The sequence below is a fragment of the Rhea pennata genome, chromosome 8, assembly GCF_028389875.1.
Source record: "Rhea pennata isolate bPtePen1 chromosome 8, bPtePen1.pri, whole genome shotgun sequence".
NCBI classification, from domain to species: domain Eukaryota; kingdom Metazoa; phylum Chordata; class Aves; order Rheiformes; family Rheidae; genus Rhea; species Rhea pennata.
Genome location: NC_084670.1, coordinates 5,325,507 through 5,565,160, shown reverse-complemented (window position 1 = coordinate 5,565,160; position 239,654 = coordinate 5,325,507). Strand labels below are relative to the sequence as shown.

Here is a 239,654-nt window from a genome sequence, read left to right as displayed (position 1 = left end):
TTGGCTATGTGCCACACAAACGCTGCTTTTATTGAGCAGGCAGAAAACGCGGACTGTGCCTGTTCCACGCCGGGAACATGTTCTGCCAATTCGTAAATCCTCCCCCAGCTGACTGGAGAAAACCTTCCTCACGTCGCCGCTGAGGTGAGAGAGGGCAAGGACGATTCCCAGCCCCAGAAAGCGCCTTTCTCCTGAAACAGCACGCTGATTAAAAGCGCAGACACCAACAGCGCTGCGCGTAACAGCACAGTCGAGGGATACTCGGACCTGCTGCAGACAGCAGCAAGGACAAATCTCTTGGAGCTGCAGAAAACGAATACGCAAACTCCCAGGGCAGGCCCGAGGGTTTATCGTTTAAGATGCCCACGTGGACACAGGCTGGGTGAAAGAATCAATTCTGCAGGAGGGGAACCGCAACGCTGACAAATCGAAGGCCAAATCCAAAAAGGATCTAGATTTACTTTAAAATAGCTGATTGAAGATAATGCATGAATGCGACTGCAGACTGGGAGTAGCGCTCCCAACTGCTCCAAGCGCGGCATCGCCTGGGACCACGGGTACCACAGGCAGGGTGCAAGGATGCTCTGCAGTACCCACCCCTGGGGAGCTGGCCAGGGGAATCACTCCGGCTTAGTCACTTAGCAGCTCAGTGCTGCTAAAAACAGAGCAGTTTAGGTTAAAAACAGCAGAATGGGGGAATTTGGCAGATTCCCAACTGGAGAGCTTAATTTTTTTTTTTTTTTTTTAAGAAAATAGCCTGCAACAACTGAGTTCTTCTCTCCCCCTTCAGCTACTTACCTACATCTAGTGCTTAACAACTCACTCAGCACCCTGCAGATAGTTTCTGTCAAAACTGGTGAAGTGAACCCAAATCCTGAGGTCCCAGGCAGCACATCGCCCAGGGCCCCACAGCACTGGGGTCGGCGTTGCAGCTGTCCCTCGGCCCCCAGGCACGAACATCTGGACACAGTCCCAGCCAAATAATAGATCCGATGCTTCACCAAGCCTAATTTTAAGAATTTCTTCATATCATACCATCTGCATCTGGTTTAATTTTAGCCCCACTCATTCTTGTCCTGGCCACCCCTGGGAGCGGAGAACATTTTGTTCCCTGCTCTTTGCAGCAATCCCTGGTATAAAACAAGACAGATGGGGCAAGGAACTAGTGACTGTTCCTGTAAGGAAGGTCCAGGATGTTTAAACAGCATCATACAGCAAGATTGGAAAAGCCTGGGTCAGGTGTGCAGACAAATCCTAACCCCTTCCTCAGCCGGTCCCCTGTGTGCGCTAATGGGTGCGAGCCAAAGGGTGCAAGGCAGCGGGGAGGATGCTTTGAAGGCTCCTTCACCAGCAAGCCCTTTCCCAGCCGATCTCATTAGGCATCGCCAAGGGAAGGGCTGCCAACGCTCACAGATTATGCCCTAAAAGAAAACGGACTTGGCAAGCCACCAAAAAATGCTCCGAGCAGCTCGCGCGGTCACTGCTTCTCCCTCCGCACCGTTAGCGGTTATCTTACGGGATTCGCTGCGCAGAGCCAGGACACGAAGCAGCTGCAGGAACCGCCTCGTCCACAAGTAAAGAAAAGGAGCACCGGCAGGACGGAAACAAAAAGCTTCCCACGCAGCTAAGCTCGAATCCATATCGTGCTTCAGATTTGTGGGCGCAGCCTGAAAGATCAATGCCATGATTGCAGAAAAGGAGCTAGTACACACATCTACCTTAAAAATGACCATGAAAAACCTAAAAAAACCATCAGCATAATCACAGAGTTTCAAAAATAACAGAAATTCATTACTGTTGACTTTTTATGGGCTGAGGTATCTAGTTATTCCTTCACCCTTAAAAGACTAATTCAGAGATCTCATTCCTCTGTAGAAGGAGTAAATCAGTCGGAAAATTTGTCTTTCTCTAATTACTTACAGAGTGTGTATGGATATAGTGCTTGCATATGCAAGCAGTCTCTTTCCAAGCAATCTCCTCATTAACTGAATGTTTATCACATTGCATATGCTTCGAGTGTTTTATTTTCAATATAAGAAATATAACACTCATTATTTCTCCTTCTCCACCCCGACTCAGGGTGTACACATTCCCACCAGAGCATCATATATTGCCATACAGTCCAAATTTTCACTTAATGCTGAAAAGAGAACATAATAGATTCTGGACCCATATGCACTACATTTTTGAAATAATGCTTCCACATTGCGTGTTGCTATATAACACCACGACTAGCTAATCACAAGATTGTTTTTGAATAACTAACCCCCGGAAAAGTTAATTTCCAAAGCTATAGCACAGCAGTTCAACATCTGCTCTTGGCCAGTTCATGGGGTTTGATAAATAGCATCAGTTACAAAATATAAGTGGAAATTCCTTGGTTACAAATCTAATGTGCATAAGCCTCTGATGCACGCAGCTTCTAAAGCATTCAGAAAACATTTTGCATGCCACAGTGCACCCACTGCTGCATTATCTCATGAACTATCTATCTTCTCCAAACAGACTGGGAAATCAATTCCTACCAAAAATCCACTGATTTAGGGCACTTAGAAAGGTTGGACTGCTTGCCCCAGGACCTAAGCCTTTTTTACAAACAGATGCACGATGTTTCTGGTCTTTTTTGGTTACAACTGCTCCTATGCTGACCTGGGAAAGAGAGTCCAACCCAGAAATGCCAGGATCCTAGCCCGGTGCTAAATGAGCTCAGATGTTCAAGGAAGCAAACTGAAACGCTTTGAAAAGCAGTGCAGCTGCTCCAGGCACTCGGGTAGGAGCCCTTCTGCCGGGTTCACCCAGGGATGGGAGCCAGCACCGCCGCAACCAGCCCCAGCTCCCTCTGCGGGCAGTCCCAAGCCCTCGGCATCCTGCTCCTTAACGCTGCGTCACCCAGAAAGCCGCTTGCCCATGGCCAAGAACAGGATCAGCGAAACCCAAGCACGTGCCAGAACGGCGCGAGCCTCTGCCAGAGCTGCTGGGACGCCCACGGTTTCCATCCGCGGAAGGGAGAGAGCGCCCGTGAGCACCCCGCATCCTAAGATGCGGTCTAATCGCCCCCCAAGGCTGTGGAGTTTCCCTCTCCTGCTGTGCTGGGACTTGCCCAGAAGCTCAGCTCCAGTGAGATGAGTGATTGCACCTATGCTCAGCATCAAGAAACAGGAGCAGAGAGCAAGCCCTGTAAAAGGCCAAGAGATTGTGGAGAGATTACAGATGAAACACGGTCTTTAACGGGGATGCTCCTAGGAGGCACAGTTACATTAGCATTTAATTAACAGCACCCAGCTTGCATTCGATTTCTGTTTTAAACAAGCTGCAACACTACCAGGCACGGACAGATCATTCACCGAGATGAATGTAAGCAAAGGTAAGAGATTTCTATCCTGCTTCACAGGCAAATGCCATTTCGTTTGATCTCTACCAAAAATAAAAATGTCACTTTGCCAGACACCGGAGTCTGCATCTCCTAGCAACACTCCTCCCACCTCACACGTTTCGCTGGAGACCCTTCATCTCGCGCCTGTTGCCGTGCTGCTAGCAACACACCTCCCTTCCCCACCGGGGACACGATAGAGCTACGTATGTATGCATACAGATGCACACACAAATGCAGCCTTACACCCATGAAATACACCCAGCAAATTAAAAAATTGATTGTGCGAGTTCGTATCAGCCTGGTTGTCAGGCTGTACTAACAGAGCACGTTTTCAAGCAGCCTAAGAAATGCTAAGGAAGGATTAAGGTATACACGAGCACGTTACGCGTGCAAACAACTCTGCAAGTGTGAGGACGGAGCCGCGTTAACCGTACACAGCGTCGGGCTGCCGGACTTGGTGCAGAGGGTGCGGGCTGCGGGCACGCTCCCCACGCACCAGCCCGCGGGGCGATTTAGGTACCAGCTTTCAGGAAGCGAGCAGGAGGCAGCGTAGCACCTGCACGTACAGCAGCTCCGTTCCACCACGCCACGAGGTCAAGAAACACCATCTGCGACCCCATCTATTAGTGGTGGTGCTCCGCTTGGGCAAAGCCAGGGCTTGCCAGGACTGGAAGCAAACAAGCCCCACAGACGCCTGCGGTAGAGGCTGGAGGCTTTTGCAAGGTGCAGACTTGCACTTGCTTACCTAGGCGCCTGAGGAAGACAGCCCTTTCATAGGCTCTGCAGGAGAGAGTAAACTTTAGAGAAGGAAATATTAATGTTATCTGCAAGCACTGTTTCCCCTATGCTTTGTAGTACATCTATCATTCTGATTAAACAGATGTGGTTTCATTGCAGGACATATGGTTTTGTATCATAGCAGCCTTCTTATTTCCACTCTACCATTGTTATTTGTATTAACGGATCTGCCGAATTAAATTGTCGTTTGATTCTGTACGATGGTATAGCTGTGTAGCCTAGTCGCTATTTTATCAGGTATCTTTTGTTTATACAGCTTCCTGGTCTAACTTCCCAAATATCTCTTTACCGTTCCGCAGCGTGGACTGCCTTTGTGCCTGCCTTCTGCTATTCCTTGTGACCGAATGGGGAAGTTTAATACTGGATAAATCGGAATTAGCACGGTTAAAACATGACAAGAGTACTCTTCAGATAGGTTTAAAGGACTAGCGTTCAAACCTGCTGCTTAGTTAGGATGAGCATGCATGTTTTCAACACTATCCATCTGTGTGGCCCAGACAAAGTTCACACCCTCTTTAGAAAATGATGGAGAACATCCTGATTTGCTTAATAAACTTTCTGGACTTCCAGCTGAAAACATCAAGCAGATGATTGCTTGAAGGAGAAACGTTGCTCTGTCTGACTGCAGGCTGTCCCAGGGCTGGACGATGAGGAACGGATAACGCTGCTGTTAGCTGAGCTGTTAGCTCACGGGGACGTTTGTCACGCCTGCCCCGGGCAGCTTGCAGCTCACGTCCGGACGCGAGGTTGGAATGAGTTTCCCGGGCACCCTCACTTACTGCCTTTGGGTCCCCAGCGTGGCGCAGGCTTGGAGTCCCCAAGCCGGTGTCCTTCCCTGGGAGCCTGAGTGAGCAAACACAGGGCAGTTATCGAGGGACAACTTGGCACCAGGGTCGGCGAGAGCTGCTCCAAACAGAGCCCCTGGAAAGAGGGGGATGAGGGGAAGAGAAAACCAGAAGGGGTTTCCCGGCCAAGATGAGGAGAAGAAGGGCTCCAGGAAGGACTTAGGGATGATCAGGGGATGATTTCAAGGTGGCAAAGAATGCAAAGATACAATTACATAAGAAACAGCTGGAACAAAGGGAACGGGCTGGTGGAGCAGAAGAAAAGCAAAGAGGGAACCAGCGACAGTGGTGACCCAAAGGCCAGTTTTGGTGTCCCTGCAGGTGGGCTGAGAAGAGGGAAGCACTGTGAGTGGGTGGAGATGGTTTCAGCTGGCTGCCCCACCTATCTATGCATTGATCTTTCCTTTCCCTTGAACCTGCTTTGCTCCTTTATATTAGTATAGCTGTTGACCAACAAGAAAGCTCCTGTGGCTGTGAGTACCACTCATCTACCATCACACCCCAAGGCAACACCCAGCAGCCACCCACAGCATGTAATGCTACCACAATCCCACACACAGCTGTTCCCAGCTACACTTATGTGAACACGCTCACACATGCTCGAGCTCTGCTCCTCGCAGATGGGCAAAGGGCAGCACGGAGACATCCCGAGCCTGTCGCCCTGCCTCAGCGCGGCAGGGTCCCGGGACCTGGTGTCACCCTGCTCTGGGCTTGGCACCCCACTGTTATCTGACTGCTCCACTGCTGCATTTTGCCAGTCTGCCCAGTCCTGCCACCACGTGGCTGGTGTCCCTTGTCCTGCCACCGTTCCTGTTACTGTGCTGTGACCAGCCCCATCCATCCTCCCGCTTTGTCTCCTACCAGGACCACAGCCAGGCCTCGCAGAGTAGGTGCCACACCATGCTCCCACCCCATAACACCCCTCCGGGGGGTGGGGGGGTGGGAAGACACACTCTCTGATCCTCAGGCCCCATCCCTACCCTTGGGCAAGTGCACCCCGAGAAGGGTGTCACCCTCAGGGGGTGTTTCACTCCAAGGTGGGTGTCACTCCAAGGCGGGTGTACCCCAAGGAGAGCACCACACTCAGGTGGCCGTCACTCCAAGGAGGGATCACCCCAAAGCAGGCGTGCCTAAAAAAGGGGAATCACCCTTGAGAGGGACATCACTCCAAGGAGAGTGTCATCCTCGGGGGAGAGAGGGGTCACTCCAAGGAGAGCATCGAAGCAGGTGCACCCCGAGGTGCAGGGGACCCCCCCACACACACACACACCCCAGACGTCACTCCCAGGAGGATGTCACCTTCAGAGAGACGTCACCCCCCCCCGCAGGCAGGCGCCCCCCAAGCCGCGGGTGCCGTAGGGAGGGATCACCCCGCGGAGAGCATCACCGCCGCGCCGGGCCGCGCCGGGCCGGGCCGGGCCGGGCCCCCCCGCCGCCCCGCTGCGCCCGCCCCGCCGCCGCCGCCGCCGCCGCGCCCGGGCGGCCCTGTGCATTGTGGTCCGGCCGCGGGGGGCGAACATGGCCGAGAAGCAGAAGCACGACGGGCGGGTGAAGATCGGCCACTACGTGCTGGGCGACACCCTGGGCGTCGGCACCTTCGGCAAAGTCAAGAGCTGAGTACCGGGGCCGCGGCGGGCGGCGCGGCGCGGCGCGGCGGGCAGCGCTCCGCGCCCGCGGGGCTGCGCCGGGGCCGCTCCGCTCGCTATGGGGGGGAAGGGAGGGGGGCGCGGCGCGGCCCCCCACTCCCACCCGCACCGCGGGCGCCGCCGCCGCCGCCTCCCCACGGCGCGCTGCGCGCGGCCCCGCTGCGCGCCCGGGCCCGGCGCGGCCTGCGCTGCGCTGCGCGGGCATCCGCGCGGGCATCCGCGCGGCCCCCGGCAGCCGCGCCGCGCGCAGGTCCCCGTCCCGCGGGGGCCGCTCTGCTGCTTTGGGGAGGGGGGGAAGCGCCTTCGGCCGCCGCCGCGGAGCCGCCGCGCGCGGGAGGGCAGCGGCGCCGCCGGGCCCGGGCGGCCGCGGCGCGGGGCGCGGCTGGGGCGGGCGCGGGGACCCGGCGCGGGGACCCGGCGCGGAGCGGCGCGGAGACCCAGCTCCCCTTTCCGCCTGACGCACCTGCTTTGCTTTAACCTGCCCGGGCCGTTCGCAAAGATTCGTGTTCCTTTTTTCCCGTTAATTCTACTATTACATGCAACTGTTATCTTTGAACCAACTGAAAAAAAATATATATATATCAAAGAAACTCTACAAAACGTGCATTTAAGCCAAAGGAAGAGCTGCGAGCTGTGATTTAGGGTGGTAGGTGCCCCGGCAGCCGCCCCTCCGCTGCGCGCCCTGCCCTGCGGTGCGCCGTGGCTGGCCGGACGGGCGATGTGTGCCCGCGCGGGGACCGGAGCGCTCAAACAAACCGAGTGCCAGCAGGGCAGAGATGCCACCTCTCACGACCATGAACCAGGCCCCTAAAAATACATTGCTCTGTTTAACCTAACTGCAGAAATCCATTGCCCAAAGAATTATCAGAATAAGTACTTGTAACGGTAAGGACCACGTGAATCACTCAGCGCTCCAAAAGCAATTTTTTTCCCACAGAACAAATTAAGCCTGCTGACAGTAGCCTTTTCTCTGAGCTACCTTTTCCAAGTAGCTGGCGTGAACACCACTCGCACGCGGTGTGTACAGCCTGATTTTTGTAAAACAGACGATTTCCAAAGAGACATTTGAAAGACATTTTCTCACTCAAAATCAATTATAGCTAAGTGATACACTATACACGTATACATTTTTTTGGTCAACGTGTTGCCTACAAAGTCAGTCTGCATTTGACAGATGAAATTTGGACTTGAGAAACTTAGGTGAAGAAACCAGATCTGTTGTTTCATGCAGAATTGCAGCATCTTAATCAAAAGAGCATCAGCATAACCTGAATTCATCATTTTTTGACAGAAAATCTGAAAAAGAGATTCTGCCTAACTGAAAAAGAAAAACAGCAGCAATAAAAAAAAATTAATGGATGGCATCTCCCTCCAAAGTTAAAAAAAATAAATAAAAATCAAAGTCTGGCTTGCAGTAGAGTTTGTGAGAAGCAATGTTTCCTGCCTCACTCTCCAAAGTTAAGAAATCATAAATTAGATTACAGTCATTAAGAAACAAGAAAATAGCATTGGAAGGGTGGTAAGGGAAGGATTTTGTGATGATGCAGTACTAACCACAGCTTGAATTTGTGGCTGTAGATGAGCAGTCGCCTGAAGCCATCAGAAACCGGAGCTGCTACAGAAAAAGCCATTGCAGTGAGAGACCACGCAAGTGCTGTGCTGGCATGTGCTAGGCAAGGAGAAGAGTGAAGGGTCAGATAGATGAGAGCAGGATTTTGGAGAGTAATTTGCAGAAAATAAAATTCAGGTGGCTCCAAGGAAGTTCTCCGTGATTTTGCATTTAGTGAAGCATGGAAGGAGAGCGGTATCTCACTCATTAGCAGGCATTAAGAACAGATGAGACAAATTGCTCCTGCGTGTACCCTAGGTACATCCCACCCCACTGGTCCCCCGTGACCACAGAGGTCACATGACAAGAGTTGGTGGCAGTCAACTTGGAGAGTTACAGTCAAAATACAGCTGAGTAGCACAAATATTGTTTCACGTGGTATCACGCATGAAGTCCCGGGGGGGACTTCTTGGTGGCTGCTGTACCCATGCTTGCCAGTCTCCAAGGTGACTGGTCCTGTGGTCCCTCGAGGACCTGCATTTCTGTGGCGTTACCTAGGGGCTCGGGGCAGGGTCCTGTCCCCCTTGCCAAGGCGCTGTATAACTGCTGCTGAAGGACAACCATTGCACAAGAGGGCTAAAACCGACCAGAGACTGAACAGATGAAGGAAAGGGGAGGGAAGGATGATATAAGGTATAAGCAAATGGCACTGGGACAGAATTACTTCAGCTTTGCTAAATATATGCTTCCCCTTGATTTCATGCCTAACTTTGGGCTGTGATAAGGGCCCTAAGTCAAAGCTTGCTTTGCCTGTGCTGTGTCAAACGCGCGCCGAGGGGTCGTGTTTATTGGTACCTGCCCTAAAAAGCCAGGATGCCGAGGGACTTCATCGATTATCTCAGCTTACTGTAAAATATAAAGATTATTCCTCCTAATTTTTGTTCGGTTATAAAATAATTAAATTAGAAGGGCCTTCCTTCAGAAGCTAAGAACTTCCCTTCTTCCCTTGGTAACGTCTGGCGCTGGAGCTTTCGTGCACCCAGGCGGCAGCACAGCTCCCCGGGACGCTCAGCCCAAAAAGACGAGGCTTTTCCCTTTCCTAATTTTCAGCCCAGCCTGCTCCCCTCCGGCTGTTAACCGGGGGCGCGAAACAAGCCCCGCTCCGGGACCTCTGCCCCGGGAGCTGCTCGCTCGCTCAGCGGGGTCGGGAATTGTCCCTCCTGCGGCGCCGCGAGCTGCGGCGAGAGGAAGCCCAGAGGCTCCTGCCACCTAGCAGGTCGTAGTCGCGCTCTCCAGACATTCGAGCGGGCTTAACGAGCCCGTAGGGACTGAAACAATAACATCTCTGTAGCTAATGCTTGCTGAAAGCGAAAGGCGGATTACAAAACAGGCTGTTTATTTTTAATTATTCATGTGTTTGAAGTGGAAAACCTTCACGGAGCTACGCGTTGTTTGGCAGGGATGGGAAGAAGGTGAACGGTTCGGCGATGGTATTAAAAGCCATAATTACTCATTCCAGCCACAGCCTTTTATTTATTTATTTATTTATTTTCGTTTTTCCCCCTTCAAGTGTATTCCTAAAGTTTTCCCAAGTTTTCCCAAGCGCACGCGCTGGTGGGGAGGCGAACGGACGCTTCAAGCGGCGCTTTTAATTTTCAAGGGCGGTAAAGCGCTTTATTTTTAGGATGCTCTTACAGAGGAAGGAATCTCGGGCAGTTCTTATCTCTCGGCTAATAATAGCGACCTCGCTCGCCCCGCGCGGCCGCCGCACTGCCGTCCCTCGGTCGCCGGCTGCTCCGAACCGCCATCGCCTTAAAGCCTCCAAAACTGCAGACTCCTAGTAAGGTACTAACAGTGCTCTGAAGCATCAACCCCTTCTGCTCGGGGCTCTTACTGCTTGGGCTCTAATTACGAGAGAGCCCCAGAGCCCCTACTTCGCTGTCGGTAATTTTCCTAGTGTAACTCGTGGTCAGAGAAGCGTTTCACGTCCGAACGTCCGATTCTCAGGTTTCCAGCAGTTTCTGATGTTGACTCCGATTTAAATTTTGCCTTCCTACACACACAACATTTTCTTGGCCGTGGCCTTGTTAATCGATAGCACGTGGATCAAAATCGGAATTCACTTTACACCACTGTTAAGTCAATGCAATTCCACCGGCGGCAGTGGAATTGCTCCCGGCGTAAATCATTTGTGGGGACTGTTCGTCCCGATGTGCACAGGAGATGAGCATCAGCATCCCGGTTTTTACCGTGTTTTAAAACCGTGTGTTAAATTTGTATCCTTTCGAAAACTAGAATTCGTAAGAGCTCTTGCAGTGCAGTATGGTGTTCCTGAGCCTTGTTATCAAGCCAAGAAACATGCTTGAGAAAATATAAATAGAAAATCATTTTAGTAATGCAAATCTTGCAGTCCTATTTTGGGCAGGGAAAATCCCTGCTTTTTTTTTCTTTCTTTCTTTCTTTTTTTTTTTTTTTTTTTTTAAGAACGATGGTCTAGATTTAAAACTGGCTTATTAGGGATTTACTCAACTTAGGCGTTACTGCGGTGATTCTCCCCTGCCATTTGAATATATCTGTTTCTGACTGACGTAACCTTTACTTCTATAAATCCTTGCAAATTAGCTTTGGGTATGACCTTCCCTAGTAACTCACTCTGTCGTATTTACTTGAGTATTTTTCGCAGATAAGTCCCCTCTCTTCTGTCTTCCAAGACTCCACCGGGAAAATAATATACTGAAGAGACAAAAAAAAAAAAAAAAAAAAAAAAAACACCTTTAAAACATTTCATTAGTCTTTATCTGAATTGTCATGTTTGATAGGTCCTGCAGGATTTGCCTCGTACCAGTGTGTCCAAGGTGGTTGTGAACTCGTTTATACATTGTGGTGCTGAATTCCACGGCTTTAGTTTTGTATTGTAGGAAAAAGCATTTCCTTTTGCTTGTTCTGAATCTAGCACTTTCCAACACATTTGAGTCCAACTTTTCTGCCTATAATAGGGCTGAAGAAATGTGAAGCCAGTAGATATAGGTAAGGTGAGGAAAATGAATGCTTAGCATCAAAGTCTTAGTATCCGGATTGTATCCAGAATACCCCGATGCGCTTCATTTTTTTCCCTTCAATAGTTTCGTTTTTGCGTAGAAGCCCTCTGTCTCGGGATGCTGACGTGGTGCACTAGTAACTTTGCAATGCTCTCTTTTGCCAGTCGGAGAACACCTGCTGACGGGGCACAAAGTAGCCGTAAAAATCCTGAACAGACAGAAAATACGCAGCCTGGATGTGGTTGGGAAAATCAAACGAGAAATTCAAAACCTAAAACTCTTCCGGCACCCCCATATCATCAAACTGTAAGTACGCTTTCTTCCATGCGCTCGTGCTGCTCCTCCATCCTCCCAGGGCTTTGGAGACACGGGTGACTCGATGCAGATGACTTACCGCAGTAAAATACGTTAGGTCCACGGTCACGTTTTTGCCCGTTAGAGTCAAATGTTGCTTTCCTAGAGACCTTCCACTAGCTTTCATGGGAACACGATCAGCTCTTCCAGAAATGCTGGGAGACCTTTTATTTCCTGGGGAGTTTGGGATATCATGAGCCACACCAGGAATTTTGCCTGAGGAATTACGGCACGGTTTGGCCCCTAGAGCGAAGCCCTGGCCTTAAGTCAACAGGATTTCTGTTTTAATGGCCTGATTATCCAGAGCTTAAAGGAACAATTTTGTTTATTATTCAGACATACGTTTTCAAAATTGCCACTCTGATGAACCTGAATTTTGGCTGTAAATCAGCACCTGCACTCCAGCCGCTGGGATTCCTTCTCAATCCCCAGTTTGTGCAGCCAGTCCGCATTAATGAGGCACTCGATAATATCTTTGGCATTTCTATAAAAGAAAGCTGTTGAATGGTAACTAGAAGGATAAGTTGACATTTAGGTCAGCCTTAAAACTGGCATGAGATATAGCAAATACCTGGACCTTAGAGGCAAGGGAAAACAAATTCTCCCTACAGTTAAATAACTAACTATAGAGCAACTGTTGACTTTAGAGTAACTTTGCAGCTCCGTGGATTTATTTGAGAACAGATTGGCATTATTTCGTGAATACGCCAGCGAGAGCTCTCAGCTGGGCACCCAGCATCCCCCGAGCTAAGTCCTGTTCACACATTTGTCAAACAAACTATCAAAGCCTAGATGTTAAACCCAGTTTAAGAGTGCCAGTATGACTACACTAAATAGCACAGTCATGAAATAGTATGTTAAAGAAAAGAGGTAAGCAGAGACTGTAGAACATACGCCTCCTATTTCAGTGTCTTGTGGCATCTGTCCCTCGTGTGTGCATGTGTATGTATATGTAAATGTGTACATATGTATACAGAGAAAAAAATTGTGAGACAAGAGTGATACTCTTTCTCACAGTCCCATTTATCATTCTAGAATTTAGAGGAATTTAATATTTGAAAAATAGTTGGGTCTTGTGAGGTGCTCGTCTTTGTTGCTGTAAAGGATTTCTCGACCTTTACCAAAGTAGCTCCCTGATGTGTCTAGAGCTCTTTTTTCTGTTCTCACTACGAGGGAAAATAAATATTTCTACCCCCCTTTTTGTGAAGCCTTCATTGCTAAAGGCGTTGTTGCACATCTTACCCAAAATGGAAATTTGAAAGTCAGGACAGCCCTAAATGCGATAGATTTTTCTGGCAGAGATTTCAGAGGATTATGTGAAAGCTCAAAGGAAAAAAAGTAAGTCCATAAAAGAGATCCTTTCAGTAGACAAGTGAAAGATTATACTTATTCACCCCGTGAAATGAAAGATGGCTTTTCAGAAATGGAAAGCAATTATAAACGCAAGATCTGAACAAATCCTTACTTTCAGGGCTGAAGTGAAACTAATAATCAGTTTAAAAGCCCTTCCCTGGCCTTACTGAATAATTGTTTCTAAATACGTTTGTGTTTTTAAAGGTACCAAGTCATCAGCACTCCCACTGACTTCTTCATGGTGATGGAATACGTGTCCGGCGGTGAATTATTTGATTACATCTGTAAGCACGGGCGGGTAAGTGGCAGTACCGCGTCCGCCTGGACCCCCACCTGGGAGAGGAGCAGGTTTAGAAGTAAAATGACTGCTAGAGGGAACATGCTGAAGGTTAAGGCCAAAAATAGAGCTTGCTTCACAGCTGTCCCGTCTGGGGTGTCTCGTGCTCGGCCCGTGGGAAAGTGGCGTGCGGGTTTTTGCAGCGCTCTGCGATGCGTTTCCCCCCGGCTGCCTCCTCAGGTTATTTGAAGACTGTCTAAGGACGTGGCTTATCTGAACACCTATTTTCAAATGCCGGTATTCCCAAAGGAATATTACGCTTAAAAAGAAAACCTCCAGCATCTGCCCTGTGGGCATCCTCATGAGTAAGGGGATAAAAACGGGCTAGAACGGATGCGTGGCATCGGTTGAAGGATCAGCCTGTCGTGCATTTCCTCTCCGTATTGCAACAAAATCAATACACGTGCTCCATGCTGGTTTATGCTGGTGCATTGGTAGAGAGAACGACCTCCACGCTCATTTGCTTTCCTAAGTGCAGTTCTGATTTTCAACGCATTTGGATCTTTGCAGTGACTAATTTTGATCCTTTCTGAACTTTCAGAAGTTAAATTTCTCACGAAGGGCACTTTTAGAAATTCATCAGTGAAAGCGGTCGGCCTCGCGCTTCATGGGACCTGATTTCCGCGAGCATAGTGTCACTGCTGTGTCCCACCTTGAGCTTCCTGGGCTCCGTTGGCCCGGGAGGAGTTGCTCCCTGCAGCGCGCTGGGTTGTGTTTTGTCCAGCCCCCCCGAGCCTAGGCTGCAGAGCCGAGCTCCAGCCCATTGCCTTGGGAAAGACGGCCATTGCCGAGTAAGCCTCACCTCTAAGTTCTTCTTGGTAGCCCGTCTCAGTTTAGCTTTCTCATTTCATCTTGGTACCCCCTAGTTAGGAGCTGTATCACTTGAAAACACCAGCACGTTATAAAATGCAAGGGGGAAACCGGCTTTATTTGCTGCTGCGGGTTACGACGTGGGCAGGAGTGTACTGTAATTTCATCTGCGCGCCGCAGAGCGTTTTGGCTCCTTGCTAAGTCAAACCTCTCGCTGCCAGCGGCGCAGCCGGAGAAGCCTTGAGGACCGTTTCCCCTTGCGTTCGCAGGTCGAAGAGGCAGAGGCGAGGCGCCTCTTCCAGCAGATCCTCTCCGCGGTGGATTACTGCCACAGGCACATGGTTGTCCACAGAGACCTGAAACCGGAGAACGTGCTGCTGGATGCGCACATGAACGCAAAGATAGCCGATTTCGGTATGTGACCCCACGAGCGCGCCAGAAACGCGGCCGGCTACGAGCCGCTGCCGGCCGCGGCGCTGCCTAGCACGCCTTGCAAAACCCCGCCGCTGTTTTCATAACCGCTAGCAGTTTCTTCACCTGAAAAGCCCACAGTTGTGAACAGTGGCCCTTTAGCAAAATTTCAAGGATTACGTATTGTAGGCTTCTCCTGTGCTTGCATTTGTAATGGAAGAGCAAGGTAATTTGCAAATCTTCACTATGTTTTAGTATAATCATTTAATACAAAGATTTAGGTAATTTATGTTTAATACAGACTCTGCAATTAATTCTGGGGTGACCTGGAAGCATACATTTATTTTCACGCATGTTCTTCTTAAGTATGACTGTGTGCTCTTGGCCTCACTTCATTTTACGAGTGAACACTAACAGGAGCCTTTAAGCAACATTACCTGTTGAAATCCAACTGAAAAAGCTGGATTCAGCGCCGTTCCAGCAAGTTCTTTCCAGCATGGTAAATCTTTTTGAAGTTTTACACGTTTCAGAGTGCCACACAATTCCCATGCAAAGTATGTACTCTGCACTGCATCTTTTTTTGCCTGCTGGGCTAAAGAGAGAATACTCTGTGTTTTGCAACTCGGAGGAGCACAGTGAGCCTGGAATGAATATTCCTCATTCCAACGTGAAAAAATAATTCAGCAGTTCCCTACCCCGTTTCCCCACTCCACTTGCCATACCGTTCTGCGCGGCACGGGGTCCTCTCTGGCAGGACCTTCATGTCAGACATCAATGTGTAAGCGGTTTCTTTCTAGGCTTGTCCAACATGATGTCAGACGGCGAATTTCTACGAACCAGCTGTGGTTCTCCAAATTACGCAGCCCCCGAAGTCATCTCTGGAAGGTAGGACGTGCCATTCTTCATCAAAGCATATGTGAGCCTGTGGTCTTTTCATTTGTTCTTGTGACTCGAAACAGCTTTGCCCATCTAGTAAAAGGAGCTGAATCCTTCCAGTCTATATTCTCTGTCTGAGTGAATCTACTGGCAAAATCTTGAGGCTTTCTTGGTTGTTTCATTTCTCAATAATAGTTATAATAGCAAAATACAGTCTTTCTAAAGATATTTATTATGGAGGAATAATTAATTCCAGGTGTTTACTGTTTATATAGTCAGTTAAAGAGGTGAAAAATATTTTTTGGCAGAACTACTGAGGTTTCAGATGGAAAGGCTTTTCCAGGGCCACCCCTTCTCTCCTGCCCACCTATAACATAAAACATAGTGTTAACAGGAAAATCATTTACTAGTAGAACTATCAGTAAAATCTTTAATCACTTTCCTATGCTGTTAAACTTACCTGTTTGAAAATCATTGTGTTCTGGCTCTTTAAAGCTATTTTTTTCCCCTGAGAATCAGTTCAAGCATCATACCTTTGTTTTGAAGTGATGAACTGAACTGAGAAAACTGCAGTGTGGTTGCATCTCCCAGCTACAGACTACCAGCAGACAGCATCTGTACAGCACATTGCATTTTGAATGCGACCTCATGCACTGTGTTCACCTTTGCCACGTGGATGTGGAAGTATTAACTCCATATTTTATGGTGGAGAAACTAAGTTATGTAGAAATGTGCTTATTTACCTAACTCTGTATAATAGCAAAGATTCGAAACATGTTTTTTCTAATTTACGGTCATCCGCATGGCCTTTTGAACTGCCTGTCTCCTAATTGTCTACCCTATGGTTTTGAATCATCCTTTGCATCACTGTTAGTTTTCATTATCCAGCATATTTTGACTGTAACAGTAACTTGTAAAGACAACGTTTTGTTTAAAGCGTGTTAGTTGTGATTGGGATTACTTGATGCCTCCTTTACACCAGTGAAAGCGTTGGCAAAGTATCTCGGAATTAGACCATCCAGAAACCTTGTTGTGGATGCAGCTCCCTGGATAAGAGCAAGCAAACCCTGATCGCGAGCAGGGGGACAAAGCCCAAAGCTCTACCGTGGCTCCAAAAAGCAGCCACGCTGCCCTCTCGCCGAGCTGTAACCGCACCAGCCACCGGCCGTGGGGTGAAGGGAGGTTGTCAGGAATGATCTGCTAATTCTGCGGCAGGGTGGACCTGCTGCCTGCGCGTTTGTGTGGAAGACCAGAGTGGGTGAGCTGGTGCAAGGTTTGTGCTGCCCTGGCTGGCTAGAGCATAAAAGTAGCAGAGCGTAAAAGCTCAGGTTTCAGAGCAATAAAAATGCATCTCATTTGGGCCTAGAAGTCAAATCAACTGTTTGAGCGACATGGACAGCAGCAAAACAACGTGGCTTCCTATGCGGTGAGATCAGGCACCGAGGCAGGACTGGAGGGACCTCGAAATCACTGTCCCTGTTTTCAAATGCCCTTTCTTTGCTGCTCTCACTGGCCTCAGCAGAGAATTTCTCAATGCTCACCAGTAAAGCTGGATTTAGGTGGTTTGGTAGCGTTTGGAGAGGGCTGGGGAACAACAGCCCGCACTACTGCTTTCTGCACTTTGTGTACATCAAGTGCGTTTGCAGTGGTGCTTTTCGGGAGCAGCAAGTGCAGGATAATCAGGTTTCATGAAGAAACTTCTGTATTTCCATTTCAGCCTCTGCATTTTGATATGGTCTTAGAGCCCGAGGGCAGACACTGCCTTCTCAATATCTTCTCCAAAAAAACATCAGTTGTAGCAAAAAGATACAAACAAATAAGTCAAGCAAGCAAGCAGGAATAAAACCTGTATACGTGGGGTGGCCAGACTTGGAGATGCCAGGCAGGACGTTGGCGGCTTGCGCGAAGCAGGAACGCTTGCATACCAGCACGCAAACATCAACCAAAAATAGCCACTCGGTGATACAGTATCTGCCTGCCATTTAACCTGCCTCGGTGAATGAGCAGAAAGAATTGGCCGAGTCCCTCTGCCCTTGAGGCAGAGGAACAAGCAGCCTGGCAGAGCTCGTGAAAACAGGGGGCCGAGAGAGCTGGGCACCTAACCAGTCCTCCCGCCACGGCTGACCGAGGGAGCATGGTCAGCCAGCACCAGCTATGGGAGTTATTCACCCTGATCCTTAAGCATTTTCTGTGACTTAAGCGGGCTTGGGGGTATTCACATGAGGAGGTTAATGATGAAGGCGCAGCATGGGGGCGCTGGAGGAGGTACTGCTGTGATGGGGGAGCATCTGCTCTGCGAGACTTTTCACGCCAACTGAGAACATGGGGAGCAGGAGGAAAACTGAGGGATGACGGCTTTTCCATTGCCTTGGCTTGGCGCAGGTTGTATGCCGGCCCAGAGGTGGACATCTGGAGCTGCGGTGTCATCCTCTACGCCCTCCTTTGCGGCACGCTCCCCTTTGACGACGACCACGTCCCCACTCTCTTCAAGAAGATCCGAGGCGGTGTGTTTTACATCCCCGAATACCTCAATCGCTCGGTCGCCACTCTCCTCATGCACATGCTGCAAGTCGACCCACTCAAACGAGCAACCATCAAGGATATCAGGTAATGCTGCCTGGGATGGGCAGGCTGCACTTGGGGTGGCCAGTGTCCTCTTCCGGACCCCAGCCTCCTGGGGGCTGAGGATGCTGCCCACCCTGGGTGTTGTCTGCTGGCAGTTGGGCAGCAGCAGTCAGCTCATGTGACTGATTTTTGTCCCAAGTGATTTAAGGAGCACTCCTGCAAACTGCTGTTCAGGCGGAGAGGTGGGGTGCTGGCTACTGGCAGGGAGTGATGAGGAACAGCCTGGGGTGGTGACTGCTTCGCAAGCAGACCTGGATGTGGAAGAGAACATCTGAGAGAGAACATGTGTGTATATATATATATGTATAAAATGATGGTTTATTGCATTATAAAATAGCCTCAGAAAGTACCCTTGGCACTTAGCCAAACCAGCTCTATCGTGCAATAACCCTAAGAACTTAAGACTCACCAGACATTTTTCATTACCTTATTTCTAGACCACCTCCCTCCGAGTTCCAGTTCAGAACAAAAGGGTGATCATTTTCCTTACTGTCTGTCCAATAAAAAAGATGAAAGAGGAACATAGGAGTCACTGACTTAATCCTAAAATATCATATATAATTTAAAACGTTTCTTAAGGTGAGCAAATGGTTCACCTTTAAATGCAGAATGGTTTTCTAGTCTAGTCAATGAATACAATACCTGTGAATGTTTTATGAAAGTTATAGTAGTCATTACATCCATCGCATACAGAAACGTTAGGGAGACTTTCCGGAGTCCATGGCTTCATAATGCATTTGCAAATGACAACTTTATGGTACCCCTTCAGGTGAAATCTAGATTAGGAATACCTTCTTTATTTCCTGAGCCCTCAGGACTAGAGGATCTAAGGGCATGGTAGAAAAGCAGCACGTGAGGCTGCAGCTGATAGGGGAGCAGATAGACTAGGCCCTCTGTGCGATTTAGCTGCTTAATTGTCATTGACTGTATTAAAAACCGGTAGGAATTAGGCACCTGGATTGCTTTGAGGCTCTGTGTCAGATCCATAGTGATCAAAAAGCATGAGCATCTGGCAAGTACTGAGGTCTTAATTCAGAGCCAGGCGAAGAGACAACCGCACTCAGAAGGGGCCATCACAGTTGCAATGTGCTGTTGTGAAGGTGTCCTGCCTTCCCCATCCAAGGACACTGCAGTGTAGACCAGAGCTAGTAACGGTGAGGCGTATACAGCAGCCCAATTCTTCATCGCCCATCCCCATGCCAGAAGGCTCATTTTGGCCACCTTCATTGCAGCATAGATAAACGCTGCTCCTTCAGGAACGTAGCCCTGATTTTGGCTTCCCGATCCCTGCACGCTGGCAGAAGGGGGCTTGGAATTTGCCTCCTGGTTGCTGGACCAGAAACATACTACTGCTTTCATGGTGAAGCACTTCAGCCGTGGAGACAAAGCTGCCCAGATCTTCCTAGGGAGAAAACCAGGGATTGTTGTTAGCGGTTGCTCTAACCTGAATTGCACAGTAAGCCCAGAGTTCACTGTTACTCCCCCTGTAGTCACCATCCTGTGTGTTTCTCCCCAGGGAACATGAGTGGTTTAAAGAAGAGCTGCCCAGTTACCTGTTCCCAGAGGATCCTTCCTACGATGCCACCGTCATCGACGACGACGCCGTTCGGGAAGTCTGCGAGAAGTTTGAGTGCACCGAGTCGGAGGTGATGAACAGCCTGTACAGTGGCGACCCGCAGGACCAGCTAGCGGTCGCCTACCACCTGATCATCGACAACCGGAGGATCATGAACCAAGCCAGCGAGTTCTACCTGGCCTCCAGCCCTCCCACCGGCTCCTTCATGGACGACAGCACCATGCACATCCCGCCTGGCGTGAAGCCACACCCCGAGCGCATGCCACCTCTGATAGCAGACAGCCCCAAAGCACGGTGTCCTTTGGATGCCCTCAATACTACCAAGCCAAAACCCTTGACTGTTAAAAAGGCCAAGTGGCACCTGGGAATCCGCAGCCAAAGCAAACCCTATGACATTATGGCCGAAGTGTACCGCGCGATGAAACAGCTGGATTTTGAGTGGAAGGTAGGAGACACTCCTGCTTTGTGGCCATTTTCACGGATCGTTTTCTAACGATCCGATCAGAGTTGGTCAATGAGGTTGTTGCACAGTGTCACCTATTTCTAAACAAGTATCCACACGCAGTGATTGTTCTTGCTACCACTTATTTGTACAAACACACCACATTCAAATGCTAGCTGTGGTTTAATAAATGTGGCATTTATTTCTGACATGAAATACACATTTTCTTTTTTGAGTACTCTAAGCCTGTGGCTGGAAAGATAATTCTTACTTGTTCAGCTGCAGGGATAAGAGGAGCTGGTCACATTTCTAATTTTAGTGGCTAATTCCTTGCTAGATCATCTTGGGTGCTCCTGAGAAAAATAACGCTCTCGTCGTTTCTGCTTGGGTCATAGCAATCATGGGTCCTGAAACAGCGTGATACGTTTCTCCTTGTTCCTCCTTAAATTATGCATAGAAAAGGAGGCTGCGGTATTTTAAATGCAGAAGCTGTGTTAAGCGCAGTGGAGCTGCTTGTATCATTTGGTGTGGCATTTTTCTCAGTAGTGGTGGAGGAATGTCCATGATGACGCATGCTTTCAGACTTACGCTGCTTCCCTGTTTTAGGGCTCAGCTTCTTGAAACTTGGTGTAAACCCAGATGACATTTTCATTGGTAATACTTGGTTTAGATATTTCTTCAGAGCTACGTGACGTTTGTCCCTAATCTTTTTAAAATTCAGATAAGCAAATCTCTGCCACGGAGTTAGGTGGGTGGTTTCGCAGCTGGATCCCGGCCCCAGGAAGCCCAGGCCAGGCATGAAAGTTGCAGAAGCTACCAGTTTTAACGTTGCTCTAAAAGTTAGGCAAAGTTTGAACCGTTCACTAGTTGGGGAAACGACGGAACTGGAGAGCTCGTCCCCGCGCTGGCACAGGCCTCTATGCGCAGGCCTTCGCCTTGGAGGACAAGAGCAGCGTTGTTGGGAATCTACCCTAGAGCAGAAATAATTACTACTTCTCTGTATAATTAACAGTGATTTCCTACAAATCAGTTTGAAAATGCATCTTTTGCCTTGAGAGAAGTAATATCTCTCTTTACCGAGCTATTTGCTGTCTTCTTGAAAGCCTGGTATCTCCTCCTTACTCTGATAATACTGTTACATGCGTAAAGCTGAGTATCCCCTGTGCAGCTTCATGGATGGTGTGGAGTAAGCCCAGTGCCCTTGCGTAGGCGGTGGGGCTTACTTTATATTAGGAGGTCTCACGGTAGTCTTCCCCACCCCAAGCATAACTTCAGACGTGATTCTTAATCAAAATAGCTTTCCCATCCATGCATTCCTTTCGTAGACACAGCGTCTAGAAAAGATCTTCCTGCAATCTAGATTCAGCAGATTGCAGGGTGGGAAGTGGCAGGAGAAAATATATAGCAGGACTGAGCCATAAATGCTGAATTCAGCTGTGCTGGTGGGAGAGGGTGCTTTCCCCAGCTGTCTGACCTGCCCTGCAGTCACGGGCAAGTTCTCGCGTGCTGCTCCCTGCACGGATGTTTGGCCGTTCTTGCTGGTGCGGGAGGGAACACATTGATTTTGGCACCTGGGCAGAGCCAGACTGCTTCATCTGCCCAGAGGGCTGGGGAATCAGAGCCCTAAGAAGCGTTTCAAATACACCTTTTAGCAGGAAATAGGGTATGAAGCCATTTACTTAACTTTAAAGGAATTGTTCTTTCTGGAAACTCGTTTTTTTTTTTGTTTTTCTCAAAACGTGTCTTGCTGTAGCTAGAAAATAAGAAAGAAATATTCTTCTCGCTGCCTTGAATCTTATTCCTGAAAGCCAGTTACCTGTTCCAGGTCGTGAACTCCTACCATCTTAGAGTGCGTCGGAAGAACCCGGTGACGGGGAACTACGTGAAAATGAGCTTACAGCTCTACCAGGTTGATAACCGCAGCTACCTTTTGGACTTTAAAAGCATCGACGGTAAGTGGGAAATACCGTAACTTGAGTTGTGAGCCGTATAAACCACATAAAACGGGAGGTTCCCCCCCCCCCAGCTTGCACGTCCGCCCCTACACGTGCCTCTCACCTGCTGCATCTCCTTCCAGATGACGTGATGGAGCAGCGGTCGGGCTCGTCCACGCCGCAGCGCTCGTGCTCGGCCGCCGGCTTGCACCGGCCGCGGCTGAGCATCGACGGCGGCGCCGCCGCCGAGTGCCCGTCGCTGACGGGCTCGCTGAGCGGCTCCTTCGTGGGCAGCCTGCCCGCCGCGCTCCCGCCGCGCCTGGGCAGCCACACCATGGACTTCTTCGAGATGTGCGCCAGCCTCATCATGGCCCTGGCGCGCTGAGCCGCGCCGCGCCGCGGGCCTCCCGCGCCGCCGCCCCCCCCCGCTTCGCTCCTCCTCCTCCTCCTCCTCGTCCGCGCTATGCGCTCTGCAGCGCAGAACCGAACCCTCCTTGCGAAGACCCCGGGCCGGCTCAGAGGGCGCAGTCCTCTCTAAGACAGCGTCGACAAAATGAGGAGCGACCTCGATTCACTCACCGCGGGGTGAAACGTGTAGTCCCTCGCGCCGCGGGCAGAGCCCCCGCCTGCCCTGGAAGAGCACCGAGCCGCCGCTCGCCGCTTGCTCGGGCGAAGGCCGTTTGCCTCTCTTGTTTTTTTTTTTTTTTTTTTCTTTTTTTTTTTATTTATTACAATGTTATTTTTGGTTATTATGATTTACCTCAGGCCAGCCGCTGTCTCGCCGCCAGGCTCGCGTGACCCCGCCGCGGGCGGTCCCCGTCCCCGAGGCGGGCCGGGCCGCGGCTCCCTGCCCCGACGGCGGCAGGAACGGTTTCGCCCGAGCTTTTCCGTGGGGAGGATTTTTCTTTTTTCTCCGGGAAAATCGCCGCGGGCCGGCGGGCCCTCCATGCACCTCGGATGCTTTACGGACCGGGACCTCCGCCGCGCTACTGCTAAGGCAGGGATCTCTCCAGAGTTTCACTGTTCCTTTTACTACTGGCTATCTGAAGGATAGGATTTTATTTTTTAAAACAGACTACGGGGATTTTTAAGCTTAAATTCTTGTACTTGGGGGTGAAGTCTAATGCATGTGTGACTTTTTATTTTATTTTTATTTTTTTTGTCTAACAGACCTATTTCTGCTTATTGCTTAGGCTTAACACCGTGGGTAGCACTGACGTATGCTTGGCTTTGCTAAGGTATTTAATTCCATTTACTCAATTGCAAAGGCACATAATAGTCTGATCAAGGAACAAACACTTTCTGAGAGCTTTGCCAAAAAAAATCCTGGGTGGGTTTTTTTTTCCCTTCTGGTTTTGCTCGTTTGCCTGTTTTGTTTAAGGAGAGCTTTAGCAAGGCTGTTGGTCCCAGGTATGCAGTCGTTCAACCTTTAAAAACATAACCTGTCTTTTTGATAGCATCCTAAGACCCACAGAGGTTTTTTGCTCAGAACCGTTTTTTTTTACAGTTGCACTTTAATTTATATTATTTTCTGCAAGTTTCTATGAGAAGCAAGGAAGAGAATGGCACACTAAGCCTTTTGTACTAAGCATTTTAGGTAATGGTGACAAATACGGGATATTTTTGCCATCTACTGGCAATTAAGTGGACATTTTCAGCTTCAAGTCCCTTTTTTTAAAAAACACAAAATTGCCTTACTCTTGTTACTGATTACATAGTGATTCTCACTTATGTGACTTTACAGCTCCATTTTTTTCCAGAAGCCGCACAAAGTAAAAACAAAACAAAACAAAACAAAACAAAAAACTTCCAAAACAACCCCATTTTGCTGTTAAGTTCTCGTATGATAAATCCAGCACGGCGGTGTTTGGATTATAAACCCTGCAGCAGAACACTTTTGTTTTTAGTAGAAACACTGGAAATATTTGTAGTGTTCTTAGGGTTTTGCAACCAGCTTTTGTTATATTATCGTTATGAAATAGATACTCTGGGGTGGAGAACGGCTTCAGTGCAATGCCGGGGGGGCTCTGAGGTGACGAGCATCTCCCTCACATTAGTGGGTCATGCTGGGCACAAGCAGAGACTCCAGCCTGCCTCATTAAAAAAAAAAAATACAGGTTTCTGGTTCCTGGAGGTTGGTACCGGAGTATCGGCGCGGCTCTGCAGCGGAGCCCGCCTGCCCTCAGCGGGTGGCACGACCCCTCCAGAAAAGAGGCACGAATCTCCGTTTCCCTGCTGTAAAATACTTCTGAAAAGTAAAAAGGCTGTTAAAAATCGTAACTCACACTATCGCGTCTTGCCAAGTCGCTTGTCCTGGAATCGACTGCAATTCAGTTAAATCCAGTAGATAAAGGGCTCGTGCATTAGACACAATCTGCGGTTCAGATGCATTTAGCTCTACAGATGTCTTGCCTTAAAATTGCACTCGTCCTCTAGGATTTCCCACCCGGCAGAACTAATAATACTAAATATCAGCAAATTCCCTCAGGAAGTGAGGGAACATTTGCTTCCTGGTGGCAGGTGGGATTTCTAGGTTGCAGGACAGGACTTGGTGGCACTTTGCATCTTGTAGGACCTGGGCAAACCCTAGCTACTACAAGGACCCACAAAAGCAGTCCCGCCAAGGAGGCCATAGGCGTATCTCAGTTTTCCATATGGAAGAGCACAAAGCGACTAAGCAGCTTCCCGCCTGCGCGTCAGCAGGGCGCGTTAGAGCAGATGGGTCGGAGCAGACCAGCAGATGTGGCTCGCTGCACACTGCTCCCTGCCGAGGGCTGGCTCCTCTGCGAACATACGGCTTTAAACTGGCCATTCAATAGCCTTACCCGAATCCATGCTGCGTTCTGGCTGAAAAATTGTACCTTTTTTTTTTTTTTTTGATAGTCTTTTTTTCCTGGTTCCCAGCTGCAAAGACGCCACTGTTCTCCACTTGTACTTGCTAATTACTGTTACATTGTGCTCAGTTTTTTTGAGTTATACCGATGCACATGTGGTCATCTGGATCAGCAGGGTAGATGCATTTGAACTAAGCAGACTTGAATTCCTCCAAGTGCAATTCTTGAAACCACTGGGCAGCTGTGCTCTGCGAGCCACAGATTCACCCGAACGTTGCCTCAGCCGCAGGGAGAAGGAGACAAAATGCGCAGGGTACAGCTCAGTTTGGCGTTATCCGCTAGTTCCTGGATGAGCTAATTCCAGAATAATTTGCACTGTACTGGTTGGCATATGTACATTTATATATGTGTGTATATATATATATATATATATGTTTACATGCATATTAATCTATGTGTGTGTGCGCACACATGTGTATATAAATACATAGGTAACGTACCTGCCGTTGGCCCCTGCACAGCTGTGTGAAGTGCTGGCCCTGAAGCTGTCGCTGGGACCGGCTCGCCCTCCCTTCCCGGCTCGGCTGCATTTGCCCAGCGGAGGAGGTCTGTGCCGTGGGCGCCTGCCGCAGAGGCACGTTAATCCCGGCACGCGAGCCGACCCGGGCCGGAGGGAGGATATTTTTATCCCCCTTTCTAGGTAAAGCCAATCAGTAGCTTACCTGAGGCGGCCGAGCCCCGTGCCGTGGGGATGGCGAGGCCGTTTTGGGCGCAGTCCCGATCCCTCTTCCCTTGCAGCCGTGGCCTGCAGCGCGGTTGGGTTTTCTAGAGCTGGAGCGGAACCAGCCGGGATTTTTCTCCTAGTGGGTCAGAAACACTCGTGCGTGCGCGTTGCAGAAGGGCCGGACAGGCACAGGGATACGGGCAGTGCTATGAAAAAGCAAGCGGTTTGTGTTGTATGTACGGGTTTTGCAATTACAATGCCAATCCGTATCAGAGCAGAATTACGTTCACACGAGGTGACCATTCTGTCTACTCCTGCTCTACTGTTCTTTACCACAAGGGGTTTTTTTACATCCGCGTGGAAGGAAGACAGCTGTACGCAGAACAAAACCGTGCCTTCAACACACGTGATGACTGCTGGCCGTCGCAGGTTTTTACTTCACTGGGTGCCCAGATCGCACGCCGTATGCAGAATCACGCTGGCAAGACACGCGTACCGTGTTTCGAAATACTTGAAGTACCATTTGCTGTGCAATTACTTGGCTTCACCATTTTATCAGTCTGGAGGAGAGCGGGGAGAAGTCTCTCACATCGCTTGCCTTCAGATGAGCCAAAAAACCCCACTGCAGTTTCTATAGAATTTAACTAGGAAGTTTTAGGATCCAGTTTTGGTTTAAGGGTATGATCTAGCTACTACAGCCACCTTTCTTGAGGTCTCAGTTCTGGTACAGTGCTTGCTTTTGGCTTCCTTAGCCCTTCCCTCAGACATTTCTTTTCATCGGTCGCTTATGAAAGAAAGCAACAGGTTCCTGTAATTCTGAATTTCCAGTCTGCTTCTTGGGCGTCGATTTAACGCTACTGTAAAAACCCTGGTTCAGGAAGGGGTACTTCTCTCCCACAGGCATGCTTGGAAGATGGACTGCTTTTTAGGATTCTCTCGTTATACATATTGACCAAACACTGGCTTTTGCAAAGCGTGGAACTGATATTAAATGCATTTAATGCACATATCTTTGCCATTTTCAATCATGAGGATTAGGAGAACTGGTCGGTAAATCAAAGAACTAGATGTAAAGCAAGAAGAATCTTTTACTTTTTTAGTCCATTTTTGACAAATACCTTGAAATTCCTGCTGAAGCTGCCTTAATTTAAAAATCAGAGTTTATTTATAAGATTCATTCTCTGTATTTCAAGTTTGGAAATAGTTTATTTATTCTCATCTCACGAAGCTGTGAAGTAGGTGCTGTAGACGTGCTAATATTTATTCTTGTTGCTGAAAGCATGTTCCTGTGTTCTGTATCATGTTATATTTATGTGGTTTGTTCCTTAGTACTTTTTTTTCTCCCCCCTCCTTTTAGAGTGCAAAGCAAAACTGAACCCCAGGATAACTGTAGTGTCCATGACCCAGTATCTTCGGGCAGATAATCCTGAACTCTGAGAGATACCAGCCATAATCCATGGCAATTTTTTTTTGTCTGTAAAGAGTAACTATTTATGATCTTTCTCGTGTTAAATTACTGAACTTTGAGAAGCTCTGAGTATCTCTTCAAAAATACCACACACAAAAATACTCGAAAGAGTGTTTTGACCGGAGTCTGGCCAACCTGTGGCTTAATTGGAGAACTCTGTCAAAACTGCTACGCGTGGAGCATTTCAGTACCGTCTAAGCCAGCTCGCCCTGTATCAAGTGCTTCCCGTAAGAACACGCGTTGGAAGCTCTCCATGAAGAAGAGCAGGTTCAAGGGCACGGCGAGGTTTGCTGGCGTTACGCGAGCCGTGGTGGCCAACGCCAGCGCGCGGGTTGGAGCATTGCCCTTACCTTGTATTTCGCTCGCCGCGGCAGATCTGAGCCGATTTAAGTTGTAAGGAGCCTCTCTCTCTCTCTCCTTTTTTTTTTTTTTTTAATGATGTTTTAGGAAAAGAAAAAAATCTCCTGTGACTTTGCAACACAAGAATTTTTACTAGGACAATCTTCAGGTTGCGTGAATTGTAGCTCGCCCACAACCAATCTTATTAAATAATTCCCTTACAAGACAGAAAAAAATAATAGCACACGCAGCTAATAGATGGTTTGCCTACGATGTTTACAGAATATATTATTAAGACTTTGGTACTTTGGCGCTAATATTAGACGGGGAGGAAGAAGAGGAAGGAGGTGGGGGAGAAGGTGCTTTCCTGATAGACTCAGCCCAAGACTTTACCACGGGAAAAAAAAGGGGGGGTGGGCGGTGGGAAAGCGTCCTCACGGCTCCCATCAGCAGAGCTACCGCGAAGGCAGGAGCTGAAGGGCGCAGTAAAAGTCTCGGTCGCCTCCGAAGCCGAGCGCGTGCTTCAGCTCCCCAGATAGTTCATCTTGCCTGGCGAAGCCTAAACGTTTGGGCTGGGAAGCTTGCAAAGCTGCGCGTGCCCAAGGGCCTTGGGTTGCTTTTGTTTCCTTTTTTTTTTTTTTTTTTTCTTTTTGCAAGTATGGATATCGGCCAACACGCTTAATAGTAACCACATGGCAAAATAAATAAGAATGCCTGTATAGCTTTTAAAGTAAATGTTAAATATTTGCTCTTTTTTTCTGATGTCTCCTATGCCAGCTTTGAAATGGCCGTGTGGCAAACAGCGGTTTTACCTTGCTCTGTTTTCTTCGGCCTGGAACATTTAATAATTTCTAATTAAACCATCTACATTTTTAGGATTATTTATGAGCAAACTGATACAGACTCTTAAAATGTGCTGGGGAGGGGCAGAGGCTGTACAGTACGGTAATATTTAAGTTTGTTTCTTCCAAAGCCATGTATAAACAATACTAAAAAAAAAAAAAGAAAAAGCAGAGTTCACGTTTTTCTTCCGTTGAGTTGGTATCCACTGGGTGCACCAATGACAAACCATTCACAATTTATATTTCTCTTCTTACTTTTAGGAGCCTTTTTCTTAAAATAAACAGTCTTTGCCCCGGCCCGCAGTGGGGAACAGGTCAAACACAGAGCAGCTGTTGGGTAGCTGCCTGCTCCTGGAAGCCAGCGGAAGCGACAAGTCTACCTCTAACATAGCTTGGATGCCTAAGTCAACTTAGGAAAATAAAGTGAATTTTGAATGAATGCTCTATTTACTCTCTTTTAATGGTTTTTGAAATGGAGTGAGTCAAGTTTTCCAGTCATTTTACATACTTACTTAACCTAGCACTACTGGCGCTAAATATTTGTTACCCCAATACCTGATGTCCCAATTTGTTGTCCCAGAATCAATTCAAATTTTATACAATCTGCTTTCTAGAGAGCACTCCAAAATCTTACGGGGAATCTTGCAGTTCCAGCACTTAAACAGAGAGCAGCAGGATGGGCATTAAGCAGCTCAGCTGGTCAGGTTTGCACGAATGGAGATTTTCACATGCAAATGCAAAAATGCTGCCGCTGTTCCAGAGCCTCCCGTGCATGTTTCAGCCTCACCAGAAAGTGAGAAAGCCCCCAAATAACTCATGGCAAGATAATCAGTGAAGGCGTGGTCTACATATCAGAAAAAAAAGGCAATGTCTCTTACACATTTAACAGCGTAAGTGTAAAAAATAAAACTTTATTTACATTCCCATGAGCTCTCCGTTGTTGGCAAACAGGCTCCCGCGGACACGCGACGCTCCAGGCGGCTCTCCAGGGACGCTCCATGGGAGGACACCACGCTCGGGACAGTTAGCAGTGTCTGTCGCAAAGAGAGAGTTTCACAACCCTGGGTACTTCTAGCAGTAAGGATTTTATTTGCACCAGCCGGAAATGGGCATGCAAAGAAATCATGTTGCAACAGAGAATTGAGCGATGTAGTTTGTTAACGTGGTGCACATACAGTGGACCACATCTGCAGCAGATGTAAATTAATATGACATAACTGAAGGCAGGCAAGCTTCTCCACTTTAAACCACTCATGGCTGAACAGTGGATTTTTTACTCCGTATTTGAACTAGAATTCCGCATATCAGTGTAATACGATACTAAAACCATAAATATTTATTTAACATTTAATACTGGCTGTTTACATTAACCTTCCCCTAGCTTCAGATGTTCTAGGTAGACTTCTGTAATCTACAGTATCCATATGTAGAGCAAGTAGAAAAAATATGCACTAAAATAAATAAAATCTGAGTTTACCTGAAGTTCAAATGCTCCACTAGAACATACCCATCTAAGAGAAAGATTAAAAAAAAAAAAAAAGGCAAATCAGTAAACTCCGAAGAAATAAAGCCGTAGCAGCTAAGCACAAAGAGCGTACTGTTGCTGGCTAAGCCAATTTGCTCCTCAAAACTGGATGGAAAACTGACTGCTTGTGCCAGAGAATTTCTGCAAACTTACATCTGCCCTCTGCATTGCGGCAAATCACCTCGTTGCCTTCCGTGGTATCGATAACGTCCAGCTGCTCCCCAGCTGTGACGGGCAGATCAACCCACCGCTTACTCGGGACCGAGCGCTGCGCCACTGCGGTGTTGATGACGCTGATCTCCTTGTTGTACTGCAGAAGATCAACGGGAACACAAGTCACTCGACATCCATACCTGCGTTACAAGCCCACCTGTACTACTGGAGCAGGTAGATTACGTGGAGACAGCAGCAGTTTGCTAGCGAGCTGATTAAGGTGATCTGAGGGAGAACAAAATATATATATATATATATATGTTTCTTGTGAATATTGGAAAATGCAAAGGGGGACTCCTTGGTGCAACATCTGTGAAGAAGATCCCAGATGAGGAGAGACCATGACCTGGCAGCTGGACATTTCTCTGAGCATAACCAGCAACTTTCCCTGAGCATGAAACATAGCTGTTCTCTTCCTCTGACACAGCAAAACTCCTCTACAGAGGGATACGTACCATAAAGGTTTCTCTGAACAACTTCTCTTCTTTCACCATCTTCTTGCTTTTGTCTGCGCCGCACTTGTTGCCTTTGTAGATACTTCTGCATGGAGAGAGAGACACACACACATCTGAGCTGTGCTGAGACAGCCCTGGGCGAGAGGAGCCCGCTGGATCGCTCACGATCGCTCGTTTGCGACCGTGACTTCGTCCCTTTTACATCTCCGTTTTGAACAAAACTTATTCCTGGCAGTGGCGTGGGAACACACGAGCACTTTATCAAGTGTTTCAAATTTGTCTTCTTAGAGAAGGAAGGTAGCAATTCACTTTCCTCCCCTTCTCCTCCAATTTAGCTCCATCTGTTTTTATTCACATTCAAACATAGATAAATCTCATGCTGAGTTTTAAAAAAAGAGGGGCTTGACACAGCTCTGCAGACATTTATATTGCGCTGTAAAATAAAACCCAAGGTCTTAGAACGGATTTAAGGGGAGCAGTGGCCTTTCACGCCAAGGCCTTCCCTGGTCCGGAGATGCTGCTCTTTGCTGTTGGACACATGAGGTTACAGCTGTGCCATTAGCTTAAAGATTAAGATGGGGGAAAAAAATCTACTTGCAATAAATTATTCATTTCTGGCAAACTTTCATGCATTTGAGAGGAAATAAGAGATGAAATAAGGGATTATTTTAGCTGTTAACAAGAGATTCTTCACTGCCAGTCTCAGCCTTCAAGAACAGTGATTTGTAACGATCAGCTGAAATCTCACCTGCTCGCCGATATGCTGTTAAATTAACGCATGGCTTTGTGCAAGGCAATGAGCAGCATTTGAGCAACCTACCAGGGGAATTCTGTGATAACACAGAAAACGTGCTGCTGACTTTCGTTTGCTTCAAAGTCCCGAACACCGGCTTGCTAAAAACTCATTACAGCACACATTTTTCTATCCAAGGAGTGAAATGAACTCTCCTGGCTCCATGGGAAGCTTATGCAGCCCCGGTAGCCAAAATTTCCCATTTGTGCCTCTATGTGCCAACAGTACGGCACGCAGACAACTCTATAAACCCCTCCAGGGGAAAAAAAAAGACCCGAGAAATCAATGCTTTAGGATACCGAGAACATACAGGCAATTACTGCGCTGTGTGCAAGGTTTCTAAAAAAAGCCGTGTCGCCAGAATAGCAGTAGCTGGTGCCCGGAGATCAAATATTTCACCCAGCCACAATTAGTTGCAGCAGGAATGGGGCCTGAGCTCAACAGAAAAGCAGCCAAACACATTGCAAGCAGCATCTTTGCGTCTTGGCTTGACGCGATACAACTTCAGGGTGAGACCCTCCAAGTATCTCCCACTTCTATACACCTCGGATCCAAGAGGTTTATTTTCCCTGCAGATACTTTCTGCAAAGTGGGCTTCAAAGGGAAAGACCCCGGCGCAGCAGCCAAATACAAAATGTTTCCTTAAGCAGGGGCAGAGCAGCAAGAAGATGCCGGCTCAGCCGTGACAACCCTGTACGACATGGGAGGAGTGATCGCCAAGCCCAGAGCGGGTCAGTGCCCCGTCCTGCTCCGGCAAACGGCTCAAAGGAAACCCGTTAGGTTCATCCGGCACATCGTCAGACAATGTGGAAAAAGTAGACTGGAAATAGAGACCTTTCCACATCTTCGCTGCTTTTCCTTCGGTCCTTATCCTCTTTTGACATCAGAAATTTTGGCTTCCAGTTCCTGTATCTGTCCTCCTTCTCTCTGCGAGGTGGGGAGAAGAACCACATCGAAATTAAAGTTTTCCAGCAGAATTTCTCCTCTCCTTCCCCCACCCCACAAAATTGTGTATGACCAAAGTCACGTTTTTTTCTCTCTGTCTCCCACCACCACTACCGCTGAAACGCAAACATCGGCTGCAGTTTACACCGGCCCACGCCGCTGCCGCAATCCTCTGGAAGCAAGGCACGCAGGCGTGCTGTTCCCACCGGAATTTAGCTGGCGAGGAGCTTGCCAGAACCACCCTGATTGCAGGCGCTCAGAGCTGAAGTTTTCCTTCCTTACGAAAACTGAATTTTCGAGTGTTTCAGGGAGCAGCTCTCTCCTTTTTGCATCTTATCTGGCACTAACCAGAGAGCATCTAAGAAACATTTTGGGATGCTACTCGCCAGATTACACACACATGCAGAGGCCCCGGGATGGCTTCCGGAGGAGCTGGGGAGGCCAGGCCAGACCTGACCTCGTGTGGCATTGCTGCCGGAGGTCTCCAGGTTATCCTGGGGGACCACAAACCTGAAAGACGTCTGCACTACCGCCCCGTGGTGCTGCCGAGCCGGGCGCCCTCCTCACCTCAGCTCCGCCTGCCCTGCCTCGACGTCGTCGTACGCGTCCTCCTGTGAGACGGCGGCTGCCACCGGGACATTCAGCATAGCAATTTGTTAGAACGCGCAGTTCTGGGTCCCGCGGTCAAAGCGATTTGTCGGACAAGGAAATTGGGAGCGCAGGTAGCCGCTCAGCCCAAGGGGCCAAGCAATGCGCAAGGCAGGTCCTAGGGCTCTGAAAACCAGCCAGCGCCAGCAGAACGGCAGGATGCTTGGGCTTTTGGTCACGTTTGCAGGCAGTTTGCTGGATGGATTTGACCAGTTGTCATGAGACAAACTAGGGGTCCTGCCCTTCCAGCCAGTTTAAGTGAGGCGGGGGTAGGGTGGAGGTAGGAATCCCGGTGCTGCAAGAGGCTCAGACTGTGTTTTACTCTCCTTGCTCGCAGCAGCCAGTCCTGCAGCGGGAGTGACTTCCCTGTCCCCCTCCATCCTCCTTACAGCCTCACTCTATTCCTCAAAACAGTCCCCTGTGGCCTTGAAAAAACAAAAACAAACCCCAAACCCTCAAGCGAAGCACAAACCACTATCAATTCTTTAACATCACCACATCACATGATTTTTAGAGAGGCACAACATAGAGTGTATTTTCCATCATGCAATACATTCGCCTCTTCATGCGCGTTAATCCCCTCGAGAGGCAGATGCATGTCTAATGCTTACCTAAATTTGGTACCAAACTGGAAGACAACCTGAGGATAGAAAGACGCTTTTAGAAACATCAGCATCACTGAAGAAAAGCTGGAAGGACATGACAAGCCAGCACCATGCAGCACTTGCTGCTGAGCCGGTGAAGGGGCACAAACTTGAAACACCGCCGGCTTTGACGGAGCTGCGTTCCCTGCTAAATCAACATCTCCATCCTTTGGCAGTAGCAAGAGCTGAGCATTCATCAAATAGGTTTATGAAACATCTACATTTCATTCCACGAACAGTGACAAATCCACAAGAGCCTCCTCCCCACCCCTACACCCCTTCCAATAGCTACAAAGCTGGTGGGTAGCTGTATGTCTTAGTAATTCCCTCCTTGCAGACTCCTAATATGTCACGAATTGACCAGGAATTCAAACATGACCATAATTGAGGTTATCAAAGATGCTCATGGACGCTTTAAGGGCTCTTTGCAGCAGGACATGGCATGATGCCCAGTGACTCTTCCTTTTTGACTGCATTTAGCATCTATGCAGGAAAGAGTCATCAGCATAGAAGGCAACATAGTGTGAAAGCAAACGTAAGACTGAGAAATCTTTGTCAAATAAGATTTCCTCCAGGCATTAGAAGCAATGAAGCAGCGATGGTGTCCCAGCACAATGAGAAAGTACACTGCACAGAGAGGTTCACCTCGTCTCTTGGGAAGAGCGTGGCAGCCAAGCACCACCTGAAAAATCCTCCGCAGCTTCCTGGCTCGCTACTGCCCTCAACAGTTGTGTGCGTATGAGCTAGACTCTACCAGTGGGCACACCACCACATCCAACAGACATCGTCACCAGCAAGAGTAGCGACCGTACAACAGCTGTATGGCAGGAGTGAGCAGCCAGCTTCTTTCAAAGCCAAATTCAAAACTTTCCAGATTCTTCTCCAAAGAAGTAAGAAAAGGCAGCTTTTGCCTGGACTCAAGGGTGAGGCACATGCTGGTGGAGGTGGAGGACACCTCTGCAGCCAGCTACTGCGCATAGCAGGGAAAAGGCAGTTATAAAGGAGTTTTTCATACTGTGAGCTGAGGTAGTTTTTGGAGGTTAAACCGGTGTTTTGAATATTAAATTAAGAGGACCCAAAAGAGTTCTGTGGAAAGTTATACAATATCCACTCTTTGTTTCGCTGCTAGCTTGCTAGACCAAAGACTCAACAGTAAACTTTTTCAGCAGATGCTGTTGCCAGCCTGACTGTAAATGGTATTTAAAAATGTCCACCCACCACCAACACATGTAGGCTAGGATTAGGCAAAGGCTAGCTGTTGTGGCTCTCGAGGGCTGAGTTTTTTATTCTAAGTTCCCCTGTGCACCTGCATCGTGTTGAGGTTTCAGGAAGGTAGAAAAGGCAGCAGAAACCCTCTGAACACCTGCAGGCGCTGCATGGTGCACATGGACCCATGGTCAGATCTGCCATAGCAGTTCCTAATGCAATGGAGGAAGCAATTTTGGAGTGGTTTTCCAGATAAAGCTGTATTCTTTACCCTCAGACTTCCTGCTCTCAAATTACTGCAAATACAAAAGCTCAGATTTGGAGGGGAAAGGCATTCACAACATTTTCTTACCTTAAGTTTTCCTTGAATCTGGTATTCTTCAGTTTAAATTTTTCTATCTTAAACATGTTTCCAAATCTCTTTTGCTTTTCTGCCCTGTCCAAAATAAAAAAGAGACTTAAATTTTAAGAGGAGCTAGACACGGAAATATGTGAGACCTGCAGTACTTGTAGCTCCGGAGATCCCGAGAGCAAGAGAGGAGAACCAGCAGACCTCAGACCCCAGACTGGGAATAGGCTTTAAGCTCTAGTGGCACCATGCAGATGTATGATGGATTCAATAGGATAGGCACAGGCAGAGCATAATGTGCTTAATTATGAAGGCTGAACTCAAGTTATTTGCTTAGCTTTAAAGGCTTTGCTGTGTTAACTAAAGCCGGAATAAATAACAGCAGAATTCCCTTCCTTCCCTTCTCCAACCCAACAAATACAGAATGATCTGGGTTTACTTGGACTAAAAATTCGTAATGAAAGGAACAATTCCCTGGCAGCATTCAGAGCATATGAAAGAAGGAACCTCAGAAGACTTCATATCTGTGTCTGACCCTGTGTCACGCATTTCTATCACATTGGTCCTCAAGTAAGGTGCTCCCCTCCCTGCACTTCCCTCTGAGGCTTCTGAAAGGGCTGCAAAACCACAGAGACTTCATGTTAAAGTGTCTACAAAGAACCAAGAGCCTCACACGGGGGACTTTACACATGCATGAGCACTGTTATAAATACTTCATGTGCATCAGCACAGCTAATCCTGCACATGGCGTTGATAGAAAACTTATGTCAAGAGAGGCTAGGGGATTAAGATACTGAACTGGGAACACAGAGCCTTTGGTCTCAATCCCAGCTTTGTCATGCAATTCTCTTGCGAATATCAGCAAGGTACACTGCTCTTCTAATTTCCTGTGAATTAGCAGTAAAGTTTCATTTTCATCACTGTTCAACACCCATATACACCGTGTATTTCTGCAGAAGAGGTGCAGAATGGGCAAGGAAAAGAAGCACGGTTTTATCGGCAGCACGCCACCACAAATATAAAATAAAGAGCAGTAAAACGGCCTTGGCCAGGGCGAGAGGCAGGTTTGGGTGCTGAATGTGCATGAGCTTGATTTGAGGCCAGCTGCAAGTCAACAAGCATCTCAAGCATCATCGTCCATATGGGAAAAGCAGCTGCACAGAAACACCGCACTGTTCCTCCCACGCTGCTCCTCAGAAGAGAGCCACCAGATGCGCTCAGAGTAATTTTGGGCAGCATCCGCAGCCCATATGCCATCCCCAAAGGCTGCCTCTGTCTCTTTCAAAGGGGTGCAGGAAATTTTTTTTTTCTGCACACGGAAAAGGAATCACAAAAAGCTAAGAAGTAAAAAACACAACCAACTTCAAGTTTCATCTTTTAATCCACTTGGAAGGCTCAAGTAACGTATAAACCCAAGGCTGCAAAACTCATTGCTTTTATAACACCCCTCTGGAGGCAAATATGATTAGAAGACATAAAAAGGAGCAGGTTGCAAGTCAGTTAGAGCATGTCTGATGCAGGCATTAGCTCACAGCCTAGACCCCTTTCAGTTTTCCAGCTTTCTGTTATCTGAAATGTGGGCATTTTGTCCCTTTTAACCTGAGCATTACCTCTTTTGGCACACACTAGCCTCAGAAAAAAAGCCTTTTTTCAGGTACAGCTGAAAAATGCTTTAGCTCAAGAGGAGGATTGTAAGACTTTCCTTTGTATTTGATGCAAGCAGAGGTAGCTTGCCATTAAGAAGAGTGCTTCCAAGGAGGGAGAGGGCTACAGGCTCTACCAGGAAGGCCGTACAGTTTAGGGAGTTAATCTGGTGACTATTTTCTGTTCCTTAAGTGTCAGCCAAAAGAAAAAGGGAGCAGAGTAGGAAAGAAAGCCACCCATCTTCTCTATGGTTGTATTCGAAATAAAAGCTTCCAGCCAGTACTTAGCATATGGGATCAAGGAAGTGTGGTCAGGATTTTCAAATACAGGCTCATAAATAGTGACTTACTCCACTTTTGTTGGATTATCACCCGTAGTCTCAACATCTTCATATGTTTCTTCATAGTCTCCTGAAACTTAAAACCAAGGAATGCCATTATCACGAACCCCGTTCAGTAGCGGTGGGTTGAGTCCTGCCGGACAAATTGCATCCAGGCCATGCTATTTTACCCTTGCAGAGCCTTCCAAGGCACTCAAATCAATTCCAGGCTAGACATGTGCATGGCTCCACACTGGTTATAATGGGAATTTAGAGCAACCAGGCTAGCAGGAGACACTAGAGACGCTGTATATTAAATGAAGTGTTCACAACATCCAGCAGGCACCTGCCCAAATGCAAAGCAGCCCCCAGTTCAAGCGTCCCAGTGCTGGGGAACTGCACTTACTGCAGTTGTTGTCTGGAGCCAACAAACGTGAGGCCTCTGAAGGATGGCTGCGTGGAGACAAGACGGAGGTATCGTATCAGTATCCGCAGCAGCACCGCTTCAAAAAGCGTCATGTAGAGTCCTGGTCCATACTCACAGTCTGCTTTGCAATCCCTCGACATCGTCATACACATCCTCTGATGACTGCAGAGGCTGCCCAGTGATTTGGCTCAAGGCTGTTCTTTCTTCAGCTGTTTTTGGAGCACCTACATGCACGTAGCACACTAGAAATGAGAAAATGCCTTTGCTTTAGAAGCCTTTGTGAGCAATTCCTTTCAGGTCAGGATTAGTTGACCAGGTAACAGTTGATGCCACTATAAATAAGACCTTTCAGATATCTTTTTAATTCTAGAAGTCCAAGCAAGTCTTTGTTCTGAGCCACTTTGAGAAAGAAAAGCAAAAAGCTTTTTAAAAACATTTTAGAAGCTTTAAAACATTTAAAATACGCATCAATATTCTCAATTGCAGGAGCTCTGAGCCAAAACCTCCTCACCTGAAAACATCCCAAGAGACTATTCATGTATGTTCACAGAAGTGATTGACAGAGGGCTTAGCGTGGACGGCAGAGCTGCTAAGATCTAAGCAGTGGGTCAGTCCCTTGGGAATATGCCTGTAAATTGACATGCTGGAAAGGAGACAAGGAGAGAGAGTGTCCCAAAAATGTATTTATTTGATCACGAGGTGAAAATAGGAGAGTACGAGAGTTGCACCTCATGAGATTAGAAGATTATTACTGGAAGAATCTGTTAAACTGACAATATTAAATCATTACTCCAGCTCTTCTTTTTAAATTTGTTAATGTAGAAATGTAGTGACACAAATAAAAACATACTTTCTAAGTGAACACATTCACATGCAGTCGATCTCACCATAAGCACGTGACACCGGATGTGCTGCAGCTAATGACCAATTTCTGCAAAACATTCGAGCCCCCTAAAGCAAAAGTCAGTGGAGAAGAGAAGGATGGGGGGAAAAGCAGTTCTCAGAATCAGCTTGTTTGGTCTCTCCAGGGAAGCAATAGCAGGAAGTTGACCCTGAATGCTTCTAAAAAAAAATCCTACCAGAAATTACCTCCAGCCATTCGCCAGTCAATCAAACCACCAGGTTGCTTACAAAAAGAGACATCAAGCAAAGCAAAAGATTTTTATGAAGTGATAAAAAAAAAAAAAGGACTGAACCAATATCACCAGTCCCAGCCATAATCAATTTAGACTAATATTCTGTCCATAGAGCCTAGCAGAACTACATTACATTTGAAATGTAGTTCACCTTTGAAATCCTGCTGTGTCACACTAACAGCTTTCAGAGGCAGGAGCAACTCTTAGCCCAGCCAAGTCCAAAGACATGTATACCTGAAGTTGCAGAATAATGTTCAGAGGGAGGAAATTTTAGCTGTGCAGCTCAGTTGCATATTGTCATCTCTGGATGCTACCTCAGAGCATCCTGATGGTCAGGGATAACCCAAAGTCAGATAAAGTAACCGTAAAAAAGCAGTTCATTGGAGCTACTAAGAAGATGGAGCAAGGAGCCATCCATCTTAGTAAAGAGTAGAGGCACAGGGGAGATGTCAGACTTTCATCCTGATCACATGTCTCTACCACAAGCCACAGCCAAACTCTTCTGAGACTCAATAAATTACGAGAAGCGGAGGAGATGGATTTCAACTCTTTCGGATAAGGGCAATCTGCTAGAAAAACAAACACCTCGGTTTGAGTTATGCAGATGGTTAACCGACTTAGGAAGCTCTTTGCAAAGCCAAAATAAATGATTCAGACCAGAATACAAATGTGCATGCAACCTTTTACCCTGGTTTAACTAAATTGGTTCAAGAGTTGCATCCTAATTTAACATCTTTTCCATATGGAAGAGACATTTGGGCAACAGATGGGACCGAGGGGTGAGGAAACACTCAAGAAAGCAACAAGACACTCACAGCGTTCTGCTCCATCTTTCACCAGCCCTTGCAGGGTAGGATGCTTCATAGTCTGGGCGCTAGTCACATCTCCTTGCTTCACTTGCAGCACCTTCTTCCCACCTCTACCATCCTCCTTGGGTTGGGCTCTGTAAGTCATGTACTCATTTCTGCCTGTCTGAGAGCAGACATTTGGTTCAGTCAATACAGCATTTAGGAACAGATTTCTAGAATATAACTTGTCTCTCTGTCAGCCTAGAATGGTTTCACACCCTTTCCCAATGGAGATTTTTAATAGGTGTGCATGTTGCTTGGCAACATTAAGTGTCTTTTAGCAGCACCAGTAATACAATGGGCAGGCAGAAGAGAGGACAGAAAAAACAAATGATTAAGGACTCTGAATATTTGCATTTATTTCTTGAAGAGATGAAGAGCAGAAGGGGAAGGAGTAAACTACATTACCTATTAAAAGGAATCTCAGGGACATGATACCTTGAATATTTTCTTTGCTTGCTGTTTCTCTCTTTCAAGACTTGTTTTTTCATCATTTTCATCCTCTACAGTTCTTCCAGGACTGAAAATTTAGGTAATGTCAATGAACTCAGAATAGAGACACCTCAGCAAAGTCACAGACAAACAGATTTTGTATGATTGCATCTAAATAAGCAGCTCATTTTCCTTTTGAACAAGGTTGGAAATGCCATAGACAGCCAGGACTAGAAGCCAGAGCAAAGCCAAATCTGAAGGACATGGGTTACTTGGCATAATCACTCTTTGAAAAGAGGCAAACCAGGATCACTGTATTTTCTAGCAGCAGGAACATCTAGCCATTTGCCAGTGGTCGCAGCTGGGTCATGGGCCATCCTTGTCATGATGCGACGTTGCAATTTAGGAAAGAAGATAGCAATGGGAGGAAAAACGGAGTGCGTTTTCTCAGACATCACAACATGTCCCACTGGCAAGCGTCTAGAAGTGAGGCGTTTTATCACATGCTTCTTCAATCACCATTGAAAAACAGCCTACAGCGAATGACAGTAATTAAACGCTGCGAGGAGTTAGAAGCGCGTCATTTATATTTGACACAAGTGAGGTGAAATTCGGTGCTGTCTTACTGCACAACTTGGGACCTGAGACTAGGTCTCCCAGTTGGAGAGCATCATACCTCTCCCTTCTTACACTGATAAAGGTCAGGTTTCAGTATGAAAAGACAGTATGCTTTTTTGTGCCAGAGGAAAGAACAAAAATCCCCTCTATACATATGCTTTGGACTGAAAACAAGCTTTGAGCCTTACATGCTGACACAGGGCAGCCCGATCTTCTACACTGGTCACGTCTTGGTCACAAATGAGTTTATGAGCGTTACAGTTTTCTAACCCTAACCGGGTTAAGTATTAGAAGAAAGAAAGAGGGAGAAAGAAAAGGAAATTACCTGGATTTGGCAACGAGAATATTTCTCTGCTTCTGGAACAAAGAAGAGGAAAGCCACTTCAGCCACAGCTCTCTTCAACAGTCAAACTTTTAAACAAGGCCTCTCCTGTCATCTAGTATTTGAAGAAGTATTTCTTTAGAAAGCCCAGAAGCATTTTACATTTGGAATAGTCATCAGACAAGGATATTTCCTCTGCTTGTCAGGGCAGGGAACAGGCATATTGACGAGCTCTATAGGGATAATGTAATAGCACAAGGGATCAGGCCAGTGAAGCTACTGGTCGCAATGAAAGCAATTACAGGTTGGAGGGCTTACAGAAGAGGAGAAATATATTTTATTGCTTAAAAATAAAAATTTTCCAACCTTCCATAAAATAAGAATACAGAAAAGCCAGAGCAACTCTCTGCAAATCACATATAGATAAGTGCATTTGGAAACCTGTGCTATTTCCTGGACAACTTGATCGCTTTGCAAGTCAGCACTTGAGTGTGGAATCTGATATTTTTCCAAAGAGCAGCTTTCCCCTCTTCTAACAGAGCCAGGACCCATACCCAATGCATAATAGTTTCCTGGCATGAAGTGACTGTTTCTTCTCCCCCAGCCGTCCACCACTAGCTACGGCTCTACCTTTGAGAGCTTCTCTTCGGGAGCTGGAGCAGCCCTTTCCTTCCCTTGTGTAGCCCTCCTGTCTTCACTGCAGGGACCCCTCAGCTGCTTGCTACCCTACCAAGGTGAACTGTCACTTACGTTTTCACCAGGGAAAAACTATGCTAGCCTGCAGCACAGATATCCCTGCAGGAAGGGACAAGAGTCTCTATGGTCTTCCCTGCAAAAGTTGTCCTTGCTCATGAACCAAAGCTTGAAGCATGCTGCCATGACCAGGAAGCTTGCTGAATTCTGCTCTCGTGGCTCACACAGAGGACTACCAGCAGCAGCCTGCCTTTGGCAGGAGTTTCCAGAGCAACACTGTGCCATTTCCCTTAAAGAATTTATAATCTCCTTGATACGCATGCTTGGCGCTTATTTGGTCTACCACCCACATTCAGACAGTGTTACTACTTTCTTACATGTTTACAGGGGAAGTTAAGGCAATTGGCTCTCTTCCCCGAACACATTTGGAAACCTCATTAATTTTCATGCTCCGTTCTGCAATTTCTGATTTATTCTTTCAGAGCCTTCACAGACAAAAATCATAAAGATACATTTGGCAGATACAAGACACATATATTAAAAGTTTCTAAGGAGGCAAAGCACAGTCAAGTCTGAAATACCAAGACAGGCAGTGAGGAGACCTACCTTGTAGCGCTCTTGAGGCTCTGACTCAGGTGCTATAAAAGAGATTTGTAAACAGATATTACTTCTTAGTCTGTGTTAAGGTCCCTGAGCTTTTAAGGTTAAGGTTAACCTAGCTTTGCCCACACGCTCAGCATCCGGGCACACACATACTTTTACCATACCCTACTGGCCACGGTCCCTTAGTATGCTGTCAGAGGTGGCTTGTGTTCAGAGGACCGCAACAGCCACAACACTGTTTCTGAGCTTGAAGAAACTATATTACTTCCTTTAAAAGCTATTGCTGAGATAGCATGTGATCGATCTGAAGCTCTTGCCTTGGAAAGTGCCTTGACCGGCACACAAGGCTGTGGAGTCCCCAGGCTGATTCAGGTACAACGCTGTGTCTTCATAATTATGCTGCTCTTCAAGTTCGGCACTGGGAGGGTGAGAAGGAAGAGAGAAAAGAATTTTCTTTTAGAAATCAGACAAAATAACTCATTTTGAGAACAAGAAATTGAGTCCTAGAGAGAACAACATAGGCCTCTTTCAACATGGGGCTATGATCAGCCTCAAGGAGGGCTTGTTTTTGCCCACACCACCTCATGCCACAATTTGGCTTCACAGGCACAGAGTAAAGACTAAGTAGCTTTACTTGTTGCAAACCAGAGGGAAAAGAAAGTCCAGGTGAGTTTTACAATAGCGCGATCAGAGGGAGGAACGACAGCCAAGAGCAGGTAGTGCTCATGCCAAAGGCTCCCCCAGCGAGGGGGGACCGAACTTGGTTATGGGTGAGGATCCTACCTGTGGGCTTCAAGGAGGGGATTTGTGGTGATGAGCAACTGAGACAAAAAAGTATGGGGAAGCTCAGAAGTTCAAAGTCGGCACAGTGTGTGCACAGACAGTAGCACCTCTACTGCTAAAAAAAACCCTGCCGTACTTTGCTGCAAGCTCGCTGCCCGGCCAATATACATCTGGGCTTGCGCAGCCTCCCCACGGCCAGGGGAGCCTGGCAGGGAGCAGGTCTGCTCGCGTTGGGGCCACACAGCAAAGCCCAGTATCCAAAGGGTGCCGGAGGCAGAGACAGCCAGGGATGCAATAGCTCAGGACGCCACCACCCCAAGTACAGGCCACCGTGGAGGAAAGCAGCTTTGCATTCGGCAAACGCACTTTCCCAGCCCTCATAAATAAGCTCTTGAGAGACACTTTCTGCACGGACACCACCTACATCAGAGCAACACCATGCAGTGGACAAGGCTAGTTAAGATCTCATGGGAAGTTACATAACAGCACCAAAAAACCTTCATTCCCCTGGGCTGCCATGAGCGGGATTTACAGATCCCACTGTGGCTCCTGTCCCGTGCCCAGAGCAGAGACGCTGCGTTTGAGACTACTCCGGAGGAATTTCTGCCCGCAAAACCCAATCATTTAGCTTTTACCCTGGAATTCATTTAATCCATTTACCCCAGTTATCACATGGTTAATATTTAACAAGTGACCTACCATAAAGACCACATCACAAGTATTAGAGTAAGATAACTAATCTTGCAGTAATGTATTACTAGGACAGCTTCCTTGTGGTGCATGACAGTTATACTGCCAGCATAGAGCTGGGCACGTAACAGATAAAATATCTTTCTGCTTGGCTTGGAAAAGAAAAGTGAGTTAATTTATAAACTTACAGAACACCTATATTTGAAGCAGATCTTTTCTGAAAAGTGCAGGTTAAAAGCTAAACAAAACACCAGCCGATGCTGGCAGGAACGTGTGAAAAATACAACTTACTCTGTTGTTAGCTGCAAGAGTTCATTGCTCGTGCACAGACAGTATCTGAAGAACTTGGCTTTTTGTTGTTTTGTTTTAATTCAGTCATTCTATTTCCTATTTTCACAGACATATACATTCTTACATCCAAGAACAAAATACATACAGGAATATTTCTCTTCAAACCAAAGCTGTGCACTTTTCTGTTCTTTGGGTGAAGAACCAGGAACACCATATAACCCCTTGCGGCAAGTCACAGACATACCAGAAGACGTTATGATTCCCTTGTATACAAACACTATTGCGTCCATAAGACTTTTGAGCAGTTTCAGATATTTGCTGTATAAGAACCTGAAGTTCAGTGGTCCAATGCAGTTTGCAAGGCATACTCGTATTTCAGTGCTAAAATCCCCTTTAGCTGTTCTGCTCCTATTTTCTGGCACTTCAGCTGGGTCCCCATCCCTGCAAGTTGTGACTTGCTTTGCTTTTATGGTACTGAAGTACCATTACCAAAAAATATCAGTAAGAGACTGGCCGAAATATGTATTTCAATACACCAGTAGATTAAAGATTTCTTAATCAAGGCCCTTGCACGCAGGTTCAGAGACGTCCATTGCTCCATCAAGCTAGTCTGGACCACTACGCAATAACATCTCGTGGCAGAACTAAAGTGCCAGGCATGGGGGCAAGCGCTCCTATAGCCCATGGCTCTGCTTGCTGCATAAACACATGCAAGAGCAAAATCCTTTTCTGCTGCCTTCTCGCTGGAAACCTCCAGCACCTGCTGATTACGCTTAGGCTTTGTTTCAGCAACAGATCTCAAAAGCCTCTCTTTTCTACAAACACCAGCCTTGAGTACATGGAAAACAGGAAGGGGGGAAATGCACAACATGTGGGTGGGGAACGGTCTTTGAAACCAAAGCATCAGCAGTCAGAAAACGCCTGGTGTTTTCCTTGCCACCAGCTAAGCGAGGCCTAACGACGCAAGCGAGCTGGAGGGCAAGCTGCTCAGCGCTGCCTTAGGAGGCTGGAGGAGGAGAAAACATGGACAAAACTTTCTGCTTTAGGGAAAGGTCATCGCAGCAAGTTTCGAGCAGGCTCTAAGGTCACTGCAAAAAACACAGCAGCTATCTCCTGGACACGGGGCAGTGTCTGGCTTTCAACAGACCTCTGAAGAGGAGGCTCCAGACCCTATCTTAAATAGCATCCACCACTCAAGCCCCCAGCCCTCTGCAGATGTGAGAATGAAATACTATCGTGCATATAGTGATAGGAAGAGGGCATCGCTCAGGGACCCCACCACACATTGCCCAGAGCACGCAAGGACCTCAGGCTCCTTCCAGCGTCCGTCAGGAGAGGGAGACGCTTCTGCTGCCTGTGAGCCCGACTTATTTACCCGGTTGCACACTTACCTTTCAGGAGTCAAGTACTCCTCCTCCGCGGCAGCTGCACACAAACACAGAGAGGATTAGCGTTTTGGAGAGCTAGCCGCAATGCTGCTCTCCTACAGAAAACAAGGCTGGGTGACGAGGAGGGGCGACGACGAGGGCCCATCCTCGAGGCCGGCATGACACAAGGTTCCCAGCACGAACAGCGGGCGCGGGTACGTATGTTCGTGCGGCGTTATTTCATGTTTCTAGGCCACCCTCCCCGGCTTTCTAGGAGGTCAGTAACTGAGCACCGCTGCGAAGGCATGGAGAAGACGCCACACGAACGTAACTAGTTTCCTTTGTCACGTTAACACATCCAGAAAAGGCAAGTATATTTGGGAAGAGCTTCAGCAACATGCTTTCTCTTTCCCTCTTACTCTTACCAAGCCCTAACAGATCAATAAACACCGGCACAGCAAAGCCAACAAGATTTTAGCCAAGCCCTTCTCAGACATACATGCATTTCCTTTTAGCTTCATCAAAAGCTGTCCCTAAATATCTGGGTATAATTAAGCTTGTAGCTACAAAGAGACAACATTCAGCAGCTTAATAAGTCATCCAGAATATTCTACTATGCGACATCAATAAGTTTTTATTGTGGGAAACCGAGCTTTTGCATTTTTTTTTTGATGTTGGAACACTTAAAGATGTTGCCCTCTGACTGCATTTAAAACATAAAGGGGGGATTAGCAGAGCAGCTTCGGCTGATTTTATTGTGCCTTCCCCCAGCTGTATTCTCCGAAGCCCTGGAATTTCACAGCAATGCAAAGCGATAAAGATCAGCTCGCGGCCCGAGCAGCTGCTGTTGTTTTACAGCCAGCTGTAAACCGCTCGCAGCACAGAGGCGCTGCAGTCAATAGCGAAGGGGATTTCTGCGCCGTGGATCGAATCCAACACGGAAAAACATATTTCTTTTCCGGATTAATAAAAAAAATAATATTTAAAAAAAAACAGTTTCACTGAAGCTGCTGGGTTCTTTATCACGTTTAAAGAAGATATTAGAAACAAGCCGACAACGTGCTGCTCCCGCTAGGGAGCACGTGCTCAGAGTCGCGGCCGTTGAGATGCGAATAAATCGTGCAAGTTTGTATCCGGATTACGTAAAGCTCGTTTGGGGAGAAAGACGCAAAATCTCTTACCTTTTTCCTTTCCTCTGTGGAGAGGAGGCACCGTGCTTTGGAAAGCACCGAGATCGACTTTCGGGGGTCTCGCAGGCTTCGCGGGGGCAGGACCGAGGGATTCGGCTGGAGGAAGTGGTTTCATTTTCGGCAGCTTGCTGCGCGGAGCACCGCGTGCTTTTCCTGCTCCGGATTCACGGGAGGGAGGCTCCGGCTCTGCTCCAGAGCACCATGAGGCAGTTATTACCTCTCGTTTAAGTAAAAACCCTGTGCAGGATCAGTCGTTGCTGTTCAAACACTTCTAAACAACCTCTGCTTCCTCCCGTGCTCGCAGCTGCTCCGCAGCTACCACGTGCTGGAGCGCCGGAGCGAAGCGGGAAGCACGCTTCCCTGCCAGTTTCCCTGGATTTTAGAAAGTTAACCACATCTGGGCCTCCATTCTCGTCAGCTCCCTGCCTCCTGATTAGAAAATACTAGGCTAACTTTCTGTGCCAATAAAACTTTAATGTGGCAGGATTTAGCACAATTTTTAGCAAAAAAAGAAAGATTTTGCTTTTTTTTTTTTTTTTTTTTTTTTTTTTTTATTAAGCAAACAGCAGAGATGGGAGACCCTAACTTTATCCAAGCTTGGGGCTCTTTGGGGCTGGTTTCTAACCTTCATGCTTTCCTGGGAAGAAAGGGCTCAGTCCAACAGTCTAGCTCAGCCTCTTGTTTTGAGAGTCCCAACTACTAACAATTTTTCACCCTGATGCCTTGAGTTGTATCTGCAGATTCAGAGCACCACCAGTAAGGAGAGCTTTTGTGAGGATGCTCCTTGCTCTCACCCACCGTGTTCACGTACAGGTGGCCTGGAGCCACCTCTCAGAGCCAGGGTGCCCAGGAGAGCACTGTGTCATGTACCTATGAATATATATATATATATATATATATATATATATATATTTTTGCACGCTCACTGTTAGGAATTTAGCATACTATACCTTTCTGGTGTTGAGGGAGCTGCACATCATAACCTGGCTGGCAGGAGCTAGTTGCAGGAGTGCTTTCGACAGCTAGCTGGTCAGAGCTCCTGTACCTTCTGGGTAGACGGGGCAAAGTCAGAGCCTGGGAAGTGGCCAGCTCACCGCCAGGCAGAGCATCCTTCTGCCGCGCAGGGAAATCCAGCGCTTGCTCACTTCGAGCCGTTCTCATCCTGCCGCTGTCCGGCGCAGCCTGAGCACCCGTCGCCCTCAGCTCCAGGTGTGGCTGCACGCAAACATTCGCTCTCCGTTGGGTTGGGAGTGTTGCACCAGCTTTCTCACTCCGGGCTAAAGTGTTTTCCCACATCTGTAGGGCATAGTGGAAGGAGCTTTGGGATGGAGCAGCCTCCGGATCTGTTCGGGCTGATTCTTGCTGGTCAGCGCAATCGGGCAGTCGAGGCTTCTGCGAACTGCTCTCGGAGGAGTTCACTTCTTTCTCCACGATGTTGCCTTTCTGCTCTTCATTTCTCCCCCTTGGATCCATGTTACCAAGCCTGGCTCTTGGCTGCACCAAAGGTTTGCCCTGGACTAGTGCTGAGGGTTGAAGAGCAGGAGGGAAAGGTTCATTCTTGCTTTTTAATATTATCATTTCTGTCCCATTCAAGGACAGAGAATTGGAAGCATCCTTAATCTCAGAGTCCAGCTTGTGCATGGCTTCCATGGGTGGTAGCACCAGCTTCTTGGGCGGCTGCACCAGCTGCTTGGAAAACTTAGTGTCGTTCTGAAATTTTGCGCGGAGGGCTCTGAAGTCAGTGACATCTTCCTAGGTGGGAGAAGAGCACAAAAACACCCGCGGTCAGGTGGCAACAGACAAGTCTTGGGGTCCCTTCAGCGAGAAAGAGGCCACAGACTCTACCCCAGCCGCTGAGGATATGCAGAGCCTGGTGCAAATATGAAAGCGGCAGAGCGGGGTTAGCCCTCGTCTGTTCAACACGCGCCCGGCAGCGCGGGCAGAAGCCCGTGCCCGGCTCTCGCGGGCAGCTGCAGAGTCATCGAACGGCAGCAGCAGGAGCCGGCGTGGTTCGGCACCCTGCAGGGTGCTGGGACCCCCCACGAACAGCAGCAGCGGGTCAGTCTGGGCTCCTGCCACCAAAGGGTCCTACGAACCTCTGCCGATAAAAGGCAACGGAGCAGGGAGGGGGACGCGCTCGGAGAGCGGAGCAGGGAGCGCCGGGCCGGCGGCAGAGGGGCTCCCGTCCCACCCCATGCTGCGGAGGGACAGCAAAACCCCCTCTGGTCTGGGCAGCGAGCGCTGGGGAAGGCTAGTCCGTTCGCCTCCGTACGTATGCCGGGACCCCAAGTTATCTGCGATTTAGAAAGAAGAACTGACCGGTGACACCGTACTCTGAAAGGGCACTTAAAAACCCACTTCGTTTCCCATTTTTCTCCCTGGTCCCACACTGAAAAAAAAGGAGACCACAATTTTTGCCTGCAATATCAGGGCTTAAATTCAGCCCCAAACTGAACTAAGGAGAAAATATGAAGAAAAATTTATGAGCTACTTAAGTCCTTGAACTGCTCTATAACTTTTTATATGCCTTGATTACATTAGGTGCACTTCTCCGGCAGCTTAGTTCAATGCGGAGAACTGTAAGGCTGCGCGAGAACCTGTCTAATGAGGAAATTGGAAAAAATTATCTAGGACAGAACTTCGTTATTCTGAAAAAAGCCCAAGCCTTAAGTGTTAAGGCAGAACAGATGAATAGCATACTGAGGTTTTATTGCATTTAATTGCACGATTTATTCAACACTGACAATTTCTCTTGAATAACCCCTTTCACTAACTTTATTACTTTCATGGGGCAGTGCATGATGTAAAGAAACAGCCCCTGGAGGAGAGGTTTGAATTGCTCTAATTATATTTCATATTAGTGGTCAGCAGCGTGATGCAGGGTAAGCTGTCCAGACAGTCTAATCTAGAAGAGAGCCTATAGGGAACAGGAGTTTTGAAAAGCATACGGAAGATGGATCAGATTAAAAAAAAAAGAAAGAAAGAAAGAAATCCCACGTTTGCCAGAGCACTCCAGCGATGCCAGCCAGGAAACAGAGCAGAGCAAGGTGCCCTGGTGCAACCGCGTGAAGCCTCCGCGCGTGCCGGAGCAGCGCCTGGGCACTGCAGCGCTGTTTACCTTTCCCTGCTGATTTTTATTTGCAATACTGCGCTCCTCAAGCAAGGCGTTGGGACGACAAGCAGGGTTTCGGGCAAACCTTTCCTTGCCGCTTGCCGGGGCAGAGACGGCCAGGGAAGACGGTTTGGTGCCGCGCTACCTTTAGTTAAAGGGAGATGGGTGCAAGTCTCCCCACTCTTTTTTTTCTTCCTTGAGTCGTTACTCCAGTGGCCGGGGCCGCCCCGCGGTGACGGCCGTCGGGGCCCGCAGAAATCCCCGGGCCGGTGCCCCGGCGGCACCGAGGGGGGGGCTGCGGCGCAGCGGGCTGTAAATCAGACGGTCCACGGGGGCAGAGAGCTCGCTAATAAATTTAAAGGCCTGCCAAAAGCTTGCAAAGCGCGTTATGGCTACATCTGGCCAAATAATTCTCTGCAAATAGCGCATTTGGCAAAACGAGAGAGAGAGAAAGAATGAAAAGGAAACAGGCTTTCTCTGGCCGGAAAGCTGCGACGGCTGGAGGGGCGGGGGACAGCGAAACATTCCGTATTTTCTCCCTAGAAATAAAACGCTCTTCTAACATTAACATCACCCCTGGAGGCAGAACGGGGACTGACTCGCGACTCCGATAAGGAAAGGCTGGAGCTTAGCGCCGATACCAAGGACTAACTTGGTCCCGTTCCCCCCCCCCCCCCTCCCCCCCCGCCTCTCCGCGGGTCAGCGCAGCGATTGCAGAGCCCGGGAAAAGAAGCGGGCTGGAAAAGCCGCCCCCTCCTCCTGGAGGGAGGGAGGAGGGGGGAAATTCCCACCCGCCGCCTGCAAGAGCCGCGAACGCTTCGCGCAGGGGAGCGGGCAGAAGCGCCCGGCGCCGCGCAGCCCGCGAGCCATCACCGCCGCCACGGCCGCGCCGCGGCAGCCTGCCCCCGCCGGCCCGGCGAGCCGCGGCGGAGCGGACCCGACCCGACCCGACCCGACCCGACCCGACCCGCCAGCAGCACCCGGGCCCCAGGCCGGGCCGGCCCCGGGGAGGGCAGAGCCGGCACCCGCCTCCCGCGCCGCGCCCGCCTCCCAGTCGCGCACACAGATGTTTCCTATGCGTGCGCATATATTAAAAAATTTATATATATATAAGTGCTCGAGGGACGGAGAGCGCACAGGTGAGCGGGAGCAAGCTGGGGCTGTCGATTTTGGCACGCACAGGGTGCCGGGCGTGCGGCATTGGGTCGCACCGCTCTTTGCAAGCGCACGGGAGGGTTCCCCCCCCCCACCCCCCCCCCGGCTCTTCTGTCCCTTCGTTTATTTCCACCTGATCACTTAGTTCTCTTAAAATTTCAGAACCTGCTCGGCTTTTAGCGACACCTCTCCCGCCACCAGCGGTGGAAAATGCTTGCAGCCTGCCTCCAGGTGGGGAAGGAGCCACCAGCCACGTTCACGTGCAACCTCAAACCTACAAAAATAGAGGGTCTGCACGTGGGAGAACGACCCCAGTGAGCCCCCTTGGTGAGGAGGGACCAGAGGTGGGTGAGGGACACGTGGGGCTCAGCCTGGGACCCCCCGACACGTCCCCTACATGACGAGACACGTTACGTGACTCACAGCATCCCCCAACCACCAGCTCTGACGCCAGGACCTGATGGCAATCCGGAGAAACGGGGCAAGCGTTCGAAGCTGTCCCGGATTCCTGCCCACGGGTCCGAGGGTAACGGGAGCGATACCTGGCAGAGCTGGGGAAGAGCCGGTTGGTGCTCGGAGGGAGGCAACAACGCAGAGGCAGCGCGGAAGAGCTCCATCAGGAGCACGGTCGCTGGGGACACGAGTCCCGCTGCGTGGCAGTCCCCGAGATGAAAGCCGGGGTCGCACGATCCACGAACCCAGAGCAGAGCCTCCCGGCTCTGTCTGCAGGGCCGTGAGTTAAAGTGCTGCTGGGGAACCTGGGGGTCACGACTTCGTACCTGCGGTCCTCGGGAGAAGCGTGGGGCAGATCCCTCCATATGGTCTCTAAAAAGCAAAAGAAAAGCAAAGATATTTGAAACATGCTTGCGTTTTATGAGTGCCGGCCCTGGCGGGACCCCCGCTTGCCCCACCGCCCCTCTAAAGCAGCCCCAGTGCTGCCATGGCTTGCACCAGGTTGTAACAACTACAAGGGGAGGGCGGCACGGCTGGAGCACTGCGTAGCTCAAGCACGCGTGAAGCGAAGCCAGGCTGCTTTCTCCGGCTCCGGACCTTGCTGGGGAGCGACGGGCGAAAAGGGCTGGCTCTGCTCTATTTAAGTTACCTTTTAACGGGCCACACGGCACAGTTTGCTCCGAGCTTACCTGGAGAAACTTGGCAGGAACATCAGGAGCCTAAACCGCGGCTGTTCTTGTTCTTCCTGAAATGCCCACGGAAAGGGAGTTAATCCTTTCGGTCGCCCTTGCTTTCCTGCCCCACCTCTCCCTGCAGCGTCACTGCTCCTGCTCGGTCCCAAGCAACCGGCGCGCTCGCGTAAACAGAGCCCGAGCAGCAAAACGCGGCGGCCACGCGGTCGGCTGCCGCCGCCGCCGTCGGGAAGGAGCTTTGCTTTTTCTCCGCGTGCATCCCCGCCAGGCGCTGGCATTCCCAGGACCAGCCCTGGTTCAAATAAAATGCTATTACAAAGAAAAGCAGCACTCGGGGGTTACTAGCAAGAGGGTACAAGCTCCTCGGAACAAGCAATTTCAGCCTAGTTAAAAATTTAAAATTTTAGGATTTGGAGGATTTTTTTTGCAGGGATTCAGTTAGTATCTTATATGCGCATATATACATCTAGGGGCTGAGAGTGCAGCATTCAGCAAACATCTTTCCTGAATTATTCTTTCGTGCTACTTTGTGACAGGTAGGATTTGTCATATATTATAGGTACCTCCTTTTTTTTTTCTGGATTTCAGTGCAGTTTTATAATAGCTTAGAAGCAACAGTAGATCTGGGGAGTTTTGCTCATTCCTAACCCTTCAGTCTTTTAGAAGGGAGGTCACAAGCATGACTAGAGAAATTTTAGGACAATTTATCTTCTTCCAAAGACAACTGTGTTTGGGTATTACCTGTGACCTAATGGCTGGCAACGTTAGTCCAGTATCATCGTATTATAGGTTGGGGATGGTCTGACAAGCTGTTTTCACTTGTCACATCCACTCACAGTGACTGCGCTTTGATGTCAGACAGCACCGGTGGGAAGAAGATTGAGGGTGGATCGAGGAAAACGCCCATTCCTAGTGGGTGATATTACGGGATCGTCCTGGGTGTTTGTGACAGGAGGGAACATACTGTGGCTGGAAGGGAGTAGGTGGATATATCTGGCAGGACACCTCAGAATACCGAGAAATGGGCAAAAGTAGATGTTTCACATGAGAGAAGAAGGGTGCATCCAACCACTCCCCCCTGCCCAAGAAGTGCAAGGACCTAAAGCCACCGTGCAAACCAGAGAAGGGTTTTCAGGGCACCTGCCTCGTCCAGGGCAGGACAAGGTCCCACCTGGGTCTCGCTGCACGCAGTGAGGAGAGAGTCGAGCCAGGTCCAGGCAGCCCTGGCCAAGATAAGCCCACCTCGTTCAAGCCCTGGGAGCACCCTGCAGAGCATTGGTGCCTGCTGGAGGGTCTCGTGCTTGCAAGGAAATAACACGCGCTCAGGTTACATAGCAATTACTGCGTGCGATTTCCGATGAGGCCGTAAATGAGAAGGGGAACAACCTTTCCGGGCACAGAGGTGCACAAGCGGGGCACAACCGTGCACTGGGTGGGAATGTCCAATGCGCGGTTTCTGCCTTACTCCGCGTCGGCTCCAGCTCCTCCGTGCCCTGCTACGTGGTCGTATCGCGGTTTTCCACCAGAGGGAGAGATAGGATCGTTTGTTTGATTTCAGATACACTCGTCCTGTTTAGAATCACTGAAATTAATCAGAATTTTTTTTAAAAAATGCAGTATTATCGATCCCTATATTCAGGGATGACGCTTTTCCTGGGTATGATTGAGCATGGTTTAGAAGGGGGCCCCATCTAGCTACTCATGTGGCTCATTCAGAAGTTTTAATATCGGCCTCATCAAAGCACTATAGTAGTCGAGAAAAAGATTTTTAAAAGCCTTGCGATGTTTCAGGGTTTTTTTGTTTTCACTTTTTTAATCAGTCCAAGTTTCAAAATTGTCTCTGCCCTATGGCCCTGATCCCACAAACGCATTAGCGCATTCTTGCTTTTAAGCGTTATACCCAACACGAATGCTCACGTGTTTAAGGCTAACCATGTTTACGCTGGACAAATGAGTATTACTGCTCCAATTTGGTACACACTGGCGCCAAAGGAGAGCTGGCCTGTGGTAGGCTTCTGGTCTCTAGTCCCTAGGTGGACTTTTTCCCCCATCTTTGCAGCTCCAGTGTCCAGTAACTGGGACCTGTGCCCGGCCAGCACGTAGATGATGCTAGCTTTCCTGCTTCCCACCATTCCAGCTTGCGGTTGAAGAATAGGAAAACCTTAGTAAATGCCATGCTGGTGCACAGAGGAGAAGCAGGTTAGGAGTTTGCACACACGCGCCGCTGTCTGCGGTCTAGGAGTATCACCGTGTTTGCTAACGCTCCTGCCAGCGTCCGCGGAGGAGGGTGCCCTGCACGTCTTTGCTTTGGCCGGCAGCGAGGCTGCACACGTGGGTACGAGGCCTTCAGTACTGCAGGAAGTTCAGCTAGCCCAGACTCCTCGACTCTTCAAAACAGGAACTAAATTAAGATTTGCAGCATTCCATGAATAACGCAGCACAAAAAGTTACAAAGAGAACGCAGGCATAAAAAAGGATCACGTTCTTAAGTAACCATGTGCCCTGCAGCGAAAACCTTTCGAATGTACTGAAAACAAAAATCTACATATAATGAAAGTGCAAATGCTAAATTGCTGGACAACACCATTACATTAGTTCTTGCAATGTAACTTCCCCCTAGAGCTAGGCTCGTGTAGACAGCCGCGTTACCAAACGCGCTGTTCAGGTACTGTTTAAAAGATCAATGGATTCTGCAGGCAGAAATTAATTCCCGTTGTTGTGGCTAACACACGATTGAACCGGAGATTTCCGAAGTGGAACGAAATAGCACGTAGTTATCGGTGAGGAAAAGAACGATTCCCTTGTGCCGCCCGAGCAAAGCGGGAGGAAAGCGGAGCTGCAGCTCGTGCACCGGCCACCTAAATCCGTTCAGGTGGCACCGAGAACAGCCGGGAACGCAGTGACCACATTGGTTTACACTGAGTTAACCTGCCCCGATTTCAGATACCTAAGAGTTTTAAACGAGGAGTCATGCATCTTCTAATCCTACAGTGGCAACGAAGAGTCCTTCGGCGTCAGGGAAAAGAGCTTTAGGACGAGAGCAGTCGCGAAGCGCCCGGTGCAGATTCCCGCGCACATCGGCGCAGACGCCGTCACCAGTGTGCTCTGCGGCGAGCTGGGGCCCTGGCCGCTCGCGGTCCCCATTTGCTCGCTGCTGAACCGCCGAGCTCCTGAAGGTGACCGCCTACCTGTCGAGAGCATCGCCAGCATCTCAAGCCAGAGGCTTAGGGAATTAATTCAGGTGTAGTGGCAAGGATGCAGCGCACTTTTGAGACAAGTTCAATTTGTAACGTTATAAATAGAACCAGAACTTTTATGTATATGTATCACTTTGGTAAAACAGCACCTTTGAGAGAGGTTCTGTAATTTCACCTCTAGCAGGGTGCACGTTGCTCCTCAGCTTAAATCTCCCTCGCCCATCAGCTTGAAATTGTTGATGTGCCTGATTGCACAAACCCGTCCAGCCTCTTCTCTAGGAGACGTTCCACAAATAACTTTCATTATATATATGATGTGTTTCTGAGGCTGCTGTCGGCAGAGAGAAGATGTAATGCTTCTGCAGCCTGGCTGGGTGCTGAGGAGGCACGTGACTGCGCAAAGCGGCCCGTTATGTTGAAGGACAGCAGAAGTCTGGGTTGGAGACAGGTTTGGCAGATGCCGGGGTGGCTCCTGCTTTGGGGACAGCAGGGTCCATCCCCACTAGAAACACGTAAGCATCGCTAAAATCTTTCTTGGCCATTCTGTCTTAATAGCGATGGGCAGAAGGTGGATGACACGGCAGAGTGACGTGTGACGGGGAGGTAACGGTCGGGACGGCCTTGGGCTTGTGTCGCTGGGTTCAGGTTTAATACCAGAATTTTAAAGAAAAAATTATTTGAGTTCTTACTGCTTAGGCAAAGGGAGAAAGACTTTTTCAACTCATGTAAAGTGTATTGGGAGATTACATCAAAATCCTCTCCAAGGTCACAAAAAGGCAGTTTTCATTTCGTTTCACTGCAAAATTTACCCACTTGGTCCATTTCTTCTTGTTTAGCTAAGACAAGCCCTGGGGTCATTCTGAACTTCAGTTACATTAAAATAACACAGTAAGAGGTCCTTTGATTTTGATAATTTACAAAACCAGCTATTGAAACGAGCTTTGTGATTAATTTGGGAAATAAACAAAACGACACTGCTGCCCCGGTCTTCCCTGGGCAGAGGACAATTCGCTTTCTGTTTAATAGCTGCAATAGCTCAAGACACCAGCTTGGCCGACAATAATTACACTTTCTCCGGGATTTATTGAGGTTCAGGCCTCCAGCTGCCCGCTGGGAACACCTCAGTTACGCATGAACCGCCTCGGCCCACTTAGGCAGAAGAAAAGCAGGGAGCTGCAGACACTTGTTGTAACGCCGAGCAAGTTTCTGTAGATAACTTATTTACTTATTTATTTTACTAGCATATGAGCATGTTACGGATTTCTCGCGCACGTGTGCTCCTGTCCCGGAGCCACTGGAGCGGATTTCACGGGCAATGCACAAGCTCGGGACAACTTGGGCTGAGCGTGACTGAGGGCCATTTCCAATGGCCATTTTTTCTCTCTTCCAACAGACAACAACTAAATAGTCTCATTTTTTGATTATTATCTTCACAGCGACTAAGCTACGGGGTTCCTTTGTGTGGGATTGTTCGCCTGTATTTGTGCACGTGCGTTGAGATCCCAACCAGCTAAAAGCATTAGAGCCACCGCAGACAGACGAGTTCACACAGCATGTAGGATAGGGCACAAATTCACATTTAGGAGACTTCTTATGCCAAATCGCTTTAGAAAGCAAAGATTTAGATTCTCGTGTTGCTGTGAGCACATAGGGCAATACAAAAGCCGTTATGAGCCATGCAATATCTCATGTCAGCTTTGGACATGGGAAGCTATGTTATGGGGATGGCAATGGAGGGAAGAAAATTGACATTTAGTTATCTGGGTAGCACACAGCATTTTTTTGTTCCTCATAACAGAATTCTACAATAATCTTAAGTGCTGCAGACCTTTGCCTGCTCAACTACCAAACACACCAAAATTACAAGTAAGTCACAGTGGGAAACAAAATGAGCTTCCTTCTGCTTCAAATTAGATGGAGAATTACAGGCTGGACAAGAAACACCCATAGCACAGTAGGACTCGTTTGACTTTAATGGGGAAACGGTTGCACAGGTTAATATATCCCCTTGCCAGAAAACTGGAAATTTATCTCCAAAGGGCAAAGGCCTTCAGGATGCGTCCTGATCTGCTGTGATTCGATCGGAGCCTTTGCCAATGATTTACCACAGCATTTGAGGGACCGGTGGGCTCCACGCGTCCTCCCTTAGTGTTGACACCAAGGGGTCCCGAAGCCTAAAGCTTTTGTTTGCAGCTATTTCATAGTAAACGTTTACATACGGCATAACTATGCGGTGGAGCCCGGGCCAGCTTTCTGCTTTCGTTCTCTCCTTGTGCTCGCTGTCTCTGACGTTGCAGCAGGCGGCGGTCACCGCACACAGCGAGCTCGCGGCGTTGCCGTCCCAGAGGTAGGTCTCCTTCCACCTAACTTTACGTAGAGAAATCGCAGTCTTGTCCGTTGGCCCGTCAGTTTTGTCTTGACTGGAGGCATGTGTACGCCGTGCTCTCTGTAAACAGCTACCAGGAAAATAAAGAAATAAATATAAATATATATATATGCATGTCTGTATTGGCTGTTATCCAAATCCTAACCTAGGCATTGTAATTCCTTCTTAGACAAACTGTTTGCACTTCATTTCTTGTTTTAAGGATGGTTATTAAGCCTTCTTAAATTTCCTTATGAGAATTATTGTGCCGCTTCCAGGAACTTGGAATTAATTCCTTATAAAAAATATTTACTTTAAAAAATCTTCTTAGATACCTTTTTCATTATAACTACTTTGCATTTAACAATTTAAGGTTAACAATATTGCTCATAAAACATAAGTGCTCGCACATAACCCAGTTTCTAATCCCAGCAAGATCCATGCGCCCACCTTTTTTTCCCTCAACAATATTATTAAGCTGTATGAGCGTCATTTTGGCTTTGAAGGAAAGGAATAAACAAGTTACTCTTTCTAAAGCTATAGCATCATGATAGGAAAACGGCTGGATTTCTTACAGCTGCTAATTTCAGGCTTGCTCTAAAGGCAAATATGATTTAGAAGGATCAAAAAAAGGTATCAGTGATAATTGGAACATGGAGACAAGGAGAAGGCGGAAAGAAAAAAAACGTGGTAGTGATACACTTAATTATGAAGGCTTACTCCAATAATCCCTTTTGAAAATGAACAAAGAAGAGATATTTGATGTTTGATGAACTTATCAAACACGGCAGAATAATGAAGAGGTAGACGTGAAACCCAATCGAAGGCGAGCCAATTAAGCACTCCGCGAAGTGCTGAAGGATGCAGCCGGCAAATCCTCCTGTCAGACTGCAAACGTATCAATACGTGCGCATCCCCAGCCCCGCGCCGGGCTGCAGGCGCCTGCTGTTCTCCGGGAGACGCAGCGCGCTGATCCGTATCCGCGGGCTGCCTCGCCGAGCTCTCGTGCCTTGCATTTAGCACGCGCTCTTCTGCAGCCGCTCATGAATCCCTGATGTGCTCCGCACCTCCCCTAATTACCAATATTTCTCCTTGGACCACAGTCTCATAAGTCAAACAGACTGCTCATTCGTTAACTACCAAAATCATCATCATCATAGTGTTTTGGCTTGCAATAACCCCGCGAAATGTTTTGGAAGCTATGGCAAATGCGGAGCGGTACTGGCACAGCACACGTTGCTCCTCAGCACAGAGGAAGGATCCGAAAACTTGGGGCAGAAACGCAGAGATCGTAACAACTGGCCTGGCAGGCAGCAGCAGTGTTTTCTTGCTGTTGCGTAATGATATTCTACACCTGGACGGAGGGTCTGATCCAGGGCCAGTGCCATTTTCGCCTTTTATAACCTTCCCTTAATTCCACCCCCCCACACACAGTATTTATGTATTTCCTTCTAGAAATAGTCAGCCAAAGATTCTCATACTCAACATACATGCACGCTTTGCCTTTGCAGCCCGCTGGCCTAGCCAGTCCCAACTTCTCCATGCAGTCCATGAGAAAAACACATACAGCTCGTTTCTTGCTGTTTGCCTCTGGGCCTCCTTAAAATACAGCTTCAAAGACCTTAGCCTGCTATCTCTTTCTCTCCTTAGAAGGACCAGCGGAGATGTTAATTCTCTGGCTCCTGTTGACTGTCAGCTAAGCCAGTGGTCCGAGTGGACTGATTGCTTTCTTTGCCAAGAGAAAAAAGTAAGACGCGACTGTAATGTATTCATTTATCTTCAGATGTGTCTGTGATGAGGATGTACACACATTAATTATAAATATTATACATATTCATCATTCTGAAGCATCCACTAAACTCATCCAAATATGATGGAGATGCTCCTGCGCTGGAGTGGCTCTTATTTAGCCTGCTGTAAACTAGGAATAAATTCTCATAAGCCAGCAGAACTGCAAAACACAGAATGAAGGCAAATAGTGGAAGAATCAGGCTAGAATATTTGGCCAAGACTTTCTTCCTTTTCTATCTCAGATTTAATTGAGTATCCCCTGATTCTTAATGCCAATATTCGAATGGAAAGAAATTAAAAGCAGCCTTCATTCATCAGCTCTCATTCTCAATTTTTGTTACTGTTTCCCATATGTCTTTGTAATTCAAGAGTTTATTTTCAAGTACCCAACATAAGTTTGCTTTTTACTGAGTTTATAAAGCTACGTTTTCGCTTGTATGCTTATAACCAGCAAATTATTTGGCTCCTTTCGCTCGCTCGCTTTTCTTTTTTCCTCCTGTTTAAGGAACAGCAGTTCTCATTAATAATCCATCAGAAACGTTGTGTTGCTTTCAAGATCAGTGCTGTAATTAGTGGCTGTGTCTATCTGATCCATGACAAAACATCTGACAATGACAAAACATATGACATTGGAAAAATTTCACATAATCTTCAATGTACAAAAAAAGGGATGGATTTAAAAAATAGTCATTCATCCCCTAAAGTTAGGATTGCTTCTTAGAGTTGGTGGAAGTGCCATCTCGGGGGGATGTGGGCTATGTATTGGCCGTGTTTTTCTCTGTCCTGCGCCCCAGCACAGGTACCGGACCCTGCTGCAGCCTGCCAAGTTTGGGGGGAGGCCGTGCGCGGGCCACCTCTGGGGCGAGGAGCACTGCCACGCCGCCGGGAGCTGCACCAGGAGCCACCACTGCGGAGAGGACTTCCAGTGCCAGGAAACCGGTGAGTGAGATGGATACTAGCTCCCGCCAGAAGACCCTGGGCCTGGGTGGATGGGTCGTGGTGGGGCGGCAGCCAGGCCCCAGCAGAAGTACTCTCCCAAACTACTGCTGCTGGGCTACCCACATTCCCCTCTGTCAGGGCCAACGCTCCCATAACACATCACTTATCCCTCTGAGAAAGGCATAGTTCAGCCATAAATCCATCCAGCAAATTGTTTTATCATTTATTTTTTAACCATCTCTGGCTCTGAGGACTGGGTAATTATTCTGGGAATGGCTGTTCTCTGAAACAGCACGGACAAACTTTCGTTTTTACATAAAAGGTTTAAACTGTCATCTCCAGCATTTAATAAAAATACTCTTGAAGCCTGGAAATACACACACTCCCTGCAGCTAGCTGGTGTAGGTCACCACCGCTCCCGTGATGGGAGCGCAGCAATACCAGTGTACTCCAGCCACAAATGTCACGTCAAGGCCTTCGAGACTCTCCCAGAAGCAGAAGTACTTTCAAGTTGCACTTCCTGCAAACATTCATTCTCGAACAATAATTACTGTAATAAATTCCCCAAATACCTCCTGCAACTCAAACTGTACATCAAGCTGATACAGCTAATTTCATTATGCCAACTGGAGAAACTATAGCTTCCTACAGGTCCTTTATGAGACCATGATCTTTGACAATAAAGTCTTGCCAACGAAGAGACCCTCTGCTCGATTCCCGCACCCTGATGCTCTGGAGGAGCGTCCTGCTTGCTCTCGCAGCTGTGCTCGCTCCAGATTGTGAGGGAAAAACTTTCCCCGAAGGAGCGCTGCCTGGAGCAAGAGCTCTGGTCTAACACATGGTGCAGCTTCTTGGGGCACCAAAAGACAAGTGGAAAAATGGCATGTCTTGTGCAAGCTGCCAAAATTTTTTCCGCTCACCCCAAGGAAATAAGGCTCGTGGCACTGGGGCAACGATTTGCTGATGGCAACTTGATATTAATTACAGCAGCACAGCTTTAGGTGATGGAAATATCTACCTTGATTTGCTGGATAGCTAAGAAACGAAAGCAAATGAGATATAGGCTTGATGCTTTGCTCCAAATCTGCCCTAAAGGTGAAGAGCAAGAAGGTTCACCATAAGGAGGTTTTCCATACCTGTCATCCTTGAGTCTCCTCAAAGTCTCAGGCTCCAGTGGCTTGGTATCATGAAAGCCTCATTCAAGCAAAATTGGGCTCATGCGGACTCTCATATCAGTCAGCAGAAGCTCAGGCAATGCTCAGGATGTCCCTGCAGCCCCACATCCACGAGGGGCTTGCTCAGATGTGTTGGTTAAACCCAGCGTGGTTTCTGGAGCGGGTAGAAAAATACCTTCCCTGTGCACTTTAGGTCGCTGCATTAAACGTCACCTCGTATGTAACGGGGAGGCAGACTGCAGAGATGGGTCTGACGAGGATAACTGCGAGGAGGAAGATATCGAAAGCTACTGTGAAAATCTCTTCCCAATCCCAGGGGCTGAAAAAGCTGCCCAGGGGTGAGTAATTAATATCTGCCATTCTCGCAATCAAAACAGAATTAAGTTTTTCATACTGCTTTTTCTTAGTAATAGCAATGCTACGGGGACGATGTAAGGGGCTCCAGGAACCTATGTGGTGCTGTGCAAAACACGAAGGGCAGCTGCTGTCCTACAGGTGTTGGACACCAACAGGCACTACCATGAGTAAGAGCGACGGAGGCAGGAAGGCTCGTCCCAGCTTTTATTTCAAGTTGTGCCTCAGATTTACCGTCTGACCTTGGCCTCTCTCAGCCACTCTCTACCTCTGACTGTCCTCTTTATACTCGTGTAAAAATATATCCCAGCTTTCTGGGGCCAGTTATCTTGCAACTTTCTCCAGTTAATGAAAGCAATATATTAAATAAAACACTACACTGTTTCACTGGAGTACACTGGAGATGTAGCATCTTGGAGGCTTCCATCTTTAAGGAGAATTTTTTACTCCAGGATTTAGGATTTCAGAGTAGAGATTAGAGGCAGAAGGTTTGAGCTCCGCATGAATACATACAGGAGTATTTACTCCTATGCATGAAAAAGTTTTGCTCTAGCCCGTTCTAAATTTCAGTTAGGTAATACATGGAAGACAACAACTTGGGTAATTTAAAGGCAAATTGTCTATTTTGACATTTCTGCTTTAAATCTTATATTTTAACCTAAATACAGCTTAGTTTCATTTGCAGAACATGGGCTACAATATGAAAATACAGTTCGCTATCACTTAACTTTCCTATCGGCTTGACCCAAAGCTCTCTGGATTCAATGAGATAAATGGATCTCTGGCCCAGAGCCTGGGAGGATCTATCAAAAGTTTATCAGGCCACAAATTTATTTTCACCGAGCACTGCATTTAATACTTCACTCTGATTTGTTTTGTCCTGCAAAGCACACAAGAGCAATAGCATTTACCATCTCAGCCTTAAAGGCAATTCCCCGTTGCGAGGAGCTATGTTGCTGTCTTGTTTGAATAATGCTTTCATTTTGGGCCACCTAATTATAGGGAATATTAAGTAAGAGACAGGATTTCAGAGGGTAGCAGCCTTGATAGCTGGAGAGCAGACTTCAAGTCTAGAAAGGCTGCTAACTCCATTGAGAAATGGGAGCATTACTAACAGGAAGGAAATCACATTGAGATAGAAAAAAAAATTACAGTGAATGCCAGGAAACACTTTGTGACCGAGAAATGCACTAAACTGCCAAAGACATGCAGGGGACCTGGAGGAATCTCCGTGCATTGAGGCTTTTATGGCTCTACTCACAAATATGGGAACACGGGCATGGACTGAAGGATTTAACTGATTTCTTCCACCCCCAGCATGAGCCCAAACCAGTATCTTGGAAATAACATGAATGTGTGTGCCCTGTTTGATCTGGGCAGGAGAGAACAACCTCAGATTTAAGGTGCTAACCCAATTCAAAGCCCAAGAGCTGAGGATAGACTATGTGTGGTCAGAAGAATGAATTAGTAAAGGTGACTGTTGGGGAAAGAAAATAGGAGTTATAGGTAACTTTCTGAATGCTATTTCTTTTAAAGATACAATATCCTAACACAGGAAGACAGCCTGCACATATATGATCCTAATTTTTTTGGAGGCCAATGTGAGTATGTTTACAACGGAGAGTGGCGGGAACTGAAATACGACTCTGCATGTGAACACCTGTACTACGGAGATGATGAGAAGTATTTCCGCAAGCCTTACAACTTTCACGTGTATCAGTTCCTAGTAAGTACCCCAGATACTCAAATTTGGCAATGTTTTCCCAGCTAAAACCCAAGATTTATATAAAGATATTATGCACATCTTATCAGGAGAGAATTCACTACGTGCCATCTTCCAACTTACTTTTCTCCAGCTGTCCCCAAGACAGCAGTCAATTGGTAATATAAATGCAGTTTTATGGCACATCAGGGAGCTAATGTGTTATATCACCCAGGCATCCCCACTGCTTATTCTGGCCTAGTCAGAGCCAAGAGAAATGGGTTTTCTCTAAATTCTGCTATTAATAAGCTGTAGAGCTTGGACAAACTACTTGCCTCTCTAGGGATTAAGTTGGCCATTTGTAAACTGGGAACAATGCAACAAGTTCAAGTTTTGAAAGCACTTCAAATCTATGGCGGAGCTAAAAAGGGACATAAAACTGAATTCTGAATGAGGCAGTTCCTGAAAGCCCACATGGTACATCACAACGCTGACACTGTTACGGGGTCACACCTGATGGTAGAGACTGAAGTTAACCCCTGACTGGACCAAGCAGAGCAGCGATTTACCTTGGGTGTCCCACATCGTAAGCAGGGGCCCTGGCTGCTGTTGATAAGCACGTTTATCACGCATTTCACAGTGAAACTGTGTATTAGCATCACCCCGGCAGGAACAGGCAAAATTCTGAACCCTGGAAAGCGTTACCTTCATTTAGCTCCAGATGAAGCACACGTTGTTCCGGGGAAATATTACAGTTATCTGCTCAATGCCAGCAGCTTCCAATTCCTACTGCAGGCAGTTCCCAGTCTGAACCAGATGGACTCAACACATGAGATGCATCTTGTCCCCTCTTTGTGCCACTTGTGGTGAAAGAACCTCTGTGCTATGGCCATGTGCTGAGAGGTGCCCCATGTCCACAGTGTCTTAGGAGGCTTTACCTGTGGAGCCTAGGTAGTCACTCATGAAGATGGAGTTGCTGTTTTTCAGTGTTGGTAATTTAGGCAGCTCAGTACCGAAGTGGCAAACGGCACAGCCCAGATTCAGAAAGTCCACATGTTGACAGAGTAGAGCTGTCAAGCAAAAGGTCACTTTTCTAAAACACAGGCAAAACAGTGTTTATTTTCTCATGTTGACATTGTAAGTGGCTGAATCTCTGCTGTTGAGTTTTTCCTAAATAAATTAATCCTGAAGCAAGCTGGAGTAGAAAACAAAATCACTCCAAAGAGTTAAGATTTGGCAGAGCTGTGAGGAACTGGAAAGTGGATTTTATAACGAGAAACGTCAAGCTAGCTCAATAGGAACGCTCCCCAGCGCTGCCTGTAATGGCATTGCTTGGAGACACTGAACAAAAACCCTTCCCCTGCCTGGAGGCAGAGGAAGCAAAATGGGCTTTATCCCCACTTCTTGCACGTTGCCAGATGAAATGGCACGGGACTGAATCGTCTTCTGCAGTCACTGACGTCAGTGTCAGTGCTGTCAGGATTACCACCAACTTCAGCGGAGGTAGGATCAATTCCTTGAAGAAATAGATTGAAAAGGGGAAGAAAATACCTAAAAAACTAATGCCCACTCCTTCCTCTTCAGGCCCATGCTGATTCTGGATTCTCCTCAGAGTTTTACGACGATTCAAAGGACCTGCTCAGGGCCCTCAAAAATGATAGATTCGAAACAGGAGGCTTTACCTTTGGAATTGGGCCTCAGTCCTTGCAGTTTGAGCTTGGTTTAATTTTATCATACAAGAAAGGATCCCTGAAGAATTTCACACAGTATGATGCAAAGGTAAAAATAATAAGTATGTTCTAGTCATGTCATCTGTGCGTTGCACAGTTTTGCTGTAACTTATGTTGGTTTATTCTCTTACTTGCCCTTTTTTTTTAAAATGCATACTAATTGTACCTTAATTTGTCCATGAAATTGCAAATGTATGATCATTAGTAATCCTGTTTGTTGTTCTCATTACCTTTTAGCAGAGAGGGAGTGGGAATAAAATTGAATTATGAAGTACTAGAACACATGTCATCTCATCCCCATTCTGTTTCATGGCCACATTAAGCACATAAATAAAGAAATGCTTAAAGTCTTGATGAGGGAGGAGGAAATATCAAGATGTTGATCAAAACAGTTGTCCTCAGGGAATGATCTCCAGTAGCAAATATATCACGTTCAAATTAAAACAAACTGCCATATGATAGGGTAATATCTACTTGTAATAACAGGTTAAAATAACATGCTGAGAAAAGACTTGCAGATAATAGAGTTTATTTCTCACACTGAGTTTGCATCCTGGACTAGCCATGATGACCCCTTTCCAATATAATAATATGAATTCTGTTATTTTCCCTATATAGCGTGTCCTGTCTCCACTTCTCTCTTGACCGCTGACAGGAACCAATACAGAAGAATTACTTTGATGGTGTTCCAAGTAGAAATGCCCCTAAAAACTGTTTGAAATTGGCACCATCGCAGTATTTACTGTGTCCTCGTCTAGACTCGCACACTATTTGCAGCTAAAGGATGATCAGTTATTAGCAGAATCACTTAAGGGGCTGTTCTTGTTGCACTGGACTCTTGTCCAAGGCAACAGCCTATCTAGAAGTGAAGTTGTGGATTTACTGGTATATCCAGGAAATCCTTCCCGCTGCTTCAGCACATTACAGACCTGGCATCTTGGCCACTGCCGCCGCACAGCATTGCCAGGCTGCATCTGGCTTGCACTGAGCCGTTGACCTGCACCACTGGTCGAGGCAGTGTAAAAGCAAAAGGGAAATAACAGCTTGGAAAAGAAATAGGGGAAAAAAGAATTAGCATGTTTCACTTGGAAGGTGTGGGGGGGGCATCACACAGAGCCCAATTCTAATTGTATTCACACATCACTAGCAACGCATAGCATTTAAAATCTAGCTCTATCCTCCACCTCGTACAGCTGCATGAAAGAGAAACACTGCCCCCCAAAGCAGACAACCATTGATTTCATTTAAACCTGGGGTGTTTTTCAAGCCTTTAACCAACAGCTACACATTGACTCTTTCCTCTGCACACATAAGGACTAGAAATGACTATTTTTTTTTAGATGAACACTGAGGTATTGCAGATGTGACGCTAAATCTGTGAGAGGGGACAACATTGCTTGCTGAGGCGTTAACTCACCTGCTGTCTTCAGCAGAGAGTCCCCTGACACACAGCAGGGCAATGTAGATGAATGTCCAGCTCAGAAAGTATACTGCTGGCAGCCTCTCCCTCCAGCGTCAGATAACTCAAGGAACAGCCCACTGCTGTGCAAAGTGTGTGTCTGCAGCTGCCCAGATGAGGCATCCTTTTCTGCTCATTCTGAGGTTTAATGGCAACCTCTGTTTTGTCGATCTGCAGGAGGTTGGATTCATCAGAAGTGTCACGAAGGTGCAGACTGCCCGCTTCAAGATGAGGAAGGAGAACATTGTTTTGGATGAAGGTATCTTCCTTTCCCTGCAGGAGCTTCCGAACAAATATGACTATGGGATGTATGCCAAGTTCATCAACGACTATGGCACCCACTTTGTGACATCCGGGACAATGGGAGGTGTCTTCGAGTACATCCTTGTCGTTAACAAAGAAGAAATGAGAAGAAAAGGTTAGAATAACATGAGAAATTTCTCTGTTCACAACTTTCTGCTCTAAACCTTGCCTTTCCAACTTGGAGACCTGGAGTGGGTGCAGGCCACCAGAATAACTCATCTAGCTTCTGGCTGCTCCCCACAACTGTCTTCTTCCAGAGCCTTGCCTTCCAGCCACACACAGTGGGAGAGTGGATGCTCATCAGCCCCTCATAGCTGAGCTGGCTGGTATTTCCTATTATGTGATAGGCTTTCAGGGGAGCTTGAGAGAGGTTTTTGTAGAATTCTGAATTTCATTTTTTGCACTTTCTTCAGTGTCACTTCCTAGATTTCTCCTCTTTCTTATAGTCTTTGGCCTTGCCATTCTTATGATTACTTGGGAATAAAATGCCTGCAAACTCATCCAGAATGACAGCTCCCTCTAGTTTTACCTTACTAATAGTGAGGGTTTCCATTTTCTATAAATGGAAGTAATGCATTGCTCTTGGCAATACCTTTGGCACTTTAGTCTGGTTAGTGTCATATCTGAAGATTAACAGAGTTCTGCTAGCTCCACTTCTCAACAAATTAGAGTGTATGAGGCTGGAGAACTATACCTCTAAATCTCGGTTATATAAAATATCCACTGCAGACATCTAGACTGCAAGAATACCCATTAATGGAGAGCCAAAGCATAAGGTTTTTTTCTAATCAAAATGTAAGATGCAGAACAATGTTAGTATGGTACTCTGGTACACTAACCAGATTGTCAACTTTTGCCACGATGTCTGCAATACAATAGATCCCCTCAACAACCAGGGTTTTCCATTACTCTGTTTTTGTTCTGCAAAAGGTTCAGCTTTGGTAATCCACACTGGGTGTTTGTGCTAGAGACAATTGCGACAGTGGACAGCTGGTGCAAACTGCTTTAGTTCCATCAGTTTGCATAGGACTGAGCAAAGTTCTGCTGGAGAGCCTTGGGTCTGAAATGGTCTGATCCCAGCTGGAATAGGGTAACTTTGAGTGTTAACTATGCCAATTATTCCACAGGAAATAATTACCAACTGAGAGAATTTTCACCAAATTCCTAAACTACTAGTGTTTGGAAACATGGTCCCTCTTCAAATCATTTATTCAGTTTGAAGACTAAGTGATATAGAAGTGAATGAGAACTTGGCAAGCAATTATTCAGGGAACAGACTGCCAAGTAAAGAGGAAGAATGAATCGAGAGCATGTGGAGGGAGTCTATTATTTTACTTTATCTTGTGCTTACTATATATCAGAAGAGGCAATTTACAGCTACAAGATGCCCTATTTTAGGAAAAAAGGATGTTGAAGTTCAGCAAAAGACAAAAAACGTGCCCCAGTGGAGATACCATTTTCATTCTAATGTAGCACATCTATATAATTTTCATCTAAATAGGACACTGCTAGAAAGTCCACATATATCAGGTTAGCAGTACTTTATGTCATGCTACACACGTACAGAAGGAACCAGCCACAACGGTTGATGTGCTGCTGGTTTAAAAAAGCTTAGTGAGAATTCACTTCCTAATGGCGAGAGCCAGACATGCTTGAAGGCTACGTCTGGAAAAGGATTTAGGCACCTTCCCTATGGCATGGTCCGGATAGGGGTGCCCAAAGTCTTAAATTCAGAGCTTCAACAGACCAATTCAAAGTTCTGCAGATGCCTGGAAATGCACTCAGTCCCTGCATGGCTGAGCAACGTGGCACCTGCGTTAGGTGCACCCCTGCTCCACCTCTGCTCTGGCATCTGGAGAGCCAACTGAGCCAGCGTGGCTATGTATAAAATGCCCTAGAAGAGGAAACACACTTTGTTTATAGACTGGTGACGAAAGCACATGCACAGGAAAAAGATACCTAGACTGAGTCCCCTCTCGATGAGGTTTGAGCATCCAAGCAAGCGTAGGCATGAGGCAGACTTCAAGCTTATGGGAAACCTGAGTTTTGAAAATAGACTTTAGACACCCAGGAAGAGACCACAGCTCACCGGTGCAGAGTTTCAGACTGCAGTTTGGCAGCCAGACTCTTTCTAACTTTCAGATTGCAAGGGCTCATTTGGATGTGGTCATGAGTAAAATAAATATAGATGTCAGAACAAGGTCCCTGTTGCTCTGCCATCAACATTTTTCATGATTTGTTTTCAAAATAGATTGTTATGGTTCTCTTATTTAGCAGAAAATAGTATAACGTGTTCACATATTACAAGAACATATTTATGGGAGAAATATTATGCACAGAGTAAAAAGAGTCTTCATATATTCTGATTAATTCAAAATGCAGCAGTAAATCTTATCAATCACTTGAATACATTTAGCTATTCCAAATTATATTATAAAAAAAGCTATCAGGGCTCCCCCCTTGAGTGCCAATATTTTCTATGACCACTCTTTTGCAAAGATAACCACTTTTCATCTATCAAGAACAGGTCTTGCTACAACCAATAGCAAATTGTATTGACAGACCCTTGCTGAACATAATTACTCCACAGGAACCATGGTGAATCAATTAATCAGGGTGTTTCTCAAGTTTAATTTTATGGCACTCCAACATCCAGATAAGCAATCACTCATGTTGCTTTGGGTGAATGAACTTTACCCACTGTGTTTACAACTGTTGAACAGTTTAGTACAAGTAATTGAGTGCTACACATTTAATTTTTCTCAGGGGCCCAGTTTTGCAGTGGGATGTAATTCCCCCTGAAGTCTCGAGCATGCTTCAGTTAGTTCTCGCTGTTTCGAATTCAGGCTGTGTAGTACCTTTCTCAGGCTGCTGACCACTCTGCTGTTGAGGAGCAGCCAAGGTGAAGAGCAGATCCTAGGCTCAATTTCCCGCTCCGGTGTGGCTCCCGTTGACTTATTGCTCCAGGGGGGTGCAGAATGGCGGGGGGGGGGGGGAGGGGGGAGAAGGAGGGGAAAATCAAGGTACAGACATTTCACTGACATCTTAAAAATGAACAAGACTGAGCTCTGCTCCCACAGCTGGAGGGAGGCAACGCAGTCCAGCAGCCGGGGCTCTGGCCGGGGACTCAGGCCCCAGACCCGATCATTAGACCATCAAGCTGTGACACACAAATCCCCCGACCTCCGAGCCTCCCTTTCAATACCATGGTATTGATTGCCGGGCTGCTTTGTAAAACACTTTAAGATCTACTGACAAAAAGAGCAATATAAAAGTTACCTATTACTTATCACACCTGTGTTTATTGAAATCAATGGATTTTTTTGACTGTTATGGAAGACGGCCCTGTATTTGCAGTGTGCTGAAGTGTGTACATAAAGCTCGGCTGGATGAAATACGTGCATTGCTTACTTCTGTGAAACCGCCTCATTAGTTCACTTCTCCTCTCTGCAGTCTCTTCATGGGTCTCCCGTTACATATTTTTATGATGTATGTGGCAGTGGTGGTAGCAAAGCAACAGCGTGCAGTGAGGCTTTTGCAGCCTGCAGCAGACAGACCTTTTGCAAGTTGCTACTGAATATGCTGCTTAAACCGCTGATACTTGGGTCCGCTCCTCAGTTTATGAAAATTAGCAAGGATCTATTGATTTCAATTGCCGTTCCCAGATTTATTCTAGTTAAGAGTTATTTTGTGGGGGGAAAAGAATTAAATAGATAGGCCTAGGCCAAGCCAGGAAATAAGCGCTCACATTAAGACTTTCAATTTCTACTAATAATTTTTGAGGAAAGAATTTTACAGTAAGGACATTTCCCTACTGAGCTATTATGTGATAGGCCCAACAAAATATTGGCATTGCCACTACAAGAGTGAAAGCTCTCCTCTGCCCTGGGTTATTCTTTGACTCCTGGAAACAGGCCATGCAATTAACAGAATGCAAAAAAATGTAAGTAGGAAAATGAATGTCTTTCCAATCACTATGAGACAGCAATTTTACTGGTTTCATGTTTGTTTCGCAGCCGTCAGCTCTGAAGACATAGCTTCCTGCTTCGGCCTATCAGCGGGCATCGTAGTTGCAAAGTCCGAACTAGACTCGAGAGCGTCCATGTCGCACTCTGAATGTGAAAATAAAGGATTTCGTAAAACTGGTATGATAATTTGGTGGATCCTGACTCCACACCTCAACCCTCCCACCCTCACTGGTGGTCCACAGCTCCCCTATGGCCCCAACCCTCCTCTCTTAGCGCACCATGTCCACTCACACCATGGAGAAGCTGCTGCCCGTGCCAAACCTCCCCGCCTCGTGCTCTGCTTTACGTGGGCACCGGTGTCTGTCACTAAGCACAACGTCGTTCTGAGCACTGCATCAGTGGCATACATCTAATAGCAGCTCTAACAAACAGGTGTCCAGAGGGCTACAGGCCTTTTGGCTGCCAAGAGTGAGGCGTATGAACCAGAGACAAAACACGTCATCTCCAAGTCCCTTCCCTTCTATCCTCTTCCAAATCCCTGAGGCTCTGCTCTCTCCTGCACGTTTCCCATGTGCTGTCAATGCTGGGCCAAACGTTCAGCAGGGCTCCGGCTGCTGCCGATGAGACTGAATCCACTCTGACGAGGGCTGCACAGTGACTAGTAAAAGAATCTGAGTTAAAAAATTATTTCAAGAGGCTAAAAAGACCCAAATCTGTATAGCACTTTATAAGTTATAGGCAAAGTGCTGTAGCATGCATGCATTAACCAGACACAAAGGCTGGAGCCATGCAGGTCCTTTAAGACTTGCTGCGATGCTCAGCTCCTTGCCGACTGTCTCATAACAACGCAGAGGGCTGGCCCCGGCTTGCGCTGCGCGTGCCAGCGCTCCCATCGATTCCCGGAGCGCAGCATCAGGGCTGGTCACCGATAGCCCCTCGCTTGCTTGATTCCCCCTCGATTAAGCAACTTCTAGTGCACGAGCGTGCATGTGGCAATGGTAACTACATACATGAGTGTGATTCAACTTTTCAGATCCTCAGAGCAACAGTGCTGTTGTGGAAGACATTATCCCCCGGATTAGAGGTGGAGATATCAGTTACAGCGGAGGCCTCTTAGAGAGCTGGGATTCCAATATGTATCGGCACTGGGGAAGGTCATTAAAATATAATCCTGCTGTTATTGATTTTGAGGTAAGACTTTTTGCTGTTGAAGAAACTCTGCCACCGTAAGGAATGAAAGTGTAGTCGAGCAGATCGTTTCGTATTTTTATTGTGATCCCATCACAGAACAAGATTAAATGTAACGGGCCACTGATCTGGTAACCTCTTATTCATTTCACAATGGGGAGTACATCTCCAGCGACAGCACCAGCGGGGAGGCAGGCGAGAAGCTTAATGCTGGATTAGTGCCAAGTTAAGTTTTTGATGTGTCCCCAAACAGCTTCCCAATGAATGGCTCTCAGCGGTTGCATTCATCCCTATTATTCTCCCTAACGCTCCGTCCTCCTATATAAGCCTGGGAGTCACAAGTGGCTGTGAGGGAGCAGATCCTTCCCCACTGCACAGACCATCCTTCCTTGCCATCCGCCTCGTCTCAGAGCTGCAGCGGGTCTGCGTAACCTCCCCAGGTTATGGTGTTGACTGCTATGCAGGCTCTTTTCCCGGACATTTCCTTCCACGAGTCTTTGGGGCTCCTCGCCCATGTTGTCAGCTGGATCCTGTCTCCAGCAGCCTGGACTCCTCCAAGAGGGTTCGTAACTGTAAAAACCAGAACAGTCCTGCTCCTCCCTCTCATCTGCCTGGATGCCAATAAAATTGAAAGATCATGGAGGGCTTCTGTAGGGTTTTGGAGGTGAGGAGGAGATAGATACAAGTAGAGGAGATGGAAAGGGAAAAGAGAAGAACAACCCTAGGAACAAGTAATTCAGTGCTATCAGATACTGCTTTTACAGAGGAGGATGCTGTGAAAAGGCTATCAGAAAGCATACAGGCGTGAGGACCCAGGGTATATCCTACACTATGGCTAGGAGCACAAAAATTTACCTTGAGATGTTTTAATTGCTGGTCTGCTCTGGGACCACAGCTGCAAGATGTGTGGAGAAGGACCTAGGGCACAGAACAGACATGCTGCCACTTCCATTCTCCTCATTTTAATTTTAAAGCACATCTGCTTCTGACTTTGACAGCAAGAGGGACAGGAAGGTGGGAGACGAGAGAAGCGAAGGTGGAATCAGGAATTACATGCATTATTATCAGGGCAAGTAGGAATTTGCAAATCTTTCTGGGCAGCACCATGGTGACAGAACGGCCTATTAAACCAGAAGCTCTTTCAGTTGCAGTTGAACACATGTGGCAGGTTATTCACTTTTTTTTGCACAAGACCCCTTCAATTTTGAGCAAAATTTGTTGCAATTTTCCAGTAAATCCCTTGCTGACCTCTCTGCTGGCTGCTTTAGGAGCTCAGCAATTGCTGGGGAACAGGAGGCCTTCAGGCTGCTGATAAGCACTTGTGTCCACTTTGCCTCTTATCTTTAGCTTCCTCTCGTTTGTTAAACAGGCTTGTGCAAATTTGTCCAAGAGCTCTTGCCAAAGCTGGGCAGAACCTCCTCGCAAATCGCTCTCCGGGCGCCCTGTGCATTGAGGAGATCCCCACCGCTGCCCCGGGCGGTGTCCGCCGATTCCCGTCCAGCGCTCGCTGCAACACCCACGCACACAAGCAGAGCTGCGAGCACGGCCTCGCACTCTTGGACTTACAACTACGTGTACTTAGATCAGCCCTGATATTTTGATGTCAATATACAGCACAACTTCTGTTACTGGTGAAACTAGAAGGGCTGAGATTTTAAGGGAACCGTTTTCTAAACACAAGTTAAATATCTAAAACTCCCCAGCGAGCCTCTCAGACCCTTTCAGAAGGCTGAACACTACCATCAGCTCATGAGGCCTCCAGCTAATCCAATCCTTTTGTGTCACAGGTTAAATGCAGAAGGTGGGTTATAATCGTGCTTGTCCACATTCAGCTATTTTTGCTGAATGCTCTGGTAGAGCTGGACTTTGCTACTGCAGATACCATGCACTCATCATGTTTTTAAAGCGGTAGATAGCATAATATTATTTTGCTGTATCACTGGGCATTCTTACAGGTTAAATAATCCACTGTATTCTGAAATCCCTGCATGTCTTTATTCTACACAGCTGCAACCCATACACGAAATCATCCGCAGAAGCAACCTTGCCAACATGGAAACCAAACGGCAAAACCTGAAGCGAGCTTTGGACAGCTACTTATCGGAGTTCAACGCCTGCCGCTGTGGGCCGTGTCAGAACAACGGGGAGCCCGTGCTGGCAGGAGACACGTGTCTCTGCCAGTGCCAGCTGGGCTATGGTGGCCCTGCGTGCAACCAGAGCAAACGCCAAGGTATGCCCCCAGCGCGCGCGTGGCAGGGAAGGCAGCACAGGGGCAGCATTTTGCTAATCAACAGCTCTTTCCATCTGTGCAGTAGTCAAGCCTTCGCTCCTGTATCACTTTTGCTGCTCAGCTATCCTGAGCAGCTTGGCAACAACCTTAAATTAACGGGTTGAGTAATTATTATAAACAAACTAATGGAAACGAGGGAGTGTTTGATAGCTGGAGACTTACCAACTTCCTGCAAAGGCAGCAAAGGCTGAGCTGGGTGCAGCAGCAGCTCCAGCTGCAGCCTGGCCACCCGCGTCCTGGCTGCCCACGGTGGCCTCACTGAAGCTTGGATTGATGTATCAGATCAGAGGGCAGGAGCAGGGCGGAAACAGCAGAACTTTGTGCTGCCATGAGGGCAAGGACAGTCCTCACCAACCTGTATGTCACGGGGAAGAGCCATGCTTCCTGAGCCAGCATCCTGGGTATGGCGATTCCCAAGTGTGCTGGTGGCTTCTGGCTGTGGGTGAGAGTGCAAACCACGACACGCAGGGAGGGGAGGGAGACCCAACGCGCTAGGCTAAACAATCAAAATGGCCTGTCAGAAAGTGATGCTGAGGCAATGGTCCACCAAAAATGCTGTAAAAACAAACAAACAAACAAACTATCCCAAATGACAGCACTGCAGATGGCAGGAAATCCATCTTTGGACGGGTTCTTCTAGACAAAGCTCCAGGCATTTAAGAGCCTGGTCATAATTAGGGTCCCATCATTGGAAAACCAAGGCCTTGGCAAGATAATAAGAGCAGAGTTGGGCAGACGTTTTACAAAGTTCTCTTCAAAAGTGCTTGTTCAGTGACTCAGAAGCGAGTTTCTTTAAAAATTCCATGTCCTTTGACCTGTGTCCTAAGCCAAGGATGAGGACCATGAGCTGAGGCCCTACCCTGAAGGCAGCCCACTTAATAGGTGTGCCAGAGTCCACGGGAGCTGCTCAGTGGGATGGCCATCCCGACTTTCAGCAGTACTTCTGATAAGCATAGGCATTTCGCCAAGTGGCTCCAAGTCAAGGCAACTTCCAGCTTGGCTTCCAGACTCATTTAAGACCAAACTCAGCTTTTTTAAAGAAGGATGCTTCAGTGCACTGGAAACCCAGCTTCTTAGCCAGTGCTAAGAACAGAGAGATCAATTTTTGGTGTCTGGATTAATACAGTGCACAAGCCAGGAATGAAGGTCAGCCAAGTGAATAAAAAAGGACAGTAAATGACAGACACCAAGTATTCCCATCAACCGGGAGTGCAGCCATAATCTATAGTATTGAATGCACCTGACAACTTGGCCTATCCTATAATGAAAAAAGCTTGTCATGACCCATCTCCAAAGGGACAGGCAGACTCCACAACGGCTTCACGGCTGGGCCATTCTGAGACTTCCATCTCTCTGCCCAGCTTGGAGAGGGGAAGCTGGTGCAGGGAGACCTGTCACCAGCCCTTTGGGAAAGCAAAGCCAATCTTGAAGGACTGGAGAAGAAAAAGAAACAGCTACTGGGGGTCTGAGGAACATGATGCTGCTTCATTAGCCCTGTCTTCAAGGTGCCTGCAAACCTTGATCTCAACAGCAGTCTGGGTGTCAGGCAGGGACCGGGGTGGCCATGGGAACCTGCATCAGAGCAGAACTGCAGAACTAAATAATTATTTTTTAATGGTTTTACAGGCAGGGAGACGAACGGCCGCTGGAGCTGTTGGTCAGCTTGGACTCCCTGCCAGGCTGGAACAAGGAGCCGCAGCCGGCAGTGCAATAACCCGGCCCCGCAGAACGGTGGGGCACCGTGCCCAGGGAAAAGTGTGCAAACCAAAGCGTGTTAACACCCATGGGGACTGCAACAAGGCAGGGTATTGCTCACTGCAAGTATACGGTCTTGTTCAGGAGCCTGTGCTGGGCTATAAATACTCCAGGCATAATTCTGCAGTGAAATTACACTGGGGACAAATAATTGTGAAGTATTGCATTTACATACATACGAAGACATAGCGGATTCACTATATACAACCTGAGTGCCGTCCAGGCAAATTCCTCCATTTGATTCAATGCCTTCCTGCGTGCCCCCTTACTCTCAACCCCCCTCCAATTAAATAGCATCCCCACCAGCCACAGGGACACTGGCGTGATACAGGAGGCGGTGGAGAAATCAGCCCCAGCAGTGGTGTTGCTGCGTGATGGTGAGGTTATAAGTAGTCATAAAACACATTTACTAAAACTGTTTACACAAGTAAGCTTCGCTCGCAGAAATTTTTATATTTGCCTTTGGAAAACAAATTAAAAGCTCATGATCCTTGCATTTTTATGCAGTTGCTATTGACATATGCACCATGAAACTTTTATAAGTTGGCACTGTCAGATTTTAAAGTGTAGCATATTGGGCAGGGCTGCATTTTCAGCAAAGCCATATGCTGAGCTGTATGGGAGGAAGCTTAAGCCCAAAGACGCTGAAGAGTCATGGTGAAAACGTGAATCCAAGCTGATGAGAATCATAAATAAATAAATAATAAACAGACAGACCCAAACAAAACCATTCTACAGAGGATGCTCACACACAAGCGAAGGCTATTCCTCTTTAGGATCAGTGATGGATTGACTATTAGAACAGAGGCATTTTATCTCCAAGGCACCCAGAGCTGGAGAACATGCTAACGGGCTGCCTGATTTAAGGGCCTTTTTTGAATGTAAGACGTAAATCTCGGCACAAAAATACACACAGTATTGAACAGCATCCAGAGACCGCAGCGAGAGCCCACAGCTCAGGGCTCTTAATGAACTGCCGCAAAAACCTGGGGTGGACAGAAAGCGAAAGGCACTTCATTTTACTGTGCTTTTCCTTACAGGGGGAGAAGAAAAAAAAAGGCATGAGAAGGAATCTGGCGTTATGAAAAGCAACAACGCAACAAAACCGCAAAGCACAAAGGAGCACTTCTATACACATGTGAATGGAAAGAGGGGGTAGAAAGGAATCGAGGTTTAGTGAAAGAAATTGCTTAGCTATGGCTCTGATTCTTGGAATTGCTTGTTTTTCAACAGCATGTCAGTGGTGATTTAGAGTCTGACACTTAGCTGATGTAAATCAGCCTAGCTCCTTCGGTGCAGCTGATTTATGCCACCTGAAGATCTCGCCCCATGTTTTTTTTGTGTGTGCATTTGCCAAAAGAGATTTTTTTTTTTTACTACTTCTTCCCTTTTGCTTGAAAAAGAAACTACAGGCTCTTTTTTTATAAGAAAACAACCAACCGTGTTGTCTTGGACATTGATATTTGAGTTTGCTGTAGAAAAATTCCTACGGCAGCTTTCTACAACACGGGTAAATGGGTGATAAAATTGTGGCCTTTTTGCACACTTTGCTTTTCCAGGTAAATGTTATATTCATCCAGAGATGAACCTGCTCTCAGGGGCTTGATTCTGATGTCCTCCTTGTTGAGGAAAAACCACCATGAAGAACCACTGAAATCTGCACAATTCAGACATCCAAGAAGAAAGTGAAATTTAGGAATAAAAATTAGCTTTCCCATTGAATGGTATTGCCACTGTTTGGCAATGGGCCAGCACATTGCATTAAAAACATGAGACAGTGCTGTTACACCATGGTTTAATTTGGCTCATGGGCTATTTCTGCTTTTATATACTCTGCTTAGTACTCAAGAACATGCCTGCAAGTAAATGAGTAAAAAGTCATCTTAGTTAGAAAGCAAAGTATGCCTCTCTTGTGAGCAGAGGGAAGAAATTAATGAATAGATAGATTTGATGCCTTAAAGGTTGGGGAGTGATGAGGCCTGCAGAAAGGCAACCTGCATTCTCATCTTTTGAGTCATTTCTAGAAGAACAGATCACAGGCCGGGGAATCACAAAAAGAGAATAAATCCAAGTGATTAAAGAAATCGAACGTGAAACACCACCACAAAGCACCCATAAATAAACAAGGGCAAAAAGCTGGGATTTGCCTGGAGTTTTTTGTCCTCTGCTTCGAACGTGCAGTTTTGGAGTACAGATATCAAAGCAAGGATACGTGCAGGGCAGAGCTCATCACTCACCTCCCAACCAAGGGCAATGAAACACAAACTCGGAGGTTTTGTTCAAATGCCGAAGTGAGATCCCTAGCAACCCCCGCCTCCAGCGCTAGCCCTTCGCTTCATTGCGGGCTCAGCTATATCCCCTGGCAGAAACTCAGAAGCAGGGAAGCATAAGTCAAAGGAAGCAAGAAGCTGCCTGTAAGGTCTGTTTAAAAAAAAACCCCACACATTATGAGCAATTACACATTTACAATGCTAGTCAAAGAAGCTAATATATCTCATACTGAAGTGGCCAGCATGAGAGTTGTGCTAGATGAGATAACTGGCAAAAAGTAGGTTTCTTTCTTAAACTAAAAGCTTAGAGGCTCCAATAAAACAGTGTTGTTCCACCCTGGTTTTAATGAATGAATTTTCTCCTCTTGCACACTGACATACATTTGATACAGTTATTTATCCTATATATTTCTTGTGGCATATTTCCCAAGAGACCTTGTTTATCTCTCTCATAAGTACATGATGGATGTATGGTGCTTTGGATAAATGGTATCACAATCAGATATTTTTATGGATATAGGCAAACTGGGTTATTAACAAAGGAAGGGCAGAGAGGAACCAGTACGCAAAAGAAAATAGCAAATGATTGATGACTATACACCTGAGGTTGCAAGGTGCAGACTCCAGATAACCAGCTAACAGAAGAGCAGATAAGGGCAGTGCTTGAGACAGAGCCGTTTCCTACCTCGGGGTCAATGTCATGCTGACTACCCAAATGCCTGAGTTGCTCTAGGCTGGGATTTTAGAGCAAGCAAGAATTCCCCAACAGAGGCAGCTCTGAAATCATTGCCTTCCTTTCTATACACAATACTACGTAGATGTACATGAAGAAATAAAACATTTAGTCCTATCAAAAAAGGAAGAAAAAGGAAAAAAAAAAGAAAAAAAGAAAAAAAGAAAAAAGAAAACAAGATTCTTAAGAGTTTGGAGAGGGAGTGTTTTTTAAGGGGTGTCGTATAGTGGGACTCTATGCATTGCACTACAAGTAAGTGAAAAAACAAAGGTTCATAATGGTAATAATTGGTGCCTTCATTTCTAGTTCTGCTGATTTATCCAAGCAGAGGGACAATAAAATAGGAAGACAAATCTGGAGGCATAATTTGACCAGAAATCTGGCAATTCTCTTGAATGCTTACTGGGCTTTCTAGTGATGAAAGTAGACGAACAAGTGGTTGGAAATGTGGGCCTTGTTTGGCCCTCTACATGAACTTGCTGGGTGATTTTCAGGAAAATCTCTCCAAGTTGGACACCAGTCTGATTTCCCCATTCCTGACTAAGAAATTCCTAATTACAACTTATCAAAAATACCATTTTGGCAGCTCCCTAAGCCTTATTTACAGAATCCAGCACACATCTCAGCAGTAGTGTCTTCAAGAAGGGAGATGGAGAAAATACAGCTTCTGTACATTTTCCAATATTATTTTTCACAAGCAAACTGCAGTATCTGTGGGCAATTGCACAGTTAGCTACATCAACTTTTTTTGGTAAGCCCATGAGCCATTTGAAAAAGTACCAACAATGCGCTGTTAAATGCAGAGCAGTGTTGAGGCACAAGCGACAAAATAACCGATGCAAAACTACTGCAGGTTTAAAGAAGCCTATTTCTCGATGTTAATAAGGTGGGTATTAACACGACACTTTGGGTCTAGGCCAGAGACATAACCTGGGATGTAAAAAGCCCCTTAAAACAACAGTCTTAAGTATGGAAATGGCCTAGAGAGGTTGCACCAGTGCAGAGCATGCACACTCCTTGTCTGCAGCGTTCTCATGTTTTTGTATGTGGATTATTAACCTAAACCTCCACACAAGTTAGAAACAGCAGTAAAAGATGGTACCAAAATTTAATATGTACCCAAACAAAACAATAAAATCTTCACCATGGTATTTTTTGTTGCTCTCTAGGTCATAATAAATTATTTGTTAGTTAAATCAAAGCACAAAATTACAAGGACAAAAAAAAAGTTATGTCCTTCGTGGGAATCTTGTAGAGTCAATGGGCTCAATGTTCAACCACTACTGAAATCATAATTGAATTAAACTACCCTGTTGATCTTAAAGACTGCCAAATCTTCCCTCTTTCCCTCCCCAAAACCTCACAAATAATATCCAGCCCTAGGCAGTGCCACTTCAAAAAATCTTGACTTTTCTCATCAGAGGATAGTTTGAATTCAGGTCACCACATGTGACTCTGCTTGCATAAGCATGGGATAGACACACTGCGGGGCTGTGTCAGATTACTTTTTACAGTTTGGTGATCGACTGAGGTGATCAAATTTACAAAAGACACTTTGTAATCTAAAAAACTTTCTTCTGATGAGCATCAATGCTTCTCAATAAGGGAAGGCAACTGCAAAGCAGTACCTATTTTCACAGGCACACATGAGCTGTTCAAAATTGGTGATCAGTGTCCTCTGTTACAGAGCCTTCAGAGTGTCCCTTCAAAAACTATTGAAAAATACTATATTTAGCAAAAGCAGTGACCCCTTTGACCATGACCCTGAATGAACCTGTTGGCAAACCTCCATCACAAAAAAAGCAGTAACAGTTACACAGTGCGTAACGGAAATATTTGGGGCTGGCAGCTCAATTATGTAGCCCATTATGAGTACAGAGCACTTTTCTTTTACATATGCAATGTGCTCTTCCTTTCTTAAAGCTGTCAAAGAAACCTCATCAATAAGTGTGGAGGCGGCACGAGAATGAAAACTAAATGCATATTCCATTGTTCAAATGTCAGAGAGTTTGATTTGTTCCTGCAAGAATTACATCAAGACAACATCAGTCTGAAAGAAGAGAAACTGGCAATACCAACCCATCATCAAGAGCATTGCTAAACACCCTTGGAAGAGTACTTGACCTTGCAAATGCTAGAAGACATACAACAGTCATGAAAACCTTTGTACTAGTCACATCATTTTCCTAGAGCACAGTTATCACTAGCTATTTTACAGCATGCCCCCAACAAATGTCTTTGCAAAAGTCATTAACCACCAACAAAGCACTGGGAGAGAAGTCCCTGGACCAAAGCTGGCCAGATTAGCCATGAAACTCTGCACAGTGTTCCAAGTTTCTCTTTTGTTCGAGACAGATTTGATGCATGACTTCAGAGCCTGGAGATGGTGACAAGGGGTGTGCAATTCATTTGGCTTTGGCTTGTTTCACAGTAAAGTCTTTCCATCTCAGATGCCCTAACCTGACTACAAGAGCAATACATCTGCTGAAATACGTGTTTTCATGGAATCGACAGATGAACAAGCGTCAGTTTTTGGCAGAGGTAGTTGCTAAGGGCAGAAGACTTGAGAGGTGCGTAATTATCTTTGCTCCAAAATGTTCCACGTATTCTGCTCATGCCAAAGCATTACAATAAAAGCAAGCTACTCATACTGCTCCCATGGAGGGTCCTGGACTCCTGGGGTAGCAACTGCTTCTCAAGGTTCATGAGATACATGAGGGTTTCCTATCCCTCCTACCTTTCAATATCCCCAAGGAGCAGAAGGAGCAGCAGCTGCTTTCCAGCTCCCTGCCTCAGCAGCGTTCCTCTCCCCTTCCCTCCTCTTTCCAAGAACAAGCACATCAATGTATCTGAGTGTAGCAGGTCGTATTTGCTCTGCTTCAGAAATCCACAGAAGGAAGCTCATCTCTGCACTAAGAATACCACTGCTATATAGACCAACAATACCTTAATTCCACCAGAATATTCTTCACAACTCAGTTTTCACTTCTTCAAGACAATTTCTAATATGACAGACAATTTATGTTAAATAAAAAAATAGGAAACTGTGGTAGTGGGGTACAGCTGCTTTAAATGTCATATTAGATATTATTGTGCTCATCAAGATTTAGACTTTAATATGCTGTATTTTGCTCCACATGACACAGCTGTCTTCACAGAAGCTGCGTATTAGCCCACATTCTAGTGCACATAAGATCAAACAGTCTTTTCTTATCTCAAAGGAACCTTCAAAAACAAAAGATTAAAACTTAGTCATACAGCTACCGAATAATGCAGGAGATTAAGCTTGTCTCAATTAACCTATTGCAATAAAGTCAAAGTATTAAGAATGGTAAACACATCCAATCCCATGGAACAATTGCAAATCATGTTCAATGGACAGGATCCATAACACACGCCCAAGTCCCAATGCCTTCTGAATATTTTCTGTCTTCAATGCACGTAGGATGAGACCTACAAGCAGAGCTAAGCTACCTTAATAAGCCAGTTAACATCTTTCCACTCAATTAGTAAACTGCTCATCTCTTTTGTGTACATTCTTCATAACTCCTTCTAGCAAGTAAGTGTCTCAACATCTGGCCCTGAGCATGACGAACCACCATTTTGTGGTGCAGGGTTGTTGCACTGTCGTCTTCTCGATCGCTGACCTCCTGAGCATGCAGACCACCTAGTCCAGCAGCCCCAGTTCCCATTAACAGCAGCATCTGGAAAAAAAAAACAAAGCCAGAAAGGACTGTCAGAATAAAGCATTTCTTTCCACAGATAGAGCTGTCAGCTTCCATTAATCATATTTAAACACAAATATGCCCCTGTCCATACCACTAACAATAATATACGTGAGTCATTAACAGTGAATGATTGTTTTAAGGATGTTAATTCCCTGTTTAGCATTTCTGGTGTGTATTCAAACTACACTTTATACAGCATGGACAAGGGAAAAAATATCAATTAGCTTTAAATTTGCTTATAGTCCATTTCTGTCCCTGACCCATTCCAAACCTATGGAAGAAAAAGAGCAACTGAACTTGTGTCAGCCACATTTTGAGGTGCTGGAGGAAATGTTAGCATGTTCTTGTTCAATGAATAACAGCTTGAATATTCAGCTTTCTATCCAGTGCTTTTCCTATTACACTGTTTTCTTCTGGACCCTGAGCATGTGAGTGACAGAAATTCAAAGTCCTGAGAATCCCAGAGCCAAATGCAGAGGCAGTGCATAAAAGAAGGAAGGGGGAGTGAAAAATGAAGTTCTGTGTTGACAAGTGGATGGATGCAAGTTTCTGGGAGGGTCGGATGTGATAACTTGTGTGGGAAGCTGACTGGAACAAGGTGTAAGTGACTCCGCAGTCTAGGACTCCATGGACTTGCTTCGAAACACCTATGAAATTGACCCTCTGCTCTGTGAAATCTTGGCTTAAAATGTATTTCAGCCAGCCTTGAATAGGACACAGTCATGCAGAATGAAACCTGGATAAGAGACGGTAAACAAAGGGCAATGATAAATGCAGTGCATCAAACTGAGATGGTGTCAGAGCTCTGGATGGCTGAGAACCGGTCTTATTTAGCATCTAAATTAATGATCTAGAAGACATAAACAGTAAAATGATTAAATTCACAGATCATACTAAACCAGAAGGAGTTAAAAACATCAGACAGGAGACAAACAATACAAAGGGCCAGGAAACATTAGTAAATGCTTTGAAACAAAATAACAAGATTTTAAGATTAAAATACATGGTAGCATATCTGAGGAAAAACAGTTTGCAACATACTGGTTGTATCAAAGAGGAAAGCTTAAGAAATTGAGCTGCTGAAGGAGACCTGGGGCTCATCCTGAATTGTAAATTAGGTGGGAGTTTATAGTCTGATACACGTGCAAGAAAGGCTTATGTGGCTTTGAACTGCCAAAGTAAAGCCACCTCCTGAGTGCAAAGAAGCATTAGACTTCAGTGCTAAACTCCGTTTCCAGTGCAGTAAGCTTTGGAGACCATAACCAACCAGTCCATCTTATAACTCTGCTGTCAGTTCAGTCAGTCCGCAGATCAGCTCCTCGCACTATCTACCTACAACTTCTCCCTCATCACTAACTAGTCTCAGCCTGAGCTCCCTGGAAAAGGAAAGCCAAAGCGTATTTGTCAGTTTGAAGGGGCCTAACCTTGTGCGGGGGGTTGGACAGACAGGGGATAGCCAACCTTGGGCATATTTCTCCCCATCCGTCAGCTGACACCCCCAGTCAGCCCCCCCAGCATCACTCCTAGATACAGCTGGGACTATCTGTATCCAAGTTAGAGCTGAGTACATAGATGAAGACCATACAGTACTTTCTTGTCCCCTCTCTGCAACATAGACATGGCCTTCTTGCCAACTCAGCGAACTACAGCAGCCTGAAAAGGGCCACAAGGATTCAGAGGAGAGACGAGAAGAGGTCCTCTATGCACGGGTAGGTATGCCTGTGCTCACCAAACAGCAATGGTGCTGAAAGACCCCATGGTTATAGGTTCTCACAAATGGATAACGGAGGCCAAGAGTGTTTCCATCCTTACCTCACCAGCACCAGGCAGTGAACTCTCTAGGGAAGGGCACAGACTTACTGATTCTGGTGCCCTGGGTCACCAGCAAATCCCTTGACATTTAGAGATACAGGATCCAGCCTATGTGTCTGGCTTTCCCTCCTGGGACTCGACAGCTGCCTTGTCCTGGGCCACAATAGCACAGTAATACCAGTGCAAGGGGCTCGCAGCACTGGCCACCTCCTTGTCCTTTTTATTAGGGCCACTCTCCCCCCTCTTTCCTCGGTCTTCAGATCCTTCTTACCTTCCCTCTTGGTGATCTCGCAAGCAGTGCCACTGTAGCCAAGGGGACATAAACATTCGCACTCAGTTCCTGAAAGCAAGCAGAGATGGTGGGATTACAGACCTCATTTCCAGCCACATTTCCCTACAGACATCCATTTCTTTTCAGTGTTTCATCTTCTGTGAAGAAAGAACAGTGGGTGAAATTACACCAGCATTTTTCTCCAGTGGCAAGAGTACAAAACAGTGATAAAGCAGTGAAACTGTGAATATCTTGATGTCCCTCTTACCTCTCCAGCCACTTGTTCCTGGCTCTGCCCTGCAGTTCAACAGTCCCTCGCCTACAGCACTGCACTAATTCAGCAGACCAGTTTGCCATGTAGTCCCTCTGTCCCCATCCAAAGAGGGTTTTTCTGGTAAAGCTGAGAGGGGAGCAAACTGTTGGCAGTGCCAAGAACAAGCACCCAGGACAGACACTTTTCAGCTAGCTTTTCTGCCAGAGGAAGAGTTGGTGCGACTTCCCTACAGCTCTTCAAGACTGGTCTGTGCTTCCCACAGCAGGACCCCAGATCAGAGCTTCCACTTACATGATCATTAAAAAACTCTTGTTGAGAAGATCCTAAATGAAATGCTAACATGACTCAGATCCTGAAGAAGTTATTTAAACAAGTGTAATCATGGGAGGAATTCTTTAAGTGCTACAATCAACTGGCTGGTACCTGAAGCAATCGTTTTTGCATCAGATTCATTTAGATGATAACGACTCATCAGGAATTTTGCAGATGCAGATTGGAATCAGGCACTTGAAAAAATGGCCCTTTTGTTAGAAGCTGTCATCACATCATGTGTCTCTGTTTAGGCAGTGTGGTTTTGATTCAATTTAATTATTTTTCTCCTTCATTTCAAAATCACAGTCTGCTTCCAAAGGAGGGCAGCTTCTATGAGAAATGGGGGGAGGTGACAGTGATAACAGAGCTTTGCACTTAGATGGTGCTTTTCATCTTCAAAACACTTTTACAAACACTAATTAATGTTGAGACAGTAGGCACTGTTGTAGGAAGATGGAAGCAATCTTAAAAGCAAAGGAGGAGACATAAAGATGTCAACTTTTTTTAATGCATAATTGAGATGGGAACAAATTCTTCCACAAAACCGATACAGATGATCACTCCTACAGCCCTTGCCTTCATTGTCTTTACTGAAGAGTGGCATTCTACAAAAAGAGCAACTTAAAATCTTTTTCATCACCCAGGAATAATAGGAGAAACTAAAGAGCAGATTACCAGCTAGCTTCCCTCCTCCTCGCAAATTCCCTGCTTGTTTCTTAGAGGGTAGGCGAGAGGTCTAAAAGCCTTCTACCTTTCAAAATGGGGATTCCATTGCCACGACATGGAGCACAGCGGCAGGAACTGCTCTCCAGCTCAAACTCCTCAAGAGCACGTTGCATATTTTCTTTTATTGCCATTGCATTAGCAAAGTCAGTTGGAGTCACCAGCTGATACAGTGGCTGTGCCTGAAGAGAGGTAAGAAACTGCATTTACTTCCAAGTTCAGCATAGTGCGAGTGTTGCACAGCTCTGCGGGAGCGCAGCTGGCGAGGGAAACGACAGCCTTGTGGTACGTGCGCCAAGTTTTCCGTTAGCATCTGCATAAAGCCAGTAAACAACAAGGCAGCAATGTCAGGAATACAGGGACCCTCCCATTGGTTTACAATACCAAAGAAATTTCAAATGCATAATGAAATACAACAGCTACAGAGTTAGTGGAAAAAACAGCACAAAGTTTCACAGAGGTTTCATTAAATGCTTTCCCATCCATTTTCCTAATTTGGACATTTTAGACTAGATTTAATCAAATATACTTTTAATGAGTGCTCTCATACTTCAATTTAACAAGGATCTCCAAAGTCCACCCACAAAAAGGTCCTTTGGTCCTCAGACAGCTGCACAGAAGAGCCAGATGAGAATATTCAGAGACATTCATATTTTCACTTTCCTCTTAACCACTTTGGTATTTCAAGGCTGACTGCTCTTTTTATGAAGCCAAGCAGGGTTTCCACTGCCTTCAAAAGGGAATGTGTTGTGACCTTCATCTATAAACACCACAGACAGGCTTGGCGGTCTTTGCACTGGCTGAAGATAATGGGATGCACAACGCAGTGGACATGCAGCAGAAACTAAGGAGACTTTGGCCTCCTAATTATTTTTCCAAGAACAAGAAAAAGTTGAAGCGTGGCCTATAAATCGGCACGCATCCACTAATGCGAGATGACATTGGCACATATCATTAGAGGATCCATCTCAAGTTCCCATCCTTGCTATATAACTACTTAGATACCAGATCTGATATACAGGCCACTGGAATACAGTAAGCATGAAAGATAACAGTACTGGTGTGAGTCTCAAGCTACTAGAAATAGAGGAATATTTTAAGAAAACCACACTCCTTTCCTGTTCCTATACATTCACTCTTCATCAATTACCTGTGATCCATACTTTGGCTTTTTTAATTCAGATCATACAAATAAGGAAATACCTTAAGATTGACCTGCCAAGTCCTTTCAGCAGATGATTTATGAACTGATTTGCTTTAGTTTTCCCTAACTAAGCATTCCTGGGCTGACATTTAGTCACACACTGCTGGTGTTTTTGATCTTCAAGACCCACGGGGGTATGGAAATGAACAGTATGGAAATGAAAGATTATAGACAGCAAATCCAAACTGCATCAGTCTGTGGTTTTCACTGGACAGCATGGTCACAGGCGTCAGGCTAGATATCAAAGGGCAAGACAAGGAAGAACGTTGCAATTCATCGTGTGAGAATTTTCTGTAAGTGGGATCTTGTGTGGAAGATTGCATTTCTGTTTTCACCTGCTGAGAGACCCCACGGTGCATTCGCGGAACATCTATCCACAGTGTACCGGGGCTTTGGAAGTGCACATCTGCTGAAGCAAGTGGCAGATGGGCACTGGAAGAATTTCCAAATTGCTGACTTTTGCTTTTCTTGAAACTTAGAATTCATCTCTTCTTTTTAAAAGAAATTAAAGAATTTTCAAGGAGAAGCAAATATTTTTTTAGAATTATAAATATATTTGTCTAAAATTAAATTTTGTAATAAAACCAACAGTATAATAGCAACAAAATCAATTTCCATCACTACCACCTCAAACTCCAGTTTTGAAAGCATGTTCTCTTGGACCTTTGTACTATTCACTTTAACTTAGAGTGAACTTACTTTGACTTTGGAAACAATGAGGCAGACTTGCTGCATACTTCCATTCGCTTTTTACTTTTACAGTGCTTTGTATTTGTAAACCTGTTCAGGATCAAAAACTCTTGACTCTGAAACCAATATCCCATTTTTAAGGTATAGCTAAACTGCACAAACATCCAGGCATTTATGGTGAACTCCTTAACATTCTAAATCAGAAACAGTTGTTGCTAAATAATCGCTGGTGATCAGAGAAGACAGAAGAAATTTGAAGAAAAGGAGATCCTCCTATTAAACTCTACTACTACTTAAGCTAACAGCTATCTTTTTGATAAGTGATGCATTAGTAGAGAAGAAAAGTGGATAGTCTGACTTGCTTCATAGGCAGCAGGTGTTCATATCCGCACAGTCAGATTAGAAAGGAGAAAAATCTGTTTACTTCACTTACTTTCAACTACACCAGTCTTTCTAATCCAGCAAAACTCGGATCCTCCAAGTATTCGTTCTTGGAGGTGCCATGTTACACAATGTAGTTCTAATAATTGCCTTAGAAATTGCCCTGCTTTTTTAAAATCTCATTTATGTGAACATACACTTCTCCAAGGCACTCAGCTGAATGAACTGATGGATACAGTACCTTTAGCTTTATGATTTCAGGGTTGTACTGTACAGCATCTCCCCATTCCTGCATTAGCGCAGCAGTCGGCAGGTCTTTGTAAGCCAACGTGGTGATGTGTTCACTCGCTCCTCCCCGAACAAGGGCGATGAAGTCCTCCACATACCGTTTTTTGAAGGTGCTGTCTGCAAACATGCATTCAGAAAATTGGCCAATCCTACTTGGATGTTTCTTCGTGGATGGCAAATAAGATATAAACTAAGAGTAAAATACCCCTGTAAATGACCCATCCCATTGAGAGCAAAAAGGAGAAAGGCCACAAGTGTGTCACATACTTGTGGCCAAATGAACTGCCAGGTTCACTTCAAGCAAAATTTTCCCTGCCTTCACAAACAAACAGGGTTCACTCCTATGGGAGTCTGGTTGGAAGAAGGGCTGTGGTATTCAAACTGTACTTTTTTTCTGTCTTTCATTTATAATAATGTCAAAAGAAACATTAGGTAGATTAACTCAAAGCTTGTAAGACCGTTAGATCACCATAAGGTAATTAGATCACAGGCTAATGGGTCAGGATCTTTCTGTGTGGTTACACTCGAAAATCACTTAGAAACTCCAGCTAGCACAGGTTGCGACACTTGGAGTGACAGACCCGTGCCTGCTCCTGCTGCAGCCAGGAGTCAAAGTCCTGCTTACTTTAGTAGGGTGAGATCAAATTCCATTAAACACATGAAGCTCGTTTTATGAGGACAGACTTATTTCATTTGAGAAATGGAAGATAACATGTCATAACATAAAGAACAAAATGCTCAAACAAGCCGCAGAACCACTGACGCCTGGTTTCCATGCTCCCTTGCAGCAATAACCCCATCCTCCTCTCACATATCCTGTCTCTCCCAACTGATTTCTTGCCTATGGCAGCCACTTACAATGCCAAAGGTCCCTCCACAATGCAAAGTTCCTCACCACCGTAAATATTGCCAGTTCTCCTCCAAATACCTTCAGCTGCACCCTCCCGCTGCTGAAATGCTCCCAGCTTCCCATCGTGGCTCCCACAACACCAGCACCTCCCTGCACGCTTTCCCTCGTTTGGGCTGGAACAGTGCAGAAAGCAGTATACTGCTGTGTACGCTGGTCACTCAGCCCAAACTGGACAGGTAACAGTTGATCTGCCCCTGTTTTTTCCCAAGAACGAAGGAGGGGACACTGAGAAGGATCTTTCTTCTCTGCCCAACAAAGAAAATTTTGCAAGAAAAAAAGAGCTTTGAGACATCTGCCCCTCTGTTAAATTTGGCTGAGGCTGGCCAACACATTCCAAAACCACTGTGAGGGCCTGGGGAGGTCCTTCAGGCAGAAAAGATCACAAAATCCTCTTTTCATTATGACAATGGCTAGAAATGAAATCACAGAAACATTTCAGGCTTACCTCCAATTTCTTTTAAAACGGATTTACAGGTACCATCAGTCACTCCCAGACCCAAAGAGATGCCTTTGATAGTTGCACCAATGTTAAAGCCATTCTGTGCACATTTCTGGACATCACTCAGAGAATAACCTTAAAATGTACACCAAAACATTGCAGTATTATAAATAAAAACATTTTATTTTCAGAGTCTTTTACTATTTTTTAATCTCAGTATCCCCAGAAAACATAAGTTGCTAAATATTCTTCCTTCAGGAAAAAGGAGATGAGATGAAGAAACCTTCACTGGGACGTTTACTGCATCCACATGAAACGAAATGAAATGTCTGTGTTTCACAGAACTCTAAAATCAAGTGCAAACACAAGGTAAATGTTGAAAGAAGAGGTCTTTCATGAGCAGTGCAGCTCCACTGGGTTATGTAAAGTCACAATAGCTAGGCAGCTGTTCTTCGACTTAAATGCCAAGCATCTTCAGCAAAGGCTTACGTATCACCCAACCCCACAGTCAAGACCGTGGCTTTTAAAGGTAATAGGTCAAGTAACCTCTCTTCTCTTTGCAAGCCCAGATCTCCAGTCCTTTGCTAACAAAATGTTAATTGTCTCGGGGAAGCTTTTCCATGCAGCTCTGCTGTATTTTTTTTTCCTTACATACAAGCATTATCCCTAAAAATCTGCAAATCCACCACACGTTCTCCTCCAAAGTTTTTCCCCAAACTCCTTGCTGTTCGGACAAGAATATGTAGGCAAATATCATGGTAAATACCAGACAGTACACTCAAGTATCTCTTCTCATTTTTTTCTTTCTTTTTTTTTCTGTTGTTGCTGTAATCCCCTGGGTTTTCCTTAGTTCTTTGCATTTTAACGTAACAGAGTTAAACTCATTTCTAGATCACATGGATGCACAATGCAAGTATCGCAATGTGGTTATCCTGCTCTTTCACTGTTCCCTCACACCCGATATTGGCTAGTTCCTGAAATGGAAAAGAGGGCTGTATCGAGTTTTGGACTGACCCAGTACGTCTCTTCTTAATATTCTTAGTCCATACGCACTTAAAGGCAAAACTTGCTATTTGATGACATCCTCGTACAGCACCTAGCACAATCCATACCTCTCCATTGCCTACTGTCCCACAGAAAATATCAAATCAGGCAATATAGACACATCTGGCGCATTGGATTATATGACAGAACTAACCATGGGACACAGTTTGTGATATTAGACCTGTGAAAGAAGACTTGATCTCCAATGGTGCTGGAGTACAAATAGCACAGTTGTAATGAGGACTTCAGAGGGAGAAGCCTAAATTCTGTCTAGAGCTATCAAATGGCTGTGAGAACTTATAGACCGGCCCAAAAGGGGATAGTTGAAAATGCTGGTCACACTGAAGGATCCTGATCTAGGTCAGCATATACTTTTAGACAGCACTCTGATACAAACAAAAATGTATATTATTTCACATGTGCAACTGAATATTGCTTGTGATGGGCCCCAGTAACATATGAGAATTTGGACAGTGCTAACATTTTGAATATCTGAAATACAAATTTAAATTCTGTCCCTCTGAGCTGTATCTGACTATAGCATAACCTAGCAACTTCTAAGACAGCAGAAGAGTAAACAGATTGAGCGCAACACAGTAGTCCACTAAATGCTTTTGCAAATAGACAGTGAAGACCGTTACTCAGTTTCCCATGCCCATGAATAAATAAGAGAGTGCAGCTATTGATTAGTGGCACGTGGTTCTCCCAATTCTACACAGTAAATCATCATTTCTTGAGAAAAGGAAGCAAGAGTCAAAGAGCAAGAGCAATGTCAGACAAAAGAGTCACCTAGCAAATTATTTACTGTTTCCTACACTCCTGAAAAGCTCTGGACGCTAAAGGTGTTTCAAGACCATCATTTGAAAGGTACTGGAAAAAGAACTTGGCTGAAGATTTTCAAAGCTAGCAAAAGAGTTAAGCTATGTGCCTCATATATGACTCATTCATCTACACATCTTGTCAGCTTCCAGGAAGCGTAATAGAAAATATTTGCGCTTTTTCTAACGGACAGCACCCACAGCTTGAGAGCTAGATGAAGCTCGTGATGCTGAGCACACTTTGAATACCAGGCTCTTTATTTGCAATCATAAAACACTCTTCCTCCCCTATTTCCTGCAGGTTTTCTTTGAAACATTGTTGACTTCCACCTTCTCCTTTCCATCCTCAAACCTGAATCATCATTAAGTGCCTACAGAAGGGTATTCACACAGGAAGGTTGGATCTGGCCCCAGAGCTTTTTGGCAAGTATCAGATGCACATACCTGTCTTTTGGAGCTCGTTGCTGTTCAAGACTAAAGTATATTCGTAGATACCACCAACAGTAGCCTCAGTGATGTAGTGGGTGCCGTAGTCCCTGTAGAGCTCTCTGTACTCGCCGTAGCTGTACTCTGAGGGTAGTTGATGGAGCCGCTGCATGAATTCATAATGCAGCATCAGGCCCTGGGGCTTCAGTTTATAAATGGCAACATCCAGCTCAGAACGGGCATGAATAAATTTGCTGGACTACATGAAATGCAGAGACAAAAGAGAATCAAAAAGAAATGAGGAATGTAATTCTCTTGACAAACTGCAATTCTTTGCTGTTAAACACTTAAGCAGTCGAGTTTCTGAGGACCAGGATAGATATGTGGGCTGTTAGAGAAAAGAGAAGGAAGAGGGAGAGACACTTCTCACAGGTTAGATGACAGCTCAGGCATTCAGCTGGGACTTGGGGAAAGCCAGGTTCAAGACTGTTAAGATGCAAGGACAAAGAGCAGCATCCTCAGAAGAGCGCTCTATCCCTAATACTGTCGACTAGCCAGTTTCCTCCAAAACTTCTTCCCTGAAAAATTTTGAAATCTGAAATCATGTTGATTTATCTGTGAAATGGTCATTCTCTGGGTCTCTGGCCGACCTAGATTAATACCTGTACTCCACAGAATCTGCCATCTGCCAAAACTCAAAGGAAAGAGGAAAACACACTTCTGTGCATGCATGTGCACACACGCACTTTCATGCATCTGTATAGATGTGTGTGTGTATACATCTGTATAGACCTTTATATATCTTCTTTCTGGCATAAAAGTCAGGAACAGAAAAGGTCTTCTGTCATGTCCAGTTTAGTGTCCAGTTGTTTGGGTCAGCAGCACATTAATGGGGTTTCATTATAGAACTCTGCAGCTTAAATAATAAAATCAACATTTAGCATTGGGTTTCTATTGCAAATGCTTCTCACATACCTCATGTATCATCATGGGTAGTGTCTCTAGTAGACTCCCTGGAATAGTTACCGATTGCTGGAAGCAAATGCAAATTTAAAAGCAACAAGGAACACTCCTGTTCCTGAATGCACTCTGTACTGAGGGTGCAGACACAGATCAGTGCTACTACTATCAAATGATCAGATTTGATCTACTACTAATCAAATGATGTTGCCCACAACCCCAAAACTAATACATAGAATGGTAAGGTTGGAAGGGACCTCTGGAGATCATCTAGTCCAACCCTCAGCGTAGCCCACACGGAGGTTGAACCCGCGACCTTGGCATTAGCAGCACCACGCTCTAACCAACTGAGCTAAACCTGCCCCCATAGCCCTAGGAGCTATAGATTAAAGTGCCTCTAGCCAGCTTAAAGCGTGCATCTGATCACAGCTTATGACCAAATCTCTGATTGTGCCATCCATATTTTTTGTTGTGCTTGTCCCAATCTGATGAATGATGTATTCAGATATATCTCATCAACCAAAGTAAAATGGCATGTGTTAGTCTGTAATTAAACCCACGGAGGGCCTGCCATCAGTTTTCACTCTGCATTTTTGTCAAGATTGCCCTACAGTTGAATAGTTTGGCCTCTTTGTTTGCATTATCATTTACTAAAGTGACAGCTCCTGCCTTGCTGAACACACCTAGAAGAGGAATGGCTCCTCGTGCGCGAGACAATACTCTGCGGCAATCACAAACAGAATAGCCATCCATGCTGCAGACTGCTCTCTGGACTGTGTTTACAGGCACAGAAATCCTAGAACCTCAAAAAAATCCTATCTGCCCATCTTTCACTCAAATCCCCAAATTACTCGGAGTAGCTACAGGGTAGAAGGCATGCTGGACTCCAGGGTTTACCAGTTAAAAGCGATTTTACCGACGGCTTCCCTTTGAGTAGTATTTGCCTGGTGCAACGAATGTTCTGTTTTATGTTCTTTTAATGAAAGAATAGTATCCAGTTGGGTAAACCTGTAATTTTCACTTCCGAAGCCCAGAGGCTGGTATGATGGATATGAACCTTTTAATGGCCGGCATGTCAACGTGCACAACATCCTGTTGCTGATGTGCAGCATGGAGACCTGGTTAGAAGTACAATTTGTACATCTCCTACTAACATTTTTACTGCACGGAGGGGAGGCCATTTGAACGTATCTCTTAGTTTCATTTTCTTAAATGACTTTACTAGCCAGGCTCCTAACCAGTATGAACTGATGTAAATACAAACATCTCCACAGGCTAAATCAATTAAATGCAAAGAGAAGATTTCTGGGTCAGTCTGAGCATCACCCCAGTGCTGATGACTGAAAGCTAGGAGAGTATTTGGAGGAAGTACCAGCACGCTTTTGTTCACGTGTTCTTTTACTCTTCCCAGACGTCTGCTGCTCATCACTGAGGGAAATACAATCCCTTGGGCTTATCTGGTACATTCTCATACTCTAACCATGGATGCCCAGGAGTGCGCTAGACAGACTGCATTCAGTCTCATCTGATTTTAGAGGCTAGGCAGCCTGGTTCTTGGCTGATCCATCAGTGGAAAAGCTCCCATGTTTTAAACACAAGCACTTGTGGCCAAGCACTTCACCAATACAAACTGCAAAATCCAATCAACAGGAAAGATTTCATTTATCCTGGTTATGGCTACTGACCTGATGATGGGGATCAAACTGATACATACACAAATAACAGCGCATGTGGTAGCAGAGAATTAAGTGGAACAGTGCTTACAGTTGAAGAAAATCTTTTCATCCTTTGAAAGAACTTCTTGAACCTCCTGTCGTTAGAACTGTAACCAAGTTCAAACAAACGTAGATTTATACCAAAGCTGAAGCTAGACTGTGAAGCTTTTGCCTTCAGGACATTACTTTCATAATTTGAGTAGGAGTCATATTCAGTCAGTGAAAATTCATATTTGCCTTTGGTCTAAATAGAAAGCAAAAACAACACATTTTGTTTCCTGCATAGTGATTGTATACCTCAAGCATGAGGAGGGAGTACAGACACAAACATACTTGTGAATTAAAGCTTGTACTTTGAAGATGAGAAACCTTTTACAATTGCAAAGCATTACTGTTAACACTACGGCTTCAGGAACACTTCATTTACAGCAGCAGGGAAGCTACTACGTCCTCCGTATTGCAGGGACCTGAGGCTTACTCAGTAAGTCGATCTTATGTAAAGAAGCTGAAATCTTAAACGTAGCCTTCACTGAGAGTTTAAACAATTTAAAATTTGAAGAGGAAAAGGTTTCCTGATGGGCAACACTCAAAAATGTCATGCCAAGTCATCAAGGCCAAATTGAAGTCAAATACATAACATGTTTGAAGTGCATCTTTGATGCCCATTGCAGGTGATTAAGCTCTATGGAAATTATCAAAGTACCTAGGCTTTCACACAACGCATATGGTGTGCTGCTAAATACTAAGCTGTTGCATGTTGATAGCTTTCGCATAGTGGGTCTCTCCAGGCACTTTCCAATTCTGTTGAATATTAACATCACAATTTCCACTAGCTGATTTCCTCTTGTATAGACGGAACAGAGAAGATATGCTCAGCTTTTGCAATCAGAAGGTCCAAGGGGAGTTGGCCATCTATTTCAGTTCACACGGGTAGTCATTTAAGAGAACTTGTCCCAGTTTATACAGAGCATGTGGTATGATGACATTCTAGAAGTAGGACTAAATTCAGTCTTATTCCATTTGTTCTCACAAGTTTTGTAAATGTTTATAAAATTATTTAGTTATGAAGCTTTACTGGTAGTATGCACTAAAATTACGCAGCGTATGTATGTACGTTTATTTATGGAAGAAGAATCTGACACTTACCTCTGGGGTATATCTTTCTACATTGTATGGCTTTCTAAATCTTGTGTCTGCAATATAATGGGAAGAACATCCCCCAGCATAGTACCTGTGATCAAGAACTGATCCTTCAAAGTCATTTGTGAAAATATTCAACCTGTATAGGAATCACAGCAGCAAAATATTAAAGTTTAGCATTGATTTAAGGATGCAGAGCAAATAGCACGGCTGAGAAATACAAAAGGCTGTTTTGCTTGGCTGAACTTTCTTTGTTTTGTCCTCCTTTCTTTTGGAGCTCTGACATAAAGCTTTGCCTCTTCTACTACGTGCTCAGTTCAATTGCTCAGCAAAACCTAACTGCCTAACAGGTAAACAAAAGACAGGGTTGAATTTTGACACTGTGCTGAATATAGTATTCCCTACTAAAGGACAATTTCACCTACCCAGCTAGGAGTGGCACTAGAGCTTTACTGCCACCAGCATTGGCAAGACTTGCACTCTTCATACTTGCACCATGTTAAAATCATGGAGACTGTAGACAGCAGCGAGCACAGGCTCCTGCACTGCAGTGGAAGGTATAGAGGAGTTTTCCTGGGAATGGCAGCATGAACTACAACAGCCAAACAGGTGACCAGGAGATTCAAGCACACTCCAAGCTCTCCTGAATGCTGGCAGCAAGGCAATAGCATCCAACAGGGTCTTCAAAGGATGGTTTGCCACCTATTTCATCAGTCTAGGTTCATTTTTGATTCACAATTCTTTGTTCTGGTTTATCAGTCACATTTGCCTGGTTGGTCAAGAATCAACCACAGATCACTCAGCAAGAGTAAAATCTGTGCTAGAAGAAGGTCTAGTTGCTGAAGCAACAAAGGTCACTTGAGAGACATTGGGCAGTTTTCCTTTGCCTTTAGTAGACGAGGGACAGTAACCGCAACCCATCTGCATCCAGAAGGGATGCAGCATTACCACTTCTTCAGGTGGAGGAATTAGACCAGGCTCATTTGCTTTCCAGTCACTGATGGTGGGTTCTGTCCCACCTCTGTTGGTCATTGTCAGGACAACCTAACATCACTCCTGTGGTACCCAGCCGAGGACACAGTACTGATCTCCACAAACTTACACTTAAAGAGTTACAAGAATCATTAACAGAAGCTTCACAAAAAGAAAAATACTGTTAACAGTTAATTTCTTGCCCCATTAGTGTTCCAGGCCTCTGCGAGATCTGCCCCTCCTTATTCTGGAGAGATAATGTCTCTGAAGTTGTAAAATATTAATTCTAATTTTAGAACAAACTGAAAAGCAGAAGAGTCCACTAAAAGTGTATTACTGAGCAATTGTAGCTTCAAAGAGATGAGAAGCATGTTTCTATAATTGTCTGACATTATTTTTAATTTTGATTAAACTCAGAAGTACAAAGCTTTAGCAATGACAAGCACAGCAGCGACGTCTCCCAAGAGTGAGAAAGAAATTATAATTCTTTCCTTGCAATGTGATTTTTTCTTTTTTTTGAAGTAAAAAAAAATGAATAAGAAATAACGACTCTTCACCCAGTAGAATTTTACATAAAGTTCCATAATCTGAATCTGTGAAAGCTGGATCATCAGTTCAGATGTGGATCTCAATACCCACAAAGCTGGCACTCATGAACATATGGGTTAAATCCTGCCCCACTTAAGCAAAGGACAAAAATTCCATCATCTTCCACTACTGTAAAAAGCTTACCCAGGAAATTTTGGCCCTGCCAAAACCAATACCGTGCCGAATATAAATCCATTGCTAGGTTCAGAATTTAGGCAATCCAAGATGCTGATTTAAGTCACCCTTTGAAGAGTGATATAACTGCCTGCTGTAACATATGTTATTAACATACTCTCCTTTGTTTTTATTTCATAGCCACAATTTTAAGTGGTCTCTTGGTTCTTAAAGGCCATGACATTCCTGCTCCCCATAAACTGAATTAGGCCCGCGGCTAATTATCCTTACATCTGTGCAAAATAATTGGAATACAGAATCCATCTCACCGATTAATTTCTAACGTGTAGGACAATGCACATACCTGTAGATATTTTAGAAGAGTTTGGAGTTTACATTTCTGTCTTCTCTTGCTTTGCGAGTTTTGGCAATATAAAGCACATGCACCGGCTCTTGCAGGACGTATTTGCAGCCTGAGCCGCTGCTCTCTCTCTGTAGGATTCACTGGGTACCACGTACGCTTGGGTGCCTCTGATTTTTACCTACCTTGCCTCTTTCTGAAATACTGATGGAGTTGATAAGAATTTTTCCCACAGAGCTTTTGGATGAGGACCCAAGGACTATTGGATCATAACCCCCGGAGACAGCAGTTGTGATAGCTTTTCTCTGTTCAATATTTATGTTTGAGGCCGCACAAAATCCAGCATACTCTTAAATAAGAAAATGGTCCCTGCTAGAGTCATTGACTTACCCTTTTGCCAGATTCTCTATTCCCCAGTATTGTTCTGTCTTCTGGTCACATTTTTTAAATACTTTTTTGCAGTTTTTTTCATCTGACTGGTCCCCACAGTCATCATCCCCGTTACAAAGCAGCCTCCGTGTAATGCATCTTCCTAGGATGCAATGTGTAAATTACTGACAAAATAATCTTTTATTATAAACTCTTAGTGATATCACTGCAAAATCACAGCCTCTCACTCAGGGAGTTTAGAATTACAATAAGAGACTGCTACAACGCTTTGTTCAAAACTACCTGGAAGATATTTCCTCTCCATCAGAGGTTTTTCATGCAGATATTTAATCCCCTAACTCCATCTACTCAGTTTTGTGCAAAACTTTAAAATTCTTTGTTCAACCTAGGGAAAAAAATCTCTAACTAAAAAAGGATATAAATTGTTTTTACAAAAATTTTTTTTTAGTATATGACAAACTTTTCAGCAGACCTAGTATGAATTTCCTTCTCCCCTCTTTTATGTCCAGAATTTTAGAATCCCACTTCTACAGTGCCACCAAAGAACTAGCATGTGACAAAGTGACATTTGCCTTGGGGACACAGCTCAGAGGTGTCTTCCCTTTCCCTCCCTGAGCAGCTAAGTGCAGTGCACCAGCACCAGCTTTGCACCATCTTCAGGTGCTGGTGCTTACCTCTGCCTGCCATCTGCCTCCCCTTCACTTCTCTGCCCTGCTCCCGGCATGCGCTTCCCTTGCTGCTGCACAGGGGCAGATGCAACAGCACCAGCAGAGCAGAGGTGGGAAGACAAGCAGGGACTCGGGCTGCCCGTTACCAGGAGGAGACCAGCATTCAGTCTCAGCAGCCCAAGCTGTTCAGCACCCAAGAATGCTTGCTGGGGACCCACTGTCACCAAGCAAGCACCAACAAGGCAGCAGGGAGTGCTCCACAAGGTTGGATCTAAGTCCTTCTCATTGTAGCAAGTGATTTTCCAGCTGCATCCTACTAATTAGGGAAGCTCTAGGTGCTTCCCTAATTTGTGGTTCCATGGATCACTTGTCCTGGGCTCTTTTACGGATCAGCAGAGTAAATTCTGGACGTGGCTAACTGCTGCCTTGCCTCCCCACATTGTTTAGAGTTTCCTCTGCTTATTAGTCATTCATATGGATGGAGGGAAAGGCTACTAGTGCCACCACAATAAGCTGTTGTGCTCTAAGGCATGTGTCAAGGATACCTGGCACACGTTCTGCTGTTGCTGTCAGATCATTTGATCCATTTGTGTTACAAATGTTACTGATATGACAAATTTTTAATTTCCAGTTTGGACATTTTAAAGACACGCTTCAGACCGACAGACACTTGCTAACAGAGTCACTCCAAAGCACTGATGCGAATACAACGCAAGCACGTATGGACTTGGGTCAACTTCTGACGTATCTTTAGCTAGGCAAACTCTTATAGAAGTAGGAAGTTCAGGGTGGTGCTATCACAGAAGTCAACTGAGCAGCATCATTTCTCACTAAGTACTTACCTGTGATTGCACATACAAACCCTTCACATCTAACTCTATTTCTGCAAGGACTATTTGTAACACAGTCTTCAGTTTCTTTATCAGAATGATCACATGGATCTCCACTGAACTGAGAAGGTTGTTCCAGGCGGGCAAACCTGTACTGTGATGAAATAAAAGATATTGATTCGTGTATAGAAATCATGAATTTTATAGTTCCCCAGTTGGTAATAGAAAGTTTGCATTTGGGAGATCTGATCTAAGACTAGTGCCATAAGAAAAAATAATGTATAGGGTAGAGAAATGAGATGCTAGCAATGTACCTCATTTGAAAGGTTTCTATCTGGGAGAGTTTAAATTTTACTAAGCAAGGATTGAAAAGGATGAAGGGAAGTCTGCTTTTGACAGTTTGTTTAAACGAGTCTGACAAGGTAGTGTGGATATTTGAAAGAATAAGGAATGATTCAGTTTTATTTCCGCTCTTTAAATTAATGCTGGTAACAACATCCCCTGTTATTTTCTACGTGCATATGCCTTGGTCCTCTGTATCATTATCCTTCCTTTTTCAGGCTACTAGGATTAACTTTTTGATACAAAGCTTCACTTTGCCCTGCTCCCATAACGGATTATTCTTGCTGAAGCCAGAGGACAGCTTCTTCACTTTGTTAACAAAGGTCCTTCTAGTCAACCTGGCATGGTATGGAGCAATGGGCGCTTTGCTAGTCCCACTACTAGGATCACTACCTCAGTTTGACGTGGTTCCTTGGGTAGAAAATACTCACTGGAAGAAAAGAGAAAGCATCGTAATCCTGAAAGACACTGAGTGTCTCCAATTCCCCCAGGGGTCCGTTAGTGGTGAGGATGCTCACACTAACAGGACCCCTGGAAGAAAATGATTGTGTTGGACAGTGTCCCTCCAAAAGACCAGGTTTCCCTCTTCTTTTCAATGAGCCTGGGCTTACACCTTTCCCAGGCAGCATGGAAGTCACTGGAGTTACCGTGTGGGTGAAGAACTGAAGAGAGCTAAAAGCCACCTGAAAGCAAAAGCTTCAGCCTTCCCTACACCAGCACTGGCGGAGTGAAGTGCTTTCCTTGGCAGCTTCTGGCTGTTTCTCCAAACCCATAGATAAATAAAAACATGGCCTGGAAAAGGTCTTGTTTCCGTTTTCTCAGCCTCCATGCTTAGATCAACAAACACTCACCCTTTTCTTTTGACAGGGATCGCACTTGCTCCACGACGACCAGCTGGAGAGCACACAGTCGATGGGCTGCGGCAGATTGCTCAAGGATCGGGCCGACCTGCCTTTGGCCAGACTCGTGTTGGTGTCACTGAGTTTAAGGGACTCCTTTTCACCACTACATTCAACAACACATGACAGCTTCAGCGTGTGAAATCACTGAGCTGTGAGGGCAGAACAACTCCACCTATACATGTGGAAATCTACATGCCAAAAATAATTAACTCTTGTTAGACTTCACTGATTCTTCAATGCAATCTCTAGATTTCAGTATTGACCTCATACTGGTTTTAATTCTGTATGAAACCTGTCTGCTCTTCAATGATCAAGAGTAGATCCAGCCCTATATAACACTGGGAGCCTGAGGGTAGAGCCTGCAGACCACTCAGGAGGGTGGCAGCAGTATACATGTTGGATTTAGCCAGCTTGGGTAACAGTAGAGGTGCCAACAACCTGGACTTCATTTCAAGCTGCACAAATGCCCTACAAAATAACCTGGCACAGTGGCCAGTAGCAAAATCTGCGCCATCAGTTCCTGCCCTTCTCCCCGTTTACCTTCTGCTTGCTATATGGACAGTATTTCAGTGCCTCACTGTCAGACACAACGAACGACTCCAAGGTCAAACATTTCCGTGACAGATACAAATCACAATGCAAATGACCTGCATACACTCAGCATTTTTTTAAAATCAGACTTCAGTACCTCTATTTCGCAAGTAGGCTTTTTTTTCTCAAGCTGGGCAGAAACAGTAGTCTTAGACTCTTAGCTCACATGAAGAGTCAACCCATCAATCCCATTCGTCCCAGTAATGAACTTGGAGAAGAGTCTGAACTCGTCACCCTAGTCACTCTCTCACCCATGTCACGTGACACTTGTCTCCAAGGTTTCCGAGATGCCAGAGCTAAAACATTGCAAAGTCTTTTGGTGGATCTAGTATTTCTGGTTGAATCCTCACCGCAAACAAATACCTTCCTTGTAGCATCTAATACTCTTATTCCCTTTAAGTAGGAAAACTAAAGTAAAATGATGAAAATTACTTTCTTTTCATACCTCATTGGTGTCCATAATTCCTTCACCAAGACAAAGAATAGCATCATCTAAAGCTTTAAATATGAGCTAATGCCCCCCCCCAGCAAGGGGCTCTCATTACTGCATATGCAAAATTGCATGGAATAAAGGACTTACAAAAACTCATCAGCTTACTGATGCGTGAAATCAGAGCTCAAAGTTCAGAGAGCAGTGGAAAAATTTAGTTAGATCAGAAACATTACAGTCACTGATTAACCACAGTGCTCTAAAAGAGCAAACTGTATTAAGCTAATAGAGAAAAAACAAATATTGGTCAAAAATTCTTTCCATATATGTATCCCTAAAAACCTGAAACCTCATCTTTCCAACTCCAAATGTGTTGGAGAGCTAGCACATTACATGATTGCACATTGCAAACAAATTTCCACTGTGTTACAACCTGGTCCTAGTGCTTTATCATATCAGATTTATCAAATAAGACTACTTCTTTAAATCAGACACATTGCACTATGTTAAATTTTAAACAATGTCTTTTGCTATTCATTAGAAATACAGAAATAGCTCAAAATAGCAGCTATTTACTATACACTATAAGCACAGAAAACCAGTACTGAATTTCAGTATTTATCATGTCACTGCATGGGTACTTCTTTAGAAACATTCACTTACCTAAAGCAATGAACATTTAGGAAGTCCAAGACCACATAAAATAGGAACAGTTTGACTGTGCACAAAGTAAATGCTGAGCATGATGTACTCATGATTCCCAGGTACCACCAGCAATTCGTAATCACCCCAATGCTGGTTCAGTCTGCCAGGGGATTTGAAAATGGTTCAAGTAGAAAAGGATAAATTAGTAGGTCGTTTTTCTGCACAGTAAACAACAGATGACCCACCACCTGGCAAATTCACAAGGTAAACTTCACGATTGTTAGCACAATTGCTAGGGAAGTACAAAGAAAATGACCATCAGCTCAGAAGCAATTTACACTTTCATTTGTAATGCTTCTTTCCAGACTTCGAAAAAAATGAGTATTTCAACAAGTGAAATAAAAATATTCAAGCCTTGGCAAAGGAAAGAGTCAAGAGGATAGTGACAAGTAAATTAAACCTAGCTTTCTAAAAACAGGTAGGATTGTAATATCATTTATTTCTGGTTTTAACATCTACTTGTCTTTCAGAGGAATGCCAGATGAAACCATAAGGATTATACCTGACTAGATAAAATAGTGGTCTGTGCATCTTTAAAACCTAAGCATCAGGTATTAAAGCGCAGGAAACTCCAGACTTACCTCGAAGTTCACGAGCAAAACTGAGACGGTATTGCTTCTTATACTTAGAGGGTTTCACTTCTGTTCTCTCCCTTGTTTCTTACAGAAGTCTTATTTATGCCTTACTTCCTGGCACTTCCCTTTATTTTTGAGCCAGGAGATACAAGCTCCAGACATACTCAATGCCTTGAGTCCACGGAAGCAAGAGTTAATCGGGTATTGAGTTAAAGGTCTTGGTGTTTGCTAGGTACTGCATTGTCATGGCAGCTGTTCCCTCTCATAATCCAATGGACCTAACTAGCGAAAGGACTCATTTCCATCAGTTAAGTTGGGCTTTCAAAGGCAGAGCAGGAGCTTCAAAATCTTGCAAAGCTTCTCCCCAATTGCCTGTCAAGGTGGCTTTCACAGTCACGTTGCCTCTAGCTTTAGTTATACCCCATGATTAAGGAGGCAGAATCCTAAGCGTAAAGGTTTTTTCAATTCTTGAGGGACAATAGTCCTTCCCTTGATTCTCCTAAAGTGTCTGAAAGAGCGAAAAGTCCTCCGAAGAAGATGGCTCAGATTGCCTACTGGACAAAAGGGTGAGTATCTTCTATTTTCCCCGCTTTCCTTCATTTTGCTAGATAAGCAGTAAGGCTCTTTGTAGGGATACAGTCTCTTACTGTGTGCAAATATGGCTTTTAACACCACAGCTGCCTGTCCCAAAAGGGTCCAGGTGCTTCCATGACAGAGACTACATTTTAATTTGTTCCTATGGGAATGAGGAAAGCTGAAGATAAAACAACCCATATTCGTTAATACACAACAAAACTGACAGTCTCAGTGTAGTGACTTGGCTAAATGTTCTACCTCTTAATATGCCCTATTTATCTTATATAGTATACTATTCTGACTATACAGTTGTGTCTCCAAAAAACAAGCAATTGGCTTCTGCATCTTTGGAGTTAAGCAACTTGACAACAGCAATGTAAGACAGAGGAAGCACATTAATTCCTTCCTTGTAGGATTTTCTCAGAAAAAAAGCACTGTAATTCAGGCAGCCAATTTCTCACCTGACGTTACTGAACATGTAGTCAGCAATTAACTGCCCTTTCCTCTCTCACAGGGAGGACAAACTATCAGGAAAGTTGGCTTAAAGTGCGCAAAGCTTGTTTGCCTTTTTTTGCCCCCCTTTTTTTTTTCAAATGACTTCGCCCCAGACTAAAACCAAGATGCCACAGCCTGCTCAACCTTTGACACAATTGATTTAGCTGTTAATCATTTGTGCACAGCTGAAAACCCTTTACAGGAAAGCCCTCTCCATCCACAAGACCTTTGTTGGCTGGGAAATGCAGTACACATCCAACATTGCAAGAGCAGTAAAAGAGAAGCTAAGATTATACACACAGAACATGCTAGAGCATTTAGCAACGGCAGTGACAGCACCACGGTGTGCAAAGATGTCCAAGCAAGTTTCTCTTGTGCATGCCCAGGCTGTTTTTCTCCAGTTTGCTCCTCTCTCCATACACACACACCTGAGTGGCGACCAAACTAGCTGAAAAGAAGCGAGGGTAGAAACAGCAGCAGGGCTGTCGGACACGAAGAGCGTACTTCCCAGAGAGAACTGAAAAACAAAACCAGGCATTCCACATAACATATAATCTGCTTTAATTACAGGTAGGTCTAACATGTAAAATTCAGAACTACAACCATAATGCATTCGCCAGCTCCTTGCAGTTTGAGGCTTAACGCGGATCCGTGGGAATGCTGCCGTGGATGAGTGCATTCTCCAGTTTCCACGGTTTTGTTCCTTCTTCATGGCTGAGGGCATAGCTGTGGTTGTCTGCTGAGCTATTTGTTAAATCCCAAAGCACTCAGCCCTAACAGTGCTGTAAGTCACTGAATGTGGGTTTTAACACATTTGAAAACGAAGACTCACTAAATGGGCACTACGCTCAATGAGCTTGTGAGTGTAGCATGTTCATTGTACAGTGGGTAATACAGGCATATGTTTGTAACCCTCTGCCCCCTGTAAATAAAATCTATAGGGTTTCACCGAAAGTGTTTTTTTTTTAAGTGATGGTTTTCTGTCCCCAATAACCTGTGTAACATACCAGAGATGAAAGGCCCTTCCTCAGAAAGGCCAGGCAGGCACCAACAAGAATCTGCTTGGTACCCTTAATGCATTTTCCTTTTTCTTCTTCCCTGCCTCATCACTTGTTATAATGTCCTTCTGCAGAAGAAGGCAACCAAAGCATTCAAAGTTAAGAGTGGAGCTCTCCCACCAGTTTCAAGGCAAAAAACTTCAGGTTGCAAATACATGGTCATCAGATATATTGAATATGTTGAAACAGGGCCCAGACAGCAGAACTATAAGCTACCTTTTGAACATCCCCACTAGTCTTAGAGACTAATCTATCAGTAGCGATAATAAAGAGCACAGTTTATAACTAAAACACCTAAGGAACTTTTTTTTATTTATTACTACAAACTCCATTCTATCATCATTTCTGTTACTTATACAGTTATTTTCCAGTGGTGGAACTGGTATCTGGAAAGCCCTTAATATAAAGAATTCACCTTGCTGAGGTTATTCTCCTTTCGGCCTTTTGATTCACTGAAAATAATGCCTCATAATAACTTGGTCCAAATGAGGCATACGTTCATCTACTTTAGTGGCTACAATTCTAAGGTCCTGTGAAAAGACAGTAAGAGAGCAGTGATGAGCAAACGGCAGGGGGAAAAAAAAAAGGCACGTCCACATCCCTTGTCTCCATCTCATGTCCATTAGATTTCAAGATAACACGCACATATATAAATTACTTCTTAAAAGTGAGATTCTTATAATCTCAATGCCAAATACTGCTGAATTTAGAATAATTTGCAACATCTTATAGCATTTTAAATTCTTCCTGCTTATTTCTCATGTTACAGGCTTCTACATCGAGGACTTTTCTGAAACTCCTAATGATGCCCAAAAAAGTCTTCACACTGCTAGTACCTGGCAATAACTCTTTACCATATTTTCACAAATGTCTGAGGCTGAATGGACATTGATTTGCTGCCTGTTAACCTGTTTTTCTTTTAATCTATTGTTATTTCCTTTCCTTGCTGGTTAGAAGTATTTATGTAAGCAGTGCTGCGGGAGCTATGAAATGGGATAGAAAAGCTAGCAAATAATATCAAATCTTTAAAGACTTCTAAAAAATATATATTCTCTCTCTGAAAGCCGCTTGGATGGATAATGTTTGAAGCTATTCTTCTTATTGAGATTTTTCAGGTGCTGATAAAACATTTTAGGGGTGATAGATGAGCCACAGGGCAAGCACTTCCATTCAGATAAGACTATTTAAAGCTCTAAAAACTAATAGCCAGACAGTTGTTTCACTAATAGACCTGATATTTCCTGCCTCCAGTAGGATAATTTTAGAAAGAGACAGTCAATGTTACAGGTAATCAGGAAATCATATCAGGATATCTCTCCACATTCCTCACTGTCATGCTGCAATGTATAATTCACTTTCAATACACTTTCAGGCAGCAAGCGAAACAAGAAAAACCTTTATTCTGCTCTATGCAAGCTCTCTGCTTTATCTGAAGTATAAAACAAAAAATCTTAATTGGACTAATCCTATGTAATAAATCAATGAGAACATCAACTTGTTCAAGCCCTACTCACAAGAGAGTTCACAGAGCTGCTCTCACGAACCACGGCTTTTGCCAGAGTAGCAGCGTGTGATCACAGCCAGGAGGAAGGTGCGAGTCCCATGGACTTCACGTACAGGAGCAGAGTCAGAACCCGTGAGCACAGCAGCAAGGACAGGGACAGCAATCATCGTAGAACAGATGCTCATGTAAATAACCCGAGCACATTCCTCCAAAACCCACGTTTCCTGGTTGCCACGTGGACTGGTACCCTGCTTGCTTACCACTGCGTGCTTCCCATGTTGGTTTAATGAGACAGCTGCACATAACGGATTCAAACCTCCACAGAAGATGACAACAGACATCCTCGCTCGTTCCTTCAAGATGACATTCTTCTGACTGATAACGGTGTTTGTCAGAAAACTAATAAATACAAACCTGGTAAGTTGTGAGCTGTTTAGGAAGAAAAGAAAGAAAAAAGGAAATGGTGCATGAAAATGTGTATCATAACCTAGAAAAAGAAAGCAAGAGGTTAGCTTATTTGTTGCAGCAATTGCCATTGTGGAGTGATTAAAGTGCATAAAACATTGCCTTAAATCAAAATGTAATGTAAGCAAGTTAAAATTGCAGATTCCTAGTCTACAAAATCAATTGCTTTCTTAAAAGTCACTGACACAGAGAAGAGAGATCCGTCAGAGCTCTGCCTTGCTCATGTGAAATAGTAGGTTGACTCTGAGAATCTCTTGCTAAACAAATTCTCATTACTACAGGAGATCACAGCCTTAATCAGCATCAGTTAAATTGGTACCATTTCTTGAACAAGTTATATTCCAGTTGGATACTCTGGTATACAATCCACAGACACCTAATGCGCCAGGCTACAGTAACATGACTGTAATATGCTGCATTGAAGCACCACAGTAAGAATTAGGGGTTTTTTCTGTGATTTTTTTTCCCCTTCTAAGCAATGCTAACATGCAGCCATATTCTTCCTACTTTGTGACTCTTCACTACCACTGGACAAGATTTCAAATCAGCCCAGTCTGAATTTTTAAACTCAATCTGCATAGCATCTGTACAATATGAGCAAATTTTTCCTGATTTTTCAAAGGAAAACAGCTTCACTGAGGGGCACCAGAGGATTATAAGCAAGACTAGATTTGGTCAACACTTTAAAAATGTTTTAGTTTAAAATCATGCTTATCTGTTTCTGTCTTTTCACTGTAACGTTTCACAGCTTGTTGAAAAGAAGAACAGATCAGAAGAACAGAACAGTTTAAAGGAAACTTGGCTATAACTAGCCATAGATATAGCCGTAAGGACATGAAGTCTAGCATTTTTTCACAAAAACAAAATTGCCTTCACTTTTGGCAGGACCAAAGCATCTGAACAATATTCACTAGCAAAAGTAATTGATGTTTCAGCATGACCTACTGGACACTTTTGGTGGGGGAGGTAGGGATGGGACAGCAAGAGGAAGAAATACACACCTCTCTCCCCTCCTACATATGGACATGCTTCTTAGCCTTACGTTACATCCTGATAGTTTGCGTATTTGCATTACATATTAGACAAAGAACATTACTATTCCTCACCTTGACTGAAAGGTCCAGTACTCAGTTCCTCTGAACATCAAACTTCCATTTATGCACATGGCCTCAGAATCTCACAGGAGCAAAACACGTGAACCTACCTGAAGTACAGCACGCTTTGCCGGATCAAAGCTTTACTCTCGATTCTGTGCATATTACTAGAAAATTCAGAGGTTTTGCTACCAACTTCCAAAATTGTCACATTCAAACAGACATTCTTCATATTAAATCTTATTTCAAAGGGAAAATTTGAGCAAGATGACTTGCAACTTCTCATGCCACAAAGCTATCACAGCATGTAATCTCAGAACACTCCAAAAGAGACCAAAACGATGGATAGACAACATCTAGAAATAACAATCTGAGCAATCAGACATTTAAATTTGCACATAAGATTAGGCATCTCTCCAAACCGAGGTCCTTCTCTCCTTTCCCAGATCTTCAGCTGCTGTCAACAATTTTGGCCACGACGAACTTGTACACTGTGCTGTAAGAATGGCAAAATTGTCACAGAAGAGCAAAAGCTATGAAACAAACTTACTGAAATGACACCTTTTTAAATGTTTTTATTCATAACAGTATTACATGGCGTGTTACAGAAATTAATGGAAAATTTCTAAAAATTTGTTGGTATTCTTGTTGTTGAATGCATTATACATAAAGTTAAAAATAATGTGTCCGCATATGTTAACAAATGGTCATTATCTGAGGTAAAGTTAAAGTAGGTTTAGAAATGTACTGCAACAGTCACTTTCATCTTTCTCATCTTTATTAAAAAAATATGTGTCAGAATGCAGAAATAAAAATGAATGAAAAAAAATGAAAACCACAGAGTAAACATTTTTGCAAAGAAGGTGCCCAGTACGTTATTAGATGAAAGGTTTCATCAGACACTTGGATGACTACGATCTATCAAAATATCTTTTCATGACAGGTAAAGATCAAGAATCTATGGGGGATGACAACAGGACGGTTGGTGGGATTCCCTGGTTTTTAAATTTAAAGTGACGAATTTAGTGCTAGTGAAAGATGAGGGATTAAACAATTGCACAAGCTGGATATTTTAATTATCTACAATACCGGTACAGCGGCAGAGGCCTTACATTCCTCTCAAATCACCATCTCAATCATGACAAGGACTATCTAGTTGTATGACAAGACAATTCAGAATTCACTTTTATTTTTGAACACTGGTAACAGTAAGAAAATGGTCCTTCATGAAACACTCCCAAAATCTCAGCCTCATTCCCTCTGCGCTTATTCGCTGCAAGGACGACAAAAATGATCTGCATCCTACCAATATGATGGCAATGGATCCTCTGAGACGTAACCTCCTCCTTTTTCTTCCAACGTTTTACCCCAGAGCTGGGAATGCACTGACTATACTACACCTCAAATGCCTACGATGAATCAAAATTGTTTCATGGTTCCACACTGTCAGGACAAAACCCCAAAGAGCCACACTGAGGAAGCAAGTAGTACCCTTGTGCAAATTAGGAAAATACTCTTAATGTCCTTCAAAAATCGTTTTACCTCTGCTTTTAATCCCAAAACATTCAATCCACCAGTTTCTAATTCGTCTTCTACAGTCAGAAAACTGATCTTTCTTCTGACGGGAAAGTAAGATTTGCTACAGAAGTGTTTGCACATGACTGAGGAATAAGCATCAAATCGTTGTGAATGGGGATAAAAGTTCTCTTCTCCGTAGGTTCATCAGGTCTATTAACAGCTAATTTTTCATTCACATACATTCTGTAACGCACATTTCTCTAATTTCTCTAATTCAAAATAAAAGACTGGAATCATGTTGTGAAATTTGGTTGTACATAATAACAATCACCACCCCAGTTATTCTGTCTTCTAAACCATTTTCAGCTTATAATAGCAATGGAAGAAAGTAAAACATTTAAAACTTCAGGCCTATTTTAATCATGACAAAAATGTAAATTCTAATGTGTCAATTTAAAAACAAAATCTGCACAATAACCCTAAAAACTGATTAATCATTCGATTTCTTTAACCTTTTTTCTTTTTCTACTTTTTCTATTTTTTTCTATTTTTTTCTTTTCTTTTTTTTTTCTTTTTTTAGTGTTAAACCACTAAATTCAAATATACTGTAACTGCATAGGAACATCAGGAAAACACATTTGACCTGTATAACAATTCTCTGTAGGGCAAAAATATATAGTTTCTTTATGAAAATCATGTGCTAAACATATGAACCCAAACACTGCACTTTTGTTTCATAAATGTAAAAAAAGGAAGTTTTAAATTCTTTTGTTCTGTGTGTAAACAGTTTGATGACTTCTACGCAGAGGTTCTGGAATCATTAGGAAATGCCAATGAAATGTGATTTCTTTTACGTGGAGCATGTTTCTGTGAAAAAGCTAGACCATAAAATCATGTGTTCCCATTAATTTCACTAGTTGCTGACAAGCTGACTGCTTTTGGCAAATGCACTTGAGCTTCAGCCCATTACCGTAAGCATGTGAAAAAACCTATGCGATGTGAGAACCACAAATGGGATTGGCCACACCTCCCAAGCACTGCAGTTTGCTACCTTCTCTACCGTGTAATGGCATTAGTAAAAGAATTTTCATAACATTTATATTTACAAAAAACTGACAATTTTCATTCGAACTCCTTAAAGCCATTTCCCCTTAAACATTTAAAGAGTTTAACAGTAAGATTTTTTTTCAAGTTATAAAATAAAAATCCCATTTGAATTTTCTGATGTACAAAAAGTGATAAAGATGAACAAGTTGATCATGGAATCAGTTTGTTATTTCAAAATTCATGCCATCCGCTGTTAAGTCCGTTTCATCCAAATTCATGAACCAAAATTATACCAGTATTATTTGGCAAATGATTTTTTTCATCAAAAATGGCACACAGAGAAGAAAACACTTGTCTGCATAGCATTACAGCAGCAAGATATCGAAGAAATAAAAATATTCCTTTTCTGTATTTTGTTTTGCGTTTCCTAGGAAATAATGAATCTTTCGTCTCGTTCATCATTGGGACTTCATGTCCTTTTTCTACCCACAACGTGAGTATTCAAACCAATAAGCAGCATTTCTTCCTCATGATGCGCTATAACTTAAAGGTCCATTTGGCAACATATTTCAGTCAGGATGGATAAACAACAGAATTTTATTCTGTGGTTTCAAGTTAAGAATCATTTCCATGGGAAGCATTTTGCTGTTAGATCTGTCACTCATACAAAACTACGGAATAAGAAATACAAAAAAAATGACACTGCTAGTGGTTTTTTTTTGTTGTTGTTGTTTAAATATGCCTACATAGGGGAAAAAAAATGTCAGGATCAGCCCGATGTAAATGATGATGAAAAACATGTCACCATGACATAAAAAGTGCCGAGTTGTGCCCAAAAGGCTGTTGAATGATAATGCCACTGCTACATACAAATTCTGCATTTTGCTTTAAACAAAAAGAATGGCTAATACTTAATAAATTTCAAATGCTCGTTATTTATATGTGGCATACAGAAGACAACACATGTTGAAAAGAAGATCGAGGAGCAAGATTTCCTAGTCTGGACACCCGTGACTTGTGGGGACAGGGCTGGGTTCTTGGTATGACAAGCAGGGACCGTTTCTATTTTGTGCTGCCAGAGGAATCTGCCATTGGTTGCCAAAAATTATCAGGAGCGCTCGTAGAACCGATCCAAGAGGGCAATCATCTATCCTTGTCAGACAAAATCAATCGGAAAAAAAGCATGAAAGCCAAAGGCCTGCCAGGTTCTTGGTTTTCATTTGAGTCTTGGAGCACCACAAGCCTGTACCAAAGCTATTTCTTAGGTCTGTTGATCTGGGCGTAGAGAGGTTCTGCTTCCTGAGGATGACAAAAACAAAGTAAGCGGCATTGTCTCCACATGTTTTCAGAGCATTTTTAGAACATCTGCTTGAGAACAGCAATACCTCTTGAGATCAGACCCAAAGGACACGTTTGCTCTGTGCTGCTTTGAACGCTCACAGCACCCCAGCTGAACTGGAAAGAAAATGCGACGCTACAGCAGCAAGTGAACGCTTATAATCAATTCCTTGTTCCAGTATTGGCTGTGCACAGATCCTCAGGAGGTATTGCTGGGCATAGACGTATGAAGAAATGAAATGATATTTATATGACTGGATGGTTTGGAGTTTACAGGCCATAAATGTAGCTGGCATAAAATGCTGATACTCAAGTCAGGCTGCGAATCCCACCCCAGCAGTGCAACAACAGAACAAAACTGCGGATCTCACACAAGTCACGTCGAAAAAATGTTTGCAAACAGAAATTGCTGCAGAAAGCTGAACTAATGAAGCTGCGATGAGACTTAAAATAACAGTATTTTCATATAGATATGGCATGAGTTGCCTACGAAAAATGAGCAAAGGTAGCTCTGCACAGTTGGGTTAGGAGTTGGTATAAGCGCGAGGACAATCATTGCGAACAGGAGGAAAGTGTGTCGATCTGCTAACGGACATTTTGTTGTGAATTTCCTGTAGGCTGGGTGGAAAAAAAGCTGCAGTGGCTTCAGCAGACGTTCTGTGTTCTCTTAATACTATGTTCATCGTGGCTGCAATGTAAAGGAAACCATCCATGCACCCCTATAATCCATTCTACTTCAGTGCCAGAAACTAATTTATTAAACTGAGAATGACATCTAAAAAAAGAACAAGACAGGCAGAAAGGCTAATTAATGCCATACTGCATTAACTCTCCACAGCTTGATAAATACTCAAATACCATGGCATGACGTTGAATTTAACCAAGTTCGAATGAAACTCACGTTACAGCAGTATCAGCAAAAGTTGACTTTAAGTAAAAAAGCAAGAAGGTTGGCCACAGAGGAGCACAGAAATGTCTGACAGGAGGTGGCACCAGATTTTAATCACTGATTACAAAGATGACACTGCTGATCAAAAAAACAGCTTAAAGCTGTATCCACAGGTTCATGTTTACTCAGTCTCTGGGGTTACACTCCAAAATACAGTCTGCTTCCTATTTGCCAGGGAAGGTTTCTCCTTCTCTTTTATTTGTTGAAATGACTATATTTCTGCAGTTAGCAAAGATTTTACTTTCTCACCTCCTACCTACACAAAGGCCTGAGTCCACTACAAAAGCATCAGGAAAGGATGAGCAAAATCCCCTTTGAACGATTAAATAAAAGGTCTTGGAAGTTATCCACAGAAAGAAGCAAAAACATTTTGTGACCTTGAAAAAAAGAAGGCAATCAGAAGAGACGACTGAGAGTAAATAACTGCGTTTGACATACTGTGTGCTAAGTCTACCTATGCCAGCTCTCACGTATGGCAGACGTGAAACTGGCAGCATGATCTATCACAGCCGGTCCTGCAAAAATCTGTACTAATTAATGTGGGAATCTGACACACATCAGGCCATTCCTCAGGCATCTGCTGAACCTGAAATGACTGCAGAAGGAAGCAAAAAGGAAGAAAGAGAAGAAAAGGGGAGGGAGGGCAGGAGGGAGACGATCCCTTCAGAACAAAAGATACCAACTTTTCAAATGGCCTAGGAGAAAAAAAAATAAAAATGTCAAGTGTGCTTGCTAGAGTAGCCCTCAAATATCTTTAAGATATGCAGATGCACCTAAGTAACAGGCATCCTAAGGTGTCACTGAACTTGAAATCATCGGAAGAGAGGCAGCCCGAAAGCCGGGAGGAATTCAGCATCGGTCATCAGTTTCCACAACTCACCTGGCAGACTTAAGAACTAGAAATTTCTAACTTTTATTCCTACCCGATATTTATTCTGAACTTACACTCCATGTGGCAAAGGCCTGCACTTAATGATTTGAGAAATTTTTCTTCTAGATTAGAGCATTTTGAAATAAAGTTGTGCTTCCTTTTAGCAGATTTTTCCTTTCAGATGGCTAAACGAGAGAATAATTGCTATACTTGCATGAAAGCTTCTGAGCCAAAACTTTTTTCTTCTTTTCAGTCAATGACTGGAACTTACTATCTAATATTAATTTGAGGTAGTTCAAGCCATACATCTTGACTATGGACTGACATTGGAAAAGGCATTTGCAAAGAACAGATAATAATACTCAAGAGAGCAAAAGAGAGGAGAAAGGGACGGAGAAGAGCAAAAGCAGAGCCAAGTGCTCTCAGCTTCACAGAGAGCGTCCCTCTCAAAGCCGGCCGGGGGGCTCTCGCCAGCAGCATTCAGGGAGGGGCTAGCAGGCAGAAATCAAACCCTTTCTTTTAACATATTCCACTCAAAAGTCATAGGAAGTGTCATTAAAAGGCAAGTGAGTCTAATTTGTTCTCACAGCATTATAATCACCTCACCCAGTTTTTCTGCTTTCTACTTCTACCTCTCTGTTAGGAATAGACCCCAGAGGAAAGAAGTGAAAGAAAGTGTCATAGTCAGAGGAAAAAAAAAAAAAAAAAAAAAACAGATAAAATAGCATACAAAGCTTTCCCTTCACACAAATGCCCTGAATCTTAGTGTTCTCCCCTTCTAATGACTGGCCCAGAAGCACCTCCGATGTGCTTTCATTGACCTGCAGCAAGTAACCGAGAATGCAGAGGGGAACATCTTTTGCTCCTAAATCCTACTTGAAGGGTCCCATCATCTTTAGGGATATGCAGTTCCTCATAAATGTTTGAAAAGGAGACATTTTCGTATTTGTTTAGAAGCTGCTATGAAGTTAGTATTTGGCTACATCCTCATATCCTCACATACCAATGCGGTTATTTATACCATATAGTGCCTCCAAATAAACTTGTGCTACAGGAAAAGGATACTATTCACAGATTGGGTATCTCACAAAAGTGAGGGGTTACAGTAAGGGATCAAAAACGTTTAAACACATGCCTTAAGTTAGACATCTAAATATTTAGGAAGCTACAAGTATATTGTGCAAGTATTATGAACTCTGCTCATTGCAAAAACCGCTCAAGAGAAAATTTTCCCTAGTAAGTGCCACAGACTTATTTCAGACGCTTCGTGCTTAAAATTGCTTGTTTACTCTGTCCATTTTAAGAAATGTCTTGTGTAATACCTGACACCATTGCAAACAGTAGGCATCCTGAGTACAGTACACTTCACTACTGCATGAGACAACAAGGTTGCTAGTGGTTTTGAAGACCGTTATGTAAAATGCTGCAAGTAATTTTACATCCAATTTTAAGGTATCAACGTCTGCTCCCCAAGTGAACTAGCCATCGTAAAGCATTTCAGAAAGATTCAGCATCCGGTTGGGCTTGTTTGGATGAGCTCACTCTCAAAACAGCACAGATAGCGCTTGGTCAGGAGGAAACTAGTTTTACTTTGGCAGTCCTTTCATCATTGATTCAGGGCACCCTGCTATGCGCAAAGCTACAGACAAGATGTTCTGAATTATAGAGGTGAGGCCCTCATAGATTTGTTTGCCCTTTACAATAGATTCTCAGCACAGGTTTTACTCCTGGCTGACTGATCAGAAAGGGCAGGCTCAAATGATAGAGTTTCATGAAATAAGTGCGCTGGAACGGCAGCCAAAATGAAAATCTTGTGCTGAGGATGCAAGCGAAGGGAAATGGGAGTGCAATGCGTCTTCTCTATTGCATGCTGATTCAATGAAACAGGACATAAACTCGACAAGCAGTATTCAAAGTAAAAATCTTCAGTGATAATTCCCATTTACTCATTAACAGCTAGTGGCTTATGTCTGATAATTTTTATTACAGCCAACTTCTATTAGTTGCATAAATATGCCAACTGTCTAGCTAGAGATTATGACTGGAAAGCTCCTCTATTCTTTCAGCAAACCTACCTAGAAGTATTTTCTAGTCTCAAATATCTAGTTTAATTATCAGTATTTTAGAAGTTTTTGTCATTTCAGTACAACGATGGATGCTATACACCCATAAATAAATAAATAAATAAACCCACAATGAAAACTATGCAGAAAGATCAACCTTGCTCCATCCTTGTCCCAGCATAATAGTGAACTACAAACACACCTAACCAAACAGGATCCATTTAATTTTACTGTCCTTCTATGTATCTGTCAGTTCCTCTTAATTTTTGAACCCCATGGTCAGTTTGAAGCAAACTGCTCAGAAGTCTCTAAGCTACCAAATTACTGCAAGCATCATGAAAAACGGTTGTTGTGCAGAAGACAGAGAACATTGAATGTCCTAACTACAGAGAAAGCTATGAGAGCTCAGCCCTGAACTGCTGTGTTTGGCATTGTTGGATGGCCACTAAGCAAGTACATGGCTCTAGGTGAGCTACATAATATGCTGTCTCTTGCTCAGAGAAAGGAGGAGAAAGGGAAGGGTACCTGGGCACTTCAGGAGGACTTGAGATACTGGAAGAGGTGAAAAACCCACGTATAAACTGGTCATATTAAAATGGAGAGTTCAAAGAGAGAAGGTGAGATGATTAAAGCCGCAGAGAGGAGGAGAAAGCTGTAGGAAGCTGTAGGAAGCCTCCATCCACAAAACAATCTGGATTTCTCTGGATCTTACCCTTTAAGATTACCTGGGAAATATGAGTAAATAAGCACAGGAACAGGGCCAGAAATGACAACTTAAGGAATTATTTGTAATGAAGCAAAAACTGTGATCCATCTCCAAGACCATGACCTTATTTACTTTTTCTCTGTCAGATTTATGATTCTCGTTGGTGGTGTCTCTTTAGTTCAAGAATAAGAGATCTAGGACCTATTGTAAGAGCAGGTCACCTATAATCATAATGACGTCTCTCTCCAGACTATATTCAATTCCTATTGAGTCAGATGAAGGAGATAAAAGGTCCGCAAATATGGGTCGAATATTTTGAGTCCATTCAGTGCAACACCAAGTGGATGAAGAGTAACAGTAGGTTGCAAAATCAGCTTAACATGCCCCCCAACTCTCTAAGCTGGCAGATAAGACACTACTTTGTCCATGAATTGTTATTTTCTGTCAAGTTTCTAATAGTATCTGAGATAAAGAGTTACAATTGTCCATTCTGGAGCTAACACATTAAGAACATTTATCACTAAGAATGGCACATGTTCAAAGATGGAAGATGGCACTGGGCCATCAAAGTACCACTGAAAGCTGATAGACAAATATTCAGTTGCTCTCGTGACAGTGCTGATAGCATCATGAAGTGTGTGACATATTTTGATGGCTTATAATTGTCTGCACACATTTCATGGAATAACAAAACAACTTTCTGAGGAAGATATGCTCTAGCCACAAATGTTTTGAAGGTTTCCTGAGAATCTCTCATGAACAACTGCCAGTTCCAATTCTTGAACTGGGCAGCATATCAATAGAGCTGTATTTGTTCCAGCATTTTAAATGGCTTTTATTGAAACAATTGTGCCATAAAACAGACCATTATTCTCCTTCTGAATTTTTACCCTGTTGCTAGTTTTCCTTCAAGAATCAGTTTGCATGGTCCGTACAGAATCAGATAGCATTTACAGCATTAGATTCCAGTGCTTAGGTCTTATTTATTCTTTCTACAAGCAGGATTTCTTTTTTTTTTTTTTTGAGATGCTAGCCAATATAATCATAGGCCTCCTAAGCACTCTGATATCAGAGTGTCAAAGTTCGCTCCTGTCTTTCCTCTTTCTCCTCCCACTCAAGGGCTCCCCTTCCTATAGCCTTTGCTAAGCTTTTCATTGTAGCTTCAGGGCTCTCTAGTGTGTGGGGCTCCCATGGAGTGTGAGACCCATTGCCGAGGTTGACTTAGGGGCCGAATTCAACTGAAATAGTCCCAAGAGGAGAAACATCAACATCAGTGGGATCTGCACGTACCTACCACATCTGTGGGTCAGTCCCTGTAATTCAGGGTGACTGGATGCACTGCTGCAAAGATCAGATGATCAGATGAAAACTCATCTTTTCAAATTTCTTGCTTTAACCAAAAACGTTAATGATAGGATGCTCATAGTACATTCCATACAATCACAATAAAATTCAGCTTTCTCTCTCTTTCTCTTTCCTTTCACCATTGTTAGCCTCTGCACAAGCTGGAGAGAGACATAAGGATTACATAGCTTAAATATAAGTCAGCTGAAGACAGCAATCTTATTCAGTGTTCTCCTCGCGCTTTCTGGACAACTGCTATCCCTGCTCACACTGCTTCTCATCTCCAACCATAAAGGATGAAAATGTAACTTATCCATGAAATGTCACATTTACCTACTAAGAATCCATAGTCATTTCTAAAAAGGTAACTTACAACAGCAGGATGTGGTTTTGTTAAGTGGAAAATCGCCAAAGGTGAGAAGAAATGAAGGTGCCGAAAGAACTGTTTCTCAATGAGAATAGGGAGAATCAGAAGAAACCAAGAAACCAAATTGCTAAGGTATATTGAAAGACTGCAAAAATACCAGCAGGTGAGAATTCTGGATACATCATACATCCAAGACAGGATAAACAAAGATATTGTATGTGCGCTGCTGATTTCACAGAGATGCTGGGAGTAGATGCATTTGAAGTTTCTGAACACAACACTGTCATGCTGCTGAAAGGTCCATTCATTGGAGCTATATACTCTACTGTTCTTGGTGTGACAAATGATGTTCTGAAAGAGCTAAGCAATCTCCATCTAACACACAGAAACGGCTTTTATGCAGACTGTGATTCTTTTGTACTACGTGTATCTCTCCATTAAGTTTCTCTCAAAACACTGGGCTCAGCACACAACACAGCAGTACGTCTTGAATTGATAATTTTCCATGAAAATTAGGCTTTGCATTGCTCTGAAGATACGACGTTTCAGAATTAGATGGGCTGGTTTTACAAGTGGATTTCCTACAGACTGTTGCTATACGGTGCTGCATTGAAGCACAAAGATACTAGTACTATATCTTCAATGCAGAGAGACTTTCTTTTTGTTCAGTTTCCTGTTCCTGCCCACAGCTCTTACGAATTGCTGTAATAATCACAATAATCAGTAACATTATTTTACAATTCCCATAACATGTATCAGAGAATTATATATATTTTATACAAGTCTGTACAAAAATTAACAGAAAATACAGAAAAAAAAATATGAGCCACTGGTAACACACTGTTCTTGAAGCTCGTATAGACCCCTTCCAGGTAAAAGATTGTATTTTACTGAGAATTACAAAAAAAAGAACAAAAATTCTCTCACTTAACTGCCTTGCACAGTAATTGGCAGTAACAATATTAAACTGCTGTTTCAAGTTCCACAACACCTGAAAGGTAAAATGTGTATGATGCTGATTTACAAACAATGCTATCTCTAACAATCAGAAAATTAGAAAGAGATTTTACCATCGTTCTCCCCTTGATGGATTTCAGAATTATCTTGACTATCATAAAGAGTAATAAATAAATGTATACAGCTTTGTAGAGGGTGGAATTTTGATAAAGGCCAAATCCTCTTTCTTCAGTTGAGAACAAACTCTTAAAATGGTTCAAACGCTGTATCAGCGCTGGCTGGGGTCAAAGGCAAAGCCAAATTACCAAGCGGTACCATCCAGCAACATTTCCTGACAACCTGCCGAGGCAATTCTAGCTAAAGCACAGGGACCAACGGATGATCTTGCCAAGGCAGCTCATCCAAACTCAACTCTATCCTTGCACTGTCATTTTTAGACTTGGAGACAAAAGGCTTAATGCTACTTTTGCTTCAGGCCCTGAGGGCTGAGCATGATGCTGGTGGAGCTAAAGAAGCAGGAGATGCCTTCACACAGCATTATATATTGTTGAGCAATAATCTGATTACTCCGTCAAGTGAATCATGGCTGTTCTCTTAAAATTTCCCCCCCCACTACATTAATACACAAAGCAAGCTGACTCCTAGTGAAACTATTAATTTTGACTTCCAACCAAATTATTTAGGCTCAGGGTTGGTAAGTCATTCGTAAAAAGGAGAGCAGCGTTTAGACAAAAAGAAAAAGAGTTCCACCACTGTTATAGATTTGCCCCAGGAGCTCTGCGCTGAAACCTAGAAGCGATATTAGGTCATGTATCCGAGTAATACAAAACATGAATGACAGTGAAAAGATAATGAAACGTATCCTTCAAACTGTACCACTAGAGAGTATTTGGATGGAATTACAATGCTCAGCACTCAAAACTTTGTAGCTTTACGGTCTCTTTGGTAAAACATACATATTTATCAGAACAAATCATAGAACATTCACTAGCAACAACATTTTCTAATGGGTTATGTAACACAAAAGAGGAAAAGATCATCTTTCTCATCTGTCTTGATTTAAATGACCTATGCTTGATGAATATGCTTCTACAACTTCAGTACACCAACTGTAACATGAATGATAAGTTTCAAAAGTTTTTAATTTGCATTTGGAGATTAGCATACATGAATCCATTTTAATAATTTTTTACATGCAGATAATAAGTATGTTTCTTCTACTGATTATCACATTGATTTAGGGTACTGGTGTTCACATATCATTATGTAATGTTTATTTACTGTTTGTTATGTCTTTGAGTAAAATGTCTTATTCAATCTAATATGTTAATCTGAGTAAAGGCCAGAGCAGATTTCATAAAAAAAATGTCTGCCTAATACTTTGTTAGTAATGGCTCAGTTTCCCTATATCCCCCTAGAATTTGAACAAGTAGTAAAGTAAGTCTACATTTCTTTAAAGCATGCAGGCAGCCAAAACACACACATTTGCGTAAGTTGCAACACTTAGTGAATGGCAAAAGCCATGCAAACCATGGAGCACAAGGAATACACTGTGGATAATGGAGAGGAATAAAGGAAAACGTGAAAAGGAAAAATAAACCATGCATCCATGAAAGCAATGGTAGGTACTGGTGGAAAAATAAGTGAGCACCTCAAGATGTAGAGAAAAAAAGGACAGATACCTACCCCAACCTGCGCTATCTAGCTACCGACCTGTGGACTTATAGTATCACCAGTTGGCTCACCAAATGGATCACTGTTGGATGAGGCCTGAGACCCATCAGGCTAGAATACAAGAACATAACACCTTTTTTTCTCAACAATAGAAAGTGAAAAGTCAACACGAGGTTATTTTCATGCTGTGGGCATAACAAGTACATCCTATCTCATGAAAAACAAAGTGAGACCTCACCGCTGATACATCCTCAAAAGCTTTACTAATTTGCTATGGCTGATGCAGGCAGGAAAGGACCACTCCAGTACCTGTTGGAGTCCATGCAAGAGCTGCCACAGACTTCAGAAGGTACTGGAGCAGACACACCAGAACTGCAAAAAGGCCCTGAAAGCAAATGAAGCTATATGAGTAAGAAAGAGTCCAAGATCGTGCTATTTTTTTATCTTAGGGTCCTTTTGTGTACAGATGCCCTCTTGCCTTAGGTTCACTTAGGCTTTGTCTGCCTAAGATACCTTGAGACTTAAACATACCACTTGGATAACACTTCTTGCTTTGGTCGACTGAGTCTAATAAGAGAAAAAAAAATCACATACTCAAGGCCAAAACACTGAGGGATGTAACTAGGCAAGCAAGTGGGAGGCAAGAATGCGCAAAACAATGTCAATCATCCTCTGTTTTAATACAAAAACTTTCACTTCTCTTTCTGCAGTCTCAGCATATAGGTCGTCTCACCTCAAACTCCTTTACCATGCTCATATGCTAAAAAGGACATCATACACAACTGAACCATATAACCTCATATATGAAGTTTGGTTCCTTGATTGCAATGTTAGTGCGTATCAACATAAACGTCATACTGATGTTCTTTACCGAAATCCAACCTGGAAGTGAATTCTCTCTGCAACTCTCCCTTGAATACTTAATATACCACCCAACTCTACTAGAAAAGTTATTTTTGACACTATCAAACATTTAGGTAACATCCTCCCTTTTTCTAGCTAAAAAGAGGCTAATCAATGTTTAGAAACCTTGTTGCTACTCACAGCCTCCTGTTCTTCACTTTTGCTTGGGCTTTCAAACCCCTCTTCAAAGAGGTCATCTGCAGCAGGATCACTGGTATGAGATGCTGATGATTTTGATGGAGAACTCTGTCTGGGTGCAGGGGTTGGAGCTAAACAAAGATTAAGGTAACAGCAACAGAATATATATCCATTAATTTGTTCAGAAAGACAAACCAGTACAAAGTCTGCTCATGCTTCAGAGTCCTAAACTTCATTACCCCAAAAATTATTTTCTAAAGAGGAATTATATGCAGTAAATTTAAACATGTAAGTTATTATCAATTTCAGATGTTTGATTTCACTCAGCAGTTTCCAAATTAGTTTCAGCTGTACCTGACATACGGCTCTAGTAACCCAAGGGACGTCACCACATTACATTAACGATGTGCAAGCTGCCTGCCCTATGGCAGCAGAAACATAAGGTTTCCTTCTGGCCCCTGGTAAATCTTTGTCTCATTAATTCCCCTTGCCAGTGGTCTTTGCAATATCCCCCCATCTCTATGCTACAACCAGCATAAGCATACTTTAAAGCTCTTCACTGAATTTCCCTGTGTTCAATACATCAAACTAGAAGAATATTCATCCTGATTTCCGCAACGTATGCCCTGAATGGGACACCAGTGAAACCACTCATAAGGCTGAATGTCACATGTATTTTCCAACCAGCCCGCATATCCCTAGCACAGAAGATGTATTACTATCTTATTAGAAATTAAATTTAAGACTGTAACCACTGGGGCTGTTGATTTCAATGGTCTCTGAAATTCATCTGTAACATTTTTCTTTATGGCAGGAACACATCTAATAAGCTAGACCATGCATGAAGGTTCTAAATCCAATTCTTTGTTCCAATTTACTATATGAGTAAGAAAAGTAAATGCTCTGAGAAGCAGTCACATTTGAGGAATGTTACAGCTGAAAGGGTATGAATACTCACGTGAATTTGTAGATGGTGTCGTGGAAGTCACAGGAGTCAAATTTAACTGAGAGATGTCAAAGTCATCACAATCATCTGCTTCCTGTGCCATCCCAACTTTGTTAAAATAACTTGAGAAGGCCTCTGAGGTACAACTGAGGGAAGGCTGATCTGGTTTTCTTGATGGCACTGGTGGAGGCTGAGCCATCTGGAAATCTTTAAACATTTCTTTTCCCATTTTCTGTCTGGGCCTGTCTGTCTGCGGACTTGATCTGTTGGAATCACTCGTGGGTGGAACAGTAGCTATAGGAGCAATGGTACCTTGAAACATGGCTGCTTGTAAAGGCAGAACAGTTTGTGTTGGCATGAAGGCAGTTGGCTGGAACTGACCAGCTACAGATGGCCACGGTTGCTGAGTAGGAGGAAAAATACCGGGTTGGCCCCATGCTATTGGTTGTCCTCCCTGCATCACCTGAGCAACTGGAGGCTGAGCACCCATGGCCAACTGCTGTTGAACAAGTGGTTGCTGTCCCCAGAATGAGGGCAGAACAGCTCCCATGGCAACATAACCTTCAAACAATAAAAACAGCAGGAAAAAAAGAAGATTTTAACATCAATGTCAAGAGCATGCAGAATTAGCTACACAATAACTCATAAACACACAGACTGCATCAGTGACGCCTGAGCTTCAGCACAATTATAAAGAAAACTTAAAGTCATGGCTGAATTTATGTCACTGGATACATAGTTGTGTATGAACACGAAAGGTGGGTGGATATCAGCAATCCTTCATCTCACCTGTAACTAGAACTAAGCTGTAGAAAACCTGTATTACAAATTAAACCATGTAATGCAATGTTTAACTGATACAAGTGTTATGCTTTATAGATATGGCGATTTTCACATTTAAATCCATGATTTTAATTTACTGCTAATGCTTTACGGCATGCAATCTCTCTACCACCTTTAATGCTGCTGCAGCTTTAAAACATTCGTTTCTAACCTGAGTGTTTTTCTGAGCCCTTCTGTATCTTTACCTCCTAGCTTTATTTGTAGACTCTTTTGGAATGCTAAATGTAAATATATATTTTTTTAATTGTAGAAACTGAAATTCAAAAGACTAAGTTAAAGGGTGATGACAGGAACGGCAACTCAGCTACATGCCTTCTCCAATGAACGGTTATGACGAATACTCCAGATGTTCTTTTACCTTGCATCCATTGCAACTTCATGTAAGCAGTGAGGATTTTCATCTGACATTATCCCAAACCCTTCACCATCAATCTAACCATTCTGAGACACAGTGCCTAATCTGATACTGCAACACAGCCCATCAGAGAAGGAGTTAACCAATTAGGAAGTCACTGTTAAATGATTCAAGGCACTCCTCCTTTTCTTTCTGCCTAAATGGAGCTGAGAGCTGTTCTTGCAGTGCTCTGAGTATCCCAGGGAGAGATCAGCAGTCAAAACCACATTTCTTTCATGTCTGTGCAGAATGTTACATGGTTTTTGAATTTTGAGCACTTTGAGGAACATGGAAAAGTCTAGTGGAAATATCAGGACTTGACTAAGAGGAATACCTTTGAAAAGCAGTCAGATTCTTCACATCTCGTTCTCTGGTTACTGAAGACAGCACAGGATATTCATTGCTACTGCAAAGAATCCAGAGCTCAATGCTTTTTCCTCTCTTGCTGCAGTACCTTGTAGGTATGTTGTCTAGGCAGCTGAACTGTGGCTGAACTCCCAGTGACATTTTTGTTTTTTGTTTTAAAAAATGTTAGGAAATTCACTATAATTTAGTCCCTGCTTGATAAACACTTGCCTTGCCTTATCCTACAGCACTGTCCTCAAAATCCTTCCCAGTTCCACTGGACTAAATTCACTTCCTGACTACTGAAATACAAACCTCAGCTGAGAACTGATCCTCAAGCTTGAATCAAACCCGTATTTTCACTACATTTCTTACCTGAGGGTACGGCAGCAGTGCTGAAAGGTACAGAACCAAACATGTCTGTACTAGCAGGAAGTGACTGGGATGAAGATGGGATAAAGGCATCACCTGGAGTAGCAGGAGTCTGCAAGGGAAGACGTGAATAAAACTGAACAATGACGTAGCTGCTGCTGCTTCTGCAGCACGTGCTGTGTGGTCACATCCTCGGTAACTCCAAAAATACAGGTTTAGAGGGATAAAGAAAAAAGAACGGAATGAGGTAGAAAGAAAGACACGGTAGGAAAGAGTGTAAGAATGTGCTAGAGACAGAGGACAATAGCGAAAAAGAGAGAAAATGCTTTGTACCAGAGGAAAAATAAGAATAACGTTTGTCTAGATTATATCACATGTAAAGCACTGACAAGATTTCTTTCTCCAGAACGTATAGACTTGTAATTCTAGGTGACATTAGGTGACAACGCACACAAGCGACAGACCTGGGCATTAACCTATGGGACAGTAAAAGAAACATCTGCAAGATTTAAGGAAAGATGAACAAATACTGCTTCCAATTAATCAGTAAGACTAAAACCATAGGTTTACATTAAAGAAGAAACACAATCTTATTGAGCAAGCTAAGGATGAGGAAACGGGAGATTTGACCTCCAAGCCTAGACACGCCACACAGCACCTCTGAGATCAGAGGCTGGGGACCTCACAGCGCCTCAATTTTCCCAGTATATTATACTCACCTACTCTAAAGCTTATTATAAAGTTCAACAACTTACAGGAAAGTGATTCTGTTTTTACTTTTTGATGCAAAAAAAGCCTGTTGAGAAAATTTCCTTTCCTCTCAAAACAAATCCCTCCCTCCCTCTCTTTACTGTTTTGTCCTTCCTCTAACACTGGGCTGGGATATGTGCTTGGTGGAACCAAGCAGAGATGATATATAAGAATGTAACTGAATCTTCCCGCAGTGCAATGGAGAGACAGGGAGTTCAAGACAGAGTGCAATGAAGCATACAACTCTGAAAAACACCAGGGAAGGAGACCTGCAGTTCAGGTTGCATCTTACGTGACACATAGCCCTACACCAGAAAAACAAAAATTGAAGATATTTTTTCACATCATCAAGAAGCGGTGATTCCACATTTCATTTGCTTCACTTTTATTTTCTCACAACCTGGAACGACTTTGAAATCCTCTCAACTAGAATGGCTGGTGGCCTGGATTGTAAATGCCCTCAATAAATACACTGAAAATAGGACACTAGATAAAGATACAGGTCAATTTTCCTGGGTACTTACTGGGGGAGAGGTTACATCAGGAGGAGTGGACATGTCCCCAAAAAGCTCTAGTTGGGTAACAGCCTGCAAAGAGAAGAAAACACTTCTTTTGAGGAGAAGAAAAGGCAAGTTAACTAGTAACAACTTGTGAACATCAGCTTCAAATGCCTTGTCCCATGTGGAAGAAGTACATGGGTTCAGCTGTAGGATTTTGGTATGGAGATCTCTACCTTAACAAATTATTAAAGCGTGAAGAAACATCCAGAATGGGTCTGGTTGTATTACTGCTCTGCGCTTCCCATCAGGGAACACGGAGCATGTGTTCATGGCCAGCCCTTTTCCCTGGCTCCTTTTCTAAACTCCCAGTTCAAGATCTTAAATAAGGTTCCTTTCATAATAAGGAACACTAAGTGGTGGCATAATCAAAGCTCCTTCACATGTTCTGGAGTAAAATTGCTCCAATTCATCCATTAGGTCAACCTCCCAAACTACTGGGATAAAAATCCTTGTATTTTGACTTTAAATCAGCATTAAATTTTAATTAAGTTTAACATAACAGTCTGAAGGGCCCATGTAGGTCGGGATGCAGTGCTCAGAGTGGCTCCTATTTCATAGGGTCCATTTCAGTACAGCTTGATTTCTTTAACTCTGGTCTTGTAGCCGTTATTTTAACAAACATTGCTGATTAAGGCCCCGAGCGCTTTCAGGACAGGAACAGTTACAGAGTGTGGCCAGTCTTTACAATTAGAAATCAGCGGTTCATTGCCGAACAGTAAGGATAGAAACAACTGCAGGGGCTGTGCGTGGACACGTACAAATCTGGGCGGAGGGCAACAGAGGCAGCGATATCCCAGGGATGACGTCCCCTTCGGCACGTGCTCTCTCTCCCTCAGGGCTGCCTGTCTGCAAGTCCCTTCAGCTGGAGTCCAGGGCCAGTAAAGCACCCTTCTAGCCGCAGTGCAAATGTAAAATCCATCTACCTTCTCCACCAGGGTGGCTACCACAGGAAAGCCGTGACGGGAACTAAAGAAGTATCTTTCCTCACTACCTTTTTCCTGTATACACGTGTTCCTTTTCCCCTGCAGCGTGGTCAATCATGCCCATCCACATAGAAAGCCAGAACTCTTCAAAGGAATGAGATTTGATGCACGTTTTAATTCTGTTCATCGAGTCTCCTATCCAACTTTGCAGCCGCCTTAGTCCCATACATAGACTTCAAATTCGGTTGAGTCTTGAACTGCAAATTTAGCTAACACTTAGCCCTTTGGATAACAACTGAGCTGGCTCAGCCTTTACAAAGGGGGAGAATAGCCCAAAATTTGTTTCCACAAACGATCTTTTAAGAAATAAGACTGTAATTCAAAATGTAATAATTTTAAAGGTTTACATATTTTTGCAATTCAATCTCTGTACTTGTTTACAGAAGCAATGTTACAGTCACTTAGACCTTGAATTTGTCTAGCAGCTTGGATGATTCTCAGTTTTATGTCTAACAATGTACCTAGGGATGAATTATTTCACATTTCCTCACATCATGTATTGTATTAAATAGATCACATTGCTTTAGTGATTTGACAAGATATTTTCTTCTTATGGGCCTATATATCCCTGCAAGTATCTGCATGCAAATGGAAGAAGAAAACCCATATTTTTTTTTTCAAGGTGTGCTAATTCTTTTGTGCTTTAATAAGATTACTAGAAGTAGCCTCTGGAAAAGCAAAAACCCCCAAACCCTGAAAAACAAAGAACTTGCTTCCATATTGTGTTCATACACACTAGCCATACGTTGTTAAAGTTTCCTAGAAAAGCTGGAATAGTGAAAACAGCAGTTCTCTTCAGGTAATCCCTTCAGGCCTCCTTATGCCACTAATGACACAAGAGGTGCCAGGCGACACCAAATCACAGAGAGTCACTTTCTACTCCTCTCTCTCTAAATTGGTTGTTCAGTGCCCCCAGCAAGGCTGCTCTCTTTTCAGCTTTAAGGTTTTTACAGAGTCTTCCTCAGTCTTTGCCCTTCTTGCTTGCCAAAACGAGGATGCGTCCTTGGGAAGATGCCCTGAGCTACGGCTCCCCCGGCGCCTCCTTCCCTCTGCGAGGGGGGATATTTGAGGAAAGGGCACAAGTGGTTACACGGACTAAGTGGAAGCGTCTGTGAAGTTCAGATTTTTTATGGAAAAATGTCATGCAACATTTCATATCCATACTGAAAATTGATAGTGAATATACTTTGAACTCAAAATTATATGGCATGTATTTGAAAGGTGGCAAGTCAAATCTCTGTGCTTCAGTAACTCTGTAAAGTGGGAATAGAAATACTTTTCAAAGTGCTTCAAGGCGGTGGATCTCTGGGAATTCTTTGCAGGTGTTATTCCATTAGAGCTCCCGAGAGGCACTCTGAGGAAGGACTTCTAAACAGGCAGCTGAAGAGAGCAATACAAAGCCTGATTTCGCTATTTATTGTAATAAACTCTCGTTCACAATAATCCCTACTGAAAAGCAGTATGTTTACAAGAGAGCTATTTCTGGCAGACATAGAAACTTTATATGCAACAGGACCTACAGAACTATGTCAGAGAATGTAAACAGAAATTTAGCGGGAACACAACTCCACCGTTTACTCACTAGAGGCAGCCTTAAGCAGCAACACTCAAACAGCAACAGTCATTTTTAAATCTCAGATAGTTCAGGCTATTCTGTATCTAGCTTATTTCTAAAATCCAATTCTCAGCCTGTATAAATTAATGCAACTACCTCTATGTCAACCTCTGACAGATGTAGTTTTACTCACTGGTAACACTTGAGATTCTGGCAACCAACTAGTTATCATTTATATTTGTGATCTCACTGTCACTACAGAACTGAATTCATTTTTTAATAAATCAGATCTCATATTAACCACATTCCAGTGAAGTTAATCCCAAATTGAACATTTTCAAATTGCACTAATCCTATATGTGATTTCATCTGTATTTCCTTAAAATATTTTTAGTGTGACAACCTTACCTGAGTGACTGAAACAAGACTTTCATCAATGTCCAGCAATAAGTTTCCATTCTGCAGCTGTAAAGCATGATTTATGAAATGAAATGAATGATTTATGAAAATGACATGAATTTCTGTGCATGAAAATGATAACTTCTATAATTATTGACTTCACTACTGAAATGAAAACCCTTTCAATCTTGCAGTGAGCAGAGACAGAAAATCACATAGTCAAAATGGTGAATTTGAAAGCTGCTAGAATATGGGGGAATCATATACTTTGTGCTAAATCTAAGCTACTGGTATATATGGCAATGTCAACTCTTGCATTATAATTCTTTACTCTTTTAGGTAGTTATGAATTCAGAACTAAACATACATAGTGAGGTCTAATCCTATGCACCTTAATGAAACTTTTCAGTGGTTTGGTGAAAAAAAGGCCTCAGCATCCTCAGAGGAAAACAAACATTCAGTTTTGGACAAGAAAAGCTCTGAAAGTATGTATCTGCAGCTTAACTAGGAGAACCGTAACATTAGCGTAAACATACTTGAAATGTGGATTTTCTTTCAATAGCAACTCTTAAAATAACTTATGTAAGTCAATTCAGGTTATAGTTAAATCCATAGATACAGTCTGTGTGCCTGTATACAGGTCTGTATTAGCATGCTGTGTTTGCACAAGTACACATGCCTATACATAACAAATTATGACTTAAGGATGATTAAGACACAGGATGTTAAATGTCAGAGAGCATTTATCAAAGTGCACAGGACATTTCTTAAGAGGCAAGCACAAATTTAACAGCAAATTATCAAAAATCAGATCTTAGACGACTAACTGAGGAGCTTCATGCAAGTTTACTAGCCATTAAATCCAACAGCATCTTAAACAAGAAGCTAAAAATTCCCAGGAACAGCCTAAAATGTTTCCTGCCCCCTTTCTAATCCATCACATATCTTGAAAGAGAGAGGAGAAAAAATAGAACTGGCAAAAAGCAAAGCTAGGAGAAGAAAATACCATTGCATACACACAAGGAAGGACCCAGCCCGTACCCTCTCGGAGTACAAGGCTCTCGCAGCGCTCCCTCAGCCCCAGGTACGGGAAACGTGAAAAACCGCTGAGCCCATGTGTTCAAAGGACTACACAGACCTTGAAAATATTCTTCAGATCGCACCAGAAAGGTTTACACCATCAGGAACCTTAGTTCTGACCAGTAACTCATCATTTTCTGCCTGGGCATCCCTCACCGAACCAGCTCCCTGGTCCCTGAGCGGGGAGGACGCGCTGCCGCGCCGACGGCGCACGGCAACCCCGGCAGGAACGGCGGCGGCTCAGCACGGAGCACGCGCGTCCGCAGCCTTCAGCGGACCGTTAGCAATTCCCACCCGCGCTGCAGCGGGACCTCGCAGGAAACACTCGCCCGACGCGTCACGGCACATCCCCAAGTGCCCAATTCCCATGCAGCGTCCGAGCTGCGTCCGCCACCAGCTCGTGTTCCGCATCCCACGCTGCGGAGGAGACGCATCCTCCGGGCGACGCGCCCGCGCGCGTCGGAGCACGGCGGAGCCTCAGACGGCAACGGCAGGGCGATGGCAGGCAGCATCGGGCCCCCTGAGCCTGCCGCTGCAGAGGCTTTCCAACACGGAGCGGTTAACCTTCCCCGTTAAAGGCAGCACTCCTCTCCCTAGTGCATCATCTAAAACACCCAGAAGCCTGGAAAGATGCTCGCTTCCTTGATTTTCCTGCAGAATTGCTGCCTGTCTCCACAGAGTGGTGTAAAAGCTGTCTTTCAGTATTCAGAAACGCACCTCCTTTAACAGGAAAACACCCTTACAGCTTAGGCAGCCGGGAACACACAAGTCGCTTGTGCCCAGCTGTACAGACAGAGGAGGAGAAAAGAGTATTAATCCTTGTATGCCGGTAGCATTAAAGCTTATAATGAAAGCTCTATGTCTCTATGCAGCATGTGAGACATACTGTAAATCTTTTAAGCATGAAATATGTAAATCTGGTGTCTTAAAGCAGCAGGAAGCTTTTTAAACCACTCCAGCCAGTAATGAAATTCCCGGCAACACTTTTCATTATTCTATAAAGAGAAACATACTGTCTAAGAGTTGGGAAAAAAACACGAGAAGTACAGAGCGAATGATAAGATACAAGTAAACTGCAGCATTTATATCCCTAAATAGGAGATGATCCACTTCCGCCACGGTTTTCCCACTGACTGCAAAACACCTCAGGAAAGTATCATTTTTCTAAGCAATACAAAAGTTTAGCTTTTAAAAGAAAACTCTAAGATAGGCCTATTGCTCTCACGAGACCACAAAACACCTTGTTCTTTTCCCTGCTGTATGTAACAAGCCAGCATGTTTCAACTTGTGTTACTCGGTCTGGTTTCAGTATAAGCAATGGATCTACACTGATTCAGGAAAAAACCCTCTTAATGTTCCTGTATTTTTGCAAGTGAGAGAATAAAACAGTCTCACAAAACATGGGAGCGAAATCTCAGGGGCTGAAGAAAAGATGGTGCTCAAAAAGAATGAAAAATAGCACACAGTAATTATCTTGTACGCTGGTACAGAGCTCAGCAAGTTAAAAAGAGTAATGTATGATAATAAATATAGTAATTAAGCAGCAATTAGTAATTAACCTTTGAGGTGAGTGTTACCTATTCAGACCTTTCAGGGCAGCAGAGGGAGTTAAACTTGGCCTCCCGCATTCTGGGTGAGTGCCACTAGATAAAAGAGGGAGCATCCAACCATGCTGCTTCTCTTCATTTGCATTCCCTTTTCTAACATGCACCTTCTGCTCAAAGTTCAACGACAAGTGAAGTGGTTAATGTGAAAACTAAAGATCTGGGGTTATTTTAGTTGAAAATTTAAATACTTTTGGTTATGAATTTCAAGTATTTTTTTCTGATGGTTCAAACCATTCTTTTAGTTCAGTGACTAAACCAAAGCTTCATTTATTTGCTCAACTCAATACACAACAAATATTGATGTTACTATGAGCTCCATGTGGTTTATTAATTAACTAAAATTCATTTAAAAATTATTAGAACTACAATCACAGAGCAAGACAAAAGTACAAATAGAATGATGATTAGTCAAACCATATCTAGTAGATTGAAACACACTGAAAATAGCCAATATTTAGATTTGTTTTCCCCCAAAATGTTTTTACTGCTGGTTTAATGGATTAGCACAACTAAACATGAAGAATTGTGCAATTCTTTCCTGACTAAAGTCAAAAAACTGTAGAACATGTACATAAAGAAAAAATTGTCAAATACCATCAATGCCTTTGCAAGCGTAGTCTCCTGTTGTTTGTTGATGATCACACCTAAAGGGGTCCCAAAACCTGCCCTTTCCCAGGCGCAGAGGCAGCTGCAGTCACCAACGCTACTGTCAGCCCAGATTTATGCAGACAGGGCTGAGCAGAACGTTTCAGTAGTGAGGTTGCCGTGAACTTCTAGGACATAGTCTCAAGTGCTGCAAGTCACATTAGCTCCACAGGCTGCCACAAAACTACAGTGATTGCAAACTTGAACAATTTGATGCAAAAGAGATGCATTTGGGCATTGATCACTCACACGACGTTCAGTTCAAGTGCCCAGAATTGTGTGGGAACCTGCCATTAAAAGGTTACCTTTTTCGTTTCATAGAATAATCTTTAGTTTTAAATAGTCAGGAACATTCTTCTTCAGGTAGCTCTTTTTTGTGCATTATTCTTTGAAGTAGGAAGCCCGAGTCCTGAACTGGGTAAAGTATATTCATCTATAGGGTAACCTTGAGCTTCACCTCATCCACAAAATGCCCTATTTCCTTTGATTTTTCCCTGGGAACTGCCGGATGTGCTGGTAAAAAATTCCGTTGTTAGTCAATGCTGCGCAGCTAAGGAGGTGGGAAGTTTAAGAATAATTGACATAGCAGATAAATGAGAAATATTTGAGCAAAATGCTACTTGCTAGTTTCCTTTAAATTAAGGATATCTTCAGATAATCAAAGCATATGTGTACTCATTTGTTTGTTTTCTCTTTTCTTTTGAAGGGAACTTAATTCTGAATTTTCTGTGTACTTTAGGTATTTACTTTCACAGGGAATGGTATTTAAAATGTTTCAGGTAGCTGTTTTCTCTGACACTGTAATTAATCAAGCATCCATACAGTTGACTACTACATGAGGTACCTAACCACTTCTCTCTCTCTCTCTCTCTCTCTCTCTCTCTCTCTCTCTGAGCTTGTTCTTCCAGAGTGGCAAGAGGAGAGAAGGGGAAAAAAAAAAAAAAAAAAAAAAAAAAAAAAAAAAAAAGATCAAACAACCCCAAAAAACCTCCCCAAACACTAAAAGCTGTTTCCTAGGTAGGCATTTGCTTACAGAAAGGGCAGTTTCTATGCTCCAGTCTAGAGTCGGAGCTATACTGCTTCCAGCAGCTCAGCATCCAAGACGATTAACGCTGCTGCCCCTGCTCCATACCTTGTCCAGATCCCCACGGGAGCTTGGGGAGCAACACACGCACTGCGCCCATCATGCACATTTAAAAGAAATGCTGCAGGTTAAGATCCATAACCTCTAAATATCATCTATTATAATGGATTAATTCTAATATATAACCCTCCAGACTGCTGGAAATTAGACTCTGACCGCAGATCAGTATCTTTGTGTACGTACCCTTATTTGCCTACACTCCTTCTAATGCAAGACCAGTTCCTTCCCAGCAGCACATACGACTACATTTTCAGAATAAACACTGCTTTCTCAAGGTTTGCTTTCCCTTTTTAGCAAAATACCTGACATTTCCACAAATACTGTCGGTAGTGAATGTAAATATCATTTCCCTCTGGTAATATGCTTAACAACGAAGAAATGTTAGCAAATGGCTGAATGAGAAAAAACATACATTTACAGTATCTAAATCGATCTCCGGAGCATAAAGTAAGGTAAATAACACTCCAACTGAAAAACATCATCACCACCACCACACCCCTCCACCACTGGATTATGAAGAAAGTTCTCTATAGCATAAATATACAACATAGGAAATTTCACTCAAACAACTACCTTTTCATAGTAACAACAATTTACTGCCCGCATCAGGAAAAACACTCAACTACCCTTTGAATAAGATATACGCAAATGACACAAATAAGAATACCTATAAAAAAGTAGAGAGAAATCACATTGGAAAAAAAAGGTCTCCATGGGAGGTGTCTAGATAAGCCATAGGGGTAGACATCAGACGCGGAAAGAGCGCGGGAGAAAACAACGTCAAACTGTGACCGGTAACAGTCAATTACATGCATTATACTTCTGCAAAAGGAAACCCTAGAAATAACACTGCATCTGTGGAAAGGCACAACCGGTAAAGAAATTGAATTATTTTTCTCTGAGAAAATTGGCTCAGACTAGTAACATTGCCTTTATAAAAGACAGTCATTTATAGTTTTTTTCTTTCTATTTGTCGAAGCAACTCTAAAATTAAAGCAACATGAACAAGTGCTACTCTTAGATACGTCTAAGTGATACATTCAAATCGAGAAGAGGTACAGCATCTTATGTATGTTATTTCATGTTTCCTCTTACTGAAGATTTTGTTGGAACTCATAACCCTATTCCTTTCAAGATACAAGAAGAGAAGTCCTGCATTTAAATAAAACCCCAGACTGCATCGAGTTAACGTATCTTTTATCTTGAATTAAGCTAAGGAGTGACTTTTCCAGATCTAACGTATTTTCACACTTAGTCACAACTAGTTGTACCCATAAAAAATGCTTCTCATTTCCCCTTTTGATTTTAAGCCCCACACAGAGGACTTAATTTAATTTTACTAAATCAGGGCGTTCAAACACGAGTGACTCCTTCAGCAACAGTAAATAAAAATGGCAGGTTCTGCAGACACAGACAAGCCAGACCGTGTTTGCGTGCTCTTTCTTCTCATGCTTGAAAATTTGACTGTGAAGGTCTAACATTGACTACGGAGGCAGAAGTCGCCGTCACCAGCCTGCACGCTCTCTCCGTCAAGCCACTCATGCCATGTATTTGCTCCAAACTTACTGAAAAGACGTGGTTAAAAAGCTTTTCTGCAGACCAAGTGTCACAGAGAGAATTCACTTTTTAGAAGATGGCTAGAGTTATCTGGAATTACTCCAGGTAACACTGCTGCTTTAGGGACTGACTTTCTGAGTGATCTGGTAGGACCAGGGCTGTCCATGCCTGCCACGTGGCAGCAGACCCATCTCTCACGCAGGGCCTGCAAACGGCACTCGAATCCCAGGGCAAATTACAACAGAGTTTTCCCTGACCGTCTCCAGGCTCAGGCAGACGGGGCAGGCGGCGTTACGGACAGTAGATCTGCATAGGCTCAGGTCCAGCATGGCTTGGAGCAGAGGTCGCGGTCCGCATGCTCCTGCGCGGAGCCTATGGCTCTCCCGTGCCTTGAGCCAAGGACACCAGGCTCCTCGACACATTCACTCCTCGTCCAGCCCACCCCGATCTGCTCCTATTTCCCATTCACTTGGTGCTAGTCAGACGACCGCCCGCACTGTGAAGCATCAGCCATAATGCTTTGAATCTTTCTACCGCAGTAAGATGAGTTGTTTGAAAGCCTTCATAAAATCGTAAGCAGCTAGTTTAGACATTTTGATGGGAAGAGTAGGTTTTATTGTGACGTGACTGACAGTCTCAGTGAAGAGTATTTACAGTCTGACTCTTATTACTAAAAACACCATGACAGGTAGAACTTGATGTGTATGTATAATGGGGAGACGATGGGAAATTATGACAAAAAGAGCTTGTTAAACATTTCGCTTTTTAATTTCACATACGGAACTACAATTTCTGAGAGCAGCACGTACCGCTTAACACAAGCGCTTTGGGATAAGCCTGCTTTCTTTGTCTAGCTTGCTGCCTAGCCCAAGCGAAAGGAAAATAGGAGGATTTGCCTGAGAAAGGAGTAGAGAGAAAATGGGAATGAGTGCAGGAAGGGTGAGCTGGTGAAACAGAGGAAGGGAAAGATACTGGTAGGAAACTAGACACTGCGCGAGGTGTGTGTGTGGAGCCTGGACACATGCCCAACAGAGGGGATCTACAGGAGAAATGGGGAAATATCAAACTCTATTGAGTAAGCAACGTGTTCATCACAACGTCAGAGGAAACGCCTGACGGCTAGCCATGCACCCAGAACGGAGTTCAGTGGATACGATCGAATTCTGAGATCGGAGGCTCACTCCGCTGTGCCTCGTTGCCACTGTCTTCACATTACCCAACGCCAACGATCAGGAGGAGTCACGCTCTGAAGCACTCCGACACGTTCTGGTAAATGGCCTTACACGACTGCACAGCACCGTGCTAGCACATCGGCTGTCCTGACTCATGTGCAATGCTAATCACTCGCTAACACCGCTATGAACACGCTTCATAGCCTTCAACCAAATGGGACCCAGAAACGCAGAGAAAACAACATTGCCAGAACAGTCCTGGTTTCTTAGGAAGCTACATCTTCTTTAAGAAAAAAAATACACATTCATACACACACACATATACACACGAATGAATTACACTAGTAACCTTCGAGAAAAGGGATTCTGGCTTTTAATATTTACACTTCGCTATAATTCAGCTCAGCTAAGCCTGATTATCTAAAAGTTAAGTGATCGGTCCAGCAGGCTATTAGGCTCCTCCTGCAGCCACCGGAGAATAGCATCTGGATATGCATTCATGTCAACCAGAGAGGGACAGATCATACGGGAAGAAATTCCTTGCAAAGCTGCCTATTGAGTACAGTGCATCAAAGGGAGAAGGTACCTGGATGACTGGCTACGTGCACCTCATTCTTACGTGCTGAGACCAGAGAAAACTTGCCTGAGAACACATCAGAGGAAAACAACCCAAGATGGAAAAATCAATCTCTATCTAGGGAATGTGGGCATTTCAGCTTGAGCTCAGGCAAAACTTGCTGTGTCTTACATGTGGAAGGGTAAGCAATAAATCAGATGGGCAGTGGCATATTAAGAGGTACTGCTGCTTTTCATTTTCGTACTACACGCTTAAAAAAAAGGTGAAAATCCTAGCTACGTACTTCTCCCTCTTCTCCTTCTTTCCCCCTAAACTGAAGTACTGTAACTTGTTTGGTGATAAAGGTCTAACAAATTTAAACTTAGTCACGAAACAGCAAAAAAATAATTCTGTAACCAGCTTCACAGAGGTGACAAATTAAGTATATTTGATGATTACAGATTAGATTCAAATGCATTGTATCTCAGACTCCTGCTCTGTAACATGAGTCAGACACCAAAGTTTCTGCAGAAATAACAGTGAGTATAGTACATACACAGTCATGCCGCAGAGGCCTAAATTACAGGCTTAAAATAAATTTGAAACTTCACTGAGGCAATAGTAAAAAAGTCAGGATGCTGAACTATATGAGAAACGAGTGAAGAATCTACAGCTACTCCTTGTCCTCAAATACCTTAATTAATTATGCAACATGAGTTATCTTATTAGATTTTCCCAGTCAACAAGATGATGTCTCCTTCCTCCCAGTAGATCATCATGAAGTATTAATGGAGAGTTCTGTTTGCTTGTGCAAGCCGCAGAAGTGTCACCGTTCAGATCCCCATCCAGTCCCGCCTGCATTTATCTTTTCTTATTCAGTGCCTCCATGCTCAGCTCAAGCCATGGAAATACTCATATCCCTACGTGAAAGGAGTGCACCTCTCTCTCATACAGACATTTTTCCCATGCTTACGGCAGACTCAGGTTCCAGACCTTTTCCTTTGTTTTTCTCCCATTCTCCTACAAATCCTCAAAAATACTAGTTTTCCCATATAAACACAAATGAACAAGTTTCAAAGTACTATAACATTTACAGCACAAATTCATACTCAATTGTACAGCCCCCCCCCCCTTCAGCAAATGTACCATCTTGTTGCTAAAGCAGCCATCATTCCATGTCTTCACCTCTCTGCACTTGTTCCCATCCCTTATACATTCTGGGGATAAATGTTTTGCCACTTCAGAACATTAATATGTAGAAAGGGAATGGTGCTATTTGGATATAGCAGTGTATTACTCCTACTTTAGAACACATTCAGCTGCCCATGTAAGGCATAAAACAGAAAGAATTAAGTTTTTATTGGTGTTATTGGCCTTTAGCCTGTTGTATACTTAGTGCACTACAGAAATAATACATAACAAGAGTGGGAGGAAATCTGCCTGGGCTGATTACGGCTCATAACAGCCAGAAAAGCACAGTAATATGTACAGCAAAGATTCTGTCACTTCACAAATTTGTTGAGTGAAGTCTTTTTATTCACTTAAGCTTGGGGTTTCCCATACCTGTTTAAACCAGAGGCAATTACAGGTATCTCTACCACACCAATGTACAGCTGTTCTAACATTAAGCTACCCTAGAAGTTCGTTTTACTGGAAAAATAATAGCTCTTCCATAGTATATATTAGGTGAGATCTTGATACAACTTTTTTCTTTCAAATGACAGAAGAGTAATTCTAATGCCAATTCTTGATGTTTTATCATATTTGATTGGAAACTCCTTACGAAATCTTTACCCATCAGCACATTTATTCACTAGAAAGTCTTTTGAGAGATGCAGACATTACAGCTGCAGAAAATTGTCACAGAGGACACAAAAATGTTCTGAAATACCTGTTCCTAATGCTACTCTTCTCTTGACCTCCACTGTGTTCAGCCCTCACCTTCACTGCTGTCCTACTTAAACCAAGCTGTAAGGAGCACGATACGTGAAGTACAGAGCACAGAGGGAGAGAAAACGCAGCCCGCGCTCACAGCCTGTGTGCTCTGGGCGACTCCAGCAACGACTCAGGGACAATAAGCCTTGCGCAGCATCAGGGAATAGAGGAAACTCTTCTAACCCAGGTAGCAAAGGCTTTTCTAGCAAAGCATTAGCTCGCAGAAGGTTGACTGCTGGCTCCTAACTACAGATACCACATTTATAAACAGTGAGTTTTACAAGAATGAATCAAAAAAGACAGGAGGAGATTTAGGTAATGAATGAGACTGAATTCAGCAAAGTTACTCTGCTTATTCTGAGCTAGCCATGTCGTTACAAATCACTGACAAATTAGACAGCAGAAGAAACATACCAAATGTTATACAGAATTACGAAAGTCAAAGCAGCTAACAAACATACCTTCCTTACTGCGTATACATAATCACGATACTTACACTTACAGGTTGACTTTTTGGCACATCATAAACACCTTCTTTCTTTTGGCTGGTAGGAACCTGCAACAGCAAGTGAAAAATATTGTCATTATCTAAGCAGGCTGATGAAACCTCAAATGTGCAACCAATATTTAAATACAGAGTAATCATTTAATACTAATGAAATCAAGTATGGCCCCATTTTCATTCAAGGAGTAACCACTAATGGAGATTCTACCTAAGAGGCAAAACATATCTGAATTTTTTAAAGCCCAAAGTTCAGCACTGCTCAGAAATGAGATTTTCACTCTCAGTTAACATTGGTTGCTGGAAGTTCAGGTGCACACATGCTCCAAATAGATCTTCATGTCCTAATTAAGTCAGTGCTACTCCTCCACTGAACGAGGACAGTCAGCAGAAGGAGGTTACATGCCAGACATTAATGAAACCTCACAACTTAATAAAAAAATAATATTGCAGATATGATAAAATGATGATTACCATTTTGTTTCCTAAGACAATAAATATCCTAAATAAAGTTCTGAGAGCAGAGTAGGTCAATGTTATGGGAAGCTGAAGGAATGTTACTTATCCTCTGAGATGTGGCATCATTTCTTATTTTGTATAATCTATCAAAAACTATCTCTAAAGTTTCAAACATTCTCATGCCCACATTTGAATGTCCAAGCCTTCAAGGGAAACTGGCGCATCTTTATTAACTTAGCGCACATTGAAGTTTTTCAAAATCACTCAAGAGGCATAAGTGCAAAACATTTACAGAAACAGAACAAGTCTAGTTATTGTAGATGCTTTTTAAAGATTTATGCTCCTAATGCAGGAATGATTTGCTCACAGTGTGTGCCATCATTCTCCCAAAGTGCTGTCCTCTTCCACTAAAAACCACCTATCACACTGCACGTGTGGATCTGCTAAGAGTGGAACAATTCAGTTTAACTGAAACAAAAATCTCTCTCTTTGCAGACTGCTAAGTGATAGCGCAAGAGCAGAAATCAAGAATGCTCTATTTAACAAGCCATTTGAAAGTTTATTCTTCCTTGAAAAGACAACAAATGCTATGAGACAAACTACTTCCAGAACTACTGATAGATTTTGGGGGGCTTTGGGTTCCCCCCCCCCCCCCGGAAAGTTTCCCCAGTCATTCTCCTCTTCCTCCTTCCAACTTTTCCCAGAAGTCACTCCACTTTGCACAGCCTAGTGTGGGATGATCGCTTCCATGCACTATCCATTCCCCCACTTTTTTTTTTCTCCAGCTTATTTAGAGAAGAGCAGATAATGACTTCCAATATCATCACAAAGAACATTTTCTGAAAGACATATTTCCTCCCAACTTGATTCCTCTCCCTTCTGTCCTTACTTGCCATATATTACATTTCATTGTATCTTTACTTAGATTAGGGGTCTACAAGTTTTTGTTTTTATTTTTGATTAGCAACGCCAGTAAAGGAGTACCAGCAGTGCTGAGGCTGAGAGCCCTGGATCTGTGACGGGCTGGGTAACCATTCTGAAGCAGCTTGTGTCTGACCAGCAACGCAAGCACAACACTTCGGAAACCCCAAGCTCAAATTTGTCAGCTCCTTCTAGTACAGGACCTGCCTCTTCACAGAGACCCGTATTGCCACGGATGTGACATATAAACACAGAATTAAATCTCCTACCTGTCTCACTACCATAAAACAACAGGCAAGTAAAGAGATGTTATTAATAGATCTGATACTAGGTGAAAGCATTGGTACGTGCTTAGTGATCTAATCATTGCGTAACTGATGCATTTAGAGCAACTTATGTAGACAGACAATATTAAAAGAGCAAATACACACAGACAGACTTTGGGATAAATGTAGCAAAAAAAGGTGAAAGACAAGGGAAGAATGCTTAAAAGGAAGTTGTGACCTCTAGTGTATTAAACAGAAATAGAAATTGCCACATTTCATATTTATTTTTCATCTTAAATTACTCATTGCCCCAAGGGAGAACCTCTTGCATACCAGCTCTTGGGAGGAAACCAGAGTGGCCCCAGAAGAAAGTTTTGGCTAGGTTGAAGGGAGGAAGCACTAGATTATTGACAAGACATGTGTTTCCCATTATGTAGCATGGAAAAAGCTTCCTGGTAAATAATAGGAGCTGGAAAATATTGTTATCAAACAAACAAAAAAGAAAACTTTTCCTAACTTCACTTTTAACAGTAGCCTGGATGGTTCTGAGTTAATTATAATCTTTTAAGAGAAACACTTTTTCCAGTGATGTAAATACGAAATCTGAGCTGTGGAAACCCAGAGTTGTAGGAAGGTGAAGTACATGGTAACTGAGAACCTAGGGGCCCTGGGCAAATCTACTGTAGTGATCTTCAATATCTGCCAATTGCAACAGATAATGAAATAAGACTTGTAGCTACCTAATCTCAGCAGTTGCTGTATTCAAGGTGTCGCCTCTAGTAAATACAGGAAGGACAGCTCTACGTTGCATATACTCAAGTTATTGTAGATATTTATCATAGGTGTTTTATGTTTACCACTTTAGGAGAGAACACTTCATCAAACCCAGATTCTGTCAAATGAAGCCTTGAGCAATTCTCCGGTGACTTACAGAACACCAACAGCAGTACCTCGAGATGAGTAAAGACCTCGCTAACTGTTTATCATCTCGTATTTCCATTTTAAGAAAAAGCAAATCCCCACAGATCCTCCTGTTCTTTAGGCCATTCCTCAGAACAGAGCTCCTATTCCTTCCTTCTTCTCAGAGACTCATCTGATGGCATCTGCCAGAGTTTGATCCAAGCTCACACACAGGGAACGACTACCCCATTCTGCCTGCTTTTACTGAGACGTCTCTACAACTTCCCTAAAAGCCTTGCCCGTTGATGAACAACGATCAGAAATATTATGCCTGAATGTACTTGTCGTGGGAATTTTCTTTTTAGCATCAAATTGACAACCAAGGCAATCCTTTTTTTTTTTTTCCTTTCTTTCTTGAAAATAGTCAAACTTTCTAAATATGATAGAACATTCTCAGCCTTAGGTTAGAAATATACCCTCACCTTGACATCTTGGTGTTACATATCTTAGTCTAAGATATCCTACACCGAGCGGCAGAGCTGCCAGAAAATCAAAGTCAGCTTAAATAAATTTGATCTTAATGTCCCCGTGGTAGCGCCTATATGATAGCTTAAATAAATTTGATCTTAATGTCCCCGTGGTAGCGCCTATATGATAGCTATTTTTTAATTTTTGTTTTATACTTCCCTTTTCCACTTAACTCTCTTCTCCCCTAGTTTACACCTTTTTACTCTTGCGTTCTTCTATTCTCTCTCTTTTCTCATTACTTAAAAAAAAACCCTCTTCCCTTCTTAATTATATCTTGCACCTGCCTACCTTAAAAAAGCTTGTCTTGCTCCCTCTAGCTCATCTAGACGAAATGCCTAATCACTTCCTGAATCCCCTTTCCCTCCAAATTAAATGATTTCCTCAAATCACACTTTTCTTACAGCATACAGAGATGCCTGTCTACCTCCAGATTTGCCTTGAGTACGCTATATAAAATGAATTAGATTGTATTTTAATAAACCTTGTACCGCTCCCTTGAGGATAAACTGAATGAAAAAACATTATTTTATTTTGCTTTCAATGAGATTTTTTGTCAGTATGAAGAATGCAAGCTTGAGCTATAACATAATACACGCACTCTGAAAATATTTTCCCAGTGTAAGGGATATCCACTGAGAGCCCTAAGGTTTTGCCCAGTATTACTCTCCTTCGTTAGGCAGAAGGCAGAGCAGTACTATCAAAATGTCTTTTTAAAAGACGCTTTGATGATCTGCCTTCCATGATCACCATCCCTACAGAAGTTCTGGAGATTTCAGTATGTTTCTTAGAAAAAATGTAAGTTTTAAAAACTAACAGGAAACAAGAGATCCCACTATTTATCCTCCCAACTTTATATGGTGGAGTCAGAAGTTTAAGACCTTGCATAAATTAGCAAAGATAAAGTTAATGCATTTCACAGAAGCTGAAAAGACAAACAAATTAATAAAGAAATCACAACTGAGACTGGGTAGATTATTCATGTAATGTCGTAAGAGTGAAATGTCAGACATCTTTGTGATGAATGAAAACTAATAAAAGCGAATTATATATGAAACGTATTGTACTAAATGCCCGCATTTGTTGCAATGAAAACACAGAAGTAGCGATTTTATACCTGATAAATGTTTTCTTCTGTTTCAGGCTCACGGATTGGCTCATGTCCAGCCTCAAACACAATGTACTATTACACCAGCAGCCAAAGAGGAAAAGTCAAAGATGAAACAGAAGGGAAAAAAGGCGATTTGGAATTCCACATAAAAACACAGGCAGGCATTAAAGAAACAAGTTCAAAGTACAGGTTGGCACCAGGACAACCAGTTTGTTGGAAGCACAGAGTAAGGTTGTTTCATATTTCATAAAACAGCAATGAATAGACCTAAATCTCCTCTAATGATCATTAGAGCAACTTCCTAATTCTTTCTCACTAGGGATACCACCTGCGGCCCAATTTTAATTTAGCTGAAGTCAATATGAATTTTACCTCTTTTACATAATAGCAATTATTTCCACATATATTTATTATCTCTGAATAAAAAATTTAAATCCAAACTAGGAGGATACGCTGGTGCTTAACAGGTCACAGGGAAAAGGCTTTCACTTCACTTGTCATTTTTAGTCTCTTGGTTTTTGTGGGAAGCACACAGAGTAAAGCTCTTGGCTGACACTATAAATGATGAAAATAATTTAGGGCATCCTAACTTTTATTGTCTTACTTAATACACCTTAGACAGTGCTCAATGTTCACTGATGGTTAAATCGGTTCTCTCAGTGTGACCCCAACTCATACCTCTAAATGGAAGAGCACAAAGTCACTAGCACACACACACACACAAAAGTGAACTATTACATCTTGTGTTTCAGCAAGAAAACTTGAAAATGAGATTACATCTTCTTCACACTCAGTGGGATACTGGACACGAATATATTGGCATATTTCTGATAATCAACTTTGCTCAGGGCCATTTTCCTTGGATGAAATAAGACTCAAATTTCAGCCCCATTATGAAATTGTAACTCAGCTGCTAACAAATGAAAGAGTGTGATATAACATCAGTCCTATTTCATTCTGTAACTTACATTCCAGTCCCATAGAGCCAACAATCTATTACTATTAGAACAAGATGTCACCTTTTTTGTTTTCAAAGTAATTCCCTTTCTGCTAGATTTTGTATTCAAAAATTATGACTAATCTCAGTGGGAAGCAAACTAGACTCACACACGTTTTAGAAAGATTTAATCTGTGTTTGTTACTCCACTAGTACTTTGACTTAACCTCTAAACCTGTCACCTTCTGTTAAAACCTAACAGGTTTCTTATAAGGTCTGTCTCAGTAAATCTCACAGTATCACTAAAAGTTTTGATTGTTTCAGAAGACAACATGTATCTAGTCATTTCTGAAACTCCTAGGCCGTACAGCTTCAGAAATTACCTGGTATACTGGATCTTCTACATCTTCTTCCAAAATTGTCTACAGCAAAGTAAGAGGACAGGCAGTAAAAGCAAAGAACAAACAGTAGAGATAAAAGAACTGTATTCAGAAATTAAAGGACAGCAAAGAAATACTCTAAACGTGCAGCTAGGTATATACCGTTTTTGTTTTCTCTAGGATACAGATAAAGTCCTGTTATTATACAAAGTAACTTTATTCAAGTTCCAATGTTCAACAATTGCACCTTGAGTTGATTCAAATACACACATTCAGAAATATACTGAATCTTCCCCAATACTATTAGACACTTAAAAACCTGACTTACGACACTGACTTCCATTAAAATTTTCATCCTAAATTAGAAGGAACACTGTGTCAGACATGAACAGATCGTTTCAAGTTGCTAAGCATGTTCATCACATCCCATGTCACAGCTTTCAGCACTGTTTAATCCTACTTTTCAGCTCATGATAGCTGTTAGGTTCACATTTGTCCGTCATTTGAACACACTGCTGTTAACGAATGCTGAGGGTGCTCAGTGCAGCAGAGCAGCTTTGGGAGATACTCCAAACCATACTTTTCTTGGCAGTAATCTAAGCTTATGCATGTACCTGGTATACTGCTTGTTCACACTGTTTGTCCTTTTGTGCCTTTTTTTCCATTTCTTCCCTTTGTTTCAGTTCATAGATGAGCTGAAACAGGTCTCGCAAGTCCAGGATTACCGGTTCAGCCTACAGAAGCAAAAACAATAATGAAGGTAACTACACTCCTCTTTTTCCATCCTGCCGATATAGCTGTTATCTTCTCAAAGGGAAAAAACTTCATACTGAATTAGTTTATACCTTGTTTATATTGCTTCAGAAAATTGCATCTAGGCTAGCGTTAATTTCTGTAAAACTAATTATATTTGCTGATTAACGATAGTGATAATTATGAGCATATAAGCCATTGTTTTTATTTATTAGTGGCTTCTAATACAATGAAATTAGGGCAGACTTCATGCAAAGTAGCTATTTGGTTTCTATCATTTTCTGTTTAAATGAGTATACGAACATAACCAAACTTATCTGCATTCAGTCAACGAATCCGGTTTAATTAGAAAGGAAAATAATTACTAATTAGGAAGAATACATCAGGAAAAACTGAGAATGGTGAAATACATTCCCTTTTTTTCCCCCAAGCTGGTTTCATTTATTTGGTATTTAAGTACATCTAAGCAGATACTTGTGAAAAGTCAGGCACACTCGTGAACAACGCGAGAATGGCCTCTTGAACAGCTTCTTGTAAACACAGCTTTTCAACCATGTTACCCTGTAGAAAACTGCAGTGATCTGATACTTACTGCCTGCGCTGTTTTTATTGCCACAAATCTATGATTTCCCTCCTTTCCACATACATATCCAAACGCTCGGTGGTCTGTGATATCCTTTGCAATGTAAGAAATTTCATGAACTGCATGATGGTGCTGTAGTAGCTGTTAAAAAAAAAACACACAGTAAGAAATATCCATCAAAATATTCCATTTAAGCTGCATAATTTCCTTTTTGTCAATATTCTACCTGGAACTCAATACACCCATGTAATTAAATAAATAAATGAAAACTCTCCCGTGTCAAAATCAATTGAGATTTGAACTTTTTAAGCTTTGTGCCTTTCTAAAATTTAGCCAGACTTGACTAATAGTTTGACTTAAAAGCTTCATTGAGTACAGGAATATAACCTATTCCTATCTTTTGATGAACATCACTGAACATATTCAATAAAAATACGATGTTATTGTGTTACTGCCTATTTGTAGGTGTACAGAACAACAGACTGCAGCTACCATACGGGGCGACTATGAAGCCAGATTGCCCTGCAGTGACTGCAGGACTTGAGGTCTAAGATTCAAACTCTCTACGAACCTGCAGGAGAACCTCTTTCTCTCTACAACATTCAGCATCGGCCAGCAAGTGGTATTTCACATAAAGCAGTAACAGAAGTCCAAAAATTTAATTTCCCCTGAAAATTCATGGAAATATGATTACCCACTTTAAATCAATGCTAAAAGCGAATGTTCACATTTTACTTCAAGTCCTCCTTTGGTTAACAGGAAAGAAAGAAAATTAAAAAAAAACATTGTTTAAAATGTGTAAGTAAAACTTGGTCCCCCTAGTTTCCAGAACCAGGGTATGAACCTGAGACTCCTACAAGCATGTCTTAGCCAGTAAGCCATATAGAGTGCCAGCATGCTTCTTGCTTTGACCTAATTAGTATTTAACCACTAATGTAATATTTAAGTATTTCTATTTAGAATAATGTCCTTGAAAGGTTTTAGCTAAAACAGCCTATCAGTTTGAATTCTATCTTCTGATATATTGGCCTGCTCTTTATAAGCTAGCGATAATGTTATTTTTGAGAGCATGCAAAGCCTCACAAAGAATTCTTTTGAGGTCCAGATTCCTGCTGTTTTTGAGAAAAGCACATTTGAAAATCAGCATGGTATCGAGGCAATCTCTAAACGACCAGTTATTTTTAGAGCTTAAAAACATTTTAAAATTCAAAATTAGAGAGGTTGCGCGTGTGTGTAAAAGCAAAAAAGCTGAGTGCGTGCAGGGGAAGTGACAACTGATGAGACTTTTACAGAACATGGATTGAAAATTAAAAGGAAAGGCAACATGTAAGAGACAGATGACTACATGTAAAATAAAAAAAAAACACGGACATTTTTCACTTTCATTTCTCAGTAAATGACTCTTAACTTCCCAAGATTAAGATTGCTTGCTCTTAGGAAAATGAAAGTGTTGTCATGGACTTCAGGATGATCCTGGCTAAACTGAAGGCGTGCTTCAGGCTTTCCCAATGCATTAACTGTTATCTCCAGCTCTTATTAAATCAAAATTCTTAGACAGTGCTTTATTGATTGCACTACAGTGTTTTGCACCAAAATTAAACTGTGATCAGACTCCTTCCTTGTGGAATTAAATTTGAAGATCACTCTACCATAGAAAAATATCACCTACAGTGTAAGACAGCAGATGGAGACATTCCAATTTATTTGAGAACCCTTATTAACTGCTCTAAACTCATTACATTTTTAATGGTTATGATGCCCAATATACTTTACAAACTGTATCAATATATGTCCAAATTAAGTAAAGAGGATTGCAGCATTATCCTTTCACATATTTTACTGCATGGAGTGTTTAGCAATATTTTTTTATTTGTATGAAGGATACTGAATTGAAAAATGCACACAAAATATAGTGTTTCATACACATCTGTACTGAAATGTAGACACATATACTCCTTTGATCCGGTGCCTTCACAGACCTAGATTCATCTAACGTGTCCTTTTTACATTTTCCAATAATTTATTCCAAACATTATTTAGCGAGTGCCTGATTCTTCTGCCATCGTAAATGAGAAATCACTCCTGTTGCAGCCAGGAAAGATTTAAAAATGTAAAATGCAAGATCCAAACTGCATCATTTTTCTTTCTTTTAAAAAAGGAAGAGGGGGGGAAAAAAATGTAGCCTGCCTAATTCCCAGCATAGCCATTTACCGCAGTGAAAACGCACTGGAGTAAAGGATGACCGAAGGGAGAGCGTAGTGAGAAATACAGCCCTGCCCCTTCTCATCCAGCCACCCGAGCGCGAGTCAGAATTGAGTCACTCTAAAAATACGCGGTCTTTTCATGTTTTGATTAAATTTGCCTCCGGCGCATTCGCATAGATTAATCTGTCCCGTTAAGTGTGACCAACCGACGGGAAAGTCTTCTCTGTCCAATCAGTCTTGTAGCCGCTCTCCCCACGGGCCGTCCAACAGTCCCAAAAGGAAATGAAACAGTCGGATCAAATTGCTTCTAGCGGAACTGCTGGTCACTACTCAGCAGCTAATATTCACCGTCTCGTCTGCCTCTTTCTCCCTCAGCCTCTTTTTTTTTCCATCCCGTCTTCAAGGCTTTACCATGACTTAATCCTACCTCTAGTGGATCAGGAGCACATAAAATCGGTACTTCGTAACCCAGGGATGTTTATGACGCCCCCATTTTATTATGCACACACTGATGGATTTCTTCACGTACTATTTGATGTTTGTACATCAAATTTTGCCACACGCTTCCATGAGCCATTTACCAATTCCTAAGTGAAGTATCAAATTGTTTGGAGGGCTGCAGCATGACAGAACAAATTACAGAGAAGACTTAATTTGTATTATGGTTCAATAGAGTCAATTAAATATTGCACAGATTAGAAGGTAATTTGTTTTAACATTTAAGCTTCAGTTGTTTAAAAAAAAAATCTCGCCATCTACAGTCTCCTTATTATTTTAGGTCTCATGTGACTTCAGTCACTCTTGAAAACATACAGGATTTTAAAATGCATCCTCCCGTGCCACTTCCCTGCAGCACCCTGGGACAGCCGCAGCGTCAGCCAGCGCCGAAGTCGCTCTCCTCCCTCTGCCCCTTCTCGCTTTCTCTGGGCTCCCTTGTTTGCTCTCATTTTCCCTCCTGCTCTCCAGTCCATCCCCTGCCTCTCTTCTTCCCCCAGATTGCTCCCTCTACATCATATTGAATTGATTTAGCTACCTCTGAAATCCGTAGCATTTCTAATTTCCCTCAGGCTGCTTGGCATCTACCATAAATTTCTTCACCCCCTTCACCTCATCCTGCCCCTTTATTTCCATGCTGTAGCCTCCAGTTCCACTAAATCAATTAAGTCAATCAATTAAGTACTTGGAGGGCCCAGCAATCATGTCAAGTATGTGAGTTAGATTCACTGCTTTACTATCGCTATTTCTCTTTTAATGAGGTTGTCTATTTAGTGAAGCCTGGGGCACAGCGTTAAGAGCCACAACAAAAAGTATCTTGCAAGCTGCAAAGCCTCCTGCAAAATCTGTCCCACCAAAACATGGAAGCACGTACCACATAGAAGTACATCTGTAAGGGCAAGCTGCACAAGGATGCAAGTTACACAGCCCTTTGCCTTGAATAACTTGAATAAACAAACCATGAGCCAGTCTTCAGATTGGTGGTATCAGCTGACTGCCTCGCTGTTATCTCCACGCTATCCCCACCAGGTTGCAAGTGACACACATGGCCCAAGCATCTTCTGCATGTCTGCTTCTGTCTCTTCCCATCTACTCCACTTGAATCAATAAGCAACAGTGAATTTTGCGTGTCTTGTATGTATTGCAAATCCTTTGACTTGGGGCTGCAAGGTTGCCCAAATTGCAAAATCCTTAAATAGTTCACAATAAAACAGCTTTACAGGTCATGGTTTCGGTCATGTTGCTGTCTCCCTACGAGTCTTTCACATCCCAAATCGAGTCATGATTGCTCAACGGCACTGCAAAAACAAACAAAACAAAACCCAAGCCCACACAGATTACCCAGTACAGAATCTGAATCTAGCATGTATAATTATGGCAATACTCTAAGAATAGGCTTAGCGAACTAGAAGTGTAATAGCACATTTACCGTTATTTACTGCAACGCGTTAAATGCAAACAATGACCTGTAAAACACGAGTGGTTCTGCAATGAATTTTGTCCCACTGCTGCAAGGAACATCAGAGCGGTGCCAGTGTCCAGCCAGTTACTCCACTACACACAAGAGACTGCCACAGTCCTTAACGCAGCTCGAGACGGGCAAGCAATGGCTTGTTTGTGAGATGTTCTTCGCTGCCATTTCCTCCTTAGTAATTCCTGACTGTTTTAGTGTGAGATTTGCAGGGATCATGGGGGCTGCAATTGGTCACACGCGTCTCTCTAATTGCCTTCGTTTGTGTTGCATTGACTCTCTGTTGTTTCATTAAAATGCATTTAGCAGTGGTGGTCTGGAGCTGCTCCCATCTCTCAGTCTTAAAAATGCCACAGTAAGCAGTCCAAATGCACTCTCAAGGAGCAGGCATGAAACATGAAAAAATTCTCTGCAGCTACAGATTCAAATCCCAGATCTGTCTAGTTTTACAACTTTCAGGCATGGACAGATAGCAGTTCACTCTATGCAGACACTGAAAAAAAGATACAGACACCAAGACATCTGGAACAAATATCTCATTGGGCCATGTTGGCATGAGCTTTTCCCTGGTATCCATTAACTTTGCACGGGTATCTGTTAAGCAGTTGTTAATCTTTCAGCTACCTTTCACCCTAGAGACAACTTATTTCAATGGGAGTGTACACCGCCAGTTTGGGGAAGAAGTCACTGATCTCAAATGTCAGCATAATGGAAAATAAATCTGTAAGTTGGATTTGCTCCACAAACTTTCCAGTGTTGTTTTGTAGAACTTAGCATTTGGGTGGCAGATGGGGTGGCAAGGCATTTGCCTGCAGGGACTTGCGGGGAACGAGCAGATGGGGGAGATGCAACAAGCATTCCCCTAGCCACTGCAGAAAGCTTCCATTTAATGTGAAATAGTAAAGAGGAGATAGCTCGGTGCGTTTCAGAGCTCCCGTTCTCAACAACTCCAACCCCTGCAAATAAATTGCTACTAGCACACAGCAAACAACTGAGAGCCGTGGCGAGGCTCATTCACTGCAAAAGCTAGTTGCTCTCCTCCCACCTTCAGCTTCTCCTTCCTCCCTGGTAGTTGCTCAGAGCACTCGGTTCAGCATAAAACCATTTCGCTGGTATTGTGAGCGGTGCCAAAGTGTTAAAAAAAAAAAAAAAAAAAAAAAAAAGAGAGACAGAACTTGGAAGTTGCTGTCAGAGGCAGCTCAATCTAATCAGATAAGGCTTTACACCGAACTGGGGAACTCAGAGCACTGTGCCCCTGGGAATTTGTCGCTGCTTTTGATTTCTCTATTAGTGACAGGCTGCTACAAAGTGTGGTGCTATTGCTGCAGTCTCCTCTGCTGCTGGACAGATGCTTTTCACTAGCGTTCTTTTATATTAACTATGTCCTCCAATCATTTTGGTTATTTTTGCAAAGATGAACATACAAACCACGTGGATTTTACTCCAGCTGGCCACAAGGGCAAGAAATGAGTCTCACCACACTGTACACTGCAGTGCTTCAGAAGGCACGTAACATAAACCTCATTAAGTGTCCAAATAATTTATAACTGAGGGAGTAGTTCACCTATTCCAGCATACTACAAAATGGGGTATTTGCAAGAGAAAAAATTTTAGAAATTATGTGGCTAAACAAAACGCAAGATAGAAAACAGATCATATCTCAAACGTGACAGTCCTTTCCTACCATGAGGAGTACTCCAGACGCATGTCCATGCAGAGAGGACAGCAGAAAAAAAAACAATGTAGGACAGATCACAGCATGTTGCTTCAATATAGTAGTGATTTCTTTGGACAAGTACCTTCACAGGTACAGAAAATCTCATACATAAATACTTACTACAACATGTGGAAAATTTCATCTAGTTCGATTTGGAAAAAGGAAAGCAGTAGACTTCAAAGTTAGCAAATTACCAAACTACTGAATTACTACTAATATTGCAATCAGTTTTGGAACAAGATAGCTTTTCAATTCAGATTTCAAAAATAAATGCCACTTTTGAAGACTTGAATAGCAAAACCCACAAGAAAGTTACGGTGTTCATGGACATCTCAGCATCTGATCATATTTCCAGGCACCAACAAAGACAACTTGCACCATTCACAATAAACTGAACAAACTAGCATAGAGTGAGAAAAGCACTTAAAGAACAAGATGCCAATTTTCTGTTTTATCGCAGCACAGACTGCAGAACTGTCTTGGAAGCAACGCTTTCGAGGGCGAACATGCTCAAACCCTTATGCTTAAAGGGTCCGAATACGTGCAAAGCACTATACAGCTGAAAATAAATGGTCCACCTCCGAATCCTTCTGACATAGTCATTCCCACAGTTCGGGCTGACAATACGTTACGGAATTTCCTCCTGTGGAAAAGGAGGATCGGAGCAGAAAAGGGAAGCGTAACCTCTAGAGGGTTCTACAAGCCTGAATGGACTTCTCGGATGGCAGTCTTTAAGCCGGTCTTGACAATGAAGAGAAAGAAAGTCTAATCCCTGGGCTTCTTCCATGCAGACTGATTTTACAGACAAGAACCTAAAGAAAGGCTTTTCCAAGCGCCAACTGCCTCTAAAAGACATTTCAGTGGACAAGCTTTGCAATAATAAAAAAAAAGGCACAAAAACCACACTTTCAGATTACATGCAAATCAAAGCTTGGTCTATGTATCACAAAGGAGCACATGAGAAACAGCAATAATATTAAAAAAAAAAAAAAAAGAAAGAAAGGGAAAGAAAAAGGAATCAAGACAGAATTAGCCACAGTTATCACACTCAGTCACTCCAGGGGGCTAGTACTCTGGCTGCGACACAGCAAAGCACCCAACAGATGTATAACTTTAATCCCCCGCATGAACTCTTGAGAGTCATTCTCTTCTGCAACTGCAGAGACCAAAGCAGAAACAGATTTTGGGACTTGCCCAAGCTCACATAGCAATGGGGAGTTGAGTCAGGAAGAAAGACAGAAGTCAGTGAGCATAATCGTGTGTTCAAGCATAAATGAGTCTTCAAGTTAAGGCCTAAACTAAGCTCCATGTGTACAGGCATTCATCCTATCTAAAGACAAGCACTCAGCTAAAGGACCTAACATAAGTGCCTGTTTGGTCAGACTCGGAGAAGACAGCTTAAAGGGGTGCTTCAACCTCACTTAAAATCTAAATTAAACCTTACCATTTCCTTTTCTTGATGAAAAAGTATCCTATTCGGTCTTTAGGGAACCAAGGCCGGTGCCCCTGTCGGTGCTGTAGGCACCGGTCAGGCACAGCGCTGCTCCGAAGCTGGCCGGAGCTCCGGCCGCCCCAGACCCGCTGCGCGCGCTGCCCGTCAATTCAGCGAGCGGCTGCTACGTTTGCGAGCGCAGCAGTCTAATCGTGATGAATGAACCCGCAACACCGAGCTCGCTGCAAAATCCAACAACCTAATTTGTGAAAAGGAGCACCACTCAGGTAATAAACTTCTGCCTGGCTCTCCTAATTTGCAATAATGCCTGACAAAGATCAGATATGAACGTTGTTATTGCTCGTTGTCTCAGAAAGCAAAGGCTAAGCTGCCCATGCAGAAGATCCACCTACTAGATATATGAGCTCAGGAAAAGAACAAAACAAAACTGGAATACGTACATTTCCAGTTTCACATTTTCACTTCAAAAGCTTTTTGATTTCATATTGCACTAGGAGTGAAACAAGTCTGAAACCCTTATCCAATCCCTATTAATCCCATGTTATATTTAAAATATGCACTGGCAAATACTGTACCAGGACAAAGAAAATCCTAAAGGACAGGAAAAACTTTTTTATAGAGCTTTTGAAAAACAAACGTGCTGTACTAAAGCCATAATGCTGGACCTCCAGTGAGTCTTCTGTACTGTTTTTTTTTTTTTTATTGTTTCTGTATCAGCCATGGTCAATTGCTTTATCAGGCTGGTTAAAACAAAGAAGAATTTGCTATGGGAGAGATAATGAAAGATTTTTTTTAAATGGCTGAAAGATGCAGAACAGGAAAATTAGCATGATGGTCATGCAAAAATTTTATTTCTTCACGGGCCTTTCCACTTCCTACGCCACCAGAAAGCTGCTGCCTCCAGCAAATTCTGCACAGGGATACCAAGAGGTACGAGCACCCTCCTGATCGCAGAGTTCAGAGCAGCCCAGTAACGAAATACAGACCTACACGCGATCCGTTTGGGACCGGCTAGAGACCATACAACCTAAATGGCCCTTTCCACTGCTTCAGCGTGGTAGACAAGAAACAAAACTCACTTGTTAGAATATTGTTTTAATTTACGGGGAGAGAGAATAAGAGGGCAAACCCTCTCGCGGCAGGGAGGACGGCCGGCTGCCCAGCGGCCGCTGCCGGGCTTTCTCCCTCTACCAGGCAGCTCTCAGGAAGCGGTCAGCAGACCGAGCGAGCCATCGGCACGCCAGTCGGGCCTCCGCTCTCCAGCCACAGCTTGCCCGCAGCCTGAGCCCTCGGACCCCGACCTTGCCTTGCATTCTTTCCTGACACGCTCTGCCGTTCCTAAGACCTTTATTGATTACACGTTGAATTGGAGGGAACACAGCAGGCAGTAATGAGACAGTCAGTTCATTACAGGATCACAGAATCTCTCAGCATTCTTATCGCACTCACCTTCATAGACTGTGAATGTCTTTTGAGGAGCTTTTTTTTTTTTTTTTTTAAATTCCTTTACACCAATATCCTTCACATTCACATTCTGAAAGGCCTTTTGTTTACACGAACAGCAAAAGAAGCGCCTTCACACAACTTCTAGAAGCTTTAAGGGTATTAAGGTGGGGTAGAGAGGAAAGATCACAAAAAGACTCATATTGGCAGTATAAAATTTAGGTTGTACTGGATAGTCATTAGAAAACAACCCTCTAACTCTCTGTAATCGACTTCTATAACACCACAAACTTCTCTAGAAGAGTCTGCAGAAAAAACAGATGCATCAGATGCATATACACAGCTGAGGGGGAAAAAAGACTAGAGATATTTATGTGTATACATATATGTATACACATATGTAAACACACATGTACATACACACACATATGTATACATTTATATATACCTACACACACAATGTATGTGCCAGATACTCATACCAATTTTATAATACTTTAAAGGGGGCTGAGGGAAAGCACAACACTGAATTTACAAACTGCACAAAACCAATATGTCGTGTTCACAAATCAATTAAAAATGAAAGCAGAAATGTTGAGAGATTCAACGTGACACCATGTTTTATATCTTTTAGATTTAAAAGTGATTTCAGAATCAGAAACAGACCAAAGCGTACAGGCAACAAATCCCATCTATATTCCTCAGAAGTTCAGTATGTCAAACAGCACAGCCTGGGAGACTGGTTTCATGCGGGACAGTACAGAAGTGGTCAAAATCTATTCAGCTCCTAGTTTATGTCTAAAGGCTTAACTTTCTAGTGGCCAGTACATAAATATACAATACTAGTTAAAGGAGAGAGCCTGGAAGTTCTCCTATCACAGACACCAGTTTTCATATGAGAAACATTTGAGTTATCTTTTCTATACCACAAACAAATGGTTAAGCTTTTGATCCTGAGGTGACGCATCACTTTTCTATTTTTTGCTGAAATCCATTATCATGAGAGATACTTCTGGTTCCCAGCAGAGACGTCTGAGCTGCTGGATATTCCTCCTACTGCAGATATTGCAGACTCCTTGAAAAGGCCACGGAACAACCTCTGTCAGCGTTGCAGGATCTCAGATTATTTCATAATTGCTGATGTGCAATCACAGGCTTTGCCTAACGAGCCTACAGGCTCGTCAGTGGATTCAGTGTACACAGAGGCTTGCAAAAGCCTAACTTCCAAGATAGGCATTTCTGTGCAGCACATGGGACTCCGGAGCTATGGTCTGTAGCGTTCAGAGAACAGTACCGTTGCCCGTCTACCCTGGTCATAAATACCATACTTCATGCCAGCTTACAAACAGTCTTCCTGGGGATGGGGGTGGGGAGGAGGATGCTTTTTCTTTGAGTTACCACAGCATATATAAAAAAAACTTCAGAGAAATACCACATGCTGAAATGTGCCACTCATTTTGCTCAGGCCGCACAAGAAACACTTTACCTAGGATATAACATAACCACAGCAACAAAACATCAGTGTGTATGTTACCCAAGTCCTAAAGAATCATACAACACGTAAATGGTAATCCTCAAAGAGGTTACAAAAAAGAACAAAGTTTTCAGCTAATGCTTGGCCTGATTTTTTTTTTGCTTCCTTATCCAGACGTAGGAAATCCTGAAGTCCCACTCAGCAGGCGCCTGTCACATTGTGTTACAACAATTCCACATTTCAATTCAGACACTGGAGAGTGTTTTAAGAACTTCTGCCCTGGCACCATCCAAAGGAGAGCTCCAAAGCCTCCATTGGCACATTTTCATGCCAGGCGTTGTTTCCTTCCTTTTCATTTCCATGTAAAGCAGGCTGAATGTTTAGTTTAGCCTCCTCCTAATCGAAATGTCGACCTGCTTAGCCAGTGCTAAGAGCCATATGCAGTATTTAGATGTCCAGATGTGTCCTTCTCTATGTTCTATGGTGCTCAGAAATTAGTAACTATTCTGCCTCACTTATTTCACCCCGCTCCCTTCGCTCCCTTTGAAGTTCTACAGGGCTCCGGCTGCTGGCGTCACGGGGAGATCGGCACAATGACGCCCGATCAGCGTGGGAACCCCAAAGGATAAAAAACACAAACAGTAGAGACCGCTGGAGTTTACTGCACGCCACTTTTGCTAAACAAGTGCCCTGACCAGGACATGTTAGGCCAGGCTGTAATTCCATGATCACCACCAGGTCCCGCGTACACAAGGCCAGATGCAGTTCTAGGCGTTGGGCTCTGCCATACACGAATACATGCGTGCTGGGCACACAGTGCCCGAAAGAGCCAGAAATTTCTAAGATTTCACTCCTCTCGTTTAGGAAGTCAGCTTTTACGAACAGTTGTTTAAATATTAAGCAAAGATTCACTAGGATCTGACCTTTATTACTTATTCAACTGAAAGACAGGAAAGAAAACACATATGGTAACCGCCAACAAGTACCAGGTTTCTGCAACAGTCACTGCCCCTCTTCCTTCTTCCTTCCCTAGGGACACTTATCACATAAACTAAGTGGAAAAAAAAATTACATGTCCCTCTGGACTATCAGATTCAACGAAGCTCTTGCTGACTTCCCTGGACATATAAATGTGTACCTGAGGGCAGAACATCACCCACTGAATTTACCATAATAGAGATCTATTACTATCATCCAACAAACCCCGGGTAACTTTAAAAGCAAATCTTTCTGCAGTTTCCCTATGCAATTACCTTGACTGCTAAGGTCACTTATGTCTTCTGCGTTTGACTTCAGCAATAGGAGGGGTTAAATAGCTTACAAGTTAGAATAAAAATTCAGAAGCACTGCCAGCAGTGTTGCTATTACCAGAGTGAAAGGCAAATTGCAGAGCAGCCTTCCACCCAGCACCCACCGCCTAGGGAGCAGAATCACCCCAAGCGAAACGCTGACCTGACAGCTGGAAGAAGCAAGAGCAGAGGCTTTCCAAGGAGGCCGTACCCTCCTGCGACGGCACCTGCGCAGCGTCCCCCACTGCTCTCCAGGAAAGCTCCCAGGTAGCTCGGTCGCTGCTCTATTATTACGGCAGTGCTCCTTTTGCTAAACTCTTTCCTGAGCAATTTAAAACTCAGCTGTTATCATTCTGCTTGTGCTGAAAACAGCCCTGCCTGAGCCCGGCTTACAAATCCTAGCATTTGCAGGCAACTCCCTCCCCAAACAACTCTGTTTTGGCTGTTTCTCTGCTGGATGAAACGCCAGCTGGAGCAAAGGAATACAGCCCACGGGAAGCGGGACTGCAATGTGGCTTTCACATCACAGTTTAATTATCTCAGTCACAGAAGGCTGGTGATTACAGGCAAGAAAATACCCAATATAACCAAACATTAGAAGTGGATGACATCTCAGGTGTCTGCTTTGTAATTTTTACTACAGCAGCTCTATAGATAAATACTCATGGCCGTACGCAATGGAGGAGAAACGGCTGTTGGGAACGTGTGTATAACGAGGTTCCCAATACCACGACGCACACCGCAGGGAGCACAAGTCCCTCGGTTAAATCCACCCCAGGCATTCAGCTTAAAGAGCAAGAGGCCACATACGACCAAACAAGGCCATCGCTGAAGTTACAAAATCAAGTTTTCTGCCTTCTCGAAAGCAATCAGGTTTTTTACTTTTTTTCACACTGAAACACAACCACAACAAATTCCACACCTGAGTTTTGCCTTTTGGGCTCTTTTTTCACAGTGACAAAACTGTCGTAATACATAAGCCTTATGAATCTTTATATAGCACACTGTGCACGTACGAAATGTATCTCTGCGAGTTTGCAGCTGTTAAGAACCCCCTGTGGAGTGTTTTGAACTATCTAAATTGTCCAAGGCACCGTTTGGAAGGCCAATAAGGAATGAATTACAATAGTCAATAAGGAACGTAATTATGGAAGTGGGTTCTTCTGACATTTATGTTTTGCTAACCGTCAAATGTTATTGATGAAATGCCTTATTGTCTCCCCTTTAAGCTATCGGAAGACTAGAAATACTACAAATACGTTATAAGAGTAATATGTAGCGTTTTTAAGTCCCCCTACTCTGCTATATTCTAATTAGATTTATTTATTACATGTTAGCCAGTGAATGTCATGTAGTATCCCTATTTATATTAGAAAGGCTGGAAACTGTAACAGAGTAAGACTCCCAGGTCAGTCAGAGAGATCCTTCACGGGCAGAGCTGCAGGCAAGGCACACAGCGCTCACAAGGCAAAAGAAAGGCCACCGGAGTGCAGAATTTGACTTTGTTTTCTTCCGGTAAACTCTTCACTGCTATTATTTAATATTTTTCTCACTGTAGTCCCTAGAAGTCCTCAGCACGGTCCAAGATTCAACTGAGCTGAACAAATGAACGATGAAGGTTGCTACGACTCCTTCAAAATGGATGAAGGGTAAAGAGAGCCATGGGAACTTGGAAACAAAGCTAGTTGGAATACGGTGGACACAAGAGGGAACACAGATTCAGCATGGGAATGCACTGCTATTTTGACATGATCAAAAGAATAAGCTGAGACAGCAACACAGGCAGTCACGATGGATATCACAACTAAAAATCGCATCTGCCAAGGGTAGAGAAAAGGATAACAACTGTGACACAAGATAGAAGAGGTAGGATTGAGTATGAAGTGTAAGCAAGATGATAAAGGCCATACTGCAGAGTTCTTGAAGAGAATCTGCAAGCTCTGGAGTTAGATGTGACAATCTAAAACCAAGGTTGAGTCGCTGAGTTTACAGGGCTGAATAATAGATGATGCTGGTATTTTCCACTACAGCACTCGCAGAAAGAGGTCAGAGAAACACCTCTGGGAGTCAAGATTACGAGGCTGGTTTTAGTTACATGAAGCTTGAACTGATGGCTAAATGTGCAAAGAGAACGCCGGAAAGACAGGTCAGGATTTTAACAGGAGGAGACAGCGCTGGGATCATTTGGTTTGACACAGCAGCCAAATCTATATTTGCAAATGAAGTGATTTTTGTTAAAAGCACAGCAGGAGAAGCACTCAGGAAATTCTAGATGAAAACTGAAGAGGAGAAAAAGAAATAACCAACACAGGAGTAAAATCACAAAATGAGAGTCAAGGAAGCCAGAACGATAGGACTTCATTCAAAATCAGCAGATAAGCTAAAGATGCTAGCAGAGCACTGGACCTAAGATCAACCCTGAGGAGGCCAACAGAAGCATGAGGAAGTTCAAAGAAATAAAAAGGATTAAAGAAAAAAAAAACCACATCTCTTCTGGGTGATCAGGGCCTAGAGCTAGAGAACTCCACCCAGGGACCGTTCACTATTTCTGAATGACACCATGCTCTGGCAAACACAAAAATTCAGTAAATTAATCATACCATCTCTGCTGCTCACTGCAGAGCAAGTATGAAGCAGATAAAATGATTTCCTCTTTTATTTCTATTTTTAAATAGTCAGATACGCTCAGTTACAGAGACTTGACAGTTTGACATTTCATCTGCTCCAGCACACGTGCTTCACGGAATAACTACAGCTCCGTAACGGTACCTTGATTTCTAGTCAAAGATGCCAGAACCAACAGATTTCCAGTAAAGGCAAGAAGTACCTTTGGTACATTCATCTCTCGTGTCAATAATGAGAATTTTAATCTTGCTAAAATTTTGTTTCAGCCAATTTTAGCTGTCCCATTCATCTATCAGCATAATTAACAACATCGCTCGCATCCAGTGGAAAAGATCAGAAAATACTGAGGTTATCAGCACATAATTGATAAAGTCTCTCATCAACCTGAAAACGCTTTACAGAAGCCACAGCAACAACTTTGAAAATCTGTGCAGTGCAAGGTCAAGAGAGCTTAAAAGGTCAGGAAGATGGACAAGATGCAAAAATCCACAACAGCCATGGGGTCATACCGCACCCAGGACATCGAGTCACTACAGCAGAACAATTTGAGGCCAGTAGAATTACTTACACATTACGGTGTGCTTATTTGGACGCACTCAACAGCAGAAGCAGAAGCGTGTCTTCTGTTCGGCGCCTGAGCGCAGCCACCGGCTCTGTGGCCAGAGTGAAGAGACAAGGGGCATTTTTGGTAGGAAACACTCCAGTCTGGGCACCCTTCCATGGGACAGGGGGCTACTGCTCACTGAGTAACACTTTGCCAGGTAGATAAACCCAGTTCTGCCTGAGAGTCACATAATCCTCCTCCAAGATAATGAAAGTTAAATTAAGGGATATAAAAGAAGAATGAGACTAGTTTATATAATAAATAATGAAAATGAACTCTTGGGATGCTGCATACGACAAAAAATGGGTGAAACCTCTCTGATCTTTGTAGACTGGGTTACAATGCGTATGTTTAGGATATTCCTCACAAATAAACAAGGTACTGATACAGGTCTGTCATGCCTTCTGGATGACTCTGGAATCCAAATAAATATTTCATGTATAACAATAGCTGATATAGAAATATATACTACACTACATTTAGGCGGTTTCTACATCCAAGACCTGACCCAACATCTACTTTCACAGAAGTAATTCTTTCTTAAAACCAAATAATGTATTATTGCTTTCAGTGTCTTTTCATTTCTGGATCTTCCATTCAACATGTCTGCTATTTAGAAAGAGCATGAGATAAAAAATATACCTCATTATGTAAATGTAGAAGAAATGTAGAAGAAAATTGTTTCTCAAGTGTTATATTGAATTAATGTATTATTTTTAAATGTTTTTAGAACATAACCTACAATAAACAAGGATTTATTGTTATAAAAATCAACAATGAGACAAAATTATAACCTCTTTCTGGAGACCACATTAGTCATGCACATCTAATGAAGCATTACTAAGCTATCACAGGGAGATAGCCTGATGTGTATGATTAACAAAATAATATTCATAAACAGCTAATGAACAATGATGGTTCTTTAAAAATTTTGCATATCCTGTTATACAAAGAGTGATTTTGGTTTTTTTTTTCTGTCTAAGAAACACATTTATCACCAGTCTCCACCCTAAAGAGAATATTTAAGGGCCACAGGCATAGCACAGCGAGCTGCATTTTGCCTTTTACAGACCACGCTCCTAAAAAGATTAAAAGTCGTCTGTGAAAACCAAATAACAACGAGTAAATTTCAGTTTGTCCGGCAGTGAGTCTGAAAGGTGATGTTTCGAGATCTAACCCGCATGTAGGACAAATATGGAAGAACAAATGACCAAAAACTGTTTTCCTACAGTATGCAGCCACAGAACCTCTGAAGTGGTAACAGGTAGGAAAAGGTTGGTTTTAGTAGTAACTTCTGTGGATTTTTTAAAATTAAAAAAACCTATCTTTCTTGCAGGCAATATGTGTATTTGACAGATTGTAGAGAAATACAGTGATGTGACAAACTCTCTAAATAGACAGTAAACAATAATACAAACCACAAATAAATCTCTATGACGCAGAAATGACCAAAAGAGTCAAATTTGGAGAGACGGGATAGATGGCAAACAAACGATACAAGGAAAAACAAACAAAAAAAAGATACTTATATGAAAAATAGGGTCAAAACTCATGTACAATGAGCAGTTTCAGGCTACAACAAGAAAACAGCCTGTTATTCAAATTAGTACAATTTGGATTATATAGCTAATGTTGGGACATTAAGAACAGAATGATGAACAATTTGTGTAGAGGGATGACATCCTTTTATTTTCCCTTTCCCAAGTACAATGGTAAAACCCAGATTAAATCTATTGCTGCTGAAGTTTCAGTGAATTTTTCCTACACTGTCATCAATTTTTGAAGGATCTTTTTTTTCTTCTTTTTCTTGACAGAAGAACGTGGAACATATTCTAAATGCTATTTTTGCCATCTGGGCAGGCACCTCCAGAAGAAGAGCTACTCCATATATGCAGGATATGCAGACTAAAGACTTACAGGGCGCACTCTGCTAAGCAGCTCTCTTACTGTCACTTTCTCAATACATCGAAAAGTTTCTGAAAAGTGGTATGAAAAGGGACACGCTTGGATTAGTCTATGGAATAGAAAAATAAAAGTATTATTACTATTATTCATAAAATTTCTGCTTGCAGTCCTATAGCTGCATTAAGTTGTCTTGTATAAACAGTGCAAAAACATAGCAAATCCTTATTGTGGTTTCCTTGGTGGGATAAATTCTTCTCAAATGTTATTTCATCGTCAGCTTACCCTCCTCTCTAGAAAAAAAATACTTAAAAGACAGAATTCCTTATTGCTGGAATAATAACATTATTAAAATCAATAATCTTTGATGAATATTAGGTCTGAACTACAGAAAGACAGCTATAAAGCACTGGGAAAAAAACCCGTATGTATAATTTCCAGTAGTAACTGAACTACAGCCCTTCATCTGTAATGAAGTTTGGAGCAGTTCCCCTAAATCATTTGCAAGTGAGCTATGACACTGCCAATTTTAAAAAAATGCTGGTTTTGAGCTACAAATTGATTTTTTATTGTAATAAATTAAAATCCAATATTAGCCTACAAGATATGAAACGTACAGAAGTCTACATTTTTTTCAGAATATTTTTTGTTGCTCATAACACATCAGCACACGATAGCAATAGCTGAATATCCTTTCTTGATTTTTATAATTAAGAGAAGTAAATAATCTTTCCAAACCTTACACGAGCACTGCAGTCCAAAAGACCTCTTTGGGAAACCCAAAGCTGTGGAACCACAGCAGAGGGAAAAAGCCTTGGGAGGTAGTAGGGGGGAAAGCAAATGCAAGATTATCCAAGACGTTCCTGTGTGTCCTATTAGAGATATATTTTGCTTCTTGTTGCACAAATCTGAGTATCTCCAAACTTTATAATCTCCTAAGGTTCACATGGATAACAGAGCACCTGCGTGAGTAAATTATAATCCCTGTGCAGTCACGTTCCCTTTCTTTGCATCAAAAAAGTAAGGCTGAGCAATCGTATGTCTCCAGTTGTGCCAGTATGTAGGATTTCCCCTTAGAAAGGCTTGTTGCCTCTCAGTCGAGAATGGATTTACAGGTGTCCTGCATCATTAACACACACAGAGGTTCAAAAAGCAAAGCGAAGCTGCTGCTGTCTATGCACAGCCTGTTGCTGAAGTTGCTGACGCATTTCAGATGTTGAAACTGCATGTGGCTACCAGCAGGACCTGGAAAGACAGCAGGCAACTGCAGGCTGGCAAAGCAGGGACAGACTGGATGAGAGACAGAAAACAGAAGGGAACGGACACAGATGAAAGTGAATGGGAGTAGGATACGGGATCCTGGGAAATGAAACTAAGGCTTGCTGGCCACAGAGGTCAGATGAGAAGCCTGACAAGTAGCATTTCAGAGCAACTACTAGGAGAACTGGTCAGGATGTGAAACTGGGTTTGAGACAGGAGTGACTTCGGTTGAACATAAAGCAGAAGGGATTGCGACTGTGAGGAACAGGCTGAAGAAGCAACGTACAGCAACCTCAAAAGCTAGAAACTGAAAGAACAATTCTCCTGCCTCAGAAATCCCTGAGAAACCTGATGGTGAAAGTGCCCCATATCCCTTTTGTCCCCATTCTGGGAACAAACCAATACCCCTGTCCATCACCCCAGTAGCTCAGGGGGCCGATGTCTGGAAAGCAAACTTGCCAGCAGCTTCCAATCCAGGCCTCAGTGAGTGAGCAACGGGGATACAATAAGGGTGACAGAGATATGGCAGGTTAGAGTACAGGGTGTCCGAGTGATAAAACGAAGGCAGCTTGTTCCTACGACCCTATCTGGCTAGCTGCAAATAGGGGAGTGGGCAACATACTGCAGAAAACACACCTTGGTCAAGTTTCTTTATTTTTATTTCTAAACATAGTCCCTTTCCTCAGTGAGATGTTATAAAACTAAACCCATTAATGTCTGCAAAACATTCACAGATGAGTGCCACAAACAAGTCTGTCTCTCTTTCTCCCTTTTTATTTTCTAGAGACAAGCCCAAGAGGAAATTACCAATTCTGTTGTCTCAGTGTGACATGTACACTGCAGAGTAATGCATTAGGCTGCACACTGAAGAAAACAAAATATTAATATATGCTTCATCAAGTGAACGCTCTATGCGGTGCACTGAATGAAGATGGTATTCTCTGGCAAAAAACATATATCATCATGTAATTAAATAATATCATAACGTCTGTGCACTAGAGGACTCGATCAAGATTGCACAGGCAAAGCTTATCTGATACTTCCGATCTTCTGAGTACAGGATATAACCTCATACAAAAGCACTATTTCAAAGAAGATTGTTGAATGCTTTACACGTGCTGTACACAACACTTTCCAAACAAGCTTTTCATTAATAACTACTTGTATTATGTATCAGTGAGCTCAATGACATTGATTTTCTAATGGTATAAATTAACTGGCAAAGATAATTTCATCTATCATCAGTAGAGTTTTATTTCTGGCATCATGTTAAATAGTCCGTATTTCAAAAGATTAAATCAAGAACCTTTTAAAATTCAAGGCAGAGCTTAAACTGCTGTAAAATATCTCCTTAATTAGGATTAAAGCAGTTTGTGTGTTGTATCTTTGTATCTAAGTAGCTAATGCTTTGCTTATGTTTCTTTTAGAGCAGTTTAAAAATATCACACATAACACTATGGCAAAAACTGTGTAAGATATGGAAATCCCCTGCAATTTCCTCTACCAGACGCTGCTAGGCAAGATGCTGCTTGACAATCTCAAACAACAACCTCAGACTTATATATATCTTTTATCTCCTTCTCTGTACAACAAACATTTTCTGCCACTGTTCACACTTTCACTTTTCACATACTTTTTCACTTTTTCAAACTTTTTGTATTTCTGGAAAATATGAAAGCTCTGTTTTTTATGGTTACTGCATACCTGACAAAAGACTATTCTCTCACAGGAGTATAGTGTATGAAGGTGACCATGATTGTGTTGATCTGGAATTATGGACATGACAGAAATTCTTAAGATCTCCCTGGGACATCTTCAAGGCAACTCCAGCTAAGCACATGCAGCTCCTGGGAGCTCCCCAGCTTCTACTGCCCATCCTCCTCTTCCTCTCATGCTTCAACAGGAAAAAAAAGCTCTTTCCTCCTGCTTGCCCACAGCTCCCTATTCCTGCTTGTTTTCTTCCCCTTAGCTTCCCATGACACGGGAGATCTGATCCAAGGCAATCCTAGCTTCTGGTCCCAACTCTAACCCCTTTGTCATTAGACTCTCAAAATTCATTTGACCTGTACTCCTGAGGAGTCTGAAGCAGCATCCAGAGGACTGGTGCAACTGGGCCCAGGCTGAATGAGAAAATCCATACCCGCACAGATACCAATCTGTAACACTGACTGCTAAAGTCTTCAGCGACCAGTGGGCTGATATTTCCATAGAGCAATTTTGTGATCTCGCAGAGGGAGAATAAATCCCTTCCTGCTGCTTCCTATAGATACTGAGTCATTCCTCATCACCATGCTCCTCCAGCCAGACACTGACACCAAAGGTATCGCTGCGTGGTTACAGTGGGATTCAAAGCCTGATCCAGCCCCTAGGTCTGGTAATCAATATGCCTTTTCATTTTATAAAATATGGCTAATTCTTCTCAGTTTCCCCGGAGAGAATCTCTGCTTCTCAGTGGGGAACACAATTATTAACAAAAATGTCAAGTAGGACCAAACAGTAAGGAGGACACACAATACCCTCTTGGTAATCAGCATAAGAATAGGAAAGGAAACTGGTGGTTCTTCTTGCATGATACCTTAGATATTTTCGAAACAAGATAATTTATGAATACAAGCAACTAAACAATACATTTCCCTGAACTGTGTTAAATTCTTAGTGCCAAATAGCCGCTTTTCCCTCCTGTGATGACATCAATTTTATCAGTTCCAACTCTGGACTCAAGAGCTGTGAGTGCTTATGCATATATGCAGCATTTGTGTACTCAAGTAAATGGTTCTACAGAGGTATCCGGCACAAGGCTCCACAATAAACCACATCCCCATGCTACACTTTACACCTTAGTCACCTAATGGCTTGCTCTGATATATGATAACCCTTTATGAAGCTTGTCAGATGTTTTATGTGCGCTTACGCTAGTGAGATATTACTGCCCAGCTAGGAAAAGCTTTTAAAGGAACATCCGTGAGAGATTCAATTTTGTTCCATCACATGATTATTTTACTTACCCCTGTCTTTTCATCGAAGATTTTGATACCTCCAAAGGAAACAGTTAGGAAGATTTTTTGTTTATGTTCTCCTTTCGAACGAGCTGCAGCAACAATTCCCTATTGAAACAAAATGCTGGTTTCATTACTCTCTTAGGTTTTTCTTTTCTTTTTTTTTTTTTTTTTCTCTTTTCTTACTGATAGGTGCCCACAGTAGCAGAGCACAAAGATTTCCTTGAGGAGAATTCATCACTTTTCCAAGAAAAGCCCTCTCTTACTTCTGTCTTTCCCCCCTCCACACACACACACACACACACACACACACGTGTTTTTTTTTTTTCCTTCCTTCAAGGTACCACAGTTCTTTATGCTATCCAAAAATCAGTTGAAAAGTGCTCTCGCTTCCAGTCCCTGAACTAGCTAATCCTCCATGAAATTTGTTTTCATGGAAGCTGAAGGTCATTCCTAATACATTTTTTTTCCAGTTGTAAGCTGTTTTGTTTTTTTAAAAAACAAGTAGTACAGGAAAAAAAATCCAATAACTTTAGCTTACTTCACAGAGTGCACTTACCTGGAATAAACCAAATAGGAATTAAGTTTTTTTTAAGCTATTTTTTGCAGAATCACACTGCAACTCTACAGAAAATAACTGGTAGAGAGGGTTAGTTGTTTTCATCATTTCAGGCTCTAACTTAGTAAGTGAACTTGTTGATATGTTCAAAAGTTATCCTTCCAAAGCATAACCCTAAGAGTACCTCCTATTTCTACCCTCTCAGGAATCTGGCTGCCCTGATCAATAACACTGTACTAAGAACAAATATAATTGAACTAGTAAATAAAAATATTTAGCCTGTATCTGGTGCTCTGTAGATCTTCAAAATATTTTAACAACTACTAACTTATTTTTTAAGACCGTCAAGAGATCACTGACAAAAAAGGGACACAGACACAAAAATTAAAGAGGAAAACAAAAATCAAGTGATTTGTCCAAAGACACCCCAAAATCTTATCCCTGGTGTTAAAACTTAGGCTGTAGACTCTAAAAGATCCTGCTGCCTTATAGTCAAACATGAATTTCTGAGGGTCTCTGCCCTTAAAAGTTTCAGCCATCTCACAATAACGTTTAGATAAATCTCTCCCCCCCCCCCCAAGAGATCAGTAACAGCAAATCCATTGGTATGCTGGTGAGAGGAATGAAAGGAAAACACAGTTACAAAGATTGTACAGGGTTTATTCCCTAGACCCAGCTGGCAGCCCTAAAATGCAGACGTGAAGCTAACAGCCAACAAGGCACTTGAGAAAAACACAACATATGCTTCCTCCTCAACCACTCCAGCTCCTCCACATTTCCCAAGGCCACAAAGAGGATGCTGCCAGGAGGGCTCCTTCGCTCTTTGCAGATTGTAAGAAAAGATTCAGCCAGAGAAAGAGGTGCCGTCCAACGTGCTCTAGAGAGTCCATCTTCCTCCTAGTCCTTTCAGACTGCCTGTCTGCTCTCTGAGCTCACAGACTAGTCCAAGCCCCCTCTTCAGATCCTCACAGTGTTCTCTGGGTCCAACTCCTCCTCCCATAACCCATCACTCCTGCCTTTAACGGACGCAGGAAATTCCCCTCTCTGCAAGGAAAACCAGTTCCCCTGACATCTGGCTGCCTACAACCCACACTGCCGCTCGCTCCTCCCTTCCTGTCCTGACAGGAGGTAAGAGTCAAAGGCAAGGCTCTAGCTGATTAGTGCCGCCATATAAAATGTTCTGATACTTTGTTTTTCTTCACAGTAGTTTATCTTCTCTTTTGCCTAATAAAATTTTTCAATTTATGGATGCGTTGTTTGTAATTTGTGGACAAACTGCCATTGTGTCTATCACGAGTAACTACTGAGCTCTGAGATGATGTATTAAAATTAAACCGGGATAAGCAAGACCAGGCAGGAGCCTGCGTAAAACTGACCAATTTCAATACATAATTAACCAGTGTGTGACTCAGCTTCCTGAAAGCGGAGCAAGTAGGAGTTCAACCCAAAACCCTCCCCCTTTGACTCCATACTATTAACCATTAAAAGTTGCACCTCACCTTGAGCTTCATCATGGAATCTTGGCATAACTTGTCTCCTCGGGCAGCAGAAACCTCATCGATCCCAATCAGCTTGGCTTTGTATCGGACACCGTCGCCTTTAAACCTCTTTATTAAAGTGGCTTCACTGCGATCCTGACCTGCAAAGACAGAAGGAAAGCAGTGCAGTTTGCATGAAGGCAAAGGAAAATAAATGAGCAAGTGTTCGCAGTCAAGTTTCAAATTGGATCCAACTTCGAGCTAAACACCTACGCATGTCAGAATTTAAATAAAATTAGACCAAATTTACTAGTTCAATAAAACCTTTTGACCTTTCTTTCTCACATGAATTCACAGGGGAATTGTTACCATACAGAATCTTCCGCATGAAATTTGCACAGCAATTAGGTTTACAGAAAAAAAGAGATAAGCCTGAACCAGACCTCATGGATCTGAAAACTTCTGATCTGTACAGGTTATTTTAATCCCCTTACACTTGAGAATTCTTCGTTTTGCATACAAAACTAATAGAAATACGCTATTTCCTTGCATACTGACTTATCTAACCACATCAGCAATATTTACGCTGTTACCATTTGAATAATGAAAAAGCAAATTGTTACTTGCCTACAGACTACTACTGTTCTATAAAGAAAAAAAAACACAAAAAACCACCCCACAAAAAACTCCACACACGTTAAATACTGTCCCCTTGCACTATTCCTTCTGTTTATAGGCATCTACAGAAACAACGTAAGTAGCAATGTCAGCTCTCACAGGCTCACCCCGAGAAGCTAATAAATGGCACGAAATTTTCCTTAATAAAAAAGCGATGATTGGGTAAGGTAGCAGAGTACCAATAGGGCCAACGTTCATGAATTATAAAGCTCAGGCTAGACCAAACCACGGAGCGGCAGCGATGCCACTGCAATCCGTGAGGGACAGCTTTGCCAGAAAACCTGTGGAGAGATGACCACCTAATGTCTTGTTTTTCCCCGAATACCTGCAGGAGAGTTTATTCTGTGTCTTAGCTCAAAGAAATACATTAGTTAGGGAATCAGCCTTTCTAAAATTGATTTAGGGTGAGCTCTGCAGCTGTCTCTGGAATTTCTTGCTAGGATCTCAAAAAATAGTAGTAAACCATAAATACTTGCAAACACATAAGCAAACAAATAACATGAGGGCATGAGCAAGCAAACCAAAATGCGAGATCCTAAAGAATCTGAAGTCTCCAGGCCCCAACCGAGTCCACCAACTAAAAACTGGCATAACAAAACAAAAAGCCAGCTCCACACTAAACAGCTACTAGCCTAAAAGCATATAATATTTTTGTTCACAGGAGAAAACATGGAAAGTAGTAACAAGTGGACACATGCCACTTCTTCCCCAAAGATCGTGGGAGCCAAATCCGATGCACAGAAAGCAGGACCCTGCCACAAACTATGTGATCTGAGAACTGGGTTTCAGAGAGAAAAACAATGCAGAAAAAAATGGTATATTGTAGGAAGAGAAAAGGAAAATAAGAACAATTCTAAGTAGTAGGAGGGGTGATTAATACAACTGATTTTAGATCTGAACTGGGGCTTTCCCCAGACCAAAGAGACTTTGAAAATGAGGTTTTGATTCACCAAAAGCCCGAAGGGGCTTGAAGCACAAAGATGCCACCTCCAGCTCAGGAAGCACATATCCACCCCATGTCCAGCTCTACTTCCACAGAAAAATTCAAATGACAACTCCAAGTTCGGCCATCTAAAAGGAAGAAGTAGCTGCTCAGATTGAGCTGAAACTGCATCATTTGACTAACTGTCCAGCCACAGACCCACGTTGCTAAAATCTGTATTATTAATACCTAGGAGTTCCAGTCACAGATTTTGCTCTATTCTACCGGGAATCGTAAAAACTGAACAAAAAGCTAGAACCTGCTGTAAATTAACTGTACGTAAGCCTCGAGTGTAAAACATCTGTGTTTGAGAATTCAGGCCCAAATTTTCTCCAAAACTCATTCCCACTTGAAAAATTAGATTTAAGTTCAGAAAAATACCTTTGACAGGAGCAACAAATAAATAAAATCTGCTGCTGTGCAGCTAGTTTTGTTAAGAAGTAGAGAAAGTTTTGAGGGAAATTTTGTTTTGCATTTCTGTTAGTCGGATCTTTTTCTGTGTCAGTCTTTGGGTCAACTTAGCTAGGCGTTACACAACACATGCCAAGTCCATCTATCAGCTCCGTTCAAAACTATGGGATTTATATTTTTACTTTAGATTTTTATATTTTATTTCCTTATGGGAAAAACTGGACAACATATACGAACAGCAAGAGAGCACTTCCAAATGTAATTTGCCAGGCTCTCCGTCACTCAGGAGTACAGTATATTCCATACTGTGAACTAATGATGGACTAAATTTATGATAAAAGGTAGAGCTATTTTAAGCTTATTAGCTTGAAGTGTGGTCTTCAAGTGTGTCTGAGCACAAAAATACTATTTCTTCCAGCAGAAAATATCAGCTCAAAGGAATGTTCGTAATGCCCCATTCTAAGGCATTAAAAATCTGGCAGTGGCAGCGAAGCAAGGGTGGAATAGCTCAGCAGCCCACCGCCAGCCCGTTCCTCTCCTTAGGTCTCACCTCCACTCTCACAACAGGAATTAAAACAGAGGGTCGCAACTTCCTGGTCTTGCATGATACTTGAAAACAATTTAAAAAAGCAAAGAAAAAAAAAGACACACGTTTGATAAGTCAGAAATACTAAGTAATGCTGGTGTCATTCCCTAGGGAAATGCTAAGGCAGATGTTGGCACTGTCAGCTAAAAGCAATACGGAAACATTTTCCTCTTCAAGCCCCTGGAGCAGGACAGGAGGGAGAACATCTGGATACACAAAGTACAACTGTATCAGTGGACTTTTACATATGTCTTTTATACTTGCAAAGACGTCCTGTTGATTTGCAGTAAAGAAAAAACAATTCAAATAGCTTTCCTGCCAACAATTTTCAACCTCACATCTTCATCACTGCACAAAACAGCTGTTAGCTAATAGTAATATTGCTGTGACTGAGCATATAAGTGCTCAAGAGTGCTTCCTGGGTCTCAGTCATGATAACTAACTTCATTCAGTTATTTGAACATTTATACTTACTCCAACCTATGATTTTTTTTCCCAAATGTAACTAATTTCTCACGTTCGTAGCCCATTCCAATACAATACGACTGTGCTTGTTTACCTACCAGTCTCTTGTCACTTATGAACCAGATCAAGTGAGATAGTGTTTTGGGGATAAATTACTGGGAAAACTCATCCACCTGAAAATGATGTTTTAAACTGTAGTAGAAACTGCAGATAACTAAAGTCTACGAATTCCTCAATAAAAAACTTAGAGCGCATGTCCCATGAAAAAGTATATTAAATGCACACATACGATACTGCCTTATAAACTGGCCACCTGAAACATTTCCATTTCTCAGCTCTCCTGTCCTGATATATGTTTATACTGTATATCCAAATTTTGGTGCTGTAAGAACTTCCCATCTGCTTGGAAAATTACTGTGTGACACATTCAGAGCATGTTAGATCTAGATAGGAGTGATGCTTCATTTGCACACTGGACACTTATCTGGCAGACAGTCCAGACTGTCATAAAGATCCCACCATTAAAACAAAAATGTTTTTTTTAATGACAGTTCTTGAACAAGGTTCCTTCCGTATTTGAAGCTGCATAAATAAAAGATGCTTGGATTATGAGGCTGCAAGTCTTTAAGCTTCAGACACTGAGCCGCTAAGCCTGAGAGCTGTGCATGTGCCAGAGTTCAAAGCAGGAAAAGTGCTGCTCTGGTGCCTCTTTTTTTCAGTGTGACAAACCAAGTCAATCTCATCTTCCCTGGAGATCCCGTGACTGTCAGAGGGAGTTCTCAAGGTGCTCCTCCAGTCTCCATCGGTCCTTTCTAGCATCTGCTCCACCCTGGCTTTGCAGGAAGAGGACGACTGTCCAGGATGGGGTGCTCTTCCTAGCGTTGGAGCTCAGTTTTGTTTGAAGGATGAGAAGCTGCACTTTGGAGTTTTCACTCTCAGCTTGTCTTCCTCAAACTACAGACATAAGTGTAAGGGTAGGAAGGGGCATCTTTACAAATCAGCTGCGAAGATTTAATGGAAAACCGAAGCTTGCTCAAGGTCTTAAATCATTACTAGACCACAATGCAGCAAAATTAGAAACACGTGCTTAATGACAACTCTTTCTTTCCACATCACATACCTACTAAGATCCTGCTTTAGGATTTCTTGACTGGAAAGGACAAGGCAGATATCAAAGCCCTGCAGGGCAGGTAGCTGACACATGTCTCAGACCTCCAGCACACCCTGCACACACAGGAATCTGCCAGGGTTCAAATTTTTGTAACAAACTTTTATAAATCTAAAGGACTAATTGATATTTTCCAACAGTTTGCTCTAAAATGCTTTTATAAATCAGTGTTCATAAGCAAACAAATATCAGAAGTGTTTGTAACTCAACCCAAATATTTGAAAATCCAAAATTAAACCAGATTACCAACAAAGCTAAAAGGGATTGATCTGATTCTCATGCCCCAGGCTGAGAAAAAAAATGAAAGAAAAAAACACACTAACAGTGATGTACAAATTCAATTTGGAAAGGTGATCATTTTTAATTAGAAAAGGTGTCACTGTTGACACAGGCGAAGAAATGTTTTGTTTGTAGCATATAGATTTGTAATGCTCAGAAGCCCTTAAAATGTAAATATATGAGTAATTATTTTTTCTAATTCTATAGATGTCACTGTTCACCTTTAAGCCATGCATGTTCCAGATGGAGCCACTGCTCCTGAACAAGCAGGAAAACACGACCTTTGCTGCAGAATTAGAACATCGCGTTTGGACTTTTACAGCCTTTTAGGGCAACAGTAAATCCCCAGAGCTGCACGGTGCAATGCGTTCTTCAGTTAGCATCTGAAGTAGAGAGATGATTATCATCATGATCAGGTTTAAGGTATTTTATCTCAGTACAACTACTTTAGAAGTAATAAACAAGATCTGCTTAGTTTTAGCATGTTCGGTCCATTTTATGCAAGGCCATTTACCTTAATGAGATTCTCTCCAGCAAACCAAACCCAAACACCCAAGTACTCGCATTCAATCCCAATGGGTACTGACGGGTAGCAAGTTCTCAATAAACTGTTATATGGATAGCCCAAGTGGAAAATAAGCTATTGCAGGCAACCCAGTGCCGAGCACTTTGCCTGGCAGCAGGAGGCTGGTGCATCCGGGATCCCCAGCCCAAGCAGCAGCCGCTGTAGGATTGCATTGAGCGTGGAGCTGCGTTCACATCATCTGACTCCACCTAACGTTCTTCACTTTGCAAACTGAAGCTCCCTCAAAGTTGCACTGCAAAACATTGTGTACTTTGCTAAGTATTTCAGGAGGACTTACCTTCACGTTTGGGTCAGAAAGTCAGGGATGGCACTTGATTTCAGCTCTTCATCTATCAGAGCACCAAGCATTAGCATGTTAACACTATATTAACATGCTAACATATACAGCAAACTCTTTTGGTTCACCCAGGGGATTTGTAAGTGAACGTATTTTATAAATATAAAAAGAAAATAAACCAAATCATCACAGCAATAAACACAGTGTAGCTTTTTCTGTAGGCTCTTATAATAGACTACGCGTTCTTCACAGAATTTATTCTTCACAGCATCCAGTAATCTAAACCAATAGCCCTGGAAATGGCTATATTCTTTATTTAAATGTGTGAAGCCTTCAGGGCATGATCTGAATTTCTTGACTTTACGACTGTAAAATATATAATGATATTATCACCGAAGTCAATAACATGCTCCTGGCAATCAATTCTCTGAAGAACGATTTACCATTGTCTTTTTTTTCTCTTTTTTCTTTCCCCCCCCCTTTTTTTTTAAACTAATCAACTGTAAAAGTTGTATCCCTTATACATTCAAATTATAAATCTGAAATAAAAACTCCTTGCATCTCACAGAGATGGAAAACTATCACACATGCTCTTATAAACAAGCTACATCTTCGTGGGGACAATTAGCATTTTTACAGCATCAACACAGTGGAAAATGCAAGATATCGCAGTGCAGAACGACCTCTTAAGACACCACACGCTGCAGACCAGTGAATTCATTGCTAAGTAATAGGTATTTCCCACTAGCTGTGCACATATATGCTCCTAGCTCCACACATAAATGCATCCCCGCTTTGTGTATTTTTGCACATACACCTATACACATAATGTATACCTTCATTTGGTAACAATTAACTGAAGAAAATTCACAGTAATTTTAATCAACTACAGATTTCCCCAGGAAAAAAGTTCATAAGCAGGTGTTTTAGAAGAAAATATTCATGCATAATTATATGCACCTTTTAGTACAGCAGCAACTAAGCAGCAGCTCATGAAGCTCATCAACAGCTCAAACAGGTTATTCTAGCAGCAGCCTGCCTTTGAAGGCACTTTTTTCTACCGTCTTCGCAGAACTGCTAGTCAGACAGACAGGGCTCAACGCTACCCACCACGCAGAGCTGCTGATCTCGTCAGCAGGACTGCTGCGCCGCGGAGCCACGACTGTTTAAAAACGGCAGTGTAGCATGTTTATACGCTGTTTTAAAACTCAAGAGCCCAAACCCTCCTACTATCTGCTAACCAATTTTTGAGTTTTTCTGCTAAAGGTAAAAAACGCTGAGTTGCCAGATTGTGTATTTGCCACTAAAGTCTCAGGGAGCAGGACTGCCAAAACCTACTGTGCTGCATCTAGAAATCCAACGTAGAAAAAATAAAATCTTTTTGCTTTCTTAACATAACAGGTTTTTTAGAAAAGAAAACATATAGCATCTTGCAACATATGCGCACACAGTTTAACTTACAGCTTTATCACTAGAGTTCCCCTCTTCTGACAATATTTTTCAAACGAGTTTCTCATGCAGTTAGCTTTCCCCCTCTCCTTCTCCACCTTGGGAAGGTTATTTAAGGATTTAACTTTAAGATCTATAATCATCTCAAATGACCATAGTACATTCACAGCAAGATCTGCTGGAAACAATAACGCCCATCATCTAAATGAAGATGCACTTTGAATTTCACACAGTATTTCATCTATGAAGGCAGGTTCCTAGCAATTGGAAAAAAAAATACCGATATAGTGAAATACAATCTATTTAGGCATTTCCTAACCTTAGAAATCTTAGAGACCTTAGGAAGTATGTTGAAATTCTTAAGGAAATAAAAATCTCCTCTTTATATCAGGTCTTACACAAAACTCTTGGTTATAGTATATGAGTGCAACTTGAATGCAACTGATGCAGTAAGTTTCCTTTTATCTTCCAGCTGGGAAACTCCTAAAGGTCCCCAGCGTCTCTAGAGCAGTACTTTCCGCTTACCCAACTACAACAACTTTTTGTAGAGTCAATAAGCCCCCTACTGGGATCTACTGTATTAACAAAGTGATATTTCCAAGGTACGAGCACACGTACTACATTCTAAGGAGGCGTTCCTATCCATCTTGTATTATGGATAAATGTGAAAACATTACCTCCAATTTTAAAAACAGGTAAGGCTTTCCAGGAAAACTCAATCATCATTCAGACTATCATCTCAGCAGTGTTTCCCAATTGTTTTGTAATACTATTCACTGTAACCTCCAATCGACAGGTTTTATGGTTTCTGGTGTTATTGGCCTGAGAATTACTGTACTCAAAGACACCTAGACATTCCTACCCTTAGAACCAAATTCATTATAAACCTGAATAAGCTGTTACTATACTTATTTACGGTCTTTCAACCGGAGCTTTATGAGCAGAGGTATCATTCAGAAGGTGATAGCAATTGCATGTCCCAACTTTTTACCTTAACATTTTGTACCCTACATGTGCTAGCACAAATAGAATGTGCATTTTACTGTCTTTAAAGCAAAAAGCTTGCATGGACTTGCAACTGATTAAATTATTTCTTTATGGTGCAAAGAAGTATGTGCGCCTACGACAAGAGAACAAGTCAATTATTTACAGAAACGGCTCCAATACGAAACAATATTTGATGAAACTCTTGGACGAATCTCAGTGATAGAGAGCCGAGGGTAAGTGCATCAGAGACGACAGCGATTGAGCGTGTAGGTTCCCTGGGCAGGTGACAAAGCACACGCTTTGGTTTTAGCCAGAAGGCTCACAGATCAATTTTATTTTCTTAGATAGACTTTGAGATGACAGTATATGGTCACATTCTCAGACACAGAAATGACCAGAAGCTGGATGTAATTAAACTTCCTTCCAGCCTCTGTACCATACAACTCTTCATAAATCTTTGAAAGACATTTTGTAAGTCGCCTTTTACAAACAGGAAGAGTTAAAATCTCAAATTCTACACCAATTTAAACTCAAACAAGGCACTGCAACAAGAGTTCATTTGGAGATACAAGCCTTGCTCTGCAAGCCCTAGGGTACTACCCAAAGTGAAATGGGGAAAACTCAGTGGTCCACTTTCTGCTGCAAGATTAAGAGATTAAGAATAAAAATTACGTTTTCTGTACAACTAGAGGGGAAGGAAAGGGACACAAAATTGTAGATTTTCTTCTTTAAAAGACAGAAGATAGTTCAGTAAACTGTGTTTCTCTGAGTGTTTCAAAGCTGGGATAAATCAAGTAGACATCAACACGTCGTGTAAATACACCACTAGGGAAAACAGAGCAGCTCATTTCTTACTTGCTTGTCTGGATGCCAGTATCAAATTGGGTGTTTCAGGGACTGAATCACTAATGAAAGGAGACTGGAAACTTTAGCCTCAGCTTTGTATTTTTGCGATTGATTTTACAGTGCTCCTTAACTGGTTTTAATATGTGCACAGACAATTTGGAAGATGCTTGATAAAAGCCCCGACACGCTAGGAACAGAGGGGCGCGTTAAGGCTGCCCGACTACGCCTACGCAGCCCGCAACGAAGCCCAAAAGGGACAGCCCTGCGGCTTCTCCGATGCCGAGGAAACTCTGGGCCCCGCAACGCTAGCAGAGCTCAGCTCCTGCCGAAAACCAGCGTAGAGGTCTGGCAGAGCAGCAAGGAGAGAGGCAGGGCAAACGCTGCTGCTACATGACCCAAGGAAGTGCCAGTTCCCAACCAAATTCTGAAGCAGCTGGAGAAGAGGAAAGTGGGTTAGAAGTGCCCTTCCTGCCCAACTCCGCTGCAGCGCTGGAAGTCAGCTTGAAACTGCAGAAAAACTAGCAGAAGAAAGAAAAATCACTTAAAGATAGGCATCTGTGTATGTTGGTGTGTGAACAGGCAAGGAAATTTGCAGAGCTGCTGATTTTCCCCAACTCCATTTAGTCTTATGAGAACTAAAGGTGCTCAGAACTTATGAAAAAAAATCAAGCTGCTTTTATCTATTGACCTATATCTTGCTTTAGGTATGCAATTTTCAAAAACTATTTTAATCAAACTAACTAAACCAGGACATAGACATGCATGCACACACTCATACACAGCGCCCTAAAGTCACGTCGGGTTCAAAATTTACACTTGAAAGCGTTCAAATGTATTCCAGTGATGAGTCTATCAAATAATTTATATTATTTTACATATAAAGAAAGAAAGAGGGAGGGCGGGGGCCAGGGGGTGCAACGATCAGTTCACTTCATACAAATGCCAAATTCTTGCGCTCCCTCAAGAGAAATGTTAATTCTCGGGGGTCATGAAAAGATCAAGTTAAGAAAGGGTTATGCCCTCATTAGCATTCACAACTTTCCCACGTGTTCAACGAGAGGAAAAAAAAATCTTTCTGTTCAAGGTAACTAATTACATATGCCAAAGTCAAAGAAAAGAGCTAAACCGGGAGGACATCGCTGCTCACTGATCTACGCTTTTCCCTCTTTTGTCAGCAGCAGCATCAGCGTCGTGCACGGCGCAGCAAACCGGAGGACAGCATCGCCGGTGCCGGGGCCGCGGCGCGGCTGCAACTTTTCTCCTTGAACCTCTGCCAGCGCGGAACTCGGGAGGGAATTAGTTACGAGCTCACCCTTACAAAAGCCATTCCCGCGCACAAATAGGAGAAGAACGGAAAGGACGTGTTAAAACCACAAAGTAAACAGATCTGTAGAAATTATTCTATGATCACTTTAATTCAGCAAGGAAAGCAGCTGCTACTTATTTTCCACGGGCAGACGGAAATACCAGCATTCACCACACGGCAGTCAACGCCAAATCAAAGTGCTGTTTCCCCGTCAAAATCGTTCACGTTTTGCAACCCAATGTTTCAGGAAGAAAATTATTTTCGTTTTGGCCTCCCACTGCCTCCCAACATCAGAGAATGTCTCTCCCTGTTGGAAAAACAATGGGAGGCCAAGAGGAAAGCGGCTTTTTTCCCAAGACTTTGGGCTGAAAATAAAAACGCCGACAATTTCAAAATTACAACAGTGGCAAAGTGCTTCTTTCAATCTGTTCCTTTCACTTCTGCCTCCTGCTGCCGTTGCTATTGTCAAAGCGGCAGCAGGAGGCAAAAATGAAAAGACGACTGCCGGCTACCGCCCTTGGGCAAGACGTTAATAAGCAGCCAAACACCCCGGGGCCGTAAAGCGTTCCGGCGGTACGAGACCGGGGTTTGTGCATCTCGCGTGCGTGTGCGTATCATGCCACAGAGAATCAGCAAACCAAAATAACTACTCTATTTTCAGAATTACATCACTCTCACTGGCCAAAGCGTTTGGGGAGCTATGCAGGAAATTAAAAGATAAACAAAACGGTGCTAGAAAAACAATAAAATACAAAAAATCCCACCAAACCACCAGATAGGTCCACTTCAAGTAGAGGGATTGGAAGGAAAGGAAATGACTTCACTGAGAAATATCTGAGTTATTTTTTCAAGGTACTAGCCAAACGGATCTAGTGGTAAGGGCACGAAGGACCTGGCTTCTCCGCCAAGCTAACATATTACATTTGAATCCTTCATAGTCTGTTGGCACGTGAGTGGAAACGGTCAAAGACCAAAGCCAACCGCAATTTTTACAGCTAAACATTTTAGCAAACTTGCAAAGCCACCTGAAGACCAGTTTAGGATTTCAAGGCTATTCAGCTAAAGGATGCTAGGAAGGTATCACAGGACCAGAAACAAATCGCTAACAAACTTCTTTCCAAACTCCCAGCAAGCGAGAGAATAGCTTTTCAAAAGATACCTATAACAAATCCAGCCCCCAAAAGTCAGTTCTGTCTCTTGCACTTTGGTGAAGTTTCCAAGGAACCCAGGTGGCCCAAGCGCAAATCAGAACCCTCCAAACATGAATAATTTAAAAACATCACCCTTCACTACCCTCGAAGATGAGCCTACCAATAAAGCTTAGCATGAAGGAGGATGAGGAGCTAGGTTTCCTGCAATCATGTCTCAGGTTTTCCTGCAATTCAGAGAAAGGATTAGGAGCAACTGAAGGACAGAACACACCAGCTTGAGTTCCAAACCACAGACATGACTGTATATACATTTTTACTACCATTTTTATAATAAAAGTTCATTACAGGAGAATTAAACCAGCTTCCTTTGAAGCGATTGGGGGGAAAAATGTAGGAACAGAAGTTCACTTCATCTCAAAAGTTCTTTGAAAAACAAAGACATCAACTGGGATGTGAAAAAAGGGAGTCAATGAAGTTGGAGATATTCTTCTTTCATGAATTAAAGAGGGGAGTCTCTTCTTCACTGAAATCAGGCCAAGATGAAGTTACCTTTCATCCGTGAAAAAGCAAAAATAACAGTATTTAACCAAAAAAGCATTGCTATTTATTGTGCTGAAGTTGAACGACAAAAATAATCTGAAAACTATACTGTGTGCAACACTCACACAAATTGCCCAGCTTTCTCAAGTAATAAAGGAAGATTATTTCCAAAAAATTCCATATGGAATCCAAAGGAGGAGACGACTCTCTTATTCTTAAGTCACATATCTTTATCTTTACTGACTCACCTGCATAAAATCTTGGACATATTACTTTAAAGACACGCAGATAAAAATCAGTCTGCTGGAATCAACACAGGCATAAACAACAGCTTCAGGGGAAAAAGCAAAATCTATTTATAGTATTAAAACATTACCAGACAGACTCTTAAACCATTACCACTCCTCACGCAGTTTTACTTATCCTCTAAAGAGTATAAGACTGTCTACTTGGTGTGATACTGTAGTTATCTGGTAGCTGGTATCACTGAGCCTTTTTTGCTATTTTTGCCAATAACAGTTTTTTACAAGACCACACTGAAAATGTTCATCCAATGATACACATTTTCTCTTTTGGATTTCTCTCTGGAGCCCTATACACAGATAGCTTGTATCCCAATGCCTTCACCATAATTTGCCCATAACTTACTCATTTACAAACAAAATTGTCCATGTCTAATCTCTGCGGGGAAAAAAAGAAACAGTCTTAATAATTTAATGTTGGTATGCAGCTTAGTGTATTATAAGAGAGGGCATTGCTATGCCAGGTTAGTGTGCTATTAGCTAGGGGATTCTCAAGCATCTGTCATGCAAAGTAGGTCAATTCCTAGCCATATAATTCTGATTATGTCAAAATATTTATTCATGAGTTTCCTAATTCAACATACTTCAAATAAGCCATATTTATGTAACAAAAATTACATCTAAATTACGGTTGCTAACAACTCGGTTATCTCAGCTTCAAACATACTAGTGATCCAGAGAGATCGATAACGTCTCTCCCTTACAATGTACTCTGTATTAGTAGAACTGTTTTTATTCCCCCTTTGCCATTATTTTTAGGCAGGCTTCCCACTGAAACAAGGGTTATACAAACCTAGGCTACCTGTGTGCGTGGGAGGAACGTGTGAACCAGTGGAAGCCTCCTACCCTCCCTTCTCAGGTCCTTTCTTCCCTGTATTAAGGCTTGAACATTTTGGCCAATTTCAGTCAAGTCTTATCTATATTATGAACTTTTCACTTGATCAGTCAGGTGAAAGTAAGTGGCCAAATAGAGGAGTGAGCCCCTCGCTAATGGCTTTGCCGAGGGAAAACTTGTCTTCGGTGAGATCCCAGTACTCTCAGAAAAGATCAACTTCAGGAGCCAAGAAACCAGGCTGCTGCAGCTCCTCAACTCATAAGATAACTTTTCATAGAAACTGAGAGATTGCCAGGAGAAAGAAAACATACGCACACGCAGGAAGTTCTAAGCCCTCCCAGCGAGAAGATGAGGAATAAATGCTGGCCGGAAGATGAATCTGCAAGGAATCCTCCTGCAGTAAAGGGGACACGGCATAGCCCATTACCCAACCAAGGCCATCTGCAACTAGTTCATTGAATAAAGGCTGAAATAAAAAGCAACTTCAAGTTTTCAGTGTTACCACAGGAAAAAGAAAGGTCTCCAGAATCACACCCGGATTTTCATTCCATTGTACCTTTCTGCAACACTCAGATTATCTGTAGACAGCTGCCTACTTTTACTAACTATTTGTACCACATTACTGATTCCACTTCTGAGCAACCATATCTCTGTAAAATTTCCTATAAACTTCAAGATTTGCAGAAGAAAAATCTGCAATTCTCCTTCTCAAGTAGTTGCTGCCCAAGCCTATATTTCATCTCCTATTATATTGCCAGGAGGTACAACTGAAAAATATATAGCAATATACACATTCCTATGGCAATATACACATTCCTATGGCAAAAAACAATGGATCTGACTCTATTTTACTATATTTTCTTTTGTGTCATTCTAGCAATATATAGATAAGTCAAAGCAAGGAGATGCCCACAACAAGATGCAAAAGACATAAAGGTGATGTGCAGGTTCTCCTCCTAGGTCACAGTAAATAATATATATGACTACAGCCTATAGCCTTTTTTGCTTCCAGGTTAGAGAGGAAGGAATAGCTTTAACTTCCCTCAGGTAAAAAGTTGTCCCTGAACAACACAGGAAGATGCACAAGACTCAAAATCCCTTCATGCTCATTCACCTCCGCACGTTAACAAATCTTCAGGTGGCCTTTAAACAACGACGATAGAAAAGCCGCAGCAGAAAAATCATTAGAGGATGAAACTCCATAATTCATCATGCGTGCAGCAACTATTATAAGCTTTTAAACAGGAAGACATGTTTCTGGCTGCTATGAAATATTAAGCAGCTGTGTACTGCCCTTGAGAGTTTAGTCCTCATGATATCTACAGGAGGTGCACAACAGAACTAAGTGTGTTACAGCCATCACTGCAGTACTTGCCCCAGGTACCACATATGCACACAGTTATGTTTTTATCACTGATCTTTTCAATCAAAGAAAATAAAAAGAGCACATTAATACTTCTAAATGCTTTCAATTACCAATGTCCTAATATTAATTTTCTAAATGTTCTTCTGCAGGGGTAATCAAACTGCAATCTGTCCCCTTTGTCAGGCTGGTTCTCATGCTCAGGTTTAAATGGTATGTTTTATTTCACCTTTAATAGTTTTCCTTAGACCTTTATGGTAGAGTCTGCAGGCATTCAATATAATCTGATTGTTGATTATGTCCGTAGCAATTATTTAACTGTCTACTGGACTGGTTTAAAAGAACACTCACAACAGTGGCTAACAAGAGTAATCTAAGAATTACCATTCAAGAATAATTCTTTTAAAATTTAAATGCCAATTCTTTTCCCAGCCACCCTCCCACGCAAGACTGCAAAAAACAAAATCTATTTGATATTATAAATATTACCAGTGAGCCTGACACACCAGATGCTGAAAAACACATTTCTACTGCAAGATCTTACTTTTAAAAGAATGATGATACATGAAGAACAACTTCAGTTTTCCAGAAAACCAAACATTAGTACAACACAAGGAAAGTTACAGCACATGGTTTAAGACAAGGAAAACTCAGTCCTTAGGATCACATTTTGGCAAGCAGGAACTAAAAAATTACACCGGACTCCTCATGCAGACCCTGACAGCGACTTGGCTGGTCTCCACAGCCTGCTCGACTCCGAGCGTACCCACCCATCACACAAAGGAATCTCACGCTCTTTACCTAAAACTACTACACTTAGGAAAATTACTTAGTATTCCTTTCTGGGGTTGACTGTTTCAAATGATTTTGCCATTTCACTGTCTCAAAAATTAGGACATAGACACCTGAATGGAACATCCCACAAAACCCCAGCTTTTCCAACATTCAAATGAGGTAAATCACACTGCTATGGGAAATCTGATGCCAGTCGAAACTGAAAATAAATTCCTTCCCAAGGCCTGCTCTCTCCCAGAAGGGCTGTTTCTTTGCATACTGTCACCCCGTAGTAACGATGTCAGGCTTTAGACTCCAAGGATCTCTCTCCGAGGGGATTCCTCCTGCAGGTACGGTCTTGGAGGATTTAAAGCCTGAAGCACGGCGTTGCCATTTTGCTATCACTGCAAGCATGCTGACCAGCAGGTGCAGTTTCACAAGCTCTAAAGGCTCTCCTCTCCCGCAGAGCAGAGGTGTCTGCCTTTCCCTCTACCCTCTTCTTCTCCCTGCCTCTGCTCCCAGCCCCTCTTCTGCGCCAGCGATGGGGCTCACTGGATCCCCCTCATCTCGGCTCGCAAACCTAGCAACAAATCATCTTTTGCAATTTTTTCTTTCTGCTGGGTTAGCAAATTGAATCAAATTCTGGAGAAGTGGGAGAAATCAGGCAAGTGCCACAGCATGGTGAAGGTGAACTGCAGGAGCAAACACCCAAAGGAGGGATGCAGAGGAGATGGGTGACCTCCTGCAATTGGTGTCTGTGAGCTATTGCACTGACTCTCCATATCTCATGCAACATCATCCAGCAATTACATGATTATTAGCCTAGACTGGACTACAGTATTAGCATGTTCCAAGGATTTTGCAAGGTGAGCCAGTAAAACACACTTCTCGGGTCATATGGAGAGAATTAATGGTTATAGACATTTTTCAATGTCTGCAAGCAGACTAAAAGACTGAGAACTCTCCCTCTCCATTTTTAAAGCATAGTGTGCACATGCCTGTGTGCATGTACGAAAGAACCTTTTTAATGTTTATTTACCTTATAAACATCTAGTCCAGTAATACTTGCATATCAGCTGGTGAAGAAATGCTTGGGTCAGGCCTGAGCTCATCATCCTGATGAAAAATGTGGCTGTAAAGCTCAGCACAGAAGTTAACAATAGCAGACAAAACAAGACTCATTTAATCAGCTATATATTTCTTTGATTATAGCAAACAAAAAACCCAAGATTATATGACAATTTCTAGAGCTTGGTAAACTTCAGCAGTGCCTTATAATGAAGGAGTCCTGGCAAAAAATAAGTGCAATACAAAGATTTATCATTCTGAGGCTGTATAAACAGTTTCCTTTTTCAGAGATGTATCCTAGCAACTAGTAGAAATGGTTTTAAAAGACAGTTAGACAAAAACATTGTTTGGAAGAAACTGATGCAATTGCTAAACCAGTGAGACTGGTAGTCCTGAAGTGGTCTTCCAGCTACTTCTCAACTATGTTTCAAGATGTTCAGAAAAGAAACATCAAGACAAGCAGATGTTTTAAAACTAACATCTGCAGGAACAACTACAAAAGAAATGGATCAGACTTGGCAGAAATGATTCTAAATTATATATATTTCCTGACTGATGTAGGGAGTATCATTGGTTTTCAGTAGAAAAGCCTGCTGGACATGCACCTCGTTTACACAGTGGGTACAAGAGGTGCAGTTAAATTTTATCAGATGTTCACTCAATTCCATTGTGAATCATTTAATTTCATTTTTCAGGGAAAAACAGAGAAAAGTGACTTGTATCATAATGTATAGACCTTGATTAAATGTCTAATCCATAATTCAACAGAGATTTTGCTGACATAACCAGCAATGAGAAAGGTTCATAAAATCTATCATGAATACAAAAGGAGCCTAAACTGTATTTCAGGATTAGTATTCAAACTACAACTGCATATACATTATTTGAAATGTGGATAAACTGTGTTTATACCTAAGCAGTCATCTTATAAAAAACCCTAGGAATCCGAAACATGATAGAAGAGGATTTCTGTTCATGAGATGCAAATAGAGAATTCTTCTGTGAACAGTCTGAATTTTACTGTGGAAATGTATTGTGCTTTCCAATTATTGTTTACATGTAGACTACAGTACATGGTATATAGAAAATAATTATCAGGTTGTAAATTCAGATATCGTTGGGTAATTAGCTCACTCACAAATCTTAGCAACTGCATTCAAAAGTGGTTGTAAATGGCAGCAGATGGGCAACAGACTGATTCACAGTTTGGTATTCATGGACTAAGTGAGGAAATCTTGGGGGAAGAGGAAGACTTTAGGCTCTTTTTTTTTTTTTTTTTCCAAAAAAAAGGAGGTGGGTTTGTTTTTCTTTTAAGCCAACACTTACTACCAATCCCCCTGGGTAGCTCAGCTATCATGAAGAAAGTTTATTACATTGAATATCTAATGGAAAATAATTTTAACTAGCACAGATCCACATAACTTCCCCATAATTTACATCTAATAGTTTGCCAGGGGATATTTTTCCACGAGAAATCTTAGTTAATTCTGCCTCTCATATTGCACGCTGAACATTCAAAGATAGACTGGCATAAATCTTTGATTGTTCATTCCTCCAAAGGCTGAGTTTTAATGATTCTAGTATGCAGCATGCCAACAAATACATTACCAAATAAATAGCACACTACCACAATATATTGTACATTTGTTTAGCATGAAGAAATTTCTGTCCTTTATGGTGTACTCTCCAGGATGGATACAGGGTCACTGAAGCTATAGGAACTATTCCAAAACTTTAACTCTCTTCCTCTATCCCATTCGTGGTACCACTAGACCCTCCTCGTGACAAAGAGACTGGAACCGTATATTCTGTTCCAGGTGTTTTTAGATACACGGATTTTCACAGTGGCATAATATTAATCTAGTTTGTTCTCTGTTTTTCCCTGATAATTGCTAAGATTCTCCTTGCATTTTTGACTGCAGCTGAGCACAGACACGGCATTTTTGTAGAACTAAGCTTTCTTGTCTTCCAAAGTGGCAACTGAGAGAAAAGCCCACCACAGTGCATAGAAATCTATTACTGTTTTTTCCCCATGCACATTGTTTTACATTATCAGCACTGAATTCTACCTGCTATTTGACTGCCCAGTAATTTAATACTGTTATATCTTTCAATGCTTCACAGTTGACTTTCATTTCTACTACTTTGGAAAATACTGTACTGCTGGAAAACTTCACTGCATCCCCAATTGCCCCCTTCCAAGCTTCTGTTACTGGTATAGAGTGATTGAAAATGGTCCTCTGATAGTGCAAGTGAAAATCATAATTTTAGCACCATTTCCCTCTTTCCCAATTCATTTATTACTCCTAGACTTTAACATTTTTGACTGATATGTCACTTCAAGAAAAAATGGGGTGGGGGGGAAAACAACATATGAAGACTACACCAAATTCAAAAGGACAATAGCGCATGTAACACTGCATTTGAATTTATTTTAGAAAGTCTTCAGATCTTTTGCTCTAAATAGAATTACTGACCTAGAAATATACACCCATCTGAAAATAAATCAAAATTCCTCCTACATTAATCTAATTGCACCACTGGAAGCTAAGCAGTCCCTCAAGTAATTTAAGTTTCCTTATATGAGAGGAGGGAGTGAAGAAAAAAAAAATCAGACCTTCTCCAACCCTGGGAGTATGTTTTGTAGAACAAGCCACTTATGATTAATTTCTCTGTTTGCAGTAGTAAAGACATTTTCTCTTAAAACAGGAATAGGTGTGAGCAGAGTGGCTGGGTGTTAGTGGCCATTCTATTAGCCAGTAAATAAATGGCTTCAAAGTATATAAAATAGTCTAGCTTTTTTCATTTCGCTGCCATAAAATGCCCCACAAAAATCACTGCTTCCTGAAGTATAACAAGGTCAGAAACTAGGAACCTTGTCTTAGAGGAAGCTGTAATGACAAAATGGAAACTTTAAAGAATTAATGATCCTGCTGGTTTTCTTACCTCCTGTTTTTGTAATCGCTCAGCTATTTTACAAAAGGGCAGTAGCACAATCAAAATCATCCTCCTTTTCCTCGGCTGGCACTATTTAAAAGGACAGAGCTACCATCGCTCTCAGCCCAAAGCAAAGAACCAGGTGTGGATCCCAAGAGGATTTGAGGGCTCTTTCTCAAGCAGAGGCAAACGTGGCTGCACGTGTTGGAGTTAGGCATCCCGGATGTAGCATGGGGCAGGATTTCAGACATTTCCCCACTCATCTGTGGGCATTTCCAGCCTCGGGCTCAGAGGTGCAGTTCTTCCCGCGTAACACAGAAGGCCCATCTCCACCACGGCAGCACGAACGCAGGCGACCAGGCTCAAAGCTCCCGTCGCAACGCCCCAGCCTCCTCCAGACAGGACACGAGAAATGGCTACGTCTTGTTACACACTGCAGCAACAAGACTTCTGGAAGCCATGCAGAAACGCGCTCCTCAGTTTCTCTAAGGGCAAACAAACTCTTGCAAGGAAAACAAGCTCCTCTCCCATTTACCAGTCTGTTCTTTTGGTTTAAAAGAAGCAAAAATGTTCTTAACCTTTTTAAAAGACAGCGCTTGAGCGTAGAGAATAAGATTTCAACCCCATTACCCTAAGAGCGAGGCCTCACTGTTGACAGAGGCACCATTCCTTCACCCAGGAGCTCTTTATCAGCATGACCCAGTTGTGATTTAAGATCAAGGACAACCAGGGAGACTAGTGTCACAGAGCACTGGAGAATTTATTGGGGCCTGTGGTTCCTTGCGAATCCCCTTTCCTTAGACAAGGTGTTCTCTACAAATAGCTCTTCGTCTAGAGTAATTATTTGGGGATTAGGAAGAGCTAATAAAACTCTCTCTTGGAAGGCTGGAAGAATTTGAGATGATAACAAGGTTGTGATGTGCCTAAGGGAGCAGGGATATCTTTCTGATTGTAATTTAATCAACCCTGATTAAAAGAAAAACATTTACCTGTAACTTGTTCCTTGCATTTTGATACAAGTCTCCATTCCAGCAGACAGCCAGACTGTTCTGCTTAATATGCTCGTAGTAAACATACTAAACGCTTACTTCCTCAGCTTCTGTGCTACCCCAAACCAAAGGAAGACGTGATGGTAAGGTACAAATGCCAAAACAACAACAAAAGAAACAAAACAAAAATCCCCAGAAAAATATACCTCCCCTCCGGCCCAAAGAATACTTCTACCAAACAGAACCCAAACACGACCTGTGTTCCTGAGAGATACGGTCCTGGTTTCTGCTTTCAGGACTCTCCGAATCAATACCTTCGTATTAGCAATCATTGCTCATTTATACGAGGCGTATTTAGCTAGCCTGGCAGTACTGACATTTACACCACATGAAGCCCTAGGCACTGTTGCAGTGGTGTAAAATCAGACTTGCACTAGCATGATTGACCCAGGTAACGCATCAGCTCAGCTAAAAGGAGTTTATTTCTGTGGGCACGAGCACAGAAGTCTACTGCAGAGCTTCTGGCTTCCTTCTTCTGCACCATCAGCGACAGCATTTGGAGAGCATCGTCTGCAGCAGCGCAGCCTGTGCACCGTGAAGTGCTCCTGCAATAACCATCTCTAAAGGAACAGTGATTTATTGTAGCTGCTTTGCCTTGATACGCTGCAGTTGAGGGGGCAATAATAAATAGTAATCTCTACTATTCCCAAAATATCAAGTCTCTGAAATTCCAATTATTTGATCTCGCCTATGCCAGAGGTCACCATCGCTGCAAACATTTCTCACAACTTCTTTCAGTCTTTGAAAGAAAAGCCTAAAAAATGAAAATCTAAGGATGCAAAATGATTGAATATGAATAACATGTTGCTTTTACAAACTGTCTTAATTACTACAGGTCTTACCTTAACACTAAGCCATGCAATTAAAGCTTGATTAGGCTAATGTTGTTTTTCCTACTTTAGTCATGTAGTTACTTCATTTACATCAAGAGCCCTAGGCTACATACACTTAAAAAAGAAATCAAAATAGCAAAATAAATACCTAAGTGAATGAATACAGAAATACATTAGTTGGTGTTACTTAGAATAAGACCCAGTAGTGGACTAAATATTGTATATTCTTTAGACAAGCCACAGCAAGCCTTTACGATTTCAGACTCTGAGTTTAAACAGGTTAAAAAATAAGAGCACGGAAAATTATACACACTCTATACACAAGACAAATTAACATATTGCAAAATCACCTTCACTAAATGCAAATGAAGGATGAGATTCTGATACGCTTACTTCACTATTAATTTCAGCGTGACTACTGATGAAGTGAGGTGCTAATTAACTTGTAAAGCTATCACAATTTGGCTTTAACTGATTGGCTTTGTTACAGAAATCCTAAGATGCTCAGAACACATCAGAACAGAAAAACAAAGCTAAAAATACTTAGGTTCTCACTGTTTTGAGACACTGGTATTTTTTAAAGCAATAGAAGGGAAATCCAATAGATACGAACTACTTTGCAAAATAACGGAGTGAATTAAATTAAACTATTGCTTGATGAAAATCAGTTAGGAAAACAGCACTAATGACGCTAAGAAGAGAAGATAAAATCTCTCTGACTACACTAGGCATTTGATAAGCACACTGTGCACATAAAACAATATAGTGTGTGCAATAAACCACAGTAAAAAGGAAAATATTTGCTTTATTAGGCAGTATACAGAAGCCTCAGCCAATTACATACGCAAAACAGTGGTATATGCTTTGCGTATACACAGGAAAATACAACGAGGAAAGCGCAGAGCAGGAGCCAGTGTTTCCAAGATGGAAAAAAAGTCCCCTGCAGAACGGTGGGAAGCTGGAGACTAAGAAGGTTTTTCTGTCTTCCTTATAGTTCTACACGTCCCTTCAAAACACTTTAAATGGCATCAAATGAGGCATAAGCTCATACACTTGTTACACTTTTCTCTGGTTATAAGTACCAGTGTAAATCAACTGCCCAGAAGCTTTTGTTTTAAACTTTTCCTTTTTCCAATTTGGACTCAGCAGTGATAGTGCACTGTTAAATACCGGCGACTGAAAGAGGCACTTCAACATCTGGCACGAAGGAGTTCAACATCTGACGGAGGGGCGTATTGTCGCGTGGTAAAAGCTATGGAATGACAACGCTCTTTCCAATATTGTGGGGCCAGCAGTTGTATATGGGATATTTGGGAGCTTCATTTTATCACAGAAAAAAATCACAATCAGCAATTACAGCACAACTAGGGGAAGGAAACCCCGCCTCCATTTAACTAAATCATTTATGCATCATTTCGTGTTAATTAAGGATCACCTATACCAAATTTTAAGTCTGGATATCATAGTTAATACTGCCCAGAAGACTGTACGAGCACAGAAAAGAAATACGTGGGAGAAACAATCATCAGGGGGAAAAAGCTCACATAACTGTTAAAAACAGATCCTTAAGTCTCTTCTTACATAAATAGTTAATTAAGACTAATTTACAGAAACAATTATCATTACCATATTAACACTAACTGTTTGAGATGGGAAGGAAGTATTGTATATAGCACGATTGCCTGCCTCTCATTCCAGCATGTAAGAAATCTAGGGGACTTCCTTTAGTCTCCTGAATTCCTTTCCAGTCTTTTAAGATCAAGACCAATACAGAAGGATTCTAAAACAAATCTAAATAACAGGGGTTAACATTTTAAATATAGCACCTGTTTACTTTTATTGAAAAATGTCAAGATATTTTATTCAACAAAATCCACCCTTTTTTCTCTTTCATCATGAAAATGCATCACTTACAACCCTGCACAAGAAAATGTGTCATTGCTAATATTATATAGATAACAAGTAATAAGGTTGTGTCCTGCTAAGCAAATATAAGGAGACATAATTATATCCACATGTGGTTTAAGTCTTGAGATAGACAAATAGTTCAGTGAATTTTAAATTCAGTGAAAAATTCTTCAAAGAGAAAAGGAACAGTTGATACAGAAGAAGAAAAAAAGCCTAGCAGAAATTAAATACAGGGGGGATGAAAGAGAGGCTTTCTGATCGTATTTTTGATGCCAGCATTGTTTTCTTAAATCCCATAGATGGAAACGGCAGTTAAGTGCACATAGGCGAGCGCAGAATCTGGCCCTTGAGCTCAGGGCTGCCATGCCTGATTGAGTTTAATTTAAGCCTTCTTCAAATTGTCTCCCGTGTTGCCTATCTGCAAGCCGCCAGCAGCTTTCTCCCGCAGCGTGCATTGCCTTCAGGGCAGTACACTGGCTGCATCGCGCATTAGGAGCAGGATTTTCAGCTGCTATGAACGGCTGCGGCTCTCCTGACTCCCAGTCCTAAAAACAAGAGGCACCTCACCAGGCGAAAGCACCAGAAAGTTAGCTGCTTCCAGTGACCTACCTGCTCAAGTAAGGCAGCAGGAGAAGACGGGACTCGTCTCTTGGATCACACATATAAAAAATTTCATATCAGCCTTCTTTCCCCCCACCCCCTTCCAGGCCAAACGGGGATCTGAAATAGCAGCACGTTTGCTTACGATATAATAAAGCCATGTGCTCCATCAAAACAACCCGAAGAAGACATTTTATCATCCAGTGAAAAAAATATAAAACCTCCTGAACATGGGCATCTTCTGTTTGCTCATTTAAAAGAAAAACAGAGCAAAGCGTCCTTGGAACCTCAGAGCAACATTCCAGAAGACCAGAAATTTTTTCTCCATCTGTATAGTAAAGATATCTGCTATCTCCAGTCTGATTGTCCTAGGAACAAACAAAAATGAAAAGCAGAATATTTACCTAAATTTAGATTTCTTTTCCCTCAATTAAAACATGAATGCGAGGGAGCTATGGAAAATGATCCTTTATGTTCTTAGTTTCTCAGGGGCTAATTCCCTCACCTCTCCCTGCAGTTGAAGTCATGCAGCACTAACAGCTTTGTATAGCCTTGTCAGGTTATCTCCGTGTTTTCGCCAGATAGAAGTGTTTGCAGAGAGCTGAGATACAAAACAAAGTTTTTAGAAAGTTACTGACTTCATGATGGCTAAATATCATTTGATGGAGTACATACTGTATCATTTACATAGAAAGCAAAATGTAAAAAATTAAGTTCTCATTTTTGACAGCCCTTATCTAGCACAGGTGGAGTTACCTAACACGACTTTTAGTAGAACAAGACAAGTATTTGTGCCATTCCAAGCATCCTGGGCAAAACCTCATCCAGAAACTAGGTCAATTCTGGTCACCTGCACTTAGAAAGGCGTATTCAAACAGAAAGGTGCAGGGCAGGATTATCCTGCCAGGATAGTCAAGGCACCAGAGAGCTAACACAGGAGAGGAGACCAATTTTTTTCTTTCTCTCTCTCTCTCTTTTTTTTTTTTTTTTAAATCAGCACCAAGGTGGAAGAGGATAAAGCTGTTGTCTATGTATATACATGAAGGAGATAAACACAAGGAACAGTCTTAAGTAAAGACTATATCAATATACACTGGGTATGGATATTTAATGCTTGTGCTAACATCTAGAAGGGTGTCCCTAAGAGCCAGGATAGAGTTTCTAGAGCTGTCTTTCAACAAGAGCAGTGAGACTGGGGAAACAAGGCAATACAAATCATTTAGTCGGTATCTTCCTGAGGCTTATTACAGATTAATAATGGAAGGGGGGGGGGGAAGAGCTCTGGAAAATGATATCGTGAGACAAAACTGAGAAACACGCCACAGCCTCTGAGCAGAAGCACATCACTGCAGTGCAGACAGGGAGAGCAAAGAAAGAAGCTTGAGAGGGAAAGGAAAAAAAAAAAAAAAACAGAAGAAAAAGCCCATTACTTTGCAGCTTTGCAGCAGACTGTCATCTGCCCAACATTCAACCATACTGGCTGCTCAGAGACTCGTCTAACATACACAGAGGGTAACTGGAAATAGCAACATGACACTGAAGAATCAGACTATAACTGCTATATATATTTGGCAGAACTACCTGGCTGTGGGGGGCTGGACTCAGAAAATTCATCCCAGTCTAATATTGTCATGAAACAAAGTTCAGTTCTTGATGTAGGAGGACAGAAGATCTTCACTGTGATGTCCCTGTACAGTCAAATGTCAGTCACTCGAGCTATGTTATCTAAGCTCACAGGAGCTCCCAATCACTACGACAGCTCCAAGCACGGTGCTGCAGGTTTTGCTCTAGCTCAGTACGCTAGCAGTATTAGCTCAGATTTTTCTAATTATGGTCCAGAGACACATCAGGGTGGTGTAAGTCTCTCCAAGCCAGCCTGTCACATGAGAATTACTCACTTTAATCCTTTTGCCAAAATAGCTTGCAAGAATTAAGCTCTTTTACCTTAAATCTGAATCTGAACTGCAAGCCATAGTCTAAACCTTAACATAATTCTTTTCTAACCAACATCTCTTCACTTTATCATAATTAAAACAGCGAACAATGAACATCAGATCATAAACGCACCAATCATAGCAGAAAAAACAAAGCAGACTTCTTAATACCATTAGTGCAAGTGCTGCCCTTTCGCTGTTCCTCAGGCTTAAAGAAGCCACAGAAATGTGAACTGACCTACACAGGCTGCATCTGCTCAGAGCAGGGTGGACACGTCCTTCCCACCCTCTACGAGCTCACCCTTCGAAGAACACAGCAAAATCCTCAGACAGGATTCTGCTATGAGGATTTTTTCCATCCTGAAGACAAACAACAAAAATTTAACATTTCTTACATTCAAATACTGTATTATGAGCTAAACTATGCACTTGTCCATCAGACGCACACTTGCCTCGTGAGGACATGCTTTACCCAAGAGTAGGTACTTCAAAGTGCTGGTTCACTTGTCTGGCACATCTCTGTTGACAAACAGGATTTACAAACCAGTATATTATTAATAATTCTTTGTGGAGCTACTGAGTAATAAATAATGAGGACAACTACTGAAAGTTGGGACACTTGCTCGCCCTCAGTTTTGCAGGAAAGCTTGGATTCCACCAGATTCTTGAATCTGGGGCTTCCCTACACAAGCCCTTCTGCAGTCTCCTGTTACTACATGCAAAGCGAGCAGCAGCTCAGCGTGCTGAGATCAGACCGTGGTGGTGGAGAGCTCCACTCCAACAATGTGGGCTAATGAAAATGATGGTGGAGGAGAAAAGGACAGTAATGAGATATTTAGAAAGAGCCTCACGTGCCTTGCTTTACAGGGCAGAAGCACCGAGGTGGACTACTCCATTTTTCAAACAGACCAAAGTCTAATGACTTAACAGCTGCTGAAGCCCTCATCCGGGTAATAGCGCCTCCTGATTTAAAACAACTTGTAACGTGGAAGTAGGGCTTGCAAAAACAGGAACCAGGTTGGCTGCCTTCTCTCTTCACTCAAAGGCAATTACTTTCCCCCCCTGGAATGGTCATTGGGAAAGATAAGAAGAGATCAGCTTCATTTATAAATCAAAAATATTAAGAAAAACTTTCTATTATGTACTAGGACCATGGGAATACCTATATATCAATGTTTATATGCTTGTTCTTTAAAGTTTTAATAAGAGCAGCTTTGAAAAACTTCTGTCAGGTGTGATCCAGATCCTACCCTGGCAATTTCTCAAGGAATCTCAAGCCCCACAATTCTACAAATTTTTACCAAATTCATTATCTGCTATCCTTTAGATTTAAGCTAATGATTCTATAGGAGAAATGTAAGTACTTGTAATTTTTCCTCCTAGTTGCCAGAAGTCTAATGTACAAATTCTTAGAAGAATCTGTAAAGCAAAAAGTTTTTACTCGAAGACTGCAAACTTAGTATCACCCACAACTGAGACAGAGTTTACAGCTTGCATCTTCAGCCCCTCTGCTGGAACTGTTCAAGACGCCAATTCAAGGGGTATTCTTTTTGTTCCTCAGTCTTGGCATCAGTTTGCTGCATCTCTTTCAGGTGAAAATTTTTCAGGTTACATTTTTTCTTTCCTTCTCCACCATCCCATACCCATTCTCACACTTTGTAAGCTGGCTTTCTAAAGACACATGAGTTACAAACATTTGCATCTCCCTCTAGAATAACTTGAGCTACTAATTGCAATCAAATTTAACAGCATATGAAAGACATCAAGTTCCCACAGGCTCCATAAAGAAAGGAAGCAGGACAGGGGGAAAGATCCAACTGAAAGACATCACTGAGAAAACCTCATTATTAGATATTAAAGAATCCACGTAAGACAAAGTAGAACTCAGCTATCACAGAACTACTAGTATCTTCTTCTGCTGGCATTCCTGGACAGTTTGTAACCTCAAAGACAGATGAAGACAATCAAAAGTAGATTTTTGAAGATCTGTTTCACAGTTAAATGCTCCCAGGATCATTCCTACTGTGCACTGGAAGCAAAAGTAAAAGCTGAAAATCCTCTGCAGAATCACATCCTCATTCTCACAGCAAGCACAAAAGCGAGAGCTACTTATATTGGAACATAGAAGTCTACCTGAACACAAAACATCAAGTTATAAACCACAATTTCAATATATAAATGACATTCCATGAATTAATTCACTCTTTTCTAAAGTACTTCATACATGTTTATTAATTTTAATCACATTTATAAGAAAGTTGAAACTCAGTTATGTCACAATTTTTTCCCATGACAAATTTGTATTTTATCTCAGGTTCAAGCTAGCAGTTCCATCAACTTTCCAACTTCCCATCTTCCAAAGGTTGCAAGTATCACCGATATACCTGTCTCAGCCTTTTCCCTTGACTCTCTGCTTGCCGTTCAGTGTCACCTGCATCTTTTTGTCAACCAAGAAGAAAGACAAACAGCCGCTTCTGCAGTCAAGTTCAATCTCACCCCATAGATCAACTAACTAAGAGAGCCACAGTATGGTATAATTTACATCCCCCGTCAAGCGTCTGAGCATATCTGACGGTCAACTTTATGCAGCTTTATCTGATCTTAATCCATTCCTTCACTTTGACTTTCAGCAACAACTCAGCCCGACTGAAATGTTTTAACATCTAGTCTACAATACAAATTACTTTATTTACTAGAGGAAAGCCTCTTCTTTACAAAAAAGCTATCAGACAAGGCAAAACATAGCATGGACAAATAACTCAAAAATACGGATTAAGCATTCATAACTCTTACCGACACATGCAGATTAAAAACAATGCAAGCGTTTTTAATTAAAAAAGACCAACTCTTTCTTAATTTTGAACGGTTTCAGGTAATTGCTGTGGTTTGTCTTTTTTAACCAACTATAAGCCATTTCAGCTCAAAGTATAGCATCCACAACTTTAAAGATGATACCGCTAGCACATAAATTAACTAGGCTGAGTTTTAATAATCAGTGCAATCTCGCCTAGAAATGATTTTGCAACAAAGTGGTATCAGTTACAACTAATAGTCTGATCTAGTGTTGATAAAAACTGAAAGTGGAATTTTACGCTCCAATGCATTTTATTTTTGTGTCTGTTCAGTGACAGTATCAAATATGACACAGCTCAGAGTGACAGCATCACGCTGAAACTGTCACCTAAGGGGCTTACATATCTTTGAATTTTTCACAAAAGAGAAACTGAATGACAGTGAAGAAAAACGCAGCTTTTAACTCAAGTTGGTAGATTGGAAAGTCAATGAAAACCTTCTTAGTTCATTTAGACCCCCTGACAGCGAATTCTTCCATAGGAACAGATACAACATCTCTACTTCTGAAATACTTTAAGCCAACAACACACAGAAAAACCTGAGTGATGCCTCCACAGAGGATAAAATACTTTACAGGCAAGTAGTTGCACCAGTATCATTTAAGACAGAAAGAACAGCATTTTCCTGGCATTACAACTCTGCAAAATCAATGTAGTATATCTACCCTCCACTGATGTGCAAGTTAAAAAACAGAACGTGGTAACATATCATCAGAAGAAACCACCTAAAGACATTCTTGTCTGGCAAGACTTACGTTGAGAGAAGAGAGGATCATCATCTTCCCTTTAACTCTCACCGTACTTAGCAAGAGAGACACAAAAGCCTCGCCCCGGGCACAGAGTTCATAATTCCGCATCTCCAGACTTCTAAGATTTACAGCTGTCATAAATATCAGAAACATGAACCTTTCAAATCAAATATTAAAATGAGGAATGATACTGTATCGCACTGCTGCACATGGTAAATTGCTGTCATTTCTTGAGAGGTGGCAGCATTTCAGTGGTGCCTGATTGCTTTATTACTTTTGCATTCGTTGCCCATCACTGATACACACAGGTTCATTTTCACTTTTAAAAAGTAGCTCTAAAATAAAGTTTTCGAAAGCATTGTTCACAATAGGCAGAATACAGCCATGGTTTCCAGGCAGTATTCTGCAACTCCGGTCTTCCCTTTGAGATACAGGATGAAAAAGATAGAACTCTCTCTCCAAGACCACCATAAGTGAACATTTATAGATTTGCACATCTCTACTAATTTGGTGTTCAAACATGCCACAAAATCTCTCTGGCAACACGGGGTGGGGAGAGGGAGGGAGAATCTACATTAGCAGTACTAGCTCCTTGTAAAGATGGTTCTTAAAAACACTTTTAACATGTACCAGCTTAAGCTCAAAATTCAGCAGCCTACTCACCTGGCTCTCCTGTTCTATAAGCACACTACTACCGTCAACTTAAATGGTCTTGTCTCAACAACACATTGTCACAGTGTAGCTCTCATTTCTCATGAGACCTTTCAGATACTCTTTCTTCTATACTGAAACCAAACGCTGTGGGTCTGGGATGCTTCAGAGTTTTTTACCTACACAAATACCTAACTAACAAAGCAGCACATTATTTTACACAGCCACATCTTCCTTTGGTTTCCAAGACAGTGTGCAAAGGGAAGGGAAGATTGCACAAAGCCACATGTTACAAATCATGGCTGTTATTAAGCTATGCCCTAAAATTATTCCCGGTGCGACTTCAATAAGGAGAAACCATTGTCTGGATCTTTTTACCGGGTTATTTTCAATTCCACGATAACAACAGCATGCTAATTTGAAAAAAAAAATAGGTTAATTTGGGAAACGTTCAAGAAAAGTGTGTTATGAAAGAATTTGAATAGAATAAGCTTTTTCAAGCAAGTCCCAGACAACTGTTAGCAAGGATGAAAGCATAAGGGAAAGCCTCACAGTGTCAGGATATACGAGTATAATAAGGGAAAAAATAACAGAAGAGATTGAGGGCAAAAAAGATTTGCTGAACACCTCTAGGATGGATTTAGAGAAACAGTCTTTGCACTTGGCTAACAACACCGCTGCAGATACTGTTTGCAAAACAGTTTTAGTGAGTTGATGGAGAAAATCCCAGCAGAAGGAGATCAGAACGCATCAGTAGAGGACAAATCATAATACCTGTTGGCATGTAACACTGCCTCTGTCACACTGGGAAAATAATCTGTTTCTAGGCTTGAAATTAATATATTGATGTGATTGGTGACTGCTCAGCAGTGCTGAAGTCCCAAACTCAATGATCCCTTCATGTTTGGTTTCATGATTGTAAAACGTGTCCTACAACAATCTCCAGAAGTCACCCTTTAGCTCTTTTCCATGAACTACTCTAAGCAGTGGCTCTCATCCTGGCGGGACTGCTCACACGTTATAACGCTTTCTATTCTGCATTATTGCTACTCCTATTTATCTGCAACCTGTGGGGAAAAAAGACCTACAAAAGCATCCTATTTCAAACAAAATAAAAACAAGGCTGCAGTGACGCCAAAAAGCAGTCATTAAAGTGAAATAAATTAAATTGGGAAGACACTGAAAGACTGTTTATTCCAAAGGTTGTATTTCAGGCCATTCAATCTCAGGGAAAAAAAAACAACACTGCTTTTTATTCAGAGTTATGGTTAATTAATTATGGAGGTAAAAATAAGGACTAAGCAGCTGTATTAAAGGTATATTTTGCCTGTGTATTTGCAAATACTGAGATTCCCGTACTCCCAAAGTCGCTGTTGGGCTGCTGCCTTTAATGGGGAGGGGCGGAAGAATGAAGCTTTTCCAGGAAATTTAATAAAGCCAAGAAATTTAATAAATCCGAATTGAAAAGAAAAATATTGATTTAGATTCAGACTTTAAAAAGAGGTCACAAAAACAAAAGCAGTAAGCATGACAAACTCCTAAAATCCACATGTATTTGTTTATTAGTAAGCAACTGTCAGGCAAACTTGTTGTCCTGACAAGTTGTAAAAGCCTGCACTGCTATTTCCCTTCTGCAAAAGCCTGCACTGCTATTTCCCTTCTGCAGACTTCTCAAAAAAAATAAAAATAAAATAAAATAAAATAAAAACACAACCCACTTATCTCACATTATCATCTTGTAAATGCAAATGCCTCCCCATAAGCTGCCAAATCAACAAAACCCCCCAAAACTTGAGAAGCAGCCAGTTAACAGCAGCGCTGGCCATAAGCCAAGGCAGCGGCGGAGCAGAGCACTTTTGGACAGCGAGGCTGTAGCATGTGTTGGATGTTTCAAGTTGGGTTTTTGATTTGTTTTCAGTCACAGTTGTTTGAGATAAGCTGCAATCTGACACAAGTAACTGCCACAACAGAACCACCGGTAACCGAGTTTGAAACTGGGATTTAAATCCAAACATCGAAAAATACTACTACTAATAAAAATTGAGGGGAAAAGATGCATGTTTTAAGGAATTGTACCTAACGTTCTGTATTTGAATTAGCTAACAAACTCCTCCTTCCCTTGAAGATAGAGCAACTGGGTCTAAGCAAAACCCATGTTGCAAACTTGAATGGCAGGAGGTTCTCTTTGCAAAAGGATTGCCAGCAAATTCCCTTCCGATTAGCCTGCTTGCTTCCTGCAACCTGCCTGCAATTACTCTGAAGCCCCCTGATGCCACAGGCTGGCTCATGCCTTCCTCTACCACCCAAGAACAGATCCGGGCGCCACGTTTACTGAACGCTGCTCCTGCGGTGAGCCCGAGCAAGCATCCCTGGACAGACTAGACCTGGTTTAGAGCAAGCTACCAGCTCGCTCCTGCTCACCATGTCACATGGAGTACGAGAACTAGATACCTCGTGCAGTAAGTGAAACCAGAAGGTGCATTAAAGAAGTGCACCTACTGGTGACCAACCACTAATGGGCCACTTGGTCTCCAAGCCCCAAGGACTAGAGCTGATTGGAAGTAAGCCGCCCCAAAATGCGTACCACATCCATGCTGGGCTCCCAGCACCAGCTGTTTTTCCCAGTGGATCTGTCCCCCTTGGGCTGTGCTGCTGTTAATACAGTCACAGACTTGTGGGGTGGTTTGCAATCACAAGGCTTGAGCTAAATCTCTGGGAACATGCTCTCTTCCTCCTTGTTACTCTGTCTAGCAAGCTGTCAGTCCAGATAAGAAAGAAAGATGCAGGACAGGAACATCCTGGTCCGCTTTATGATCATCTCTCCAGTACGGGTGAGAAAATTCCCATCTGGATGCATGCAGAGCACAGTTATATCTCAGCACACAGGGGATACAAACGTAAAGTGACAAATACCTTAAATAGTATTTTCAAGCTGACGAAAAGTACAGCATTAAAAGCGCTTGATATGCTCCAGTAATATTAGTAAACAGTTTAGGGAAATACCTGAAATTACAGACCAGCTAGTATGCCTAATTTCAATTTGGCATGACAGTTTTCCTCCAAGGAACACAAGTCATAAACATGAAACCATCAGAAATTTTTTAAAAACTCAAGCACGATATACCCTAAATCTGCCACACAGTTGAATAAAACCAGGGGGAAAAAAAGAAACCTCAGAAAACGAGACTGATGTGATTTTTTTTTTTTTTTTTTGGTCTGTCTTTTGAAAAAAAATAGGGATCTGGTGCAAAAATTATTTTTACAACAGCTGTTCAAACCCAGGTTTAATCTTTATCTGCCCTGGGCAGAATCCTCAGCTTCATACAGGCATAGTCCAAAGCGCGTGGCCAGGCACACAGACACCTTCCAATCCCTGCAGTTACTGCACCTGCCCATGCAGCTTTATGTCATTTTCTGTGATGCCATCAACACATTTTTCCTACTTTTTCCTCTTTAACTCATAAATGAAGATCAGAAAGCTGACTGGCAGATCAGTTTATGGTTCTGCTGCTGCAAACTGGAAGATTCATTAGGAATGTCCTACCAATGTACTATCGAGTGAAGAAAAACGGTTAAGAAACATGCGAACATTGCCATATTCTAATTATATCACTCCACACACTGTACCTCCAGGAGATGGAAATATTTAGTCTTCTACAGTTTTACAATAAGGAAAATACCTTCATCAGAGATTGTGGGAACACGCAGGTTCAAAAACAGAAATAAAGGCTTATTTTAGTAAGTATGGGCATGTTACGTGAAAGTGAAGAATTTATGCCAATACAAAGCAAGCAGTATTTACAAATCCCTTTGTAGGGAGGACATCACTATTCGGTTCAAACTATTTAATCAAAACATCTTGCCGCAGGCAGAGAGCAGTAGCACTGGTTCACTGGAATTACTGCCATGTGCCCTACACTAAACTCCCTCAAACATTAATGAACAGAAACTGCTGGTAACTAGTTTTATTTTATCCTGTAACATTTAAATGTTTCTTTTGAAAGACACATGAACTGGTAACCTCCAAAATCTTGCATGTAAGTATGTACAGCTAGAACTAGACAGCACAGTGGAAAATGCCTTTCTTATGCCAATAGCAATACTGCCATATTTTTGGCTTTATACAAGAACTTTCCCAAAAGAACATGGGAGATTATCTAGTTTGCTCACATAATCACGAAACCAATACTGCATGAGCAATGGTTTCAAGAAATATGTTTTACATCCAAAAAGTAAACTTTCATTCTATGAAAAAACACTTCTGCCCCAAAGAGCTATAGCTAACGTAAGATATAATTTACAATATTGTCCTCTCATGGTTTGGTTACTTCTGGGAAGACTGTTTGCACTGATTTCAGGAGATCTTTTTAGAACAGCTGAGAGTTCAGCTCACCACATTAAATGTGATAAAGTGTGTATTTGTTCCAAACTAGACTCACTAACAGATTTGTCTTAAGTGGGGCAATTCTAGCAAACTAAAATATTAATTACCTCTTCTTGGTTTCTCAGCAAAGTGTGGATGTTTTGTAGTAGCTTTCTTGTTTAAATATAATCTCAAAGGTTTTTCAGCCTGGAGCCTAACGAACATTACAGCATTTCAGATTGGACCCCCACAAAACATACACAGTAGAATTCCTTTCTATGAACACACTACCTCGAAAGTCAACTCAAAACTGTGATTTTTACCGTATTGTTTTTATTCACCAAAGAAAATCTATAGAAGAAATTTTTATCTTTCAAGTACTAACTTCCTCAAGAGAGGTGAAGAGTAGAGAGTCCTGTTCTTTCCAGGCAGGTTTTTATTTATTTAGCATGCATCTATTTCCCTAGCTCACTAAATGCTTCCAATTTGCACATCACATTTTCCACTTAACTAGCTAAACAAATGGAACTTGTCAAGAATGCTGCCTGACCAATACGTCAGCGCATCCCACCTCAAACCGACCTGTGCTACTACACTGGTAAGTAACTTTAGCTTCCTCTGGGAATAACAATTGTTTTTCAGTGCAGACAGTCAAGCCACCAAGAATATAAAGTTTAAGCCATTCCTCCACTGTTGTTCTGACACTCGGCTCTGAGTAATTCATCCTGGGTGTCCCTGTGAGGACTTTTATTGAGAAAGGTCTAACTGGTTCCCTTTACTACGGATCCACAGAGATCACCTGCATGGTGGTCAGGACTTCTCTTAGTTCGGGATGAAGCTCTGAGCTCGTGTAGCATCTCCAATACAATTACTGAGTCAGGACAAGGTACTTTCAAATACAGCTGCAACAAGCAATTTGTGCACTTCACCTCAGAGGATAAAGTACGTCTTAATGTCATTTTAAAGACAAAACGATAATTCTCTCTGGTGGAGCTTCAGGAGACAGCTGCTTCCTTTAAGGCACAACCCTTAATCGTAAAGGGTCAGCATGTCCATGTATATAATTCTACAAAATCTCTAAGCATGGAGACAAGCATGGAGAATTTGTACAAGGCTGATGTGACTCCTTCCACTAACATCTGGGATGCAGCACTTCTATGTCAGGAACGCCTAGCAAAAATTAGTATGACAGGTTTTCAGTAGTCGGAGTGGTACAGACTACTCAACTTTCATCTGTCTACTGATAAGATTCTTCATAAGGGTACATATGTACAGCTATAATGAGGGTGGTCCCAAATAGTTGAAGGTTTTCTGATAGCAGAATGCCTGGCCGTATCATGTCACATCAGGAAACGGCCTGCAGAGCCCTTCAGCAAGCGGGCCAGGACTTCTGACAGCAAGGGCTAGAGCTTTGCCGGCGAGACACAACCACAGCTCATTTCCCAGTGCAGCACGACGCCCTCAAAATTATTATTTAATCTCCATGTTTCTTCAGACAACAGGCAATGCTGGGGAATGGCTCTTCCAGGCAAGGGCTCAGAGCTCTGTCATCCCAGGAGCACTTTTTCAACAGCGAGGCCTCACCAGTGCCCCCGCTCCTTGCTGAACATCCCCGGTTCCCAGACTGCTGGCAATCTGCTCTCTACAAACTAGCACTAATAGCTTTGCCAATACAGAAACTAAATAGTGAAGAGAACACAAAAGTTGATCTTCAAATGACAAGCAAGCTATGAAAACATCTCTAAAGATTACTGCTGTGTTCAATATCTTCTGAAAAAGCTGCATTTCTAGACTATTTCTTCTATTTAGAGCAATCCAGCTCCTTTCTCCTTTTCAAATCTTCTTTTGTTGAAGGCTCTATTTTGGGGTCAGCTCACATTTTAATGACGGAGCTGCTGAAGAGGGCTCCTTCTGAACAAACCCCAGCATTAACAGGGGTGCTCACACAGAGCAATACTCCCCAAACCACACCAGCGAATCTAGAAAGCTGCATTTCAGCTGCAGGAGGTAAGAACAGGAAAGGGGCACCAGTTCACGTACACCTGGCTGCAGCGCTGACTGTACTTACATTTCTGTACATGGGTCTCTAACTGAAGAAGCTGGTTAGTTTTAGAGGCAGGGAAGGTTTTTGTACTGTAATCATGAAAAATGCTGCACAAGAACACTGTCTTCGCTTACTCCCGGTGCCTACTGAAAAATAAAAACTGTTCCTAAAGAGCCATAAGGGCTCCATTTGTAGCAATTATTTGTCTACAAGCTAGGATCCAAAGGTGAAATACAGACCTATTGGCAAATTGCTCTGGGATACACTTATTAGCTCATTCCTTTCCTAAAGCAGAATTCCACATGCTAGGAAAATCCCTGCATCTATGCACAGCAGCAATAAAGAGAAATTTTCTCAAACAGGAGTAGAACATGTTTGTTATGTTTCTCCGAGTAGAACATAAGATGGAGTGATCATTTCAAATGCAGCCTTCTACTTCAGGACACAAATAAAATGAACACAATTTGGTTTCAAAATCCGTCAGTGACTTGGGAGTGATGAAAACATTCCTGTTACCCTCACCAAGTGAGTGCACTCTTAAGTCTCTGAAGTAGGTTAATACCGTGATTATGGCATTCGTGGAGTTTTGCTATGGCATGCTGCTACAATCTCCTTTCACAGTTATCAACTGCATGAGTAAAAATGGGTTTTTTGGTACAAAGGTTAAGTACATTAAAGAAGAGTCATATGAAGCTTTAGCCACACCTCTATCTAAAATAAAATCCGCAGGATACAAAGACTTGATACATTCAAAGGTTTATTCAAGCCTTTTGGCACAACTCCGCCATCTATTTTAATAAGACCTACATTTTATGGTATTTTGAAAAAGGGAGCACAAAGACCTACTTCAGATCATACAATTGATCTAATGCTTCAACATCAAATACAGACTGTTGGGATTCACTTCCAGACTTTGCATTGTGTTGTGCTCTAGCAACCCTTCTAAATCTGTAATGGAAACTGCATTTGGAGGAATCTTCTCACCATTGCTGGCAAGAACTTACCCAGGACCGAATACACTGTGAAGTGTCCATTTAGCTAGATGCCAAAGTCTGACCTCTAATGGATGAATTTCAGCTTCAAAGTTGAAATTTTCATGAAATAAAGCAGCATTATCCCAGACAATGAGAACTTAATACAACCATTAGGCTTTAGCTGAATAAACATTAATAAGTTAAAATATGCTGATGGATAGAGACATATCAACTATGAAATCACAGACCTCAAAGCTCATCATACACAACAGGTCAAACGAAAATCCTAGTCTAAATGCAGGTAAAATGTACTTCTGAAGGTAATGTCCCCTGAATACGTTGTCTTGCTCATATCAGCTTAAGTATATTGACGTTTTCTTGACATAAAGATCTGGCTGTCTAAAAACCCATATTCTAAAGATGCTCAGCTTATGCAAGCAATACTGACAATACTGACTCATTAGTTTATGTACCTACTATTGTCAATACAAATCATTTATTTTTGTGTGTAGAAATACCATTTTTTTCATTTTTTAATTTTAGGAGAAAATCCCCAGTTCCATCTTTCAAATCTGTTATGGAGCATCATTCATTCTAAATCTTTCAATTTGTCAGTTCAGAACAACTTTGTTACAAGGATGTAATTTAAAGAATTTAAGAGTTTAAGGAAGGCCAATAATATTGAATATTTTAAAGAAGCAAGTAAGAAGCTTAACCACACATTTTAGCAAGTCTAAAGAGAAATAATTTGAAAGGTATTTATAGCTATTGCCTCCTTATTTTCATGTTTCAGGCTTTTAGGTCTAAATCTAAAGGGAAAATTTCTCCCTTTGAACTAGGTTACTGTAAATTGAAATTTCATTACTAACCTTAGAGAATTTGATCTCCTCCAAACATCATCTCCTTTTTAAAGTTCAACTTGTGTTTGGATATAATTAGTGTTGTAACAGAAAAAGTCTGGCCTGCAGAGGTTACAGTACATTAGCAAAAGATGATATTATAATGATTTCAACTTATCTGCTGGAGATGCACTGTATAGAAGGGAGTATGAAGAAAGGACAGAATATGTAATCCTGACCTCAGTAGACATTGAGTTCATCTGACGGTCAGCAAATTTACATGACTTCAAAGTCACATTTTTCAAGATAGCTTCATGTTTCTGAAACAAACATACTAAATATTGATAGTATTGCCTTTGATATCTTTTCTCCCTGTATCTCTAAAGAACAACTCACTAGCACAGTTCCCTTGCAACTCCACACCAGAAAACAACGTTTAACATATGTCACAAAAATTTTTTTCATATTGAGTATTAAAATGTTTTTCAATAGTTCTGCAATAAAGCACAGCTGTCTTTTCTTAATCTTTTCAGTTTGGCAATAGTTCTTAATGAGACAGTTTCCCAAGAAGAAAGTGTTTTATTTCTGGCTCTTCCCATGCCTTTTTTTGTCTTTTGAACCCCAGCCATACAAAAACTCATTCACAAAGTACCCATGAACACTTTGTTGGACCTTAAATTGTAAGTTAAAAAAAAAAAAAAAAAAAAAAAAAACTTTTGCCCTGTGTTACCAAAAGGCCCTGCACTCTCAGAGCTAACGTTTTGAATGAGGCCGTGGATGTCCATACAAAGGGGGGGAAAAAAAAAAAAAAAAAAGGTTGCTGGAAAGGCCACTACTGACTTGGAACTAACGGAGCAGTGTCGCCAGGAGCCTGGTATTTCACCACAAAAGAGGAGCGAGTCTGTTGTTACACAAATGAGCTTTAGTATTAAGAAACGTTTTAAAAAAGATCAGATGTTAATTTGACTTTCCTAGACACTGAATTTTAAGCAAAAGGTGAAAAATCAACCCCTAAAGTTATCTTGCAAAATTACAAGGTTTCAAACTTCCTCCATTACAAAAGTCTTGATGTAAAAATCAGTCATCCAGCTAGATCACTTGTAAACAGTGGTATCTTTATATCTGTCCATCATACAGCTGATAATCAGGCAACACAAAATCCTGTTTTTTCAGAGCATGTTTATGAAAGTTCTTATGGCATCTTATAGAATTGAACACGATTTCTTCATTATAAAAAGGATTCAGATCTTCCCTCAAAAGCTTTTTTAAAAGGTTAATTTGTTTTACGAACAGGGGAGTTTAATACAAATACATAAAGTATTCCATAAAAACACATATTTCATAATTATTAATATTCTTCTGTCCAGTTGTTCTGTGGACATATAGCCCCAATCAATGGATACCATCACAAGAAAATCTCCCCAGGGATCTTTATAATCTTTTCAATATGATGACAATTTGTGTATCGAATAGAATATGAGGAATTACTGAATTAAGTAATTACTGTAGAGTTGAGTAGCTTTTCAAATATATGGGATATATATTTGCTTTATCCTTATTTGCCAAAATGACCATGTCCCTGAAAGTGGTTATGAGATAATTAAACATGAATGAATAATAAAATTCATCTGACATCCCACATATTTTTAAACACAACAAAGGTTCATCATTTTCTGAAGTTCCTCCCTCAGAACCCTTGCTGCTCTTTTATATATCCCTATATATTTATATATCCCTACATTAAAAAAAAAAAAAAAAGAAAAAAAAGAAAAAAAAAAAGGAACCTACAAATCAGCATTAAAGCAGGCTTCTGGCTTTTTAGAACTCCCTTCAAGTTTTTTTTGGAACGCTCAAGATGCATTTGCTTCATGGAAGTAGACAGTCTAGCAGCTAGTGGGACTACTTGCACCTGCCTGGTAGGGAAGGACTTGACCTGAAAAGAAAGAACATAAATCTGCATTATCCTGCACTGGACCTCATCAAGGTTTGCACATACTGATGAACTATGAAATACAGGCCTTTCCAACATTTTAAGCGGCATTATTTAATCCCTAATAAACCTCCTCTTAATATCATTAAAGCCTGTACATCTCTCTCTGTTCTAACTCTGTGGCAACATCAAGCGTCCATATTTTAACCAGCTCCTTTGCAACTGCAGCAACCGCAGCCTCTGCTCATCCCCCTGTTCCTGCTCATCACTTCTTTGGAAGTACTGCCAAAATAATCTGTCCTGAATATCACTTTGACTGGGTCACTCAATCTCTGAAGCCCTGCACTAATTTCATTCCTTCAACCTATCAAACAGTTTGTCTCCTTCTTCCAACTAGGAAGGAAAAATAAGATTCACAGTTCAAAATATTCTTTTTTTTCCATTCTGAAGTTCTGCAAACTGAAAAGGGAGCAACAAAAGCAAACAAAAAGGGAGAAAAGGATGAATAAAACAGTACAAGTCATGTACATGCCAAAGCAGCCTGGCTAATCACCCAGGCTGAGACATCCCCCCCAAAATCATGCCCTACAATCCGCATAAGGATGGAGTTGTTCTCCCCTTCCTGTGAACAAGAGGGATTCCTAACTCCTCTGCCACGGGGCTTCTCTTTCTAAAACATCACCTGGATCTGAAAAAATTTCCTTAATGATAACTTAGTTGAAAACAATACCTCTCTGTGAAAAGTTCCTCTGTTGGCAGATTCTATTTCATCTACCTGATCAAAATTTAGCAGGCTGCCTTTTAAAACTCATTCAAGCAGCACAGATTAATAGATGAGATGAACACTGTCAAGATACAGAAACCTAGATCTTCCAGGGCTCTTGTCGAGCTCCGTGTAGTCAGGTTCGGGCCGGGGCAACACGCCAACGAGGCAGGCGGCACCCAGCACCACTTTGTCAGTGTTAAGCATAAAAAGCGGCACCAACTGCAACATGTTCCCTGACCGCTGTCCTTCCATTCACTGAACAGTGCAAAGGTCCCCGAGAAGCAGCAATATAAGATCAACTCACTAAGAACAGTATGAAAACGTATATCCTGAAAGGATGTTAAATTAAGCTTATGCAGGCAACTGCGAGTCAAAGCTTCCTTAAGATTTTAGTGCTTAACTCTACAGCCCCAGCATTTCTTCAACATAATTAAATACACACAGGTATAGATGCAAACAGATATACATATATCATATTGCTTTAATTACAGTTTAACAAAGAAAAAGAAAATCGATGAGACATAAGGAACTCTGTAGCTAGCTTTCATTTTGATCGCTAGCGTCTCTTCAGAATTGTCATTTTTTTGACATGCTTACCATATTAGAGGCTGCATTTCTCAACATCCAATTCTGTTGGGAGGGGTTGCTAATATGTTATATTTAAAGAGACACTTCAGAGTCTGTGCATTTTTTAAAAATTGCAATTCACAAACATCCCTATACTAATAAATATAGCAGATGCTAAGTGTATATATACACAACTACATCAATATTAAACTATACTCAAATGCAGAGTATACCTATATTTTGATGCATTTAATTCACTTTTTTGCAATTTTGTACGTTCTAGTTCAACATACAACTCACAAAGGCAACACAAAGTATAAAAAGATTAATTCCATAGTATCAGTCAACCACTACTGATGTTTTTGCTTCCCACTTAATTATCATCATGCTAGTCCATATTATTGTGACGGGTGAGTTTTACCCCCTTATTATTTTGATGGCAATTTTATATTTAGAAATGAAATTAATAACCAATCTCAGAAGACTTATTATGCTTAATTTCATTTCACTCCCCGAATCATCCTTTTTACTCTGTAATTTCTCCTCTAACTAAACTAAAAGAATCAGAGGTATAATTATAGATCACAGATTAGCTGTTCAACATTTGCTAGTAGTTAAAATGCAAGCAGACATTAAAAACAAGTTGACTCCAGAGGAAACTTCCCCTCCTGTCATTTGTAGGAAAGACTGCTGTGAGACATTAATATTTGTGAAATCAAGGCTAAAGCTTTCTATGCTTTTAGACATTTTTGTAGGGCCCTCCTGGAGCAGGAACCCCTACCACCATGAAACCCATGTCAGACAGATCTCTCATCTCCTCAACTCTCATCGAGTGCAGTCAGGTCTGGTGAAGGGAGGAAGACAATTCTCCAAAAGGTTATTTCTGGATAGCATCCTGCCTGGAATCTGTTGTTTCCTACCTTTCATAGAATTGCCATATCCAGTTTTCACAACTGCTATAGCTCCTTTGTCATTCAAGAGAAATGGTCACATTGAAATCCACATACACACCGACAGACAGATAGATAAATAGATACAGATATATACACACAAATGAACACACAAAGATACAGATATGAAATAAGGTTTGGGGGCAGTATTTCTCACCATCAGACTTCCACTTCATTTTCTACTGAAACCTGTTATTGTCTAGGCCAATAGGCTTTGATACAGGGCTCTATACCACTTAACTGCGTTCTCTAGGCTGATTTCCTTACAAGAACCAGCAGAGGAGGCAAGTGGCTACATCAGCCAAAGCTCCAGAGTGGATCCTCACATCAGTGAGCACAGATCAACAGGGTACTAACCGTAGATCCACTGCACAGAGGTAGGGACAAAGTATGTTTCACCAAGCAAGCTTGGGTATCATTCAAGGTTCCTCCCTTATTATGAAGATTTTCCCAAGGAGCCTTGTGTTTATTACACTTATTCTTTTCAAACACTGTTACTTTGTCACCTACTGTACGCCCAAAACGTTGGCTCTTCTATCAATGCCCACATCTAAAATATTAGTTTCACGAATCTCTGTTACCTCTGACACAAACTCACTGTTACACTGGGTGAGGACTGCGTTCTTCAGTACAGAAGTTATACTCGTAACCCACATCCTATTTGTCCTCTCACATTTCTTCCTGCAACTTGTTACGTCAACCAGCACAAAAGAGAACAGAACCTCCACTCAGGAAGACACCGCTGGTCCATAAAATCCATCTGGCATATTCAAAAGCCTATGAGTTCTTGTGTTCCACATAACTTTTTATAAGCCTTGAGCCCACGCAAGCTCAAGGTAAAATATATTTTTGCTCCACGTTTCAGTAGCAAGGAGTATACTGGCTTCTTAATGGGAGGCTCCAGTGTAGACTCTCTGCTGCCTCTGTTCCTCTCCACCACATTGAGGCAAACATGCCCAGGTACCCACAGAGCCCTGGCCATGCACAGGAAACCTTTAGAAAAAAAGGAAGATCCAAATTATGCTTTTTCTCCTTTGTTGATTTAGGCCTTTCATTTTCCATCAATCTCTCTGTCATCGCACATCTGAGGGAAACAGTACAGAGTTACGAGCTCACGTTGGCAACATGCAGAGTGTTCCTCACTTCTGCAAGCTAATAAGATGAAGTAGTTAGTGAAGCAGATTTACAATTAACAGAAGAAGCCTGCACACTAAGTTTACGATCAAAGATGTGTTGCTCAGAGCAACAAAACAGATCAGAAAGCTGTGAATTCTGTCAGATCTCTTGGTAGCAACCATGAGCGGTCTATTACACAGACAACCTGATTTATATTTCACAGCTAAAATACAATGAAGTAGAACACTGTAAGCAACTGTTTTCGCTGTCAGGCCCACTTGAGGCACTGCTTACTGTGACATTGGGCTTGTTAGGTTATCAGGCTAGAGGCCAAACAAAGTAAACACAGACCTGGGGGCGGTGGGGGGGGGGGTGCAGAAAATCAGAGGAGTGAGGATAGGTGGAGGAACTCCAGTAATCTTATCAGTGAAAACAGGAGACACGGAATAGGCTACTTGGAAGTCCAAAGGAATATGATTAGATCATTGCTGCAGGTGTGAAACCCACCAAGACAGGTCAGCCAGAGAAACTTTCTCCCCCGAATGCTGTGCTAACTAAAGGAGGTCACTTCCCAAAGGAGCGCAAGACCTGTTAAGTGATGCTGGGGGAAGAGAATTCAGGGATTGCGTTAAAACCTGCTATGGGTTGTTTTAAGTGGTTGGGGGAAATGTGAAAAGTTTTTGTTTAGGGAAAACAACCACAGACCGGAAGGAGAGGGATCAAGGATGATCAGGGAGCAACAAGCATGGAGAGTAAAAGGAAAAAAAAAAGGCAAAATTGGGTCTATCACTTTGTCATACAGAAAAAAGCAGGTGATCAGTATGCCCATCTGACCGAGCCCCACATTTGACAACTGCAGCCTCTCCTATCTTATTAAATCCTCTTTCTAGGTATCTTTTGTGGGGCATGTGCTTTACTCTGAGCCTGTGTATGAGCACAAGTGAACTTCAAGTCAGATCAGCCGACAAGTAGAAGAGGTCTGAGTGCCAGCTACTGGAACAAAAAGCCACAGGGGCTTTCTGAGGGGTCTGGGTGCCCTTATCTGGAGAAGGCTGAGGTCAGGAGCACAGCTGCTGGACAGGCTGAGCATCTAAGACCAGCTACAGAGAGAGCTATATTGCATGTGTATGTCCACTAGCAAACTTCTACTCTGATCAGACAAAGGGGAGGAACAGGATCGAGCCATCAGTGTAGTACATGTTTACTCAAGTACTGTTTGCATTTATGTAGGTGCTAGTAAAAGCATTCCTCTCCATCTGGGATGATTTGCATGGCTGGTCCTACTGTTTTTAGTGTGTGTACACATGCCTACTGGGAATATACACTGAGCCTTGTTACTGGCTGAACCTGGGGACACCAAACCATAGCAGCCTCACCTCTATCAGTAGTCTCACATCTATAGGGCTAGGACAGGTGGAAATCCCCAGGCCTTGTAGCCCACCAGGTTCAGTTACTCCTAATGAAAGATTCTGGAAACATGATTAAATTACCATTTTGGTTCTGAACATGCTGACACGTGCAGCTTGTTTTATCCCAATATAAGCATCATAAAATATGTAGGAAGCCCAGAGAGACCACACTGTTCACACCTTCACACTTTATCTACTTGGAGCAAGGAAGGGTGGTTTCACAATTCAACAGTCAAACTATCATTTGCCCTATTTCTCCTATTTTCATTGCTGTTTTGCTCCAATGAGTAATGCTGTCTCCAAGAAATGGAAGTGAAAGTTGTTCTGTTTTTGTCAGAATAATAATGGATACTGGGTTGGCAACTCTGCCTTCCTGTGCTACACAATGGGATGAATACAAAGAATTAGGAAAAGGCTAGTAGCACTGTAGTAAATAAAGTATGTACACTCACCTACCTGCAAATAAGTGATAAACGATATAAGTGATATCGTTTGGTGTTTCCCCTTTGGCAACAAGAAGAGGATGAACTAATGGTGAACACCGCCACTCCTCAATGACACTGCTGGAGACAGAAGTTTGGGGGAGAGGCACACGATCACAGCAGGGAGAAGGAAGGTCACAGCGATGAAATACTATTTTTAAGATGTCAAGAGTGCCTCCACACAATGTTGGGTAGACAGTAACAGGGAACAAATGACAGAACTGAAACAGTTCTGAAACTGAAACCTCTCCAAAGTTCAGGTTTGTTCAAAGTAGACATATTGCTTTGGCCTCACCAGTGGCATCAGCAGAATGAAAGATGCCAGCAAGTATGTAAGTATTTCCTCCCTATAGTCTGGATACATGTTCAGTTTCTATCCACAGAGGCTGCACAGACTCAAGCAGGCAAGAAATATATCTACCTTCAGAGCTCCAAAAATGAATCCTCTGTGAAAAATACCTCACTACAGAGCACTAACTTAATGACAGAGGTCTTTAGCGAACAGCTAACGGTAAGTAGTAACTTTACATGCTGGATATACCATCTTTCTGAACTTCGTAACAGATCCTACAGGTTCTCAGCAGCAAGTGTGATATATAATACTATCAGAAAAACAATACCTGTTGTCTCTAAAAATAAGAAAAAAAAGGACTTAAGTCCATACGTACATGACCACTCTACCATCCAGATGCTCATGACTAATACTGTAGGCATTAGCAAACTAGGTGAAAAAACAACTATGGGAGGTGAATAGAAGAAAAACCTCTCAAGGTACATATGACAGAGTTCCATGGGTTATTTTAGTATAATTATTCTACACCACCATTCTGCTTGCAGAATGCAGGAGAAAGCTGCCAGAAGTGCCCCGACTTCTCTTTCCCTGTAAAACCAAAAGCATTCAGTCTTCACTGGCTTTGGTTGTTTTCTGAAATAACTCTCTCCTTTGTGATGCTTACATTTCAGAGGACCTTGATTCTTTTCCATATTCATTGTGCTTCCTCCAAAACATCTAGATACACATTAAAATCTGATCTGACACGTGCATTACAATACACATTGAAAGAATCATTTTGGAGAAAAAAATTAAGTGCCTATACTACACCTATCTCCAGGTAGTATATTCACTATCAATTGGTCTAGTTTAAAACACAATCAAAATGTAAAAAAACCCCACTTTTTATTCAGTTCTTTGTTTTTGTACAAGAGACCTACACAACACGTTATTTAAACAAATGCATGTCATCGTCTTCTGCTATGTACGTTACTTTGTCTTCTGCTAAACCAAGCAACTGTAAAAACAGAGAAATGTGTTCTCTGTCTTTACACTAACACTAGTTATTATATATAACAATAGTTAGTTAAAAGTAATACAAATAATACGTAATTATTTCCGAAGATATGTATATCCCTAAAAGGAATTCATTTTCAAGAGGAATGGTATAACTGAACACATTCATTGACTGTGTCTTTGGAGAAGCCAAGTTCATTATATATTGTATTACATTTATTCTGGATTGCATATAACGTGATTATTGATTACATACCTAGAGAATATCAATAAGAATCACAGCCACATCTTTTCTTTACTCCTGAAGACAGTGAACATCAGTGTCTGACATATTTATCACAGGCAGCCTGAGTCTATTATTTGGCCAAATTCACTTTGCGTTCTTAGAATAGGAAGAGTAAGCAACTACTGTTCAAAAGTCAATGACATTAAAGGTTAAGGACACAGTGATTTTTCAACTCAGATTTTTGTGACTAATTTACTAAGCTATTTAACTAAATAACTCATGTTCCTGGCCACTAAATTATGCAAACTGAAACCTGCATGTTTTTCTTTTACTTGTACTTTGCTCCACACTTTCTTCTTCAAGACCTGACTAATGAATTTACTGTGATACCATTACTGAGACATCTCAGCTACAGCCCAAAATAAGAAATAGGACCCTCAGATCACGTTCCATACTTACATGAAGCTTACTGCAATAACGTGGACATAATGCTAGTAAAGAGGGTTTTAAATTAGGTAGGAGTGGGAAGGAGGGTGTCATACAGACAGAGCAGACAACAAAACACAAGTTGGGTTTGGGGGGACTCCAACAGGTGCCTGCAGCTGGGGATATGCGTTTGGGACATGGCTATGGGGGACCCCTGTACACCCTTCTTGGGGAACCTGCAGGCATAACCACCTCTTTGAAATGCCTGTACACCAATGCACGCAGTGTGGGGAACAAACAGGAGGAGCTGGAGATCTGTGTGCGATCGCAGGGCCATGATCTCATTGCAGTCACAGAGACATGGTGGGATAGTTCACGACTGGAATGCTGCCATGGATGGCTGTGTGCTTTTTAGGAGAGACAGGCCAGGAAGACGAGGTGGTGGAGTTGCTCTTTATGTGAGAGAGCAACTGGAATGCATCGAGCTCTGCTTAGGGGCGGAGGAGGAGGCAGCTGAGAGCTTATGGGTAAAGATCAAAGGGCAGGCTAACACGGGGGGCACAGTTGTGGGTGTCTACTACAGGCCACCTGACCAGGAAGAGAAGGTTGATGAGGCCTTCTATAGGCAGCTGGGAGTAGCCTCACGATCGCAGGCCCTGGTTCCCATGGGGGACTTCAACCACCCTGACATCTGCTGGAAGGACTACACAGCAAGGCACAAACAGTCCAGGAGGCTCCTGCAATGCATTGCTGATCACTTCATGTCGCAAATGGTGGAGGAGCCTACGAGGAAGGGTTTTCTGCTGGACCTTGTCCTTACCAACTGAGAGGGACTGGTTAGAGATGTGAAGGTTGGGGGCAGCCTTGGCTGCAGTGACCATGAGATGACAAGGGATACAGAGAAGGCAGAATTACTTCATGCCTTCTTTGCTTCACTCTTCACTGCTAAGGGCAGCCCTCAAGAATCCTGCAGCCTGGACATGAGGGAGAAAGTCTGGAGAAGGGAAGCCTTTCCTTTGGTTGAGGAGGACAGGATTAGAGACCTTCTGGGCAGGCTAGACATCCACAAATCCATGAGCTAGGATGGGATGCACCCACAGGTACTGAGGGAGCTGGCGGATGTTGTTGCCAGGCAGCTCTCCATCATCTTTGAAAGGTCCTGGAGAACTGGAGAGGTGCCTGAGGACTGGAAGAAAGCCAGTGTCACTCCAGCCTTCAAAAGGGGCAAGGAGGAGGACCCAGACAACTATAGGCCGGTCAGCCTCACCTCCACCCCTGGGAAGGGGATGGGACGGCTCATTCTGGATGTCATCTCCAGACATATGGAGGAAAAGAAGGTGATCAGGAGTAGCCAGCATGCATTCAGGAAGGGGAAATTCTGCTTAACCAACCTGATAGCCTTCTAGGATGGAATGACTGCTGGGTAGATGAGGGCAGAGCAGTGGACGTTGTCCACCTTGACTTCAGCAAGGCTTTTGACACTGTCTCCCATAAGATAAGCTCAACAAGTGCGGGTTAGACGAACGGACAGTGAGGTGGCTTGAGAACTGGCTGAAAGGCAGAGCTCAGAGGGTCGTCATCAGTGGCGTGGAGTCCAGTTGGAGGCCTGTGGCTAGCAGCATCCGCCAACACTCAGTACTGGGTTCCATCCTGTTCAACTTTTTCATTAATGACCTGGATGAGGGGACAGAGTGCCTCCTCAGCAAGTTTGCTGATGATCCCAAGCTGGGAGGAGTGGCTGACACACCTGAGGGCTGTGCTGCCATTCAGAGAGACCTGGACAGGCTGGAGAGCTGGGCGGAGAGGAACCTCCTGAGGTTCAACAAGGGCAAGTGCAGAGTCCTGCACCTAGGGAGAAATAATCCCATGCACCAGTACAAGCTGGGGGCTGGCCTGCTGGAGAGCAGCTCTGCAGAGAAGGACCTGGGAGTGCTGGTGGATGACAAGTTGACCATGAGCCAGCAATGTGCCCTTGTGGCCAGGAAGGCCAATGGTCTCCTGGGGTGCATTAGGAAGAGTGTTGGCAGCAGGTCGAGGGAGGTGATCCTGCCCCTCTCCTCAGCCCTGGGGAGGCCTCATCTCGAGTCCTGTGTCCAATTCTGGGCTCCCCAGTCCTGGACTGAAGACAGACATGGTGCTACTGGAGAGAGTCCAGCGTAGGGCTATGAAGCTGATCAGAGGATTGGAGCACCTGCCCTGTGAGGAACGGCTGCGAGAGCTGGGCCTCTTCAGCCTGGGGAAGAGAAGACTGAGGGGGGATCTGATCAATGTGTACAAGTACCTGAAGGGAGGGTGTCAAGGGGATGGGGACACACTCTTTTCAGTTGCCCCATGTGACAGGACAAGAGGCAATGGGCAGAAACTGAACCACAGGAAGCTCCGCCTGAACGTGAGGGGGAATTTCTTCCCTGTGAGAGTGACGGAGCACTGGACCAGGTTGCCCAGAGCGGTTGTGGAGTCTCCTTCTCTGGAGATCTTCAAGGCCTGCCTGGATGCAGCCCTGTCTAACATGCTCTAGGTGACCCTGCTGAGCTGGGAGGTTGGACTAGATGATCTCCAGAGGTCCCTTCCAACCGCACTGATTCTATGACTTTATGCTAAGTAGCACCTGTTTATTTCTGGGAAAGCAGGCAAGCTTTAATGCTTCCAAGGTTGCTGAATCAGGTTAATTTTCCAGATTTACTTTTCTGATTTCCCTTTTGCAAAATGGGAGCAATTGCCAATACAGTAGATACAGCTAAACTGTATTATACAGTGAGGAACACTTTTGACATACTGTACTATTACCTGCAGACCTTCCCATAATATTGACAGAAAAAGGCACTATCTTTCAGGAAAGCAGAAATATTCAAATATATGTAATGCAACAAGCTGACAGAATTGCCATTCATTAATATTTATTAGGCAAGCAGAAATCTTGCACTAAGGATGACATAAAAGCATTATTGTCATCAACATACTTGTCCCTGTAGAATACTTCTGAGCGTACCACTTCAGGATCCTTCCACTAATCCAGAGCTCTAGAGGCACTTCAGCTACTAACTTGGATGAATTAAGTCTTTCTTGCTCAGTTATGTTCATTTTGTGACAGAATTTTCTTCCTTGAATTCTATGGACAAGAAGTCCTTCTCATTCACGTTGTTCCTAATACAAAACTCCCCTGTTGGACTTTGCACAGACTGCAAATGGAGCAAAATTTTCCCTTATTTTTTTTTTCTTTTTTTCCTGGCGCCTGTTTGGAAATTCTGTTTGTTCACCAGCCCCAGCTCCTCACTTCTGCCCTGTTTCAACCAGGTTACAAGCAGGTACCAGGCTGAACTGGATTCAGAGCTGGCCATAACTGCCAGCAACCCATATACCTCCTAATGTATAGACAGCCTTGGAGCATGGTAATACCTACCTATGTTTAATGACTGTTATATTAGTAAATAATCTGTGAAACATCTACTGCATTAACCTCCGAATTACCAGTTTCAACCAAAATGGTTTGACTACTTTTATAACACTACAAAACGATAACAAAAGCTCTCGGAAAATGTCGTCGTTACGCTGAACTGATTGATCCCTCTACTGAGCAACAGCAAAGTAACACATCCCCAACCTTAACTTATGCAGAGCTGTCTCTCAATTAAATATAAAAGCAAACATTTTAACAAGAGACAACATCCATTTCCACATATGAATGCTTCAATTAACACAGCTATGGACCCCTCCCCTTCGGTTGGGCATGGTGTTTGACAGAGCTCCCTAATTTATGATAGTTAGGTTATTTGATAACTCTTGTTAATTATAACTACACAAAGCCAAAATTAATGATTTTCCCACCCCCTTTCAACTTGAGAATGAATTCATAACTTATATCAAGACTCAAAAGCGGTGCAATTAATAGCATCAGTAACCACTTCACAAAAGAGGTTTGTTAAAGGAATGCATGTGGACTCAATTAGCGTTCCAATTAATGTTGCTGTACTTGATCTATAAATTATTGAAAAAAATCACACAGCTATGATTAACAGAGCAAATCCATTCTCTGTCAATGAAAAAAAGCTCCTGACAGTGCTTCTCTTTGATTTTGGTTTAGAATTTTGCTGGATTCCATAAATTCTAGCAATCTAATCAGAAAAATAAGTGAATCTGAAACAATCTGACAGCTTAGAATGCCTCATTACATAGATGATGCTTTAACTGTTGTTAGCTGATCATAATATGAATTTTTTTTAAAAAAAAACAGTCATTGTTCATAACACTTACTAAACTGAAGCACCAATCTGGAAATATACCTGTAAAAACTGCACCCAGATTTCTACGCAAGGCAAACTTGTAACCTTCATGACAGACACCTTCAACTCGTTCTCATATTTAGCAGTGGTAAATCTAAAGATCAACTTCAAATGCAGTCTAAGAAACCTGAAACAGGACTTGGGTAGCATTAGACATCTATGATTAAAATTGCAAAAACTACAAAATACAATCTTGTTTAAAGGCTTCTTATCCCCAGAGCCTTCTAAATTCTCTAGGTACCTCCTGTCTGATCTCAGCACGATTACAGACGGGCCTCTAGGAATGCAAAGGATTTCCTTCAGACAGTTAGATGGACTCTAGTCTCTCATTAGTGTTCAAAAGATCCAGAAAATAGATTTGACTGTGCCAGAAGTCCAATCTGATACGTGCAAACAGTTCTGGAGCCAGTGCTGCCCTTCTTTGGGTTAGCAGCCTTTTAAAATAAGACACTTCAGCTTTTTGCCATGCCAGTCCCGAGAGGAACAAATTCACATCTTCTATCACCACAGAAGCGCCATCACACAACACCCTCCGCTCCTGCTGGTGCGAGAGGTGACACTTCGTGCAACAGCAAGAACAGTTCACAACATCAGAAGAGCACAAGCAGTTAAAAAAAAAAAAAAAGAAAAGAAAAGAAAAAGCACTTGTGTGAAGCTAGGCTTGGGCTCTCATGCATATAGTGCAAAGACTTCTTCCACACTTGGCATCAAAAAAATTCCCTGAGTGGACTCCACTCTCTCTCGCTCCTCAAAAAGGAGGAGGCCTCTCAGTTATCCGTTCCCACCCAAATTCAGGAGATAGTTCAGGTGAGGTACACTCACTCAGATAACACAGATGCCTGACACATAGCTATAAGGAAGTGTCTAGGCAGAGCTGCAAACTTCCTATCGCCCAGCTGCAGCGATCTGTGGCTTCGCAGCCTGACTGCCGTGAAACACAGTGCCGGATGCCACGTGCTTCCCACGCGCCGCAGAGGAAGCTGCTTAAATAAGGGCTGTAAAGTTCACCCGCAGGGATCCTTACCAAAGTCTGTGATGCTGACTGTCAAAACGTGCCTGACTTCCTCTACGAACCTCACTTTAGCTTTTTAAAATCTGTGTCATTTGGAATATTGATTCAAAAGTATCACCACAGACTCCGTACAGGAGACGGTATAAAAGTCAATCTCACCAAAACAAACCAACCAACCAACCACCCCCCCCCCCCCCACACACACACAACACCCCTCTAAATTCTGTAACTGTGCAGATGGAAGAAAATAAATCCCCAAGAAGTTTGCCTGGCTTCTCACGAGCAGATGCAGATCTGCACCCAGATTTGGTAGCCTGCCTCACTTCTCTACTAACTCCCATTTCAGGACTCCTGCTTAGGTTAATTTTGCAAGAAGAGATTTTTCCAAGGTAGTTATCAGGCTGGATTCACCATTAATGCAGTACAGCTCCCAAAAGGGGTTACTCAATCATTTGTACATCCAAAAGGCTCAAGTAAATGTTTTCTGTTTGATTCTTTAAGCCACAAACACACACACATTAACAAAATAAATTTCCCCACAAACTACAATACAGCAATGTTTTTTTTCTTTCCCATCCCTGTTTTTCTTAAAAATAACTTTGGCTAATAAAACCTTTAATTTCCTATCCTGAATATTTAAAAATATAATGTTTGTTATTTACCACATTTTAATTAATTTTCTACTTTTTTCTTAATTATTGATTAGGAAATTAATTTTCTATTATTCATTTTCTACACTTTTCCTAATAGAACACAAAATTTAACTAGAAATGACCAAAATGTCACTGGAGAAGGCTTAGAGTGGTGTTTTCTAACCCCCTTGAGAATTTTGCATGATGGTCTTTTAAGAAGCAACATGAAACCTCTTCAGGTTGTCTTCTAAAATTTCAGCAAATTCTCACAAGGTAATTACAACACAGGGGTAAGTTACTAGTTAGTAGCAGCCAAGAATGGCATGAAGATCAGGGCTAGAAGTGAAGGACGGCAGAAATCATATTTCCTCCAATAACACCTGATACACTGCCAGTTCATACTTTGGATTAAAAGGTAGACAGAGGATTGAAGAGGTCAAGTTGAAAAGCTGGTCCGACTGCTTCAGTGTCTTGACAGCGTGCGGAGCGGAGAGCAACAAGTCGGGCAGGAAGGGAAGTGCTCGTTTCATCTTAGTTTTCCTAACTGCTGTCTCCTGTCTGTTAAAACCCCTGCTGTGTGCTGGGAGTGTGACCTGGTGGCATTTCCTGAACTCACCGAGTTCTGGAGACACAACATTTTTCTGTCAAGTCAAAACTGACTGAACAAAAGGCAAAATCAGTACTTGATTTTTAACCGTCTATTTTTAAGATTGTCCGTAGTCATAATGTTAACAGACAACTACAATTTGCTACTATCATGGTAGCACTGAACATGCTTATACTACATTAGAGTTTTGCAGCTGCAATTTTACTTAAATAGCCGCTTCCAAGAGGATTTCATATTCAAGCTCCTGTCCTTCCTGCAGCAATACTGCTTTCATGCTGGAACAGAATACAGTTTTACAAACTGGCTCTAATGATAATGGGGAGATACCAAAGACTTAGCAAGAATGACTACAAAGTTTATAGCTGTAGGAACACCGTGCCTAAGGAGGAGCGTTTTAAATAACCTCTAAGAAAACTGCTTTTGCACATGACTACGAGGAGAGAAGAGCATTCCCACCGCATACAAACAAGATCTCCTAAAATCAGAGGGGCAATAATGCCATGTGCTCCATCTGCCTCAGAAATTAAACCATTTCCCTGTCATCAAAAAATCCTTTTTTAAGCCATCTATGATATATCTGCCTTCCAGTAAAATATAAAGCACTACATCTGAGTGCTGCAAGTCATAGCTCCTCAATCAAGATAAAATACTTCTTAATATCAAAAGCAGAATTTCCTAAAGGCTTTTATGAGATATGCAAGTTTATATCAAACTTGCAGCTACTGAAGAATTCAGTGGAGTAAGTCCTGTTTTAATTTTCTGGGAAGAGAGGGAACAATGGAGGGCACACACTGAACATTTTTCCCCTCATCCCCTTCTCTTTTCTAACTGGCCAAACACAGTTTAGACTGGAGAGTGTCACCACTACTTCAGTAAACCCGGTGACGGAGCCTAAAAGCCACTGCAGGGAAGCACAGGAGAACTTAGTTTTTAAGCGTGCACCCTACCTGCTGCAAGGGGTTAGTCCATCCCAAATGCAGACCCTTGCACTGGCCCTGGCTGAATGTTTCGAGATTTCTGTTGGCCTCTTCCTTTAACCTGTCTAGGCTACGAAATTGTCTGCTTAAGCAAACAAGTTACAGCCTCTCGCCTGAATTAGAGACAGGCATCTCATCATGTTTTACATTCACATAACAATTAAGCTTTGTATTGTTTGAACACTTCATACAAAAAGCACCACCTTCATATATTCTGAAACAGATACAGTTAAAGATTTAGCTGATACTACACAAAAGACTCGGGGCTAGGTCTATAAAGAGCCCTGTCCCATGCTCTAACCCCACACTAATCGCTACACCCTTTCTATTCCCCCCGATTTTCGGCATGGAATACATCTGGGGACAGTTACTCCACCAGGAAGCTCACGTCGCAGTTACTAGACTTGCTCAGTGCGGTTCTGTGAACTGCAGATGTATCAGAGCGGCAGATAACACAGCGAACGAGGCCCCGTTCTGCTGGCAGCTGGAAACGCCTGCATTTGCAAGAGCCATTCACCACACACGCATTAGAGCTGAAATTTCTACAATTACAAAGCAAAGACTTATTTCTCGGGAATAATCATTTCCATTGAATAATCCAACTTGCTGATTGCAAACCTAGCTTCAGGTTAGCACTTGCTACCTGCCACTGCTTGCAGTTAATGGATGTGAAAACACTCGCATTTTTCCAAATGTTCACGATTCATCCTGTTTGAGGGAACGGCTCATTTGCTGAAACACGCACGCTGTGACACAATACAATGCAAAATAAATGAACGCATCAGAGGCCTGGATGTGATCCGAAGCAGCCGCACTTCCACATGCAATAAAGAACATGATTAATTCTGGAGATGTGCTACTGCGGTACACCGGCCACTCCAGGTCTTCGGGTACTTTTACATGCTGGATGCAGTTCTGACTGCTGCCACAGAACATGTTTTATACTTTTTCTCAGCAGAAAAGCAACTCCTAGAATTTCCATTTTGAGGGATAGTGTCAGATTTTTTTTTTTTTTTTTTTTTGTACAGGAGCATTCCATTATTATGATTTATGAAATTATTTTTTTCAAGTTGGAAGTTGAATACTTCATTGACATAAAAATCAAGTCCCTTAAACAGCTGTTCATTGTTCTTGAAAGTTTCATCCACCACCAAAAGGAGTAACACAGGAGACACTGCAACGATGCTATTCATTATGCAAGGAGGTTGGACTAGATGATCTCCAGAAGTCCCTTCCAATCTTACTGATTCTATGATTCATATCACAAATAACTGATATGTTCAAATTTACCTACTTGCCCAAAAAATTAAATGACAAAACCAACTTCACTTTCTTCACATGCCTTGATCTGCCTCAGATCACATTTCATTTTATAAAGCTTTCATACTTTTGCCTTTCCAAAACACACTTTTTAAATAAACTTTTTCTTCATTATGGAGTTTAAGCCTAGCATAATCATAAGAATTCTAAACCATCTTCCTAAATGCACACTTAAAAATGTGAAATTGTGCCATCTCTCTGCAAATGTCTAATACAAAATTTTTGATACCAAGCCTATAGCAATCGCCAGGCCTTAATTATTGGCTCACCAGAATCACTACAGTAAAAGGTATACCTGCTTAGAAGCTGCTTATCAGATACCTAACATGAGTACTTACAATACACATACAAGTAGAATTGAGAATAATCTTTGTCTGAGAAGATGCAAAGTTCTCAAAAGTAAATGGTAGAAGCAAATGGTTAAATTCTACACAGCAAAATGAACCAATATGATATTTAAAAGATCATATTAAGGCTTAGGTCTTGCTACCTAATAATAATATTTGAACAATTTTATATTAAATTTAGCTTCAATATCAAATTCACATCTCCGTAGATTAAAAAAAGATGACTGCTAAGTAGAACAATATAAATTATCATGAGAATTCTTAGTTGTTCATCAATGCTTAAAATCCTCAAGCAATAAAAATACTGATAAAATCTAAGGATAAAGAACCCTACATCTTAGAGAACTCCTGCTCATAAGCACCAATTCACAAGTCCCATTTTTCAAGCCTATAAGTCCGAATAACTGCCCTATAACCTGATGTGGAATCATAAATCTGAAATTATCCAGATATGCATTTACTTGTAGCTTCTCATTAATTCTATGTTTCCTTCTCCTCCTCTGCTATGTTTCCTTTACCAGATTACAATTAACATTGCAATACTGTATCTCAGAACAGCACCTCATCCAACACATGGCCCAAATCACAGCGATCTCTCTGCAAATTACTACTAAATTCTCTGCAACTTCACAAGATGTCAATTAATGACACAATCACAGAACAGTTGAGGTTGGAAGGGATCTCTGGAGATCATCAAGTCCAACCCTCCTGCTCAACCACGTGACCTAGAGCAAGTTGCACAGGACATAAACTCCAGCAAAAAAAAATGCATCTAAACTTTGGCTTGCTCAAAACAAATCTTTAGATTTGTTTGGCTTAGAAACAAAATCTTTAGGAAAAAAAAATGCATGTGACAGAGGAGAATAGCTCTTTTTGGTCACACTTTTTCATTAAATCTGTTTTTCATTTGCAAAACAATTACAACATACATAAAAAGTAAAAATTAATGAAGTGAGATATCCAAGTTTTCTTATATTTTAAATATCTTTTTAATAATACTTTTTTTTTTTTTTAATTTTCAATGAATCAAACCCTGTGTCCCTTCACCACACAATACTCCCGTAGGAATTAACATACGTTTACTTTCACTGACCGTGTAGGCAACAGAAGTATCACAGATGTGTAATAAGTGGTTGACGTAACTGCTAACTAAATACAACATTCTTAAGAATAAAGAAAAATTACTGATTACCTTTCTTTTTGGAGTCTTTTTTTGTGCTGGTTTTAACAGCCACTTGAAGTTCTGTCTCAGTTGACATCCTATATTCTTAGTCCTCTTCACACAGATCCAGTATCGCGGTCAGGCTCATTTAGAACTTCTCTCCAAGAGAACAATTTAGCCTTTCAGATACTATAACCCAAACAGTTCATCTCATTCATTCCTTTTGAGTGCTGTTAAACAAGCAAAGAAAAAGTTATGGTTATTTTCTGAACCTAAAACATCAGAAAAAAAATGGTATTGCAGTTTACTAAGAGGGAAAAAAAACTTGAAGTCTTCTCTGGGAAAACAGAGTCCTTGATTCAGTTGCCCATACTTTCAAATGCTTTTAACACAGGTATGTAGTGCTGTTTGAGATAATCTGGGATATGCAAGAAGTCTGCATAGGCTGCAGGTACACCACAAGGTGCACAGAAGACCTAACACCCTTCTGGAGCAGCAGCTGGAGGCCTCAAAGAATGGTCAAAAAAAAAAAAAGAAAGAAAAAGAAAAAGAAAAAGAAAACCCATCACCCAAACCTGCAGACTCTATTCTTAAATGCAACAATCCTAAAGTAAAGTAAATATAGCTAGACATTAAATTTAGAATTTTATTCCTTAAAAGGTCTTTGAATGCCTGTTCAAGTAGAAGGATGAAAGCATTGAAATAAGTTAAATGTAAGAAGTACCCATTACTTATCCTGAAAACATCATACATCAGCACTCCTCCTGCTAATGCTAATGAATATGTTTCCAGCACAGAAGAAGCTGCCTCCTGTAAACAAAACTGAAATTCTTGAGCAAATTTTGCTGCAAAGAGCTTGAAAATATATATATTTTGTATAAACATATATACACACACACACAATTAGGACTACACATAGGACTGCCTACACGAGGCAAGAGGGTAACATTCAAGGGGCGAACCACAGCTTTGTATAACACGCATGTGTTAGGGAGACATACAGAGGTGCCAGCTGCCGCCGAGCTCTGGGACAGGCAACGGGGGCAACAGGACCGGCGGCACCATTAGGGACTGCGACGCTAAGCAAAACCGCAGCGCGGGAGGCCGGCGCTTGTCGCGGGTGACGGGGCAGGTGAGGAGCGGAGGCAGGCAGCTCCCCGGCCGGACAGCATCGCCCGCGTCTCCCCATCGCCCTTCCCGGTCGAGGAGGACGTTCTCCATCACTAGCGCAGTTCTAGGGAAGGCCATCTGGGCGGCCCCAACTGTTGCCTAGTTATTCAGTAAGTACGGAAGAAAGAAATTACCCCAGCACATCAGACTGCTAGGCCAGCTAGAGATTAGCTACAATTACAAGTTACTTACTAATGCCGTTTCCTTTTGATTTAAAAAATTAATACACTTCCAAATTTGACAGTTTAAATCACGTTTCGCAGTAAAGGCTGTAAAGCCTCTAGTACTTCTAAATCCAGGCTCCTTTAATATTTTAAAATGCTTCAGTAGCATTACACTGCCACGCACACTCTGAAGTGATTTAATATTCCTGAACTGTGTCAAGGTATTTTCTTTAATAAGCTCTTCAAATCTGTATGTGAATTATACAGTATTCAAAGATAGCTTTTCAATATCTGAACCGATTTTGAAATGCAAAGTTCTCTGCTGCTCCTCTATGGAGTCTGAGTGGGTAAAGCATAGGAGAAGGTGCGTGTCTGTGGTGGGGGGGGGGAACACAAACCCCAGCTGTAGTGCTTCCTAAGGAAGCCTCCTCCGACAGCTTTACAAACCAGAAGCATTTCAGCTAGCATTCTTAGTAACGCAAACACAGTAGAAAACACGGTAGGAAAGGACAACACAAATGAAGGCTGATCAAAGAGGAAAAAGGAGTAAGACACAGCACCAGAACCAACAATCTTCGGAGCTCTTCAGCACTCGCTCACACGTCCCGGTGCGGGGGAGCCTGGCGCCCAAACACGGCAGAAACGTGCCACCGCCGGCGGCGAGGGCCGGCCCACGGCAGCGATCGCCACGCTCCCGGCGCCGCCAGCGAGCCCGCTCACGCGAACCGTGACCGAGTCGCTCTTCACTGATGCTCAAAATCCCCGTGGCAAACCGGGAGCGACCAAGGCTTCGGGGAACAGATGTCCCTCACGATCCCCACTCCCCTTCCCTTCCCCCTGCACACAACCGTGTCTAATAACACTTCCTTTGACAGCATAGTAGGGATGCATCCGTCTTTACGGCTCAACGGCACTTAAAGAATCTCTCAAGCCATAGTTGGATTGACAGAGTTTATTTTCTAGAATTTGGATGTATATTTACCTACAGGTTAACTTAATAGCTTGCAAAAAGCTCTAATAGAAGGACTACTTCACCTAACAAAAGAAAAAATCTGTAATAGGTTGTTCATAATAAAACCAAAGCAAAGATAATTCTAAAAAAGAACACAGAGCACCCACAGGGTCAAGAATTCAGCAAAGTTTAATATCTTAATAGACTGTGTTACAGTACAAAGCACAGAATTTCACCACTTGTTGTCCGCTACTTTCAACTGGGTAGCCGAAATGGTAGCATCTGAATGGCACCAAATATTTCAAAATGACGATATATGACTGCTATCTCCTTTGAAGCTTTTCAGAAAAACCATATCCTTTCGAGACTAGCCAGGTAATATTTTTAAAAAATAAACGCATGTCTATTTTTAGACAGGCTCACATATCAATTTACTTTAAACTTTAATCAGATCATACTCTCCCAGTCTCACAGATCCTTGAATAACCTAATAGGTATCTCTGTAAAAGCAACACACATGTATCTGGCAATTGCAAGCTATAGTTCAAACTGAATTTGTTACGGTGACAATTTCTCCCAAAGCATAGATCTTTATCTAAGCTACATTAGTAAACTTCCATATACTGTCCGTATTTCAGTTGTTTATTACCCCGATCAGAACGGCAGTCAATCTGCTCTTCACCACAGCAGCCTTTGTCGTCTCCTCCGATCTAGGTCACCGTTGTTAAATCCTAGTTTTCCAACTGTGGGAAGTACTGCAGCATGTGTTTTATCAACAAGAGGCTAGTTCCTTTGATCAGTTCTGCCACATTTCTCTCCCTGCTCTAAAGACATAATTTTGTTATGTGCATTAAAAAAAAAAAAAAAAAAAAAAAAAAAAAAAAACAAAAAACCACACACCTTACATGTATCCACTGCAAGGATCTTCGTTACTGTTTCAGCTGCTACAGCGTTACATGTGTGCCTCAGCTTTTTTCACAAAGAGGATTCAGAGCTCTTCGTTTTCACAAAATACTGACATTTTCTATTCCCTTATTAAGTGGATACAGCAGGAACACAATCAGCATATTTTGGAATTAACTGGCTTTTAATTCCAAGAGCAGTCTTAAGCCTGTGTTCTGTGTTACTCCTACGCTGCATAAATCCTAAAGCCTCAGTGAAAAACTCTTTTTGCAAATTCTAAGTTTGCAGTTTGGAGTAGCACAGGTTGTACGTTTTATAGGCTGGGAAATGAGTCACACGCCGCACCGTCCTCCCCCACACATTTGTAAAACAACAATTTCTGTCTAATCATTTCTCTTCTCAGCCACACTCCAGTGAGCTCACGCAGGGGTTATTAGGTGAGTTCCTCTAGCCTGAGCTTTGAAGGAGGTCGGACAAGAGGATCATAACAGCTCCCCTCAGGCTTTAAAATATCTGAATTTATTAATTTTCTTCAGGGCTTCAAAACTTAAGCAGCTCGCTCCCCTGAAACCAGTTTCCATCTGCTTATGTAAACGCAAAGCAGCCTTAGAAAGGATTTGTAACTAAGCCCCGGCATTCCCAAGGTATTTAAGTTCTCCACAGCCCCACAGTGGTATTTGACAGCCTCTTCGCAACAGGATGGCAGCTCCCACACCCTGCTTTGACAAACAGTTCCTACAACCATCCTTAGCTCTTGCTTCCATTTCTCTGAAACCTTCCAATTGATTTCCTTTTCTCCAGGGCATCCAGTGTTGTTGTCTGTAAAGAAACATCTATGCATATGATTTCACAAGCGTTAAGCAAACCCAAACGTATCCCGAACTATAAGGGACAAAACTCTTAAAAGCAGTGTAGTCCTGGAAAACTAAAAATAGCCGAAGTGCAAAGGACTACTACGCAGGGAGGGAAAGGCTGCTTGGGCAAACCTTTGCCCAGCTACTGAAGTCCAGCACAGAGCAGTTCAGTGGCACCACACACGCTGCCTGGCTGCAGCACGAGCAGCCCCGGGAAAAGCCATCCTTGCTACAGTGTACTGTAACCCCTCCTCTACTCTCCAGAGAGAAGGGGCCACAAAATCCTTTGGATCATTCGCAGTCCCCCGCTCACCAGCTCCCTTCCCCAGCGGTCAGGTCCTGCAACCACCCTGCTGGAAGCTGCTTGGTAGCAGAGTACAGAGCTTGTACAGAAGGCGCAACAAATTCAAAACTGAAACCCAGAAGACTGGTCCAAAAGCCATCGAAGTATTTCTGTTAGTAAGGCCTGTAAGCAAGAGCCAGAAAACATGGAAGATAGGTAAAAGGACGAGCTGAAGACACTGCCACAGGAGAGAAAATAAGGAGGAAAAGCAAAGCAAATAGGTGAAGATGTCTCTGTATATACTTCAAGAAAGCAAATTCGATAAGGATGCATGTGACAGTAAAGTCTAAACTAGCTCATACATCTGGTTTAGTTCCTAGAAATCCACCTTTTCCAGCTGTAAACAGTCCTCCAGAGTCCTGTATCCTACTACCACTTTCTCCTTTCATCTCTTCGGTAAAGTTACGCAGCTTGCAGAGATTGAGAATGTGCTCCGTATAGTTCGTATTTCAGGTTTTCCTCCTTTAAAATGAGAAAATACTCCGCATTTCCTTCCCATCCACCTCAAATTTCCTCCTTCATCTTCCTATAGAAAGTGTGCTTTATTATTCTGTCTTACTACGTCTGTAATGATATATCAGAACAATACTTTATAATTAACTCTTTCTAATTCCTGCAGCATCAGAAAACTCTTTAGCAGTCAAGCCATAACAATAATTACTTTTCTTTTGTATAGAGTTGCTATTGGTTTGGTTGTATTTATGAAATACTTCTCATTTCTTGAAAACATGAAGCTTTTTTTTTTTTTTTTTTTTAAAAAAAAAAAAAAAAAAAGCCCTACATGTAGCTCAGGCTAATGACACATTCTATAAAACTCATTGTGGTTTACAACGTGCCTCATTATTCTGTCTCTAGGGAAGCCGGCAGACATGCTACCCGCTTCCTCAGACGGAACCACCAGCTCCACGAAAACTGATTTACCACCAAAAGAGCATCTGGCCAAAACACTGGCCAAAACACTAACTTAGCAAATATTTTCCCCAGGAAGATGTTTATTAGTATTCCAGTGACAGCAGGAATAATTACTGAAATTTCTCCTGGAAATCACTCCCGGTAGCAGTGAATTCTACACACACCTCACCAGTTACTCACCAGGAGCGCCATGAGTTTTCTTCTCCTAGAAAGTGCTGACTAGATTAAAAAAAAAAAAAAAAAAATCACAGGAATGAACCAATTTCATCAAAACTCTTTTTTATAGGAAGTTACTAACACTTTATTTCTATATTATTTTCTACTTTTATAGCATAAAGCATAGTATTCTGAAAACAAATTAAAATCAAAACACTTGTAACAAAACTTTCAAAATAGACTTTCTAAGCATTTAATTTTGCAGTCAAAAATGACTAGATGATATCAAGTCATAATTTCTCAGAGGAAAGATATTCAAACTTTTTTTTTTAATGCTACATTTGAGCTAGTCACTGGAAGATCAATACAAAAGCTTCTTTTTTCCCCCCCTCTGTCTTCAATGCTTTCAGTATGAAATTCATCCTCTTCAATTTAAGTTGTTTCTATAATTGCACCTTAAAAAAAAAAAAGAAGAAAGGAAGGAAGGAAGGAAGGAAGGAAGAAAAAAAAAAGCCCAGAGCACAGAAACCGCTGCACGGGACAGGAACGGAGGGCCACGCTTCCCGGCTCTGCTCCCGATTGGAGCAAGCACTATGCAAATCCAGCTCCGCTACGTTCCCTCCAATCGCTCTCGGCCTGGTTTCTAATAACCAGCTATCAGCATCAACTCTGTACAACAACGTTTAACGTCCCCTGCACGTGGTAACACCTAGTTCTTCCCTTTTTGAGCTACAGGGAACCCAAGACCATCACCAGGCAACAGTGGCACTGCTTTTGGGCGTCTGGGAAGGCGAGAGGGGACAGAACAAAACCCCAAACTATTGCCACAGAAAATTAAAGTCTGGCAATCGAAATGGAAACGATTCAAAACAGTCTTCACCACGTTGCGCATCACCCGCTTTAAGCAAGCGCGCGAGTCTCCGGGGCAGCAGGCGCGCAGCCCTGAACGAACCAGGGAAGCCAGTGCCGGAGGCGGCGCGGCGCTCGGACGCAGACCCCGCGCTCTCCGCCGCGGCGCCGGCGGCAGAGCCCCGCGGCTGCCCCCTTCCTCCTCCCGGGCCTGCGGAGCACGGAGTGCGACTCCGGCCTCGTGGGGTGAAACTGAGCAGGAGGAAAAACCTCCGTGCCGTGCCGCCAGGTGAAAGCACAACATACACGGTTCTTTTAAGCATATTTTTCTGCTCCGAGATTTAAAACTCCACTAAAGGGTTGTTTGTAAGCTTTTAAGGAGTGCTGTACGAAACAAGCACCGCTCCCGAATGAAACGGGCTTAAAAATCTCACATCGTTCCTCCAATACCGAGGGGCTGCTCACGTTGTGAAACAGCACAGCGAGCCGCTCAGATCTCACTGTGCTCGCAGTGAAACTGAATCATCTAAATGCTTTTCCGGTAGAAACTGTATTACGCCAAGACTTTACTACACCCAGATTACATCGCTGACCCTGAAAGCAGGGAAAGAATTCCTCGTTATGTTATGTAAAAACAAGCACCAAAAGAAAATCCCAACCGCTACAACCCCTACCCAGACACAGCCCGACTACGATCCGACTCCCACCAGCATAAAACTGCCTTACCGCTGCTAAAGTCAATAAAGTCACGCCAGCACAAAATCAATGGTGTTACATTTGACTTATACTGGCATAACTCCATTGACTTTAATGGAGTTGGAGCTGCACCGATTTTATGCTACTGTATCTGCATTACTGTCAGTGCAGTTATGCTGGCATGACTGATGTAAACAAGAAGAGAACAACCAAACTCTGTACGTCTAAAATACATCAACTCTAAAGCTACATGAAAATGCAAATTTGTACATTACCAAAGCAGGGTCTTTGGAATTTATTTTTGCAAAGCAGAAGAAACGCTCTTTTGCGATCCTCTCGACACCAAAGAAACAGAGCGAAGACTACAAAGGAAAAAGGACAAAGTACACAGTCGGGATCACAGCATTCTGTAATTAGAGCTGTTAAATGATTACTGAAGTGCAATGGTGCAATCACCGCACTGAAGGAGAGGGAGAAGTATGCAGTCAGGAGCATCACTGGGGAGAAGGTAAAAGCAATGTCAGCCCTACCACATGTAAATATTATATGTAAATGCAAATTCCTCGCAATCAGGATCTGTGCCTTCTAACTGGAAGAAAAGGTTATGGAATTAAACGTGATCCATCCTGGACAGCTCAGCATGTTTTAAAGTGGCATAGGAAGCTGAAGGAAACTTACTCAGCTCCCACCCTTTATAGAAATACCTTAATTCAGCTGCTTTTTTTTTTTTATTTCAAGAGCATTCTCCAATATAGCAAGTGAAACTGAACCAGAATTCATGTTCTCATTCAAGTTAGACGAAACACAGCACAAATCCCATGCAATATCTAACATATTTTGAAACCTGAAGTAGACCTTGAAGCAGTTCTTTATATTGGCCTTCCTAATGGAGGCAAATTTTACACTGATTTTCAGGCCTCTGAGAATTGCTCCGTTGCATAAGTTAACCTACACCTCACACCCTTCCGTTCTCTATTTCCTGACACTACAGCAAAGTAAAATAACCTTTCCTAGTGTCATCAACAACAACATAAATGCCTAGGCTGGCATCTTTATTCACTACTATTTTGTAGTGCTCAGCCCTCACTCCCTGACAGTCAGGTATTAGAAAAATTCATCTGAGAATTTCCCCTTGCTGTAGATGGACTTCTGATTTATTACGCCAAACCCAACCACCAGACTTTTACCAAAGTTCACTGACTACTAGAACAAAGGGGAAAATGCAAAAAGCCTTCTGTGACTGCAAGCGTGAATGTGCATATACAAGCAGAAACGGCTTTTTACAGTGTTGCTGAACAACCAACAAATATCTATTTTGTAATTATTCTAGTAAATGAGTTTTAGCTTCAGAAATACTTAAATGCTGAAGTCTTCCAGCTAGCAACATACTTTACAAAAGTAGTCCCATGCAACTTCCAAAATGAAGAACAGTCGCACACCAAAGATTCCAGAACGGAAGTGTTCAAGAGAGGCTGTTAGATTTTGCTGGAGAAATTTCAAGCCACAAATAATTTTGAGTTCGCTTCTCTGTTTGGATATGAATTGTGAAACCAGCATTCTGTGTGTCTGAGCACATTATACACAGCTCCACAAGCACCTCTGCTTGGCATCAGTGAGACTGTCAACTGGAGTAAAAGCAAGGACCTCTCTTAAACAGCCAGGCTCTAACCATTTTCTGCTTACAAGGAATGTTTAGTAGCACTTCCGAATAATAAAAAATGGCACTTTTCCCACCGCTGGAGGATATACTGTAGGAAAAAAAAAAAAAAGGACAACAGTATAACCCTCAAAAGTGTGTAAAGCAGGTTTTGTTTTCTGTATCAGAAGTACAACAGCCATAGAGAAATACACCAATCTCCAGTTTGCTATATCCACGCAACTGGAAAAATCTACATAAGCGCACACACACTTGCAGAGTCGAAGTCTAAGTGATCAGGTTAAGGACTCTGCCAAAGGATTTATTTCAAAGGGGGGTCGGGGCAGGAGGAAGATACCACCAGACTAAAATTGTTAATCAGTTAGATGAGTATATGGACCTACACAAGTGGATAATGCATCACAAAACCATGCTTATTTTCTAAATATTTTCTAAAATCAGCCAAGTAGCCTACAATGAGGAACCATTCCCCTTCTACTGTCATGCTACAGTTTATTTTCTCTTGGAAGCAATTACAGGACAAATGCCAAGCTACAGAAGGTATTTTTCCAGCAGCAGCATCTGGCTTCTTGGCAGACTCCTCAGGCAATTTTATTGGAAGCTTTAGAGATGCTATTGGGTCAGTCCTAGTTATATTGCTCATAAGCTGTCTGGCAGTTTCTTCTTCCTAGATGTCATAATCCTTCTGATTTACCTTGAAGGAATTAGCACATTTTTATCCATTTCAAAAACAGTTGACCTGTGAGTCATTTATGGCTATCTACAAAGAGATGGTAAAAATCACTTGCGTAAATCTGCATACCCTGAAGCCAGTGGCATTTCGGCACACATTGCCTAATGCATCATCAAGAAAATAAGTACATCCCTGCGTGACGCAAAAACCATGCACGTGTCTTACCGCTAAATTGAATGAATTCCTTATCATTAAAGAACAATAAAAAAGCACAAAGAGTCAAGAAAATAAAAAAAATGGGGCAACAGCAAATCTGTACCTCTACTTAATACAGATTGCTCTCATACAGTGAGGACACAGTACTATGCTGTGCTCCACAGTAAGAGATTGTGCACATAAACTCAGAATGCTGCTAGCAGATAGCAACCATAAATTGAAATACAAGTCCACTAAGTCAGTGAAGGAAAATAATTCCTGAGAATCTGCTTGTCATGACTCCTCTGTTAAATGCAGTGCCTGCAAGGATAGTTGAGGAGCAAGGCCACTGCTTCAGTGCATGGATGCAAAGACAGTGCACAGTCCTTGCTCAATGCCTTGCCTGTCCTTTCCCCCTCCAATCCCGGCAGCTACCATCTATATTATTCTGCAGCTGTGATCATCTCTAATCTTCATCCAGGAGGAGGAAGGACAGGATGCTGTTTTTACCCTCCCTCTTTGCACACCAACAAAATCAAGTTTACAATAGAAATAGCTTTACGTCAGTTTATAGCAGTCTTCTAGAATTAATACAGAGGAAACGGACAGAATGCCACAGAAAGCACTGCAAATATTTACATAGCTTAATAGGGATGGGAGCCTCTTTTTCTATAAAGGAGATTTTGGTGCAGTAACTTGCAGTAACTAAGATTGACAGGACTAAGGAAGATGCACATACCCAGGTCAAACAAAAGCCAAACAGAGCTCTGTCATCAGAAGAACACAACTAAATCCAACCAGACACAGAGTCCAGACTTGGCTAACGTAGAATGACTAATATAGTTTCATTTTATGCAGGGCAAAACATATTCTGATTACAGGCCAGTAGTGCCCATAAGCTCTAAATTTAGGTGTTATTAGGGTCAGGTGAACTGCTAAGTGAACTAATCAAATTCTATCCATATCAAAGATCGTACTCTCCGCAAATTAACTTCTCGGGTTTAAATCACGTATTCACTCTCATTATTTAACACATCTTTTAGATATCCTGATCCATCAGCAAAAATTTCTGCAGAATCACGGTATGCCTCAACAACATAGCTTGGATTTCAACACGCTGTGCAATGGCACACACTGGCAAACTAAAGTTTTAGGCTCCAGTACATGAACAGAATTTACTGGCACATCAGAAACCAAGTCATATTTCAGAAGAAGAGCTAGCACAAACTCCTTTGGTTACAAGCTTGTTTCTGCAAAGCACTAGGCATTCTCAGTGATCACGAAAACAATTAAACACACACTGAAGTCTAAGCTTAGAATAACCTACCAGATTTCTGTGACTACGCAAACGAGATGAGCGTTACCCACATAGCAGTGTGGAGCGCTACACCAGGCAAAACCAGGATTTCCTGCATGTGGTAGAAATCTAAACATACATATATATATACATATATATATATATATATGTATATGTGTGTATGTTTAGATTTGTCTTTATCATTCAGTCTCAATAAGACCTATAAACTGAGAAAGCCATCAAAAGTAATCAAATGAGCGTACTTCAGTTCAGCAAAGAAAAAACCAATGAAAAATAAGTAAAAACTGTACCCATCTTTTACATTGTTCTCCTGAACCATCCAGCACACTTAAAGCAATGTACGTTATGTTCAGGATGTCACACAACCTAATCTGAAGAAAAGACTACGTTACCATGCAAAACTTTGTTGCTTAAGCAACAAGAGCTGAAAGCCAGAAGGTGAGGCACACTTAATCCAATTAAAATGAGAGGGAATTTAGGAATGTGAAATTTAATTACTCCATTTGGAAGTTAGCCAGAGCAATCGGGTTAAGCACGCACGCTCTTGCGAGAGCGCCGCAGGAACTCTAACGACCAGTAGTTGCCGAGACCTTGGCTTCACTCCTCGCTCGCCTCGCGGCAGGGCGCCCTTGGCAGCGGAGTGCCCTCTAGCTAAGCCGCAGGGAAGCGTGCCAGCTCCCGACTTACCAGACCGTCGCTGGCAGCATCCTGGGAGCCTCCTCGCGATGCACAGCACTGATCAGGCCCGACCCTGCCCAGCTTGTGAAATCCGACAGGATCTCCGCGCAATATGGTGAGACCATATATGTTTTCTCAATTAAACCTGTTCACATAAACACACTTTCAAAGTTACCGCCTGTGTGCGACTTCAACATTTTAGATTATGCTTGGTCTTTGGTTTTTTGTTTTCTTTTTTGAGTTCTGCAGATGAAATAGCAGGCAGTAATAATAATATTAGTTTTGGAAGACATACAATGTTTGTGTCACCCAATTAAGTTAATTAACAAAAATAATGACAGTTATAAAAATCAGAGATGTGTAAGAACTTGAAGATCTTCCACCCACTTCTCTCCTGGTGAGGATTTGTCCTTAACAGCATAGTCTTCAGTTCTTCATCAAACCGTTCTAAATGACGTAAGCAGCAAGACTCTTTCCTCCAGAAGCTTTTGTACGTTCAAGCTGATTATTACTGACGAAGCAGTAATATCGAAGAATATAGGTCCCACCAACTTCAAGCCATTATTCTCAATTAACTGCTATAAAGACCATCTTGAGCAATTACTCTCTTCCCTTACCGCACACACATTTCAAATACCTGTAATCCTCACTTAGCTGAGCTACTGCTATTAGTGTTAAGCCAATCTATCCCCTTTAGGTAAAAATTTAATGGTAAAATCACATATAACTAGCTTTATAATCCAGACTATTACAGTCTCCATTATTCCATATTGCTTATTATTTTGTACTTACAAAGTCAGGGAGATGTGATTTTATTGCTTACAAATCATTTTTACATTAGTCTTATGCTGTTACAACTTCACTCTGCTTTTCCAGATATGCTTTTTGCTTTCTGCATATTTAAATAGTAATTCTAATTATCCCTACTTGATTGCCCTCCTCTTGCAAGCCTTTCTGCAATATCATCTGCAGTGAATATTTCATTCTACTTAAATTTTAGAAGCCCAAAACATATCATATTCTTTGATTTTAAAAAGAGCATAGGGTGTTGTTTTTTCAAAACACAAATACACTGTATTCCATTT

The 239,654-nt window shown here is 42.8% G+C and overlaps 5 protein-coding genes across 13 annotated transcripts; 2 read left to right on the top strand and 3 right to left on the bottom strand.

The window, feature by feature from the left end:
• The first annotated feature begins 6,505 nt into the window (after positions 1 to 6,505).
• Positions 6,506 to 28,613, top strand: PRKAA2 (protein kinase AMP-activated catalytic subunit alpha 2). 3 transcript variants are annotated; one of them, XM_062581225.1, is made up of 9 exons: positions 6,506 to 6,628; positions 11,414 to 11,555; positions 13,161 to 13,254; positions 14,373 to 14,517; positions 15,312 to 15,399; positions 17,773 to 17,997; positions 19,532 to 20,036; positions 21,859 to 21,985; positions 28,436 to 28,613. In XM_062581225.1, the coding sequence occupies exons 1-9, from the start codon at positions 6,535 to 6,537 to the stop codon at positions 28,453 to 28,455; spliced, it is 1,440 nt and encodes a 479-aa protein (XP_062437209.1). In that variant the 5' UTR covers positions 6,506 to 6,534; the 3' UTR covers positions 28,456 to 28,613. The 3 variants fall into 3 exon arrangements, with proteins under 3 accessions (XP_062437209.1, XP_062437208.1, XP_062437210.1); XM_062581224.1 differs by lacking the exon at positions 28,436 to 28,613 and adding an exon at positions 22,111 to 22,964; XM_062581226.1 differs by lacking the exons at positions 6,506 to 6,628; positions 28,436 to 28,613 and adding exons at positions 7,066 to 10,056; positions 22,111 to 22,964.
• A 442-nt stretch (positions 28,614 to 29,055) lies between these two features.
• On the bottom strand, positions 29,056 to 51,834 carry FYB2 (FYN binding protein 2). 4 transcript variants are annotated; one of them, XM_062581220.1, is made up of 21 exons: positions 51,725 to 51,834; positions 51,362 to 51,407; positions 47,266 to 48,067; positions 46,307 to 46,501; positions 45,150 to 45,183; positions 42,312 to 42,412; positions 41,998 to 42,029; positions 40,702 to 40,733; positions 39,765 to 39,846; positions 39,294 to 39,450; positions 37,458 to 37,584; positions 37,322 to 37,368; positions 36,946 to 37,012; positions 34,956 to 35,039; positions 33,365 to 33,393; positions 32,673 to 32,730; positions 31,995 to 32,087; positions 30,368 to 30,452; positions 29,853 to 30,009; positions 29,652 to 29,685; positions 29,056 to 29,208 (listed from the first exon to the last, which is right to left on the bottom strand). In XM_062581220.1, exons 1-21 carry the CDS (start codon positions 51,745 to 51,747, stop codon positions 29,199 to 29,201), a joined length of 2,295 nt encoding a protein of 764 aa, XP_062437204.1. In that variant the 5' UTR covers positions 51,748 to 51,834; the 3' UTR covers positions 29,056 to 29,198. The 4 variants fall into 4 exon arrangements, 3 of the variants coding, with proteins under 3 accessions (XP_062437204.1, XP_062437207.1, XP_062437206.1); XM_062581223.1 differs by having other exon boundaries at positions 29,881 to 30,009; XM_062581222.1 differs by lacking the exon at positions 29,056 to 29,208 and having other exon boundaries at positions 29,648 to 29,685.
• Positions 51,835 to 57,098: 5,264 nt separating this feature from the next.
• Positions 57,099 to 75,966, top strand: C8A (complement C8 alpha chain). Its single transcript, XM_062581604.1, has 11 exons — positions 57,099 to 57,271; positions 58,940 to 59,036; positions 59,875 to 60,019; positions 61,388 to 61,532; positions 63,085 to 63,274; positions 64,835 to 65,029; positions 66,617 to 66,857; positions 70,759 to 70,887; positions 71,744 to 71,901; positions 73,906 to 74,128; positions 75,815 to 75,966. Exons 1-11 carry the CDS (start codon positions 57,153 to 57,155, stop codon positions 75,964 to 75,966), a joined length of 1,794 nt encoding a protein of 597 aa, XP_062437588.1. The 5' UTR covers positions 57,099 to 57,152.
• A 6,532-nt stretch (positions 75,967 to 82,498) lies between these two features.
• Positions 82,499 to 104,603, bottom strand: C8B (complement C8 beta chain). Its single transcript, XM_062581575.1, has 12 exons — positions 104,587 to 104,603; positions 101,198 to 101,351; positions 100,017 to 100,158; positions 98,507 to 98,648; positions 96,088 to 96,220; positions 94,991 to 95,185; positions 92,285 to 92,525; positions 89,985 to 90,113; positions 88,583 to 88,746; positions 86,095 to 86,248; positions 84,758 to 84,826; positions 82,499 to 82,650 (listed from the first exon to the last, which is right to left on the bottom strand). The coding sequence occupies exons 1-12, from the start codon at positions 104,601 to 104,603 to the stop codon at positions 82,499 to 82,501; spliced, it is 1,692 nt and encodes a 563-aa protein (XP_062437559.1).
• A 7,957-nt stretch (positions 104,604 to 112,560) lies between these two features.
• DAB1 (DAB adaptor protein 1) lies at positions 112,561 to 227,146 on the bottom strand. 4 transcript variants are annotated; one of them, XM_062581551.1, is made up of 15 exons: positions 227,080 to 227,146; positions 169,788 to 169,927; positions 167,739 to 167,837; positions 146,806 to 146,937; positions 146,075 to 146,194; positions 145,464 to 145,502; positions 144,150 to 144,215; positions 139,956 to 140,015; positions 129,773 to 129,829; positions 126,791 to 126,853; positions 125,520 to 125,628; positions 123,575 to 124,123; positions 122,620 to 122,747; positions 121,615 to 121,686; positions 112,561 to 112,605 (listed from the first exon to the last, which is right to left on the bottom strand). In XM_062581551.1, the coding sequence occupies exons 1-15, from the start codon at positions 227,144 to 227,146 to the stop codon at positions 112,561 to 112,563; spliced, it is 1,746 nt and encodes a 581-aa protein (XP_062437535.1). The 4 variants fall into 4 exon arrangements, with proteins under 4 accessions (XP_062437535.1, XP_062437536.1, XP_062437537.1 ...); XM_062581552.1 differs by lacking the exons at positions 112,561 to 112,605; positions 129,773 to 129,829 and having other exon boundaries at positions 121,603 to 121,686; XM_062581553.1 differs by lacking the exons at positions 112,561 to 112,605; positions 129,773 to 129,829 and having other exon boundaries at positions 121,603 to 121,686; positions 139,962 to 140,015.
• Between the last annotated feature and the right edge of the window lie 12,508 nt (positions 227,147 to 239,654).

What these genes read in the sequence shown, in the direction of transcription:
- C8A (XM_062581604.1), top strand. Translation starts at nt 57,153, where the DNA reads ATGCGGTGGAGCCCGGGCCAGCTTTCTGCTTTCGTTCTCTCCTTGTGC. An exon ending in CTTCCAGTGCCAGGAAACCG is followed by an intron (nt 60,020 to 61,387) that starts GTGAGTGAGATG and finishes TGTGCACTTTAG; the next exon opens with GTCGCTGCATTAAACGTCAC. An exon ending in CAACCAGAGCAAACGCCAAG is followed by an intron (nt 74,129 to 75,814) that starts GTATGCCCCCAG and finishes ATGGTTTTACAG; the next exon opens with GCAGGGAGACGAACGGCCGC.
- FYB2 (XM_062581220.1), bottom strand. Translation starts at nt 51,747, where the DNA reads ATGTTCCTGCCAAGTTTCTCCAG. An exon ending in GAGTACTTGACTCCTGAAAG is followed by an intron (nt 42,413 to 45,149) that starts GTAAGTGTGCAA and finishes TCACCCTCCCAG; the next exon opens with TGCCGAACTTGAAGAGCAGC. An exon ending in CAGTTTGGTACCAAATTTAG is followed by an intron (nt 32,731 to 33,364) that starts GTAAGCATTAGA and finishes TCCCGGTGGCAG; the next exon opens with CCGCCGTCTCACAGGAGGAC.
- C8B (XM_062581575.1), bottom strand. An exon ending in ATAGAGAATCTGGCAAAAGG is followed by an intron (nt 96,221 to 98,506) that starts GTAAGTCAATGA and finishes ATTCCTATACAG; the next exon opens with GTTGAATATTTTCACAAATG. An exon ending in TGAAAAGATTTTCTTCAACT is followed by an intron (nt 92,526 to 94,990) that starts GTAAGCACTGTT and finishes CATTTCATGTAG; the next exon opens with TCCAGCAAATTTATTCATGC.
- PRKAA2 (XM_062581224.1), top strand. Translation starts at nt 6,535, where the DNA reads ATGGCCGAGAAGCAGAAGCACGACGGGCGGGTGAAGATCGGCCACTAC. An exon ending in CACCCCCATATCATCAAACT is followed by an intron (nt 11,556 to 13,160) that starts GTAAGTACGCTT and finishes GTGTTTTTAAAG; the next exon opens with GTACCAAGTCATCAGCACTC. An exon ending in AGCTGGATTTTGAGTGGAAG is followed by an intron (nt 20,037 to 21,858) that starts GTAGGAGACACT and finishes TACCTGTTCCAG; the next exon opens with GTCGTGAACTCCTACCATCT.
- DAB1 (XM_062581551.1), bottom strand. Translation starts at nt 227,146, where the DNA reads ATGTCAACTGAGACAGAACTTCAAGTGGCTGTTAAAACCAGCACAAAA. An exon ending in CAATAAAAACAGCGCAGGCA is followed by an intron (nt 146,195 to 146,805) that starts GTAAGTATCAGA and finishes TTGCTTCTGTAG; the next exon opens with GCTGAACCGGTAATCCTGGA. An exon ending in GTCTTGTTTCAGTCACTCAG is followed by an intron (nt 126,854 to 129,772) that starts GTAAGGTTGTCA and finishes TTCTCTTTGCAG; the next exon opens with GCTGTTACCCAACTAGAGCT.